This window comes from Quercus robur, chromosome 5 (assembly GCF_932294415.1).
Source record: "Quercus robur chromosome 5, dhQueRobu3.1, whole genome shotgun sequence".
Classification (NCBI taxonomy): domain Eukaryota; kingdom Viridiplantae; phylum Streptophyta; class Magnoliopsida; order Fagales; family Fagaceae; genus Quercus; species Quercus robur.
The window spans coordinates 67,078,758-67,352,725 of record NC_065538.1 but is presented as its reverse complement, the minus strand read 5'-3'; the positions used below and the strand labels follow the sequence as shown (position 1 = coordinate 67,352,725).

The window sequence follows — 273,968 nt, the reverse complement described above, 5'->3', positions numbered from 1 at the left end:
AAAACATGGGTGCAAGGCAGATTTTATGGGAAGACCATTGTTGAATATATATAAGTTTTGAAATTTTGATAATAGATTTTTAGTTGGAGTAGGATTTAAATTTCTGAAACTTAGATGCATGTTGCATGTTTGATAAAACACATATTGTTTCTTTATCTAAAAAATAATAATAATAATAAAAACAAATAAGTTGTTGTCTTCTTTCTCAAAAAAAAAAAAAAAATGTTGTTGTCTTTATCAACTGAAACTTAAATGTATTTTGCATGTTTTGTTAAAACATTTATTGTTACTTTATCTAAAAAAATTTGATAAGAACAAATAAGTTGTTGTCTCTATCAAATGAAACTTAGATGTATTTTGCATATTTTGTTAAAACACTTATTCTTACTTTATTTTTAAAAAAAAAAAATTTGATAAGAACAAATAATTAAGTTGTTGTCTATATCAACTGAAACTTAGATACACATTGCATGTTTTGTTAAAACACATATTCTTATTTTATTTAAAAAATGCATGTTGCGTGTTTTGTTAAAACACTTATTACTACTTTATCTAAAGAAATTGATAAGAACAAATAAGTTGTTGCCTCTATCAATTGAAACTTAGATGCATGTTACATATTTTGTTATAACGCTTATTGTTATTTTATTTAAAGAAATTAATAAGAACAAATAAGTTGTTCTCTCTATCTAAAAAATTGTTTTTATCCAAAATATTGTTGTAATTTGGTAAAGCCACTTGGCACAACTACGACTTCTAAACCCAACTTTTATTATATAGTATATGATATGATATGATGTGATGTTGAAGAACTAGAAAACATAACAGTATAACATTACTCATAAACTATTATATTTTACCACCATTTTATAGGATAAAAAATAAATGGTAAAATACAATCAGCACCCTTCCAATTTGGTCCCCGAACCATATGCTAAATACAATAATTTCATTTCTAAGAGAATATAGTTTAGGGACCAAATTGGGTTTTTTTTTTTTTTTTTTTAAATATCATAGACATGTTTTAGGGGCGGAACCAAACTTCTCAAACATTAGACTTTTACCCCTAAATTTACCTAAAATTTACAAAAGACATATGGTTAATCCCCCCCCCCCCCCAAAAAAACTCTTCATATTTCTTGTATGATTCAATTAAATTAGTTCAATTTTATATTTATTATAATTTTGGCCCTCCATTTATAAAATCTTAGTTTTGCCCTAACTTGTTTGACATTAGTACGAACCTTAAGAGTCGCAACTGTATTCTACCCTAAAATAATTTATCCTCATATGTTTCAATTGAAGTATCTTTTGCATTGATCAAGTGGCCTAAATCTTAAAAATTGATCAAAATTTAAATAAATAAATAAATAATTATTGAAAGAGTATGGATCCTAGGGAGGCCATCAATTCTATTTCTAAACCCATAAAAGGTACTCAAAGCTAGGCCTGTTCATGGATATACTGGCACCGACAGAACCGGTCTAACCACACCGCCCCGCCCCACTCAGGGCGTCGCTGAAGGTTTCTAGCATGGTGGTTGGCGGTAGATCTTTAATACCAATGTTGGACCAGTGTGGCCATCGGCGTCGAGATGTGCACACCGACGAAGATTGAACCGACCCGAGCGTGTTTTATATATATATATATCATACTATTCTGAGAAGAGATGAAGAGAAGAGGCCGCCTAAGCCTAACGCTCTCATCCATGAACAAGTCAAAAAAAAAAAATTTTGAATTCTTATCCATGACCATGAACAGGCCTAACATTCTTATCAAAAAAAAAAAAAAAATTGAGTTAAAAAAGAAGTTAACGTGTGTGAGTGAGGCTACCTTTCTCAGTCAAAAAACGTGTGTCAGGAAGAATAGCCAAATAGTCTCATCATTGAGTGTGAGTGGTCTTGTCTAGTAACTCTAGTGTCTTCCCACTTGCATTTTTTGAAAAAAAAAATGCCATATGGACCTATGGGTTACAATCTTGTCACTTGCCTTTTTTGAAAAAAAATAATAATAAAAAAATGCCACATGTATTAGTCACTAACTCACTGTCTTGCCACTTGTGTTTTTTGAAAAAGAAAAAAGAAAAAAAAAGAAAAAAAAAAAAAAAAAAAAAAAAAAAAAAAAAAAACAACAACAACAACAACGATGTCATATTGTCACTATTTGAGTCATTGATGGAGTCATTTACTGTGCAGGATATATATATATATATATATATATATTTTTTTTTCTCTTTTCATCTCAACCACACACGTCTTTTCTCTTGAGTTGTCTCTTACTCAGACTCAGCTATTCTCATAATTTCATTTCTCCTCTTTAGTCTTTAGACTTTTGCTCCTCTTATGGTCTCACCTCTTAGACTCAAAACTCAGTCACTCATCAGTCATCAACCACCTTCATTTTTCTTCCCTCTCAATCTCAGAATCTCAGGCTCTCACCTAACCATTTTTCTTTTCTTTTTTGCTCTCAACCACATAATGTTTCTTCCAAACCCTAATCCCACCGAACAATTAGTAGTGTGCCCTCTCAATCTCAGACTTTCAGGCTTCCAACAACCATTTTTCTCTTCTCTTTTGCACTCAGCCACATAATTTTTCTTTCATACTCATATAACCAAACGAACCGCACTGAGCCGCTAAGTTTAACCGCACCTTGTGTAGACCAATTTTTACCTTCCAAATGTGAGGTGCAGTCAAGCATAATGTGAAACTGCACCCTATAGGTGTGGTGCAAAAAGCCTCTCCAAAACCAATCAAACCAAACCGTGTACACCCCTACTCAAAGCACGTTTTGGTAAATATAACCACTACTCTTCTATTACTGAAAATTATCAGCTATACTACTATTTAAGGGGCTTCCCCGTTTAGGATTCCCATTTTTTTTGTTCAAAAATGCCCCTACATCACTCTATTTAAGTAGAGACAAAACTAAAGGACAATTCAGTAAAAATACAACCCTAACTTTCACTAAAACATTGTCTAAAAAATAAAGTCACTCTCTTGTAGATTTTCAAATTTTTTTATCTACTTATAAATTAGATTCTCAAATAAAAAATTATATATATAATAAAAACACAGAATTTTTTTTTTTTTTTTTTTTTGGCTACAAAATAGGACTACTAAAAAATAAAAATAAAAAAGCCTCATCACACACGCAAAGCACATGTGATGAAGCTAGTCATAATAAAGATTGTGTAAATTGATAATCAAATTACCGATAAAGCCGAAGATATCCATTATCAATATCTTTGAATTCATTTGCCTATAAACCAGCAACCTATAGTCTTTGGTAGAACTCTATCTGGGCATAAAATTTCGTTAGGCCAAGAAATTTATAGGCTCATAGGATATCTTCTCGCTCAGCTAGGGCACTCACTAAGAAATATCCAGAATATTATTTAGTCACAAATATCCATGTTTTTACTTCAAGATCAGTTCGTTTAACAACCTTATCCTTTTTTAGCTTCCTTGAGATTATAAAAAGCCATTAAAAGATTCAAAACTAGGCTCTTGAGTGGATGGAATTGATGGAATTTTGAAGCAAAATTTGGTAGAATTTGTGATAAATACAATTAGATAGAGATGGAAAGGAAAAACCAATTCAACTTTGTAGTTTGTAGACTTGTACAACCATGAAAAAACTAACATACTCCAAACACACAAAAAATTATAAAGTCCTCATGGTAGACCACGTCATTTGTCCACCATTCCAATAAAAGACTCCCACCTATTTAAAATTGCTAACTCAGTATTTAGTTTTTATTTAAAACTCCATAATTTTAAACAAGTGAGAGTCTTTTACTGAAATGGTGAACCACATCATTTATCCACCATGAAGACCTTATAATTTCTCCCAACATACAGAGGCCTATATATTTAGATATATAATAATTGGTTGGAACGCACAATTCTTTATTGTTACCTATGGTGGCTTATTTGAGGAAATTTATATAGAGAACAAAGGATAATTTTTGGATTAATACGAGATAATCTGGCCTCCTTAAAAGCTAAGTTTGGATGATAATATTCTGATATCTTTTATTCCAATAGCCATTGAATTTATACAAGCAGATAGAAACGTTCCAAAACATAAAATCCGGACCACTAAACGCAAAGTGATTCTCTGGAACTCCAACTCCTAAAAGTTAAAACCAAATAACAAGAAGACCCCAACTCCTAAAAACTAGAACAAAATAACAACTCAAACGTTAAAATACCACTACTGACATAACATTCAAATACCAAACTAACTTAACACAAATTAAGGCTTCAAAATAAACTTAACACAAATTAAGGAAAACACCATTCCACAGCTACCAATCCTGTGAGATCCCATCTGCCAAGCAACAAACTTGTGCACGTAACATTGGTATAAATGGGACTCCTTGAATTAGTTTTTTCTCATATTAAAAAGCTAAACAATCAAATAGAGAGATGTTGTTTACCAAAGCAAAGATGTTTAAAAAGCAAAACAATCAAATAGGCATGTTGAACGATCTTCCTGACTGTGTATTAATGGACATCTTTGCAAGATTACCCGTTAAGTCACTCTTGCAATTCAAGTGAGTTTGCAGATCATGGTGTAATCTTATCAAAGATCCCATCTTCATCACCATGCATGTTAACCGATCTGCTGTAAGCAACAATGGCTATATTGCTGTCACACACCAAGGCTGTACTTTTGGTGGTAAGTGTTCAATATCCTTGTGACTTCTTATGAAACATTTAGTGAAGTCCATAAGATAACTATTGCTTTTAAGGGTCTATTTAGATACAACTTATTTTGCTGAAAACTGAAAATACTATAGCAAAATAATTTTTAAATGTGTGAATAGTATTGTGGGACCCATTTTTAATAAAAAGTTGCTGAATAGTACACTGGTGTGCATTGTACACTAACCAAAAGTCAAAAAACACGGCTAACCAAGAGGAAAAAAAAAAAAAAAAAAAAAAAAAAAAAAAAAAAAAAAAAAAAAAAGGCAAAACACACATATTGAAAACACAGACACGCAAATTGTATCCAAACCGGGCTTAAGAGCATTATTATTGATAGTGTTAAAAAACCGTATTGCTATTTTTAGCACTGCCGTCTACAAAATTGAGGCTGCATTGGTGGAGCCAAAGCCAAAAATTTGGCTTTTCACCTACAGTGACTCAAAGGTTAAAATAAATAAATTATGTTGCGTTCACACTAGTAAGAATATTTTAATATTTTCCTTTCTTTTATCTTTTCTTCGTTCTCTACCCCTCTCTGTCTCTTAATCTTCCTCTACTATCTCATTTTATCTCCTCTCTTCTTCTTAAAATTTTTTCTTTTTCTTCTCAAATTTTTTCTCTCTTTCTTCTCAAATTTTTCTACCCTGTGTGAGGGTCTCTTCTATTGCCGTGTGGGTGTGGGTGTGGTGGGTCATTGGCGTGGGTCATACTGTGGGTGTGGGTGATCAAGTTCGTGGGTGTGGTGGGTGGGTCATGCCATGGGGTTTGTGTGGTTTTTGGCTAATTTGGGATTGCTGGGTGTTAGGGTACATTTTTTTTACACCTAATATTATTTAAGTATCTCCTATTTATTTTCAAACACCACTAAGAAGTTATTGGGCTTTCACAAAATATTTTTTGCCATATTATTATGTTAACCATGAATATTTCATTATCTAAATTGGTTCATGATATAAACTATCACAAAAAGCCCAAAAAACTCATATCTTATCAAATTTTATTATTATTATTTAGTTAAGCCCAAAACCAGCCCTATGAGCCCAAAACACATATCACATTCTATTTAAAGCCCAAGATTACTTATGTTTGACAATATTTGAAAAGCCCTTGATTCAAGTTCATGGCAAAATAATTTTATCAATAGAATTCAAATCCATAATCAAAGCTCATGGTTTAAACTCATGGCAATTTTATCAATGGAATTCAAATCCATAATCAAAACCCATGATTTAAACCCATGACAATTTTATCTATCAAAAGCCCAATTCACATTGGTAACATCATCAAAAGCCCAGTTCTCACTAGCAACATCAAAAGCCCAATTCTCATTGGCAATATTAAAAGCCTAACTTACGTTGACATTATTAAAAATGCAAGCTAACTACTTGTCACTATTTTATCAAAAGCCCAAAGTTATTAATACTTGGAAAAATACTATATCATAATTATTTCACTTAAAAGTCCAATGATAAACAATACTTTAGGTTTTTAAACCTATTACTATAATATTACAAGCTTATGGAATATATGACAATTATCTATTCTCAAAACCCGTAGTAATCATCTTATAAAAACTCATGGAAAGTTATAATTATTTATCTTAGACCCATGACATTTATTGATTTCATATCATATTATAAACTCATGTTCATTATCTATCTTATATCACAGCATTCATAATATTTATTTTCAAAACTCGTGACAATTATTCACCTTACAAGCATATTATGATAAAAAAAATCATGAGAATATCACATTATTCCACTATAGTAGTTGTTACCATATTTTATTTGAAACCCATGGATATTGCCTCTATTTAAAATCCATGGTAAATATTATTCTCAAGAAATATTGGAGGTCATTATTTAAAAGCCCCAAAGAAAATATCATTTACAAAATAATCCATGGCAAAAATTATGAGAAACCATTCAAATTGTTATTTAAATCCCATGGAAATTAATACGCAAAACCTATCATAAAAATTTATTTAAAACTCATGAATGTATTTCACTTTTACTAACAACTAAAGCCCATGTGAAATAAAAATCCTGGCAATATATGGTAGTTTTGTCTATTTTCTAGGGCTCACAAAGAAAAAGCAAAAGGATAGGTGCAAGTGGAGAAAACCACTAAGTCAGAGGCCCACCAAAATACTCAGCCCTCATGCCCAAGCCCAACATGAAATCTCAGCCAAAACAACCCATGTGTGTAAATTGACCCAACTGGAGAACTCCATTCAATTCTGCCTCTGCTGGAGATTACCTTAAGAAGCAACTAAGCTCCCAAACCAAATTAGGAGTTGGCCATTTGTCCCACTGCCAACTCTGACATGAACAACACTAGAGTCTGACATTTAAAAGCTAATAGGCAAAAAATACCTTTCCTCTCCAAGTTTTGGTCACAACTCTAGGAAGTTATAACCAAGACCTCCAAGCTTATGAAATCCTCAACTAAAAATAGTTTATTTACTTACTAAAAATGTATGTAATTGATTCATGAACCAAGCCTATGAATCCTAAAGGGAAAAATTTGGGAACATGTAGTTTAGAGGCATAAGGGATCTTCAACAGAACCTTTTGAAGTGGACTTAAATTTTGACACCTGACTTGGGGTGTTTTTTCCTACTTCCTAAGGTCTAAATCTCAGTTGTAGTAATAAGATTTCTCCTTAATACTTGCCTTAATCCCATTGGCTGAACACAATCTTAGAATTCTTAGCATTTAATGCAAGATTATGTTGATTTTTACCCATGTGTGACATTGCCCAAAAAAGCAAAATAGCCCCAAAAGCAAATCTCCCAATTTAGGCCAAATCCTAGGATAATTATATCAGTTATTTTGCCCCTAAATCAGTCCTATGTTTTGTACTTTTGCTAATTAATACTCCCTTAAACTCCCCTATAAAAGCCTACGCATACCAACCCACAAAACACACACTAACCCCTCTGAAATTTTTGATTTTCTTATCACTTTATTGTAGTTTAACTCTCCCCAAGCTCATAAATCATTCCCCTTAGCCCACGCTCACTTAGCTTCAGACATTCCTTTTCTTTTTTTGCATATTCATAGTTCATAAATGCTTCCTGATAAGTCATAAACAACCCTTTACCCATTAAAGACTTAGTTTCAGCATTAACTCTATCATACCATCACAAGCTTACATACCCACTCACTCAAAACAACCTATACTACCCTATTCATGCTCCACATATATATTTACCAAGAATCTTAGTTCAGCATTTGCTGCACTGAACTAGAATCTCTCTCTCCCTTCATTCCATCATATTTTTTCTCTTTTACTTGTAATTATGAAGCCTTTAATCCTTATTTATTGTTATTATGATGAAAGCCATAATATTTTGGATACTATGGAAATTTTCCCTTATGTTGACTTAATAATAATAAGGAAAACATATGATTTTTACCATGTAAACACACTTATTAACCTGTTAGACGTCTACCGCTGGAGGTCTATCATATTCACTACTGGACCCTTTTTTCATCTTGTGTACTTGTTATAATGGACCCACTTTTTTATTAACCGACTATGGAAGAAATGCATAATTTTTTCTATGCAAATACATTTATTGATTTTCCAAACATCTACCGTTGTACGCTTCTCTTACTTACTGCTAGACTATTATTTAAACACTTGTTGTAGTAGGTCATCCTTTGTGCTAGCTTATCTTTGCAGGAGGTATTTTTGGGGCATTATTATAATCTTTGTTGGATGCAACCTAGACCTTGAGCAAAATGGGCCTTTCACACTTCACCAATAGCCTTTGGGTCATGTTCCAAGCCTAAAGTCGAGTTTCGGTCTTGACTCCCCTAACATCATGTGAGCGATGAAAAATGCCCCCAACACTGGGTTTGTGTTGTGGGTTTGGGTTTGGGTCAAGTCGTGGGGTTGCTTGGTTTTTAACTGATGTGGGGCTGTTGGGTTTGGGGTTGCTGGGTTTGTGTTTGTGTTTGTGGTGGTGGTGGCGTTCGTGGTGCCGCCGTGAGTGCTTGAAGACAGTGAAGAACAAAGAAAAAATAATAAATTAATTAATTTTTTATTGTAGTTGATATATTATTTTATTGTGTTGTTTATATTATTTTATTGTATTAAAAGCTAAAATAAAACCACCGATGTTAAGTGTTTTGTAAAGTGAGAAAGTAAAATAGATAAAGTAGCTTTTTGCGGTGTCAAATAGCTAAATTTACGGCTCCACCAATGTGGATGCTCTGAGGAATATGATATGGAACCTTTCAGCATTGTAGGTTCATGCAATGGTGTAATATGTTTGAATAATTCTACAATGGTGATATGAATTTTTTTTATTTATTTAATCCTATCACAAGTGAATTCAAGGAGCTCCCAAAACCTGATGATCTAGTACACCAACATATAGAAAGAAGTTTTGAATTCATTGGTCTTGGATTTGGTTATGATCTGGAAAGTAATGACTACAAATTAGTCAGAATTTCTTATTCTAAAGAGTTGGAAGATCAATTTTATTCTAAAATTGATGTGTACTCATTGAGTACTAATTCTTGAAGAAGAAAGGAAATTCTTATGCTTGGAACTCTTGTAATGAATTCTTTTTCAAAGGCATTCATTAATGGTGCTCTACATTGGGGGGGGGGGGGGTGTAACAAAGAAAAGGGGGAATAGTTGTTTTCTTATCATATCATTTGGTAAAAAATAAGGTAACTAAATACATAAAAGTACCTAAAATTGACTTGGGTGGAAGAGAATGGTATCCTTTTGATAGGAATGGATCATTTGCTATGGTTGTTAGTTCAACACATCATCAAAGGTTTGTTGGTGATACATTTGACATATGGTGATGAATGAATATGGGGCTGAGAAGTCTTGGACCAAGCAATTAACTAATGTACCTTCAACTTTTCCTAGCAGATTGGTGGGATTTGGCAAGAATGAAGATCTTCTTATATTCTTCTTCAATTTGTACATCTAGAGCTCCTCCTTGCATCTTACTCAAATATGAACCTTTTGAACAACTTACAAGGGCTTTTAGCATCGATAATAATTTTGTACATGGCATAGAGGTGGTTAATCATATTGGGAGCCTAGTTACAACTGAAGGAACAAAAGTCCGCATCAAAAGAGAGTGCAAAATAGAGTGTAAAAACTCTTGGGTTGGGGGGGAATTTATTGTTTTTTTTCTTGTTATATTCTTCTTCTTTCTTTGCTGCTATTATATTTACATATCATACTAATGTTCCTATGTTAATTCATAGTTGGTATCTGTCACGCCCCAAACCCGATAACCGGATTTGTGACCATGACCGGCATGCTAATATCAAGTTTAAACCTGATATTAACAAGAACCAACTTAACTTTTACAAAACTTTTCCAAAAACTTCTCTTTTTTTCTTTTCATACTTGTTTCTTTACTTCTTGATATAATTTTTCACTTGACATTCAGAGCATCTACACTGTACTTGAAATATAACATAACCCACCAATCATTTAATTTCCACACTTTCACATAATACATCTCTTAATACTTTAAGGTATACAACTTTCCTTAGATCCTAAAATACACAATACTACAAAGCTAAACATCAAATTGCAAATTTAGGATCTATACATATAAAACTAAAACCAGCTCCTTCCAAAACTCAACTAAGGCTCCCTCTGCTCCAAAATAAAACCTGCTAACTGAAAGAGTGGAAGGGGTGAGCTACACAGCTCAGTAAAGGTAAGATATATGAGAATTCAATAAGGATGCATGTAAATCAGATCATTTCATTCTATGAATATTTGAATAGGAGAACATCTTTTCATGCATAGTATTTAATACTATTCATAATAATAGCTTATACGCTCATCATAGAAAATAATTGTTCTCCTTTTCTTATCAGAATAATATTACCAAAACCTTTCGGATTAAACTTCTTTCATTTCCTACAAAGTCACCATGTATATATTCTCATTACAAAATAATTATTTTAACTTAAATCAGATAATCGGCAACTTTGTATTAAACTAGAAACATCTTGACTGATAAGAAAACTTTTCTTTATAAACTTCTTCTCATAGAATACTATAACTTTCATGATCATAAAACTTAACGTTTCATAAAAACAGATATCTGATAACTTTTAAACATAAACTTGTACTTTCATCAGAAACTTTATCTTTATAGCACAACAGAACTTCATAAACTTTTATCTTTAATGAACAGCTTTCTTTTCATCAGAAACTTTTTATTTTCATGAGAGCTTTTAACTTTTCATAATGCATTTAAACAAAATAATTCTCTCATGATTAATAACATAACATAGCTGTTCATATCATATTGGTTAGTCCATATCTGATAAACTGTACAGAGAAGGCCTCATCACATTTGGGTGCCCCCGTGTGTATGATATTGTCCCCTTTGGGAGGCCTGATGGCACATCCCCTCCAGGTTTTGTTCCTCCCCGCCGTCCGTACACATTGGGGAGAAGGCCTTAATCAGATTAGAGTTACGGGCAACCCCATTTCCTCTACTTTAAATAGCCTAGAGTTACGGGCAGCCCCATTTCCTCTACTTTAAATGACCAAACAGATAACATATTTCCATAGAAAGCCAATAATTAACCCCTACTGGCTGAGTTCAAATTATCAGAGGACATAACCCGAAAACATTTCATACTTTACATCATACTGAAATTTCTTATTTTGCATAACATTTCATAATAATAACATTTCCATTCTTTTCATTTAACATCATGTTCGTGGAATCAATAATAGCATCAATATGCTTAAATTATATACATAAGTTTTTCAAAAGCTCACGAACATATCTTTGTCAGAATAATGATTACATGTCATATCTCTAATCAAAAACATTTTAATGCATAATATACTTTAAAATAACCTCATGACTTACCAAATGCCCATATAACTTATCCCTTACCTGAAAGCAGAGGAACCGAGAGCCTAAAGTCGAAGGAGCTTAGACTTGGATACTGGTAACACCTAAACCATAAATCAAAGCTTATTACTATCCATAATTCTTTACCATAAACTTCACATTCATCTCAAAGCCTATTTCTTAGAATTAAGGAAATCCTAATCCCACCTCAACGAGGTTCCCACAAACAAAAAAATACATTCATCAACAACAAGTACAAAATCTTAGAGAAACCAACATTCTTATATTAATCCCATATCTCTAAAAGAGCTAACTTTATTTCAAAAGGTGCTTTATGGCTAGGGCAATAATGCATGCATAAATATAAAATCTTTTAAGCATGATCATGTAACTATATAGATTCATATGATAACATACAACACGTCGGGCAAAACAGCTTCATACATACAACCATCCCATGGTTTACAACCCCTTCCTTTGGGTACTAAACCTCAAAACAAGTTGCACAAAATTAATCTATGATTGAAACATACCAAAAGATAAGCATATCAAACTATAGCTCAAAATATTCACCCTAACTTGATAATTAAATCCACAAAATTAGGCATGTCAATTACTATTCACTGTTCTATTCCAGCAGCATAGGCTCCATTTGTAAAATACAAACGGGCTGCTCAAACACATCCAATTGTCATGAAAATTTACAGAACTACTCCCCTGTATGTCCAGTATATACCATAAAAATTTCGGAGTCAAAGCATAAACCCATGATTTACTAAAAATCACGCAAGACAGCATACTCAAATCTGTCCCGTCAGAAATTCATGCAATTTATAAATTAAACCATTAATTTTATGTTCATCCAAATGCTGTGAGACCAATTCAATAACAACCAAAAGTGTCTTAAGTTTCATAGGAATTATCCCTAGCATCCAAATTCACTATATAAAATTTAATACATAATTTAACATGCATGAACACAGAATCTGTCACAGTGACAGCTTCAGAACATATTCTTACAAAATCATCAACAAATAGCAATAAGCCTTAATTTCATTTGGGTATTTTTATACCTATAATTAACATACTAAAATATGTTATTAAACATTAAATAAACCATAATATCATTAAACCTTCAAATCACCAAAACAGAATCACCAATTCAACTTCCAAAAACAGAGCAGAGAACAAAGAGGGAAAGTAAGCAAACAATTATACTATCCAAATACACAAAATCAGATGAGGTTTAATTACTTACCCACACACTTTGAAGATGAAACCTTAAGGCTAATTGTTTAATTTCTTCTTTAAAGAAACTAGAATTTTTGGTGAGGAAGGAAGGGAGAGATGTTGCCGTGTAAGGAAGGAAGAAGAAAGAAGAACAAAGAAAGGGGAAAATAGAGAAAGAAGAAAAGCAGCTGCTGGACTTCAGGGAGCAGCCAAGAAAATCAGAAAAGTAAGAAGACTTTTGGGGCTTGGATACGTGTATGGCTAGGGAAAAACAAATATCTCACCCACTTTTTCCAATTTTCTTGCATTCACACTTATATATATATATATATATATGTGGGGGTAAAATCCGTCAGCCGATGTTGGGCCATAGTACATGTACCAAGCCCAACCACAACAAGAAGAAAAGGCATGGGCATAGGATATCTCATCCCAACCATGTTGGGCCGGGCCTACTTAGGGGCGTCCAAGGAGGACTACCTCCTCGAACTCGCCAAGTGGGTGTCCGATTCACACTCCATACATGGCGAAAAGTCACCCAATACAAAGGAATAATGCGTGACGTTCAGGAAGGGGGGCAACCACAACTGCCGCATTAAATGCCAAGGAACTACTTTTCCAGCCGCATTAATGTGGAGAGGACAGGAACGCAGAATTATCTTGGCCAGTGCAACTCACAGAAAAAAGGGAAGATGACCTATGGGACAAGCACTCAAGTAGAGGGCCAGATGGTTGACAAGTGTAGGGTCGTGATCTTAGGAAGGATGCTATATAAGAGAAGGAAATCCCCATGGAAAGGGGATCGCAAGCAGAAAGAAGAAAAAGATAGAAAAAGAGAAAGGAGATAGAAGCAGATGAAACAGCTCCAGGGACCGTTATTCCAAAAGTTTGGAGGAATATCCTTACGTCCAACTGGTTGCATGGCTTGGTCATAACTACGTTTCCTCTGTCAAAGACCTAGTTCTGTAACCTACTCTCTACAAATTCATTGTTGAGGGACTTTTGGGCCAGAACCACCCGCCTGTTGGGCCTGAGCCCCAAAACCGCCCCCCTACAATATATATATATATATATCTCACAACTTAACCACCTAATATAGTTTTGTACATGCTAAATATATTTTATAATACAAATAGTCATTTCAATTATTTATAATCTTTACAAATTCTTATTCAATAACATTATAAAATAATATGTTCATTAAATACTTTGTAAGTAAGTGGCTTAAAATATTAATCATACTTAACCACTTAAACATATAGTTTAATTATAAAAATTGGATTGGGGTGTTACAGTATCCAACAAAGTCCAAGCGAATAAAGAAGTTGAAGTTTACTGCTTTAGATCAAGCTACCTTCCCTTTCTCTTTGATATTATATGTTTTTACATGAACTAGTTGTTTGGCTTGTGCTTTGCACAAGTTTTTTATTTGTGAATTTGTAAATATTAATCTTTTAGATAATTGCTGCATTTTTTTAACAAATAATTTGTAAGAAAGATAAGTGTGGTGGTGCAGCCCACAACGACTTTGGTTTGTTGGGCCTAGATCCCCAATTAATTTGTATGTTGCTAAAGGGTATATAACCCACAAGTGGAAATCCCCAGAGAAACTTGGCTAGAAGATGGTGGTATTAAACGGTTGTGAGATGGTTTGCTGCTAAAGATCTAGCTACTTGAGGAAGATTTTAGATAACCAAGGCACCTTTTAGGCATCTAGAGCTAGGTCACCTTCCCCAGATGTTAGTTGATGTTTTTCTCTTTTTCTCTCTTGTTTCTCTCCCTGACAAATGTTCCAACCCTTATCTAGTTCATTTTCTTCTTTTTTATACCCTTTTGTTAATAGACCCATAATGATAAGAGAATGTTCTGCTAGCATGTGGGTCCCTCCACCTGTGATGTCTGGATGATCCTTTAGGTCTAGGATGGTCCTTTAGGTCTAGGCTACTGTTTCAACGTGTCTAATCTTTATGTCAGGAATGAGGCCCATTGTTCTGTTGCTGATATGATTTCATTGTAACTTGAGCCCGATGTCGAATCTTGTGCTCGGCTAACGGACTCTCCCAAGGCATTACTTTCCTTCCTTGGGGGACAGATGAGGTTTGTTCGGCCACCATAAAGAATGTGACGGCTTATGTGTAATTCAACTTGGGGCTCCTACTTATGGGATGGGCCTATGATTGGTGGTCCTTGACCTATGTTTGGTATACGCCAAACCTTTGTGCTCCCACAATAAGTATTATCAAAGTGTTGAGTTTCATTGTATAATAGATTTCTATATAAAGATATATTAAAAATTTAAATTATCAAGGTGAAAAGTGATACAATTTCTCTTTTAAGAACTCAAAAGGTAAATTGGGAAAAATTTTCGTTCCTAATTAATATTTACTTACAAAATTTAGTTTATCATAAAAAATAAACAGTAGATAATTGGCAATCAGTCTCCAATCTATGTAATATATATATATATATATATATATTAATAGGTTAGGCTTAGAGAAAATCCAATTATATTCTACAATTGAAGTTTAATTTTGTGCCATGTGTCTTGAATTATTTATTTTTAGAGAGTTTTATTTCTTATTTTTGGAGCCAATTGTGAGACTACATTATAAATATTCATTCAAGTGAGTTATTGGGTACAAAAATCAAAAAGCCTAGAATTAATGAACTGTAAAAAAAAAAAAAAAAAAAAAAAAAAGCTTCACAATATCAAAAATTAAGAATTCATAAAATATATATATATATATATATATGGACAATTTATATTTTCTATCTAATAATATTCTTACTTGATTTTCTAAAGAGTTAAAAAAAATATATAAGAATGACTATATATCAATAGTAATTAAATTATATAAATAGGAATTATACTATACATTTTAATGTATATTTTTTAAATATACCCATGCATATGCATAGAGTTACAAATTCGTTCATTTAATAGAAAGATTACACACCAAGAAATTAAATTTATTAAGTTACCATACATAACAATCAACCGAAACAAAATTCCTTCAAAATACACATACTTAAGCATTTTGTCTCTCTCAAATAACAATAGCTCTTAGTCTAATTAAAGCACAAAACTTTTTGAAAAATATATAATTACACTACACAATGTTATTGCAACTTCAAAGGCCAACATTGCTTAGCATAAAATCTTGTTTTATTTTGCTTTGAAAGAGTTTTGCAGTATATCACCTTCAATTTGTTTTCCGTTTAGTTTCTGTAGCCGCACATTAGCCTATCAACAACTTATCACAATCCATGTGATTAATGTTTTATCATTCAAAAGAATGGAATCACTTTGTTTTTTAAGTGAACAAATTGTCTACAATTAAAATGCATAAGTATATATCATTTTTTGTTGTTGAGATTTTACAATTTTACATGCCATTTTTTAATATATATATTTATATTTATATTTATTTAAAATAGTAGTATATATATTTCTATATACAAACACAATTATAATAAACTAGTAAATTATTCATGCAATACACAGATAATGTTATAAAGTTTTATGTAAAATGATTTTGGAGAATGTTGTATATGTATTATAACAATTATATAGAACTTTATTCATAATGAGTTCATCATAAAAAAAAAAACAATTATAAATTGCACACACATATCTATTATAATTATTCAATTGAAGTAATGAGAAATTTAAAAAAAAAAAAAAAAAAAACTTTGAAGGAATATTACAGAATAAAAGTTGATATAGAATGTGTCTTTCTCTTTATCATGAATTCTAAAAAAAAAAAAAAAAAAAAAAAAAAAACGTCTCAAACACCTATAGTCAATTACATCATTTACAAAACTTACAAATCTGCAACGTCTAACCTTAGCATCAAAATTGTAATTGTCGTTGTCACTCAATATAAAATGCAAAACCCCCTTATTTGGTTGTAGCCAACTTATACAAGTTAGGATTAGATGAAACAACAATGTTAGAGTTAGGTAGGTGTCGTCGAAAGATTGAAGGTAAATGACATCGTTTTTGGCCTATGTGTATTTGACATGGAATGATATGAAGGGCTATGGGTAAATATATATAAAGAAGTAGAAGTGAAAGAGGTGAAAATGGTGAATTAAAACGCAAAGAGTTTTGTGTGTATGTGTAAGGGATAAAAAGTATTGAAACATTCAACCAAATGATACAAAGAATATTTATTTTTTAATTAGAAAAGTCTTAAAACATTGAACCAAATGAAACAAAAAGTCAATATTTAATTTGTTCTTATCTCTAATGTAGCACTTGAGAATATTTCAATTCTCTTTGCATAGAATGCGCCATTTAGAAAAATCTCATATTTTTTTACACGAGATCTCTGCTTTTATATATATACAAGAGAATCAATTTTATGACGATGGTCGGTTTAGTTTGGACAAAGGAACAATAAGTTCTGTAACATATAATACTGGTGTACCATTTTAAAGTTACCAATATCCATATATTTACGTAAATAACATATGTTTATAAACATGTAAATAAATATAAAATAAATACATAAACATATATTATGTATGTATATATGTATGTAAGTTTTATTTATTTACACGTTTATAAACATATAATTTAAGATAAGGAAAAATATTAGCTTAATTACAATAACCCAATTTATTAGTTTAAATAACATGTTTTATAAGTTTTTAACATTTTTAATTTCTTTTTACTATACCGAGAACATCCACAAATCTTCAGTACAAGATGATACATCCAGATATTTTATCCAGTACATTTAAGAAGAGAGCAAATAGCAATTTAATAGCTAATACTATATTGGCTTCCTTACTTAGAAATCCTTAGAGAATGTGTTAGGTTTGTGTGTGTTTATGGAGTCACCACTTATTTCATCATGGAAAAAACAGAAACCATTATGAATATACCTTTTTTGAACAATTGAATAGATATATCACTGGATCAAAAGAAAAATAAAATTACATGGCTTTAGTCCTTATTACATTCTATGAAATAAAAAAATTATAAGACATTAGTTTTAACAATTAAGCCCATCATGTTCTTCTCTGTCTCAATTTGACTGACGCAATTCATTTTCAAGGACTTATCAATTAGGAACAAGTTGAGTAAAATCTACTTACCGATTAGAAATCAAATCAACCAACTTACGTGTGCGTGTATATATGTATAAATATTATATATTATATATATATATATTTATATATATAATTTTTTTATATTCTATATGATTAAACAACGATGTTTTAGATTTGATACTAATTTTACCCTTTGTTTCTGCAACATTGAACCACCATGTTTTATAAGTTTATTTCCCATCTCCTCCTCTTGAAAAGAATGAAGATTAAGAAAAAGATAATCATAAACATAACTGTATGCAAATAACAAATATAAAAATCTATAATAATAATTAATAACTAAATCCTTGCTAAAATTTTATTTATTGAGTCAATTAGATATAATGATTTCTTTTATGATCTTAAAAAATAAAATTAGATTCACCAACCATATATTGTTAAAAAATTACATGCCTCAATTTAAGTTTATATAAGTATATGTATATACATAATGTGAACCTTGTATTTTTAAAACTTATGTGCTTCGATTGAAGTATATATAATATTATATGCTTATATGTACATAAGTATAAACATATACTTATTTAAACTTGAGATTAGATTGTGGATGTTTGTAAATAAGTTTATAAAGATAATTTTCAAGGAGATAGGTAGTTCCATTTTAATTTTTTCCTTTTTTTTTTGGTGGCAAAATGATGTCGTTTTCTTAAATTAGTTACAAATTTTAGTTTAGAAGGCAAATGTTGAGCTTTTCGTGACAAAATCTTCTCAATTTCAAATTTAAGATCCTCTAGAGTTTTTAGAACACTCTACTAGATTGATTTCTTTTAATCATAACATTTTATTTTAAAATAAATTGTTGAGTACCATGTCATACTAACAAAAACCTTATAATAATGATGTCACATTAGCTATTAAAGAAAAGCAAATTGAAATGTTTGATTTTAAATTATTTAATTTATTTAAACTTTTCAAAGAAAATCATAACTGGACTCTCTTCCTCTGTTAGGTTGTGGAGCAAAAGAGAGGATGTGATGATCAAAGATAAGTATACTAAAACCATTGGATGCCTTTATGATAAATCTGGAACTTGATCTTGGGGCTGTTCAATTTAGCATGGACCATTTCTTACATGTCGTACAAGATAATTATTTATTATTTATTATTGATAGTAAGTTGCCCGTGCGATGCACAAATAATGTTGTGATTTTTTATGTAAGACAATTTTGTAGAATATTGTACATATATTATAAAGAAAAAGTAAACTAATTTAATAATTAGAGCTAAGAAACTTATACAATTTGAGATATTAAAAATTAAATTAGTATCAACGTATCATAAATATCAACCTACTCAAACTATATAATGAGTAAATGACAAAATTTTCTTTATCACAACAATGAGTTAAAGATTAAAAATAGAGAGACAAACAATGTAGGAAAGAAAATGTAACAATGTAACAACAAATATTAATATTTTTTCCAATATTCCTCCATAAGCATGTTTTGTTATAGAATTATTTATTTTTCTGCTTTTGTTTTTAATGCTAAAATGGTGGGTATGCTAAAAGTCATGACGAAAAGAGAAAGGCATGGTGTAGAATTAGACAATTAATGAGATATTAATGAGATAACAGTAAAAATAAGTTAATGTGATCTTTTTGGTAACAGTAAAAAAAACTTAACGAAAAGAGGTAAAAAAAATGGTTAAATACAAAATTAGAGTGTCACATGATAAGATCTCATATACTCCGGCATAAAATCTCTAGTTTTATATATAATTAGTGTGTAATCCCGTGCATAACATATGTAAGGGTACATTTATAAATATGCACAGGTGTGTGTATATATATATATATATATGATTTATAATCTAATTAGATCTAGACTTTTCGGTTTTTATATCCAATAATTTACTTACTACAAAAATTAAAAAATTAGATGGGATACATGACGCAAAATTGAACTCTAATTAAAATTCAATTAGAATCTAATTGAATTTAGAATATTTGACTTTTGTACCTAAAAATTCACTTGACACACAAATTTAAAAGTTAGATGAAACACATGGCACAAAATTAGACTTCAATTTAGAATTTAGTTGGATTTTCTCTTAGTTTTATCTATATATATATATATATATATAGAGAGAGAGAGAGAGAGAGAGAGAGAGAGAGAGAGAGAGAGAGAGAGAGAGAGAGAGAGAGAGAGAGAGAGAGAGAGAGAAGTCGATGTCCCGTGCGATGTGCGGAAACTTTGTACTTTTATTTTAAAATAATTTCTAACTATTCTTTATGGCCCTATAACACTCATCTTATGCTTAATTATAATATACATATCATTAAGAGGAAGAAAATAAAAAGAACCAAAGTTATGATGAATATTTATACTACTATTTAAGGGGCTTCTCCTGTTTAGGATTCTCATTTTTTTAAAAAAAAAAAAAATACCACTACACCCCTATGTTTAAGTAGAGACAAAACTAAAAGACAATTTGGTAAAAATACAACTTTAATTCCCACTAAAACATTGCCTAAAAAATAGGGTCACTCTTCTGTTGATTTTCAAATTAGTTTATTCACTTATAAATTAAATTCTCAAAATAAAAATCATATATATAAAATAAAAACATGTTTTTTTTTTTTGCTACAAAATAGGACCACTAAGCCCAATGTTTTCACTTTTTTTTTCTTCCCTTTATCAAGACTTAAACGTTTTCTTTTTCTTTTTCTTTTTGGTTTCCTTTCTTCTAAATTCTAATCTCACATTTAAAAAAAAAAAAATTTGGTATTCATTTTTTTTTTTCAAATTGAAATAAATGAAAAATTATGACACTAAAAAAGAAAAAAAAAAAACTTATTGCACGCACAAAGTGTGTGTGATGATACATAATTAAGAATATGAATATATATAGCCTAAATGAATTTCACAATTATATTATTATTTTGACTAATTAAAGTGTACAATTATCTTTTATATTCTTTGAAAGAGAGTGGACAATTGAGAATATAATTTGTTGGTTTTAAGAGTCTTCTACATTAGAAATTAAAACAAGAAACAAATTGAGGGAATTATTATTTCTATCATATAAGTTGTTTATTTATTTATTTTTAATATATTCCACCATATAAAAGAAGATGGTGTAGAAATAATCCATTTTTGTGCAAAAAAAAACTATTAGCAATAGGAAGAGGAAATGGCAAATTGATGTGACACTTAATAATAAGAGTTTTATCAAGAAGATTGTAGAGAGAGTTTTTTCAAAAAAGTGTGTCCTATTTTATGATGCTAGCCCATATTTTGGAAAATGTGGGAAAAAGTTAATGGGGCAGGGTCATACATGGGTCATAATATGTAAGGTAATAAGTGAACTTTTGAGCTTTTTATGAGATTTGATATGATTTTAATTTAATTTTGAATTACAGCCCATCTTTTAGATAACAGTTTTTTTAATAAAAAATTTTTAAAAAAAAACTTAATGAAAAGAGATTAAAAATGTTAAATGAAATATTAAAGCGCCATATGGCAAGAGCTCGTGCATTCTCGTATGAGATCTCTACTTTTATGTATATATTGAATGAATATTGATGTCCAATTGTTGAAATATAAGATGATTATATATAAAATCATAATCATAATAAATGTTTATTAATAGCTATCATAATTTAGTTATTAAAAAAAAACCTATCATAATTCTCAAATTTCATATTTAGAACAAAAAAAAACTATTATGTTAATCTTGCCCGTATATTACATGGGTCATTTGACTAATTTACATATAATTTTTTATTAGTTTCTAGTGTGTCCAACATTCAGAATTTAAATCTTTAATCCTTGTTAATAGAGGTGTGTAATGAACTTGCCAAAACCAACCCAACCAACATGGTTGGGTTAGTTTTTAAGGGTTGGTGAGTTGGGTTGAGTTATGAATTTTTTTTGTTTTTATTTTTTATTTTTATAGTGAGTCGGGTTGGGTTCGGGTCATGAGATTTATAAATCCATCTAACCCGACCCGACCCGACCCACGTATATTTAATATACTTTTAAATTATAAAAAATATATTATATAATTTTGTTATATACTCTTTTGCCCCTCTTCCTAAATAAAACCCAAACCCTAAATCTTCTCGTATAGTTTGTATTTGTTTAATGTTATGCTCATGATTATTTGGTTATAAATTTGCTCTTATATGTGTTAATGTTGTTTTAATGCTCAATTTAATAATAATAATAGTTATTAAAAAAAATGTCCAACCCAACTTGATCTATGAGGGTTGGGTTGAAATCTTGTGATAGGTTGGGTTGATTAAACACCTCTGCTTGTTATGACAATCGAATCATAACAAAATAAAATAAAAACTACAAATGGTATAAAGTTAGGTCTCACGCTTGTAAGGTCCATGTACACATAAGAGGTACACCATGAGCATCCTATCAACAGGTTGTCAATGTTTGCATTGAAATTGTGGGCTCGTTTGGTAGAGTATTTTAAACACATATTTTCAGTTTTTAAATAAAATTATACGCATTTTCACATACTTTTTCATCTATACGTATTTCAAAAAAATACAAACAACATTGCTCAAACTCTTCTACTAAACGGGTTCTAAACTTTTTTTTGTTTTTCTGTTTTGGTCAAATATTAATGAAAATCCTCTGTTCAAAATCATTTAGTTTTGTAACCCGTTTTGGAATTTGGGAATGCTAAACTCTTTTCATTCATTTAGACAAACTCGAGCTTCAAAATAACAAAATAACTTCGGGCAAGTTTTCAGTAATAATAATAATAATTATTTTTATATAAAAACGGAATATTTGCAAAAAAAGAAAAAAGAAAAATGAAAAAAAGAAATACTGTACAAAATGTGAAATAGTCAACGTGTAACAATATTTTCCCGTTAAAATTAACGGTCTTTTTACACACCCTTTTGTTGTGTGAGAGAGTGAAAAGAAAAGAAAAATGAGAGAAAATCTGTTGTCCTTGCCCTCCTATAAATTCTCTCCTACTCTCACTCCCACTCAAATCTGTTTCATCTCACTCCAAACTCCGAAGCTACGACGGGCCTCACCACCGCCGCCGCCGCCGCCGCCGCCGCCGCACAGCAGAGTCCAGACAAAGGCAATGGAGGTGGGAGGGTTAGATTCCAAAGGGCGCCAATTCAAGAACGCGGAGGAGATGTGGCGTGAACAGACGGGTGATCCCAGCAAGAAGTGCGATTGGTACAAGCATGGCGTGGGGTATTGGGAAGGCGTGGAGGCATCTGTCAATGGAGTTCTTGGTGGGTATGCCCAGGTCAATGAGCCCGATATTGAGGGTAGCGAAGCTTTCCTCAATACCCTCTTGTCTGAACGCTTCCCTAATTCTGATCACTTCGCTGCTCTTGGTATCTCAACTCTCTCTCTCTCTCTATCTGTCTCTCTGTTTTTTGTGTGTGTATATGTGTTTCAAAGTTGAAAACTTTTAGTTCTTTGATGGGTGGAAAACTTATCTTATGAGACCTCTCATAACATGTGTGGTCCCAAGTATTGCATGATTCATAAGATACCTTGTCTGAAGGGTGGGGTCAGTTGCCCATAGGTTTTATTGGCTAGAAGCTAGTCCAAAGAGCTCCTATAACTAAAAGAAAAAGGGACTTTTATGGTTCATTTGGATGGAGGGGAGGGAGAGTAGAGTAGAGTTGGCCAGAAATGAGCCTAATATTTGGCCAACTCTACTCTTCCTGCTCGCTCCGCTGTCAATCCAAAAAAGCCATTAGTTCATTGCACACTATCATGAAGAATTTTGAAATAAATATATATTATTACTTTTTGATTGGTAAGTAAGTTACCTTGTATCTACCCTTGCAATTGTGGAAGGAGGAGGTAACATTTAAGCTAGAACTCATTGGTTTGGATCTTGAAATATTATGATTGGAAATTAGCATGATATAGGGAGAGAATGTAGGTATAGATGCTAGTGTGTGTGTGTGTGTGTGTGTGTATTTGTGACAGTTACAATAGGATTTGAGACATTTGGTGTTTCCTCCATGATGATTGTTCTTTATCATCAGCTAAAGACACCAATTGGTTTAACCTAGGTTCCTAATTCAATGACAAAAGACTTTATGTAAACACTTAGTATGTATCCGAAAAGCATGAGCTTGTGAGAAATGGTGAATCCGTTATATATATAGTCTAATATGCTCTTTCACTTGTGGATCCGGACTCTTTGTCAGGTTTAGACTCCCTCCAAATGAATGGGTCCTAAAACATGGGATTTTTACGTGGAGACGAGAAATGATTCAAACTCCAAACTATTTTTCTAATACAACGTAATAAATTACCACTTATCCCAAAGCTTAAACTTACGAGAAAGGGTGAATGTTAAGAACAATTACTTAATGCATCTGAAAGTAGCTGGTTTGTCCTGCCCATATCCAGAAAGAAGGCATCCCAAGTGTTTTCTTTTGTTCTTTCTTCCAAAGAAGCTGGTCTTACTCTTCTGAAGAAGTGCAGAATTGTCATTGTGGCGCAAGATGAAGGGTTACTGAAGGTTTCTAACATGAATTAGGATCTGCATTTCCCAATTGCATAAAGTTTAAGTTACACATATTTGACAATGACAATTCATCTTGCACCAAGATAGGATCAAAGGATATATATCATACGTATTCTCAATATCAGTTTAAATTACACAAAATTTGACACTTCTACTATTGCATATGACTACTGGATTAGCACTTTTATTGGCGATACCAATTTTTACCAGTAATGAAACTGCTGCAGATTGTGGTTCTGGCATTGGGAGAGTCACAAAAAATCTTCTCATAAGATATTTCAATGAGGTAAGGTATTATATCACTTATATATTATTTTCCCATTGTACCCTTTAAATTTTCCATATAAGCATTTTTACCCTCTAAAAGAAGAAACATCTTCACCATAGCTGATAGCTTCTCTAACTTGTGGAGGGCTTAACACGAGAACATCTGTTGGCCAAACCAGGGGATTGTTAACTGTGTACTTTATTTCCAGAGGATCACATAAAAGTCTTCTTTTGTGTCATTCTCTGATTTGATTCTTGGTGCTGCCATCACTCTTTGTAGATGTAAAGGTTCCCTTTAACTAGTAAGGCTTACAGTATTTTGGGGTTCTGGATCAGGGGAGATCATGAGTTTGCTCCCCTCGACACCTTTTTCTCTCTCTCATTTCTAGAAAGGAAAGAATCTTGGTTGACTTGTGTATCTTTTTGATTTTGGCTCCACCTCATGTCTTCTTAAAGATTCATCTTAGGGTCCTTTTATTTATTCACTTTTCAATCAACAAAAATCAAGGGAAAGTAAAGCTTATCGTAGTTGAGTTAACCATATGCACCCAATGTTGAATATGGCTAATTCCTACCTTTTGTGTTCTTCCGTGGTTTTTCTTATATTTGACACAGGATATTATTACGTATTTAACATGGACATTTCTATATTTCTAATTTTTAGTGTTTGAATATCAAGATCTCTGCCCATGCATGCTAATGGCTGTCTTTACTTTATTTTTGTGGAGGTTTTGATCAGATACTGGGGATCCTGCTTTGTCTGTCTTACTTACATGATGCTTATCAGTTTTATTAAACTTTAAGAGATTATTACCTGATGCAACCTGTACAAAATTTGGAACATTCAGTTTAGTTCATTTATCATAACTGACAGCAAATACTTTCCCTGACATCCAGGTTGATCTTCTTGAGCCTGTATCACATTTCTTAGACGCTGCCCGTGAAAATTTGGGTCATACGTCCTCAGATATTCACAAAGCCACTAATTTTTTTTGTATGCCTCTTCAGGTAATGAACTGACTACATATACATAAAAACAAAAGCATAAATACAATTCTTGTTTCAGAATTACTAATTATGATAAATCTATTTGAATAGAGAAATTGCGTACTTGATAAATGAAAACAATTGCCAAAAACATAATCTAATATGTCAGCCAATGAAAATTGATGTATTTTTATCCCCCTTTTTTTTTTCTTTTTCTTTTTAGTGTCCTTAGTATACTCCCGGTGTACTTTGACCTTGACCTATCTTTTTTCTTCTTTATTTTAATAAAATTCTTTTCTTACTGATCCAAAAAGAAGAAGAACAAGAAGTCAGGCAATGAATTATTTATGCTGCGGGCATCATTATTAATATATTTGTTTTATTCTTGAAGGTATTGCCAAACTTAGTAGAACCTATATTGTGAAGCATTTGGTTGTCATGTGGAACTAAAATGATTACTTTTTACGTTTGGGTTAATTACAATTGTTACCCTAAAGTGTGGAGCATTAGCAATGTGCACTCTAAACAACAAAATTTTGCAATCAACATCTAAATTGAGATTAATTTGCAATGTCCACACCACCGATCAATAGAGTCAACTTAATAAGAGTAGTAGGTGAAGTAGAAATACGAGTTTTGATACCAAAACTGATGTAGAACAATGAACTCAGACACAGGACAAAACCACGTATGTAACAATAAAATGGAAGATACGTGAATCAGTCTTTACTTTTTTTTCTTGATTTTGCATTTGTTTTTAAGCATCCTTTGGTTACCAATGGTATTGTAGCTACTAATTCTTTTAATGCAGTATTAAAGGAAATTACCTAAAATTTTTGTTTGATTTGATCTCTATAGCTTCTTGTATTCTTTTCTGTACAACATCACCTTTCCCCCCATCCCCCCCCACCACCAAAAAACAAAAAAGATATTTTTTGCAAAATTGATGCCAATGAGATCTAACTCAAATGGTTTATGCTTCTCTCAAAAGAATGGGTGGAGGGTGAGATCTTATTTATGGGTTCAAAACCCATTTGGTGTGTGTGTACCAATCCAAAAGAGAAAAAATTGATTAACATTTCCTGTCTTCATCGTAGGAATTCACTCCAGATGCTGGAAGATATGATGTTATATGGGTGCAGTGGTGTATTGGGCATCTCACAGATGATGATTTTGTATCATTCTTCAGCAGAGCTAAGGTAATGTCATTCCCTAATATGGCACCTCCTTCCCCTGTGAAAAATTGCTATGAACAAGTTGAGTAAATTGCCTGGACTCATCAGAAGCCAAAACATTACAAACTTTTACTTTTAGATAATTGGTTCTGTAAAAAGAATGAAATGAATTACTTATCAAAAAAAAAAAGAATGAAATGAATTAAAAAATTGTTGACTAATCAACTGACTTAAAAAATTGAATTTTCTTTCTTTCATTTAGCCTTAAGCTTTTCTCTTTCTTTGCTTCTAATCTTTCTCCTATTGCTTGAATGATCTTGGGTTGGAGAATTTAATGTAGTAAGTGCCATGAAGATGGCCTAATTGAACCTTGATAAATGTGAATTCTTTTTTCTGGAAACATTTTCCTTTGTGGCCATATTGCTGCATAAGGGACTAAATGCTAAGTTACACCTTTAAGTTACACTAAGTTTCCTGTAATTGTTGCTAGTATGGCCAATGGAAGAATCTGCAAACTGCTGAGGTAACCAAGAACCTTGATTTGCTGTACCATTGAACTGATTACTGAAACAATGTTCTCATGCTTTTTATGTTTTATTTTATTTATTATTTCTGAGTCTACTTGTTTCACTGACATAATGCGTTGCATAGGATTCAACACAACATACATTTTTTCTCCCTCAACATATAACAAAAAGGAAAAGTATATTTCTGGTTCTGTTTTAGCAAAATGATAACCCACCAAAATTTTTAATGCTAATTCATGAAGTTGTATAACCTGTTCTCTCTTTGACTGCTTAGTAGTTATAAGTGGTGTATTAAAAGATTTATCATCTCAGTTGTCTTTATTATTGTGGTATTAAGTGCTTGAGCTTTCTCAGGTTTCATTTGTTAGCCTTTGACTGATGTTCAGCACTTTGGTAGTAATACTAATGTTTTTTCCTTTTGCTTTGTTGGATGTTAAATTTTTTTATTTTTTTATTTTTTTTGTTTTTTCTTCCAACTTTTTGGAGTTTGATATCTCAAAGATGTATATATGTTGCAACCCTGTAGCCTTACCAGATTGTTATTACATTGCTTGACTATGAACATGGAAATGAACATATGTATGTGCTCACTTTAACTAACTTATATGTTGCTTCTAGGCTGGCCTAAAACCTGGTGGATTTTTTGTCCTGAAGGAGAACATAGCCAGAACTGGTACCTTTCCTTTTCTTTATTGTCACTAGTTATGCTAATATTTTCGTTTGACATGTTTGCACCAACAATTAAGATTAGTTTTCAATGCAGTAACTTAGGTCCCTACAACCTTGAAGTGGATGCCATTTTCTTTCATCTGTACAGCTTTGATGGCTCTGAAAATAGGGAGATTTTCTTATGCCATTCAAGCAACTCATAGGGGGTTACTTTATTACTTTTGTAATTAATTCCCAAATAAATATCCATATATGATAATTTGAAACATTTAAAAAATGTATTATGTACTTATCAAAAAAAAAATGTATTATATCAATGCCAAAACATAGCTTCAACTCATGCACTTTCCAGTAGATCTGAAAAAATACAAACTTAAAAATTAAAAACACATAACCAAATTTACTATAAGAGTCTGATTCATTTGTTTCCATTAAATTTTTTTGCCAATGAGCTACATCTTAATTGGCCCTTCCTTCTCCCGTAATATTGGGATTGAGGGTGCATTATGGGTTCAAAGGCTCATTTGGTTCATGTTTAGCTTACCAATTAAAAAAAAAAAATTTTAAAAATTAAAATTTTTATACACTTGCAATAGTATAGAGTATTTGAGATATCAAAGTCCAAGTATATGTGCAAAGATATTTGGACTCAATGTGAGTATTATGTGACTTATCTATTGTATTGGATGTGCTTTTAAAATAATTGAAGTTATAAAATTCTAGAAGATGGACTTATGCATATAGAATAAAGGTGCATTGAGTTGCATAGGAGTATGAAGTGCGGAAAGGGAATTCTTTGAAAGGATATGAGGCAATGGTCGCATCTGATTGCAATGTTAAGATGAAAAAGATTGAAGAAGACTATCAAGTTTTTGTTCACTTGTAAATGTTAGTACAATATTTAGTTCACTTGTAAAGGGACCAGTTTATTGATTAATAAAATTTCTTTTGAAAATTTTCCAATGGTTTGATGCTAACTTCAGCCAACCCTAGGTATTTACTCTTAGATTTTCTATCCCATTTGTTGCTGATTCCAAGTAACCTAAAGTGCTGATTCCTAGGTTATCTTTTTATTTTTTTTTAATTTTTCTTCTTCATTTTTGTTGTTGCATCTGTTTTGGTTTTATCCTGCATTGGTTTTGGTATTAGAGCTCATTGTTCTGCATCAACAAATTTTTTGCAATGGCAAAATGAATACATTTGGGCTGATTTTACCTATTTGTAGGATTTGTGCTGGACAATGAAGATCGAAGCATCACCAGGTCTGATTCATACTTTAGGGAGCTCTTTCAGAAGTGTGGGTTGCATATTTACCAATCAAAGGTAAGCTTCAATTGGTGCATGTGCAAGCGTAAATGCTCTCTAATTCTCTACTTTTTGTTTCTTGACAATATTAAAAAAAGAAGAGACATATATGATATAGGCTGTGTTTGACACAACTAACAGCTTCTCTATGAGTCTTGGCAACTTTTTTTTTTGATAAATAACGTAAGAATATTATTAATAATAGAAAGATTGCCAAGCCGAGTACATTTGGGATGTACTATGGGGGCACAAATCAAGAAACAAAAGAACAACGGTCAAGAAAAATAGAAAAGGAAGAACAAGAAAAATGAGAAAAAACCACACTCCATTCAAAGAGAGTGTGTTAGAAAAAAAACTTAATCTCTAGCAAAGAACGTTCACAACCCTCAAAGTTTCTAGCATTCCTTTCACGCCAAATGCACCAAATCAAGCAATGAGGCACTAATTTCCAAACATTAAAGTGACAATGTCGCAAAGTTTCCTTGCCAAGCCTCAAACAACTCAAGAATAGTATGAGGCATAACCCATTGAATACCAAACAAGCAGAAAACCAAAGACCACAACTCCCAAGCTATGAAGCAATGAAGTAGAAGATGATCCACTGACTCCCCACACCTCTTACACATATAGCACCAGTCAAGCACTATCACTCGTCTTTTACGAAGGTTGTTTGTTGTTAAGAACTTACCTATGGAAGTAGACCAAGAAAAGAAAGCTACCCTTGGAGGAACCTTCGATTGCCATATCATTCTCCATGGAAAGGAAACAAGAGTAGGAGGGTAGAAGGAGCTATAATAACCTCTAACCTCAAAACCTCTATTCCTTGTAGGCTTCCAACAAACCTTATATGGGCCAAACCCCCGCACTGTCGAAGAATAGACCAACCCCATAAACCGGTCAAAGGCTTCTTCTTCCCAATCTTGTGGTGGACGACAAAATTGCACATTCCAGTGAAACCTCCAAGCAAACCAACCCATCACTTCAGCCACCGAGGAATCCTTTGACCTACTAAGATAGTAAAGCTCCGGAAAGGCCTCTTGGAGAGTACAATCCCCACACCACACATGCTTCCAAAATTTCACTCTAGTACCATCCCCCACATCATAAACAAGGAGTTTAGAGAAGTTCAACCAGCCACTTCTAATGTATCTCCACAAGCTGACCCCATAAGGACTTGTCATCTCTTTCGTACACCAACCACCCCAAATGTTCCCATATTTTGCCTCTATAACCCTCCTCCATAAAGCATCAGTCTCCATGCCATACCTCCACAACCATTTTCCTAGCAAGGTAGAATCAAAGTTTCCCAACCGTCTTATACCCAACCCCCCAACCTGCAAAGGCCTACATATCTTGGCCCAATTAACTAAATGTATTTTAGGTTCACCACCAATCCCATTCCACAAAAATCTCTCTGTAATTTCTTCATACGCTTTGCCACCTTACCTGGTAAAGGAAGAAGGGAAAGAAAGTATGTAGGTAAAGACGAGAGTGAGCTTTTAATGAGTGTCACTTTACCCCCTTTAGATAAATACATTCTCTTCCAACATGCTAATCTCCTCTCCATTCTCTCTAGGATAGGATTTCAAACAGATAAATCCTTAAATCTTGCACCTAATGGAAGGCCCAAATATTTCAAGGGCAAAGAAGACTGCCCACACCCCAACAGACCCACCAAAGCCTCCAAATTGTGAACCCCACCAACAGGTACCAACTTAGATTTCCCCAAATTAATAAGAAACCCTGACACCTCCTCAAATCTAGCAAGAATCACCCTCAAATTAGCAATCTGAGAAGGTTCAACATCACAAAAAATCAAAGTGTCATCTGCAAGAGTCGGCAACTTTATAATTGTTATGCCATTTGTGGGTGTGTCTGATTTATTTTAAATTATTCTTTACGTTGGTGACATCAGAACGTTAACCTATTACAATTTCATCCCTACCTTTGGAAACTTGAGGCATGGCCCAAGGGCAGACTGCATACTTTCTTATATTATACACAAGCCCTGAGATTAGTTTTGGTAGAATCTGAAAATAAATGTAAAATTAAGTAGTATAAAAAGGTTACATAACTAATGGTCCATATTTAAGGGTTTTCCTTTGGAGAATGTGTAGCTTGAATTTTCAAAGAGTCATTTATGTAGGTTGTTCAAGAATATTGTTAGTTGGTACTGTAGCTACTCAAAAATAGCTAAATTGAAATTCAGTGACTGATAGAAGTCAGTTCTTTACCTAGAAGGAAGAAAAAAGAGATAGAAAGTCATTCCCCTGTCAGACATCCAATTTATCTACTTTTTCCCTTTCTCTGGTCTTTTTACAGATCCTTTGCATGTGGATAAATTGCTGGAAATATTACAGTGGACTTAAGTGGCGCTATAGATGAGAAGTTCAAATTTCAGTTGGTGGATTGGGAACTTGCTTGTTGTCCTTCTAAGTTGAAGTGTTTAGAATAAGGAAGCTAAGTACCTATAACCAAGCTTTGCTGGCAAATGATCGTAGTATTTGGGGAGGAAAGATCTTTGGAGGCATATAATTGGGATGAAAATGGAGTTTCCTGGGTGAGCGGATGACAGATATAGTGGGGAGCACTCACAATTGTAGTAATATGCTTCCGTTAATTCTTGGAGTACACAAAAGATAGGGGGTCCATTCTAGGAATCTCATGTTTGGTCAAGTTTGCCAAGATTGAGAATCAGAGTAAGTTGATTCACTGATGAGCCTATTATATTTCAATATCCTGATGGATGAGTGGACTGATAGATAGTGAGGGAAGCCTAACATAATGTTATATATCTGAGTGGGCTGATATATATGTATTTGGAATTTAATTCCAGGCTGTTTGATGTGGACTATTTGGTTGGAACGTAATCTTAGTTTCTTTGAAGATTTTGAGAAGACGTTGGTTGAGTTAAAAGATTTGTGCCAGCGTAGACTGTTTGATTGGTCTCGGTACTGGGGTTTTACAGATTGCTCTTCTCTTCTACTGTTTTTTTCTTCTATTAGACTAGGCTCTTGATTTCTTTGCTTTTGTCTACTGTTTATGCTTTTTTGTGTTCATCATCATGAACACCCTGTATGTTTCTTTCTTATTTCATTAATAATAGTTCTTATATTACCTATCAAAAAAAAAAAAAAAAAAAAAAAAAAGATATCTGATCTCTTTATTGAGAAGATCAAATGATATGCAATGTCCTTGGAAGAGCATCTGCTGTAGCATTAGCAATTCCTAAAAACGATTTCTTAGGAACTTTATTCGGGGTACATTAGGTGATGACCAAGAATGTTGTTGATGTGTATTTGGTTGTAAAGGACAGTCTGGGCCACATAAGAGTAGTTTGGTGTAGAATACAATTCTTCTTTACCTCACGTGGATTATTTATTTATTATTGGAGAGAGAGAGAGAGATCTGGTTCCAAGGGATGTCTTAATAGAGATAATACAAGTTATGTTAAAATAGCAAAAACTGGGTGGCTTAAAGATGACATATAAGTTTATTTTTGGGGACTTGGGCTCTAGGGAGAGTTTGGATTCAGCTGTTTTCATAAACAATATTGAAGTATTGGAGATAGAGAGTTATGTAAAGATTGTGGCTTTAGGAATTTTTTTTAGGGTGGTTACTAAGAAACTTAAATTATACAAAATTTAATAAAGAGATAATTTGAATATAATAACGTTACCAAAAAAAATGAAGCATTACAAATTTTTTCTACTAACAAAGAGAAAAGGAAAATTATTGTGATGGCAAAGCCAAAAAGAACATTACCAAAGAGAGCATAATTTGAGCTAGTCTTGTTTTTGTTTGTGTTATTTTTGTTGTTATTTGGGCTTTTTTTGGTTATTTAAGGCTTTTTTTTTTGGGTTAAGGATTATGTTTGAGGGTCTAGAATTATTTTTGGAGTAATGCTATATCTACAAGACTACAATATTTTTAAAATAAATCTTATGCAACAATTTGTTATTAGTGGGTTAAAAAGTGATGTCAGTATTGTGCCCAAATTAGAATTAGTAACCGCTTTCCGGTTATCACATAAAATTTGTTGTGAAATTATTTTAAAAATGTTTACTCTTATTTGTATTAAACCCAAATTCTTGTAATTCTTAAGTTAAGGTGGTCAATATTTTTATTAGGGTGGTCAAAATATGTTAACTTAGTGTATGTGTGTGTGTGTATATATATAAATTTTTTTTTTTCAAGAATATACATACATTTTTTGGCTAGTCAGGGTGGTCCTGGGACCACCTTGGGTTACATATTGAGCCGCCCCTGCTTTTGTCCTACCTTATAGCTGGAGTTGCCTACTTCTATTTTGATAACAGCTTCTGCAGTCAACAAATTTTAAATTTAGTATCTGTGAGCTGGATTTCTAGGTGATGCCCATGAATGCAGTTGATGTTTATTTTGGTCTATAACCTAAAAATTCAAGTAAAATTGAAACATAAGCATGGGCTAGGACACTGATTGGAATTCAAATCCTGGAATTTGAATTCCTGCTGTAGGTGAGTTTGTGGATGCAAATGGAATGAGTTTGCCCCTTTTTTTGGTATAAAGGTAGAGAATTGATGAGTGTAACCGGTTCTCTTTGATACAGTTATTCCTTGAAGTTTATTCCATGTATCAAATAATTCATTTCGATAACTGGGATTCTTCTCTCTCTTGAAATTTGAAAGCTTCTTGTTCAAAAGCTTATCTTAAAATGAATTGCAGTGGCATGCAATAAAATCAATTTAATTTTCTAATTCAAGATTTTCTTTTTAATCAGGATCAAAAGGGATTGCCTGAGGAACTATTTGCTGTGAAGATGTATGCATTAACTACTGATTCACCAAAGAGGGTTCATAGGACCAGATCTAAAGTAAAAGCAAATATGCCTAGAATCATTAAGTGAGGAAATTTGTGGTGAACTTCCGATTCCCAACCAGATAGAGATTTTATGTGGACAATGAGAGTGCTTGTCACTCTATGAGGGCATGGGTTGAAGACCTAGGATGCATGTGTAACTTAACATCATGCAACTTTTTGGTGGTTGTGTTTGGACAAAAAAATTAATATTTGCACAAGAATGTATCAGAATGGGGATTATAATCCCATCATGTAAAATTCAATTAGATACTAAATTTTTTTGTTTTGATATTATGTAATCAAACCATCTATATATATTTATTTATCTATTATAAAAAAGGGTAGTACCTTCGCAGTTGACATCCTAAGGTAACTAGGAATCTCGAGTAAACTCATCCCATTAATTCTGCAACCTTGTGTGACTCTTAAAAAGCTGTACATAAAAGCTAATAAGTAAAAAGCTAACTTATAATCTATCATAATTAATTGATTGATGAAATTCTTGTTTAAATTGCTGTTAGCTGCTTCTTAACTCTGATTTCACTAATAAGTTTGACCGTCTGCTTTGCCTCTTAAAGAATGCACAGGCTCTTGCATAAGAGCAATGTTTTTACATAGTTATATTTGCTAAGTGTCACAACTTTGTCAACAGATAGTTATCATGACTTTTGAGTGAATGTGTGTGTGTTTGTTTCTCAAAAAAAAAAAAAAAAAAATTGTCAGCAGATAATACATCAAATTAAACATATATGGTCTTCAATTCAATTCAATTCAAAAAAAAAAAAAAAAAAACTATATGGTCTGAAATAACATTGGAGTAGTAAACATCAGTACTTTAAGTAAACAATATGATTGAAAAAAAAAAAGCACTATATGGTCTGAAATAACATTGGAGTAGTAAACATCAGTACTTTAAATAAACAATATGATTTCATAAATCAAAATCACCTAGCTTGAACTTGTCCCTTTCACTTGGATTTAAATCTAGAAATGAAAAGTTTATCTTGATTGTAAGCGCTTGTGACCTTTATCTCCAGGTGATCTTTTATGAGTAGGAGATGCCAAAACATTCCAAGATTCATAAGCTCTAGTTATAATATCAGCAATCTGACTTAAGTGCGGATGATGACAGCTTGACTGATCTGTGCACACTAAACCTAGGCGTATTAACTGTTTCGCTTGATCAAACGAATTTTCTGTCATTTTCATCCTCTCATCAATCACCTCTCTCAGATTTCCAGGATAATGCTTTCTGATGTGATCAATAAAGCGAACCTCACCACTCTTGGACTCATCACTCAACCTGCTGCTAACTAAAATCTCCAGTAAGAATACTCCAAACTTGTGAATCTCTGAAAGCAAATTAGATATCCAATTAACTAAAACAAAACAAACATAAGCAGTAGCAGAAGAAGGGTAAGAAGAGAGGAAAATATAAACAGACAATGAAAATTAATCCTAGATTTATTAAAATATAACTTACTCCTTGTACTACTGCTTTGATCTCCAACCTTAAACCTTGAAATCAATGGCTCTAGGTTGTCAGACAACAAAACACTGCTTGTCCTGAGATCATACCCTACTTCAGGCCATTCCTCGTGCAGATAACACATCCCCTTCACCACTCCCATCAATATTTTCAACCTGTGCTTCCATGATGGAGCTGCCCTTGATAACCATATTTCAACATTGTCACCCTCCATCCACTCTGTGACAATAGCCCTCAGTTTTTGTCTACTACAGGATCCCAAAACCTGAACTATGTTCTCGTGAGATAATTGAACAAGAACCTTGCATTCTTCTTCAAATCTCCGTTGGCTTTCCCTTGAAATGTCATCCCTATAGATCTCAATCCTCACTTGGGTACCATCTCTTAGTACTCCTCTGTACATATCAACTCCCTCGCCTTTTCCCACCAAATTCTCTCTTGAAAACCCATCAGTTGCTGCCTTAAGCATCGACGGTGTGAGCTTGTTCTTTCTACGAAACACTCTAGGCAGAAAATCAGGCCTTACAAAAAAAAGCCATCCAAAGCAACCCACCATCAGAATCACAAAAATGGGGAAACCAACCAACAAGATTATGACTTTGATAGTAAACTTCTTCTGGTTTGGGAGAAGACCCGAATGAATAAAACTTGAAGCATTAAAGCGTTTAAAGAACTCGGTATCAGACATTGTACTTTCAGAAAAATAATTGTATGACAGATTAAGAAGTGTAAGGTTTGTAAGGGGAGAGAAGCTGTGTATTGGAACATCACCAGTAAGTTCATTGTGGCTCAAATCAAGAGCTTGGATTTGGGTGCATTGGAGGACATCAATCGGAAAACTACCCTTCATAGAGTTGTTGGACAAATCAATTGATAAGATGCTTAATGGGCAGTACTTCCAAAAGAAACTGAATGACAAGTAGAGTGGCGCGATCTTAGGACGGCTTCTAAGGTCTATCTTGGGGAATGTTTCTACACAGTTTGGGTTCCTTGACTCATTGCAGAGATGACTTGCAACAATGGTGGATTTGAAGATTTCGTTGAGGTCAGAGGAATTGCAGTATCTTAAGGATGGGTTGTGGATGCAATTAGTCCTTATTGTGGTGCTGAAATCTGGAGGTGGTTTTAAATTGTTGAGGTCTTCTACCACTGATGCTGAGTGCATAGCACGAGATAAGGTCAATATTATGGAGAAAAATAGAAGGAGAGTTTCTGAAATAGAAGCCATGAATGTAGTTCTGCTTGAATGTGTTTATGGGTTTGTCAAAGTTTCAGATTCTTACTCTATATGAAAAGTAAAAACTGTTAATAACTGGATGATGGTGGTTTAAAAAGTGTGGGCAGTGGGCTACTTTGGCGGGACAGTTAGTGAGTAGTCACTGACTATCCTGATAAAAATTAAAAAATAGTGTTATGATATCATCTTCAAAGACTCTTTCGTGTAACTATTTTTTTCCTCAGTTTTTTTGTTTTTTAAAACAATTTTCCATTTTCTAACTCAAGAAACTTGTTTGATAACCTAAAGTAAGTAGAAATTGAAAATAGGCTTTTACCTGTTTTCAATTCCTAATTCTTAGAAAACACGAAGAAAATAATTTGGAAACCATAATTAATGAACTTGCGCCCTAGTTCTAACTTCTAATTACCCCACTGGCAGCAAAACACGGAATTCCAAGAATATTTTTCCTTTCTTTCTCTCTTCTACGATGGGGTGTTTCTCTGCATTCCACATTTAAAGTCTATGCTGTTTCTCTCACATGAATGTGCTTGCTGGTGGCATCATTGTAATCTTGTTTGCTTTCTTGCTCGAAAAAAAAAAAAAAAAGCCTATGGTTTATCACTCTATCTGGTCTGTGGCTATCTATGATTTATTTGACTTGTGGTTTATCATCTATCTAATATGAAGCTAGAGACTTATGGTTTATTTTATGGTAAAGTGGGAGCCCATGTTGCTTTACATGTGGTTTTGCAAATGCCATGTGTTAAGTTAGTAGTATATACTAAAATGTACTTCACCAAATTGACTAAGCCATTGAGCATCATAGGACATTTGCTAATTGCTGCAAGTGGCTACCATACTCCTACCAAATAAATCATAGTTAATAGTTAATTTATTTGCGTGGCCCTTTTTGTTTATTGAAAATATACAACCATTGTTAGCTTTGTCAATATGATATAGGCTCACTCTTCTATGTTATATGTCTCATAAAGGCTGCACCACTTTTTGAATTTGGTAAACAAGAGAACGCAACCAATGATTATACATATAATCTCTTATGGACCTTCTCAAATGAATTGGTTTTGGCGTTGGATCTCTCTCTTCGGCCTTAAGCTTCCACCTAAACAATAATTTGCAGGAGAAAATACAACATCAAAGTTATTTTGTATCTTAACTATTTCCTTAAAAAAAAAAAATGTTGGGAGAAGATCCTCTCCACAGGCTTTAATTCCCTCCAGTTTTTTAGCTAGATGTAAGATATGTGGCATTTAATTTTGATTTTGTGTGGTTTACATAGACTTGACAAAATTAGACCTGGACCCATTAACCTCCCTACATTTGAATGAAAAAATAGAGTAGAGTAAGAGAAATAACAACTTGTTTTAGTATGATAAGTTTCTAACATGAACCCAATTTTGATCCAATCAAACTCGCTCATCAAGCCTTTATTATCAAATTTTAAACTTAATTTTTTATTGAATCATTTTTAATTTTTTCTTGTGTACTAAAGTTAATTATATTAAATTTTCTATATTGTAAATGAATGTACCAATGACATTACTCATAATTTTGACAAACAATGTTCAAATATAAATGTTTTTAGTGTTTGAACCTAATGTACTTCACTTAATATATTGTACCTAAGTTTAACCTATTGGAAATATTATTTGTAAATGGATAATTATAAAAGATTAGCATTAGTCAAAATGTTGAGTGACATGGAAACAAAATGAAATGGTTTAAATGGAATTAGAAATGAAATTAATGTGGATTAGGCTAAGGGCAAAAGTTATGTACAATTCTTTAAGTGTTGCATCTTAGACTATTAAGTTCAATCATGTAGTTGAATTGATCAATGAATCATGTAATTGAATTGAATTGTTTTTGGAATTTATAACACTAATTTATTATATTGGTCAATACAACAACGTAATTGAATTTGATTGAAAAATATAAGATAAAAGACCTACAAAACAGTACCTATTTTAGTATTTAGCTAAAATTTTGAAGGTGTTATTTAGCTCATTAGTCAATGACAAAGGTATACGTGACCAAACTATTACATTAATATCGAATTTTGTTCTAACAAATCTCAAACATGCGTACTTCGTGCACGTGGACATGTATTATATCAAACTAGTATGTAACTCATGCTTACGCACGAGAATGGTAATTAAATTGAAGTGGTGTTATTGATGTTTACTTGGGTTATAAAACATATAGGATATTAGTTCAACCAGGACATTCGGAGGTATCAAAATAGTTTTTTCTTGCAATTTTCATAATATTGGTTATGTGAAGTTTCTCATTACACTTCTATTATGTATATAATTTTGAAAATCATTATTGGATACTACATATACAATATCTATTCACAATCACTGTCCATGAAATTCTACTAAATATAACTCAAAACAAAAGAATAAATTGGTTTAATAGTATCTCCTAAATTGAATGGGGATAGGTGCATGAGATCGTTCAACTCAATTACAATATATTACGTTCAAGATCCTGACATACAAAATAATAGAATAGAAACAGTATAAATATGCTCATTAGTTCAGAGAAAAAATAATAGCAAAAATCTAAATAATTTAATTTGTACGGAAAGCTAATAAAAGCAAAATTCAATTTTGAATCTAATTAAATTTTCTCTAAACATTGGTTATATATATGATTAGGTTTTTAATGGTTTATTTATATTAAACTAATCGTTTTCTACATTGAATTAACTTACTCGACACAAAAATTAAAAAACTCACATTAGATGAGACACGTGGCGCAAAATTAAAGTCTAATTGAATTCCAATTTTTATATTGAATTAATTCTCTCTCTCTCTCTCTCTCTATATATATATATATATATATATATATATATATATATCAAATTGTTGCAATTAATGCCATTCCATCAGAGATTTTTTTTTTTGAGAAACCATCAGAGATCTGAACAATGGATTTCATGTCCCCTTAGTCTTAGAAAATGTAGATTTTTTTCTAAAATTTTATATCTGTTCCTCAATTTTTGACTTTTGTTTTAAAAGGTCCTTTTATTTATTTATATATATCAAATTTCTTGTTTATGACAGGGTTTCCATTGTTCAAAATGATTTGGACATAAAGAGTTTTGCATTGGCACTCAACACTGAAAGAAGTGATCGATATTTATGATAGAGTTTCAAGAGAGGTTCCCTTAACTTGGGTTGTTTGTAACTACTAGGTATGTAAAACTTTCAAATAAAGTTGATTTTTTTTTAAATTTTTTAAAAAGAAACATAAAAGCATTTTTTAATACTGAAAACAATTCTAAAATTTCCTTTTGGACACCTTTTTATTATTTTTCCTTTTTCTTCCCCTTGATTTATTATTTCCTACATCTTGTATATCTAATTGCAATATGTGTGTGCTCCTCTTGAAAGTGATTGGAGGAGCTTTTTGCTGCAATTGCAAACATCATGGAGAAGGAAATTTATGGCCTGTTTGGTTGTGTTATTTAAACAACAATCTTTGTTATTTAAACAACACAATTTGTATTTTTACAACACTTCTTCACCTATATATATTTCTACAACATTTAAATAACGTTATTAGAACAACGTTACCACATGGGTCCTTAATAGAGCTATTTTTATCATATATTACAAACATTATTAACGCCGGAAAGTCTATTACCATTATTAATAAATGTGATTGATTTGATTGAAAGTCTATTATTGTACTTTTCTTATTAACTTTCTTTTTGCTTGAGGCTAAATGATGAAATAATTTTGACGCTTTCTGTGCCTTCCCAACATTACTAGATTTTGTGTAATTCTTTTTTGTTTGTTTGTTTTGGCGGGGGGTGGTGTTAAAGGATATAGAAAAAGACGTTATTACTCTTCCGGTTAGGTACATGTGTTAGAATTACACACTTAAAACATGGGGTAAATATAAATGTTAATATAGAACAGAATTATGTCAGAATGAATATAATTTTTTGTCTCATTTTTTTTAGTAAACCGTAATACTTATTAGAACACACACAAAAATAATAATATTTGATTTTATATTGTACTAATATTCAATTTTATTATGTTCTATTAATTATAGTATATATTGTGCCTGTATCCTTTTTTTTTTTTTTTGGGAGATAATATCATAATATACACAGAAGACAGGAAATGGGAAAAGAGAGAGTGGAAAAACAAGACTTACAACCATAATAAATTGTGATTAGTATAATATAAAGTAAAACACTTGTAATAAGACAAATGATTTTTATTCCGGATCAGGATTATTCGAATAAGAATATATTGAATAGGAGTGGCATTCAGATAAGTGTCCGTGGTTATGTTGACTTGTCCCATTCCTTTGATAGAGAATTTTGTCATTTTGTGTGAATCATCCTTCTCTAAAAGACCATTCACAAAGGTAGTCATTGACAATTTGACATATCCCTTGTAATGAAAAGTTTAATTTATCGTTTTGAATTGGCTTCTTCTTGTTTCTCAAAAAAAAAAAAAAAAAAAATTGGCTTCTTCTTCTGAAAACCAAATGATTGATTAACTTATAATCCAACAAATCCCACATCCATGATTAATTGAACCATGGATGGACCTGACCTCCACCTTTGAAAGAAGTAGTACTTCTCGATGGTGTTCTAATTTTAAACACCGTGCCTTGGTTTGGATTTTGGTGATAAACACTTATATTTAAAAGTACAATTGGTTTAGTATTAAAAGTTCATTTTGCAACACTGGAAAGGAATGAAAAAAAGCAGTAATTCATTTCTTGGAAAAGAGAAATTTACAAGAAAGTGATTTACATATTACCACCTACTAGTAAAACTAGGAAGAAAAAAAGTACAACAAAAAATAAAAGGAAAACGCAAAACAAAAATAAAGATACACTAACAAGCAAATTAAGCAATGTGATCACTGTCAGCCATCGGTTTTGGTTTGCAGCAACTGATCAATGTCCTCGACGATAACTGGCTTTAATTGGACTTCTTTATCATCAGCTAGAATTTGAAGAAATTCTTTTGGAACCAAGCACTTCTCCTCTGAGGACAACTTCTCTTGAATAATTGGTGATGCAATTAGAGCTTGGAGTTCTTCTCTTGAATAATTGGTGATTGGTTCTTCTTTTATTTCCTGCATGTACGAACCACCCCAATTAACGGCTTTATATAATTGATTTTGGGCATAATTAGATTTCTTTTCATTAAAGAATACCCAAAAAAAAAAAAAAAAAAATTGAAATTTAAGAGTGCAAAGGAGAAACTAGTAACACCTACCTGATTTATTAATTATTTTCGGTTCAGTAGCTTAAAACTAGGAAAATCAGTAAGTTAAAGTGTTAAACCAACATTTCAGTTATTCTATCACAAAACTATTCTATGTAAATTTCAATTCTTGTCATGGAACTAATTAATTGTCAAAAACTAACAAAACCTAAAATCACTGCCAACCAAGAAAGATAATGCTCTTCAAAAAATTAGATGAAATTTAAAATAAAATAAAAATACATTAACCCCAGAAAACAATAAAGAAAAAGAAAATAGAAAGTAAAAAGATTGGAAAGAAATGAAGAAGACCTGAATTGAGCCCATGAGTTGAAGAACTGAAGCTTGAGCCTGCAAGTACTTGACATAATTGAAAGCAGCATGGAACATCTCAGCAGTGTTCAACCTATGCCCACCAGGAATCAACTTCCCAAGTTCCTGAGTCTTCTCTGTTATCTTCCTTCTCCTTTCACGTGCAGCAATACTTTGAGCAGACAAGCTCACTTTCATGGGTTTCTTCACACTACTCTGAGGACTACTAGTACTACTTCCACAACCATAGTTACCTGATGATACTAGAAATTGAGCCATAACTTCCGGCATGGACTCGGGTACCAAATTATCAGGATTTGGAACATACCCATCATAGAAACCAGGTGTGAAATTCGAGTAGTAATAATTTGAATTTTCACCACCGTAAGTACTAGTTCTCTGGCGTTTTGGGTACTGGTAGGAGTAGGAATCATCCAGCAAAAACATTTCCGGTGAGTGGACGCCGGAGGTGATCAAGTTATCTGATGGGGCAGCAGAGAAGTATGGGAGTAGATTGGTGTAGCTGTCCACATGATACAAGGATGACTCATCGGGCTGCTCGAAATGTGAACCAAGCTGGAAATTTTCCTGTGCAAGAGCTAAATTGTATTCAAAACTGAGGTCTGCTGCTTGCTCTGGTTGGAAACTGGTCATGTCCCAGTTGGAGCAAAAGCTTAAAGCCATGGAAATGAGAATCTAAGGGAAAAAAAAAAAAAAAAAAAACACAAAAAATCATTAGAATGTGACCTGAAAGAAATATTGTATTATTGGAATATGAAGCAAACAAGGTATGTGTAATTATTACATAGCTCAAATACGGTTTTTCATTTTAAGTACTTGTTAAATATAGTCTAATAACTACTACTTAAATACTGCAATAATTAGTAATTAGTCCTCAAAAGAATGGAACCATATATTTTTCTATAGCAGAGAAAAAGATGAAGCGGAGCTACAGAAGCAGTTAGTAAAGTTAAAAATAAGAAACTGTACAGCCCACGAGAGAGAGAGAGAGAGAGAGAGAGAGAGTGCAATAACAAAGACAACCTTTCTTTCAAATGATATCTAAAACCAAAAGAAAGATAATAAGATAACAGACATAGACACACAAAGAGAGAGAGAGAGAGAGAGAGAGAGAGACCTTAGAAGATACTGTCTTTGTTTGTGTGTGGTTTGTTGAATTGCAGGAGACCTAAAGTCACTGAGACTGTGAGTAACAAACCTTATCAAACTAACACTCACTCACTGTTTGACGGCTTATACTATACTGTTGCCAACTTACTATAATGTAAACTGTAAAATACTCTATATAAGAGAGAGAGAGAGAGAGAGAGAGAGAGAGAGAGAGAGAGAGAGAGAGAGAGAGAGAGAGACGTGGGGAGAGAAATTGGAGAGGAAGTTAAGGGTTATGCGGAGATAAAAGCGGTAATGATGGATAGGGTTTGGTTTGGTTCGGTTCAGAATATGCTGCACTATTTGTAACCATCTCCTAATTCATAGTAACATATATACACGTGTGATGCTCAGCTAGCTCTCGCCCTTTTATTAGGGTTTCCCACATTCCATTACTTTTATTTATTTCCCAAGTAAAATTAAAACCGTTACTAACCTGTTGGTTTTGCTAGCTACGTACTTATTGGCGGCTACCACGCTGTGCTTTTCTTTTTACGTTCTCACTGCTCTAATTTTTAACCTGCCGTTACACTTACACTTACACTTGCACCCCATTTTTATTTTTATTGTTTTATCAATCTTTTGGGGAATATTAGAATTACACCTGTTTTTAGTGTGTATTTTTTTTTTCCTTTAATGAGGATATGGACGTCTAATTTTGTTGATAAATTAGCACAGATTTCCTTTGCTACTTTTTTTTTTTTTTTTTTTTTTGAGAAAGAATTAAACTTTATGAAAATTAGAAATCATCAATATGTCAAGGAGGGGAAAAAAAAGCCCACATATCAGTAACAGTCTCAATTAGTTTATTTTTGCTGAATAATGAATACTTGATCAATTCTAGCTAATTCCTATCTTTATTAAATAAGCCCCTATGGCTTTTCTTACCGTTTTCTCAAAAGAAAAAAAAAAAGAAAAAAGAAAAAAAAAAGCCCCTATGGCTCCTTGGAAGGGTAACTTAAAAAAAAAAATATTATATATATATATATATATATATACAAGCTTGATTGTCTTATAAAGGAGACCAAATAATGTTGCTTATAACTCCTAGGCTAATATTGCAAAGAGTTTCGCATTCATTTTACATCTCAATTATTTTGTATAAATTCGCTTTTTTATCTTGTCTTACCTTTTATCAAATAAACAAATAAACTAGCTTTTTTTTTTGTCTCACCTCTTAGCAAATAAACTATCAAAAATTACGGGATGCTAAGTTTTCTCTAATACAAAAAAGGAGTATGTCAACCACACGTTTAGATCTTACCAGTAGATCATTTTGTTTAATTATTAATTATCTGATATATCCTTTATCACACTAGCTAAAAGCTCACTCAGGTTTAGGTGCCCGTTTTTCATTATTATTATTATTCAAACGATTTGGACATTTACATCTATCACTAACATGTAATGATGTACACATTTGACCAGAATTAACGAAGCGTTCGTACGTCTCGGACTAATTTCTCTAATTTGTTTTATGGAACAAAATGGTTTATGTATATATGCCATACTTAAGCTTAGCGTTATCTACAGATATATTTGTTATTATTATGTTTATTTGGTGCTGAATTTAGATTAGTGAAAAGAAAGTATTGAGAAATTAAGTTTCTAAGTTTGATAATTTGGAACTAGTTAGCCAAGGAAAATCTTGAGGAGGGTTGCTCTTTCATAATATATTAGTGTGAAAAGTGAAACTGTGAATATAATCCTTTACTTTTCTTTCTGGAGGACACTCTTCTATTAATGGGGGATTTGTTTTTCCCTTTCCTTGATGGCCAACCAGCATGTAAAAATTAAACATTCAAGTGGAGATCTCGTAATTGATATGTATCGATTGGTTTTCTCTAAGTATTATTAATTAATTATTGAGTGTGTGTAAATAACATACTTATGTTACTCAGTTTTTGCGAGCTGAGGTTTCAAAGTCCATATCTCGTCCAAACTTAAGAAAAGAAGAAGTAAAAATTAAAATTAAAACTTACCTCTAAGTGGTTTAGTTAGAATTTTATAGTTATTAACAAGAAGCGGCAAGCAAATTACATTATTTTAAACGAGGAGAAACATATCTATTTCAGATCTAGGACATTCATGTAGGTAATCCTATTAACAAATTCTCTAGTTTGAATTCTTTTTATTTTCCAATTAACAAATTCTCTACTTTCTATTACATGAAATAGAAAGTAGACATTAACAATTTTAGAAAATAAACATTATCTGCATCACAGTGAAATAGAGGAATCAGTCATGGCTGATTAATGTATAAAATTAAAAAAAATTAAATTGCATATTTGGTTTTAAACTTTTAATACTTGTTTCAAAATCATTCTTATAATTTAAAACATTTTGAAAAGTCCAAACTATTATATAATTGATGAAAAATGCTAACATAGCATATATATATATGAAATTCATGAAATTAAGGTCTCCTTTGATGTTATGGATCCTATAACTTACTATAAATTTCATTTATCATATTAACAATTTCTATCTATCAAATGAATCCGTGAATATTTTAAAGTATAAGGATAATTTTAAAACAAAAATGAGGGATTGAGGATAAAAATGAAATTTAACCAAAAAAAAAAAAAAAAATCAATGCTCATCAATCCACCTCTTTTAGCTAATAGTCCCTTCCAAGGTAGTTCACTCACTAAAGACTGGCCACCATGGTCCATAGACTTGACATTCACAAATATTAATGAGAGCTTTAAGGCAGCTATTATAAGAGCCTTAGCTAGATATAAGATGAAAGAAAATCTTTAACCGATCTAATTTAGACTTCATTTATGACAAGTCAAGTGCTATCCCAATTTTTTATTATAAAATTTAAAACTTCACTTAATAGTACTTAACTATTAGATTGATTTAACCAAAAAAAAAAAAAAAAAAACTATTAGATTGATTATACAATTAAAAGTACATGTAAATAGTTATTCAAATCATCATACTATAAGTTAGTTGGAGAAATTTTATCTAGGATTTATTATAGCATCCACAACAACTAAGATTAAATAAAAACAGAGAGAGAGAGAGAGAGAGAGATGAATTACATCTAGCACAATTCTAAAAGGTTGACATAATAGTTCTTAAGGTTTCATGAGATTCTTGAAGTTTTAAGTTTGAAATCTCCAACTAGTATCTTGGGATTAGTTTCAATGAGAACTAAAAAGGTCCAAAGACGTAGTTAAGTGTTTAAAGAGTGCACAGCCCACGGTTGGTCTTGGACGCTAGAAGTGACACTGATATTTCTAGAGAAAGCACAAGCATTTTGTCCTGATTACTGATTAGAACTCACGTTAAATCTAAATTTCTCTATCTAAATCTTCTACAGAATGAGGTTAACCCATGCAAACAACAAACACCCTCCATGGATTATGGCATTCACCACTGCTGATAGCTCACACATTCTTAGGATTCAATTACGCGCAATTAATCCATATGCCAACACAACAAAGCCAACTCCTGATAGCTCGCATGTTCTTATCGTAGGATCCATTTGCATATGACCATCTCTACGTGAAGAACCTCTAAAACTTGGTGCAAATAAAACAAATTCTTAAACTCTTATGTAAGAAAGAGTACTTCAAATTTACAGAAGAGTTTCTCCATGTGAAGAACCTCTAACTTGGTGCAAATGAATCAGGACACTCGACATTTAAAAAATTCCAATGGTCTTAAAATTTTTATTTTTAAAAATCATGTAAACTACATAAAATTAAATAAATGCCATGTGTCTTATGTTGACTAGAAATTAAAGGGGATTGGAGGATTTAAATGGGAGGGAATTTGAAGCCATTGATCAAATATATTATTGTATCATCAAGATATATAATTATGAATGAGTTAAAGAAAGAAGAGTACCTCGAATGGGCAATGTCTATTACACACTACCTTATTACACACAAAGTACACAACTTAATTTTTGAATTGAAATCGTGACTTCAAGACACAATTTCAATTCAAAAACAAAATTGTGTATTTAACGTGCAAGAAGATGTATAAGAGATATTACCCAACGTGAAAATACTAGGTACATTTGATGGTCCAAATGGCATCACTAACCATTACACTCATTTGGTGTCTTGGATGTGATCTTCCATACATTGCCACTCTCCTTTCTAATATGATGTATCCACTCAAGTCCATTTTGGAGATCAACCTTCTATCTAGCTAACTCCTCAGTATATCATTTGGATGAGGGACTGAAAGTTAGTACTTTATTGTGATCTTATTAATGGATTTACTACTCACATATATCCTCCATGAACCGTCTTTTTTAGGTTCAAAGTTGGGGATAGTACAGGAGCTTTTGCTCTCACACACCAAACCTTTGGCCATTACCACCCTTTACATTTCAGCCCGCCGTAAAAGTGGCATTCTAGTTCCTTTCATGGGGACATCAAAGGTCACGCATTAAGATTAATTTCTATTAATTCAGGACTTATCAACTATCAGGCTAAATGCTTGTTTATAATTTTCCAGGCACTTTCCATACTTAGCAAATGCAGATTATATGAACTTGTGTATCCCACCAAAAATTATAGAATAATTAATTAATAATTTTTTTTCGATAGGTAATAAGAGTAATATTATTCATAAAAGAAAAAGGAAAATACAAGGCATTCACGATGATGAACACAAAAGAAAAACAGCAACAACAAAAAGCCAAAAGAGAGATTAACTTAAGAGAAAAAGGAACTCTATGATGGAAGAACAATCCAAGGAACCCCACCTAATGTTAAACATGTATGAAACTATTGATACTTGGATAACAATAAAGCATCTATTTCCGAAGACAGTACAAAGAATAGAAATTCATGGAACCTTTAATGAAATCTACTCCACCTAACAATCTAACGTACTTTATGAATAGGACGAATGCAAGATATAAAGGGCGTTTGGATTGCCCGTTTTCCTGCGTCCACGTTTGGTGCTGCATTTTCTTTGTTTTTTTTTTTTTTTTTTCTTCTACCCGCGTAAGTTGACTTTGGTGGACAAAAGTTACTGTTTTGTACTGTAGCAGTACTGTTTATATGCTGTAGCAATACTGTTCACGAATTAAAAAATATTAAAAATGGATCCCACGGTACTTTTCACACATTTAAAAATTATTTTGCTACAGTGTTTTCAGTTTTCAGTTTTCAGTTTCAGCAACAATAAGCTCAATCCAAACGGACCATATGTGTATGTATCTTAATGAGCAGGTAAGTGCAGAATTAAGCCTGCTTACAGATTTTAGACTTAATTTCAATCAACACTCAAATTAGAAAAATGAATCACTGTAAATAAACAAAGTTCCTCTTGTCTGTACAAATCCGTAAAGGAAGTTTGTTTATTCCATATTTAAACATAGCAGTGATCGATAACCTTTCATGATTGGCTGAAAAGATGGTTGGCCACTTAAATACTCTACTCTTCAACGTGTCAAGTTGATCCATGTAAAATGCAGATAAAACCAATATTGAACTGTTACCTGTACACACTAAACATTGCTTCCACCCAGCACCACAACTTAAAATCTATGTTATTTTTACTTTACAGCCTTATCGTACACTTGCACAGTGAAGAAGCCTGTTTTCCATCTATAATACCTTGTATTAGCTATGTACCTTACATTACTTGGTTTACAATATTTGGCTGATATAACTCTGCATCTTCAATTACCTTCTTCAGAGCAGCTGGTCCCATATGTTTGAGAACCTATGGCCACAAAGTAAACATCTTGATTACTTCTGGTTTGTATGGTTTTATACATAGACCAAACAATACCTTAAAGGCAATGAAAAATAATAAATAAAAAAATTACTTGGAATGAAATTTCTTTCAAGTGAAGCAACAAACCAACTTCTAGTGCACAGGAGAGGAGCAGAAGAAAAATCTTTTGTAACAAAATTTTACCATACATATTTTGTGGAGTAATAATGTTTATTAAAGGCACAACTTAAAAGAGGGTGCAACAATAATAGCCTCAGAGAATAAAAGAGAGACAACAAAGTAAGATTATCCCCTAGAGTTAAAAATCCAAAAAATTTCAGAGATAAGGAAAAACAACTAGACGAAGCCACTCACTCATAAAAGTGATATTAGAAATAGAAGCTTTAACTTAGACAATGGATGCTCAATGTGATCATTGGAATTCTTTCTCGCCAGATGCATTACAAGTCATGAGGGAACAAATTCATATAACACTACTATGGTATCTCACCAGGTCCATCCTGAGACAGGTGATCCCTTTCCGTTGCAATCTTGCAAGTCACTTACTCAATACTTGGTTAAAAATATTGGAAGCTTTTTACTCAATACTGGGTTAAAAATATTGGAAGCTTCCCAATCCCTGAAGGCCATGATATGTAGTAGATTGGGAAATGTTTCCTACATGTTGTTGTAATGGGTTAAAGGTTAGGAGGATTTTGTGGAAATAGTATTTGGAAGGCTCATGTCCAGACTAAGGTAGCATTTTTCACATGGACTGATGCATTGGGTAAGATTCTTACATTGGACAACTTTCACTGTTGTAGAATTATCATGGTTGATTGGCGTTACATGCGTAAGAATGGTGAGCAGGGTTTGACCATTTGTTGCTACATTGTGAATTTGCTAAGGGTTGTCTTCTCTTGTTTTCTACCTGTTTGGGGTGATGGTTCTGCCAAGTAGGGTGATTGAGTTGTTGGAGTGTTCGGGTGAGGGCTTTGTCAAAGGTGGATCAGGTGTCCTTTTGCAGGCTGTGCCATTGTTTCCTATTTGAATAATTTGGAAGGAGCATAACAAGAAAGCTTTTGAAGATTTAGAACAGAGCACGACAGAGGTCAATTTTTTTTGCATCCCCTGTTTGATTGGATGGTTCTTCTGCCATGCCATTCTTATTCCTCTTTTTTAAATTTTATTGATTGCTGTAATGTAGTTTGATGTTTCCCTTCAGTACATATCTTGTGTATTGATAGGCATCCTCTTTTTTTGCAACAAATATTTTTCTTTACTTAAACAAAAAACACAAAAGAATTAGAATTAGGGTTTCCCATGGAACATCTTCTCTTGCAGAATGCTATCCTGAATTATATAGGATTTGTCGAAACAAAGAGGCCAGTGTGGCTGATCTAATGAGGTACACCAATGGAGTACTTCATTGGGATATATATTTTTGTAGGGATGTGCATAATCAGGAATTGGAAGCTTTCTGAAGCTTCATGGATACCATTTATGGCACACTTGTAAGGGGGATTGGGGAGGATAAGAGATGTTGGTTACCTAATAACAGTAAGGGGTTTATGATTAGTGTGTATAGTGAGCAATTTGTCCCTTGGAAGAGCATTTGGAAGCAGAAAATTCCTTCTAGAGTGGCTTTCTTTGTATGGACTATTGCCTTGGGGAAATGATTGACAATTGACAATTTAAGGAAAAGAAAGGTATGCATTTTGGACTGGTGTTATATGTGCAAGTGTAATGGTGAAACTATTGACCATCTATTCCTTCATTGTCCGGTTGCTATGGAGTTGTGGGATATGGTTTTTGGTTTATTTGGAGTTTGTTGGGTTATGCCAATGACAGTTGTCGAGCTTCTTGCATGTTGGCAAGGTCGATTTGGTCACCATCGTAATGGATATATATGGATTGTTGTTTCTCATTGTTTGATGTGGTGTATTTGGAAGGAAATAAATAGTAGGTGCTTTAAAGACAGTGAACATTCTATGCCTGATCTCAAGCTATTATTTTTTAGAACCTTATTGGACTGGTTATCAGTGTGGAGAAAACAACCCTTTTCTTTAATTTTGGATTTACTTGATTTATGTAATTTTTGTATTTGATCTGTACACCCTTGTATACTTCCTGTGTGCTTGGGTGTCTCTTTTTTGATATCAATAAATCTTTATTACTTATCAAAAAAAAAAAAAAAAACAATAATATACTCCTATGGAGATGGATTATTTTGATGATTTTCTATTGAATTTCTCCAAATGGACTGGTGCTGACTCCTAGAGTCCTCTTTTGCTTGGTGTTGACTCCAAGAAACCTAAAATGCTAATACCTAAGTGACCTATTTTGTATTCTTTAATTTTATTGTTGCATTGTTTTGGTTTGTCCTGCATCATAAAGAATCATTTCTTGAAATCCATTCGAGAAATATCTTTTCTTTAGACTAAATTTTGACAACTATCGTAACTATTTCAACTTAGACATCTCAAATTTCAGTAACATTGGTCTGAACAAAAGTTCAAATGCTGGATATCAGTAACATCGTCCTAAACAAAATTTCTAGCGAGTATATGCCCAACCTTACCTGTATTTTGAAATACTTAAGAAACTCCAACAATATATAAAAATTACAGGAAAAAAGGAAACAAGTACCAAACCTCGTTAGCGTCTTTAAAATAGCAGGAGTCATCTTTCTTTGGCCAATGTACTTTCCAACATCTGCACCCACAACGAAAAGAAATAGGCACATAATTTGGAAGTGTATCTATATGACCTACCTTTTGTAGGAAAAAGATAAAGCAATCACTATAGTCTATAAGTCTTGAGTCCAGCAGTCCTCACAACAAGACACTAGGCATAATTCAGATTGTTGACAACCCATCTAAAACCAATTAGTAGATGGGCCCACTAAATTAAAGTTTATATAATAGCTCATCAAGATCATAATATGTAGCTATGTACTTTTGACCATGTAACACTTAGCTTTCCCAAGCAAGTTTCCAGCATCTATACTATAAAGTAGGAGTCAAGATGGTGAACTGCTCTGATCACCCTAACTTCTAATAAATGTTAGGCAGATTCCACTAAGGATTTGGTTGCAAATTGCAATCATTAATTTGCAAGTTGAAGTTGCAAGCAATCAGATTGCAAGTTGAATTTGCAAGCTACGCCACAGATCATAATGCATGCATTAATAAGTTCTCAAGCAGATTGTAGAATATCTCAAAGAGAAAAATTTGATTCAAATTCTCTTGCCTCTCTTTTCCAAGGCGGCATGCTAGCTCTTCAGCCAAAGCTTTGCCTGATGTGTCACCATCAGTTGCCAAGATGATGCGAGAAACCTAACAGGTGAGAAAAGAAAAAGGTAAGAATATTTGAAAGCTTCACAACTGAACAAATTTTACATTTAAAAGAAAGGCATAACGTTTACAATACCTTATCCAGGTTCTCTTTGCAGTTCCAGAGATACTGAAATTGAAGATCAAATTTCACATGCATATGCATGCAAATAAAAAGAAAAAATATAAATTAAAATATTGAAAATATATTTCAGATGCAAAAATTTTAAGATGACAGACATAAGTGTAATAAATATTTCAAGAAAGAAAGGCAACCTCAAGTGACTGTCAACCGCAATTCAACCAAAAAAAAATTTCTAAACAACATAGATTTACAATTTCCCAACAAGAAAAGCCTTTTACACTGCAGTTTTCCATGCATTTTCTTAGATGGCAGACATGTAATTTAAAGATGAAAGTCATAAATGTCATGACTGATAAGTATGAAAAAAAATTGGGCAAAACTGGAATTAGACAATGTGCATTCCTTGAAGAAGTGAATGTCAACCACAATTTGAAAGAAACAGGAATTCCAGTGTTCAAGAAGAAAAAGAAAAAGAGTGGTATTTTATAGAAAATGAGGAGCTGGAAAATCAAGAATCTCAACCCTCAGACTATTCATTCCACTTATATGGGAGAGGTGGTAATAATAAGATAAGGAATATTATAATGGTGACAGTGGGTACAACCCATATAACACAATACTCTCTCTATAACTCTCTAAAACCAAGCAACTTGGATTTACAATTTCACAGGAAGAAAATACTTTTACACAGTGCAGATCATTTTGCATTTTCTTGGTTGTCATAAAGATAAATTACCAATGAGTTTGCTTGACTTCTATGACCTATAAAAAATAAAAGGCTCCTAGTCACCCCTTTGGACCATGTGTACTCTAGGAGAGCAACAAATTATTCCTCATATGAAGACCAAGAGGCTTCATAGTGCAAAAAGATAATGGTGGGCCTGCTCTGAGGATAGAAGAAAAGCTAACTTCTCTCATTTATGTTCTATGCCCAAGAGAAGAATGCACGCTCCCTGCCCTAATTGAGTTCCTTGGAGACTGTAAAATTGGTGATGCAAAATAAGTACAAAAACAACAACCACCATCCTTAGTCCAAAATTTTGGAGTTGGCTATGGATCCCCTACAGACTAGTCAGGGTTGACCACATGTAATCTTTTCCGTCATTCTATTTTATCCAAAATCATACACTCTATTACTTCCTTAATTGACACGTACGTCTTACTATTTCTATTATTGTTATTTTTAGTGTTTGTTTGGAATGGGCTGAAATTTCCAGCTTATTTGCAATTTTAGCTTATTTTTGCTACTATTTATGGATCTCATTGCACTTTTTGATACTATTCATGAGTCTCATTGTATTATTCAGCTTATTTTTCAACTTGTTTTTTACACTTTCAGTAAAAAGTTTTCAGCTTCAACTAAATAAGCTATTCTCAAATGGACCTTAACCTTTGTGATGCTAAAAAAGTATTTGATAAAATTTAAATTTATATATTCACATAATCTATTTACCTAAACAAATACAGAAGTTAAAAAATGCAGAAAACCCTTTTTCTCTGGTCTCTAAAAACACTTTTATTTATTTATTTATTTTTCCATAACAACATTGTAAAAAAAAAAAAAAAAATTAAGAAATGTCAATTAGAGATCTGTCTTTTGGCCAAAATTTTCATGTATTTTAATAAGAATTCTGTAAGTGTCCTTACAGTATAGTGTACTTTGATTGATGACAACTTAGCAGCAAGCATAGTTGAGTCCAGGGTATAGGTGCCTCCAGAAAAGGCAGCAGAAAATTTATGAGTATTAAGATGCTTACACGAACAGGGAAATGCAAAGCTCTTTAAAAACTTTGTTTAAAAGTGAGAGTAGGGCCAGTGCTAGAAATTAATAACTTTGATTTGTGATAACAAAATTGTGGTGGTATGTGACTTTCTTATCTTGGAGAAGCATCACTATGGATACAATAATGACAAGGATTCCAATTGATGCTAGTGCAGGTAGGTTTCAGTTATACTTGTCCAGATGATTATATTCTAGAGCATGAAATAAAAATTCCTAATAGACCAAAAGTAACAAGCATGGGCATTAAGATATTTGTCCAGATGATATGCACTAGTTCCATATCATTCAGGTGGGAAAAAGAGCCTAATTTCAAGCTTAACTAGTCCATAGCATTTTATTATCAGCACAACAAATTGTATCTTACAAAATTGAATTCTTGCATGGCTAAAAATAAAATTGATTCATTTATGATGAGGAACTAAATCCATATCTAGCCTAGTAATTTATCTGAGTTAGAACTAACTACAGTTAATGCTTATGGATGCTAGGTGAACATTGTTGATAAACATGATACCAAAGTCCTTTGAACCTAACAAATCTTTTGTTTTAACATTTTCTCCTGGACATTTGATATGAATATTTTTATAGTTATTTCCTTGTTGCAGATTGTTTACTTCATTAAATACTCAGCATCATCTAATTTTAACCTATGATGGATTAGAGACATTTTGATTCTCCTTATAATACACCAGCAGTTTCAGGTTTTATACACTATACTACATTCTGCAGTTTTTAAGTTGATGTAACTATTACTTTTCTAGTGGGTAGTCATCTACCTATTACACAAAAATTAAACGAACATAATAAGATTATTAAGGAATGAAAAAAGACAAAGTTTCCCGATAACAAAGGTTAAAAACTTAAAATGGCCCCAAAAAGCTTTTGTATTAGCACAAACCTTTTGAACAGATGGTAATCCTTTAGTGGAAACCTTTGTTGGCGCACCATTAGGAACACTTACACAATTGCAGAGGCCAGCTTCCTCTAGCGAAAGCTTATCTATTTCACCTTCAACCTGTACCCAATATCAAAAAATAAGAAAAATCATGAGCGAGAGAGAGTGTCAAAGAATATAATCTGTAGAATGGCAGCCCAAAGAGGTATCAAAGAAAATACAATGATGATTTCAGCCACATCATTTATATCATCAAGTCCATATAATATCTTCTCTGTACCCTTCTCCTGTAATTAGTACAAAAACAGTAAAGTAGAATTCAGTTCAGAATGAACCCAAATTTCAATTCATTAATAAGTGCATAATGGCAAATGAAATAGAAATGGAGCATTTACTTTGAAGGAGTCCATCGTCCAAGTCAAAATAATGCTAGAAGCTTAGAAATTAGTAAATATAATGAATAAACAAAAATACACAAATGGTAAATGTTCATGTTGGTCATAGCAATGCACCAAGCTCCATACATGGGCAAATTATCTCCTTGACCAAATGGAATACTAAATCTACTTTTTATGATGGAGGCCTGCTTCCACTTAGACTTAATTGATATTTATTAGATCTTATTTCATATTTAGGATTTAATTTTTATATTCAGGATTTTATTTTTATATTCTTTAATGTAATTAGTTAAAAAAATTTACTTTCCTACTTGATTTAGAAATTTATTTCCTTTTCTTACTTGGTTCGAAAGTAAGTTCCTTTTTTTTCCTTGATGTAACTTGGGAAGCTTATTTAAAGGCCTCAAAAAGTATTGTTACGCCTTGCTTGATTAATAGAATTACTGTTGAAATTTTCTATAATAGCTTGGGTTTGATTCCAGGCAACCCTAGGTGTTGATTCTAACGTTTTATTTTATTTTCCCTGTTTTATGCTAATTCCTAGCAACTGTAGGTTCTGGTTCCTAGGTTTTTTGTTTTTGTTCTATTTTCTGCCACAAATTTCTTTGAGAATTTTGTGCAGCATCATATGGGATTATGAACTCTTTAAGAACCCATTTGGCATTAAATTAAAATGTTTGATCAAATCATGAGGAATTTGAGCATATGCAACATCTTCAATGCACCAGAGGCATTTAATGATTAGCAGAAGATACTAGAAATTCATAATTACAAGATGAAGAAATAGATTCATCATTCCATCCCAATTGATTCCAGAATGAGAAAAAATTGTTTAAAGTAAAACAGTTAGTGGACTTGGATGTTAACATTTCATTGCTATCTTTCACAATTTCTAATATAAAAGTCCAAGTCTTAGCAGTTAGCACACTACCTGCCAAAATCTTTTTTCAATAGTTCGGTACTTGCAACCAACAAGCAGTCCATTTTGTCTATAAGTAAAAGCAATGACATTCTGCATATTCAAACTTCAGTAGTGGTTAGAAACTATCAACTTCTCACAGTTTAAGTGCTTAATAATTAAAGCAAGCAAATGTGAGAGAGAGAGAGAGAGAGAGCTTTTTCAGCTTTTAAGATGAATCGTTCATTGATAATGAAATGATATTGCTGTAGAAGAAAGAGAAAGGGTAGAGGGAAGAATTTTCTATTTTTGTATGATTGAGAACATAAATAAAGTGGTTTCCTGCTATATTGAATAATAAAATTCATGCAACTAACACTAAAAGCTTATTATTTAGTATATATACATGTGTGTGCAGCCTACACAAATGTTTATACATAGATAATAGGTTAGGTAGTTACTGGTATAACTTTTATCAATGCTACACCACTTAATTTTTCTACTGGATGTGTTTTTTTGACTAATCCAACATTATATTACATTTATTTCCTTACTCTATGGTCTATGCTTGCAAAATTATTTAGATAATTAGAGATCAACTATCTCAATTATAAAACAAATTTAAATTTTAAGTATTTTTGTACGTTAAAATTATAAGCAAAACATGAGGTTTTGGATGGGACAGTAAGTAACATCCAATTAATACTGATAAAAAAAAAAAAAAAAACAAAAGAAAGTAACATCCAATTAATACGAACTTTGGAATGCATGTTAAGAACAAAATGAATATGTAATCCAGTGGTCATAATTTGATAAATGGGTAATAAGAAAGGGTTTCATAAGGTCGATAATTTAGTCCAAATTGGTACAAAGATAGAATCTCTGGAAGGAATTCTGAGAGGGACCTAATCCAATTATGAACAATCCAGCTCTGCCCTAATCCACCAATTTGCCACCAGTAAATATAACTTGGACTTTCAAACTTCAGATCCCAATGTAACATAGTTCCTAGACTATCATCATACATTTAAGGTAAATGGTAAGTTTTAATATATACAATTAAGGTACCTTCTGTGAAGATAATTGCATAACAGCATTTCTTTGCAATGTTTTTTCAGATATCATCCGCTCAGCAAAATATGCAATCAGCTGAAACAAAGAACAAGAGCTATTTAATGACATAAAATAAACCTCAGCAGTTGCACATTAATGGAATGATTAGAAATTTATCATGGAAAAAATAGCAGAAAGTTATTAGAGAGATTTTATATTATACTTTCTCTCCATTTTAAAAACATGAACCCCCATCACCATGTCAATTTCCCAAAAGATTATAGTTAATTGCTATGTCATGGAATTATGCTCTCCCAAAAGCCTAAAGCCATCAAAAGATGCTAGTTAATTGCCTAAAGAAAATCTTACTAAGGTTATTGTAATGACTGATCATAGTTATGACAGAGGCATCCTTTGCATTGAAGATTGAGATGCTTCTCAAATAGGATCTTAACTTTGCCAACAGCTGCACTCTTTCTCTTTCAAGTATGTCTACAAAGATGTTTAGCAAAAAAAGCATGTCTACAGAGATAGTGTAACAACTACCCCCCCCCCCCCCCCCTCCCCCTCCCCCTCTATTTGTACAGATATACAATAGACTAATAGTTGTATTTTGTCTTGATGAAGCTAAGCAATGATTGAAGACTACAGTGCATGTTTAAAGATGTCAAATAGTCATGTCACAATACCATGATGTTAACAAAATATGTGAAAAACATCAGGCTAAATAATGAAAACAGTTCTTGATGGCATGAAGGAACCCTCAACTTGAGAAAAATGTTTGTCTATCTACAAACTACAAGTTTACAACTATCATCCTTTCTACATTCAATGCATTCATGAGTGAAGAATTTTTAGAATTGTGACTGGAAGCATCTCAAACCATCACTCACTTAGTCAGCACCTAGGATATTATTCCAAAAGTCCATCTTCAACCATCATTCACTTTTCTTTAAAGAAATCTTAAATCAAAGGAAAAATTTCAAATAAGAAAAATATTTTCCCAACATACTAAGGACACGCATGCAGAAGTGTCCTCGGTGTATCCGATACGGACACGAATCTGACACGAACACAATGGGGATTGTGGAGTGTCTATGCTTCTGAGATCTTCCTACATCAGTTCATATCTTAGGCCCTAGAGGTGATGAACTAGATCTTGATCTCTTAAATGTATTTTTATTTGGTAGTCACTTACTCAAAAAGTGTACAAGTGTTATTCCCATACATTACGTCATCATTTCGTTAGTCTTGATGTCACCTTCCTTGAAACTATCTTATATCTTCCTCTAGTAGTGGTAGTAGTTCCCACTCCATGTCTTCCTGGATTGCTACCACTCTCTCCAAAGATGTTTACCCTCATCTACCAATTGCCACAACTATTTACAACAAACCTTGTTTAAGAGTACATGATTTTCACACTTAACCTCCCATTAGGAGAACAAATTCTATTCTAATCCACAGGATTCAACTTCATACCCTAACATTCCCCAAGAAAAATCCCCCTATACCTTCTCCAATCTATTTGCCACATGAGTGTGTATGGTAAAGAGTGATAAAAACTAAGTTGGCAAGCTAGATAAAGTACTTTTGATAAGAGTAAGCCTACCAATCTTAGAAAATACAATTTCTTCCACCTTGTTCAGTGATACTCCAATTTTTTTAGTAAGATAGTTTATAGGCAGACACATACTCTAGAGCAAGAAATACTCACAAACTCTAGAGCACCATCAACTACTGCCACAGGACCAATCTCATTCTTGCTCAAGTTCACTTTTAGCCATACACAATCTCAAAAAAAAAAAAAAAAAAAGAAAAAAAAAAGAAAAGTAATGGAGTTGTTTTGCAGTTTTATTTTTTTATTTTTTATAGATATAATTAGTAAAATTAAGGAGTTGTTCTGCAGTTGCATCGTGAAGAAGTATTCTACATCTACACAGAGTGAGAAATCATTGGAGTTCCTCTAGATCCATTCCTAAATTGAAAAGCAGATGAAAAACCACCCCCTATTACTCAAGTAAGCTTTCTGCTAAGAATCTCCATAACAAGAATAAACAACAAGGAGATAACAGATCCCCTTGCCTCAAGGCCCTCAACCCCTAGGATTGTTAATGGGAGGGGTAACATTAGCCAACACTTAAGCAGTGCATTTCTACCCAAAAAAAAAAAAAAAATCCTCTATCTTTCTGCAAAAACCCAATCTATCTAACAGATATATTAGACATTTTCAATTAACATGATCATATGCTTTCTTAATAACTACATTACAAATCACTGGTAAGCCTACTGTCAAAACAGTTATAATGCAATGGATAGAAATAGTGAAAATATTCTCCAATACTTCCAAGATTGATTCCCCTTGTGCTTCAACAGTAAACCTAGTTGCTACAATGGCACTACACCCTTATCCAAAAATCTCTAAGGACATTAAATGTAAAGATGTCTACTATGATTCTTGATGAGCATGTATTCAAAGTAATGTGTAAGTTAATAAAATAAAGAGTTGTTATGATTCAAACATATATGAAAAATCACAATCTAAGTACCTCGGAATCTAGCGGTTCTAATCCTAGACTTTCCTCAGATATTTGTCCAAAGGACTTGACTTTCTTGCCGAATCCATTATATGCTTCCCTGTCATCTGCAAATACCTAAAACCAAGGAGCCAAATTGGCTGAGATTTTCTCATTTTGAATAAGAAACAAAAATGTGTACGCAGGTGACATTTTTTTTTTTTTTTTTACCTGACCTATCCATTGACATTCATTGTGGAAACACCTCCACATAGCAAAACCCCTAAAACATTCAGTGACAGAAGCAATTATAGCCTAATTCCTCAACCCACTACTATATAAGCATTCAAATCAGCAAAGTAGTAGAAGCAGCTTCTTACCCATCTTGGATGATATGAAGAGATAAGGTCCTTATCATTGACTGCCCTCCTTTGCACTACATTTAAATGAAAGGCTTTAGAATATCAAATTTGAAAGACCATATATAAGACTTTGGAAAGCGAAAACTTATCTACTAAAATAAAAAGCTTAAATTTTCTATGGGTACCTAAAGTTTAGCCCATGAGCGGTTTTAGTCTCTGAAGTTAAAATGATCACTTTTAGTCCCTTAGATGACGTGGTCAGACTAAAACTGAAATGTCATCACTCCATAGGGACTAAAAGCGATCCCTCTAAGTTTATAAGGTCTCAAAAGGATCACTTTAAACTTCACAGACTAAAATTGCTCATGTGCTAAAGTATTTTAACCAAAAAAAAGAAGGAAAATATTGTGATTAAGAGATGCAGTGATAGATTAACAAAATAGTGAAAAGGAGGAGAAACCTTGGGGCAAAAAAAGTGATGGAAGCGTCCAGGAATAAGAAAATCATGAGAGTTGATACCAAGAAGCTCCATTTTCTGCTTTAACACACTCACTTTAGCACCCAAAACATTGCTTCCCACTCCTGTTTGCTCTACATTAGCTTCAACAAACAGAACAACCCAAAATTATCACTTAACAAATAAATAAATTGTCATTTCAATTATAAAGAAGACGCGGGAAAAGAAGTGCATTATATAAATTTGTAAAGAAAGGATGGCATTGACATACAGAGTATGCGTGTTGGGGTGTTTGGTTGGAGAGGCAAAGAAGAAGAAGAAGAAGGTGGCGGTGGTGGTGGAGTGGTTTGAGTATGAGAGAAAGAGCGAGGCCAAACACGGCCTAGTGTTCTGCTGGTGGTGGAAGAGAAGAGTGTGTGAAGGAGAGGACGACAAGGACAGTGGTGAATGACTGCCATGTTTTAGTTTCGTTTTTGCTTTTGCTTTTGGATTTTCTTGGACTTTGGGTTGGGTTCAGTAAGACACTATGCTTGGTACTGCCACAGATACTGGGAAAGAAAGAGAGCAAGCCACTGCGAGTGTGAGTGTTTCATTCTTTTATCTCTTTCTTACCAACAGAGACAGAGAAAGGCGCAAGCATCGCTCGGGTGGGAGGGTTTTTCAGATTAACGGGTCGAAAAACCCAACCCAATTTACATGGTTCGGTTTTTTTTTTTTTTTTTTTTTTTTGTTTAATGGTTAAATTGCATACGATATCTAAAGTTTGAAGATGTTTAAATTTTATACTCTAAAATTTTAAAATTTGAATATTATTTTCTAAAATTTGAGGGTATTTGAATTTTACATATTGAAGTTTCAAAATTTGTATTTTACCCCTTAAAGTTTAAGGGTGTTTAGATTTTACATCTCCAAATTCTGAAATTTTAGGGTGTAAAATATAAACACCCCAAATTTCAAAAGGTAAAATTCAAATTTTGAAATTTTAAGGTGTAAAATCTAAATACCCCAAACTTTAGGGGTATAATTTGTAATTTAACTTATTTTGTTTAATTATTGTTGTACAAACCAACTGTTGTATTGAAAGTGATGGTTTTTTTTTATGTGTTCTTAAAATTTTTGTTGAGGTTGAAATGAATTTTAGTTAAAATTTTGTTTTTAAAACACAATTTTAGTTGTGTGTACCATATATTCAATTTATAATTAACATGACACTTTTGATTTTTATTTTTTATTTTAAAAGCATTATTTTTCTTAAATTAATGAAATGTTGAAGTGACACAAATCTTAGCGGCCGTTTGGTACATGTGTTTAAACATATGTTTTCAGTTTTTAAATAATATTACATGTATTTTTATACACTTTTTCACTCATACATATTTCTAAAAAATACAAACAATATTACTAGAATAACGTTATTAAACAATCCTTTAACTATGCACAGTAAATACCCTAAAAACTCTAGAACTTTATGCTTCTATGTCCAACAAGGGCACACAGAGCAGAGCTAGGGATAAGAGAGATGGGCCTTCCACTCAAGAAATATAAAAGACAACCAATGGGCCACAAAGTTAGCCTTTTGCAAAACATGGCTCACACGTCAAAAAAGGAAAAGAATATGTTGGGCCCTCCCCTTCAGCCTTCAAAAATCTGACTGCCAAAGAGCAGCAACAGTTTCGGACCAACAGATGAATCACCTGAATCAATGATAATATCTGTCATTTTCTGACTAGCTTCTTCCTTAACAACAGACAGCTAGAGTTACTTATAAAGGTCTCATTGCCATGTCAAAATTTATCTTGATCGCTTTTTTTGAGAATGAGAATGACTTGATCCCATGTGTGGTACACTTGAATTGTGATTATTGTCGAATAAGAGATTTGCATTTTTATCTCTACTTATATAAAAAAATCAATTGGTATCTTAATTTGAATATATCATCAGGATCGAATGCAATAGATTAAAACTATCTAAAAAAAATTGTGACCATCGTGTTAGGCTGTTAGTAACATTACTATCCTTTTATTTCTTTCTCCTTTTTTTTTTTTTCAACTTTGATAATTAGGAGGAATTCGTGACTTTTTAAATAATGAAGGTTAACTACAAGAGAATTACCCTTTTTTTTTTCCTCTCTTTTTTTTTTTTTTTTTTTTTGATAAGAAGATTCAGATATCTTATAAAACTTCAGAAGCATTACAAGCAATATCCTGAGAACATGCGTCCTCAATCAAGTTTGGAGTTTCCTCCAACCATACAACAAAATCACCCACATATTTTGCATGTTGGGCTAGGATGTGGGCTGGCCTGTTGCCTTCCCTTTTAACATGACAGAAAGAAACAAAACGAAAATTATCTAAATGGGCCAAGATGTTGTCTGTGATTGTTTCGATAGAGGCAGGGGCCTCTGATATTCCAGTTAGGATATTCTTAAGTGTGCTGGAGTCGGTCTCAAAATACACCTCTCTAAACCCTGCCTCCCCTGCAAACTGGACTGCAACTTCCATAGCCTTCGCCTCTGCTTCCAGCGCTTCCAGGTTGGCAGGGACTCTCTTGCTCATAGCAGCCAAGACCAAGCCTTGCGAGTCCCTTAGCACCAGGCCCGGCCCATAGCCCGAAGGTCTTTGAATATTGCAGCGTCAACATTCATTTTGTATCGAGGTGGTTCTGGAGGAAGCCACCTGACATGCCGCTCTGGACCAGATAGAAACACCCTTCCGTTTGCGCCCCTGAACTCCTCCACTATAGCAACTGAGCTCCTGGCCAGAGTTTTACCTGACCGGCTCACACCCCCGTTACGAACGGTGTTCCTGTCCTTCCAAATTTCCCAGCACATGGAGATGGTTTTTTCCATTAAGTCTGAGGACGTCGGGCTATGTTTCACAAGTTGCCATATTACATCAATGAAATCCCATCCTTTATCAATAGAGAAAGGGAGAGCCGTTTTACTGTTGCTCCAAGCATCTTTCGCTTGATCACAGAACCAAAAGAGATGAGTGCTGGTTTCGGCTTCCTTCCCGCAATGGTTGCACGTCTCATCTTTTGTGATTTGCCTCTTCTTCAGGTTGGCTTTGATGGCTAAGGCACCTCAGCAGGCTCTCCATGCAAAACTCCGGATTTTGTTAGGAAGATGCAGGTTCCAGATTCGTTTCCAGAGGTTCTTCATCTCCGATGTATCAGAGCATTCTTCCTTGTTGGAATTCTCCATTGCACGGATGCTGTGATAGGCGCTGCTAACCGAAAATTTCCCATTTCTTGAACCCCCCCAGACCACTCTATCCGCTTGCAACCGTTGGCTGAGAGGGATGCTCAACACCAGGTCTGCTTCCATAGGATTAAAGAGGTGCTTAACAACAGCCACGTTCCATTCTCCACGATCTTCCACAATGAGGTCACAAACCTTTGCGTTAGCCCACTGGACCTGAGCGGGAGAGAGGATCCTCGGGTAAGACAAGGATGGCAGCCATTCATCAGTCCAGATTTGAATGCTTCTGCCATTACCCACCCTCCACCTAACCCTCTTCTTAACCACAGATTGGGCAGACATTATGCTTTGCCATGCAAAAGACGGGCGATGACCAATGGAAGCCTCAGTAAAATCACAATCCGGGAAATACTTCGCTTTGAAAACCCTTGAGAAAAGAGATTGGGTGTTGGACAGCAACCTCCACCCTTGTTTCGCTAAGAGAGCCTTATTGAAGCTCTTCAAGTCCCTAAAGCCCATCCCCCCATTTTCCTTTGATTGGCATAGCCGCTCCCAACTAACCCAGGCCAGCTTCTTCTCATTTTTTCTTTGGCCCCACCAAAACTGTCTTGTCATGCTGGTAAGGTCATCACAAAGGATATCCGGGAGCTTAAAACAGCTCATAGTATAGGACGGGACCGCTTGGGCCACGGTCTTGATAAGAACCTCTTTGCCGGCAGCCGAGAGGAGTTTCTCTTTCCAGCCCGACAGTTTGTTAGCTACCTTGGACTTCAATTGAGCAAAGGAATTGGATTTTGATCTTCCAATTAGGGAGGGGAGACCTAGGTATGTTTCATGTTGCTTAATCACTTGAGCGCCAAACATAGTTTTGATCTTTGTTTGCACTTCTCCTCTTGTATTTCTACTAAAGAAGAGGGAGGTTTTCTGATTATTTAGTAGCTGCCCCGAAGAAGCTTCATACACTTTGAGAATTCTTAGGATTTCCACTCCCTCCGCTTCGGTTGCTTTCCCAAAAATGATACTGTCGTCCGCAAAAAAGAGATGGGAGATTTTTGGCCCTCTTCTACAAACGGATATCCCACTAAGGCTCTTTCTTTGCACAGCCTTGTGTAGCATTGCCGAAAGGCCTTCCGCACAAATAAGGAAGAGGTAAGGAGACAATGGGTTCCCTTGGCGTAAACCCCTTGACGGGATGATGTGGCCTCGAGGGATTCCGTTAATTTTGATGGCATAAGAGACCGAGCAGATGCACTTCATGATCAGTGCTACCCATTTCTCCGCAAAACCCATTTTCAGCATTATCCGTTCCAGGCAGCCCCATTCGACCCTATCGTAGGCCTTGCTCATGTCCAGTTTCAATGCCATCTCCCCCACCTTGCCCTTCCTTCTCTGGCTGATATGATACATTGTCTCCGCCGCCACCAACACGTTGTCTGTAATGAGCCTTTCAGCCACAAAGGCACTTTGATTCTCACACACTAGCTTAGGTAAAATCTGTTTAAGCCTGTTGGCAATAGACTTGGATGCAAGTTTATACACAACGTTACATAGACTAATAGGACGAAAATCTGTCACCCTTTGTGGTTCTTTTACTTTTGGAATTAAAACAATGTGTGTTTCATTGAAGTGCAGGGGAATAATGCCTAAGTTTAGAAAATCTAAAACAGATTTAACTACTACAGGGCGTACCTTAGACCAGAATTTCTGGTAAAAAATTGGGGGCATCCCGTCTGGGCCCGGAGCGGAGGTGGGGTACATGTGTTTTAGAGCAGAGTCCACTTCTGCCGCCTGAAAGTCCCTAGTGAGCAAAACGTTCATTGGCTCCGTCACCTTTCCTTGAATAGCATGGATAAGTTCCTCACTCACCACTGGGTTGGACGTAGTAAATAGGCTCCCAAAATAGTCCACAAAGGAGTTTTCAATACCCTCATCTTCACTTTGCCAGTTCCCAGAATTATCCATCACACCTAGGATAGTGTTCCGGTTATATCTGCTTGAAGCCTTAGTATGGAAAAAAGACGTGTTTTTATCCCCGTGTTTCAGCCAGCAAATTCTGGACCTTTGGCGCCACATGATTTCCTCCGTATCCAATAAAGTGTTTATCTCTGTTCTAGTGCACTCTATCTCCTTCAGTGTAACAGAGGACCCCCTCATACCTTCCAACCCCTCCAATCTAGCTTGCAGCATCGCTAGCTTTTTCCCCACATGCCCAAAGGAGTTATTGTTCCAGGCGGACAAGGAGCGCCTACATTCCTCTAGACAGGAAGAAAGAGGAGAAATGGGCACCATGTGCAAACCTCTGTCCCAAGCCTCTTCGATCACTCCGACACAAGCTTCATCTTTCAGCCACATTTCTTCGAAGCGGAACATTTTCTTACGACGCCCACCCTTTCTTTTCTGCTGAATATCCTTGAGAATTAGAATACAGTGATCAGAGGATGAATTTGGTTTATGGTGGAGTTGCATTTTCGGAAACCTGGCTGCCCAATTTGTAGAGACTAGAGCTCTGTCAAGCCGCTCCCTAACCCAACCTCTGCTGCCCAATCGTCTACTCCATGTAAAGTCTTGGCCTGTATACCCCATGTCACGAAGGTTACTCGTGTTAATTGCATCACAGAAGGCTTCCATTTTTTTCCTCTCTTTTATTTCTCCTTGTGGGGGCAAGTATCGTGGTATTATTCTCACCACCCCTTTTGTTTTTTGCTAAGTTATTATTCCAATCACTCATGCACATAAATAAGGAAGTGACACATGGGCATCACATGGTTACCCTCTCTACTTTTGTTCTCAAATAGCCCAAATCTCATGCATCTCAATTCTAATTTGTTTGACAAACCGATTGTACAATTCACATATATTGTATCACATTTCAGCAACGATTCGACGAGTAAGCATCATTTACATTTATTGATAAAATAATTCTTTACATTATAACTATCAGCTAAAATTCACTTTGTCCTCTTATGCCTCTAATGATTGACAAAATTTAGAGTCTTACACCCTTTTAATAATATTTTATTATAATACTAAATAACTATTGGCTGTGCTCCAGTACAAATCAAATAATAAAAATTTCATAAAAGGTAGTAAAAAATTATTTTACACCATAAACATATATTCGCTTAAGAATCTACAATATGTATTTAAAGTCTTTAGACAAATCTACCACATGTAGCTGTGACTTGGACAACTAACCATTGGCTTGTAGGACAAAGTCAAATAGGGTGCTACAACTACAAGCCTACAATACATGTTTTATTAATGATGCCATGCCAAACAAAAATAAAAGTACCATAACAACTAAAGCTACGACTTGTTCATGGGTAAATTGTGAATGATAAAGTAAAGGTAGTAGTCTATAATTCTGTCACTTACAACTTGTCACGTAGATAAGTTGTGACAAAGTTAGTGTCTGTTTGAGAACAATTTATTTTAATTTTAATTGAAAATTTTTTTTTCTATAAATGTGATAAGTATAATTGTACTTAAAAAAAGAAAAAGAAAAATTGAAGTTTTAAAAAACGGTATATATAAATTAAAAAAACAAAAAACTAGATTATAAGTTAGTCCCAAACACTCACCCAACAACAAGCTATTAGAAAATGAGAGGAAGTGTAAGCATGAAATTTTGCTGAGCTTCATGAGGTGCACTAATAATTGGGACCTATAGAAATTGCCTATCTTCTTCTTATCATTATTTTTCTAAGTAGTTAAAGGCGAGCACATAACAACATGCTTTCCCACTAGGAAGTCTTTGTTTTGTAACAAAAAGTCTCTTTGGCTACAACATGACAGTGCATTTCAGAGAAATTGATCAAATTCTAACATGTTTTTTTTTTTCTTCCTTAAGTAAAGAGATGCATCAATAAAACTTATATCTATTCTTCTCAAGCGTTAGGGCTTGTTAGACTGGGCTGTCCACATGAATGACCACCCGCCAACTCAAATGCTAACGGATATTTAGAGGGTATTAGAGGATGATTCTCAAATAAAAAAAGTGTATGCAAAGTTATATTAGCAACGATATTATTAATTTGTTTTGAGGAGCAAAGTTATGAGATTTCCAATGGTGAAAACAGGCATAGTATTCCCATCCAAAAACAAACAATAATATTATTTTATGTAGTTATTGGACATAGTTAAGGGTCATCGGAACACTACCTATGGATCTGTTTGAATTGAGTTTATTTTTGTTGAAACTGAAAACTGAAACTGAAAACACTATAGCAAAATAATTTTTAAATGTATAAATAGTGCCGTGGGATCCATTTTAATATTTTTTAATGTGTAAACAGTATATGCACAGTGCGTAAATAGTGCATACACTATTTATTTGTCTCTCAAAGTCAACAAATGTGGAAAAAAAAAGAAAAAAAAAAAGGAGAAAATGCGCTTTGAAAACACAGACGCTGGATTAATTGCTATCCAAACCCATACTATATATATTCTATTTAATTTTTTTTTTTTTTTGAGAAACCTATTTAATTACTTTTTTTTGAGGGGATATTTAATTACTTATTAAAAGCAAATCATGAGAATAAATTATTCTAATTTTGCTAATACAATATAAACTTTTAATGATGAAGACAGATACGGAAAATGTAAGCTAATGACCTTTAGAAAGTTTTAAGATTAGCATCTAGCTGTTTCTCAAAAAAAATATGAAGAAAAAAGATTAGCATCTAGCTGTTTCTCAAAAAAAATATGAAGAAAAAAGATTAGCATCTAGCTGTCTATAATAACAGTGGCAAATTAACAATTTTTTTTAAGGAATGTTTTTTTTTTTTTTTTGATAAAAAGATAGTAACCTAAGAAAAATTAAATTAATAAAAGCTAAACACAGAAAATTAGTAATTTTTTTTTTTTTTGAGAAGGCAGACAATTAGTAATTAATCATTAAGGACATAGCGACATTTGATTGGCCAAACTCAGACAGACAGAATATTCCAACTTGTTATACCTTTCTTAACCTTGACCGGTAGAAGAGGATAGTGCTAGATAAAATAGCACAATTTGTGTCATAACTCACTCACATGGTGAATTTAAGCGATAAGAGTGTTTTCACATGAGCACGTGACCGTGTTTAAGTGATAACCAATGATTGTGACACAAATTATGTCATTTTATATTGTACAAGCACTACTCCCAATATAACCCAAATATATTAGTATCAAAGTTCATTGACTGAGCATCAGGAACGCCTCTTTCTCTCTCTACTCAACAACAATCAACATCAGATGTGGGCCCAAAACGATTCTCCCACGCCAAAATTTGCTGGCTTCCAGGCTGGCAAAACCCTCGGGAAAAAGAATCCCCAACGGCTCTCCTCGGTGGCTCCAGGTATGTGACCGTTGGTGGGGTCCTCTCTCTCCTTTTGAATTTTTCAAAAATATATATAACCGTTGGCACCTTCCTAACGCTTTAAGCCTATAACTCTCCAAGCAAAATCTCTCTCTCTCTCACACACACACACACACAGTCACACACACACACACACACACACACACACACACACTAAAACATAGAAAAATTTAGAGCAAATTCATCAGGAGCTAATACAGCTTGCAAACTCAGGTGGGTTTTTTTTTTTTTTCCTTTCATTTTTTGTTTGGAATTCTGGGCTTGTCTTACATTTTTCTTTGCTATTGTTTTATGTTTCAGTTTGATACTATTAGCAACCATGACTGTTGAGGTTGTTAAGGCTGAGGAAACCCAGGTGGCTGAGGTTGTTGTTGGTGCTGTTGAAGAGACCAAGAAGGTTACCAATGAGAGTGAACAAGTTGTTGAAGTAGGTGAGAAAGTGAAGGAATTGGATGATGAATCCAAGCCCAAAATAATTGAGAAGAGCTCGTCTTATAAGGAAGAGAGCAACTTCCTCTCTGATCTAAAAGAGTTTGAGAGGAAGGCTTTGAATGATCTGAAAGCTAAACTCGAAGAAGCCATCCTCGGAAACAACATATACAAGAAAGAGGAGCCAAAAAAGACTGAGGAAGAAGCAAAAGAAGGTGAAGAGAAGGAAAAGGAAGAAGAAATTGTTGCTCAAGAATGCGAGGAAGAAAAAGTGGACACAGATATCTCAATTTGGGGAGTGCCCCTTTTGCCAAGTAAAGGCACAGAAGGTACCGATGTAGTCCTCTTGAAGTTCTTGAGGGCTAGGGAGTTTAAAGTCAATGATGCCTTTGAGATGCTCAAGAAAACCCTTCAATGGAGGAAGGAGGCCAACATCGATTCGATCTTGGACGAGGAAATTAGCCCGGATCTAAGCTCGGCTGCTTACATGAATGGAGTTGATAGTAAAGGCCATCCAGTTTGCTATAACATTTTCGGGGTGTTTGAGAGTGAGGAGCTTTATCAAAAGGCATTTGGGAACGAGGAGAAGCGCAAGCAGTTCCTGAGATGGAGGTGCCAGTTGATGGAGAAGGGTATTCAAAAGCTTGATTTGAGTCCTGGCGGTGCCTCTTCCTTGATCCAAGTCAATGACCTCAAGAACTCACCCGGACCCGTCAAGAAGGAGCTTCGGATGGCCACAAATCAAGCTATTCAGCTTTTGCAAGACAATTATCCCGAACTTGTTGCAAAAAATGTAAGTCCCATCTCATTTTATAATGATTGACTTAAAAGCTTAATCGGTTAAGAAATGATAAATTCAACGAGACATGGTTCAAACTTAGACCAATTGTTTGTAAACGGTGATATTTTTTTTTTTTCATTTAACCATATTTCTAAAAGTTTGTGTCTACAGTTCGGAGTAATTGATAATGATTTTGGGATGCAGATATTCATAAATGTTCCTTTCTGGTACTATGCTCTCAATGCTCTTATATCTCCTTTCTTAACCCAAAGAAGCAAGAGCAAATTCGTTGTTGCTCGCCCAGCCAAGGTCACTGAAACCCTTCTCAAGTAAGAATTAATTACCTTCTTTCCTCGATTCATACTCAAATATGCCTACCATAATATTAGAAGGTGACAAATTCTTTTTTATACGTGCAGGTACATCCCGGTAGAGGAGATCCCTGTTCACTACGGTGGCTTCAAGAGAGAGAACGATTTTGAGTTCTACGGCAAAGAGGGTGGTTCGGTTTCAGAACTTATCATCAAGGCTGGATCGACCAATACCATTGAGATACCAGCATTCGAGGTACCCCAATAGTTCTTCTTGAACATTGATGTTAACAACTTTACTTGCCGCGATCAACAAGTCTAAAAACACGACAAATTTCATGATGTTATGTGCTAATTAGAGTACAATAAAAGTAATGTCAGTAATAATATAAGTGAAAGTAATATTCCATTAAAAAAGTTGTGAAATTTGTTGCGCGTATATAGCAATTGTTGATATGATTTGATGGTTGGCAGGTTGGAAGCACATTGGTCTGGGACTTGGCTGTTTTGGGTTGGGAAGTGAAGTACAAGGAGGAATTTGTTCCAACCGATGAGGGATCTTATACCATCATTGTTCAGAAAGGAAAGAAGATGGGTTCCCAGGAAGGACCTATTCGCAACACTTTCAGAACCAATGAACCTGGAAAACTTGTCCTTACAATAGAGAACTTGTCGAGCAGGAAGAAGAGAGTTCTGTATCGGCACACTGCCAATAAGAGCTGCTAGATTGTCTTGGAATGATTGTGTAGATGAGAGTGAGTGAAGACGGATTAAAAAAAGATGTGGGAGATAACATTCATTGAATCATTGTTAAATTTGTTTATTTTTACATTCTTTTGAACTGGGTTTGAAATTTGGACGAGAGATATAGTGGGAGAGTTGATTCTTTGTGCGGAATTAATTTTTACCCTGTAATTTTATTTTTTCTATTTTGCTGTGGTGAGAGTCAAAGATATTGTTTTTATAAGAAATTTTTAGATACTGATATAGTTTTCTGAAGTTATTTATTTCTTAGTACGATTTTTTGTCAAAATTTTGACGCAGGCATGTAAGGGAATCGGCCCAAGAACTGGCAACAAACACCCAGAACCGTAAATGGCCCATTAGATCAAAACGAAGCGAAATCCTTCACATTGTGAGGATTTTTTTCTACGTCAAGCTCAAAGTTTATGAACATATCCTCACTAAGTCATTCCCACATATTTCATAGAATGTTTTGGAAATAATGCATGCGTCTGGCTGCAAGCGTCTTTGTAGGCAAAAAACATTTGTGCAATGACATGGGAAGGTTTTTTGGCAGACCAGATGTGGTCCCAAAATTGCTTCATCCTGTGAGCATTGGAGGCAGATTGTGATTCCATTTTGTAAGCACATTTCACATGATTTCACAGCATATCTCTTTTCTTAACATGATTTCGTTGTTGGATTTCATGTTTCTTATGTTCTTAACATGTATATCAAATTTCATTTATTATTTGATTAATAAACTTACTTTTTATACACAATTTTAGATCACAAAAACTTAAAATCTTAACATTTATTTGATGACATAGCAATATTTCATCTTCTTGAAATTTTGCAAGCAATTTTTGTTCGATTTGAACAATTAGAACAGTCAAAGAACTGAGAAATGGACCGATTCTTCTTCTTCTTTCTTTCTTTTTTTTTTTTTTTTTTCAAATCTTAACCAGATTTTTTATCAGTTATTCCGGCTTTGAACCAGTCTGGTCTGGTTCTCAGTTCAACCGATTGAATAGGCTAGTATGGTCTGATTTTTAAAAATAGTGTATTAGGCCACTGGCTTTTGGATTTGGCGGTAGGAATCAGTTGAATGAGATAATCTTGTAGGTTCTAGGATCCACCTGTCTTACTAAATTCTTGTCGTCTCCTCAATCCAATTCAAGAATGCAAGGAAATGCTTGGGCTTAAGTACTCAGTTGAGGCGTGCTTATAACTAAAAGCAGGCTTTGTTTAGAGAGCAACGTCTTTAGAGAGCAACGTCTTTCGACTCTTTACCACTTTCACCCCATCAAAATTGTCTTTCCATAGCCATTAATTCAAAATACAGGTTCACTAGAAACAACTCATAGGATCTCGTGTCCTGTTTGTCTAATGATCACATGATAATGGTTTTGATTTTTTTTTTTTTTTGAAAAGGTTTTTGCAAACAATATACATATATATATATATATATATATATATATACACACACACACATACATGTGAGTAATTATTTACATATAATTAGCATGTGAGACAGAGCATAAAGGTATACTTTACAATAGCATGAGAGTACTTATTTGCTATATAGCTAGCTAGCATGTGAGTACATTCTTTCAAATAATGTGTACATGAAATATAAAGCATTGTGTACTCTTTTTTAAGGTTTGGAAAGTAAATGTATAGACATTACATTCTTAGTAATTTGTGAAAAAAAAAATGTCCACACATAAAAAATTTGTGTACATTTTAAATACATAATTATGTACATTTTTTTTTTTGAAAAATTGTGTACCTTGCATATACAAATTGTATAACATTCTTTCAAAAATTGTGTTATTGAATATATGAAATTTTGGACCTTCTTTGAAGGTGTGGATATTGAATGTACAAACCTTATACTCTTAGTTATTTGTAGAGAAAAATGTCAACACATAATAATTGTGTATATTGAAAATACAAAATTATATACATTCTTTGAAGGTTTGAGCTATTGAATATATATACTTTACAAACTAAGTAATTTGTAAAGAAAATATCCACATGCCAAAAAATTATGTATTTTGAATAAACTGAATTGTGTATATTATTTTAAAAATTGTGTAAATTAAATATACAGAATTTTGTACATTCTTTGATTTTTTTTTTACATTGAAAATACAAAATAATGTATATTCTTTAAAAATGGTGTAGGTTGAATATATATACTTTTGTACTTTCTTTGAATTTTTGGATATTGAAAGTACAAACCTTACACTCTATTATGATGAAAATAATGCAAACCCAAGTGCATATTATTTGCAAGTAATAATATCTGAGTGAGACCAAGACCAATTTACATGGAATGATTGACACTAATGTGAAAACTTATATTATTAAGCAAAAAATGCAAATAGTTTTTTATTTTTATTTTTATTTTTATTTTTACCCAAAGAAGGATCAAGATAATATAAAAATTAAAATTGAAAATAGCAAAATAAATTTGAGAGAAATTAGTGAATAAAATCACTAGGGATTCGAAGATCCACCTAATATTTTAACTCAATTAGGGTAGAGAGCCAACTCGTCTAATCGGAAGATAAAACAGTTAAGTAGTCAAACAACGTGTAAAGTGGATTGAATATGAGTGATCAAGCAAGTAATTCAATTGGCTTTTTATAGGGGAGATTAAGCATTTAACATATTCTCAAATCACAATGAATCAAGGAGTTCAAACATTTGATATATATAAAAATCATATTAAATCTTAAAAACTTGTCAACGTGCAATGATTTAAAATATTAAAATCAATCTCAAAATTCAATTATCAATCCATAACAAGCACATAGATAATCCCAAGAAAATATGATAAAAATATTATGTTTCACCTCTGAGCTTGGCTAGAAATTTAGCCACCCATAGTTATGCAAAATAAATCCATAAAAAGAATGCTACACTTCTAAAAGAAATAAAACAAAATATGAAAACGTTCTAGGGCTTTCTCTCATCTATAACCTCAGCCTTCTCTAAAAGAAAAAGAGAGGATCTCTCAAATTTAAGATGTAAATCCCTTAATTTTCAGAATTTTTTCTACTGTCAGCTTCTAGCCCATGTTTGACCTCTAAAATGATATTTACGTATTTGTGATAAAATAAAAAGTTGTAGATATTCAAAACTTCTTTCAAATGGCCGCAAGAATTAGGTCAATTGGACATCTGTGTAAAACATTATAGTAAACTTACGAAGATAGCCCAGGAAGTTTCCATATCAAGAATTTTCTAATTTTAGCTTGAATGAATTTCTTTCATCTTATTTTTTTTATTCTCACACGTTTTTTACTTATTTAATACTTCGAAAACCATGCCTCAATTAATCTTGACCTTTGGATTCTCTTGGTTGTATGTCTACTTGATTAGATGATTAGTTTTAATCTTCTATAAGGGAAAACTACACGTAATGAGTATAATTCAAAGAAGCCTTTCAAACTTACACATTTAATTGATGTGATATTGCATAGCAAAACTAAGATAATAGTGTGATTTTAAACAATTATCATGCTCTAAAAAAAAAATTTGAAGAAAAAGGTCCACATACTGAAAAAAAATTTATATTCGTTGAATAAATGAGATTGTGTACATTATTTGAAAAATTGTGTACGTTGAATAGGCAGAATTTCTACATTATTTGAAAATTTGTGTACCTTGAATAGGTAGAATCGTGTACATTATTTGAAAAATTGCATATATTGAATATACAGAATTGTGTATATTCTTTGAAAATATTTGTACTTTGAATATATAGAATTGTGTACGTTATTCTTAAAAAAATGCATACATTAAACATATAAAATAGTGTATATTCTTTAAAATTTTCGTACATTGTTTATTCACTGTGTACATTCTTTCAAAAAATATTGTACGTAAATGTACAAAATTGTGTATATTTTTTGAAAATTTGTTATATTAAATATACAAAATTATATACATTCCTTGAAAATTGTGTACGTGGAATATACAGAATTGTGTACATTTTTTGAAAGTTTGCATATTGATTGTACAAACCTTACACTCTTAATAGTGTATGAAAAAAATGTTCACATATCAAAAAGTTGAGTATGTTGAATACATAGAATTATATACATTATTCTAAAAATTGTGTATATAGAATATATAGAATTATATACATTGAATATTAAGATTTATGTATATTAAACATACACATTTTTTTTTAAATGTACATAATTATGAATATAGAAAATTATTTGCATTCTATGATTTTGTAAGATGAATATACAAAATTGTGTATATTTTTTGAAAAATTGTATACGTTTAGTATAAAGAACTTTGTACATTTTTTGAAAAAAATTGTATGTTGAATATATTGAAAAATTGTGTAAATACATTGAAAAATTGTGTACTTTAAATATACTAAATTTTGTACTTTTAAAAAAAAAAAATTATACACATTGAATATATAGAATTGTGTACATTCTTTGATGGCTTAAATATTAAATGTATCGACCTTACACTTGTAGTAATTTGTGGAAAAAAATTCCCCCACATAAAAAATTATGCACGTTGAATATATATAATTGTGTACATTCTCTAAAAAATTGTGTACATTGGATATACAAAATTATATACATTCTTTGAAAAATTGTGTACGTTGAAGATATAAAATTGTGTATATTTATATAGAATTGTGATAATTCTTTGAAAAATGTGTACTTAAAAAAAATTGTATGTTGAATATATTGAATTGTGTATATTCTTTCAAGGTTTGGATATTGAATGTACAAACTTTACACTCCCAGTAATTTGTGAAGAAAATTGTTCATACATTACCACTTCACTTGATCTACTCTCCTGACACCGGATCTAGCTCTTTTATATCTCAATAACACTATCATTATGATGCCTTCTAATATGCTTTGATGCTCCTTGACTCTAGTATACTCCATCTCTGACTCTCTTGTTATGTATCTCTAAGACCTTCTCTCTCAAGGATGGAACTGTTCTTCACCCCCCCCCCCCCTCAATATTTTTAATAAGAATACTAGTATATGTATTTTTTTTTTTAATCTAAGAGCATGTGAATATGTTATTGAATTGAAAACTCTAATTATAAGAGCATGTGAGCATGTTATTGAATTTGAAAACCCCAATCATGCAAAGACTAAGAACAACCTAGATCTAATGTGCTAATCAAACAAGAGCATGTGAAAAACCTAGAAACTAAACATACTTGAATCTAAAAAGCTAGGGCATAAAAATAAAGATGAGGGTTAGAAACCTTACTTGCATGCACAACACTCCAAAGCTCCTCAAGTTAGGTAGCACCTTAAGTGGGAGAAGAAATTTTAACTTTTTGAAGTTTTAGAGGGATTTCGGTTTTTTTTCCCCGTTTTCTTTAACTAATCGTGAATGGGGGTACTCATACTAAGAGTGGGGAAGCTAGGGTTGTGTCTCTAGGTAATGTGGGACTAGGGAAAATTAAGTTTTTTGAGCAAAAAACATGGGAATCAAGGTAAACTTGTGCATAGGGCTGTACATGGTGCGGTGCGACTGGTTTTAGGGGGATATTTTTGCATTGCGCCTGTAGGGGCAGTTTCCCTGCATGTCTGACCGCACCTTAATTGTGGAGGGGTGGAAACCAACCTACACAAGGTGTGGCGCACCATGTCGATTTAGTGCGGTTAGCTCGGTTATTCCTTAATTTTCTCAGGAACCAAAAACAATAAAGTTAACACCCCAAACCACATCTTAATTATTAAAATACCCCAAATATTTTGAAAATTAAAAAAACAAACAAACAAAAAATTCACTATTTTTCTGTCAACTATTCCATTTCAAATCACAAAAAGTCATATAAAAACAAAAAACAAAACACAACCCATAATAGATTAAAAAATCAAAAGAACATAATGCACGTACAAATTTGGTAGAAAGCATAGTAGGAATTGAGTATCAAAACATTCTCTAAAATATTTTAGAGATCTACACGGGGGCATTGGAGAATGATGGCTTCAAGGGGCGGAGGCGGAAGTGGAGGAGGAGGAGGAGAGACATGTTCTCATGCAAGATTTGAGAGAGTGGAAAGGGGGAGAGGCAGATGTGAGAGTGTTTGATCTAATTGAGAATTGAAATATTTAACCTAAACTTAAATGAGTTAAAACGACGTCATTTCAACTTTTTTTATTATTTAAAATTTAATACTAAAAACGATGTAGTTTTGGATCTAATATTAATTTTAATATTGGATTCAAAACGGTGTTGTTTATTATTAGGTTTTTTTTTTTTAAAATTTTTTTAATTTTTTTTAGTAAATTTATAAAGATGCTATACGACATCATTTTAACACATATTAAAAGACCTAGCTTCTTCAGTTCTTATTCCTCCAAGCTTCTCTCTCTCTCTCTCTCTCTCTCTCTCTCATATATATATATATATATATATATATATATAATACTAAATCACACATACATGCACACACATCTATCGGTGTGGTGTGATTCTCGTCGGTGTGTAAAACTCACCACCGCTCGGCACACCTACCGGTGTCGGTACTCGAAAAACTTTTCAGACCATTGCTCTTAAAATCTGTGGTTGAGTCATGGGGGGGGGTGGATCGGTGCGGTGAGGGGTGGTTGCATGGGTATTGGGTAGTGGCTGATCATGCTTACTTGTGTGGGGAGTAAGCTGAACCGAAAAAGGAAGAGAATCTGGAGGTTTTGACCTAATTGCCTATCAGCACTTCCTTTTAAATCCTCCGCATCTTTTCCTGTTTTGCTTCTTCTATTTCCATTTTCAATTTGGATCCCATTTCTTCCAAATTTTAACTTCCTTTCCTAATTTTATTGGTCCTCAAGGTCAGCAAATTAATTACAAATATTTCTAATTAATTATTCAATTAATCAGTCTTTACCTATTCAGTTGGGAAATAATAAATGCTTTAACTTGGATTAAATTCAGTGCATACAACCTTACCATAAATCCTACCCTTATCCAATAGGATTATGACAAATCATCTAATTTAAATTGGACTAAAAATAGACTAATCATAATTAAGAGATCACAATCACCCATGGTCAGATTTTGATTAATGCAAGTACACCTTACCATTGAATTGTTGTTTTGATCGTCGTGACCTTAAGATTTGTTTTATGAAAAGTATTTATAGTCTTTCCTTAGAGAAATGTAATGACGATGATATGGAATGCAATGCAAGTTAGGTCAAATGGAAATTGCAAAATGGGGTGTCTACACAATTAAAAAGAAGATGGAAATTGTTTTAAGATAAGCTGATAAATATTGTTTGTGTGAGAATGCTTTTTTGGGATTGTTCATGTTCTTGACATCTAGGCATTGAGCCTAAAAAATAGATATATTCTTTGTTTTCTAATCATCGCATAGATATTCAAATTATTTAGGGCAAGGATATGATAGTGCATGTGGGGTGAGTGGAATGGATTACAAGCTTTAATTTTGAATGATTGTCCATATGCTTACTACATTCATTTTTTTTGTACATCATTTACAATTTGAATTAGTTGGAGCATCAAAAGAAGTTGTCCATATTAATAGATTTTTCACTAAGTTGATTTTGGTTATTGTACTTTATGCAAGCGTAATGAGCTATTGAAAATTGCCAAAGCTTATGAAATTCCACATTTTATCGATATTGAAGAGCTTGAGACTAGAAGAGGACTTAATTAGATTGGCACTTTATAATGACCTGGAGATACTAATCATTGGGTTCCCACTATAGAACGATTTTAACTTGATAAAAATGTTTAGTACAACATGTGAAGTTTTACTGAAAATCATGGATAGAGGTGATTCTTCACAACGAGTAGAAGTAGAGTTTGCTTATGAGGTATTAATTTCGTTTGAATTTGTCTTCATCTTGCATTTTGTAAATGAAACTATGGGATCACAGAGAAACTTTTTCCAGCTTTGCAAAGCCAATCTTAAGACACTTTAAATGTCATGCATTTACTTTCATTTATTAAAAAATCTAGTCGCAGACCCATGCGATGATTGGGAATAAATAATTGTTTTCAATCGTGGTATAATGTATAATTTGTTTGTTAAATTTTGTGGAAGATAATTTGTTTTTCCTAAAAATTAAACAATTAGTAAAATTATTTTCCATTTATCCATCTTTAAAAATATATCATTTAAAAATTTTGGGTGTGTTTCATTGATATTATACCTTTTTGAGGAGGTCCATATTTTTCTAAATTATATTATGGTACGTTGTATATTTTTTATTTTATTTTTACAACTAAACTCTTTAATTTTCAAATATATTATTCAAATTTCTCTTTATTTTAAACGAGATAATCATGATAAGAAAAACTTTTCACAAAATTACACCTGATATTACTCAAATAGTTGACAGGAATATTCAAATACATAGTAAGATTGTATTTTGATATAAATTCAAATAACTAAGTATTATGTGAAATAAAAATCAAACAAAAGTTATAAGAGGGAGAGAGAATTTTTGTGATGAAGAACTCAAAACACACACTACCAAATCATATTAACTTAAAATAGTTTTATAAAAAAAATATAATGATTTATCAACCCAAAGTAAAGTTGCAAGAAAAAATAAATAATCGAGAGAGAGAGAGAGAGAATAATCACATTTTTTCGAGAGAGACTTGAATTAAATAATTTTGTAGAAAATAAGATGAGAAGAAGAATAGTCAAAATAAAAGATGTATTCAAACCAAATTATCCAAGTTATGCTATGTAATAGAATAATATTATATTCTTATGTACTATCTTTATAATGCAATAAGATAACATTTAATAATCAAAGAAAAGAAAAAGGATAACAAACACAAAACCAAATTGCATCAGTCCAAAGTAGAACTCTAAAAAACACAAAAATTCATTAACATAAAGTAGAGATACAAAAAATAAAAAATACACCAAAAAAAGAAAAAAAATACATGAGATAGAGAGAGAGAGAGAGAGATAGATAAGTAACCTTTTTGTGGGGAAAATATGTATATAATAAGAGAGAATAACAAATTTATAGTAAGAGGATGAGGATAAGGGATAAAAGAAGAATGACATTAAGGTTGAGAGTAGTGGAGAGATGAAAAAGTAAAAGGGAGGGAAAATATTGGAGGAAATGTAACATTAAGGTACACAATTAATTAGAAGAACAAGAGTAAAAAAATAAGAGAGAAATGGTTGGAAATAAGTGGGCAATATGACCGTTAATGTGACTCAATAGAAGCTAGCAACAATACACACACGCACACGCACGCATGCACGCACACGTATTATCCAAAAATATTCAAAGATGATAAATGAGATGACTTGCTACTATAATATCATTTTGTGAGAAACATAATATAGACGTCCCTGATGGTGGAATGGGTTATGATGTGTAAAGTAATTTTTGTTTTCTTTTTTTGAAAAATGCCACATCATTAAACAAATAGCAAGTCACAATTCAATCAAAAATTATTCAAACAAGCCTTAAACGACATCATAATTGGAGTTTAGACACCGGTGTGTGTCCCAATTGAAAAACTTCAACAATTCGGGTTTACCCAAGATTTCCACCTGATTGTAAGGCCAGTGTGAGTTTGGACCCAATTTCAAACCTACCCTGTAGCAAAAATACTCATCGGAGATTTTTGATTTTATATTTTAATTTGGTATATATTACCCATTACTTACCAGTCAATTATTTTGGTATTAATAGGTTATGATGTGTAAAATAATTTTTGTAATTTTTTTAATTAAAAGACTAGTCATTATAGCTACATAAATAACACCATTAATGGTAGTTAACAAAAAGGTTAATATTGCTATTTTTTAAAACTTAAGGGATCAATAATGTTTACTTGAAACTTGAGGGATAAATGGCGCTCGCAAGGTAAACTTAAAGGATCAATAGTGTAGTTTCGCCTATATTAATAATGTCGCACCCCACATTGTTGATTGCTCACTAGTTCATGATCAGTTACATATGGAAAAAAATTAGTTAATGTCACATAATGAGAACTAATAACTTTATAATTAGTGATTATTCATAGATCGTAAACTTGAACTATTTTAACATTAGCTTAAAACTTTAGTGTTTTTTGTTTGTCTATTTGTCCTCAAATTAATGGTTTTTTTTATTTGCTTTTAATTTTGACTTTGGATTTTTTTTTTCCTTGTATTCTATTTTACTTAGCTAGCAACAATAATTGGGGCTTAACAACAATAATTAGTCTAAGCAATAATAATTATTGCAAATTTCGCTACTAGTTTGAATTTTCATGAACATTTTTTTCATTCATACTTCGGCTCCCTCAATTAAAATTCTGTCTCTATTTGTGGGTAGAGATTTATTTTGAAGGAGTAATGGATTTGCTACAGCCTACAAAAGATCTTACAGAAACAATGTTTGTCATGTAGAGATCGTCATTATTTTCTTTTTGAGAATCCGTGTAGATCATCATTTGACTAAAAGCTTAGACAATGAAAACTTTGAATACAAATGCAAGAATGCTTTAAAGCTAGGTGTGTTAAGAGGAAAAAAAAATGAAGACAACTTTGAATAACTCGGAAAAATTTATGTATAATTCATATTTCTGTATAGTAGCAAGCCAAAAAAAAAAGGTTAAAGAAAAAGAAAATGGTTGACTTATCTATTTTCTTAATTGAATTTTCTTCTAGATTTGGAGAAAAAGAGGCTCACGTAAGAAGAATAGTTTATAGCCGCCTCATTTATTGAACATTTACATATATGGGATGGCATTTTCAAACTGCTTACCGTTTTCTTGTCAACGGTCAGTGGTTTTGAATTTTCGTTTCACACAAAAAAATTTACATACTTCCCTACAAACTCACCTCATTTTGACACCCATCTGCCATCACAAGATATTTGAAAAAAAAGAAAAAAAAAGAAAGAAAAGAAAAACAGCTTGTGTCGCCAGACTTTCCCTTTCCATATATATATATATATATATATATAAAAGCATCAAATCCATACATGGATGAGATTTCAAAACTGCAAACAGTTGACTAGATAAAATCATACAATAACGTTGAAAAAAATAATGATATATATTACAATGACGGAGTCAGAACTTTGAGTAAGGGGGCGATTTTACTATTGTAAGTTATGTGTGGCGGTCTCAACCTTTACTCTGCTACTACATAGCTGCTGAGATTTTTTTTTTTTTTTTGTGGGTAAGAAGATTTTTTTTTTTTTTTTTTTTAATTAGAATTTTTTAAAGGGTAGGGATATTTATTTATTTTAAATAAAATTGGTTAATTAAGCTTAGTTTTTTTTTAATAGTTTTATTATTGGTAATTTTTGTTGTTGAGCTTATTTATTTATTTATTTTTTGGGCTTGTATATTTTGTTTTAAATATTAGATCTATAAATTTTTTTATAGTCACTAAAATGAGGAAAATACTAGAGTTACAAACTTTTTTATTTTTTATTTTTTATAAATTATTGATGTCATAAGTGGTTATTAGTAAGTAAACAAAATGATGTGTGTGGTGAGGTTATGTGCGAATTAATAAGAATTTGCTACTAAAACAGTTTGTAAAAATATTGTAAAAAAGTTTGTGAGAATAGCATTAATCTCAAAAGAATTAATGATATTATTTAAGGAAAAGAAAATGTAATTTTAAAGAATTAATGATATTATTTAAGGAAAAGAAAATGTAATTTTATAGAATAAAAAATTTAAATTAGTACACATATATAATAATTAAAAAAAAAAAAAAATTTACGGGGGGGCAATTGCCCCCTAGTCCAATGGTGGCTTCGTCCGAAGGCAAAATCAAGATCGGTTAATAGTTTTTTAATTTTTTAATTTTATATTGGTGATCAAGATCAGTTAATAGTAATACTAACACATATTACGTTTGTGAAGTCTTAACTATTAGGATCTCCCTTTAAACTCATGAATAACTAAATTTTCATTATAAATAGATTTTAATCCGACTTTCATGAAAGAAAATCTTCTGTCGTCAATGTGAATAAACCCAAATAATATTCTAAAACTTGTAAATTGATACAATAAAAAAAGAAATTGTAAATTGATCAAACAGGCCACAAAAACCACCCCAAATGTGATAAAAAAAAGATTGAGAAAGAAAAAAGGATGGTCAATGTTCTAGGAGGACTTGCTAGGAAATGGCTTGCTAGAGAAAAGCAAATTACATGTTCTGAAAGAAACCCAACAGTTGCCAAGTTGGGTTTTCCTTCTTGACGTTTTGATTTTATTTCATATTCAGAGGACTTCAAATCTTCAAGTTGGAATACTCTTCAAGCTACTAAAACGCTATAAATAAGGAAGCTTTCGTCCAGTTTTAATCAGCAACAAGCAAAAATGAAGTTACCAGTTTCTTTATCTGTTTTTGCTCTTCTTTTCTCATTTTTGTCGGCAACTTCAGCTCATACTCATGAAAACTTTCTTCAGTGCCTAACCCTTCATTCCGGAAATGACAGTATTTCTGAAGTCATTTACACCTCATCCAACTCATCGTATTCATTTATCTTGGAATCCTCCATCAGAAACCCCAGATTCTCAACACCTTCCACCCCGAAACCCCTAGTCATTGTTACACCAATGGGTGTTTCACAAATTCAAGAAATCCTTAGTTGTGCCCAAAAACATGGAATGCAAGTCAGAGTTAGAAGTGGTGGACATGATTACGAGGGTCTTTCTTATGTTTCTCCTGTACCATTTGTCATACTTGATATGATAAATCTTCGAAACATCTCTGTTGATGAAGAAAATAGCTTTGCCTGGGTTCAATCTGGTGCAACCCTCGGTGAACTATACTACGAGATTGCTGAGCAAAGCAAAACTCTTGGCTTTCCAGCTGGACTTTGCCCTACGATAGGTGTTGGTGGACACCTCAGTGGGGGAGGGTATGGCACAATTTTGAGAAAATATGGCCTTGCTGCTGATCATGTTATTGATGCACACTTGATTGACGTTAAGGGTAGATTCCTTGACAGAAAATCAATGGGAGAAGATCTGTTTTGGGCCATTCGAGGAGGAGGAGGGGCTAGCTTTGGAGTCATTGTTGCATGGAAAATCAAGTTGGTTCCTGTTCCATCAACCGTGACTGTGTTCACAGTCAATAAGAACTTGGAACAAAATGCAACCAAAATTCTGCATCGGTGGCAGTATGTTGCAGACAAGTTTGATAAAGACCTATTCATTCGTGTAATCTTAACAGGCGCAAATTCCAGCCAAGAAGGGAAGAAGACGGTACAAGCTGCGTTTAATTCCTTGTACCTTGGAGGGAAGGATAAGCTCCTTCCATTGATGCAAGAGAGCTTTCCTGAGCTGGGTTTGGTGAGTGAAGATTGTACAGAAATGAGTTGGATTCAATCTGTCCTCTACTTTGCTGGATTCCCAAGTGGACAATCCCTAGATGTTTTGCTAAATAGGACTATGACAGTTGTCTCTTATAAAGCAAAATCCGACTATGTGAAGAATCCCATTCCTGAATCTGGGTTGGAGGGGATTTGGCAAAGATTATATGAAAAAGAGGCAGAGTTAGGTGGATTAATCCTGACTCCATATGGGGGAAAAATGAGTGAAATTTCGGAGTCTGCAATTCCTTTTCCACATAGAGCTGGCAATATCTACAAAATCCAATACATAGTGTATTGGTCAGAAGAAGGGACTGCGGCAACTGAAAGTCATGTAAGTTGGATTCGAAGGCTTTACGCTTATATGGCTCCCTATGTTTCCAAGTCTCCAAGAGAAGCATATATAAATTATAGAGACCTTGACATAGGTACAAATAATGAAGGCAACACAAGTTATAGAAAGGCAAGCATATGGGGTACTAAATATTTTAAGAACAACTTCAAAAGGCTGGTGCATGTGAAGACTGTATTTGATCCCACTAATTTCTTTAGGAATGAACAAAGCATCCCGCCTCTTTCATAGTAGTGGATGATGAAAACTAATTTGGGATACTTATTTTGCAAAGATTGTATTCTTTTTTTTTTTTTTTTTTTTTTTGAATGGAAAATATTGTACTCAGAATCAAGTTTATTAACAGAAATTTTTATATGGATTCATCTAAAGCATGCATATAATTGTGGCGTTAATTAACGTATTTTTTTGTCAATTAAATTATTAATTATTAAAATAATTAATATACTTCTGCCGTTTATCCTTAAAAAAAAAAAAATCAATATACTTTAGATAAAACTATTCAAGTTTCAATTAATTCCAATTTATCCGCATCTAATATTTAAGATATATATTATTTTAAAAATAATTTAAATTTATAGGATCGGGTAAGCACACTCTCATCCAAATAGAAGTTGGATTTAGCGGGAAAACTATCACATTCTCCAATTCTAAGTACAACTTGAATTCAGTGATCGCATGGCACTATATTATAATTGCCTTTAAGTTGATTTCGAGACGCACTTTGATCAGACATGGGTGAGGGCAGTAAAAGAAGAAGAATTTCAAGTACCAAAGACAAAGCAGGGAAGGCTGAAACTAAACCAAAGTACTCATCATGGTCATGGTCAGACCTCCCTGATCAACTGTTGGGACTTATCCTAGGAAAGCTTTCCTTGGTAGACATCATTCATTGCTGCGCTGTTTGTTCTTTTTGGAGATCCACCGCACTCAAAGTACTAGTACTACTCCATGGCTCATGCTTCCTGGAGACGAAAAAGATGACTCGATTACTCGCTGCTTCTTTAATCTCGCAGAAAACCAGGTTTACAAGATGAAGAATGCGTTGGAAGGATTTGGCGAAGATGCTTGGTGTGTGGGCTCTTCTCACGGTTGGCTCGTAATTCTGGATGATGAAGCCATCCCACATCTCTTTAATCCCTTCTCTAGAGTTCGGATTCAACTTCCATCGATTCCCAATGAATTCCTCAGCCCAAACATTGATCGGGATTACTTCGTTCAATATTTGCGGAAGATTTTCATCGCCAAAGCTGTGCTGTTGACAGACCCATCACGTTCCAACAATTTTGGGGTGGTGGTGATCTGTGGTTCTCTCTCAAGGCTTGCATTTTGTAAGAAAGGGGACACAACGTGGACCGAACTTGCTGTCAGATCTCTCAACACATATCAACAATATGTTGAATACAGTGACATTATATTCCATGATAATCAAGTTTACGTCTTGGCAAGTGATGCTTCAGTGGAAGTCTGGGATTTTCGGAGTGCTTTTCCGACCAAAATCATGAGCATTGATAAACCTTCCACATTACAAAAAGTAGTTGGAAATAGTTTTTTCAGACATAATCTTTCACCCAAGTTTTATTTAGTCAAGACATCCACTGATTTTTTTTTCATCAAACGGTTTATTGGAGACTTTGTTAATGCAGAAGGACTTGTTGTTGATGGGGATTACGTCCTATGTAATTCTGAAATTTGCCCATATCGCACAAAGCTGTTTTATGTTTACAGGTTGAATTTCAGGCAGAACACATGGTAACAGGTTGAATCTTTGAACGATCAGGTTGTGTTTTTGGGCGGAAATCAATCAATATCACTCTCCAGCCATGATCTTTTGGGTGCATACCAGATTCGGTTTATTTCACGGATGATAGATGGGATGAGATGGATGTGGACGACTCATATGATGGCCACGATATTGGTTTTTCTAATTTAGATGATCAGAGCATTAAGCCATTTACCTTTCAAATTTGGCGAGGATCGACCCACTACCCATTTGGATTACTCCAAATCTATCTATGGTGAAAGACTAAGATGATGTTAGCTAGAATTGCCAAACTCTGTACAGGTTCTAAGGTATTAGAAGATAAAAGACGAAGACTAAGATCACAACCAACACCAGATTGCAGTCCATACAAAAAGATTAGAGTTTATCATTATCTTTTCATATTTGTAATTATCACTGTTCTCATTTGTAATTATCACATTCTGTAAAAATAAACATCAGGTGTATATTGATATGTTTATAAATACAAGCATGGACAACTAACAATTCAAGCTGCCATTTTCCGCAAACACTATTTTTTACAAAACTGACACGGAATTTTAATTGATGCGTGCGAATGTGACAGCATCTTATTTAGCCACATAAACAATTTGCAAACCATAAGGGACTCATAAGTTGGCAACGCATAAACAAGTGTAAGGCTGTATTCAATTCAAACCACAAATATTTTACAGTGAAATTGACGGAGCCTAAATATAAATTAGAGACATACATATCTAGTTTTTCTTAAATGTTTAAATATTCATAGATGCATTTTGAGCCTATCATTGAATTTAGACTTTACATGATATCATAGGGCATTTGAGAAAATTGGTCAAATTTGATATTTGTTAGCATATATATGTATATTCTAGAGAGAGATCGCAAGGGACAGAACTCGCTAAGAGAGATAGAGAAAAATCGCCGCTGCAAAGGCCAGCGGAGATTAGCCAAAACACGAGAAAGAGTCACTAGAAGGACAAAGTTGGTGGAGACAGGCGCTCACCATTCAACGCCACCTCATCCGTTCCACCGCCAAGTGCATGCAAACCAAATTGGGTCAGATTGGCTTCTAACTTCAATTTTTTTTTTTTGGTTCTTTCTTATTCTGATTCAAATTTGTTGTTAAAATTTGATTACTTTTATGTTTTGTGCTATGATTATATGTCTTCGTTGAGACATTTGAGAGAGAGAAACGGATGTCCTTTGTTTCGGAGAAGAAACCCTGAGACCAAAAAGAAATCAAGAAGAAAGAAAAAGAATTGATATATACTTGTACGCCCACATTTTTATTTTCAAGATATAAATTCTATTCTAACTAAATTTAAGGGTATATGTGTATAAGTCTCCCTCTAGGAGACTTGAAACTCAGTCCTTGCCCCCTACACTCTACAAGCACTTATACTTAGCACCCCACATTGTTGATTGCTTATTAGTTCAAGATAAGTTATGTTATGATTTTTCTCATAACATTAGTGTTGGCTTATTCCATGACAAAAAGTGTTGTAATTGTGTAAATTTATTTCCTTATATTTTTGTGGGATTTATTTGTAATGGGTTTAGTATTAACTGATGAAGATTTGATCAAGACAACTAAATGTCACATGAGAAGCACATGCAGGAAGGTGAAGAGTCAAGCCAGTTGTCCAAAGAGTACAATATGTCAATTGGCTAACTCATGACTCGGGTCGCCACTTGCACTAGTCGCAAGTGAGCTGCAAGATGCCTTTGTTTTGCTGAAACACATGACCTTTTGTATTCTCCTCACACATACTATATATACCCTCATTACCCACAGAAATGGTAAGGAGCTTATTGAGAGAAAAACCCTAAGAAATGTTTCTACAACACACCCACCTTATTATGGAGAAAGCTATTCATTCTTAGAGAGAAATCTTTGTAGTCTCTTCTCCTTCCCTCTCCCATTATTATACTCATTGAGAGGAGATTTGTATCCAAACACAACTCACACCCATTTAGAGTGCTGAGAGTATTTTTGGAGTTTTGGGAAGCATTGGAAGATGCCAAGGATGGCGGATGCAATATGGAGCTTATTACGGGATCCAGAAAGTTAGGAAAGACACGGTTAGGCTTAACCTTGTTAGAGCAAGAAGTTTGGAGAGCTTAGGTGCATCGGGTAGATCAGCCTTGGAGGGTCTATTGCTATTCATGTATCCCAACTAATTTTCTAGTGGATCATTTTATCACTTGGAGGGCAGCGGAGAGGTTTTTCGCCGGGTTCTTCAGTTTCCTCTTCGATAACACATATTGGTGTTATCTTTGTGTTTGCTTTTCTCTTCCCTACTCTATCCCTTTTAATTGCTATTGTGTTTGTGATTAATTATGATTTAGCGTGTTTTGCCAATTTGGGTATTGCTTATATTTATCATTCTGCACATCAATTGTTTGAATATAAGCTTTGTATTCGTAATTTTGTAACTGGGAGTCTAAACATTCACTAGTGATTAGTGTTTTACACACCAAGTGAACTTTCAAGTTACATATAGAAACAATTAGTTAATGTCACGTAATGAGATTATGAGAACTAATAAATTTATAATTAGTGATTATTGATAGATCACGTAATGAGATTATGAGAACTCATAAATTTATAATTAGCGATTACTGATAGATTGTAAACTTACTATTTTAACAGTAGCTTAAAACTTTAGGTGTTTTTTGTTTGTCTAATTGTCCTCAAATTAATGGTTTTTTTTTTTTTTTGTTTGCTCAAAAGAAAATTAATAGTTTTTTATTTTTTTTAATTTTTAATTTTTTAATTTTGACTTTGTATTTTTTTTTTCTTGTATTCTATTTTACTTAGCTAGCAACAATATTTGAGCTTAACAACAATAAATAGTCTAAGCAATAATAATTTTTGCAACTTTCGATGCTGGTTTGAATTTTCATGAACAGTTTTTTCATTCATACTTCAGCCCCTCAGTGAAAATTCTGGCTCTATCTGTGGGTAGGGATTTATTTTGAAGAAGTAATGGATTTGCTACAAAAGATCTTACAGAAACTATATATGCCCTTTCTTTGTCATGTAGAGATCGTCATTTTTTTTTTTTTTTGAGAATCCGTATAGATCATCATTTGAAAATTTAATACAAATGTAAGAAAGCTTTAATACAAATGTAAGAAAGCTTTAAAGCTAGGTGTGTTAAGAGGAAAAAAAAAATGACGACAACTTTGAATAACTCAGAAAAATTTATGTATAATTCATATTTCTATATAGTACCAAGCCAAAAAATTAAAGAAAAAGAAAATGGTTGACTTATCTATTTTCTGACTTGAATTTTCTTTTAGATTTGGAGAAAAAGAGGCTCACGTAAGAAGAATAGTTTATAGCCGCCTCATTTATTGAACATTTACATATATGGGATGGCATTTCCAAACTGCTTACCGTTTTCTTGTCAACGATCAGTGGTTTTGAATTTTCGTTTCATATATGGAACAGTTCTAGAATAGATCAATTAATTCTTTTGCACACAAAATGTCCCTCAAAAAATTTTACATACTTCCCTACAAACTCACCTCATTCTGACACCCATCTGCCATCACAATATATTTGAAAAAAAAAAAAAAAACAGCTTGTGTCTCCGGACTTTTCCTTTCCATATATATAAAAGCATCTAATCCATATATATGTATGATATTTCAAAACTACAAACCGTTGACTAGATAAAATCATAAAATAACGTTAAAAAAGATAATGATATATATAAAATGTAATTTTTTTAATATGTATAATGATATATATATATATATATATATATATTCAAAACAACAGTGAGAACATGTAATTTTTTAAATCACATAATCAAAGATAGGAGTGTCAATTCGAGTTAGCGTGTCGGGTTCGTGTCATGTTGAGGTAGGAGTATTCGACTAAATGGCTCAACCCTAACCCGTTCTATTTAATAATCGTGTCATAATCCTTCAACTCTAACTCGATTTATTAATAAGGCGAGTTAACCTGACTCAACCCATTTGACTCACTTAATAAACGAGTCGTGTTGGGTTGACATGAATATAACACAACCTATTTCAATCTGCATAATATTAAATATAACATTCATCTAGAAATAATTTTTTTACATTCCAAAAGCAGTGCATACACTTCAAGTTTTCAACTCACATTCAAAATAATATAGTTCAACAAAAATATAACATTCATCCAGAAATAAGTTCTTTACACTCCAAAATAAGTGTATACACTTCAACCCAAATTCAAAATAACATAGTTTAACAAAAATAAAATAACATAGTTCAACAAAAATATAATATCCTTAGAACTCGCCAAATGCTAAGTATCAATATTGAAAGAATTGGAGCAAATAGTAGGCTAAGGCGAGTTAACCTGACCCAACCTATTTGACTCACTTAATAAACGAGTCGTGTTGGGTTGACACGAATATAACACAACCTATTTCAATCTGCATAATATTAAATATAACATTCATCTAGAAATAATTTTTTTACATTCCAAAAGCAGTGCATACACTTCAAATTTTCAACTCACATTCAAAATAATATAGTTCAACAAAAATATAACATTCATCTAGAAATAAGTTCTTTATACTCCAAAATAAGTGCATACACTTCAACCCAAATTCAAAATAACATAGTTTAACAAAAATAAAATAACATAGTTCAACAAAAATATAATATCCTTAGAACTCGCCAAATGCTAAGTATCAATATTGAAAGAATTGGAGCAAATAGTAGGCTAATCCCGACTATGACTACGATTATCATCCATAGATTCTAGTTTATAAACTATTTCAATAAACCCACTTGCAAGATATACAACTTTGCTATTGTCTGTGTGCGGCTACTATATAGCTGTTGAGATTTTTTTTTTTTTTTTAAATTTATTTTTTGGGTAAGAACAATTTTTTTTTAAAGAATTTTTTAATTGGCTGGGTTGTTTATTTTAAATAAATTTAGTTAATTGAGTTTAGTTTTTTTTTGTCTTGTTTTGTTTTGTTTTGTTTTTTTGTTTTTTGTTTTTTTTGTTTTTTTGGATTTGTATATTTTGTTTTAGATATTGGATTTATAAATTTTTTTGTAGTCCCTAAAATGAGGAAAATACTAGAGTTACAAACTTTTTAATAAATTATTGATGTGATAAGTGGTTACTAGTAAGTAAAATAATATTGTGAGTGGTGGTGTCATGTGCAAACCAATAAGAATTTGTTATTAAAACAGTTTGTAAAAATATTGAAAAAAAGTTTGACAGTCTAACATTATTCTTAAAAGAATTAATGATATTATTTAAGGAAAACAGAATGTAATTTTATAGAATAAAATTGTTAAATTGGTACACATATATATAGTAATTTAAAAAAAAAAAAAATTAGAGGGGGCCATTGCCCCCCCTAGTTCAATGGTGGCTGCATCCCTAGTACATGAAGGCAAAATCAAGATCGGTTAATAGTTTTTATTAAATTTTTTTATTTTATATTGGTGATCAAGATCAGTTAATAGTAATAGTAACACATATTACGTTTGTGAAGTCTGAACTATTAGGATCTCCCTTTAAACTCATGAATAGCTAAATTTTCATAATAAATGGATTTTAATCCGACTTTCATGAAAGAAAATTTCTGTCGTCAATGTGAATAAACCCAAATAATATTCTAAAACTTGTAAATTGATACACTAAAAAAAGAAATTGTAAATTGATCTAACAAGTCACAAAATCCATCCCAAATGTGATCATAAAAAAGATTGAGAAAGAAAAAAGGATGGTCAATGTTCTAGGGTCAGATGCCATGCAAGTTGGCTTTTCCTTCTTGACGTTTTGATTTTATTTCATATTCAGAGGAGGACTTCAAATCTTCAAGTTGGAATGCTCTTCAAGCTACTAAACGCTATAAATAGGGAAGCTCTCCTCCAGTTTTAATCACCAACAAGCACAAATGAAGTTACCAGTTTCTTTATTTGGTTTTGCTCTTCTTTTCTCATTTTTGTTGGCGACTTCAGCTCATACTCATGAAAACTTTCTTCAGTGCCTGACCCTTCATTCCGGAAATGACAGTATTTCTAAAGTCATTTACACCCCCTCCAACTCATCGTATTCATCTGTCTTGGAATCCTCCATCAGAAACATGAGATTCTCAACACCTTCCACCCCGAAACCCCTAGTCATTGTTACACCATTGGGTGTTTCACAAATTCAAGAAATCCTTAGTTGTGCCCAAATACATGGAATGCAAGTCAGAGTTAGAAGTGGTGGACATGATTACGAGGGTCTTTCTTATGTTTCTCCTGTACTATTTGTCATACTTGATATGATAAATCTTCGAAACATCTCTGTTGATGAAGAAAATAGCTTTGCCTGGGTACAATCTGGTGCAACCCTCGGTGAATTATACTACGAGATTGCTGAGCAAAGCAAAACTCTTGGCTTTCCAGCTGGAGTTTGCCCTACAATAGGTGTTGGTGGACACTTCAGTGGGGGAGGGTATGGCACAATTTTGAGAAAATATGGCCTTGCTGCTGATAATGTTATTGATGCACACTTGATTGATGTTAAGGGTAGATTCCTTGACAGAAAAGCAATGGGAGAAGATCTGTTTTGGGCCATTCGAGGAGGAGGAGGGGCTAGCTTTGGAGTCATTGTTGCATGGAAAATCAAGTTGGTTCCTGTTCCATCAACTGTGACTGTGTTCACAGTCAATAAGAACTTGGAACAAAATGCAACCAAAATTCTGCATCGGTGGCAGTATGTTGCAGACAAGTTTGATAAAGACCTATTCATTCGTGTTCTCTTAACAGGCGCAAATTCCAGCCAAGAAGGGAAGAAGACGGTAGAAGCTGCGTTCAATTCCTTGTACCTTGGAGGGAAGGATAAGCTCCTTCCATTGATGCAAGAGAGCTTTCCTGAGCTGGGTTTGGTGAGTGAAGATTGTACAGAAATGAGTTGGATTCAATCTATCCTTTACTTTGCTGGATTCCCAAGTGGACAATCCCTAGATGTTTTGCTAAATAGGACTCTGACAGTTATCTCTTATAAAGCAAAATCAGACTATGTGGAGAATCCTATTCCTGAAGCTGGGTTGGAAGGGATTTGGCAAAGATTTTATGAGAAAGAGGCAGAGTCAGCTGTATTGATCCTAAGTCCATATGGGGGGAGAATGAGTGAAATTTCAGAGTCTGCAATTCCTTTTCCACATAGAGCTGGCAACATCTACAAAATTCAATACTTGGTGTATTGGGCAGAAGAAGGTACTGAGGCAACTGAAAGGCATGTGAATTGGATTAGAAGACTTTACGCTTATATGGCTCCCTATGTTTCCAAGTCTCCTAGAGAAGCATATATAAATTATAGAGACCTTGACATAGGTGCAAATAATGAAGGTAACACAAGTTATAGACAGGCAAGCATATGGGGTACTAAATATTTTAGGAACAACTTCAAAAGGCTGGTGCATGTGAAGACTGTATTTGATCCCACTAATTTCTTTAGGAATGAACAAAGCATCCCGCCTCTTTCACACTAGTGGATGAAGAGAAGTGATTTGGGATACTTATTTTGCAAGGCTTGTACTCAAATTTGTTTTTGTTTTTTTTTTGTTTTTTTTGAATGGCGCCAAAGATTGTACTCATAATAAACCTTATTCCTCTCCTTTTGTTTTAGTCCAATTAAACATAAATAAAGGTTTCCATGGGATATGTGAATCTCAAAATAATGATTGGGATTGTAAAATTCAATCCATAAATCTCTTACATCTTATGATAAATTTATTCTACATGCATTAGTTTTTTAAGTATGTAACCTATCTAAATGGATCTAGAAATCTAGCTTGAATTTGGAGTTTGAATCCTTGTTGGATTTGGATGAGAAATGAATTTTATTCTTTTGGGAAACTGTTGTTTAAAGTTGGAATATAAAAACCAAACAATATTACTACTTAGAGCAATATAAGTCTTGTCTTCTACTTGATTTGGAATTCTACTTGGAATAGAAGTAGAAATTTGTTTTTTTTTTTAAAGCTCCAACTATATGTGTATCTTTATTGGATTTGGCCGACTATATATTGTTTTGCTTGGAATGATGTGCAAGTATTTGGCTTGTTTTCAAATTTTGTTATATGCAAAAAAAAATTCCTTCTCCTTAAACAATTTGGAAACTGACTTAAGTCCCCTAAATAAGTCTAAGAGTTCATTGCAAAAAATTTAATTTGTGAAAGAGGCTTTCTCCCTTGGTGCTGTGGCTAATAAAATAAGAGAGGTGATGTGGTTTAGTTTTTTGATATTTGTGAGTGGTGGCATTAGTATTTGTGAGATCTCTTGGTAGTGTCGTGGCTTTGTATTTGGTATTTGTGAAACTTTGATTCATTTTTTTGTATGGTTGAGAGTGCTAGTTGGGTGTATTTGGATTTATGTTTATGTTTATGTTATTGTTAGTTTATTTAAGTGTTATCGTAGAAAACAATACCTGTTCCTATAATTAAATAAAATAGGTTTAATATGTTACCTGTTCTATCAACTCTTTGGAATTCTCTTCTAATGACCAAAGCCAAAAAAAGGACCATAGGCATATTATTGTAAGAAGAGTAGTAGCAATATAGTGGGATGCTCGTAATAGAAAAATGATGACACCATCTTTTGATTTGGCAGCAATTCTTTGCTTACATACAATGGAATGCTCATAATAGAGAGACTTGAGACAAAACATGTTATTAATTGTCCAATAGGTAGTAAATACGGAACGAGTTCCATCAAAATGAAGAGAGACTCCAGTGCAATAATTAAGTTAGTTGAAAGCTTAAAATCATAGTTACACTTATATGGCTCTTTTTTTTTTTTTTTTTTTTTTTTTTTGGGTTTGAATGGCAAAGATTGTACTTATAATAAAGCTTATTTCTCTCCTTTTGTTTTAGTCCAATTACACATAAATAAACGCTTCTATGGGATATGTGAGTTTTGCATTAGTATTTGTGAGATCTCTTGGCAGTGTTGTGGCTTTGTTGGTTTTTGTTTTGTATTTGTTATTTGTGAACCTTTGATTTATTGGTTTGTATTTTTGAGAGAGCTATTTGGGTGTGTGTATTTGGGATTTGGGTGTGTGTAAATGTTTTCTTAAAAAATTATTCTAAATGGTATATACATTTTTAGAGGTTTTTTTTTTATAAATTATTTTTATATAAAATCATTAACCTAGTTAAACGTCTCTTACATATATATTCAATATATTTGACTTGTAAAAAGCGTAATTAATTCAAATATTGATTGAATAATTTTTTAATAGTTTCTTATTTCTATTTCAAAAAACAACATATGTTTGTGAATATTAAATTAGATAGCATCTTGTATTTACTAATTTTCTTTTCTCTATTATGGAATCATGACCATTTCGATGATCAAACAACTAGGTCACTTGACCTAGATAGTGATATCAATTTTATCTTTGATAATAGGGGCTCTGTCAAGTATGTTGTCAAATTAAAAAAAGGTAGGAAAAACAACATTTTAATTACAGACATCAATGCTATCATAGTAGTAGCATTTTAATTATTGACATCGTTGCAAGAGTTGCTCCCTCAATATTAAATGTGGAATTTTTAGGATCACTTAAAGCAATTAGGGGATGTTTGATAGGTTTATGACCCTCGGTCTTGTTTTTCAAGCTTAGCCATGCCACATTGATTTATGTGGATTTAATGTTTTTTTTATTTATTTATAAAACAGGGAAAGTAAGATATATGAATAGAAATCTTAATCTTAAAAAAAATTTATTTGGATTTCATCTTTTCTTTAAGTGAGGGAGTGAGAAATCTCAATAGAAATCCTTAATCTCAAAATTTTATCATTACTCTATTTTATAATTTGTTAATGAATTACTTTATAGTTAATAAATGTTAATAATTTTTTTTAAACGATAGTAGAATTGAATTAACAATCCATTCCATTGAACCACTTATAGCAATGTTTTTCATTTTCTTGTTCTATTTATGTTTAACATACACTTAAACATATATACAACTATAAATTAATTTTTTCAACTCTACTCTTAATTTTTTATCTATCATATGAGAAATAAGGAAGTTTAAGAATCAAAAGTTGTTGTAGGAATACTGCTTACCTTAAACAAATATTGTTACATATATAATTATTATAATACTTGAAACTCAAAATCTTTGGAAAGGTTCCTAGGCTAGGTGAATATACCAAGATTTACAAAAGTATCATGTTCAACAATCCAAACTTGTAGAGACACCTTGAGCTATACCATATCAATCCTATATCCACACGGAAAATACTTTCATTATGTGAATCTCAAAATAATGATTGGGATTGTAAAGATTGATCCATAAATCTCTTACACCTTATGATGAATTTGTTCTTGATGAATTTATTCTCTATACATTGGTTTAAGCATATAGGTAGTATTTAACCTATATAAATGGATCTACAAAACTGTTTAAGTTCATTTGTATGACTAAAAAGGTCAGTCCAGGAACTTCTCATGTTGTTTACCCAAGGCGTATTTGATTACTTTTGGTGTAGTCAATAGGGTGTTGAGTTTGAAAACAATGCCAGATTTAGTCATGTTGAGCTTTTGGCTTAGTTTGTCTTCATTGGCCTTGAGCACCTGTATGATAGCGTGACGTTTGTCTAATGATGCCTTGAAAAAGAGAAATTTGTCATCTGCAAAAAAGAGATGTATTAGTTTTGGACTCCTATGCTTTTTGCAATGCTAAAAAGTAAGAACTAGGATTAAACAGTGCAATTTTTGTATTTGGGACGTACCTTTGAATTGAGTATCAAGGCAATCTAATCAACAAATGTCCAAATTAATATGAGTTTCTAAAGGGGCAAGATATGAGTTTGTAAATTAGGAAAAGGTTTTGTTGCATACTTATATGCAGCAATTGCTGCATTTAGGGGTATGTGGTAGCAAAAAGAAAGGGACATATGTTCAAGGGTCATGTGCAATGTACATGACTAGGTAGTACTTAGATACTTGCCATTTTTCTTTTTTGCTGCCACATACCCTTGTATGCGGAAAAAAATTTCCCTATAAATCAATAGCATCCTATTGAGACGCTAGCTCCATAAATTAGCAAGCCAAAAGCCGAGTTAGGTTTACTTATTTATTGGCTTAAATCCACTATCAATTCTTAAAATTTAGCCTATGAAAGATTAGTCTCTAAAATAAAAAATGTTCCATCTTCAATCTCTTAAATTAATGACCAAATTAAAAATTAATATTTCATCACTCCATTCGAGACATTAGGAACTAAAAATGATCATTCTAAACTTCAGGAACTAAAAACAATCATTCCAAACTTCAAGAACTAAAAGTAATCAAGACTAAAATTTAGAGACCAAAAATGTATTTTCTCTTTATTATTATCCAAATAGAAAACATGGTTTCAACCAAAGGTAACATGTCATGTCTTGGTGAAAAATTCTATACTTACTAGTATTTTAAATTTAATATTTTCTTAACGAATACCTATGGGCAAGGTAGTGATTAAAGTGTATTTTTGTACATTTAAAAAAAAAAAAGTCAAATTGTAAATATATAAAAGAAAAATACACATAAACACAATGAATTTGTACTTGCAAACGAATGAATTATTAACAAGTGTATTTTGTTCTTTGAAAAAAACTGTACATTACAACTCATATTTAAGCATTTATTAACGTTTAATCTATGCTCTTAGGACACTTGTTAATAAGATCCTTTGTTGCTCTCCCCATAAACCACCTATTTTTCATGATTTGGAGTTTGATCCTAGAATTATGTATGTTAAAATTGACATCATAGGATTCAGAATAGTAAGATCATACATTTGGTGAATACTCACTAGAAATAATGATATATTCAAGTACTATCAAGATAAATGATTCTTCTTTAAGGAAAAATAAGATAGATAATTTAGATATATCACTACAAGAAAAATGCCTATTAGCGACCAAGAATTTTTGACGGACCCAAAAAGCCCTCTAAAAAAATCTTATTTGTGATGGCAAAATAAAGCCCTTTCAAATACTTGGTAAAATGTAAAATATTTGTGATCAACAAGAAAAGTTGTTGCAATTATGTGTTATAGCTGCCACAAATACTAATATTTTGGAGGGAAATTTTCTCTCCATATTATTTGTGAGGGTCACCACCAAGAAGCTAGATGATGTTATATCATCTCAAAAGAGCTTTTCAGACAAATCCGGACTGGGATATACCGGGGGAAGTAGTTCATCTGGAAATGTCACTAAAGAAGTGAAGTTTGTGAAGGCCAAAGATCCAGTTGTAGCTGACCCTATTGGTGTGAAGCTCGAGGTGGAGGAGAAGAAGAATGTGGTGGACCAACGGATGCTGAATCATCGTAATCAGTCTGTGGGCAGGTCTGAATCTCGTGCCAAGTCACGTCCACGACCACAAAGAGGTCCTAGAGGAATGTATGTGTGCCATTATTGCGGACTTCAAGGGCACACTCGACCAAATTGCCAAAAGCTGAGAGCAAAGAACAGTGCAACTTCTCAAAGGTCAGGAGGACCAAGAATTGATAGGAGAACTTGGGCAGGTGATCAACCTAGAGAGCAAAATGGAGATCCCGGAATGATGAACGTGATGAAGATGATTGGTGCATTCACCAACTGCTTGGAAAGCTTCTCACGAAGGTTTGAAAGCCCTAACTCCCGTACCCAATCCTTTAAGGAAATCACCCTAAACGCAAGTGACGTGTGGGTGAAAAGGGGTACTCATGCATAAGCATTGCAACATGTCCATGCATTAATACTTCCTATGCTTTGTGACTATGTTTGTTTGGTATGCTTGTTGTGTTTGTTCTTGGTTGTTTGATTATTCTTCTTGTGAATATTTTTTAATTGTGTTTTATCAATCTTTTTGTTTCTTGAGTCAAAAATCCAAAAATTACATAAAAAATTTGAAAATCAAAAAGCTTGATTAACTTTGTTGAGTTTTGTCTTAAAACTCGTTTTGCCTTGTACCTTTGTGCTAATGGCTTTGTGCATTTCCGAGCATTGCTTGTCTTCATGCACCTATATCACTATGGGAAAAATCTTGAAATCTTTGTGATTGTTGTAAATAGATCTTCAAACTTGTCATGAATGATTAGTGAATGGTTATGTTGATCTTGAAACATGCATAGACTTGTGTCTATATATCTTCCCACTTTTTATTTTGTTTTGCTAAAAAGAGCTCACCAAATGTAAATCTCCAAATGAAAAGAGATATTGAGCTGCAAAAGCCTGTCGCACATTCTAGTATTTGACTAGGAAAAAGGGTAAGCGACCTTATATTAAAAGTGAAATTTCATTCAAAAAGGCCAAAGGCCTGTTCTTCAAAGAGAAATGTTACATATCCCTCTCACAATGAGAGATGATTGTCTCAACAAGATCAAAAAGATCAAATGTTATGATTGAAAGTGGAGTCAAATGAAAAGCTCCAAGTTATGTTATCAAGTTGTGTGGGAGGTCATATATTCATATTTCTATTATTGAGATTGGTCACATGATCTAGTGCTAATTGTGTATGCCTTGGTTGAATTGATCATTGAAGCTTCACATTAGACAAAGGACTATCTCATTGTTGATATCCACACACAACACACAAGTTTATGTTCAATAAATGCCATATTCATTTGTGTGATTGTACTTGATAAAATGTGTTTTCACATGCTCAATCTTTGTTAATTCAAGCACAAAAAGATTTTTGAGTGTTTTAGGTGTTTTTGGAAAGTGTTTTGTTGGAAAAATCTGAAAATTTCAAAAATACAGTTTTGCCCTGTTTTGGCGGCTCAGTCGCGGGTATGTCAAGTCGCGAGCCTCAGTCGCATCTTTGCTGGTCATGTTTGGCGACTTGTTCGCGAGTGGAAGGTCCAGTCGCGAGGTTCACTCAGAGATTTTCGCGGCTCAGCTCGCGACTCACTCGCAGGTAGACCTTCCAGTCGCGAAAAACACTTAGAAAAATTTTTCAAAATTTTGTTCTTGAGTGCTTTGGCGACTTGAGCTGGCGACTATGTGGCGACTTAATCCAGTCGCGAAAATCACGTGTTTTGTAGAAACAGGAGCAGTTTTTAAACTTTTTCAGTTTTTCCCTCAAATTTTTGTGACTGTTCATCTTCTCTCTAAACTCTCTCCCTCCCAAACACTCCGTGCTCCCTTTTCCAATCTCTTGTGTTGCACTCTTGTAGCTCAAAATCGTCAAGTTACAGGTATGAGTTTTCATTCATCAGATACAGCATGTTTACTATTATAAGATATAGGTCTCATAATCGTATGAGACAAATAACTTTCGAGAGACTCATCAAAAATAGCTTACAAGAGACTTAGGGTGTATTTGAATACTGCTAAAAATTGAAAATATTATAATAAAATAATTTTTAAATGTGTGAATAGTACCGTAAAACCTATTTTTAATAAAAAAAAGTTGTTGAATAAAGTATTTGTGAGTCACATGAATAATGCACGTAACCCACTGGAAAAGCATAATCTGCTCTTCTAAAAAAAAAAGAAAAAGTGAAACGTTGGACGTGGAACATAGACTCAGTATCGAAACAGGTACTTAAGGTGTGTTTGGATATTACTTATTTTATTGAAACTGAAAAATTATTACTGCAAATACTGTAGATTGATTGTAATCATAGGCTTGTATGTGTGAGAAGAATGTGTAGAAAATATGATTATAAAAAATTTAGAACGTCAATTTATAGTAGACTTGACAAATAGGTTAGGGAAAAAGTATTTTATATCAAATGATACTATATCATTCGTATTAAAATTCAATAATTGAGAAATATCTGTGTAAAAATAACTACCTACTAACACGTGTCTTTCATTTGTTAGTGAGGTAATTTTTTTTTGCTGACATGTCTTACACTTATTGAATTTTGATATCATTGACATGATATCATTTGATATATACCAAATACCTTTTCATAGGTTAGGACTCAGGTAAATTGAATTTAGGTTAGACTTGAATGGATCATATCCAATTCGTGTTAAAAACAAGTTGTCCTAAACTGATTACAAAGCTTATACCTTTACCTGATTTCTTAAGTTTATATATTTCAAGGTTTACTAATCTTATTATCACCACAAAAAAAAAAAAAAATAAATAAAAAATAAAAAACTAGGTGCACTTGTCACTTGTAAATAATGAAATAAAGATAAATAATCTACAAAGATAATTTAATATAGGCAAAAATGCAAAACTGACTCTCTAACTTTCAAGTTTTGTCATTTCGGTCCTCTAACTTTCAATTTTGTCATTTTAGTCCTTTAAGTATCAATTTTTGTCAATGTAGTCTTTCGTTAGAACTTAGTTATCTTTTTCCGTTAAGTGATCAAAACTACACCATTTTGACCTTTTTTTAATAATAATTTTCATAGTTAAAAGAAAACTAAAAAAAAAAAAAAAAAAAAAAAGCTGTAAAAAAGAAAAAGAAAAAAACATGTCGGAAAACATATCGAAAATGGCGAACGCAAATCCAAAGGGAATCGACGGAGTTCGAATGAGTTGGAACGTGTGGACATGAACGAAGGTTGAAGCGAGCAAGTGTGGAGAGAACAAATGTAGTGGTAGTGGCAATGAGGGAGCAAGTAGCAGTAGCCAATGAAGAGAATGGGTACACGGTATTGTCAGTAGCAGAGTCGGAGATGCAGAAAATAGAGATATGGAATCAGCATGACACTAATTTTGGCCTTTTTATTTGACAATTTTTCTTTTAATTAGATATTTTCTTTAGAGTTTATTCAAGATCATGTCAATATGTTATACGAATTATAACAATACGATTATGAGACCATTATTTTTGTTTGTTTGTTTATACCCTTTAAAATGGATTGTTAATCTAATCTATTAGCCAAGTGATTGCTTAGGTTAATTATGAGATCTAGGTTAAATAAGGATAGATCATATCATGCACAACAGCAGAAAATAAAGAACACAAAGATATGATGACTCAAGAAAACCAATGAAACAAACAATTTCTAGGTAAAAACCTAGGGATGATTTGACCTAGCCATTCTCAAGGTAAAACAAATCCACTATAGAGAATTGAAGTTTTTACAATTAAATTTAAGCCTAAATTTATTGTTACCTCCAGTAGTAACTTACTGACACGACTACATGCAAGTTTCGAATCCACGGACTCCTTCTCTCTTAGATTTGCGCCACATAAGCACCCACACATCTGACTTTGAGTTCAAAGGTTTCAGATCACTATTAGTAGTTGATCTTGTATATAACAACTTCTACAACACTGGATCTTGAGATTTTTCAAGAAATATTGCCGGTAGAAGACTTTAGAAAGCTTTGGATACAAAAACCCTAGATCTAAAATTGGAGGTACAAGATGCACTCTTCTCTTTCTGAAAACCTCTAAAAACTCCATCTAAGGTCAGCTTACAATGTCCTTCAAATATTGGAAAAAAAGGATAACGATTTGTAATTCTGAAATTCGCCCATGTCGCACAAAGCTGTTTTATGTTTACTGGTTGAATTTCAGGCAGAACACATGGGAACAGGTTGAATCTTTGAACGATCAGGTTGTGTTTTTGGGCGGAAATCAATCAATATCACTCTCCAGCCATGATCTTTTGGGTGCATACCAGATTCGGTTTATTTCACGGATGATAGATGGGATGAGATGGAAGTGGACGACTCGTATGGTGGCCACGATATTGGTTTTTCTAATTTAGATGATCAGAGCATTAAGCCATTTACCGTTCAAATTTGGCGAGGATCGACCCACCACCCATTTGGATTACTCCAAATCTATCTATGGTGAAAGACTAAGATGATGTTAGCTAGAATTGCCAAACTCTGTACAGGTTCTAAGGTATTAGAAGATAAAAGACGAAGACTAAGATCACAACCAACACCAGATTGCAGTCCATACAAAAAGATTAGAGTTTATCATTATCTTTTCATATTTGTAATTATCACTGTTCTCATTTGTAATTATCACATTCTGTAAAAATAAACATCAGGTGTATATTGATATGTTTATAAATACAAGCATGGACAACTAACAATTCAAGCTGCCATTTTCCGCAAACACTATTTTTTACAAAACTGATACGAAATTTTAATTGATGCGTGCGAATGTGACAGCATCTTATTTAGCCACATAAACAATTTGCAAACCATAAGGGACTCATAAGTTGGCAACGCATAAACAAGTGTAAGGCTGTATTCAATTCAAACCACAAATATTTTACAGTGAAATTGACGGAGCCTAAATATAAATTAGAGACATACATATCTAGTTTTTCTTAAATGTTTAAATATTCATAGATGCATTTTGAGCCTATCATTGAATTTAGACTTTACATGATATCATAGGGCATTTGAGAAAATTGGTCAAATTTGATATTTGTTAGCATATATATGTATATTCTAGAGAGAGATTGCAAGGGACAGAACTCGCTAAGAGAGATAGAGAAAAATCGCCGCTGCAAAGGCCAGCGGAGATCAGCCAAAACACGAGAAAGAGTCACTAGAAGGATAAAGTTAGTGGAGACAGGCGCTCACCATTCAACGCCACCTCATCCGTTCCACCGCCAAGTGCATGCAAACCAAATTGGGTCAGATTGGCTTCTAACTTCAATTTTTTTTTTTTGGTTCTTTCTTATTCTGATTCAAATTTGTTGTTAAAATTTGATTACTTTTATGTTTTGTGCTATGATTATATGTCTTCGTTGAGACATTTGAGAGAGAGAAACAGATGTCCTTTGTTCGGGAGAAGAAACCGTGAGACCAAAAAGAAATCAAGAAGAAAGAAAAGAATTGATATACACTTGTACGCCCACATTTTTATTTTCAAGATATAAATTCTATTCTAACTAAATTTAAGGGTATATGTGTATAAGTCTCCCTCTTGGAGACTTGAAACCCAGTCCTTACCCCCTACACTCTACAAACACTTATACTTAGCACCCCACATTGTTGATTGCTTATTAGCTCATGATAAGTTATGTTATGATTTTTCTCATAACATTAGTGTTGGCTTATTCCATGACAAAAAGTGTTGTAATTGTGTAAATTTATTTCGTTATATTTTTGTGGGATTTATTTGTAATGAGTTTAGTATTAACTGATGAAGATTTGATCAAGACAACTAAAGGTCACATGAGAAGCACATGCAGGAAGGTGAAGAGTCAAGCCAGTTGTCCAAAGAGTACAATATGTCAATTGGCTAACTCATGACTCAGGTCGCCACTTGCACCAGTCACAAGTGAGCTGCAAGATGCCTTTGTTTTGCTGAAACACATGACCTTTTGTATTCTCCTCACACATACTATATATACCCTCATTACCCACAGAAATGGTAAGGAGCTTATTGAGAGAAAAACCCTAAGAAATGTTTCTACAACACACCCACCTTATTATGGAGAAAGCTATTCATTCTTAGAGAGAAATCTTTGTAGTCTCTTCTCCTTCCCTCTCCCATTGTTATACTCATTGAGAGGAGATTTGTATCCAAACACAACCCACACCCATTTAGAGTGCTGAGAGTATTTTTGGAGCTTTGGGAAGCATTGGAAGATGCCAAGGATGGCGGATGCAATATGGAGCTTATTACGGGATCCAGAAAGTTAGGAAAGACACGGTTAGGCTTAACCTTGTTAGAGCAAGAAGTTTGGAGAGCTTAGGTACATCGGGTAGATTAGCCTTGGAGGGTCTATTGCTATTCATGTATCCCAACTAATTTTCTAGTGGATCATTTTACCACTTGGAGGGCAGCGGAGAGGTTTTTCGCCGGGTTCTTCAGTTTCCTCTTCGATAACACGTATTGGGGTTATCTTTGTGTTTGCTTTTCTCTTCCCTACTCCATCCCTTTTAATTGCTATTGTGTTTGTGATTAATTATGATTTAGCGTGTTTTGCCAATTTGGGTATTGCTTATATTTATCATTCTACACATCAATTGTTTGAATATAAGCTTTGTATTGGTAATTTTGTAACTGGGAGTCTAAACATTCACTAGTGACTAGTGTTTTACACACCAAGTGAACTTTCAAGTTACTTATAGAAACAATTAGTTAATGTCACGTAATGAGATTATGAGAACTAATAAATTTATAATTAGTGATTATTGATAGATCACGTAATGAGATTATGAGAACTCATAAATTTATAATTAGCGATTACTGATAGATTGTAAACTTACTATTTTAACAGTAGCTTAAAACTTTAGGTGTTTTTTGTTTGTCTAATTGTCCTCAAATTAATGGTTTTTTTTTTTTTTTTTTGTTTGCTCAAAAGAAAATTAATAGTTTTTTATTTTTTTATTTTTAATTTTTTTAATTTTGACTTTGTATTTTTTTTTCTTGTATTCTATTTTACTTAGCTAGCAACAATATTTGAGCTTAACAACAATAAATAGTCTAAGCAATAATAATTTTTGCAACTTTCGATGCTGGTTTGAATTTTCATGAACAGTTTTTTCATTCATACTTCGGCCCCTCAGTGAAAATTCTGGCTCTATCTGTGGGTAGGGATTTATTTTGAAGAAGTAATGGATTTGCTACAAAAGATCTTACAGAAACTATATATGCCCTTTCTTTGTCATGTAGAGATCGTCAATTTTTTTTTTTTTTTTGAGAATCCGTATAGATCATCATTTGAAAATTTAATACAAATGTAAGAAAGCTTTAAAACAAATGTAAGAAAGCTTTAAAGCTAGGTGTGTTAAGAGGGAAAAAAAAATGACGACAACTTTGAATAACTCAGAAAAATTTATGTATAATTCATATTTCTATATAGTACCAAGCCAAAAAATTAAAGAAAAAGAAAATGGTTGACTTATCTATTTTCTGACTTTAATTTTCTTTTAGATTTGGAGAAAAAGAGGCTCACGTAAGAAGAATAGTTTATAGCCGCCTCATTTATTGAACATTTACATATATGGGATGGCATTTCCAAACTGCTTACCGTTTTCTTGTCAACGATCAGTGGTTTTGAATTTTCGTTTCATATATGGAACAGTTCTAGAATAGATCAATTAATTCTTTTGCACACAAAATGTCCCTCAAAAAATTTTACATACTTCCCTACAAACTCACCTCATTCTGACACCCATCTGCCATCACAATATATTTGAAAAAAAAAAAAAAAAACAGCTTGTGTCTCCGGACTTTTCCTTTCCATATATATAAAAGCATCTAATCCATATATATGTATGATATTTCAAAACTACAAACCGTTGACTAGATAAAATCATAAAATAACGTTAAAAAAGATAATGATATATATAAAATGTAATTTTTTTAATATATATAATGATATATATATATATATATATATTTATATATATATATATTCAAAACAACAGTGAGAACATGTAATTTTTTAAATCACATAATCAAAGATAGGAGTGTCAATTCGGGTTAGCGTGTCGGGTTCGTGTCGTGTTGAGGTAGGAGTATTCGACTAAATGGCTCAACCCTAACCCGTTCTATTTAATAATCGTGTCATAATCCTTCAACTCTAACTCGATTTATTAATAAGGCGAGTTAACCTGACTCAACCCACTTGACTCACTTAATAAATGAGTCGTGTTGGGTTGACACGAATATAACATAACCTATTTAAATCTGCATAATATTAAATATAACATTCATCTAGAAATAATTTTTTTACATTCCAAAAGCAGTGCATACACTTCAAGTTTTCAACTCACATTCAAAATAATATAGTTCAACAAAAATATAACATTCATCTAGAAATACGTTCTTTACACTCCAAAATAAGTGTATACACTTCAACCCAAATTCAAAATAACATAGTTTAACAAAAATAAAATAACATAGTTCAACAAAAATATAATATCTTTAGAACTCGCCAAATGCTAAGTATCAATATTGAAAGAATTGGAGCAAATAGTAGGCTAATCCCGACTATGACTACGATTATCATCCATAGATTCTAGTTTATAAACTATTTCAATAAACCCACTTGCAAGATATACAACTTTGCTATTGTCTGTGTGCGGCTACTATATAGCTGCTGAGATTTTTTTTTTTTTTAATTTATTTTTTGGGTAAGAACAATTTTTTTTTAAAGAATTTTTTAATGGGCTGGGTTGTTTATTTTAAATAAATTTAGTTAATTGAGTTTAGTTTTTTTTTTTTGTCTTGTTTTGTTTTGTTTTTTTGGATTTGTATATTTTGTTTTAGATATTGGATTTATAAATTTTTTTATAGTCCCTAAAATGAGGAAAATACTAGAGTTACAAACTTTTTAATAAATTATTGATGTGATAAGTGGTTACTAGTAAGTAAAATAATATTGTGAGTGGTGGTGTCATGTGCAAACCAATAAGAATTTGCTACTAAAACAGTTTGTAAAAATATTGAAAAAAAGTTTGACAGTCTAACATTATTCTTAAAAGAATTAATGATATTTGTGGGGCCCAATAATTGATGGGCCAGGCTCACTTGCTGATGGGGAGTCCAAAGACCTAAGCCGAAAAAGGTCATGGCCCGAGCTCAAGAATAATAAAGCCCAATTGGGCCGGAGAAGCAGCCGAGGACAGTGCAGTCCTTGGCTGACCCAAAGATCCACAAAGAGGAGGGGCAAAACGGTAAATGGACATACTTGAAAGGAAATCTAAAATATCTAGGAAAGGCTGCCCTTACTACCTTCCCCATGCATAGCTCTGCACCTAACAGAGCCTTATCCTTTCAGCTTTATCAACCACTCCCAACAACTTTGGACTTGGACTGATGGGACAAGTATCAGTCTTGGAAAGGTTGACCCTACACGTTGACGAAGGAAAGTGAACGCAGGCTAGTATAAAAGAAAAAATAAGTAATCTGGAGAAAGGGGGCTGGGAAGACTGGTCAAAAAAGAAGGGCTTCCAGTCCACCTCCAGGAGAAAGACTCCAAGGGTGAAAGCACTTCAATCACATATGAACACCACCAAAACCACCGCAGGGTAACTAAGGCCTAGCCTTTCGAATCGACTCTCTACAAATGATATTGTTTGGGCCCATTCACGTACGAATCCAGCACTACTGCGGTTCGTCGCGGAGCGTGACCCTACAATTGGCGCCGTCTGTGGGAAAGGCTTGTGCGTTAGCTCGAGCGGTGGTGAAGCTGAGCTTCTGTCGAACAAGGGTCTATGAGGATGGCTTTATGACCGGCGACACAGTGTTGTTATGCCAACATAAGTTCCCACTAGGGACTACGCCTCGCAGTGTCAATGGCATGGACAAGTCTAGGGGCTTCAAACATCAGGCTAGCTTCCCCCACCTTGTTCGAGGAGCTAACCTTCGGAAAATAAATAAATAAAGAAGAATACAAGTTTTGGACAGAACCAAGTCCTTGTATGATCCTCAGACCCAAGCCTCTGGGGAAACCAACTACTTACAAGAAAAATACAAGTTTTGGACAGAACCAAGACCTTGTATGGTCCTCGGACCCAAGCCTCTGGGGAAACCAACTACTTACAAGAAAAATACAAGTTTTGGATAGAACCAAGGCCTTGTATGGTCCTCGGACCCAAGCCTCTGGGGAAACCAACTACTTACAAGAAAAATACAAGTTTTGGACAGAACCAAGGCCTTGTATGGTCCTCGGACCCAAGCCTCTAGGGAAACCAACTACTTACAAGAAAAATACAAGTTTTGGACAGAATCAAGGCCTTGTATGGTCCTCGGACCCAAGCCTCTGGGGAAACCAACTACTTACAAAGAGAATACAAGTTTTGGACAGAACCAAGGCCTTGTATGGTCCTCGGACCCAAGCCTCTGGGGAAACCAACTACTTACAAAGAGAATACAAGTTTTGGACAGAACCAAGGCCTTGTATGGTCCTCGGACCCAAGCCTCTGGGGAAACCAACTACTTACAAGAAAAATACAAGTTTTGGACAGAACCAAGGCCTTGTATGGTCCTCGGACCCAAGCCTCTGGGGAAACCAACTACTTACAAAGAGAATACAAGTTTTGGACAGAACCAAGGCCTTGTATGGTCCTCGGACCCAAGCCTCTGGGGAAACCAACTACTTATAAAGAGAATACAAGTTTTGGACAGAACCAAGGCCTTGTATGGTCCTCGGACCCAAGCCTCTGGGGAAACCAACTACTTACAAGAAAAATACAAGTTTTGGACAGAACCAAGGCCTTGTATGGTCCTCGGACCCAAGCCTCTGGGGAAACCAACTACTTACAAAGAGAATACAAGTTTTGGACAGAACCAAGGCCTTGTATGGTCCTCGGACCCAAGCCTCTGGGGAAACCAACTACTTACAAAGAGAATACAAGTTTTGGACAGAACCAAGGCCTTGTATGGTCCTCGGACCCAAGCCTCTGAGGAAACCAACTACTTACAAGAAAAATACAAGTTTTGGACAGAACCAAGGCCTTGTATGGTCCTCGGACCCAAGCCTCTGGGGAAACCAACTACTTACAAAGAGAATACAAGTTTTGGACAGAACCAAGGCCTTGTATGGTCCTCGGACCCAAGCCTCTAGGGAAACCAACTACTTACAAGAAAAATACAAGTTTTGGACAGAACCAAGGCCTTGTATGGTCCTCGGACCCAAGCCTCTGGGGAAACCAACTACTTACAAGAAAAATACAAGTTTTGGACTGAACCAAGGTCTTGTATGGTCCTCGGACCCAAGCCTCTAGGGAAACCAACTACTTACAAGAAAAATACAAGTTTTGGACAGAACCAAGGCCTTGTATGGTCCTCGGACCCAAGCCTCTGGGGAAACCAACTACTTACAAAGAGAATACAAGTTTTGGACAGAACCAAGGCTTTGTATGGTCCTCGGACCCAAGCCTCTGGGGAAACCAACTACTTACAAGAAAAATACAAGTTTTGGACAGAACCAAGGCCTTGTATGGTCCTCGGACCCAAGCCTCTGGGGAAACCAACTACTTACAAAGAGAATACAAGTTTTGGACAGAACCAAGGCCTTGTATGGTCCTCGGACCCAAGCCTCTGGGGAAACTAACTACTTACAAAGAGAATACAAGTTTTGGACAGAACCAAGGCCTTGTATGGTCTTCGGACCCAAGCCTCTGGGGAAACCAACTACTTACAAAGAGAACACGAATTTTGGACAGAACCATGGCTTTGTATGGTCTTCGGACCCAAGCCTCTGGGGAAACCAACAGTTTAAAGGGAAAAAGTACGTTACGTGGACCTTAGAATCTCCCCGAGGAAAACTCTCCATTAACAATTGGGTTAATTCCTGAACTACATGGATTCTCTAGTTTGCCCTCGGATCCTCAACACCAAAGGGACTAGTACGGAATGGGGCAACATGTTTCCAAAAGCATAAGCGAAGTCATCCAATGCTCGGTCATCCCCTTGGATGAATTATTTAGAATTTGTCGTTCTCAGACAGTATTCTCGCACTTATTGCAGAACGTTCAACCATTATCTCGGTTAGTTTCCTAAGTTCAACTTACTATGAATTGTTATTATTGTGCCTGGTATTGTCGGCAGATTAGGATTAGTTGGATTGTATTTCGCGGGTTCTTGCTTTAAATATCGCCGAGAAGAAACAAACACATGGAGCACACCCATTCACAAAGTGGTGTTGCCAAAAGAACGGTATTCAAAACAAGTAAATAAATTTCCCTTTTTACTAAAACAAAGAAAATAGTACAGCATACATTGAAAAGCTGGAATCAGCTTATGTCAGAGCTCACTACGTAATTGAAAAGAAATATACAAGAGAATAAGATAAAACCGAGGAGGCAACAAAGAATAGAGGTTGGCTACTGCCTCAAGACCTTGCTCTTCTTCAATGCTTTTACATGCCCATAGTTCAGGCAGTAAAAGAATCCAGCTTAGGGCTTGCACCGTCGAAGAAAAGGTGCAGAGAGAAAACCCAACTTGAGCCTCACACCGCTGAAGGAAAGGTGAAGGGAGCCGGAAGTTGAGAAGCCTTCACCAAAAATTTGCCTGCGACAGGGCAAAGACGCTGATGGCGGAGAATCTTTCTTCTGACACACCAAAATTCTGGCATGAACAGAACCTGCTTCGGATTTTGACTAGAAGAGGGAGAAACACCCTTTCCCCTCTGTCGAAGTGGAGTATTCTCTTAAATTTATGCTTCCTTTGCCCGTACCTCATTATTCTGAGTCTCAGGAGGACACGGTGCCTCTGTGGCGGAGAGAGTTTCTTCTCCCCAACCCTCGCCTCAAACATGCTATGCTAAGGGGGGATATCACTGGATATGGGAGTTGTGATTTGGGAGGAAACTGAAGAATTGGTGCGTAGGTGAAGCAACTTTCTCTCCTATTTATTTAAAGAGATAAGGTGGTGGCATTTAATTCGCGCAGCGTCCCAAGGAACACTACAGACAAGATGGCTCTGGTTCAATCTCCAACGCTACTTGCAACCATGGGATTAAAGGAGTCTCGGGAAGGTGCACCTCGAACATTGGGACGCCAAAAAGTACTGCGTGACCAAAAACTACATACATACCCTTTAAGTCGTGGACCTAGTGAATTCGCGGCCTAGGCCCGTTCTGCATGGGGGCCCAAGGACAATGGCCCACGCTGAGGAATAACCGTCGCCGAGGACAACCTCCTGCTCGGCACCTCGCGAAATACCTAAGGAAAGGGAGAAACTGAACTACAGTCTTCGGACTCAAGCCTACGGGGAAACCAACTACCTAGTTGACAAAACTAGGTTTTGGACAGAACCAAGGCGTTGTGAGGTCCTCGGACTCAAGTCTACGGGGAAACCAACTACCTGGGTGACAAAACTAGGTTTTAGACAGAACCAAGGCGTTGTGAAGTCCTCGGACTCAAACCTATTGGGACGCCCACTAATCGAATGGGGAAAGCCCTCGGCTCAAATACTTTGAAATGTTGAGGCCGATAAAAGTGTTAGGATGATGGCGAGACACCCCACTATTTGGTAGCCTACGGGGGTTGTTCATTCTTGCGGGAAATATGTCTTCGGATGATTATATCCTACACCGCATAGAGTATCCAGTTCTAATGTCGGCATTGTTTTGGGTAAGTATCGTTATTCACAGTTAGGCATTGCTGTGTTAAATAATGCTATTAAAGTTATGGTGACATCTTTTTATTAGAAAGTATTTCGGCCTTAGTTGTCATTGATTCAAATGCTATATTATTGTGCCGAGCAGCGCTTGTAAACTAGTAAAAACATTGAAACAAAACATGCGAGGTAAATTAACAACAATTTTTATTAATATGAAAAACTATTACAACGTACAAAGAGGGGCTTAAGCAAGCCTATACAAAAGGTAAACTGCCGAATCAACAATAATATTTGCAATACAGATAAGTAAACAGTCAGGTGTCTTTTAAACTCGTCTTCAAAGCCTCTCCAATCTCTGCCTCAGCATTGCTCATATTGAGAGAAGAACTTTCTTTAGGAAAAGTTGAAGGAGAAGGAAGAAGAAAATGAAGGACAAGGAAGAAGAAGATGGAGGAGATGAATGAGGAAGATGGAGGACATGAGCAGAAGATGGAGGAGATGAATGAGGAAGATGGAGGACATGAGTAAAAGAAGGAGGAGAAGAAGAGGGAAAAGATGAGAAGGAAGAAAGAGAGGCAGAAGGAGGCGCCGGTGAACGAAGAGAGGAAGAAGCAGGGGCACTTAGTCCCTGCCCCAATCCTGACTCCTAACACACTGGGGCCATATTAGGTATGCTCATGAGAGAGCGGGTAGTAATGACGATGTGTGTCCTCGGCTCAGTCACACCGAAAGTATGACGTGACGAGTCCCTGCTTCGGATTTTGGCTGAAAGAAAGGCGAGACAAATTTTGAGTCTCCGCCATCCTTATCCTGACCGAGCCATTTCGAGTTTCATTAGAGCACGGTGTTTTTGGGAGGGGAATGGTTTTTTCATTGCTTATCTCTATGGAGAATATATTTCAGGTTAAAGTATGACCGGAGAGTAAAAGTAAACTCAGGAAGGAATCTGAGGTTTTCAAATTTTGGTGGGTTTAAAGGGATTCATCTGTGGGAGAAACAACTCTTGTTTCTTCTCTTTATATAGGGGACGAAGAGGAGAGTACTTAATGTGTTCAGATCTCCAAGGAAATTTGCAAACATGAATGCGTTCGTTTCATTCCCCCACACCATCAAAAACCGTTGAATCTGGGAAGTCTCGTAAAAGGAAGATATTAAAGACGCGCTTCGGATAACCAAACGGCATAAGAGCATCATGCGCAAATTAAGGGGAATCTCTTGCAGACCGGTACATTCCCTGGGCAGATGAAGAGTCGCCAGCGTTAGTCAAGGGCTGAATTAAATGAGTCGTAATAAATGCTCGGTATTATCAAAACCCTCTTCTCCAACCAGGATATCGGACAGCAGGGTTTTGAGGGGCTATTGTGGGGCCCAATAATTGATGGGCCAGGCCCACTTGCTGATGGGGAGTCCAAAGACCTAAGCCGAAAAAGGTCATGGCCCGAGCTCAAGAATAATAAGGCCCAATTGGCCCGGAGAAGCAGCCGAGGACAGTGCAGTCCTCGGCTGACCCAAAGATCCACAAAGAGGAGGGGAAAAACGGTAAAGGGACATACTTGAAAGGAAATCTAAAATATCTAGGAAAGGCTGCCCTTACTACCTTCCCCATGCATAGCTCTGCGCCTAACAGAGCCTTATCCTTTCAGCTTTATCAACCTCTCCCAACAACTTTGGACTTGGACTGATGGGACAAGTATCAGTCTTGGAAAGGTTGACCCTACACGTGGACGAAGGAAAGTGAACGCAGGCTAGTATAAAAGAAAAAATAAGTAATCTGGAGAAAGGGGGCTGGGAAGACTGGCCAAAAAAGAAGGGCTTCCAGTCCACCTCCAGGAGAAAGACTCCAAGGGTGAAAGCACTTCAATCACATATGAACACCACCAAAACCACCGCAGTGTAACTAAGGCCTAGCCTTTCGAATCCACTCTCTACAAATAATATTGTTTGGGCCCATTCACGTGCGAACCCAACACTACTGCGGTTCGTCGCGGAGCGTGACCCTACAATATTATTTAAGGAAAACAGAATGTAATTTTATAGAATAAAATTGTTAAATTGGTACACATATATATAGTAATTTAAAAAAAAAAAAAAATTAGAGGGGGCCATTGCCCCCCTAGTTCAATGGTGGCTGCATCCCTAGTACATGAAGGCAAAATCAAGATCGGTTAATAGTTTTTATTAAATTTTTTTATTTTATATTGGTGATCAAGATCAGTTAATAGTAATAGTAACACATATTACGTTTGTGAAGTCCGAACTATTAGGATCTCCCTTTAAACTCATGAATAGCTAAATTTTCATAATAAATGGATTTTAATCCGACTTTCATGAAAGAAAATTTCTGTCGTCAATGTGAATAAACCCAAATAATATTCTAAAACTTGTAAATTGATACACTAAAAAAAGAAATTGTAAATTGATCTAACAAGTCACAAAATCCATCCCAAATGTGATCATAAAAAAGATTGAGAAAGAAAAAAGGATGGTCAATGTTCTAGGGTCAGATGCCATGCAAGTTGGCTTTTCCTTCTTGACGTTTTGATTTTATTTCATATTCAGAGGAGGACTTCAAATCTTCAAGTTGGAATGCTCTTCAAGCTACTAAACGCTATAAATAGGGAAGCTCTCCTCCAGTTTTAATCACCAACAAGCACAAATGAAGTTACCAGTTTCTTTATTTGGTTTTGCTCTTCTTTTCTCATTTTTGTTGGCGACTTCAGCTCATACTCATGAAAACTTTCTTCAGTGCCTGACCCTTCATTCCGGAAATGACAGTATTTCTAAAGTCATTTACACCCCCTCCAACTCATCGTATTCATCTGTCTTGGAATCCTCCATCAGAAACATGAGATTCTCAACACCTTCCACCCCGAAACCCCTAGTCATTGTTACACCATTGGGTGTTTCACAAATTCAAGAAATCCTTAGTTGTGCCCAAATACATGGAATGCAAGTCAGAGTTAGAAGTGGTGGACATGATTACGAGGGTCTTTCTTATGTTTCTCCTGTACTATTTGTCATACTTGATATGATAAATCTTCGAAACATCTCTGTTGATGTAGAAAATAGCTTTGCCTGGGTACAATCTGGTGCAACCCTCGGTGAATTATACTACGAGATTGCTGAGCAAAGCAAAACTCTTGGCTTTCCAGCTGGAGTTTGCCCTACAATAGGTGTTGGTGGACACTTCAGTGGGGGAGGGTATGGCACAATTTTGAGAAAATATGGCCTTGCTGCTGATAATGTTATTGATGCACACTTGATTGATGTTAAGGGTAGATTCCTTGACAGAAAAGCAATGGGAGAAGATCTGTTTTGGGCCATTCGAGGAGGAGGAGGGGCTAGCTTTGGAGTCATTGTTGCATGGAAAATCAAGTTGGTTCCTGTTCCATCAACTGTGACTGTGTTCACAGTCAATAAGAACTTGGAACAAAATGCAACCAAAATTCTGCATCGGTGGCAGTATGTTGCAGACAAGTTTGATAAAGACCTATTCATTCGTGTTCTCTTAACAGGCGCAAATTCCAGCCAAGAAGGGAAGAAGACGGTAGAAGCTGCGTTCAATTCCTTGTACCTTGGAGGGAAGGATAAGCTCCTTCCATTGATGCAAGAGAGCTTTCCTGAGCTGGGTTTGGTGAGTGAAGATTGTACAGAAATGAGTTGGATTCAATCTATCCTTTACTTTGCTGGATTCCCAAGTGGACAATCCCTAGATGTTTTGCTAAATAGGACTCTGACAGTTATCTCTTATAAAGCAAAATCAGACTATGTGGAGAATCCTATTCCTGAAGCTGGGTTGGAAGGGATTTGGCAAAGATTTTATGAGAAAGAGGCAGAGTCAGCTGTATTGATCCTAAGTCCATATGGGGGGAGAATGAGTGAAATTTCAGAGTCTGCAATTCCTTTTCCACATAGAGCTGGCAACATCTACAAAATTCAATACTTGGTGTATTGGGCAGAAGAAGGTACTGAGGCAACTGAAAGGCATGTTAATTGGATTAGAAGACTTTACGCTTATATGGCTCCCTATGTTTCCAAGTCTCCTAGAGAAGCATATATAAATTATAGAGACCTTGACATAGGTGCAAATAATGAAGGTAACACAAGTTATAGACAGGCAAGCATATGGGGTACTAAATATTTTAGGAACAACTTCAAAAGGCTGGTGCATGTGAAGACTGTATTTGATCCCACTAATTTCTTTAGGAATGAACAAAGCATCCCGCCTCTTTCACACTAGTGGATGAAGAGAAGTGATTTGGGATACTTATTTTGCAAGGCTTGTACTCAAATTTGTTTTTTTTTTTTTTTTTGAATGGCGCCAAAGATTGTACTCATAATAAACCTTATTCCTCTCCTTTTGTTTTAGTCCAATTAAACATAAATAAAGGTTTCCATGGGATATGTGAATCTCAAAATAATGATTGGGATTGTAAAATTCAATCCATAAATCTCTTACATCTTATGATAAATTTATTCTACATGCATTAGTTTTTTAAGTATGTAACCTATCTAAATGGATCTAGAAATCTAGCTTGAATTTGGAGTTTGAATCCTTGTTGGATTTGGATGAGAAATGAGTTTTATTCTTTTGGGAAACTGTTGTTTAAAGTTGGAATATAAAAACCAAACAATATTACTACTTAGAGCAATATAAGTCTTGTCTTCTACTTGATTTGGAATTCTACTTGGAATAGAAGTAGAAATTTGTTTTTTTTTTTAAAGCTCCAACTATATGTGTATCTTTATTGGATTTGGCCGACTATATATTGTTTTGCTTGGAATGATGTGCAAGTATTTGGCTTGTTTTCAAATTTTGTTATATGCAAAACAAAATTCCTTCTCCTTAAACAATTTGGAAACTGACTTAAGTCCCCTAAATAAGTCTAAGAGTTCATTGCAAAAAATTTAATTTGTGAAAGAGGCTTTCTCCCTTGGTGCTGTGGCTAATAAAATAAGAGAGGTGATGTGGTTTAGTTTTTTGATATTTGTGAGTGGTGGCATTAGTATTTGTGAGATCTCTTGGTAGTGTCGTGGTTTTGTATTTGGTATTTGTGAACCTTTGATTCATTGTTTTGTATGGTTGAGAGTGCTAGTTGGGTGTATTTGGATTTATGTTTATGTTTATGTTATTGTTAGTTTATTTAAGTGTTATCGTAGAAAACAATTGTAAATGCTGTATACATATAACCTTTTTAGAGGTTATTTATTTATTTATTATATAAAATTATTATATAATAAAAAGCACACTAGATATTAAGAACCTAGTTAAGCATCTCTTACATTTATATTCGGTATATTTGACTTGTAAAAAGCATAATTAATTCAAATATTGGTAGAATAATTTTTTAATAGTTTCTTATTTCTATTTGAAAAAAAGAAACATATTCTTCTTCATTTCTCATTAATAAATTCTTAATAAAAAATTTTCCGTAAAAAACTAAATAAATAACTGTTCCTATAATTAAATAAAATAGGTTTAATATGTTACCTGTTCTATCAACTCTTTGGAATTCTCTTCTAATGACCAAAGCCAAAAAAAGGACCATAGGCATATTATTGTAAGAAGAGTAGTAGCAATATAGTGGGATGCTCGTAATAGAAAAATGATGACACCATCTTTTGATTTGGCAGCAATTCTTTGCTTACATACAATGGAATGCTCATAATAGAGAGACTTGAGACAAAACATGTTATTAATTGTCCAATAGGTAGTAAATACAGAACGAGTTCCATCAAAATGAAGAGAGACCCCAGTGCAATAATTAAGTTAGTTGAAAGCTTAAAATCATAGTTACACTTATATGGCTCTTTTTTTTTTTTTTTTTTTTGGGTTTGAATGGCAAAGATTGTACTTATAATAAAGCTTATTTCTCTCCTTTTGTTTTAGTCCAATTACACATAAATAAACGCTTCTATGGGATATGTGAGTTTTGCATTAGTATTTGTGAGATCTCTTGGCAGTGTTGTGGCTTTGTTGGTTTTTGTTTTGTATTTGTTATTTGTGAACCTTTGATTTATTGGTTTGTATTTTTGAGAGAGCTATTTGGGTGTGTGTATTTGGGATTTGGATTTATGTTTATGTTTATGTTCTTGTTAGTTTCATTTAAATGTTATCTTAAAAAATTATTCTAAATGCTATATACATTTTTAGAGGTTTTTTTTTTTTTTTTTTTTTTTTTTTTTTTTTTTATAAATTATTTTTATATAAAATCATTAACCTAGTTAAACGTCTCTTACATATATATTCAATATATTTGACTTGTAAAAAGCGTAATTAATTCAAATATTGATTGAATAATTTTTTAATAGTTTCTTATTTCTATTTCAAAAAACAACATATGTTTGTGAATATTAAATTAGATAGCATCTTGTATTTACTAATTTTCTTTTCTCTATTATGGAATCATGACCATTTTGATGATCAAACAACTAGGTCACTTGACCTAGATAGTGATATCAATTTTATCTTTGATAATAGGGGCTTTGTCAAGTATGTTGTCAAATTAAAAAAAGGTAGGAAAAACAACATTTTAATTACAGACATCAATGCTATCATAGTAGTAGCATTTTAATTATTGACATCATTGCAAGAGTTGCTCCCTCAATATTAAATGTGGAATTTTTAGGATCACTTAAAGCAATTAGGGGATGTTTGATAGGTTTATGACCCTCGGTCTTGTTTTTCAATCTTAGCCATGCCACATTGATTTATGTGGATTTCATGTTTTTTTATTTATTTATAAAACAGGGAAAGTAAGATATATGAATAGAAATCTTAATCTTAAAAAAAATTTATTTGGATTTCATCTTTTCTTTAAGTGAGGGAGTGAGAAATCTTAATAGAAATCCTTAATCTCAAAATTTTATCATTACTCTATTTTATAATTTGTTAATGAATTACTTTATAGTTAATAAATGTTAATAATTTTTTTTTAAACGATAGTAGAATTGAATTAAGGTATCAATCCATTCCATTGAACCACTTATAGCAATGTTTTTCATTTTCTCGTTCTATTTATGTTTAACATACACTTAAACATATATACAACTATAAATTAATTTTTTCAACTCTACTCTTAATTTTTTATCTATCATATGAGAAATAAGGAAGTTTAAGAATCAAAAGTTGTTGTAGGAATACTGCTTACCTTAAACAAATATTGTTACATATATAATTATTATAATACTTGAAACTCAAAATCTTTGGAAAGGTTCCTAGGCTAGGTGAATATACCAAGATTTACAAAAGTATCATGTTCAACAATCCAAACTTGTAGAGACACCTTGAGCTATACCATATCAATCCTATATCCACACGGAAAATACTTTCATTATGTGAATCTCAAAATAATGATTGGGATTGTAAAGATTGATCCATAAATCTCTTACACCTTATGATGAATTTGTTCTTGATGAATTTATTCTCTATACATTGGTTTAAGCATATAGGTAGTATTTAACCTATATAAATGGATCTACAAAACTGTTTAAGTTCATTTGTATGACTAAAAAGGTCAGTCCAGGAACTTCTCATGTTGTTTACCCAAGGCGTATTTGATTACTTTTGGTGTAGTCAATAGGGTGTTGAGTTTGAAAACAATGCCAGATTTAGTCATGTTGAGCTTTTGGCTTAGTTTGTCTTCATTGGCCTTGAGCACCTGTATGATAGCGTGACGTTTGTCTAATGATGCCTTGAAAAAGAGAAATTTGTCATCTGCAAAAAAGAGATGTATTAGTTTTGGACTCCTATGCTTTTTGCAATGCTAAAAAGTAAGAACTAGGATTAAACAGTGCAATTTTTGTATTTGGGACGTACCTTTGAATTGAGTATCAAGGCAATCTAATCAACAAATGTCCAAATTAATATGAGTTTCTAAAGGGGCAAGATATGAGTTTGTAAATTAGGAAAAGGTTTTGTTGCATACTTATATGCAGCAATTGCTGCATTTAGGGGTATGTGGTAGCAAAAAGAAAGGGACATATGTTCAAGGGTCATGTGCAATGTACATGACTAGGTAGTACTTAGATACTTGCCATTTTTCTTTTTTGCTGCCACATACCCTTGTATGCGGAAAAAAATTTCCCTATAAATCAATAGCATCCTATTGAGACGCTAGCTCCATAAATTAGCAAGCCAAAAGCCGAGTTAGGTTTACTTATTTATTGGCTTAAATCCACTATCAATTCTTAAAATTTAGCCTATGAAAGATTAGTCTCTAAAATAAAAAATGTTCCATCTTCAATCTCTTAAATTAATGACCAAATTAAAAATTAATATTTCATCACTCCATTCGAGACATTAGGAACTAAAAATGATCATTCTAAACTTCAGGAACTAAAAACAATCATTCCAAACTTCAAGAACTAAAAGTAATCAAGACTAAAATTTAGAGACCAAAAATGTATTTTCTCTTTATTATTATCCAAATAGAAAACATGGTTTCAACCAAAGGTAACATGTCATGTCTTGGTGAAAAATTCTATACTTACTAGTATTTTAAATTTAATATTTTCTTAACGAATACCTATGGGCAAGGTAGTGATTAAAGTGTATTTTTGTACATTTAAAAAAAAAAAAGTCAAATTGTAAATATATAAAAGAAAAATACACATAAACACAATGAATTTGTACTTGCAAACGAATGAATTATTAACAAGTGTATTTTGTTCTTTGAAAAAAACTGTACATTACAACTCATATTTAAGCATTTATTAACGTTTAATCTATGCTCTTAGGACACTTGTTAATAAGATCCTTTGTTGCTCTCCCCATAAACCACCTATTTTTCATGATTTGGAGTTTGATCCTAGAATTATGTATGTTAAAATTGACATCATAGGATTCAGAATAGTAAGATCATACATTTGGTGAATACTCACTAGAAATAATGATATATTCAAGTACTATCAAGATAAATGATTCTTCTTTAAGGAAAAATAAGATAGATAATTTAGATATATCACTACAAGAAAAATGCCTATTAGCGACCAAGAATTTTTGACGGACCCAAAAAGCCCTCTAAAAAAATCTTATTTGTGATGGCAAAATAAAGCCCTTTCAAATACTTGGTAAAATGTAAAATATTTGTGATCAACAAGAAAAGTTGTTGCAATTATGTGTTATAGCTGCCACAAATACTAATATTTTGGAGGGAAATTTTCTCTCCATATTATTTGTGAGGGTCACCACCAAGAAGCTAGATGATGTTATATCATCTCAAAAGAGCTTTTCAGACAAATCCGGACTGGGATATACCGGGGGAAGTAGTTCATCTGGAAATGTCACTAAAGAAGTGAAGTTTGTGAAGGCCAAAGATCCAGTTGTAGCTGACCCTATTGGTGTGAAGCTCGAGGTGGAGGAGAAGAAGAATGTGGTGGACCAACGGATGCTGAATCATCGTAATCAGTCTGTGGGCAGGTCTGAATCTCGTGCCAAGTCACGTCCACGACCACAAAGAGGTCCTAGAGGAATGTATGTGTGCCATTATTGCGGACTTCAAGGGCACACTCGACCAAATTGCCAAAAGCTGAGAGCAAAGAACAGTGCAACTTCTCAAAGGTCAGGAGGACCAAGAATTGATAGGAGAACTTGGGCAGGTGATCAACCTAGAGAGCAAAATGGAGATCCCGGAATGATGAACGTGATGAAGATGATTGGTGCATTCACCAACTGCTTGGAAAGCTTCTCACGAAGGTTTGAAAGCCCTAACTCCCGTACCCAATCCTTTAAGGAAATCACCCTAAACGCAAGTGACGTGTGGGTGAAAAGGGGTACTCATGCATAAGCATTGCAACATGTCCATGCATTAATACTTCCTATGCTTTGTGACTATGTTTGTTTGGTATGCTTGTTGTGTTTGTTCTTGGTTGTTTGATTATTCTTCTTGTGAATATTTTTTAATTGTGTTTTATCAATCTTTTTGTTTCTTGAGTCAAAAATCCAAAAATTACATAAAAAATTTGAAAATCAAAAAGCTTGATTAACTTTGTTGAGTTTTGTCTTAAAACTCGTTTTGCCTTGTACCTTTGTGCTAATGGCTTTGTGCATTTCCGAGCATTGCTTGTCTTCATGCACCTATATCACTATGGGAAAAATCTTGAAATCTTTGTGATTGTTGTAAATAGATCTTCAAACTTGTCATGAATGATTAGTGAATGGTTATGTTGATCTTGAAACATGCATAGACTTGTGTCTATATATCTTCCCACTTTTTATTTTGTTTTGCTAAAAAGAGCTCACCAAATGTAAATCTCCAAATGAAAAGAGATATTGAGCTGCAAAAGCCTGTCGCACATTCTAGTATTTGACTAGGAAAAAGGGTAAGCGACCTTATATTAAAAGTGAAATTTCATTCAAAAAGGCCAAAGGCCTGTTCTTCAAAGAGAAATGTTACATATCCCTCTCACAATGAGAGATGATTGTCTCAACAAGATCAAAAAGATCAAATGTTATGATTGAAAGTGGAGTCAAATGAAAAGCTCCAAGTTATGTTATCAAGTTGTGTGGGAGGTCATATATTCATATTTCTATTATTGAGATTGGTCACATGATCTAGTGCTAATTGTGTATGCCTTGGTTGAATTGATCATTGAAGCTTCACATTAGACAAAGGACTATCTCATTGTTGATATCCACACACAACACACAAGTTTATGTTCAATAAATGCCATATTCATTTGTGTGATTGTACTTGATAAAATGTGTTTTCACATGCTCAATCTTTGTTAATTCAAGCACAAAAAGATTTTTGAGTGTTTTAGGTGTTTTTGGAAAGTGTTTTGTTGGAAAAATCTGAAAATTTCAAAAATACAGTTTTGCCCTGTTTTGGCGGCTCAGTCGCGGGTATGTCAAGTCGCGAGCCTCAGTCGCATCTTTGCTGGTCATGTTTGGCGACTTGTTCGCGAGTGGAAGGTCCAGTCGCGAGGTTCACTCAGAGATTTTCGCGGCTCAGCTCGCGACTCACTCGCAGGTAGACCTTCCAGTCGCGAAAAACACTTAGAAAAATTTTTCAAAATTTTGTTCTTGAGTGCTTTGGCGACTTGAGCTGGCGACTATGTGGCGACTTAATCCAGTCGCGAAAATCACGTGTTTTGTAGAAACAGGAGCAGTTTTTAAACTTTTTCAGTTTTTCCCTCAAATTTTTGTGACTGTTCATCTTCTCTCTAAACTCTCTCCCTCCCAAACACTCCGTGCTCCCTTTTCCAATCTCTTGTGTTGCACTCTTGTAGCTCAAAATCGTCAAGTTACAGGTATGAGTTTTCTGTTTTACACTCTTTTCTACCTGATTTTGTGCTTTTACCCTTGATTTTTCGCATATGATTGTGTTTTTGAAATGGGTTTGTGTTTCGGTCTCTGCTCCTTGTTCTTGCTTAGCTTGTGGATGCTGTTGCTATAGTTTGTGTTAAATGATTGTCATTTGCTTATTGCTCTTCATCTTGTGCTTAGCTAAGTGTTTATTTTATTCCAATCTGTTCTTTGAGCTGTTGAGTGATTTCTATTGGTTCGTTCTGAGGTTGTGAGTTTTACTGTGCTAGAATTGCATGTTTTTAGTGTGTTAATCTGTGGGAAGCTTCTGTTAGGCTCAATATACTGTTTTGTGTGTCATATCATTTCTTCCATTATCTGTCTCAATGTCATTTATCTGCCTTTAGGATAGTTTCACCATGTTGTTCATGTGTTTCCTATCCTAGGCTTGGTTTATCCATATGTTTGAACTAAGTAGCTTGTTGCCTAAGTTTTTGAAGTTCATTTGTATGGTTGATGTCTCTCTCTGTTTATTACATGGTTCTGACTGGTTATGCACATATATTGCTATACGTTGTTGTGGCCTTTTCTGATTGTTCACAGATGGCTCCCTCACCTCAGAAGAAGAAATCTACTGCAAAGAAGGCTGACAAGAGATTAAAGATGGATTCTAGATTGTTTAGGTCAGTTCACCACTTTGAGAGATACAAGGATAACTTCTTGAATGCAGGAATCATTCAAGAGAGATTTGTGGATTTGGAGGACTTAAGGCAAACTTTTATTCCCAGTTGTTTTGAAGGAAGAGGATGGGAAAAGCTTTTGGGTGGTTTCCCTGTTGTGTGTGAACCCTTAATTAGGGAATTTTACTCAAATGCTGTGATAAAGGATAATGAATTGAGTTGCTGGGTGAGGGGTAAAGAATTTGTCTTGGATGCTCATGTCATAGATGATGCATTAGGGCTTGAAGGATTAGATGATGAAGAATTTATCAATTACAAGGATAGGAGTGTGTCTGTTGAAACAATTCAACAAAGGATAGGTGGGCAGAGAGAAGGGAAATGTTTGAATACCACTGCCTTTCCAGTAGACATGAGGTGCCTTACAATAATTATGATGTTTAACCTTTACCCCATTAGGAAATTGACTACAATCAACTGTGCTAGAGCAGTCTTTCTGATGGATCTCAAAGAAAAGAACTTCATAGACATAAGTTCCCACATTTATGACACCATTGTGGGTGAGACTAGAACAACCTCTAGGCCTAAATTGATCTTTCCAAGTTTGCTTATGAGGATTTTTAGGAATAAGGGTGTTCCAATCCCTCAAGACATCAGTCCCATGTCTACACCCTCTGCAATCAACAAGCTTACCTGCAAAAGGATAAGTGTTAGGCTTCCAGGGGAAGAAGATGAAGGTGATGAAGGAGAGGCTGCTCCAATGGAGACTGAAGCAGAGGCAGCAGGGCTTGCATCAACTTCAACACCTAGGAGAAGTGGCAAAAGACACAGAGCTTCAACTTCTGCAGACACACCTCCAGATGCTTTCCAGATCATTCTGGAAAGGCTTGATGGGATCAGGGCAGTCCAAACTGAGCATTCTGATAGGATGAGAGCCATGCAAGACCAGATTGATGTCTTGGCTGCTACACTTGACAGCTTCACAACTCAGCATGACCAGTGACCCTTTGGCCATTCCATGTCAAAAAGGGGGAGAAGTTCATTGATAATTCAGAAGCAGAAAAGCAGCTCTTAAGGGGGAGTAATTAGTTGAGGGGGAGTAATGTGTTTATATATGTTTATGTTTTGAGTACTTGTAGTGGTTCTTATGGTTTTGATACACTGTGTTTTGGTGTATAACTGTTTCTAACTCTTTTCATATACTCTTGGTTTAAACTTTAATATATGTTTGATGATGTTATTCAGGTATTTGTTGGTTTGTACCCATATGCTTTTGTAAGCTTTCAGGGTTATTGTTTTATGCATAGTTTGTAGGCTTTATGGTATGTACCTTGCTTAAGTGCAGCCTTTATGCTATGTTGAAATCAGTACTTTAATCTAAATGTTCTGCATTTTGGTTTATGTGCTGTCACTCTTGTGCCCTTGTAGGATTGTTCCTAGATGCATATGCCTTGTGTGCTATGCATTGGTTGAGTGTTGAGCATACAAGTGTCTTGCCTTGTGCTTGTTAACTTGTATGTCCTTGTGTTCATTCCAAGTGTGAATGAGCACTGTGATCACTACCTTGTGGTGTTCACTTGGTTGATCAAGCCATGGTTTGTTTATTAACTCCATCTTTGCTTGATCTCATATTGCCTGTTTCATATGCATTTATAATTTTCTGCTTACAATGATCATGGTGTATTGTTGTGTTTCAGGAGTTTATGTTCATATGATTCAAGTGCTTCACAGCTTCTAGAGTTAGGTGTGATTGAGTTTTGTTCAACTGTTCCCAACTCACATGTTAAGTCTAGAGTCTGTTTTAGGGTTTTGTCACGGAATAGCCAAAGGGGGAGATTGTAAGGTTGAATTTATTCAACCATCTAATTGGCTTTATTCCGTGCCAAATTTGCTTGTAATTCAGCATTTAGAAACCCTGTATTTAGGTGGGATTGTTGTAAGGGTAGTGAGTGAGATAGAGTGAAGATTGCTCAAGAGTGTGCAAGAAAACAGAGTGTCGCGGCTGGGACTCGTGGGTGGACTCGCGGCTTCAACCCGCCAGAAGATGCACACGTGCCAAGCATGCTGGAAGATGAACAGTCATGCTAGCTGGAGCACTACAGGACAAAACAGGACAACTGGCCATACGGTTAACTCGCGACTGGATCTCGCGACTTGGTCAAGCCGCGAGGTCAAGCCGCGAGCCACCCCTGTTTTGGAAAAACCTGATGTTTCGCATTCCTCTTCACTCCAGTATAAATACCCTTTTAACCCACGATTGAAAGAGAGCTTCCAGAGAGAATTTTGAGAGAGAAACCCTAAAGAAAAACTAGATTGTTTCACCCACAATCTCTACCTTAGAGTCTCATCAAATTCCCTCACTCTCTTCCTCTCCATTGTCAAATCCTTGAGAGGCATTATACCAAACCTGGTTCTCACCATTATCATCTCTGTGAGACAGACGTTTGGAGTTCTGGGAAGCAGTTAGGAAGGAGCCAATCTTCATTGGTTGATGCTACGGTGTAGTAGCGGAATCCGGAAAGCTAGAAAAGAAAAAGGTTCGGCGCAACCTCGTTGGAGCAAGAAGCTTGGAGGGCTTAGGTGCATTGGGTAGATTAGGCTTGGAGGGTCTATTGCTGTCCTTGTATCCCAACTGTATTTTCTAGTGGATTGATTACCGCTTGGAGGGCGGCGGAGAGGTTTTTCGCCGAGGTCTTCGGTTTCCTCTTCGATAACACATCTGGTGTCATCTCTGTGTTTGCATCTTTCTTCCTCTCTATCTCTGCCTTTACATTATCTGCTGTGGTTTATTTTGTTATGGCTTAGATAGTTGTTTAACCAATTCCATATTATAGCATATGTTAAGTTTCCGCACACTAGTTGTTTGACATATTGCTTGTGTTGGTTAAGTTGGTTTTTGGGGGTCTAAACGTTCAAAAGTGTTTTTGTACACGTTTTTGAACTTTCAAAGGGTCATGTGCAATGTACATGACTAGGTAGTACTTAGATACTTGCCATTTTTCTTTTTAGCTGCCACATACCCTTGTATGCGGAAAAAACTTTCCCTATAAATCAATAGCATCCTATTGAGACGCTAGCTCCATAAATTAGCAAGCCAAAAGCCGAGTTAGGTTTACTTATTTATTGGCTTAAATCCACTATCAATTCTTCAAATTTAGCCTATGAAAGATTAGTCTCTAAAATAAAAAATGTTCCATCTTCAATCTCTTAAATTAATGACCAAATTAAAAATTAATATTTCATCACTCCATTCATTAGGAACTAAAAATGATCATTCTAAACTTCAGGAACTAAAAACAATCATTCCAAACTTCAAGAACTAAAAGTAATCAAGACTAAAATTTAGAGACCAAAAATGTATTTTCTCTTTATTATTATCCAAATAGAAAACATGGTTTCAACCAAAGGTAACATGTCATGTCTTGGTGAAAAATTCTATACTTACTAGTATTTTAAATTTAATATTTTCTTAACGAATACCCTATGGGCAAGGTAGTGATTAAAGTGTATTTTTGTACATTTTTAAAAAAAAAGTCAAATTGTAAATATATAAAAGAAAAATACACATAAACACAATGAATTTGTACTTGCAAACGAATGAATTATTAACAAGTGTATTTTGTTCTTTGAAAAAAACTGTACATTACAACTCATATTTAAGCATTTATTAACGTTTAATCTATGCTCTTAGGACACTTGTTAATAAGATCCTTTGTTGCTCTCCCCATAAACCACCTATTTTTCATGATTTGGAGTTTGATCCTAGAATTATGTATGTTAAAATTGACATCATAGGATTCAGAATAGTAAGATCATACATTTGGTGAATACTCACTAGAAATAATGATATATTCAAGAACTATCAAGATAAATGATTCTTCTTTAAGGAAAAATAAGATAGATAATTTAGATATATCACTACAAGAAAAATGCCTATTAGCGACCAAGAATTTTTGACGGATCCAAAAAACCCTCTCAAAAAATCTTATTTGTGATGGCAAAATAAAGCCCTTTCAAATACTTGGTAAAATGTAAAATATTTGTGATCAACAAGAAAAGTTGTTGCAATTATGTGTTATAGCTACCACAAATACTAATATTTTGGAGGGAAATTTTCTCTCCATATTATTTGTGAGGGCAATTAAAAATATTTCGCAAAAAGTGTATTATTTGTGATGGTTAAAAAAGAACCGTCACTAATACTAAATTATTTGCGAGGGCTAGGATCGACCTTCACAAATAATCATTAAAATGTCAAAACTTTTGGAGGGAAATGTTCCCACCAAATTGTTTCCAAGGGACAATAAAAATCCCTTACAAAAAGTTTATTTTTTGTGTGGGTTAAAAATATGCCCTTGGTAATACTAAATTATTTGCGAGGGCCACGATTGACCTTCGCAAAAAATCATTAAAATATTAATTTTTTTGGAGATAAAAGTAATTCTAAATTTCAAAGAAAAATAAAAAGAAACATATAAACTTATAGAACTTTGTATTCTTTAGATGAACCTTTTGTTTACCGTCTAAAAAAAACCTTTTATATATATTCTATATAAGAAAGGTCTATCCTTATTTTCTAAACAATTGTACCCATAAAAAATGATAGCACTTTCAACTTTAAAATGGTAGCCTAAAATTCAAGAATTTCCGCCTTTTGTGCTCTCTCTCTCTCTCAAAAGTGAATAAAAATTTCTTCCCATTAAAATAATGCATAAAAGATGAGTTTATAGATCAAATGGTAAATTACATCCGATTGGCATGAAAATTGGCATGCATGTTAAGAACATTAGAACATGTAATCCAATGGTTGGATTTTCAAAATATAAATTCAATAATAAGTTATTGGGTGATGTAACATTTTTTAAAGTTATATCACGTGTAACTTGAACCCAACTCTATATTTTTTAATTTGATATGAATTTTGACAAATTTATCGTTAGATTACATTATATTCATATATTTTTCATGCTTATAAAATTTCAAGGTGATCAAATATTTATTGCCATATCATCAATCAATTGTTTAAATTCAAGTTTTTGTAGTTTAAAATAATGCATAAAAAATGATTTTATAGATCAAATGGTAAATTACATCCGATTGGCATGAAAATTGGCATGCATGTTCAAAACATATAGAGCATGTAATCCAACGGTTTGATTTTCAAAATATGAATTCAATAATAAGTTATTGAGTGGTGTAATATTTTTTGGAATTAAATTAGGTGTAACTTGAACCTAACTCTATATTTCTTAATTTGATATGAATTTTGACAAATCTATCGTGAGATTACATTATCTTTATATATTTTTCATGCTTACAAATTTTCAAGGTGATAAAAAATTAATAGCTATGTCATCAATCAATTGTTTAGATTCAAATTTTCATGGATTTATTTATTTTTTATTTTGAATATTAAGAGAAATATTTATATGGATTCATCTAAAGCATGCATATAATTGTGGCGTTAGTTAACGTATTTTTTTTGTCAATTAAATTATTAATTATTAAAGTAATTAATATACTTCTGCCGTTTATCCTAAAAAAAAAATTAATATACTTTAGATAAAACTATTTAAGTTTCAATTAATTCCAATTTATCCGCATCTAATATTTAAGAAATATATTATTTTAAAAATAATTTAAATTTATAGGATCGGGTAAGCACACTCTCATCCAAATAGAAGCTGGATTTAGCGGCAAAACAATCACATTCTCCAAATCCAAGTAGAGCTTGAATTCAGTGATCCCATGGCACTATATTATAATTGCCTTTTAAGTTGATCTCGAGACGCACTTTGATCAGACATGGGTGAAGGCAGTAAAAGAAGAAGAATTTCAAGTACTAAAGACAAAGCAGGGAAGGCCGAAACTAAACCAAAGCACTCATCATGGTCATGGTCATGGTCAGACCTCCCTGATCAACTGTTGGGACTTATCCTAGGAAAGCTTTCCTTGGTAGACATCATTCACTGCTGCGCTGTTTGTTCTTCTTGGAGATCCACCGCACAATCCCATTGCACTCAAAGTACTAGTACTACTCCATGGCTCATGCTTCCTGGCGACGAAAAAGATGACTCGACTACTCGCTGCTTCTTTAATCTCGCAGAAAACAAGGTTTACAAGATGAAGAATGCGTTCAAGGGATTTGGCAAAGACGCTTGGTGTGTGGGCTCTTCTCACGGTTGGCTCGTAATTCTGGATGACAAAGCCATCCCACATCTCTTTAATCCCTTCTCTAGAGTTCGGATTCAACTTCCATCGATTCCCAATGAATTCCTCAGCCCAAACATTGATCGGGATTACTTCGTTCAATATTTGCGGAAGATTTTCATCGCCAAAGCTGTGCTGTTGGCAGACCCATCACGTTCCAACAATTTTGGGGTGGTGGTGATCTGTGGTTCTCTCTCAAGGCTTGCATTTTGTAAGAAAGGGGACACAACGTGGACCGAACTTGCTGTCAGATCTCTCAGCACATACCAACAATATGTTGAATACAGTGACATTATATGCCACGATAATCAAGTTTATGTCTTGGCAAGTGATGCTTCGGTGGAAGTCTGGGATTTTCGGAGTTCTTTTCCGACCAAAATCATGAGCATTGATAAACCATCCACACTACAGAAAGTAGTTGGAAATAGTTTTTTCATACATAATCTTTCACCCAAGTTTTATTTAGTCAAGACATCCACCGATTTTTTGTTCATCAAACGGTTTATTGGAGACTTTGTTAATGCAGAAGGACTTGTTGTTGATGAGGATTACGTCCTATATAGTTCCGAAATTTGCCCATATCGTACAAAGCTGTTTTATGTTTACGGGTTGAATTTCAGGCAGAACACATGGGAACAGGTTGAATCTTTGAACGATCAGGTTGTGTTTTTGGGCGGAAATCAGTCAATATCACTCTCCAGCCATGATCTTTTGGAGTGCATACCAGATTCGATTTATTTCACGGATGATAGATGGGATGAGATGGATGTGGACGACTCGTATGGAGGCCACGATATTGGATTTTTCAATTTAGATGATCAAAGTATTAAGCCATATTACCATTTAAATTTGGCGAGGATCGATCCACCATCCTTTTGGATTACTCCAAATCTATCTATGGTGAAAGACAAAGATGATGTTAGCTAGAACTGCCGACCTCTGTACAGGTTATAAGGTAGTAGAAGATAAAAGATAAAATACGAAGACTAAGATGCTGTTAGCTAGAATTGCCAACCCCGTAGAAGATAAAGATGAGGTATTTAAATTCAAAGAGTACAACAATTAGAATCAAATCTGCTGCAAGTTTATCTAATAGCTGTAGAAGTATCTGAATTTTAAGAATGAGATCATTTATCTAATTTAACACATACGTGTTTCTCTGTTAGTGAATAGATTGAGATGAAAGCATAAATTCAAAGCGGTTAAACATGATGATAAAGCTAAGATCACAACCAACACCAGATTGCAGTCCATACAAAAAGATTAGAGTTTATCATTATCTTTTCATATTTGTAATTATCACATTCTGTTCTCTTTTGTAATTATCACATTCCGTAAAAATAAACATCAGGTGTATATTGATAAGTTTATAAATACAAGCATGGACAACTAACAATTCAAGCTGCCATTTTTAGCAAACACTACTTTTTACAAAACTGAAATGGAATTTTAATTGATGCGTGGAGTGTGACAGCATCTTATTTAGCCACATAAACAATTTGCAAACCCTAAGGACTTGTTTGGTAAGAGTATTTAAATAAATTTTTTTTGTTTTGCAATCCATAAAATAGTGGGTCCCACACTTAACTAATTGTTTGGCTAATATTTTCTAAATATAATTTTAAAAAAATTGTATCCTATTTTCCTGGTTTAGAACAGGATTTTGAAACGGCCAAGGAGTGTATTCAAAATATAGAAAATGTTTTTAATGACTTAGTTTTAAATAAATTCAAAACAGTGGACTCCACATATTTGTTGAAACTCTTTTATCTTTTAAATTAAGGAGATTATTTTTATCATAAAAATAATTTCTCACCCTTCAAATTTGAAACTTATTATTAAAAAAATAGAAATAGTCTCTCAAACAATTATTTTTTGTTTTTAGTATTTTGAAAATTGTTCTTAAAGGTGGAAGCTAAACACATAAATTATAAAAATTATTATTTGAAAACTAGTTTGAAGTTCAATTTTTTGATTTTTTTTTATATTGTTTTGAAAATAAAAATAAAAATCCTCTTACCAATCATAATTTGGTAACACATAACAAGTGTAAGGCTATTTCCAATTCAAAACCACAAATATTTTACAGTGAAACAGACAAAGCCTAAATAGTAAATATAAATTAGAGACATACATATCTAGGTTTTTCTTAAATGGTTGAATATCCATAGATGCATTTTGAGCCTATCATTGAGTTTAGACTTTATACGATATCACAGTGCATCTGAGAGAAATTGGTCAAATTTGATATTTGTTAAGATATTTCTTTTTTCCCTTTAAGTAAAAAGAGATGCATAAATACAACTTGTACCTATTAATCTCAAGCGTTTATATTGTAGTAGCAAATAAGAATAATTCATTAGCATGATTTGCTGTTCTAGCTAGTCTATAATAAGAGCATCTTCAGCAAATTCTCCAAAATTTTGTACTGTTTAGAAAGTGAACAGTGACATTCCCTTTTATCTACTTACTTTTTCAAATTTACTTTCCAATAGTGTCTCCATCTTTTCACTATCTTATTTAAATCTTATTTCTTCATTTTTTTTTAATCATTTCTATATTCCTTTTTCAATCTTTCTCTATTAAATCCCAATAACTATATTTTTCAAATTACTAACAACTATATTTTTAAAATCTCCTACATTAACATTTTCAAATATTTTAACAATCATATTTTTCATCGATTTTTTATAAAGAAAGATCGCCGCTGCAAAGGCAAGTGGAGATCAGCCAAAACTCGAGAAAGAGTCACCAAAAGGACAAAGTCGATGGAGATCGGTGCTCACCATTTAACGCTACCTCATCCATTCCACTGTTGCCCGTCCTCCTCCCCACCACCAAGTGCATGCAAATAAAATTGGATTAGAAGGCTTCTGACGTTAATTATTACTATTATTTTTTTGGTTATTTTCTTATATGTCTTCGTTGAGACATTTAAGAGAGAGAAACAAATCTCCTTTGTTCTGGAGAAGAAACTGCGAGACCAAAAGGAAATCAAGAAGAAAGAAAATGAAATGATATAAAACTAGCTGCTGGAATTTTTTTAATAAAGATAATTCAATTGCTAATGTATAGTAGCCCATTAGACTTGGTGAGCTACTGTTTGTGAGAAAAAAAAAATTGAGATTTAGGGAGATCAGTTTTTGGTTTCACTTTCTATTGTAGAGAGTGTTTTGGTTTCACAGTTAGGGATGCTCTAACCAAGACAAATTATTGATTTTTTTTTTCTTAAGATAGAAAGATAGATAGATAGTACTAACAATTTAAAATAAAATGCTACACACAGAAAATTTGGTGTAATTCTTTCCCCAAAAAAAAAAAAAAAAAGAACAAAGAAAATAAGAATTTTTTTTTTTTTTGGGGAGAAGAGAAGCGAAGAGAAGAAAAAGAAAATAAGATGTAATTTATCATATTGGGCTGAAGGAGAAGCGATATTTGATTGGCCCAACTTGGACAGAATATTTCCTACTTGTGTCCAATAAAACCCAAACATTTGTCTGAAGATCACTAAGGCTGTGTTTGGATGGGTGGAATATAGGGAGGATGGAAAATATAAGAGGGAAAATAGGGTGGAAACCTCAGTTTTCCACTGTTTGGTAATGGGGAGAAAATCAGAGGAGTGGAAAACCCGGGAGAAACTTTTCTCTCCCGGGCCCACAAAAACTTTCCTCCCAAATCGGGAGGAAAATCAATGAGGGAAAACTCCCTCATTGTTATTTTACCGTAATACCCATCCACGTAACCTCATTCATACCCTCCACCTACCCAGCTGAAGACTTTTGCCCACCTACCCTCATTCATACCCTTCTCATCTTCTCATCTAGCACACCGTCCAGAGAAGTCCAGGTTCTCCTCTATTGTTTTTTTTTTTTTTTTTTTTTTTTTTTCAACGTGAAAAAAAAAAGATTATAATGTAATTTTTACATTATAATAATAAAAATATAAATTTATATATATGATGTGGTAAATTTTATATTATTTAATGAGTACAAATAAATCTATTTCTTACATATTATGTAACAAGGGTATAATAGTCAATTTATATAAATTACATTTTCCATTCTTCCATTTTTCTCTCCAACCAAACAAAAGAGTTTTCCATCCTCTTACTTTTCCACCCCTCCAACCAAACACATAAGAGGGAAAACTAAATATTTTCTATCCTCCCACTTTTCCATCCTTCCACAATTTTCCACCCTCCCATTTTTCCACTCCTCCATCCAAACAAAGCCTAAGACTGAGCATGTATAATTGTATATAGGATCGCACCTCTCTCTTAGTCCCCTCAATAGTCAACGTAGCCTTGGGCCCATAACGATTCTCCCACGCCAAAATTTGCTGCTCTCAAGCCTCAGCTCTAGCAAAAGACTACTGTAGACACAAATAAAAATGCAACAGTACACATGGTTGACTGCTCAGTGCTCACTAATTTATGGCCAAATTCCTGATAAATATTAAATACAGTTGGTTGATGTCTGATAATAAAAATAAATAAATTTATAAAAGTGATTGTCGGTCTATTAGAAATTTGGAATCGGTTTTTTTTTTTTTTTTTAGCAATAGCATGAAAATTTAGTGTTATTTGTTTTTATTTTTATTTATCTACCTATATATTATATCCAAAAGCTGAAGCGCAGCATTTATTGGAATATTACACTTCAGTTGAATCACTTCAGCATCAAAGTCATTATCTTTTTTGTTTCCAATTTTTCTATATATATTATTTTAACATTTAATCATTTAAAGTGACTTAAAAAATCCATTATTTAAAAGCAAAATATTTTTTAACCATTATTTTTGTTTGTTTGTTTATACCCTTTAAAATGGATTGTTAATCTAATCTATTAGCCAAGTGATTGCTTAGGTTAATTATGAGATCTAGGTTAAATAAGGATAGATCATATCATGCACAACAGCAGAAAATAAAGAACACAAAGATATGATGACTCAAGAAAACCAATGAAACAAACAATTTCTAGGTAAAAACCTAGGGATGATTTGACCTAGCCATTCTCAAGGTAAAACAAATCCACTATAGAGAATTGAAGTTTTTACAATTAGATTTAAGCCTAAATTTATTGTTACCTCCAGTAGTAACTTACTGACACGACTACATGCAAGTTTCGAATCCACGGACTCCTTCTCTCTTGGATTTGCGCCACATAAGCACCCACACATCTGACTTTGAGTTCAAAGGTTTCAGATCACTATTAGTAGTTGATCTTGTATATAACAACTTCTACAACACTGGATCTTGAGATTTTTCAAGAAATATTGCCGGTAGAAGACTTTAGAAAGCTTTGGATACAAAAACCCTAGATCTAAAATTGGAGGCACAAGATGCACTCTTCTCTTTCTGAAAACCTCTAAAAACTCCATCTAAGGTCAGCTTACAATGTCCTTCAAATATTGGAAAAAACGGATCGCGATTTGTAATTCTGAAATTCGCCCATGTCGCACAAAGCTGTTTTATGTTTACTGGTTGAATTTCAGGCAGAACACATGGGAACAGGTTGAATCTTTGAACGATCAGGTTGTGTTTTTGGGCGGAAATCAATCAATATCACTCTCCAGCCATGATCTTTTGGGTGCATACCAGAATCGGTTTATTTCACGGATGATAGATGGGATGAGATGGATGTGGACGACTCGTATGGTGGCCACGATATTGGTTTTTCTAATTTAGATGATCAGAGCATTAAGCCATTTACCGTTCAAATTTGGCGAGGATCGACCCACCACCCATTTGGATTACTCCAAATCTATCTATGGTGAAAGACTAAGATGATGTTAGCTAGAATTGCCAAACTCTGTACAGGTTCTAAGGTATTAGAAGATAAAAGACGAAGACTAAGATCACAACCAACACCAGATTGCAGTCCATACAAAAAGATTAGAGTTTATCATTATCTTTTCATATTTGTAATTATCACTGTTCTCATTTGTAATTATCACATTCTGTAAAAATAAACATCAGGTGTATATTGATATGTTTATAAATACAAGCATGGACAACTAACAATTCAAGCTGCCATTTTCCGCAAACACTATTTTTTACAAAACTGATACAGAATTTTAATTGATGCGTGCGAATGTGACAGCATCTTATTTAGCCACATAAACAATTTGCAAACCATAAGGGACTCATAAGTTGGCAACGCATAAACAAGTGTAAGGCTGTATTCAATTCAAACCACAAATATTTTACAGTGAAATTGACGGAGCCTAAATATAAATTAGAGACATACATATCTAGTTTTTCTTAAATGTTTAAATATTCATAGATGCATTTTGAGCCTATCATTGAATTTAGACTTTACATGATATCATATGGCATTTGAGAAAATTGGTCAAATTTGATATTTGTTAGCATATATATGTATATTCTAGAGAGAGATTGCAAGGGACAGAACTCGCTAAGAGAGATAGAGAAAAATCGCCGCTGCAAAGGCCAGCGGAGATCAGCCAAAACACGAGAAAGAGTCACTAGAAGGACAAAGTTAGTGGAGACAGGCGCTCACCATTCAACGCCACCTCATCCGTTCCACCGCCAAGTGCATGCAAACCAAATTGGGTCAGATTGGCTTCTAACTTCAATTTTTTTTTTTGGTTCTTTCTTATTCTGATTCAAATTTGTTGTTAAAATTTGATTACTTTTATGTTTTGTGCTATGATTATATGTCTTCGTTGAGACATTTGAGAGAGAGAAACAGATGTCCTTTGTTCGGGAGAAGAAACCGTGAGACCAAAAAGAAATCAAGAAGAAAGAAAAAGAATTGATATATACTTGTACGCCCACATTTTTATTTTCAAGATATAAATTCTATTCTAACTAAATTTAAGGGTATATGTGTATAAGTCTCCCTCTTGGAGACTTGAAACCCAGTCCTTACCCCATACACTCTACAAACACTTATACTTAGCACCCCACATTGTTGATTGCTTATTAGCTCATGATAAGTTATGTTATGATTTTTCTCATAACATTAGTGTTGGCTTATTCCATGACAAAAAGTATTGTAATTGTGTAAATTTATTTCGTTGTATTTTTGTGGGATTTATTTGTAATGAGTTTAGTATTAACTGATGAAGATTTGATCAAGACAACTAAAGGTCACATGAGAAGCACATGCAGGAAGGTGAAGAGTCAAGCCAGTTGTCCAAAGAGTACAATATGTCAATTGGCTAACTCATGACTCGGGTCGCCACTTGCACCAGTCACAAGTGAGCTGCAAGATGCCTTTGTTTTGCTGAAACACATGACCTTTTGTATTCTCCTCACACATACTATATATACCCTCATTACCCACAGAAATGGTAAGGAGCTTATTGAGAGAAAAACCCTAAGAAATGTTTCTACAACACACCCACCTTATTATGGAGAAAGCTATTCATTCTTAGAGAGAAATCTTTGTAGTCTCTTCTCCTTCCCTCTCCCATTGTTATACTCATTGAGAGGAGATTTGTATCCAAACACAACCCACACCCATTTAGAGTGCTGAGAGTATTTTTGGAGTTTTGGGAAGCATTGGAAGATGCCAAGGATGGCGGATGCAATATGGAGCTTATTACGGGATCCAGAAAGTTAGGAAAGACACGGTTAGGCTTAACCTTGTTAGAGCAAGAAGTTTGGAGAGCTTAGGTACATCGGGTAGATTAGCCTTGGAGGGTCTATTGCTATTCATGTATCCCAACTAATTTTCTAGTGGATCATTTTACCACTTGGAGGGCAGCGGAGAGGTTTTTCGCTGGGTTCTTCAGTTTCCTCTTCGATAACACGTATTGGTGTTATCTTTGTGTTTGCTTTTCTCTTCCCTACTCTATCCCTTTTAATTGCTATTGTGTTTGTGATTAATTATGATTTAGCGTGTTTTGCCAATTTGGGTATTGCTTATATTTATCATTCTGCACATCAATTGTTTGAATATAAGCTTTGTATTGGTAATTTTGTAACTGGGAGTCTAAACATTCACTAGTGACTAGTGTTTTACACACCAAGTGAACTTTCAAGTTACATATAGAAACAATTAGTTAATGTCACGTAATGAGATTATGAGAACTAATAAATTTATAATTAGTGATTATTGATAGATCACGTAATGAGATTATGAGAACTCATAAATTTATAATTAGCGATTACTGATAGATTGTAAACTTACTATTTTAACAGTAGCTTAAAACTTTAGGTGTTTTTTGTTTGTCTAATTTTCCTCAAATTAATGGTTTTTTTTTTTTTTTTTTGTTTGCTCAAAAGAAAATTAATAGTTTTTTATTTTTTTTTATTTTTAATTTTTTAATTTTGACTTTGTATTTTTTTTTCTTGTATTCTATTTTACTTAGCTAGCAACAATATTTGAGCTTAACAACAATAAATAGTCTAAGCAATAATAATTTTTGCAACTTTCGATGCTGGTTTGAATTTTCATGAACAGTTTTTTCATTCATACTTCGGCCCCTCAGTGAAAATTCTGGCTCTATCTGTGGGTAGGGATTTATTTTGAAGAAGTAATGGATTTGCTACAAAAGATCTTACAGAAACTATATATGCCCTTTCTTTGTCATGTAGAGATCGTCAATTTTTTTTTTTTTTGAGAATCCGTATAGATCATCATTTGAAAATTTAATACAAATGTAAGAAAGCTTTAAAACAAATGTAAGAAAGCTTTAAAGCTAGGTGTGTTAAGAGGAAAAAAAAAATGAGGACAACTTTGAATAACTCAGAAAAATTTATGTATAATTCATATTTCTATATAGTACCAAGCCAAAAAATTAAAGAAAAAGAAAATGGTTGACTTATCTATTTTCTGACTTTAATTTTCTTTTAGATTTGGAGAAAAAGAGGCTCACGTAAGAAGAATAGTTTATAGCCGCCTCATTTATTGAACATTTACATATATGGGATGGCATTTCCAAACTGCTTACCGTTTTCTTGTCAACGATCAGTGGTTTTGAATTTTCGTTTCATATATGGAACAGTTCTAGAATAGATCAATTAATTCTTTTGCACACAAAATGTCCCTCAAAAAATTTTACATACTTCCCTACAAACTCACCTCATTCTGACACCCATCTGCCATCACAATATATTTGAAAAAAAAAAAAAAAAAACAGCTTGTGTCTCCGGACTTTTCCTTTCCATATATATAAAAGCATCTAATCCATATATATGTATGATATTTCAAAACTACAAACCGTTGACTAGATAAAATCATAAAATAACGTTAAAAAAGATAATGATATATATAAAATGTAATTTTTTTAATATATATAATGATATATATATATATATATATATATATTCAAAACAACAGTGAGAACATGTAATTTTTTAAATCACATAATCAAAGATAGGAGTGTCAATTCGGGTTAGCGTGTCGGGTTCGTGTCGTGTTGAGGTAGGAGTATTCGACTAAATGGCTCAACCCTAACCCGTTCTATTTAATAATCGTGTCATAATCCTTCAACTCTAACTCGATTTATTAATAAGGCGAGTTAACCTGACTCAACCCACTTGACTCACTTAATAAATGAGTCGTGTTGGGTTGACACGAATATAACACAACCTATTTAAATCTGCATAATATTAAATATAACATTCATCTAAAAATAATTTTTTTACATTCCAAAAGCAGTGCATACACTTCAAGTTTTCAACTCACATTCAAAATAATATAGTTCAACAAAAATATAACATTCATCTAGAAATACGTTCTTTACACTCCAAAATAAGTGTATACACTTCAACCCAAATTCAAAATAACATAGTTTAACAAAAATAAAATAACATAGTTCAACAAAAATATAATATCTTTAGAACTCGCCAAATGCTAAGTATCAATATTGAAAGAATTGGAGCAAATAGTAGGCTAATCCCGACTATGACTACGATTATCATCCATAGATTCTAGTTTATAAACTATTTCAATAAACCCACTTGCAAGATATACAACTTAGCTATTGTCTGTGTGCGGCTACTATATAGCTGCTGAGATTTTTTTTTTTTTTTTTTAATTTATTTTTTGGGTAAGAACAATTTTTTTTTAAAGAATTTTTTAATGGGCTGGGTTGTTTATTTTAAATAAATTTAGTTAACTGAGTTTAGTTTTTTTTTTTTTTTTTTTGTCTTGTTTTGTTTTGTTTTTTTTTTTTGTTTTTTTGTTTTTGTTTTTTTGGATTTGTATATTTTGTTTTAGATATTGGATTTATAAATTTTTTTATAGTCCCTAAAATGAGGAAAATACTAGAGTTACAAACTTTTTAATAAATTATTGATGTGATAAGTGGTTACTAGTAAGTAAAATAATATTGTGAGTGGTGGTGTCATGTGCAAACCAATAAGAATTTGCTACTAAAACAGTTTGTAAAAATATTGAAAAAAAGTTTGACAATCTAACATTATTCTTAAAAGAATTAATGATATTTGTGGGGCCCAATAATTGATGGGCCAGGCTCACTTGCTGATGGGGAGTCCAAAGACCTAAGCCGAAAAAGGTCATGGCCCGAGCTCAAGAATAATAAGGCCCAATTGGCCCGGAGAAGCAGCCAAGGACAGTGCAGTCCTCGGCTGACCCAAAGATCCACAAAGAGGAGGGGCAAAACGGTAAAGGGACATACTTGAAAGAAAATCTAAAATATCTAGGAAAGGCTGCCCTTACTACCTTCCCCATGCATAGCTCTGCGCCTAACAGAGCCTTATCCTTTCAGCTTTATCAACCACTCCCAACAACTTTGGACTTGGACTGATGGGACAAGTATCGGTCTTGGAAAGGTTGACCCTACACGTTGACGAAGGAAAGTGAACGCAGGCTAGTATAAAAGAAAAAATAAGTAATCTGGAGAAAGGGGGCTGGGAAGACTGGTCAAAAAAGAAGGGCTTCCAGTCCACCTCGAGGAGAAAGACTCCAAGGGTGAAAGCACTTCAATCACATATGAACACCACCAAAACCACCGCAGGGTAACTAAGGCCTAGCCTTTCGAATCCACTCTCTACAAATGATATTGTTTGGACCCATTCACGTGCGAACCCAACACTACTGCGGTTCGTCGCAGAGTGTGACCCTAAAATTGGCGCCGTCTGTGGGAAAGGCTTGGGCGTTAGCTCGAGCGGTGGTGAAGTTGAGCTTCTGTCGAACAAGGGTCTATGAGGATGCCTTTATGACCGGCGACACAGTGTTGTTATGCCAACATAAGTTCCCACTAGGGGCTACGCCTCGCAGTGTCAATGGCATGGACAAGTCTAGGGGCTTCAAACATCAGGCTAGCTTCCCCCACCTTGTTCGAGGAGCTAACCTTCGGAAAATAAATAAATAAAGAAGAATACAAGTTTTGGACAGAACCAAGGCCTTGTATGATCCTCGGACCCAAGCCTCTGGGGAAACCAACTACTTACAAGAAAAATACAAGTTTTGGACAGAACCAAGGCCTTGTATGGTCCTCGGACCCAAGCCTCTGGGGAAACCAACTACTTACAAGAAAAATACAAGTTTTGGACAGAACCAATGCCTTGTATGGTCCTCGGACCCAAGCCTTTGGGGAAACCAACTACTTACAAGAAAAATACAAGTTTTGGACAGAACCAAGGCCTTGTATGGTCGTCGGACCCAAGCCTCTGGGGAAACCAACTACTTACAAAGAGAATACAAGTTTTGGACAGAACCAAGGCCTTGTATGGTCCTCGGACCCAAGCCTCTGGGGAAACCAACTACTTACAAGAAAAATACAAGTTTTGGACAGAACCAAGGCCTTGTATGGTCCTCGGACCCAAGCCTCTGGGGAAACCAACTACTTACAAAGATAATACAAGTTTTGGACAGAACCAAGGCCTTGTATGGTCCTCGGACCCAAGCCTCTGGGGAAACCAACTACTTACAAGAAAAATACAAGTTTTGGACAGAACCAAGGCCTTGTATGGTCCTCGGACCCAAGCCTCTGGGGAAACCAACTACTTACAAAGAGAATACAAGTTTTGGACAGAACCAAGGCCTTGTATGGTCCTCGGACCCAAGCCTCTGGGGAAACCAACTACTTACAAAGAGAATACAAGTTTTGGACAGAACCAAGGCCTTGTATGGTCCTCGGACCCAAGCCTCTGGGGAAACCAACTACTTACAAGAAAAATACAAGTTTTGGACAGAACCAAGGCCTTGTATGGTTCTCGGACCCAAGCCTCTGGGGAAACCAACTACTTACAAAGAGAATACAAGTTTTGGACAGAACCAAGACCTTGTATGGTCCTCGGACCCAAGCCTCTGGGGAAACCAACTACTTACAAGAAAAATACAAGTTTTGGACAGAACCAAGGCCTTGTATGGTCCTCGGACCCAAGCCTCTGGGGAAACCAACTACTTACAAGAAAAATACAAGTTTTGGACAGAACCAAGGTCTTGTATGGTCCTCGGACCCAAGCCTCTAGGGAAACCAACTACTTACAAGAAAAATACAAGTTTTGGACATAACCAAGGCCTTGTATGGTCCTCGGACCCAAGCCTCTGGGGAAACCAACTACTTACAAAGAGAATACAAGTTTTGGACAGAACCAAGGCCTTGTATGGTCCTCGGACCCAAGCCTCTGGGGAAACCAACTACTTACAAGAAAAATACAAGTTTTGGACAGAACCAAGGCCTTGTATGGTCCTCGGACCCAAGCCTCTGGGGAAACCAACTACTTACAAAGAGAATACAAGTTTTGGACAGAACCAAGGCCTTGTATGGTCCTCGGACCCAAGCCTCTGGGGAAACTAACTACTTACAAAGAGAATACAAGTTTTGGACAGAACCAAGGCCTTGTATGGTCTTCGGACCCAAGCCTCTGGGGAAACCAAGTACTTACAAAGAGAACACGAATTTTGGACAGAACCATGGCTTTGTATGGTCTTCGGACCCAAGCCTCTGGGGAAACCAACAGTTTAATGGGAAAAACTACGTTACGTGGACCTTAGAATCTCCCCGAGGAAAACTCTCCATTAACAATTGGGTTAATTCCTGAACTACATGGATTCTCTAGTTTGCCCTCGGATCCTCAACACCAAAGGGACTAGTACGGAATGGGGCAACATGTTTCCAAAAGCATAAGCGAAGTCATCCAATGCTCGGTCATCCCCTTGGATGAATTATTTAGAATTTGTCGTTCTCAGACAGTATTCTCGCACTTATTGCAGAACGTTCAACCATTATCTCGGTTAGTTTCCTAAGTTCAACTTACTATGAATTGTTATTATTGTGCCTGGTAGTGTCGGCAGATTAGGATTAGTTGGATTGTATTTCGCGGGTTCTTGCTTTAAATATCGCCGAGAAGAAACAAACACATGGAGCACACCCATTCACAAAGTGGTGTTGCCAAAAGAACGGTATTCAAAACAAGTAAATAAATTTCCCTTTTTACTAAAACAAAGAAAATAGTACAGCGTACATTGAAAAGCTGGAATCAGCTTATGTCAGAGCTCACTACGTAATTGAAAAGAAATATACAAGAGAATAAGATAAAGCCGAGGAGGCAACAAAGAAAAGAGGTTGGCTACTGCCTCAAGACCTTGCTCTTCTTCAATGCTTTTACATGCCCATAGTTCAGGCAGTAAAAGAATCCAGCTTAGGGCTTGCACCGTCGAAGAAAAGGTGCAGAGAGAAAACCCAACTTGAGCCTCACACCGCTGAAGGAAAGGTGCAGGGAGCCGGAAGTTGAGAAGCCTTCACCAAAAATTTGCCTGCGACAGGGCAGAGACGCTGATGGCGAAGAATCTTTCTTCTGACACACCAAAATTCTGGCATGAACAGAACCTGCTTCAGATTTTGACTAGAAGAGGGAGAAACACCCTTTCCCCTCTGTCGAAATGGAGTATTCTCTTAAATTTATGCTTCCTTTGCCCGTACCTCATTATTCTGAGTCTCAGGAGGACACGGCGCCTCTGTGGCGGAGAGAGTTTCTTCTCCCCAACCCTCGCCTCAAACATGCTATGCTAAGGGGGGATATCACTGGATATGGGAGTTGTGATTTGGGAGGAAACTGAAGAATTGGTGCGTAGGTGAAGCAACTTTCTCTCCTATTTATTTAAAGAGATAAGGTGGTGGCATTTAATTCGCGCAGCGTCCCAAGGAACACTACAGACAAGATGGCTCTGGCTCAATCTCCAACGCCACCTGCAACCATGGGATTAAAGGAGTCTCGGGAAGGTGCACCTCGAACATTGGGACGCCAAAAAGTACTGCGTGACCAAAAACTACATACATACCCTTTAAGTCGTGGACCTAGTGAATTCGCAGCCCAGGCCCGTTCTGCATGGGGGCCCAAGGACAATGGCCCTCGCCGAGGAATAACCGTCGCCAAGGACAACCTCCTGCTCGGCACCTCGCGAAATACCTAAGGAAAGGGAGAAACTGAACTACAGTCTTCGGACTCAAGCCTATGGGGAAACCAACTACCTAGTTGACAAAACTAGGTTTTGGACAGAACCAAGGCGTTGTGAAGTCCTCGGACTCAAGTCTACGGGGAAACCAACTACCTGGGTGACAAAACTAGGTTTTAGACAGAACCAAGGCGTTGTGAAGTCCTCGGACTCAAACCTATTGGGACGCCCACTAATCGAATGGGGAAAGCCCTCGGCTCAAATACTTTGAAATGTTGAGGCCGATAAAAGTGTTAGGATGATGGCGAGACACCCCACTATTTGGTAGCCTACGGGGGTTGTTCATTCTTGCGGGAAATATGTCTTCGGATGATTATATCCTACACCGCATAGAGTATCCAGTTCTAATGTCGGCATTGTTTTGGGTAAGTATCGTTATTCACAGTTAGGCATTGCTGTGTCAAATAATGCTATTAAAGTTATGGTGACATCTTTTTATTAGCAAGTATTTCGGCCTTAGTTGTCATTGATTCAAATGCTATATTATTGTGCCGAGCAGCGCTTGTAAACTAGTAAAAACATAGAAACAAAACATGCGAGGTAAATTAACAACAATTTTTATTAATATGAAAAACTATTACAACGTACAAAGAGGGGCTTAAGCAAGCCTATACCAAAGGTAAACTGCCGAATCAACAATAATATTTGCAATACAGATAAGTAAACAGTCAGGTGTCTTTTAAACTCGTCTTCAAAGTCTCTCAAATCTCTGCCTCAGCATTGCTCATATTGAGAGAAGAACTTTCTTTAGGAAAAGTTGAAGGAGAAGGAAGAAGAAAATGAAGGACAAGGAAGAAGAAGATGGAGGAGATGAATGAGGAAGATGGAGGACATGAGCAGAAGATGGAGGAGATGAATGAGGAAGATGGAGGACATGAGTAAAAGAAGGAGGAGAAGAAGAGGGAAAAGATGAGAAGGAAGAAAGAGAGGCAGAAGGAGGCGCCAGTGAACGAAGAGAGGAAGAAGCAGGGGCACTTAGTCCCTGCCCCAATCCTGACTCCTAACACACTGGGGCCATATTAGGTATGCTCATGAGAGAGCGGGTAGTAATGACGATGTGTGTCCTCGGCTCAGTCACGCCGAAAGTATGACGTGACGAGTCCCTGCTTCGGATTTTGGCTGAAAGAAAGGCGAGACAAATTTTGAGTTTTCGCCATCCTTGTCCTGACCGAGCCATTTCGAGCTTCATTAGAGCACGGTGTTTTTGGGAGGGGAATGGTTTTTTCATTGCTTATCTCTATGGAGAATATATTTCAGGTTAAAGTATGACCGGAGAGTAAAAGTAAACTCAGGAAAGAATCTGAGGTTTTCAAATTTTGGTGGGGTTAAAGGGATTCATCTGTGGGAGAAACAACTCTTGTTTCTTCTCTTTATATAGGGGACGAAGAGGAGAGTACTTAATGTGTTCAGATCTCCAAGGAAATCTGCAAACATGAATGCGTTCGTTTCATTCCCCCACACCATCAAAAACCGTTGAATCTGGGAAGTCTCGTAAAAGGAAGATATTAAAGACGCGCTTCGGATAACCAAACGGCATAAGAGCATCATGCGCAAATTAAGGGGAATCTCTTGCAGACCGGTACATTCCCTGGGCAGATGAAGAGTCGCCAACGTTAGTCAAGGGCTGAATTAAATGAGTCGTAATAAATGCTTGGTATTATCAAAACCCTTCTCTCCAACCAGGATATCGGACATCAGGATTTTGAGGGGCTATTGTGGGGCCCAATAATTGATGGGCCAGGCCCACTTGCTGATGGGGAGTCCAAAGACCTAAGCCGAAAAAGCTCATGGCCCGAGCTCAAGAATAATAAGGCCCAATTGGCCCGGAGAAGCAGCCGAGGACAGTGCAGTCCTCGACTGACCCAAAGATCCACAAAGAGGAGGGGCAAAACAGTAAAGGGACATACTTGAAAGGAAATCTAAAATATCTAGGAAATGCTGCCCTTACTACCTTCCCCATGCATAGCTCTGCGCCTAACAGAGCCTTATCCTTTCAGCTTTATCAACCACTCCCAACAACTTTGGACTTGGACTGATGGGACAAGTATCAGTCTTGGAAATGTTGACCCTACACGTGGACGAAGGAAAGTGAACGCAGGCTAGTATAAAAGAAAAAATAAGTAATCTGGAGAAAGGGGGCTGGGAAGACTGGCCAAAAAAGAAGGGCTTCCAGTCCACCTCGAGGAGAAAGACTCCAAGGGTGAAAGCACTTCAATCACATATGAACACCACCAAAACCACCGCAGGGTAACTAAGGCCTAGCCTTTCGAATCCACTCTCTACAAATGATATTGTTTGGGCCCATTCACGTGCGAACCCAACACTACTGCGGTTCGTCGCGGAGCGTGACCCTACAATATTATTTAAGGAAAACAGAATGTAATTTTATAGAATAAAATTGTTAAATTGGTACACATATATATAGTAATTTAAAAAAAAAAAAAAAAAATTAGAGGGGGCCATTGCCCCCCTAGTTCAATGGTGGCTGCATCCCTAGTACATGAAGGCAAAATCAAGATCGGTTAATAGTTTTTATTAAATTTTTTTATTTTATATTGGTGATCAAGATCAGTTAATAGTAATAGTAACACATATTACGTTTGTGAAGTCTGAACTATTAGGATCTCCCTTTAAACTCATGAATAGCTAAATTTTCATAATAAATGGATTTTAATCCGACTTTCATGAAAGAAAATTTCTGTCGTCAATGTGAATAAACCCAAATAATATTCTAAAACTTGTAAATTGATACACTAAAAAAAGAAATTGTAAATTGATCAAACAAGTCACAAAATCCATCCCAAATGTGATCATAAAAAAGATTGAGAAAGAAAAAAGGATGGTCAATGTTCTAGGGTCAGTTGCCATGCAAGTTGGCTTTTCCTTCTTGACGTTTTGATTTTATTTCATATTCAGAGGAGGACTTCAAATCTTCAAGTTGGAATGCTCTTCAAGCTACTAAACGCTATAAATAGGGAAGCTCTCCTCCAGTTTTAATCACCAACAAGCAAAAATGAAGTTACCAGTTTCTTTATTTGTTTTTGCTCTTCTTTTCTCATTTTTGTTGGCGACTTCAGCTCATACTCATGAAAACTTTCTTCAGTGCCTGACCCTTCATTCCGGAAATGACAGTATTTCTAAAGTCATTTACACCCCCTCCAACTCATCGTATTCATCTGTCTTGGAATCCTCCATCAGAAACATGAGATTCTCAACACCTTCCACCCCGAAACCCCTAGTCATTGTTACACCATTGGGTGTTTCACAAATTCAAGAAATCCTTAGTTGTGCCCAAATACATGGAATGCAAGTCAGAGTTAGAAGTGGTGGACATGATTACGAGGGTCTTTCTTATGTTTCTCCTGTACTATTTGTCATACTTGATATGATAAATCTTCGAAACATCTCTGTTGATGTAGAAAATAGCTTTGCCTGGGTACAATCTGGTGCAACCCTCGGTGAATTATACTACGAGATTGCTGAGCAAAGCAAAACTCTTGGCTTTCCAGCTGGAGTTTGCCCTACAATAGGTGTTGGTGGACACTTCAGTGGGGGAGGGTATGGCACAATTTTGAGAAAATATGGCCTTGCTGCTGATAATGTTATTGATGCACACTTGATTGATGTTAAGGGTAGATTCCTTGACAGAAAAGCAATGGGAGAAGATCTGTTTTGGGCCATTCGAGGAGGAGGAGGGGCTAGCTTTGGAGTCATTGTTGCATGGAAAATCAAGTTGGTTCCTGTTCCATCAACTGTGACTGTGTTCACAGTCAATAAGAACTTGGAACAAAATGCAACCAAAATTCTGCATCGGTGGCAGTATGTTGCAGACAAGTTTGATAAAGACCTATTCATTCGTGTTCTCTTAACAGGCGCAAATTCCAGCCAAGAAGGGAAGAAGACGGTAGAAGCTGCGTTCAATTCCTTGTACCTTGGAGGGAAGGATAAGCTCCTTCCATTGATGCAAGAGAGCTTTCCTGAGCTGGGTTTGGTGAGTGAAGATTGTACAGAAATGAGTTGGATTCAATCTATCCTTTACTTTGCTGGATTCCCAAGTGGACAATCCCTAGATGTTTTGCTAAATAGGACTCTGACAGTTATCTCTTATAAAGCAAAATCAGACTATGTGGAGAATCCTATTCCTGAAGCTGGGTTGGAAGGGATTTGGCAAAGATTTTATGAGAAAGAGGCAGAGTCAGCTGTATTGATCCTAAGTCCATATGGGGGGAGAATGAGTGAAATTTCAGAGTCTGCAATTCCTTTTCCACATAGAGCTGGCAACATCTACAAAATTCAATACTTGGTGTATTGGGCAGAAGAAGGTACTGAGGCAACTGAAAGGCATGTGAATTGGATTAGAAGACTTTACGCTTATATGGCTCCCTATGTTTCCAAGTCTCCTAGAGAAGCATATATAAATTATAGAGACCTTGACATAGGTGCAAATAATGAAGGTAACACAAGTTATAGACAGGCAAGCATATGGGGTACTAAATATTTTAGGAACAACTTCAAAAGGCTGGTGCATGTGAAGACTGTATTTGATCCCACTAATTTCTTTAGGAATGAACAAAGCATCCCGCCTCTTTCACACTAGTGGATGAAGAGAAGTGATTTGGGATACTTATTTTGCAAGGCTTGTACTCAAATTTGTTTTTGTTTTTTTTTTGTTTTTTTTGAATGGCGCCAAAGATTGTACTCATAATAAACCTTATTCCTCTCCTTTTGTTTTAGTCCAATTAAACATAAATAAAGGTTTCCATGGGATATGTGAATCTCAAAATAATGATTGGGATTGTAAAATTCAATCCATAAATCTCTTACATCTTATGATAAATTTATTCTACATGCATTAGTTTTTTAAGTATGTAACCTATCTAAATGGATCTAGAAATCTAGCTTGAATTTGGAGTTTGAATCCTTGTTGGATTTGGATGAGAAATGAATTTTATTCTTTTGGGAAACTGTTGTTTAAAGTTGGAATATAAAAACCAAACAATATTACTACTTAGAGCAATATAAGTCTTGTCTTCTACTTGATTTGGAATTCTACTTGGAATAGAAGTAGAAATTTGTTTTTTTTTTAAAGCTCCAACTATATGTGTATCTTTATTGGATTTGGCCGACTATATATTGTTTTGCTTGGAATGATGTGCAAGTATTTGGCTTGTTTTCAAATTTTGTTATATGCAAAACAAAATTCCTTCTCCTTAAACAATTTGGAAACTGACTTAAGTCCCCTAAATAAGTCTAAGAGTTCATTGCAAAAAATTTAATTTGTGAAAGAGGCTTTCTCCCTTGGTGCTGTGGCTAATAAAATAAGAGAGGTGATGTGGTTTAGTTTTTTGATATTTGTGAGTGGTGGCATTAGTATTTGTGAGATCTCTTGGTAGTGTCGTGGTTTTGTATTTGGTATTTGTGAACCTTTGATTCATTGTTTTGTATGGTTGAGAGTGCTAGTTGGGTGTATTTGGATTTATGTTTATGTTTATGTTATTGTTAGTTTATTTAAGTGTTATCGTAGAAAACAATTGTAAATGCTGTATACATATAACCTTTTTAGAGGTTATTTATTTATTTATTATATAAAATTATTATATAATAAAAAGCACACTAGATATTAAGAACCTAGTTAAGCATCTCTTACATTTATATTCGGTATATTTGACTTGTAAAAAGCATAATTAATTCAAATATTGGTAGAATAATTTTTTAATAGTTTCTTATTTCTATTTGAAAAAAAGAAACATATTCTTCTTCATTTCTCATTAATAAATTCTTAATAAAAAATTTTCCGTAAAAAACTAAATAAATAACAGTTCCTATAATTAAATAAAATAGGTTTAATATGTTACCTGTTCTATCAACTCTTTGGAATTCTCTTCTAATGACCAAAGCCAAAAAAAGGACCATAGGCATATTATTGTAAGAAGAGTAGTAGCAATATAGTGGGATGCTCGTAATAGAAAAATGATGACACCATCTTTTGATTTGGCAGCAATTCTTTGCTTACGTACAATGGAATGCTCATAATAGAGAGACTTGAGACAAAACATGTTATTAATTGTCCAATAGGTAGTAAATACAGAACGAGTTCCATCAAAATGAAGAGAGACCCCAGTGCAATAATTAAGTTAGTTGAAAGCTTAAAATCATAGTTACACTTATATGGCTCTTTTTTTTTTATTTATTTTTTTTATTTTTTTGGGTTTGAATGGCAAAGATTGTACTTATAATAAAGCTTATTTCTCTCCTTTTGTTTTAGTCCAATTACACATAAATAAACGCTTCTATGGGATATGTGAGTTTTGCATTAGTATTTGTGAGATCTCTTGGCAGTGTTGTGGCTTTGTTGGTTTTTGTTTTGTATTTGTTATTTGTGAACCTTTGATTTATTGGTTTGTATTTTTGAGAGAGCTATTTGGGTGTGTGTATTTGGGATTTGGATTTATGTTTATGTTTATGTTCTTGTTAGTTTCATTTAAATGTTATCTTAAAAAATTATTCTAAATGCTATATACATTTTTAGAGGTTTTTTTTTTTTTTTTTATAAATTATTTTTATATAAAATCATTAACCTAGTTAAACGTCTCTTACATATATATTCAATATATTTGACTTGTAAAAAGCGTAATTAATTCAAATATTGATTGAATAATTTTTTAATAGTTTCTTATTTCTATTTCAAAAAACAACATATGTTTGTGAATATTAAATTAGATAGCATCTTGTATTTACTAATTTTCTTTTCTCTATTATGGAATCATGACCATTTTGATGATCAAACAACTAGGTCACTTGACCTAGATAGTGATATCAATTTTATCTTTGATAATAGGGGCTTTGTCAAGTATGTTGTCAAATTAAAAAAAGGTAGGAAAAACAACATTTTAATTACAGACATCAATGCTATCATAGTAGTAGCATTTTAATTATTGACATCATTGCAAGAGTTGCTCCCTCAATATTAAATGTGGAATTTTTAGGATCACTTAAAGCAATTAGGGGATGTTTGATAGGTTTATGACCCTCGGTCTTGTTTTTCAATCTTAGCCATGCCACATTGATTTATGTGGATTTCATGTTTTTTTATTTATTTATAAAACAGGGAAAGTAAGATATATGAATAGAAATCTTAATCTTAAAAAAAATTTATTTGGATTTCATCTTTTCTTTAAGTGAGGGAGTGAGAAATCTTAATAGAAATCCTTAATCTCAAAATTTTATCATTACTCTATTTTATAATTTGTTAATGAATTACTTTATAGTTAATAAATGTTAATAATTTTTTTTTAAACGATAGTAGAATTGAATTAAGGTATCAATCCATTCCATTGAACCACTTATAGCAATGTTTTTCATTTTCTCGTTCTATTTATGTTTAACATACACTTAAACATATATACAATTATAAATTAATTTTTTCAACTCTACTCTTAATTTTTTATCTATCATATGAGAAATAAGGAAGTTTAAGAATCAAAAGTTGTTGTAGGAATACTGCTTACCTTAAACAAATATTGTTACATATATAATTATTATAATACTTGAAACTCAAAATCTTTGGAAAGGTTCCTAGGCTAGGTGAATATACCAACATTTACAAAAGTATCATGTTCAACAATCCAAACTTGTAGAGACACCTTGAGCTATACCATATCAATCCTATATCCACACGGAAAATACTTTCATTATGTGAATCTCAAAATAATGATTGGGATTGTAAAGATTGATCCATAAATCTCTTACACCTTATGATGAATTTGTTCTTGATGAATTTATTCTCTATACATTGGTTTAAGCATATAGGTAGTATTTAACCTATATAAATGGATCTACAAAACTGTTTAAGTTCATTTGTATGACTAAAAAGGTCAGTCCAGGAACTTCTCATGTTGTTTACCCAAGGCGTATTTGATTACTTTTGGTGTAGTCAATAGGGTGTTGAGTTTGAAAACAATGCCAGATTTAGTCATGTTGAGCTTTTGGCTTAGTTTGTCTTCATTGGCCTTGAGCACCTGTATGATAGCGTGACGTTTGTCTAATGATGCCTTGAAAAAGAGAAATTTGTCATCTGCAAAAAAGAGATGTATTAGTTTTGGACTCCTATGCTTTTTGCAATGCTAAAAAGTAAGAACTAGGATTAAACAGTGCAATTTTTGTATTTGGGACGTACCTTTGAATTGAGTATCAAGGCAATCTAATCAACAAATGTCCAAATTAATATGAGTTTCTAAAGGGGCAAGATATGAGTTTGTAAATTAGGAAAAGGTTTTGTTGCATACTTATATGCAGCAATTGCTGCATTTAGGGGTATGTGGTAGCAAAAAGAAAGGGACATATGTTCAAGGGTCATGTGCAATGTACATGACTAGGTAGTACTTAGATACTTGCCATTTTTCTTTTTAGCTGCCACATACCCTTGTATGCGGAAAAAACTTTCCCTATAAATCAATAGCATCCTATTGAGACGCTAGCTCCATAAATTAGCAAGCCAAAAGCCGAGTTAGGTTTACTTATTTATTGGCTTAAATCCACTATCAATTCTTAAAATTTAGCCTATGAAAGATTAGTCTCTAAAATAAAAAATGTTCCATCTTCAATCTCTTAAATTAATGACCAAATTAAAAATTAATATTTCATCACTCCATTCATTAGGAACTAAAAATGATCATTCTAAACTTCAGGAACTAAAAACAATCATTCCAAACTTCAAGAACTAAAAGTAATCAAGACTAAAATTTAGAGACCAAAAATGTATTTTCTCTTTATTATTATCCAAATAGAAAACATGGTTTCAACCAAAGGTAACATGTCATGTCTTGGTGAAAAATTCTATACTTACTAGTATTTTAAATTTAATATTTTCTTAACGAATACCCTATGGGCAAGGTAGTGATTAAAGTGTATTTTTGTACATTTAAAAAAAAAAAAAGTCAAATTGTAAATATATAAAAGAAAAATACACATAAACACAATGAATTTGTACTTGCAAACGAATGAATTATTAACAAGTGTATTTTGTTCTTTGAAAAAAACTGTACATTACAACTCATATTTAAGCATTTATTAACGTTTAATCTATGCTCTTAGGACACTTGTTAATAAGATCCTTTGTTGCTCTCCCCATAAACCACCTATTTTTCATGATTTGGAGTTTGATCCTAGAATTATGTATGTTAAAATTGACATCATAGGATTCAGAATAGTAAGATCATACATTTGGTGAATACTCACTAGAAATAATGATATATTCAAGAACTATCAAGATAAATGATTCTTCTTTAAGGAAAAATAAGATAGATAATTTAGATATATCACTACAAGAAAAATGCCTATTAGCGACCAAGAATTTTTGACGGATCCAAAAAACCCTCTCAAAAAATCTTATTTGTGATGGCAAAATAAAGCCCTTTCAAATACTTGGTAAAATGTAAAATATTTGTGATCAACAAGAAAAGTTGTTGCAATTATGTGTTATAGCTGCCACAAATACTAATATTTTGGAGGGAAATTTTCTCTCCATATTATTTGTGAGGGCAATTAAAAATATTTCGCAAAAAGTGTATTATTTGTGATGGTTAAAAAAGAACCGTCACTAATACTAAATTATTTGCGAGGGCTAGGATCGACCTTCACAAATAATCATTAAAATGTCAAAACTTTTGGAGGGAAATGTTCCCACCAAATTGTTTCCAAGGGACAATAAAAATCCCTTACAAAAAGTTTATTTTTTGTGTGGGTTAAAAATATGCCCTTGGTAATACTAAATTATTTGCGAGGGCCACGATTGACCTTCGCAAAAAATCATTAAAATATTAATTTTTTTGGAGATAAAAGTAATTCTAAATTTCAAAGAAAAATAAAAAGAAACATATAAACATATAGAACTTTGTATTCTTTAGATGAACCTTTTGTTTACCGTCTAAAAAAAACCTTTTATATATATTCTATATAAGAAAGGTCTATCCTTATTTTCTAAACAATTGTACCCATAAAAAATGATAGCACTTTCAACTTTAAAATGGTAGCCTAAAATTCAAGAATTTCCGCCTTTTGTGCTCTCTCTCTCTCTCAAAAGTGAATAAAAAATTCTTCCCATTAAAATAATGCATAAAAGATGAGTTTATAGATCAAATGGTAAATTACATCCGATTGGCATGAAAATTGGCATGCATGTTAAGAACATTAGAACATGTAATCCAATGGTTGGATTTTCAAAATATAAATTCAATAATAAGTTATTGGGTGATATAACATTTTTTAAAGTTATATCACGTGTAACTTGAACCCAACTCTATATTTCTTAATTTGATATGAATTTTGACAAATTTATCGTTAGATTACATTATATTCATATATTTTTCATGCTTATAAAATTTCAAGGTGATCAAATATTTATTGCCATATCATCAATCAATTGTTTAAATTCAAGTTTTTGTAGTTTAAAATAATGCATAAAAAATGATTTTATAGATCAAATGGTAAATTACATCCGATTGGCATGAAAATTGGCATGCATGTTCAAAACATATAGAGCATGTAATCCAACGGTTTGATTTTCAAAATATGAATTCAACAATAAGTTATTGAGTGGTGTAATATTTTTTGGAATTAAATTAGGTGTAACTTGAACCTAACTCTATATTTCTTAATTTGATATGAATTTTGACAAATCTATCGTGAGATTACATTATCTTTATATATTTTTCATGCTTACAAATTTTCAAGGTGATAAAAAATTAATAGCTATGTCATCAATCAATTGTTTAGATTCAAATTTTCATGGATTTATTTATTTTTTATTTTGAATATTAACAGAAATATTTATATGGATTCATCTAAAGCATGCATATAATTGTGGCGTTAGTTAACGTATTTTTTTTGTCAATTAAATTATTAATTATTAAAGTAATTAATATACTTCTGCCGTTTATCCTAAAAAAAAAATTAATATACTTTAGATAAAACTATTTAAGTTTCAATTAATTCCAATTTATCCGCATCTAATATTTAAGAAATATATTATTTTAAAAATAATTTAAATTTATAGGATTGGGTAAGCACACTCTCATCCAAATAGAAGCTGGATTTAGCGGCAAAACAATCACATTCTCCAAATCCAAGTAGAGCTTGAATTCAGTGATCCCATGGCACTATATTATAATTGCCTTTTAAGTTGATCTCGAGACGCACTTTGATCAGACATGGGTGAAGGCAGTAAAAGAAGAAGAATTTCAAGTACTAAAGACAAAGCAGGGAAGGCCGAAACTAAACCAAAGCACTCATCATGGTCATGGTCATGGTCAGACCTCCCTGATCAACTGTTGGGACTTATCCTAGGAAAGCTTTCCTTGGTAGACATCATTCACTGCTGCGCTGTTTGTTCTTCTTGGAGATCCACCGCACAATCCCATTGCACTCAAAGTACTAGTACTACTCCATGGCTCATGCTTCCTGGCGACGAAAAAGATGACTCGACTACTCGCTGCTTCTTTAATCTCGCAGAAAACAAGGTTTACAATGTTAACGTGTATTGTGTTATGGGCTTTAGGCCCAATTAGGTTACTTGTATAGCACACTTGTACTTGTACTACACTCTACTTGTACTGCACACATATGCCTCCTATATAAAGACAGTGATGTATATTCTTTTATTCAAGAAATACAATACAATCATTCAGTATTTCTAACATGGTATCAGAGCCACTGCTCTGACCTTTTCTTAGCAGTCTTGTCTTCATTAGTGTGAATTTCTTTTTAACAACGCTTCCGCTATCACACTGCCGCCGCAGCCTCTCGCCGTTGAACTTCCGACGTCATCCAGTCGTCGTCCTTGGGTTCCGGACCTGCAGCCGCAGTCGTTAAGGAGTTTCACACTGCACAGACCACTGCTCTTTGCATCGCCGCTGCAATTATTGCTCCGATTACGTTTTTGAAGGTACCACTGAGATCGTCCAGCGCCGATCTACACACTCGTGGAAGCCTCGTCGCCATCGGAGACTGCACGCGCCCCCACGCGCCGTTCAAAGTTGTTGTTCCGCCGATCACGCGCCACAGCTTTTTTTCACGCGCCGACAACGCGCCGTCACGCGCCGTCACGCGCCTCCACGCGCCACATCTTCTTTTCACGCTCCGACCACTCGCCGTCACGCGCCTCCACGCTCTTCCACGCGCCGTCACGCGCCGTCACGTGCATCAACGGCCTCGCTGACGTCAGCCCTAACAGCTTGCTGACGTCACTGCTTGCGTCATCCGCTGACGTCACCTTCTGATCTGGATTTGACCGTTGACTTTCAGGTTGACCGTTGACTTTGACTGCCCGTTGACCGTTGACTTTTCCAGGGTTGACTTTTTTTTAGTCCAGGTTCTCCTTACCCAGTTTTTCGCGTAGATTTCATTTTTGCAGTCTATTTTTGCATATTTTGCTTCAAAATGAAGAATAAGGACAAGTCTTCTTCCTCTTGCAACAATCGTCGCCGACAATCCAACAAACGTTTTTGCAATTTTTGCAAACGTTTTGGCCATAATATTGAGACTTGCTATCAACGCAACAAATCAGCTGTTTCCATCTCTGCTGCTACTGTTGCTAACACTGAGAGTGCCCAACCTATGGCTCCCGTCTCTACAAAGTCTCAGTCTTCTGGATCCACTTTCACCATTTCCAGAGATGACCTTATAAATATCATCGCCAATGTCATTCGTATGGTTGGTAATGCATCTTATTCCTCTTCTCTCTCAGCTTTATCTGGTATGTCTCCTACCTCTTGGCTTATGGATTCTACTTGTTGCAATCACATGACACCTCACTCGTCCTTATTTTCTGACCTTAAACCTGCACCGCACCCTCTTAATATTCGCACAGCAAATGGTTCCACAATGTCTGGTCATAGTATAGGTTCCGTTGCGACCTCCAATCTCTCAGTTCCTGGAGTCTTTAATGTTCCTGACCTTTCTTATAATTTATTTTCTGTTGGACAATTAGCTGAGTTGGGTTATCGCATTATCTTTGATTATTCTGGGTGTATTGTGCAGGATCCGAGGACGGGACAGGAGCTTGGGACTGGTCCCAGAGTTGGGCGTATGTTTCCCGTGGACAACCTTCGTCTTCCACTTGTTGCTCCAGTTTCTGTTGCTGCAGCTGCTACTGCTTCTTCAATTCCTTCCCTTGCACTTTGGCATGCTCGACTTGGTCATGCATCTTCCTCTCGGGTACAACAATTAGCTTCTAGAGGTTTGTTAGGTTCAGTGTCTACAAAAAATTTTGATTGTGTTTCGTGCCAATTAGGAAAACAACCAGCTTTGCCTTTCAATACTAGTGATACAATATCCACTGATATCTTTGACCTTATTCATTCTGAAGTTTGGGGCCCTTCTTCTGTCTCTAGTATTGGTGGATCTCGATATTTTGTTGTCTTTGTTGATGATTACTCTCGCTATAGCTGGATTTTTAATATGAAACATCGTTCTGAATTATTGCAAGTATATTCTAATTTTGCAAAAATGGTTGAAACTCAGTTTTCCAAACGCATCAAAATTTTTCGATCTGATAATGCTCTTGAATATACTCAATATGCTTTCCAAGCTGTTTTGCATTCCTATGGCACTGTTCATCAACTAACTTGTCCAAGTACCTCTCAGCAAAATGGTAGAGCCGAACGGAAACTTCGTCATATTCTTGACACTGTTCGTGCTCTTCTTCTCTCTGCCAAAGTTCCTGCTCCTTTTTGGGGTGAAGCTGCTCTTCATGCTGTTCATACTATTAATCGCATTCCGAGTCCGGTTATCCAAAATCAAACTCCATATGAGCGCCTTTTTGGGTCATGTCCAGACTATCACCACCTTCGCTCCTTTGGTTCTGCTTGTTTCGTTCTTCTTCAGCCACATGAGCATAACAAACTTGAGCCTCGGTCAAGGCTTTGTTGTTTTCTTGGCTATGGCGAAACTCAAAAGGGGTATCGGTGTTATGACCCTGTCTCTCATCGTCTTCGTATTTCTCGCAATGTTGTCTTTTGGGAACATCGCCTCTTTGTCGAGCTCTCTCACTTTCGTGCCTCCCTATCTTCCTCTTCTGTTTTAGATCTTTTTCCAGATGAGGCACATATTCCTTCTGTAGCTGCTCCTGATCCTCCTGTAATTGCTCCTGATTCTCTTGTAGACTTCTCTGTCCAACCACCAGATATCACTGATCCCTTTCCTAGTTCACCCTTTAATGAACATGTGGAAGATGAACAGGTTGAAGACGAGCTACCCAACCCCAACCCTGAGCTTGGGTCCCCTGCTCCTGCTCCGCCTGAAGATCTTGCACAAGACATTCCACCTCGTCACTCAACTCGAGTAAGATCTATTCCTACACATTTACTTGACTATCATTGTTATACTGCTCTTACTACATTACATGAGCCTCACACCTATCGTGAGGCTTCCACTGACCCTTTATGGCAGATTGCAATGAAAGAGGAACTTGATGCATTATCTAAAAACCATACTTGGGATTTGGTGACACTCCCTCCCGGGAAATCTGTGGTTGGTTGTAAGTGGATCTACAAGATTAAGACTCGCTCTGATGGGTCCATTGAGCGCTACAAAGCTCGTCTTGTTGCAAAAGGCTTTACACAGGAGTACGGGATTGATTATGAAGAGACCTTTGCTCCGGTTGCTCGTATCTCATCTGTCCGTGCCCTCTTAGCTGTTGCTGCTGCCCGTAAATGGGATCTTTTTCAGATGGATGTCAAAAATGCATTCCTTAATGGGGATTTACATGAAGAAGTTTATATGCAACCTCCTCCTGGTCTCTCTGTTGACTCAAACAAGGTTTGTTACCTTCGACGTGCACTTTATGGCCTTAAACAAGCTCCACGAGCTTGGTTTGCCAAATTCAGCTCTACCATCTCTCATTTGGGTTACATGGCCAGTCATTATGATTCTGCCTTATTTCTTCGTCGCACTGACAAAGACACTATTTTACTTCTCCTGTATGTGGATGATATGATCATAACTGGTGATGACCTCAGTGGCATTCAAGAACTCAAGGATTTTCTTAGTCAGCAATTTGAGATGAAAGATCTTGGACATCTCAACTACTTCTTGGGTCTTGAAATCACTCATTCTACTGATGGACTTTATCTTACTCAAGCTAAGTATGCTTCTGAGCTCTTGTCTCGAGCTGGACTCACTGATAGCAAGACTATTGACACTCCAGTTGAGCTTAATGCGCATCTGACTCCCTCAGGGGGGAAACCATTGTCTAATCCCTCTCTTTACAGACGATTGGTTGGCAGCCTAGTTTATCTCACAGTTACTCGTCCAGACATCTCCTATGCTGTTCATCAGGTAAGCCAGTATCTGTCTGCTCCACGATCTACTCACTATGCTGCTGTTCTGCGCATTCTTCGATACTTGAAGGGCACCCTCTTTCATGGCCTTTTCTACTCAGCTCAGTCTCCTCTTGTACTCCGTGCATTCTCTGATGCTGATTGGGCAGGAGATCCTACTGATCGCAGGTTTACTACAGGTTACTGTTTTCTCCTTGGTTCTTCTTTGATTTCTTGGCGAAGCAAGAAACAAACCTTTGTGGCCCGCTCCAGTACTGAAGCAGAATATCGTGCTCTTGCTGATACCACATCTGAGCTCCTTTGGCTACGATGGCTCCTTAAGGATTTAGGTGTGTCCACCTCCTCTGCTACTCCCCTTTATTGTGACAACCAGAGTGCCATTCATATTGCTCATAATGATGTCTTTCATGAACGTACTAAACACATCGAGATTGATTGTCATTTTATCCGTTATCATCTTGTCCATGGTGCTCTTAAGCTTTTCTCCGTCTCCTCCAAAGATCAACTTGCAGATATCTTCACCAAGTCACTTCCTAAGGGACGCACTCGTGATTTGGTTGACAACCTCAAGTTGGTCTCACATCCTCCTTGAGTTTGAGGGGGGCTGTTAACGTGTATTGTGTTATGGGCTTTAGGCCCAATTAGGTTACTTGTATAGCACACTTGTACTTGTACTACACTCTACTTGTACTGCACACATATGCCTCCTATATAAAGGCAGTGATGTATATTCTTTTATTCAAGAAATACAATACAATCATTCAGTATTTCTAACATACAAGATGAAGAATGCGTTCAAGGGATTTGGCAAAGACGCTTGGTGTGTGGGCTCTTCTCACGGTTGGCTCGTAATTCTGGATGACAAAGCCATCCCACATCTCTTTAATCCCTTCTCTAGAGTTCGGATTCAACTTCCATCGATTCCCAATGAATTCCTCAGCCCAAACATTGATCGGGATTACTTCATTCAATATTTGCGGAAGATTTTCATCGCCAAAGCTGTGCTGTTGGCAGACCCATCACGTTCCAACAATTTTGGGGTGGTGGTGATCTGTGGTTCTCTCTCAAGGCTTGCATTTTGTAAGAAAGGGGACACAACGTGGACCGAACTTGCTGTCAGATCTCTCAGCACATACCAACAATATGTTGAATACAGTGACATTATATGCCACGATAATCAAGTTTATGTCTTGGCAAGTGATGCTTCGGTGGAAGTCTGGGATTTTCGGAGTTCTTTTCCGACCAAAATCATGAGCATTGATAAACCATCCACACTACAAAAAGTAGTTGGAAATAGTTTTTTCATACATAATCTTTCACCCAAGTTTTATTTAGTCAAGACATCCACCGATTTTTTGTTCATCAAACGGTTTATTGGAGACTTTGTTAATGCAGAAGGACTTGTTGTTGATGAGGATTACGTCCTATATAATTCCGAAATTTGCCCATATCGTACAAAGCTGTTTTATGTTTACAGGTTGAATTTCAGGCAGAACACATGCGAACAGGTTGAATCTTTGAACGATCAGGTTGTGTTTTTGGGCGGAAATCAGTCAATATCACTCTCCAGCCATGATCTTTTGGAGTGCATACCAGATTCGATTTATTTCACGGATGATAGATGGGATGAGATGGATGTGGACGACTCGTATGGAGGCCACGATATTGGATTTTTCAATTTAGATGATCAAAGTATTAAGCCATATTACCATTTAAATTTGGCGAGGATCGATCCACCATCCTTTTGGATTACTCCAAATCTATCTATGGTGAAAGACAAAGATGATGTTAGCTAGAACTGCCGACCTCTGTACAGGTTATAAGGTAGTAGAAGATAAAAGATAAAATACGAAGACTAAGATGCTGTTAGCTAGAATTGCCAACCCCGTAGAAGATAAAGATGAGGTATTTAAATTCAAAGAGTACAACAATTAGAATCAAATCTGCTGCAAGTTTATCTAATAGCTGTAGAAGTATCTGAATTTTAAGAATGAGATCATTTATCTAATTTAACACATACGTGTTTCTCTGTTAGTGAATAGATTGAGATGGAAGCATAAATTCAAAGCGGTTAAACATGATGATAAAGCTAAGATCACAACCAACACCAGATTGCAGTCCATACAAAAAGATTAGAGTTTATCATTATCTTTTCATATTTGTAATTATCACATTCTGTTCTCTTTTGTAATTATCACATTCCGTAAAAATAAACATCAGGTGTATATTGATAAGTTTATAAATACAAGCATGGACAACTAACAATTCAAGCTGCCATTTTTAGCAAACACTACTTTTTACAAAACTGAAATGGAATTTTAATTGATGCGTGGAGTGTGACAGCATCTTATTTAGCCACATAAACAATTTGCAAACCATAAGGACTTGTTTGGTAAGAGTATTTAAATAAATTTTTTTGTTTTGCAATCCATAAAATAGTGGGTCCCACACTTAACTAATTGTTTGGCTAATATTTTCTAAATATAATTTTAAAAAAACTGTATCCTATTTTCCTGGTTTAGAACAGGATTTTGAAACGGCCAAGGAGTGTATTCAAAATATAGAAAATGTTTTTAATGACTTAGTTTTAAATAAATTCAAAAGAGTGGACTCCACATATTTGTTGAAACTCTTTTATCTTTTAAATTAAGGAGATTATTTTTATCATAAAAATAATTTCTCACCCTTCAAATTTGAAACTTATTATTAAAAAAATAGAAATAGTCTCTCAAACAATTATTTTTTGTTTTTAGTATTTTGAAAATTGTTCTTAAAGGTGGAAGCTAAACACATAAATTATAAAAATTATTATTTGAAAACTAGTTTGAAGTTCAATTTTTTGATTTTTTTTTATATTGTTTTGAAAATAAAAATAAAAATCCTCTTACCAATCATAATTTGGTAACACATAACAAGTGTAAGGCTATTTCCAATTCAAAACCACAAATATTTTACAGTGAAACAGACAAAGCCTAAATAGTAAATATAAATTAGAGACATACATATCTAGGTTTTTCTTAAATGGTTGAATATCCATAGATGCATTTTGAGCCTATCATTGAGTTTAGACTTTATACGATATCACAGTGCATCTGAGAGAAATTGGTCAAATTTGATATTTGTTAAGATATTTCTTTTTTCCCTTTAAGTAAAAAGAGATGCATAAATACAACTTGTACCTATTAATCTCAAGCGTTTATATTGTAGTAGCAAATAAGAATAATTCATTAGCATGATTTGCTGTTCTAGCTAGTCTATAATAAGAGCATCTTCAGCAAATTCTCCAAAATTTTGTACTGTTTAGAAAGTGAACAGTGACATTCCCTTTTATCTACTTACTTTTTCAAATTTACTTTCCAATAGTGTCTCCATCTTTTCACTATCTTATTTAAATCTTATTTCTTCATTTTTTTTAATCATTTCTATATTCCTTTTTCAATCTTTCTCTATTAAATCCCAATAACTATATTTTTCAAATTACTAACAACTATATTTTTAAAATCTCCTACATTAACATTTTCAAATATTTTAACAATCATATTTTTCATCGATTTTTTATAAAGAAAGATCGCCGCTACAAAGGCAAGTGGAGATCAGCCAAAACTCGAGAAAGAGTCACCAAAAGGACAAAGTCGATGGAGATCGGTGCTCACCATTTAATGCTACCTCATCCATTCCACTGTTGCTCGTCCTCCTCCCCACCACCAAGTGCATGCAAATAAAATTGGATTAGAAGGCTTCTGACTTTAATTATTACTATTATTTTTTTGGTTATTTTCTTATATGTCTTCGTTGAGACATTTGAGAGAGAGAAACAAATCTCCTTTGTTCTGGAGAAGAAACTGCGAGACCAAAAGGAAATCAAGAAGAAAGAAAATGAAATGATATAAAACTAGCTGCTGGAATTTTTTTAATAAAGATAATTCAATTGCTAATGTATAGTAGCCCATTAGACTTGGTGAGCTACTGTTTGTGAGAAAAAAAAATTGAGATTTAGCGAGATCAGTTTTTGGTTTCACTTTCTATTGTAGAGAGTATTTTGGTTTCACAGTTAGGGATGCTCTAACCATGACAAATTATTGATTTTTTTTTTCTTAAGATAGAAAGATAGATAGATAGTACTAACAATTTAAAATAAAATGCTACACACAGAAAATTTGGTGTAATTCTTTCCCCAAAAAAAAAAAAAAAGAACAAAGAAAATAAGAATTTTTTTTTTTTTTTTTTTTGGGGAGAAGAGAAGCGAAGAGAAGAAAAAGAAAATAAGATGTAATTTATCATATTGGGCTGAAGGAGAAGCGATATTTGATTGGCCCAACTTGGACAGAATATTTCCTACTTGTGTCCAATAAAACCCAAACATTTGTCTGAAGATCACTAAGGCTGTATTTGGATGGGTGGAATATAGGGAGGATGGAAAATATAAGAGGGAAAATAGGGTGGAAAACTCAGTTTTCCACTGTTTGGTAATGGGGAGAAAATCAGAGGAGTGGAAAACCCGGGAGAAACTTTTCTCTCCCGGGCCCACAAAAACTTTCCTCCCAAATCGGGAGGAAAATCAATGAGGGAAAACTCCCTCATTGTTATTTTACCGTAATACCCATCCACGTAACCTCATTCATACCCTCCACCTACCCAGCTGAAGACTTTTGCCCACCTACCCTCATTCATACCCTTCTCATCTTCTCATCTAGCACACCGTCCAGAGAAGTCCAGGTTCTCCTCTATTGTTTTTTTTTTTTTTTTTTTTTTTTTTTTTTTTTTCAACGTGAAAAAAAAAGATTATAATGTAATTTTTACATTATAATAATAAAAATATAAATTTATATATATGATGTGGTAAATTTTATATTGTTTAATGAGTACAAATAAATCTATTTCTTACATATTATGTAACAAGGGTATAATAGTCAATTTATATAAATTACATTTTCCATTCTTCCATTTTTCTCTCCAACCAAATAAAAGAGTTTTCCATCCTCTTACTTTTCCACCCCTCCAACCAAACACATAAGAGGGAAAACTAAATATTTTCTATCCTCCCACTTTTCCATCCTTCCACAATTTTCCATCCTTCCATTTTTCCACTCCTCCATCCAAACAAAGCCTAAGACTGAGCATGTATAATTGTATATAGGATCGCACCTCTCTCTTAGTCCCCTCAATAGTCAACGTAGCCTTGGGCCCATAACGATTCTCCCACGCCAAAATTTGCTGCTCTCAAGCCTCAGCTCTAGCAAAAGACTACTGTAGACACAAATAAAAATGCAACAGTACACATGGTTGACTGCTCAGTGCTCACTAATTTATGGCCAAATTCCTGATAAATATTAAATACAGTTGGTTGATGTCTGATAATAAAAATAAATAAATTTATAAAAGTGATTGTCGGTCTATTAGAAATTTGGAATCGGTTTTTTTTTTTTTTTTTTTTTTTAGCAATAGCATGAAAATTTAGTGTTTTTTGTTTTTATTTTTATTTATCTACCTATATATTATATCCAAAAGCTGAAGCGTAGCATTTATTGGAATATTACACTTCAGTTGAATCACTTCAGCATCAAAGTCATTATCTTTTTTGTTTCCAATTTTTCTATATATATTATTTTAACATTTAATCATTTAAAGTGACTTAAAAAATCCATTATTTAAAAGCAAAATATTTTTTAACCATTATTTTTGTTTGTTTGTTTATACCCTTTAAAATGGATTGTTAATCTAATCTATTAGCCAAGTGATTGCTTAGGTTAATTATGAGATCTAGGTTAAATAAGGATAGATCATATCATGCACAATAGCAGAAAATAAAGAACACAAAGATATGATGACTCAAGAAAACCAATGAAACAAACAATTTCTAGGTAAAAACCTAGGGATGATTTGACCTAGCCATTCTCAAGGTTAAACAAATCCACTATAGAGAATTGAAGTTTTTACAATTAGATTTAAGCCTAAATTTATTGTTACCTCCAGTAGTAACTTACTGACACGACTACATGCAAGTTTCGAATCCACGGACTCCTTCTCTCTTGGATTTGCGCCACATAAGCACCCACACATCTGACTTTGAGTTCAAAGGTTTCAGATCACTATTAGTAGTTGATCTTGTATATAACAACTTCTACAACACTGGATCTTGAGATTTTTCAAGAAATATTGCCGGTAGAAGACTTTAGAAAGCTTTGGATACAAAAACCCTAGATTTAAAATTGGAGGCACAAGATGCACTCTTCTCTTTCTGAAAACCTCTAAAAACTCCATCTAAGGTCAGCTTACAATGTCCTTCAAATATTGGAAAAAACGGATCGCGATTTGTAATTCTGAAATTCGCCCATGTCGCACAAAGCTGTTTTATGTTTACTGGTTGAATTTCAGGCAGAACACATGGGAACAGGTTGAATCTTTGAACGATCAGGTTGTGTTTTTGGGCGGAAATCAGTCAATATCACTCTCCAGCCATGATCTTTTGGAGTGCATACCAGATTCGATTTATTTCACGGATGATAGATGGGATGAGATGGATGTGGACGACTCGTATGGTGGCCACGATATTGGATTTTTCAATTTAGATGATCAAAGTATTAAGCCATATTACCATTTAAATTTGGCAAGGATCGATCCACCACCCTTTTGGATTACTCCAAATCTATCTATGGTGAAAGACTAAGATGATGTTAGCTAGAATTGCCAACCTCTGTAAAAGTTCTAGGGTAGTAGAAGACAAAAGATAAAAGACGGAGACTAAGATGCTGTTAGCTAGAATTGCCAACCCCGTAGAAGATAAAGATGAGGTATTTAAATTCAAAGAGTACAACAATTAGAATCAAATCTGCTGCAAGTTTATCTAATAGCTGTAGAAGTATCTGAATTTTAAGAATGAGAGCATTTATCTAATTTAACACATACGTGTTTCTCTGTTAGTGAATAGACTGAGATGGAAGCATAAATTCAAAGCGGTTAAACATGATGATAAAGCTAAGATCACAACCAACACCTGATTGCAGTCCATACAAAAAGATTAGAGTTTATCTTTATCTTTTCATATTTTTAATTATCACAATCTGTAAAAATAAACATCAGGTTTATATTGATATGTTAATCAATGCAAGCATGGACAACTAACAATTCAAGCTGCCATTTTTAGCAAACACTACTTTTTAGAAAACTGACACGGAATTTTAATTGATGTGTGGGAGTGTGACAGCATTTTATTTAGCCACATAAACAATTTGCAAACCATAAGGGCTTGTTTGGTAAGAGTATTTAAATAAAATTTGTTGTTTCGTAATCCATAAAATAGTGGGTACCACACTTGAACTAATTGTTTGGCTAATATTTTCTAAATATAGTTTTTAAAAAATTGTATCTTATTTTCCCAACTTGGAAAAGGATTTTGAAAATGGCCAAATGGTGTTTTCAGAATACAGAAAATGTTTTTAATGACATAGTTCTAAATAAATTGAAAACAGTGGACCCCACATTTGTTGAAACTTGAAACTCTTTTATCTCTTAAATTAAGGAGATTAATTTTATCACAAAAATAATTTCTCACCCTTCAAATTTGAAACTTATCATTAAAAAAATAGAAATAATCTCCCAAACAATTATTTTTTGTTTTTAGTATTTTGAAAATTGTTCTTAAAAGTGGAAGACAAACACATAAATTATAAAAATTATTATCTGAAAACTAGTTTGAAGTTCAATTTTTTGAAAAATTTTTTATATTGTTTTGAAAATAAAAATAAAAATCCTCCTACCAATCATAATTTGGTAACACATAAACAAGTGTAAGGCTGTTTCCAATTCAAAACCACAAATATTTTACAGTGAAACAGACAAAGCCTAAATAGTAAATATAAATACAAGCATGGACAACTAACAATTCAAGTTGCCACTTTCCGTAAACACTACTTTTTACAAAACTAACATGGAATTTTAATTGATGCGGGGAATGTGACAGCATCTTATTTAGCCACATAAACAATTTGCAAACCATAAGGGCCTTTTGGTAAGGAGATGTGCTACGTCCACAATATTTTTACAATAAATCATAAGTGGTTAGTTGTTATTGATTCAAATTTGAACCTAATACTAAGATTACTTTTTTGCCCCCAATAATAATAACCAGTAACAACCTGTCACTTATGATCCATAAAATAGTGGTAAGAGTGTCCTATTTTCCTGTTTTGCAATCCATAAAATAATGGGCCCCACACTTGAACTAATTGTTTAGCTAATATTTTCTAAATACAATTTTAAAAAAATTGTATCTTATTTTCCTGATTTAGAACAAGATTTAGAATACGGCTAATGGGTGTTTTTAGAATACAAAAAATGTTTTTAATAGCATAATTGTAAATAAATTGAAAACAGTGGACTCCACATATTTGTCCAAACTCTTTTATCTCTTAAATTAAGGAGTTTATCTATATCACAAAAAAAAATTTCACACCCTTCAAATTTGAAACTTATCATTATTAAAAAAAAAAAAAGTACTTGATGAGTTCTATTCACTTATCATTATCCACACAAAAAATGTAATCTATAGATTCTACATGTTACTTTTTGTAAATATATATATTTTTTTAAATCTCAAAAATAGAAATGGTCTCCCAAACAATTATTTTTTATTTTTAGTATTTTGAAAATTGTTCTTAAAAGTGGGAGCCAAACATGTAAAATATAAATATTATTATCTAAAAACTAGTTTGAAGTTCAATTTTTTGAAAATTGTTTTTATATTGTTTTGAAAATAAAACAAAAATCCTCCTATCAATTAGGCTCTAAGGGACTCAAAATTTGGTAACACATAAACAAGTGTAAGGTTGTTTCCAATTCAAAACCACAAATATTTTACAGTGAAACAAATGGAGCCTAAATATAAATTAGAGACATACATATCTACATTTTCATAAATGGTTGAATATCCATAGATGCATTTTGAGCCTATCATTGAATTTAGATTTTATATGATATCATAGTGCATTTGAGAGAAATTGGTCAAATTTGATATTTGTTAGCATATATATATTTTTTTCCCCTCTATGTAAAGAGATGCATAAATACAACTTGTACCTATTAATCTCAAGCGTTTATATTGTAGTAGCAAATAAGAATAATTCATTAGCATGATTTGCTTTTCTAGCTAGTCTATAATAAGAGCATCTTGTAGGTTTTCCAAAATTTTGTTCTGTTTGGAAAGTGAACAGTGACATTTACATTTTATCTACTTACTTTTTCAAATTTATTTTCTAACAGACTCTCTATCTTTTCTCTATCTCATTTAAACCTTATTTATTCATTCCTTCTTTATCATTTCTTTATTCTTTTTTCAATTTTTCTCTATTCAATCCCAACAACTATATCTTTTAAATTCCTAATAGCTATATTTTTTAAACCGCTTGCATTAACATTTTCAAATAATTTAACAACCATATATTTCAACGATTTTTTATATATTATTTTTCATTTATCAAATCTATATTAATCTTGAAATTTATTGGCTCCCTATGTAATTTAGAATGAATTTATTCATTAAATTTTCAATTAAAAAATCATTAATTATTGCCAAGTTCTTATTTTTTAGATTATTATAATTATTTATTAACTTATAATTATTCCTTTCTATATTTTCTATAAAAAGAAAACACTTATCTAATTTTAAAGACCACAGGTTTACACTAATAAATAAATAAATAAAACCAAGAGATTAATTTTCAAGACCACACAGTTTCACTCCTAATTTATTACTCAAGCTAAACCGTTTTTATTTACTTCACATTATTCGCATCACACACGCATAGCAATAGATAGAAATTGCAGATAGAGCACTGCTAAGTGGTAACTACTTCTTTGAAATTTCAGCATTCAAAGGTAGGGGCTCTATCCACCATCGCTCAGTGAGCTAGAGAGAGATCGCGAGGGACATAAATCGCTGAGAGAGATAGAGAAAGATCGCCGCTACGAAGGTCAGTGGAGATCGGCCAAAACACGAGAAAGAGTCACCAGAAGGAAAAGGTCGGTGGAGATCGGTGCTCACCATTCAACGCCGACTCGTCCGTTCCACTGCCGCTCGTCCTCCTCCCCACCGCCAAGTGCATGCAAACCGAATTGGGTCAGATCGGCTTCAAACTTTAATTATTATTATTTTATTCAAATTTGTTGTTACAATTTGATTACTTTTATGAGAACTAGAGAATTAGATTGTGTTTTGTGCTCTGATCATGTGTCTTCGTTGAGACATTTGAGAGAGAGAAACAGATATCCTTTCTTCTAGAGAAAAAACCGTGAGACCGAAAAGAAATCAAGAAAGAAAAAGAATTGATATAATACTAGCAGCTGAAATTTTTTAATAAAAGAAATTCAATTGCTAATGTACAGGAGTGCATCAGTCTTAGTGAACTACTGTTGGTGAGAATTTTTTTTTTTTTTTTTTGAGATTTAGAGAGATCATTAAAAACTTATTTTTTGGTCTCATTCTCTAAGTGTAGAAAGTATTTTGGTTTTACAGTTGGAGATGTCCTAACAGTAACAAATTATCGATTTTTTATTTTTTATTTATGTTTTTAAGATAGAAAGATAGACAGATAGTGCTAACAATTTAAAATAAAATGCTACACACAGAAAATTAGGTGTAATTCTTTCCAAAAAAAAAGAATGAACAAAGAAAATAAGATGTAATTTATAATATTGGGCTGAAGGAGAAACAATATTTGATTGGCCCAACTTGGACAGAATATTTCCTACTTGTGTCCAATAAAACCCAAACATTTGTCTGAAGATCACGAAGGCCATGTTTGGTTGCTGGGTGATAGTTAACTCATCACTTAAATGACTTAAATCCTATCCCTCATCATTCTATTACTCATTTCTCATTACTTAAAAATTCCCAAAACACTCCCACCCATGTTTGGCAACTAAACCCAGTTCTATTTTTGCCTAAAACTCACATTTTTGTGGGACTTACGGACTGATTACTGTGCAGTGCACACGGTTAGGTTAACTGCGGATTGAACAAAATTGGTTTCGCCAAGCACTTTTCTCTTTCATTGTGCAGTGCAAATTCATTTCCCCTTTCGCTTTCCCCTCTCAAACACCTTAAGCCCATTCACACTGCTGCTCTCAAACCTCGTCCCCGCCGACCACCGTTGACCTGAGTGATAGCATCATAAAGTATCAACCTTTTGTCAGTTTTCTTATATCTCTCTCAATCAGTTTGGTCTCTAAGCTTGTGTGTGTCTCTTTTCAGCTAGTAAGTTCAGTTCAATGCTCTCTTTCACATTTCTTATTCCTCTGTTAGTCTTCACATTTGAGCTTACTTCAATATGACATCTTTGTATATGCTTAAAGCTGTGTGTGTGTGTGTTTGTGTTTCATTTTTCAATCATAGTTTGTGTATGATGTAGAGTCTCTGTTAATGTTGCTATCAGCTATATATCATATTGAAGCTTATCTATTATTTGACTCAGTTTAAAATCTTCAGATTACCTACCTTCTTCAGTCAAAAAAATCTTCAGATTACAGGCCAAAAGATCTCGACTTGGGTGTGCTAAAATGGGGAGACTTTCAAAACCCATGATGGGTTTCATGCTATTATTCTGTTTAGCAGTGCTCACTGAAGCAGGATACATAAAATACAAGGACCCAAAACAGCCAGTGGGTGCTAGAATCAAAGACCTCATGAAGCGAATGACCCTTGAAGAAAAGATTGCGCCGCTCTCTCGCTCCCCTCAATAGTCAACGTAGCCTTGGGCCCATAACGATTCTCCCACGCCAAAATTTGCCGCTTTAAGGGTCCGTTTGGATATAATTGAAAACTGAAAAACACTGTAGTAAAATAATTTTTAAATGTGTAAATAGTACCGTGGGACCCATTTTTAATGAAAAAGTTGTTGAAAAGTGAAATTTGTAGGTCCGTAAACAGTACACGATGTACACTGATTGGTCCAAAAAAGTTTGAAAAGTCGAACTTTGCGGCTACTGTTCATTGAACAGTGCATGAACAGTAACCACAATCTCAAAAACGCATGGAAAAAAAAAATCAAACAAACAAAACGCAGACATAGACGCAATCAGCCCAATCCAAACACAGCTTAAGTCTCAACTCTAGCGAAAGACTACTGTAGACACAAATAAAAATGCAACAGTACACATGGCTGACTGCTCAGTGCTCACTAGTTTATGGCCAAATTCCAGATAAATATTAAATACAGTTGGTTTGATGTCTGATAATAAAAAAAAAAAAAAAGAAATTTATAAATAGTGATTGTCGGTCTATTAGAAATTGGGAATCATATTTTTTTAGCAATAGCTTAAAACTTTAGTGTTTTTTATTTTTATTTTTATTTATATATCTATATATTATATTTTATATTTAAAACCTGAAGCATGGTATTTATTGGAATGTTATAGTCCTTGGAAATAGGATATTGAAAACAATGCCAGATTTAGTCATGTTGAGCTTTTGGCTTAGTTTGTCTTCATTGGCCTTGAGCACCTGTATGATAGTGTGACGTTTGTCTAATGATGCCTTGAAAAAGAGAAATTTGTCATCTGCAAAAAAGAGATGTATTAGTTTTGGACTCCTATGCTTTTTGCAATGCTAAAAAGTAAGAACTAGGATTAAACAGTGCAATTTTTGTATTTGGGACGTACCTTTGAATTGAGTATCAAGGCAATCTAATCAACAAATGTCCAAATTAATATGAGTTTCTAAAGGGGCAAGATATGAGTTTGTAAATTAGGAAAAGGTTTTGTTGCATACTTATATGCAGCAATTGCTGCATTTAGGGGTATGTGGTAGCAAAAAGAAAGGGACATATGTTCAAGGGTCATGTGCAATGTACATGACTAGGTAGTACTTAGATACTTGCCATTTTTCTTTTTAGCTGCCACATACCCTTGTATGCGGAAAAAACTTTCCCTATAAATCAATAGCATCCTATTGAGACGCTAGCTCCATAAATTAGCAAGCCAAAAGCCGAGTTAGGTTTACTTATTTATTGGCTTAAATCCACTATCAATTCTTAAAATTTAGCCTATGAAAGATTAGTCTCTAAAATAAAAAATGTTCCATCTTCAATCTCTTAAATTAATGACCAAATTAAAAATTAATATTTCATCACTCCATTCATTAGGAACTAAAAATGATCATTCTAAACTTCAGGAACTAAAAACAATCATTCCAAACTTCAAGAACTAAAAGTAATCAAGACTAAAATTTAGAGACTAAAAATGTATTTTCTCTTTATTATTATCCAAATAGAAAACATGGTTTCAACCAAAGGTAACATGTCATGTCTTGGTGAAAAATTCTATACTTACTAGTATTTTAAATTTAATATTTTCTTAACGAATACCCTATGGGCAAGGTAGTGATTAAAGTGTATTTTTGTACATTTAAAAAAAAAAAGTCAAATTGTAAATATATAAAAGAAAAATACACATAAACACAATGAATTTGTACTTGCAAACGAATGAATTATTAACAAGTGTATTTTGTTCTTTGAAAAAAACTGTACATTACAACTCATATTTAAGCATTTATTAACGTTTAATCTATGCTCTTAGGACACTTGTTAATAAGATCCTTTGTTGCTCTCCCCATAAACCACCTATTTTTCATGATTTGGAGTTTAATCCTAGAATTATGTATGTTAAAATTGACATCATAGGATTCAGAATAGTAAGATCATACATTTGGTGAATACTCACTAGAAATAATGATATATTCAAGAACTATCAAGATAAATGATTCTTCTTTAAGGAAAAATAAGATAGATAATTTAGATATATCACTACAAGAAAAATGCCTATTAGCGACCAAGAATTTTTGACGGATCCAAAAAACCCTCTCAAAAAATCTTATTTGTGATGACAAAATAAAGCCCTTTCAAATACTTGGTAAAATGTAAAATATTTGTGATCAACAAGAAAAGTTGTTGCAATTATGTGTTATAGCTGCCACAAATACTAATATTTTGGAGGGAAATTTTCTCTCCATATTATTTGTGAGGGCAATTAAAAATATTTCGCAAAAAGTGTATTATTTGTGATGGTTAAAAAAGAACCGTCACTAATACTAAATTATTTGCGAGGGCTAGGATCAACCTTCACAAATAATCATTAAAATGTCAAAACTTTTGGAGGGAAATGTTCCCACCAAATTGTTTCCAAGGGACAATAAAAATCCCTTACAAAAAGTTTATTTTTTGTGTGGGTTAAAAATATGCCCTTGGTAATACTAAATTATTTGCGAGGGCCACGATTGACCTTCGCAAAAAATCATTAAAATATTAATTTTTTTGGAGATAAAAGTAATTCTAAATTTCAAAGAAAAATAAAAAGAAACATATAAACATATAGAACTTTGTATTCTTTAGATGAACCTTTTGTTTACCGTCTAAAAAAAACCTTTTATATATATTCTATATAAGAAAGGTCTATCCTTATTTTCTAAACAATTGTACCCATAAAAAATGATAGCACTTTCAACTTTAAAATGGTAGCCTAAAATTCAAGAATTTCCGCCTTTTGTGCTCTCTCTCTCTTTCTCTCTCTCTCTCTCAAAAGTGAATAAAAATTTCTTCCCATTAAAATAATGCATAAAAGATGAGTTTATAGATCAAATGGTAAATTACATCCGATTGGCATGAAAATTGGCATGCATGTTAAGAACATTAGAACATGTAATCCAATGGTTGGATTTTCAAAATATAAATTCAATAATAAGTTATTGGGTGATATAACATTTTTTAAAGTTATATCACGTGTAACTTGAACCCAACTCTATATTTCTTAATTTGATATGAATTTTGACAAATTTATCGTTAGATTACATTATATTTATATATTTTTCATGCTTATAAAATTTCAAGGTGATCAAATATTTATTGCCATATCATCAATCAATTGTTTAAATTCAAGTTTTTGTAGTTTGAAATAATGCATAAAAAATGATTTTATAGATTAAATGGTAAATTACATCCGATTGGCATGAAAATTGGCATGCATGTTCAAAACATATAGAGCATGTAATCCAACGGTTTGATTTTCAAAATATGAATTCAATAATAAGTTATTGAGTGGTGTAATATTTTTTGGAATTAAATTAGGTGTAACTTGAACCTAACTCTATATTTCTTAATTTGATATGAATTTTGACAAATCTATCGTGAGATTACATTATCTTTATATATTTTTCATGCTTACAAATTTTCAAGGTGATAAAAATTTAATAGCTATGTCATCAATCAATTGTCTAGATTCAAATTTTCATGGATTTATTTATTTTTTATTTTGAATATTAACAGAAATATTTATATGGATTCATCTAAAGCATGCATATAATTGTGGCGTTAGTTAACGTATTTTTTTTGTCAATTAAATTATTAATTATTAAAGTAATTAATATACTTCTGCCGTTTATCCTAAAAAAAAAATTAATATACTTTAGATAAAACTATTTAAGTTTCAATTAATTCCAATTTATCCGCATCTAATATTTAAGAAATATATTATTTTAAAAATAATTTAAATTTATAGGATCGGGTAAGCACACTCTCATCCAAATAGAAGCTGGATTTAGCGGCAAAACAATCACATTCTCCAAATCCAAGTAGAGCTTGAATTCAGTGATCCCATGGCACTATATTATAATTGCCTTTTAAGTTGATCTCGAGACGCACTTTGATCAGACATGGGTGAAGGCAGTAAAAGAAGAAGAATTTCAAGTACTAAAGACAAAGCAGGGAAGGCCGAAACTAAACCAAAGCACTCATCATGGTCATGGTCATGGTCAGACCTCCCTGATCAACTGTTGGGACTTATCCTAGGAAAGCTTTCCTTGGTAGACATCATTCACTGCTGCGCTGTTTGTTCTTCTTGGAGATCCACCGCACAATCCCATTGCACTCAAAGTACTAGTACTACTCCATGGCTCATGCTTCCTGGCGACGAAAAAGATGACTCGACTACTCGCTGCTTCTTTAATCTCGCAGAAAACAAGGTTTACAAGATGAAGAATGCGTTCAAGGGATTTGGCAAAGACGCTTGGTGTGTGGGCTCTTCTCACGGTTGGCTCGTAATTCTGGATGACAAAGCCATCCCACATCTCTTTAATCCCTTCTCTAGAGTTCGGATTCAACTTCCATCGATTCCCAATGAATTCCTCAGCCCAAACATTGATCGGGATTACTTCGTTCAATATTTGCGGAAGATTTTCATCGCCAAAGCTGTGCTGTTGGCAGACCCATCACGTTCCAACAATTTTGGGGTGGTGGTGATCTGTGGTTCTCTCTCAAGGCTTGCATTTTGTAAGAAAGGGGACACAACGTGGACCGAACTTGCTGTCAGATCTCTCAGCACATACCAACAATATGTTGAATACAGTGACATTATATGCCACGATAATCAAGTTTATGTCTTGGCAAGTGATGCTTCGGTGGAAGTCTGGGATTTTCGGAGTTCTTTTCCGACCAAAATCATGAGCATTGATAAACCATCCACACTACAGAAAGTAGTTGGAAATAGTTTTTTCATACATAATCTTTCACCCAAGTTTTATTTAGTCAAGACATCCACTGATTTTTTGTTCATCAAACGGTTTATTGGAGACTTTGTTAATGCAGAAGGACTTGTTGTTGATGAGGATTACGTCCTATATAATTCCGAAATTTGCCCATATCGTACAAAGCTGTTTTATGTTTACAGGTTGAATTTCAGGCAGAACACATGGGAACAGGTTGAATCTTTGAACGATCAGGTTGTGTTTTTGGGCGGAAATCAGTCAATATCACTCTCCAGCCATGATCTTTTGGAGTGCATACCAGATTCGATTTATTTCACGGATGATAGATGGGATGAGATGGATGTGGACGACTCGTATGGAGGCCACGATATTGGATTTTTCAATTTAGATGATCAAAGTATTAAGCCATATTACCATTTAAATTTGGCGAGGATCGATCCACCATCCTATTGGATTACTCCAAATCTATCTATGGTGAAAGACAAAGATGATGTTAGCTAGAACTGCCGACCTCTGTACAGGTTATAAGGTAGTAGAAGATAAAAGATAAAATACGAAGACTAAGATGCTGTTAGCTAGAACTGCCAACCCCGTAGAAGATAAAGATGAGGTATTTAAATTCAAAGAGTACAACAATTAGAATCAAATCTGCTGCAAGTTTATCTAATAGCTGTAGAAGTATCTGAATTTTAAGAATGAGAGTATTTATCTAATTTAACACATACGTGTTTCTCTGTTAGTGAATAGATTGAGATGGAAGCATAAATTCAAAGCGTTTAAACATGATGATAAAGCTAAGATCACAACCAACACCAGATTGCAGTCCATACAAAAAATTAGAGTTTATCATTATCTTTTCATATTTGTAATTATCACATTCCGTAAAAATAAACATCAGGTGTATATTGATAAGTTTATAAATACAAGCATGGACAACTAACAATTCAAGCTGCCATTTTTAGCAAACACTACTTTTTACAAAACTGAAATGGAATTTTAATTGATGCGTGGAGTGTGACAGCATCTTATTTAGCCCCATAAACAATTTGCAAACCATAAGGACTTGTTTGGTAAGAGTATTTAAATAAATTTTTTTGTTTTGCAATCCATAAAATAGTGGGTCCCACATTTAACTAATTGTTTGGCTAATATTTTCTAAATATAATTTTAAAAAAACTGTATCCTATTTTCCTGGTTTAGAACAGGATTTTGAAACGGCCAAGGAGTGTATTCAAAATATAGAAAATGTTTTTAATGACTTAGTTTTAAATAAATTGAAAACAGTAGACTCCACATATTTGTTGAAACTCTTTTATCTTTTAAATTAAGGAGATTATTTTTATCATAAAAATAATTTCTCACCCTTCAAATTTGAAACTTATTATTAAAAAAATAGAAATAGTCTCTCAAACAACTATTTTTTGTTTTTAGTATTTTGAAAATTGTTCTTAAAGGTGGAAGCTAAACACGTAAATTATAAAATTATTATCTGAAAACTAGTTTGAAGTTCAATTTTTTGATTTTTTTTTTATATTGTTTTGAAAATAAAAATAAAAATCCTCCTACCAATCATAATTTGGTAACACATAACAAGTGTAAGGCTATTTCCAATTCAAAACCACAAATATTTTACAGTGAAACAGACAAAGCCTAAATAGTAAATATAAATTAGAGACATACATATCTAGGTTTTTCTTAAATGGTTGAATATCCATAGATGCATTTTGAGCCTATCATTGAGTTTAGACTTTATACGATATCACAGTGCATCTGAGAGAAATTGGTCAAATTTGATATTTGTTAAGATATTTCTTTTTTCCCTTTAAGTAAAAAGAGATGCATAAATACAACTTGTACCTATTAATCTCAAGCGTTTATATTGTAGTAGCCAATAAGAATAATTCATTAGCATGATTTGCTTTTCTAGCTAGTCTATAATAAGAGCATCTCCAGCAAATTCTCCAAAATTTTGTACTGTTTAGAAAGTGAATAGTGACATTCCCTTTTATCTACTTACTTTTTCAAATTTACTTTCCAATAGTGTCTCTATCTTTTCACTATCTTATTTAAATCTTATTTCTTCATTTTTTTTTAATAATTTCTATATTCCTTTTTCAATCTTTCTCTATTAAATCCCAATAACTATATTTTTCAAATTACTAACAACTATATTTTTAAAATCTCCTACATTAACATTTTCAAATATTTTAACAATCATATTTTTCATTGATTTTTTATAAAGAAAGATCGCCGCTGCAAAGGCAAGTGGAGATCAGCCAAAACTCGAGAAAGAGTCACCAAAAGGACAAAGTCGATGGAGATCGGCGCTCACCATTTAACGCTACCTCATCCATTCCACTGTTGCTCGTCCTCCTCCCCACTGCCAAGTGCATGCTAATAAAATTGGATTAGAAGGGCTTCTGACTTTAATTATTACTATTATTTTTTTGGTTATTTTCTTATATGTCTTCGTTGAGACATTTGAGAGAGAGAAACAAATCTCCTTTTTTCTGGAGAAGAAACTGCGAGACCAAAAAGAAATCAAGAAGAAAGAAAATGAAATGATATAATACTAGCTGCTGGAATTTTTTTAATAAAGATAATTCAATTGCTAATGTATAGTAGCCCATTAGACTTGATGAGCTACTGTTTGTGAGAAAAAATAAATTGAGATTTAGGGAGATCAGTTTTTGGTTTCACTTTCTATTGTAGAGAGTATTTTGGTTTCACAGTTAGGGATGCTCTAACCATGACAAATTATTGATTTTTTTTCTTAAGATAGAAAGATAGATAGATAGTAGTAAGAATTTAAAATAAAATGCTACACACAGAAAATTTGGTGTAATTCTTTCCCAAAAAAAAAAATGAACAAAGAAAATAAGAATTTTTTTTTTTTTTGGGGAGAAGAGAAGCGAAGAGAAGAAAAAGAAAATAAGATGTAATTTATCATATTGGGCTGAAGGAGAAGCGATATTTGATTGGCCCAACTTGGACAGAATATTTCCTACTTGTGTCCAATAAAACCCAAACATTTGTCTGAAGATCACTAAGACTGAGCATGTATAATTGTATATAGGATCGCACCTCTCTCTTAGTCCCCTCAAAAGTCAACGTAGCCTTGGGCCCATAACGATTCTCCCACGCCAAAATTTGCTGCTCTCAAGCCTCAGCTCTAGCAAAAGACTACTGTAGACACAAATAAAAATGCAACAGTACACATGGTTGACTGCTCAGTGCTCACTAATTTATGGCCAAATTCCTGATAAATATTAAATATAGTTGGTTGATGTCTGATAATAAAAATAAATAAATTTATAAAAGTGATTGTCGGTCTATTAGAAATTTGGAATCGTTTTGTTTTGTTTTTTTTTTTTTTTTTTAGCAATAGCATGAAAATTTAGTGTTTTTTATTTTTATTTTTATTTATCTACCTATATATTATATCCAAAAGCTGAAGTATAGCATTTATTGGAATATTACACTTCAGTTGAATCACTTCAGCAGCAACATTATTATCTTTTTTGTTTCCAATTTTTCTATATATATTATTTTAACATTTACTCATTTAAAGTGACTTAAAAAATCCATTATTTAAAAGCAAAATATTTTTTAACCATTATTTTTGTTTGTTTGTTTATACCCTTTAAAATGGATTGTTAATCTAATCTATTAGCCAAGTGATTGCTTAGGTTAATTATGAGATCTAAGTTAAACAAGGATAGATCATATCATGCACAACAGCAGAAAATAAAGAACACAAAGATATGATGACTCAAGAAAACTAATGAAACAAACAATTTCTAGGTAAAAACCTAGGGATGATTTGATCTAGCCATTCTCAAGGTAAAACAAATTCACTATAGAGAATTGAAGTTTTTACAATTAGATTTAACCCTAAATTTATTGTTACCTCCAGTAGTAACTTACTGACACGACTACATGCAAGTTCCGAATCCACGGACTCTTTCTCTCTTGGATTTACGCCACATAAGCACCCACACATCTGACTTTGAGCTCAAAGGTTTCAGATCACTATCAGTAGTTGATCTTGTATATAACAACTTCTACAACACCGGATCTTGAGATTTTTCAAGAAATATTGCCGGTAGAAGACTTTAGAAAGCTTTGGATACAAAAACCCTAGATCTAAAATTGGAGGCACAAGATGCACTCTTCTCTTTCTGAAAACCTCTAAAAACTCTATCTAGGGTCAGCTTATAATGTCCTTCAAATATTGGAAAAAACGGATCGCGATTTGTAATTTTGAAATTTGCCCATGTCACACAAAGCTGTTTCATGTTTACTGGTTGAATTTCAGGCAGAACACATGGGAACAGGTTGAATCTTTGAACGAGCAGGTTGTGTTTTTGGGCGGAAATCAGTCAATATCACTCTCCAGCCATGATCTTTTGGAGTGCATACCAGATTCGATTTATTTCACGGATGATAGATGGGATGAGATGGATGTGGACGACTCGTATGGTGGCCACGATATTGGATTTTTCAATTTAGATGATCAAAGTATTAAGCCATATTACCATTTAAATTTGGCGAGGATCGATCCACCACCCTTTTGGATTACTCCAAATCTATCTATGGTGAAAGACTAAGATGATGTTAGCTAGAATTGCCAACCTCTGTAAAAGTTCTAAGGTAGTAGAAGACAAAAGATAAAAGACGGAGACTAAGATGCTGTTAGCTAGAATTGCCAACCCCGTAGAAGATAAAGATGAGGTATTTAAATTCAAAGAGTACAACAATTAGAATCAAATCTGCTGCAAGTTTATCTAATAGCTGTAGAAGTATCTGAATTTTAAGAATGAGAGCATTTATCTAATTTAACACATACGTGTTTCTCTGTTAGTGTATAGACTGAGATGGAAGCATAAATTCAAAGCGGTTAAACATGATGATAAAGCTAAGATCACAACCAACACCTGATTGCAGTCCATACAAAAAGATTAGAGTTTATCTTTATCTTTTCATATTTTTAATTATCACAATCTGTAAAAATAAACATCAGGTTTATATTGATATGTTAATCAATGCAAGCATGGACAACTAACAATTCAAGCTGCCATTTTTAGCAAACACTACTTTTTAGAAAACTGACACGGAATTTTAATTGATGTGTGGGAGTGTGACAGCATTTTATTTAGCCACATAAACAATTTGCAAACCATAAGGGCTTGTTTGGTAAGAGTATTTAAATAAAATTTGTTGTTTCGCAATCCATAAAATAGTGGGTACCACACTTGAACTAATTGTTTGGCTAATATTTTCTAAATATAGTTTTTAAAAAATTGTATCCTATTTTCCCAACTTAGAACAGGATTTTGAAAACGGCCAAATGGTGTTTTCAGAATACAGAAAATGTTTTTAATGACATAGTTCTAAATAAATTGAAAATAGTGGACCCCACATTTGTTGAAACTCTTTTATCTCTTAAATTAAGGAGATTAATTTTATCACAAAAATAATTTCTCACCCTTTAAATTTGAAACTTATCATTAAAAAAATAGAAATAATCTCCCAAACAATTATTTTTTGTTTTTAGTATTTTGAAAATTGTTCTTAAAAGTGGAAGACAAACACATAAATTATAAAAATTATTATCTGAAAACTAGTTTGAAGTTCAATTTTTTGAAAATTTTTTTATATTGTTTTGAAAATAAAAATAAAAATCCTCCTACCAATCATAATTTGGTAACACATAAACAAGTGTAAGGCTGTTTCCAATTCAAAACCACAAATATTTTACAGTGAAACAGACAAAGCCTAAATAGTAAATATAAATACAAGCATGGACAACTAACAATTCAAGTTGCCACTTTCCGTAAACACTACTTTTTACAAAACTAACATGGAATTTTAATTGATGCGGGGAATGTGACAGCATCTTATTTAGCCACATAAACAATTTGCAAACCATAAGGGCCTTTTGGTAAGGAGATGTGCTACGTCCACAATATTTTTACAATAAATCATAAGTGGTTAGTTGTTATTGATTCAAATTTGAACCTAATACTAAGATTACTTTTTTGCCTCCGATAATAATAACCAGTAACAACCTGTCACTTATGATCCATAAAATAGTGGTAAGAGTGTCCTATTTTCCTGTTTTGCAATCCATAAAATAATGGGCCCCACACTTGAACTAATTGTTTAGCTAATATTTTCTAAATACAATTTTAAAGAAATTGTATCTTATTTTCCTAGTTTAGAACAAGATTTAGAATACGGCTAATGGGTGTTTTTAGAATACAAAAAATGTTTTTAATAGCATAATTGTAAATAAATTGAAAACAGTGGACTCCACATATTTGTCCAAACTCTTTTATCTCTTAAATTAAGGAGTTTATCTATATCACAAAAAAAAAAAAATTTCACACCCTTCAAATTTGAAACTTATCATTATTAAAAAAAAAAAAAAGTACTTGATGAGTTCTATTCACTTATCATTATCCACACAAAAAATGTAATCTATAGATTCTACATGTTACTTTTTGTAAATATATATATATATATTTTTAAATCTCAAAAATAGAAATGGTCTCCCAAACAATTATTTTTTATTTTTAGTATTTTGAAAATTGTTCTTAAAAGTTGGAGCCAAACATGTAAAATATAAATATTATTATCTGAAAACTAGTTTGAAGTTCAATTTTTTGAAAATTGTTTTTATATTGTTTTGAAAATAAAACAAAAATCCTCCTACCAATTAGGCTCTAAGGGACTCAAAATTTGGTAACACATAAACAAGTGTAAGGTTGTTTCCAATTCAAAACCACAAATATTTTACAGTGAAACAAATGGAGCCTAAATATAAATTAGAGACATACATATCTACATTTTCATAAATGGTTGAATATCCATAGATGCATTTTGAGCCTATCATTGAATTTAGACTTTATATGATATCATAGTGCATTTGAGAGTGTAAGGACACGATTTGTAACGAACCACAACAGTGTTGGGCTCGCTCGTAAAAAGGCCCAAACAATATCATTTGTAGAGCATGGGTTTGAAAGACTAGGCCTTGGTCACCAGGCGGTGGGTTTTTCGTGATATCCGTACATGATTAAGTCGTCTTCGCCCCTGGAGTCTTTTCCTGGAGGCGGGCTGGGAGGCTCTGGTTTTTGGCCATTTTTCCCAACCTCTTCTATGAGTTGCTTACTTTTCCTTTTATACTAGCCTGTGTTTTTTTATCCTTCGTCCACGTGTAGGATCGACATTCCAAGACTGATACTTGTCCCATCAGCCCATACCCGGAGTGGTTGGGGGTGGTTGAAAAAGTTGGAGAGTATGGCTCTGTCAGGTGCAGAGTATTGAATGGCAGTAAGGGCAGCTTTCCCCGGTCGTTACACTTTCCAGCATACCCCTTTCTATTGGTACAGATATTTTAAATTTTTTCCCAAGTTGTTTCTATACCATTTTTGCCCTTTCTTCTGAGGAGACTTCGGACAGGCCGAGGACTGAATCGTTCTCGGCTGTATCCCCATGCTATTTTGTGCTTGCATTACCGTGCCTGGGCCGTAACCTTCCTCGGCTTGGGCCTTTGGGCTCCAACGAATAAATGGAGCTGGCCCAAAAATTGTTGGGCCCCACAGAGAGAAATTGGTCAAATTTGATATTTGTTAGCATATATATATATTTTCCCCCTCCATGTAAAGAGATGCATAAATACAACTTGTACCTATTAATCTCAAGCGTTTATATTGTAGTAGCAAATAAGAATAATTCATTAGCATGATTTGCTTTTCTAGCTAGTCTATAATAAGAGCATCTTGTAGGTTTTCCAAAATTTTGTTCTGTTTGGAAAGTGAACAGTGATATTTACATTTTATCTACTTACTTTTTCAAATTTATTTTCTAACAGACTCTCTATCTTTTCTCTATCTCATTTAAACCTTATTTATTCATTCCTTCTTTATCATTTCTTTATTCTTTTTTCAATTTTTCTCTATTCAATCCCAACAACTATATTTTTTAAATTCCTAATAGCTATATTTTTTAAACCGCTTGCATTAACATTTTCAAATAATTTAACAACCATATATTTCAACGATTTTTTATATATTATTTTTCATTTATCAAATCTATATTAATCTTGAAATTTATTGGCTCCCTATGTAATTTAGAATGAATTTATTCATTAAATTTTCAATTAAAAAATCATTAATTATTGCCAAGTTCTTATTTTTTAGATTATTATAATTATTTATTAACTTATAATTATTCCTTTCTATATTTTCTATAAAAAGAAAACACTTATCTAATTTTAAAGACCACAAGTTTACACTAATAAATAAATAAATAAATAAAACCGAGAGATTAATTTTCAAGACCACACAGTTTCACTCCTAATTTATTACTCAAGCTAAACCGTTTTTATTTACTTCACATTATTCGCATCACACACGCATAGCAATAGATAGAAATTGCAGACAGAGCACTGCTAAGTGGTAACTGCTTCTTTGAAATTTCAGCATTCAAAGGTAGGGGCTCTATCCACCATCGCTCAGTGAGCTAGAGAGAGATCGCGAGGGACATAAATCGCTGAGAGAGATAGAGAAAGATCGCCGCTACGAAGGTCAGTGGAGATCGGCCAAAACACGAGAAAGAGTCACCAGAAGGAAAAGGTCGGTGGAGATCGGTGCTCACCATTCAACGCCGACTCGTCCGTTCCACTGCCGCTCGTCCTCCTCCCCACCGCCAAGTGCATGCAAACCGAATTGGGTCAGATCAGCTTCAAACTTTAATTATTATTATTTTATTCAAATTTGTTGTTACAATTTGATTACTTTTATGAGAACTAGAGAATTAGATTGTGTTTTGTGCTCTGATTATGTGTCTTCGTTGAGACATTTGAGAGAGAGAAACAGATATCCTTTCTTCTAGAGAAAAAACCGTGAGACCGAAAAGAAATCAAGAAAGAAAAAGAATTGATATAATACTAGCAGCTGAAATTTTTTAATAAAAGAAATTCAATTGCTAATGTACAGGAGTGCATCAATCTTAGTGAACTACTGTTGGTGAGGAATTTTTTTTTTTTTTTTTTTTTTGAGATTTAGAGAGATCATTAAAAACTTATTTTTTGGTCTCATTCTCTAAGTGTAGAAAGTATTTTGGTTTTACAGTTGGAGATGTCCTAACAGTAACAAATTATCGATTTTTTATTTTTTATTTATGTTTTTAAGATAGAAAGATAGACAGATAGTGCTAACAATTTAAAATAAAATGCTACACACAGAAAATTAGGTGTAATTCTTTCCAAAAAAAAGAATGAACAAAGAAAATAAGATGTAATTTATAATATTGGGCTGAAGGAGAAACAATATTTGATTGGCCCAACTTGGACAGAATATTTCCTACTTGTGTCTAATAAAACCCAAACATTTGTCTGAAGATCACGAAGGCCTTGTTTGGTTGCTGGGTGATAATTAACTCATCACTTAAATGACTTAAATCCTATCCCTCATCATTCTATTACTCATTTCTCATTACTTAAAAGTTTCCAAAACACTCCCACCCTTGTTTGGCAACTAAACCCAGTTCTATTTTTGCCTAAAACTCACATTTTTGTGGGACTTACGGACTGATTACTGTGCAGTGCACACGGTTAGGTTAACTGCGGATTGAACAAAATTGTTTTCGCCAAGCACTTTTCTCTTTCATTGTGCAGTGCAAATTCATTTCCCCTTTCGCTTTCCCCTCTCAAACACCTTAAACCCATTCACACTGCTGCTCTCAAACCTCGTCCCCGCCGACCACCGTTGACCTGAGTGATAGCATCATAAAGTAACAACCTTTTGTCAGTTTTCATATATCTCTCTCAATCAGTTTGGTCTCTAAGCTTGTGTGTGTCTCTTTTCAGCTAGTAAGTTCAGTTCAATGCTCTCTTTCACATTTCTTATTCCTCTGTTAGTCTTCACATTTGAGCTTACTTCAATATGACATCTTTGTATATGCTTAAAGCTGTGTGTGTGTGTGTTTGTGTTTCATTTTTCAATCATAGTTTGTGTATGATGTAGAGTCTCTGTTAATGTTGCTATCAGCTATATATCATATTGAAGCTTATCTATTATTTGACTCAGTTTAAAATCTTCAGATTACCTACCTTCTTCAGTCAAAAAAATCTTCAGATTACAGGCCAAAAGATCTCGACTTGGGTGTGCTAAAATGGGGAGACTTTCAAAACCCATGATGGGTTTCATGCTATTATTCTGTTTAGCAGTGCTCACTGAAGCAGGATACATAAAATACAAGGACCCAAAACAGCCAGTGGGTGCTAGAATCAAAGACCTCATGAAGCGAATGACCCTTGAAGAAAAGAGCGCGCCGCTCTCTCGCTCCCCTCAATAGTCAACGTAGCCTTGGGCCCATAACGATTCTCCCACGCCAAAATTTGCCGCTTTAAGGGTCCGTTTGGATATAATTGAAAACTGAAAAATACTGTAGTAAAATAATTTTTAAATGTGTAAATAGTACCATGGGACCCATTTTTAATGAAAAAGTTGTTGAAAAGTGAAATTTGTAGATCCGTAAACAGTACACGATGTGCACTGATTGGTCCAAAAAAGTTTGAAAAGTCAAACTTTGCGGCTACTGTTCATTGAATAGTGCATGAATAGTAACCACAATCTCAAAAACGCGTGGAAAAAAAAAAAATCAAACAAACAAAATGCAGACATAGACGCAATCAGCCCAATCCAAACACAGCTTAAGTCTCAACTCTAGCGAAAGACTACTGTAGACACAAATAAAAATGCAACAGTACACATGGCTGACTGCTCAGTGCTCACTAGTTTATGGCCAAATTCCAGATAAATATTAAATACAGTTGGTTTGATGTCTGATAATAAAAAAAAATAAAAAAATTTATAAATAGTGATTGTCGGTCTATTAGAAATTGGGAATCATATTTTTTTAGCAATAGCTTAAAACTTTAGTGTTTTTTATTTTTATTTTTATTTATATATCTATATATTATATTTTATATTTAAAACCTGAAGCATGGTATTTATTGGAATGTTATAGTTCAGTTAAACAACATCAACAGCAACGTTTCTATCTTTTTTGTTTTTAATTTTTTTTATATATATTATTTTAACATTAACTTATCTAAAGTGACTTAAAAACTCCATTATCTAAAAATTAAAATACTTTTAACCATTATTTTTATTATTGATTTTCCAACATTTCTTCATTCTTTGTATATTTTCCTCTCCCCACTACTTTCTATCTTAATATTACTCTTTCTCTATCCTTTTATCGTTCCATATTCTGACTCTTCTTATTCTAATCATTTTACTATAAATTTGACATTTGCTTTTCCATTCTATGCATAATTTTCTCACACAAAAATATTTATCTCTCTCTCTCTCAATTTGTATATAGAAGTTAGAATAGCAGATTGTTATAATTTTTCTTTACGAAATGAATATAGCAGCAAATTTGTTATATATTTTTGAGTTTGTCATAGATACACTTTTGCAAATGAGTTTGTTTAATTTTATATTTTTGTCTAATTTATTGGTCCATGTGATTTTTCTAGCAAAGATGGTTTTTCCTTTTTCGGTGGTTTTTATTGGCTTTATTTACACTAAGTTATGTTTGTATGCAATTTTGTTGATCAAATGTTTTGATGAAAGTGTATATACATTATACACTAGTGAAATTTCATAGTAGGTTTGTGTGATTGTGTTTGAAATTGTAATTTTAAGATGCATTTGCTTGATTTTAATTGCTCAAATTTATTTGTTCAAAATAAGTTCACAATGAAACTTTTTTCGGGTTAGTTTTATTACTTTTACTTAGACTAAGTGATATTACTTTTACTTAGACTAGTGATATTTGAATGCTAGTGAAATTTCATAGTGAGGTTGTTTTTGAAATTGTAATTTTCAAATAGGTTTACATGATTTTGATTACACAAATTTATGTCTTAAAGTAAATGTACCAAAATATTACCTTTTGGGTTACTGATATTGCTGGGTTCCTTAGTATAATGGTTAGAACTTAGAAGTCAAGTAGGCATGGTTGTAAGAAAATGTTTTATCTACTTGCTGCCCTCTATAGCACTCCAATATATAACATTAGTTACACATTATTACATTGGATATTAGCTTTAGGATGTTGATTATAATAAAAAGAATTTTGTATAATCATATACACATTCTTATACAGTGACTGCATACCTCTTCTTAAAGCTTGTGAAGTATGGAAAGATCCAAAACATAATGGAAAGAACCTAATCACCTTGCAAATGACAAAGGATATGAAAATGCAATTTATAGTTCTATTTAGAATTGGATTTGTAATTTTTTTTACAGCTACAACATGTGGTAACTTAACTCTTAATATTCTTAAGTTGTTTCGCCAAAAAGAAAAAATATAAAAAAGTTTGTCACAAAAGAGGAGTTCACGTAATGTTTTTTGCAAAATGGAATACCTATTCTGTAAGGCCATTATACTTGATAATTTGCAAAGCGTGGAACCACTCGCAACAATATTTGCATAGTATATTATTATAGTAAAATGAGAAAAGTTAATGGATGCTCTACGAGCATTAGTTTAAGAAATTTTTATGGGAAAAAACAATTAATTTTTTTGATGGTTTTTTATATTTCCCATAATAGTAGTATCAAAATTTTTCTAAAATTATTTATTAATAATTGCTCTAAATACACTCATTAGCATAACGCTAGTAACTTTTATAAATCGATCAAATAGATCACGAAAACCATCTTAAATGTGATCCTAAAAAATTGGGGAAGAAAAATAATGGATGGTCAAATTAATTTCTAAGGTCAGTTGTCATGCAAGTTGGGTTTTCCTACTTGACACTTTGCTTTTATTTTAGGCAAAAATACTATTTTAGTTTCTACATTTTAGGGTCACAGTCAATTTGGTCACGACATTTTGGTCATAGTCATTTTGGTCATTATTATTTTCAACTTTTTGTTAATTTGGTCTCTATCATTAACTTACTAATGGAAAATGCATACATGACAAACAGTATGCATATGTAGCACACATGTATGTGGCTAATAAAAAAAAAAAAATGCTATTAGATAAAAGCCATATCAACAAATTTGATCATAAAAAAGCCACCTCATAAATAGTGGTAGCTTTAGAAATTTTATTTAGAACAGTCATTAAGAAACTTAAATTAAAAAAACACACACATAGACACACACACACACACAAATACATAAAGTTTAAAACTTTTCTGCCACTAGTTTTTATTTTTTGAATTTGATGCTATCTACTATATATTTTTTAGTTTACACACCCAAGCAATCATTTATCTACTCACCTTCCATTTAATTACCAAATTTTTTCCTAAATAACTAATAATAAAAACAAAAAGAATCAACCTTTTTTTATGATATGTTCTAGCCAGTTTTTGTATTCTTTAAACCAATCAGGATTAAATCGATGCAACACTCCATGATATACATATAAATATTTTTTAAATGAAAATTATGGCTAAAAGTTTAACAAGAACCTCTTTGTAAATAATATACTCTTCTTATTTTATCTTGATCATTAGAAAGAAAATATGAGATATTTTCTTATATCCTAAGATTTGAAAGAAGATCATTCAAGTCAATACAAATTTGCTTAGAAGATGAATTTTGCAATACATGTGATTTCCTTAAAAGAAATTTGCCCATAATGGTAACAAAAGAATAAAGGATAAACCATTAGTTCGTTTAACTTAGGCATTCAACCATTACATTAATCATGTTCAATAAAGCATTCAAAAATTATTTTAGTGCATGTGTATATACAAAATGTATCACATAAATCTAACAAATTCAGTGAAAGACTAAAGTAAGCACTGATATACTAGCTATTTGAAAAATAGTGTCTTTTATTATTTAAAAATAGCGATTTTAAAATATGCCTTTTGAAAACACATTTCTAAAAATCATAGTTAAACATTTGCTAATTTTGTGGTTTGACAATTGAGCTATTGATCTAACATTGTTGTTTCAATACAAATTACTAAAATTAACCTTCAACAGATCTTTGAAGAGGTCAAATTTTATTTTTAAAGGGCTTAAATTTTTATTTAGGGTGTTCAAGGTTTTTATTTTTTTATTTTTTATGGTAGTCAAGTCTTTTTTTTCTTGGATGATCAACGGCCCATATTTGATTTAAAATTAAGTTTTATTTTATATAATTTTTTTTCAAGTGAAGGTGGTCATATGACCATCCTCACCAACACATAGAGTAGCCCCCTACTCATCAACATAAAATAAAAAATTGTGGGTCTCTTTCTCTCTCTATCTTTGTGGTAAAAATCCAATAAGAAGATGAAAATGAAGAAAATGATGACGTCATGACAAATCTCAATCCCAATCCTAAGAGTAATGCTAGGGACACATAATTTGTCATAACTTTGTGCCACAAATCATCACGTGGCGAGTTATGATTGACAAATGTGTGTCCCCACAAAGCTCACTATCACACTTTTTTTTATCACAACTTGCTATGTGGCGAGTTGTGGCAAATTATGTGTCCCTAGCATTACTCCAATCCTAATTCTCTCTCTCTCTCTCTCTCTCTCTCTCTCTCTCTCTCTCTCTCTCTCTCTCTCTCTCTCTCTCTCTCTCTCTCTCTCTCTCTCTCTCTCTCTCTCTCTCTCTCCAATGAGCTTGTTTGAATCAGTCTTAATTCCTTGGCTCCCAACAGCTAATCTAAGTTGACTAAATACAACTCTATCATTTTCAACAACTAAATGGTATTTTCGCCTTTATTTTATGAAAAATGAGAGGATCACTAGAAATCTTTATTTTGGAAATGCACTTCACGCTACTAAAATGCTATAAATAGAGTAATGCAATAATTACTATCTATTTTACAATATTTTTACAAAATGTTATTATGGCAAATTCTTACTGGTTTTCATCTAGAGCCACCATCAGCATCACTTTCTCTAGCATTTTATCTATAAATAAGGAAGCTCTCATCCAGTTTCAATAGCCAAGCACAAACAAATAAGATGAAGTTATCCGATTATTTATTTGTGTTTGCTCTATTTTTCTCATTTTTATTGTTAACTTCAGCTCATACTCATGAAGATTTTCTTCAGTGTTTGACCACCTATCATTCCGAAAAAGACAAACCAATTTCTAATATCATTTACACCCCATCCAACTCCTCATATTCATCTGCCTTGAATTCCTACGTCCGAAACACCAGATTCTCAACACCTTCCACCCCGAAACCCCGAGTCATTGTTACACCATTGGGTGTTTCACAAATTCAAGAAACACTTTATTGTGCCCAAAAACATAGAATCCAAGTAAGAGTTAGAAGTGGTGGACATGATTACGAGGGTCTTTCTTTTGTTTCTCCCGTACCATTTGTCATACTTGATATGATTAATCTTCGAAACATTTCTATTGATGTAGAAAACAACACTGCCTGGGTTCAATCCGGTGCAACCCTGGGTGAATTATACTATTGGATTGCTAATAAGAGTAGAACTCTTGGCTTTCCAGCTGGAGTTTGCCAAACAATAGGTGTTGGTGGACATTTCAGTGGGGGAGGGTATGGCACATTGTTGCGTAAATATGGCCTTGCTGCAGATAATGTTCTTGATGCACATTTGATAGATGTTAAGGGAAGATTCCTTGACAGAAAATCAATGGGAGAAGATCTGTTTTGGGCCATTCGAGGAGGAGGAGGGGCTAGCTTTGGAGTCATTGTTTCATGGAAAATCAAGCTGGTTCCTGTTCCAGCAAATGTGACTGTGTTCACAGTCAGAAAGGGCTTGGAACAAAATGCAACCAAAATTCTTCATCGGTGGCAGTATGTTGCACCCAATATTGATAGAGACCTCTTCATTCGTGTACTCTTAACAGGTTCAGGTTCTGTCCAATACGGGAATAGGTCGGTACATGCTTCGTTCAATTCCATTTACCTAGGAGGGAAGGATAAGCTCCTTCCGTTGATGCAAAAGGGCTTTCCTGAGCTTGGTTTGGTGAGTGAAGATTGTACAGAAATGAGCTGGATTCAATCTATCCTCTACTTTGCTGGATTCCAAAATGGACAATCCCTAGAAGTTTTGCTAAATAGGACTCTGACAGTAAACTCTTATAAAGCAAAATCCGATTACGTGAGGCAGCCCATTCCCGAGGCTGCGTTGGAAGGGATTTGGCCAAGATTTTTTAAGAAGGAGGCACAGTCATCTGTAATAATCCTGAATCCATATGGGGGGAGAATGAGTGAAATTTCGGAGTCTGCAACACCTTTCCCACATAGAGCTGGCGTCATCGGCAAAATCCAATACTTGGTGTATTGGTCAGAAGAAGGGACTGCGGCAACTAAAAAGCATGTAAGTTGGATGAGAAGGCTTTACGCTTATATGGCTCCCTACGTTTCAAATTCTCCAAGGGAAGCGTATATAAATTATAGAGACCTTGACATAGGTAAAAATAACAAAGGCCGCCGCACAAGTTTAAGACGGGCAAGCGTATGGGGTACTAAATATTTTAAGAACAACTTTGAAAGGTTGGTGTTTGTGAAGACTCTATTTGATCCGACTAATTTCTTTAGGAATGAACAAAGCATCCCGCCTCTTTCATTCTAGTGGATGAAGCGAAGTGATTTGGGATACTTTTTTTGCAATGATATATTGTTGTCTTGTTTCTTTTCTTCTGTTTTGTTTTTGAATGCCAAAGATTGTACTCACAATAAAGCTTAAACTTATAAAAAAAGAAAAAAAGAAAAAAAAAAGCTTTATTAAGTATAAATAAAGGCTCCGATGAGATAGTTAAGATCGATCCATAAGTCTCTTACATCTTATGATAAATTCATTCTCTATACATTGGTTTAAGTATGTATTATATTTTCATGTTGAGCATTTGGCTTGATGTGTCTTCATAGGTCTTGAGCACCTGCATGATAGTATGACAATATTCATTTTAATGATGTGTTAGTTTTGGGCTCCTCTACACTTATTGCAATTCAAAAAAAACTAGGATTAAACTAGTGCAAATTTTGCATTAGGAACTTATCTATTGATTCTCAAAGCAAGCTAATCAAGAAATGTCCAAATATCACTGTGCATCCTTAGCTTGATAGTTACTCCACAAATACAAATCCTTGTGGGGTGGATTGTGGGGCGGGGAGTGCTGAGAAGACAAGGGCTGAGGTTTCGGTGTAACGTCTTAAGTTCTAAAAATAAAAAATGAAAAAAAAAAATATCAGATTTTTTTAGATCCAGACATGCCTCACCTAACCCACTTATTTCCCACCACTCATTCTCACAATATCTCCCTCCCTCTTGGCAGGGCCATCTCTCCCTCTTCTTTAATTTGTTCTCTTTTCTTTTCATTTTACAAAAACACAAACAAACTATTGTGTAAATTGGGTGAAATGGTCTGTTAACACAAGGATAAAGAAGAGAGAAGAAAATATGACACAAGAAATTTACGTGGTTCGGCAATATGCCTACGTCCACGGGAGGTGACAGAATAAATTTCACTATAACTATGGAGATTGCAACAATGACTTGAAGATACTCTCACACAAACCCAAACCCCAAATACACCCTTGGTTCTCTCACATAAATAGAGAACACCCTATTGTATTTAGACAAAAGTTGCAAGACACTAACTTCCTACACTCTGGTGCACACACATAGAAAAAGTTCTAATTGCTATCTCCGTAGCTTACATGCATAGCTCTCATTTGCTCCACATCTATTTATAGCTAAACTTCAGCCGAAATATCACCAACATGAAACATATCAAGTCAACAAAAATGGCCAGTATTTATTGCCAATGGAGTCACACATTTCGGCTAGCATGTATTTGGTAACTTCAGGTGTAGTTCCTTGCCCTTTCTTGACAATTCATGAATGCCAATGGAGTCATACATTTTGGCCAAAAGGTGAAGTATGTATGCATGTCAATAATGCAAGACTTTTATCAACAAAGAAGTCAATAAATTTGGCCATGAGTCCATGCAACATTTAATGTAACTTCTTGCATTTCTTCACGTAAGAAATCATGCAACTTCCTGATGATTTGTTGGCTAATGTCAAGCCATCAATTTTGACAATTCAAGCCATTCCAACTCAAACACACACACGCACATGTGCGCGCACACACACACGCTCGCATGCGCACACACACACACACACAAACACTTGTGCACGCACTCCTCCCTCACACTCTCCCACTTGTACCCACTCCTCACCACCACCTCTACCATTCTTTTCCAACGAAGTTTACTAGAAAACTCCATAGGAAGATGCTAAGGCTCATTCATTTCTATTATTTGAGGTAAAACTTGATTTTTGGTAGGTGTTCACATTTTTGCTAGAGGTTCTTTTAATCTAAGCCTTGAAAGTGATATTTATGGGATTATGTGTATGGGCTTTAACTTGGTTGTTTTACTTCATGAGTGGGTCTATGGTTTTTACAAGTAGTGGCTATCTAAGGTTTGTTATGGTGGAAATTTAGGGGTTTTGGGGTTTTAACATGTGATAGTTGGTAAATCCAATTTTTCCATCACTACTGGGTTTATTTGGAGCTAGTTGAAGTTTTAAATTGCTTTTCTTGGAGGATATTGTGATTTCGGTTTCATGGGTCTCTCGATGATGTTATGTAAATCTTATGGAAGCTACTCATAAAGTGTTGAGATTTTAGTATTAGGAAGATGACCTTGAATGACTTAAGTTTATAAACTGGAGCTTATGCCTTGTATATTAAATTTTTGTGTAACTTTGGAAATGGGATACATTACTTGTGAGGTTAAAATATTTAGACTTGCCTATTTAATGGCAGATTTAGCGATTCCTATTTTGTAGCTAGATGCAATTTCTAGCTTTAAGCCCATCGTGATAGGTTTGCTTGGTGTTGTTTAGGTTCTAGTTAATCTACTTTGGAACTTGGGAAACTAGGCTTTTGTGGGTTGCAATGTAAGTTACTTCTTAATGGGATTTTTGAAGGTAATCATATTGCATAAAACATTGTAACCTTAGTATATCATTTATGAAAATGACATCATATTTGGTATTACATATGGGGAAATGCAAGAACTGTTGACATAATTATTTACCTTTTTATATTTTTATTAGTTAAAGTAAGTATACTTCTTTAAGAATAGTTTAAAATTACAAGCTAATGTTTTTTATTCTTTAACTTTTTTTTAGTTAAAATTATATCTGAATGTTATTTTTTAAAACTAATACTATAATATATCAATGTTACTTGTTAATAATGGAAAACTCATAATAATAATAATAATAATAATAATAATAAATAGTAATAAGTACACAAAAGTCTTTCACACTTGAATTCTAGCAGATATTAAAATTTGAAATTTTAAAGGTTCATGTGTTCGGTTAGAGAAAGGCAAACAAAACGAAACAAAGGCATTTAATAAAAGTTAAAAAGGAAACAGAAGGCAAAAAATTTTGGGGCTCTAGGCGAAAAATAGAAGAAAGAATAAGACGATGAAGAATAATAAGAAGAATGGTCGATCATCAACATGGGGTTAAGGTCGGTGAAATGGTGGCGGTGACAACAACTATCCTGATATCAATTTTCACTGCTATTTTTGTTTTATGTGTTTTCTTTCTTACCAATTGATTTCTTTTTTTGGTTGAAACACCCGATTTTTGCTTGTATGATTGGTACATAACTAGTATGGCTGGTATTTAAACCAGCGCGAAATACTAGTGTATCTGTATCGGTTTGAGCTTCGTTGTGACAAATACTGGCCGTACCGGTTGGTACGGTACAATATTGACTCCCTTGTTGCATATACATTAATCTGTGAGCTTTAATGTTAATTGGCCTTTGTGTTATGACACTGGTGGTTACCCCTTCTGTGTAACGTTAGCCCCATTTGGATAGGGATGTTTGCGTCTGCATCTGGAGTAAAGTTACGTTTTTGGCTTTTTTTTTTTTTAAACCAGCGTGTTATACACTGTTCATTGGCCATGAACAGTGTATTTAGGCCAATGAACAATGCTGGATAATAATAAACAGTAAAAAAAATTATTTCTTATTGTTTTCAATTTTCAGTTTTTAGCAAAATAAGCAATATTCAAACACACACGTTGTTTGTGTGACATGGGATTACCTCGTCTATATGACGACATCTATGTGATGACCTACCTTTGTGATGACCTCCATCTATGTGACGACTTTGCTTGTGTGACAACCTTGTTATGTGGCCTTGGATGGGTTTCCTGGTTTGAAATGATTTTGCACATTATTATGCTCACAGTGATATTATGTAGATTCATGGTGGTTATTTTAAGAAGTTTTGAGTTGCATCATTCTAATCATTCTTGTCAAATTATAAATAAGCATGATTTTGCGGCTTTTAGTTGTAAATTCCCAAATTATGCATATTTTGTAAACTATTCTTCATTATGAAACTTACATTTCTCCCACTCTTATTAATTATGCTACTTAGTGTGCGTTTTGCTCTAAATTAAAAAGCTAGCTTATTTTACTATTAAGCTTATTTTTGTTATTCTTCATAGGCCCCACTATACTTTTTGATACTATTCATGAGTCCTACTATACTATTTCAGATAACTTTTATCTTTATCTATAGTACTTTTAGCAAATAGTTTTTAGTTTTAGCAAAATAAATGAATCTTAAACAGACCCTTACTGGGTTCTATCTCATCCCATTCTTTCACTAAACTTTTTTAGTGTAAGTAGCCATCTTTTTGTGACAAGTTTTTGTGGCTAACAATAATTATACAACTTTTGATGGAGGTTGGACTTTTGAGTGGTGATCCTTAGATGCGTACATCCCAAAGGAGACTTGATTCATTCTTTGTAACTAATAGTGGTGATGGGACAAGTTATTAATGCGTAATAATTATATTTAGGCCTCCATTCTTTTGTGGCTAGTAGTCCTTATCATTATTCGTAGAGCTCTAACTTATTTTGAAAGTGACCTCTATCGAAATTTCTATGAAAATTTATTGTTGTTGGTGGGAATTTTTTGGAATGAATTGCCAAAAAAATTTACAGGTGCACTGGGTTATAGTTTTCTCATGCTTTAGACCTTTTTCGGATATGGGGTGTGACGTTAAGTCTCCTAGAGAAAACTTCACACACATATACATTTAGATTAGATTAGAGTATAATTCTATTTCCAAGAAAAAAAAGAAGGTCCAAATATGAGTTTTTGAAGGGGCAAAATATTAGTTTATAAATTAACAGCATGTTATTCAGATGGGTGCTCCATAAAATAAGCAATCTAATTAAAAGCCAAGTTGGGTTTACTTATTTATTGGCGTAAATCCACTATCAATTCTTAAAATTTAGCCTACGAATGATTAGTCCCTAAAATTAAAAATGTTCATTTTCAATCTCTTTAATGACATGGCCACATTACACATGGTTGACTGCTCACTAGTTTATGGCCAAGTTCCACATAAATACAGCTGGTTGATGCCAGATAATTAAAATAAACATATTTATAATTAGTGTAGATTAACATTAACAACTTCTCTTAAATATATAGAATGGCGTTTCAAAAGAATCAAAACTACTTACCGTTTTCTAGAAAACAGTACATTTAATTTCATATATATGGGAACAACATTTCCTATACAATTCTCCTATGAGGGTAAAAAAAAAAAAAAAAAAAAAAGAGTAGCTTCCCTTTTCTATACTACTAGTCACTAACCTGTTTGACGCACGGGAAAGCTATTGAATGCAAGATTTTTATCTTTATTTTTATATTTTTCTATTGGTGAATGATTAGTCCCTAAAATTAAAAATGTTCATTTTCAATCTCTTTAATAACATGGCCACAGTACACATGGTTGACTGCTCACTAGTTAATGGCCAAATTCCAGATAAATACAGCTGGTTGATGCCAGATAATTAAAATAAACATATTTATAATAAGTGTAGATTATCATTAACAACTTATCTTAAATATATAGAATGGCGTTTCAAAAGAATCAAAACTACTTACCGTTTTCTAGAAAAAAAGTACATTTAATTTCATATATATGGGAACAACATTTCCTATACAATTCTGCTATGAGGAAAAATCTCATGTTTTTATTTTCTCTACCACGCCGCTCTCTCTAGAGACCGTGGTACGTAGAACTTAGGTTATCTTCCTCGGAATGATATTTTCCTCCCTCTGTTAACACTGTTAACAGTAGGGCTTGCTGGTTTTTTTATTCCTGGGATCTGGGAAACACTCTTTTCTCTCTCTTTTCTCTTCAAAGCACTCAAAACATATCCGATATGGAAGATATTATTAACGAATGGGAAAAACTATCCCTAACTGCTGAGGAAGGGACCAAACTCAGTCTAACAAAATCAAAGAATCTGAAGCGTAAGGAGTATGTTCTAGCAGCAAAGTTCCTGACCAGATGTGCCATCAACGTGGACGTCATTGGACGAACCTTTAAACCACTGTGGAGAGCCCGAAACGAATTCAAGATCAGGGAAGTGGACAACCATGTTCTATTTTTTATATTTGAGTTGGAATCTGATGCTGAAAGAGTTCTAGCGCAGCAGCCATGGTTCTTTGACAAGCACTTAGTGCTATTCCAGCGCTACGATTATAAGACTCCAGCAAAAAACCTGCGTTTCACAAAGGTTAATTTTTGGGTGCAAATACATGGATTACCGATGAGACTACTGGACCCAGAGACAGCAATAGAATTGGGCGAATCCATTGGAGCAGTGACAAAGACGGAAAACACAAAAGAGTTGGTGGGAAATGATTTTGTCCGTGTTAAGGTGGAGATCGATATCTCAAAACCGCTATGTCGAGGTCGTAAGATAGATATAGGAGAAGACAATGATCGGTGGGTGTTCTTCAAATATGAAAAGCTCCCTAATTTTTGTTACTGGTGTGGTCTGGTGTCCCATGATGAGAAGGATTGTGAAAAATGGCTCACGGGTAGAGGTTCCGAATCATTGGGAGTGCAGGGTTATGGTGCATGGCTCAGGGCGGCTCCTCACAACCCAGGAAAGTCAGCCTTTACAACGGTTCCAGGAATGGGTGATGGGCTTGGGGGTTCAAAGGCCAACAATCTCATGGAGAAAACAGAGAAGTCAGGGAAGCAGCCACTGGCGGAGACTCAAAACACCGATCGGACTCAGGCCTTCACAGAGCCACAAATGAACGTTGACCCCCAACATATTTCAAATATGGAAATGGCGGACAAAAGGGATGTCTCTCAGCAGATTCTACGCAAGAATTCCTCCCAGAATATTCAGGTAATTAATGACATTCCTATTATATTTCCGTCTCCCCATCCAAAAGATTTTGAAGACCAACTTGAAGAGATTGATACGGCTCTAAATAAGTTTGAATCCCATGATTATAGCACACCAAATATGACAACTGGCTGCTCCATAGTGACAGCCCCTAGCGGAGAAAATTTAGGAGGTAAGGTGAATAGGGGGGTCAGTGGGGAAATTCAGAATGTGGTACACGTGGAAAATCAACCCTTGACTAATATATTTGATACAGTTGAACTCAGAAAATGGAAGAAGTTGGCACATAATAATCATAAGACAGAAGCAGACACACAACTCCCAATAGCAGTAAAACGAGGAAGGGAAGAAGATGAGGAAATCCAACTCGAGTTACCTTACAAAAAACATCAGGTTTCAAGAGTGGATGGGCAGGACATTTCAATGGCGGAGGCTGTTCAACAGCCCCGCCAAGCACCATGAGTATTATTGTATGGAACTGCCGTGGGCTTGGGAACTTGCAGACAGTGAAGGAGCTTGAAGTGATGATTCGGGCTAAAGATCCCTCCGTCGTGTTTTTAGCCGAAACATGGGCGGATGAAGCTAGGCTAAAAGAGATTAAATGTAAGATAGAATTTGACAATTTATTTTTTGTGGAAAGAAATAATAGAGGGGGTGGCCTTGCTCTATATTGGAGGAATTCTATTGATGTACATGTAGACACATTTTCCAGGAACCATATTGATTCTATCATTAATAAAGGAAAGGAGGATGAATGGCGCTTCACAGGTTTCTATGGAGAGCCAGTAACCCATAAACGTTTTGAGTCATGGAATAAGCTCCGGAAACTTCAGAAAAAATTTAATCTCCCTTGGTTGTGTGCTGGGGATTTTAATGAAATTTTAGGGAGCTCCGAGAAGCTTGGAGGAAGTAATAGAAACCAAGCACAGATGCAGCTTTTTCGAGATGTGGTGGATGAATGTGGTTTTATTGACCTTGGATTTTTAGGTCATCGGTTTACATGGTAGAAGCACTTCAACACAGGTCAATCTATATGGGAGCGACTTGATCGGGCTTTTGCTACTAACGATTGGTTGTTAAGATTTGCAGGTACAAAGGTCCAACATTTAACCGCAGACTCATCGGACCACAGTCCACTCTGGATTAATACCATGGGACTTGACCTTCACACAGCACCAAAACTCTTCAGATTTGAAGAAATGTGGCTGTCCGACCGGGGGTGCTCTGAAATAGTTGAGGCAATTTGGGATGGTAGAGGCATGGAGGATCCAACACTTAGAACTGTGCACAAGATAGAGAAGTGTGGAAAGGAGTTGCTGAAATGGAACAAGGAACACTTCGGCAATGTCCAAGCTTTGCTGAAACAGAGAAGAAAGGAATTGATTCATGCAGAGAAGGTGGCCATGCAGACTGGTCAAAATTTTCGGCTCCTTGAGTTGAAAAAGGAGATAGAAAGTTTGGTGGACAAAGAACAAAGAATGTGGCTTCAAAGGTCCAAAGTGTTATGGGCCTCCCAAGGTGATCGAAATTCCAAATTCTTTCACTGTAGGGCCACCCAACAAAGAAGAAAAAATGCAATCCTAAAGCTACGGACCTCAACTGGGCAATGGAGTACTTGTAGTGAGGAAATAGCCGAGATGTTGGTGTCCTATTTCCAAGGACTTTTCACTTCAGCCGAAGGCCTAATGAGTGAGGAAGCCACCAATTCTATCCAAAAGGTGATTAGTGCTGACATGAACCACCAATTATCTTCAGACTTCACAGATTGGGAGGTACACAAGGCTATCAATGAAATGGCCCCACTAAAAGCCCCTGGACCCGATGGCATGCCGCCATTATTCTACCAGCACTTTTGGAATACTCTTGGTAATGATGTATCACAATCTATTTCGCATTTTCTTAATTCCGCTACTTTACCTGAACATCTTAATCACACTTTTATTTCCCTCATTCCAAAAAATAAATCCCCTGAGCATGCTTCAGATTTTAGACCCATTAGCCTTTGCAATGTGCTCTACAAGATTTTCTCAAAAGTCTTGGCGAATAGACTCAAAAAAATTTTACCAAATATTATTACTGAAAATCAGAGTGCTTTTACTAAAAGTAGACTTATTTCTGATAATATTTTGGTTGCTTTTGAGTCTCTCCATAGCATGCAAAAACATTGTGGAAAGGAGAATTACATGGCTATTAAATTAGACATGAGTAAAGCCTATGATAGGGTGGAGTGGCCCTACCTGGAATCTGTGATGAGAAGGCTGGGTTTCACTGAAAAATGGATCAACCTGATGATGTTATGTGTCAAGACAATGTCCTACTCTATTCTTGTGAATGGGGAACCTAAAGGGTGGGTTAAACCTTCCAGGGGGATACGACAAGGAGATCCACTTTCACCATTCCTCTTCCTGTTGTGTACGGAGGGTTTACATGGCCTCATTACCAAGGCAGCTGCACAAGGTGACATTAAGGGTTATTCTCTTTGTAGAAACAGCCCTAGACTAACCCATCTCCTTTTTGCAGATGATAGTCTATTGTTTTGCAGGGCCACAATTCAGGAATGCCAGCAGATCATGAATATCCTTGAAGTATATGGCAAATGCTCGGGTCAACAAATCAACAAAAATAAAACCACCATCTTTTTTAGCAAGTCCACCTCTGAAGAAACTAAAGTTCAAATCAAAACTTCACTGGACGTACCTGAGATAGTGCAATATGAGAAGTATTTGGGGCTGCCATCACTAATTGGGAGACATAAGAAAGCTAGCTTTAACTTCATAAAAGAAAGGGTGTGGAGAAAACTTCAGGGGTGGAAGGAGAAGCTATTGTCTCAGGCAGGAAAGGAGATCCTTATCAAGGTAGTGGTTTAGGCGATACCGACCTATACAATGAGTTGTTTCAAACTCCCATTGGAACTTTGTGCAGATATCGAGAGCCTCACTAGAAAGTTTTGGTGGGGGCAAAAAGGAGATAGAAGGAAAGTTCATTGGGTGAAGTGGGACACTCTCTGTAAACCGAAGATAGAGGGGGGCATGGGCTTCAAAGACCTAGCTAATTTCAATGATGCACTCTTGGCAAAGCAAGCATGGAGGTTATTACACCAAAAAGATTCTTTATTCTATAGAATCTTCAAAGCGAGGTTCTTTCCCCATTGTTCCATCCTAGAAGCTCCTAACTCGAATAATGGTTCCTATGCATGGAGAAGTATTCTAAAAGGAAGAGACTTGTTGCTAAAGGGGGTCAGATGGAGGGTGGGATGTGGAGAAGACATAAGTGTGTGGAATGATGCATGGTTGCCATCACCAACACAGATTCGGGTCAACTCACAAGTTGTACAAGGCTTTGAAGACATGAAAGTATCAGAACTCATTGATCCGGTCACTCATAAATGGGACCAGAATCTATTGCATGGACTCTTTACTCCTCACGAGGCAGAGCTCATTGCAAGCATCCCTCTGTGTCTGACTAAAGTGAAAGATGTAGTGGTTTGGCCCTTTACTCCTTCAGGTTGCTACACTGTGAAGTCTGGTTCGAAGTTCTTAGCTGCGGAGCAAACTAGAAACCAACAGCAAAGTCCTAATCCTAATGATAACGGGTTGTGGAAGATGATCTGGGGTCTTTCGATGCCACCCAAGGTACGTAATTTCCTATGGAGGGTTTGCCAAAACGCCCTTCCGACCAAGTACAACCTCAAATGGCGGCACATACTGACGGAGGATACTTGTGAACTATGTAAGGGGGAAGTGGAAGACATATACCATGCACTATGGGGTTGTAACCAGCTATCACAGGTGTGGGACTCAATCCCTTCTTTTGTTTTTAGACACTCAAAATCCTTCCCCTTTATCCGAGAAGTGCTGAAGTTCATGCATGAAGAACAGAAAAATGTTGAGTTAATGGCTTCGATTATGTGGACCATTTGGCACCGCAGGAACCAAGTTCGAACATCAACAATGGATTACCCATTGACGCAAGTGATCCATGCAACTACTCAGGCTCTCGCCACATTCCAAGACTCTGTTTCTGGCACCCCAAAATAGAGCTGACACAGCACACAAATGCAGAGCAGGTGGTCCCCTCCTCCGACGGGAATGATCAAGGTTAATTTCGACGGGGCCTTATTCAGGGATATAAGGAAAGTTGGTATCAGAGTGGTAGTTCGAGACAGTAACAGGAAAGCCATAGCCACTCTGTCCGAACAAGCTAGTCTTCCCTTTTCTTCGGAGATAGCAGAAGCAATGGCTGCAGCCAGAGCAGTATCTTTCGTACAAGGGCTTGGCTTTACTTCATTCATTTTGGAAGGAGATTCAGATAACGTAATAAATACCCTGAAGTTGGAAGAGATTTCCTTGTCAACCTATGGTCACATACTTAGCTCTGCAAAATCACTATTGGTAGATAGAAGTTGTGTATCTTTTTCCCATGTTCGCCATTCTGGAAACATTGTAGCGCATAAACTAGCTAAACATGCTAGACATGTTAGAGGTTTTTCGGTGTGGACTGAGAATGCTCCTCCACATCCGGATTATGTATTTCTAACCGATCACGGTTAATTATTCTCAATAAAGATGATGTCTTCTTTCTCAAAAAAAAAAAAAAATCTGCTATGAGGGTAAAAAAAAAAAAAAAAAAAAAAAGATTAGCTTCCCTTTTCTATACTACTAGTCACTAACCTGTTTGACACACGGGAAAGCTATTGAATGCAAGATTTTTATTTTTATTTTTATATTTTTCTATTGGTTCATCTCCTAACCTTACCCCACAACTGAAGCAGCCTAAAAATTATCAATGTACCAACACCTTGATCGGTCTCAATGCCACAATCTACTAATACAGCAGAAGCCACTAATACACCAACTTTGATATTTAATGATTTTTTATAAATTAATCTGATTCTTCATGTTCCAAGCCAAGCATACCTGATTCTACACCCATTTAATATCACAAAACAAATGTGATTTTCCTTAAACCAGCAAATTTCAGATTGCAATTGCAGCAACCTTAGCTTATAACTCTAGTAAAACTCTATGCTTCCCTCAATACCGTAACCAGTAACATTAAAATCTACCTATTTTCTTCTCCATACCTGAACCTACAATAGGATATTGACCCAAAATACTTGCTGCAAAATCTCTAAAAAGTCTTGTAACTTAAGAACAAAATCACTATAACAACATATAAAGTTTCATATAGAAGTATTTAAGACATATACATTTGGCTTACTCATTCTCTTTTGAACAATTAAGGATACCTTATGACAACAATTTTTCTGCTTGCACAAAGGAAAAGAACAAAATGATCTGAAACTTATATCCAGGAGATGCATAGACATATTGCCACGTGGAAAATAAAATGATTAGTATGAACTTATGAATTTCAACGATCTAATTCTTACATGATAAAACCATTTTTTTTTAGGTTCATAGCTTGAAAATAAGTCATTGAAAAATGAAATACCTATTCTCTATCAAGACTGAAAACGATTTTTTTTTTCTTTTATTTGGTAGGGAAACACTTTTGTACATATAATGCAGTGCCTACATAGTTCAAATTTGCAAGATACCACTAAAGGAGGTTAATGCCTTAGTTAATGAAATTTGCAATTTTTCTAATAAATAAGCTTGCTACTTGTCCCTTGTTCATATATCATGCACGTGATCTGATAGGCCAAAAACAAATTGACCCCTTGTGATAAATTAACCAATTAATTTAGCTAAGTGAATTAATTAAGTTAATTAACATGCAAAAGCGTGGTAGTACAAACAAATTATCAATAAACTAAGTATACAGCGGAAAATAAGTTTGACATGGTGATTTGTTTACAAATAGGGAAAACCAACATGGCAAAAACTCAACCGGATGACTTTCAGGTCACCACTCTCGAAATTCCACTATTATCACAACAAACGATTACAAGTAATGGAATCCTAGTACCTTATACCAACCTACAGTTGAACCCTTACTCCAATACCCAATTGGACTTATTCTGTAATGACAATTTCTCCTTTTGATGCCCAGCTCCCAAGTACGTGACTAACCAATTGCGCGGATTCCAATACGCGACTTCAATCACCAACTAGAGAAGGTTGTTGGCTGCAAAGTTCTTTAGTTCATCCCAACGATGAAGATCAAGAAGATGCTTGGTCACAAAACCTTACAGTGCACAGACACAGCAACTTCTTCAAGAACGATGAACTAGGGCAAATTCTGTCTTCGGTCACAATTTGCTTGAACAAACTTTTGCTTGAACAAACTTTTGCTCAACACTTGTGCAACTTGTGAACACTTTGACGGCCCTTAAAATAATCCTTTTATATGTCTAGAGTTGTGAAAAAAGAAAGTCCAAACACGTAAAACCAGATTGGAGTCAAAACAGAACTGGAATTCTGTTTTTCATAAAGCTCGACAGATACCTGTCTGTCGAGATGCTGTCGAATAGCTATTGAGCCACGGGACTTAAATAGCTTCTTAAGCTCGATGGATAGCTAGCTGTCGAGCTAACTGCCGAGCTTTAATGATAGGCACTTCTTCAGCTTGTTTCTTGGACAGACTTGCATGTCTTCAACACTTGATCTTGAAACATAGTTTTTTGAAGTATTAAACACATCCTAGATCTACCGAAATAGTGACATATGTTCCTAACAAGTGAATCACATATGTCCTAGCATGATCAATTATTAAACCTGTCCTTGATCACATTTTAATGGTAGTATATCTCTCTGAACAGCATATTATGCACATTTTCTTGACTTGAATTTCTATAGTAACAATTGATGGCTTTTAAGCAAATGCAATTATTCACTTCAAGTCTTCAAAAGGCACCTATCTACCAGTAGAGAACCCTAACAATCAAGTAACAAAAATTGATAGTTAGTGGACCCCATTCTGCACATAGCAGAAATCCACATTCTAAGTAACAATTTTCATAAATAAAAACTATAAAACAAAAATACACAAATTAATGATGCAGCTTAGTGACTCGTGGGCCATCATATAGTTCATGCTAGTTCATCTATTCGATTATCCCAACACACATACATCAATTGCTCTTGGAGGACTTTTGTTGAACATCTAGCAAATATATCCAATAATAAATCTTTAACTAGCTCCAAGACAAACAATATATATCTTCAACTAGCTCCAAATCAACCCAATAGTAATGGCAAAAAATTGATTTACCAACTATCACATGATATAACTCATAATCCCTAAATTTCCACCATAAATAAACCTTAGATAGCCGCCATTTGTAAAACCATGAACTCACTCATCAAATAAATCCACCAAATCAAAAACCCACACATATAAACACATGAATATCACTTTCTAAGCTTAGATTAAAAGAACCTCAAGCAAAAGTATAAAATCCATCAAAAGATTAGGAGTTTTTACCTCAAATAATAGAGATGAGTGAGCCTTAACTTTTTTTCCTATGGAGTTTTCTGATAAACCTTGCTAGAAAAATGGTGAAGATGGCAGTGAGATGAGCACCGGTGAGAGTGAGAAAGAGAGAGGTAGAGAGTTGTTAGGACATATGTGATTCACTTGTTAGGAACATATGTCACTATTTTATGTAATTGGCTAATCCTTTGATAAAATGCACTTTACTTGTATTTGGGTAAATCTAGGATGTGTTTAATACTTCAAGAAACTTTATTTTAAGATCAAGTGTTGAACTCATGCAAGTCTGTCCAAGATGCAAGCTGAAAAGTGCAAGTTCATTAAAGCTCGACAACTAGTATCTATCGAGCTTGAAGAGCTGTTCCATCCCTATGGCTTGATAGTTGCTCGACAGATGGCTTTCTATCAAGGTTTATGAAAAACAGAATTTCAGTTTTGTTTTGACTCTAATCAGTGATTATGTGTTTGAGCCTTCTTTTCTCACAAATCTAGACATATAAAAGGATTATTTTAAGGGCCGTCAAAGGTGACACAAGTTGCACAAGTGTTGAGCAAAGTTTGTTCAAACAAATTGTGATCGAAGAAAAAATTTGCCCTAGTTTATCATTCTTGTGTAGAAGTTGTATTTGTGCACCTTAGGGTTTTATGACCTAGCATCTTCTGGATCTTCATCGTGGATGAATTGAAGAACTTTGTAGCCAACAACCTTCTCTAGTTGATGATTGAAGTCGCGTACTGGGATTCACACAATTGGTTAGTCACGTACTGAAAGCCATACATAAAAAATAGAAATTGTCACTACAGAATAAGTTCAATTAGGTATTGGGGTAAGGTTTCAACTGTAGGTTGGTACAAGATACTGTAGGGGCCTTTTTTGTGTATTGCGTTGGGCTGGGCTACCTCCTGCGGTAATGGGCCCGAATGTTTCTGAGTAAGGGAGTTAAGACCGGTTCAACTGTAACTCAACTTCGGCCGGCTTGTGCACAAACTATGCCTTGTCTGCCAGGAGTATGCTTACGGCAAGCAGAACTATTTCAGATAAGTTACGACAGACAGATATAATAATAATAACAAAACATAGTACTCTGACTATTTAATGAAAAATGGCCAAGTAATCCCTATTTATAAAACATAATTACAGTCGTAACAATGTCATTTACAAATAAAATAAAGGAGAAAGAAAGTAATATGAACTAATCAAGAATGGGCATAAAGTCAAATTTAAGTTTGGTCTGCAGAAGCAAAACCAAAGAGGGGAGTATGCCTCCTCTCAATGCAAATAATCTCCTAGGAAAAGATTCTGCCATGGGGATTAATAGTTTTGAGGGAGTTGGACTTGAATGGGTAATATCCAAAAGGAATCCTTGTTATGTTTTGGAAGAGAGCAGGATTTGAAGGGGGAGAGAGGGAAATCGACCTACTGGTGCATGCCCATTGTATCATCTTTCTTTTTTCCTCTATTTTCTCTCTTATCCTTTTCTTTTCTTTCTCTTGTTTTCTTTTACTCTGCTTTCTTTTACTCCATAACATCCTCTGTTTTTTCGATCCTTTTTTAGGGCACGACAAGGGTCCTTTTATAGTGCCTGTCGTGACCAGTTTTTTATCACTTTGCCCTTTAACCGCTTTTGTCTAGTCTGGGCGTACTTGCCGACCACCAAAGGGTTCGTCTGTGTGCCATTCACCCTTGCTAGACAAAGGCAGGTTTGTTTCATTTGTCAGTCCACCGTAGCACTTTTACCTGCCACGGCATAAATGCTTTCTCTTTTTCCCTCAAGGCATGCACCTATCGGTTCCCCCCTCAACCTTGCCTCTTTTGGGTGGTTTGTCATCCCAGCAAGATGTACCTTCCAAAAGGGCTTGGGCTAGAGCCACAAAATAGGTCTTTTCCCCTCTCTTCACCACCAAACCATACCCCCTTTACCTTTTACCTTTGGCCCATGACCCCACCACATCCCATATTGGCTGGGTACAGGTTGGTGGTGCCTGGGCCTTGCGCGTGCTTTCCTTTCCTTTCAGATATGTCTAAAAATTTACCTGCTGCTTATGCATTTGCCGTGATCTGGAGGCTCGCCGTCCATGTTTTTTGACCCCTTATGTGGGATTTTCTTTGTTTTCCTGCTCCATTCAAGAGCTGGACTTTGTCTGATGATGGACCTTACATTTCTTCAGTTCACTCCTTGGTTTTCTTTATTTCTTGCAATGTTGTACTGTTATTCCTATCGTAATAACATAATCCTACTGGGCCTCTTTTGGGCCAGCCGTTTATTCCTTCTCTCAGTGGCTTGATATGGCCACTGTTTTGCTTTTACTTATGGGCTCCTATGTCCCTTTGGGCATCCATGGCCCGTTTACTTTCTTTGGGCTTTCTCGGCCCATTTGCTAATTCCACACTCCCATGGGTTTTTTACTAACTTCATTGGGCTTCCCTAACCCAATAACCTTATTCTCATCCTTGGGGGTTTATGGGCTTGCCATAAACCCCTTACTTTCTTAGTTTACATTACACTGGGCTTGCGGTTGCCCTTTCTCGCTTTTCTACCTCATACACTGCCCATGGGATGTTATTTCTTTCTTTCCGGGCTTCTTTGAGCCCATTTGTCTCTTCAAGACCCACTTGTTTATTTCTTGGGCCTGTGATCCATTATTCCTGCTGCTTGGGCCTAATGGTTTTGCTGCCTACTTTGTCAATTCTTTGTTGCCCTTGTTATTGGGCTTTCTTTCTCACAAATGGCCCTCAACATGTACTAAGATTCCTTTACTAGTGACCACCTGTTTTGATAATAGTGGATTCTCGGAAGTGGTGACCTTAAAATCATCCGATGAGGTTTTTGCCGTGTTGGTTTTCCCCATTCGTAAACAAATCACCGTGTCAATTTATTTTCCGCTGCACTTAGTTTAATTGGTGATTTGTTTGTGTTACCACGCGTTTGCATATTAATTTGATTAATTAATAAACTTGGCTAATTAATCAATTAATTTATCATAAGGGATCATTATGTTTTTGGCCCATTAAGAGTAGTGTTGTGTTTGTGAGAAAATGAAAAAGAAAATAGTGGAGCGGACCACTTAGTTGATGGGCCAAGAGAGTGAAGGGGTGAGATGATATGTGTTGGGGAACAATTTGGGTAGGTGGGGATGTGGGAGCCAAAAATCTGACCAATTTTTTTTTTTTCTTTTTGGGAACTTGGAATGTTACAAAGTAAAAAGTATTTGATATCAAATGATATTATGTTAGTAGTATCAAAATTTAATAAATGTGAGACATGTTAATAAAAAATAACTAACTCACTAACAAATGAAAAACATGTGTTAGTGGGTAGTTATTTTTATACATATGTCTCTTATTTATTGAATTTTGATATAGATGACGTAATATCATTTGATATAAAATACTTTTTTTTTTTTTTTGGTTACAAAGAGAATTGTATTGTACTGAGGAGAAGTTAGGTTGAGAAAAAGTATCGTGAGGAGAATGGGTATTGAAAATAAGTATTCAAAAAAAAAAAATGATGTGGAAGACTTTCAAGAAGTCAAAAAAATAAAAAGTTAAAGTTTTCAGTTTTATAGTACACAAGTATGATAGGACTCTTATTAAACATGATTTTTTTATTATAAGAATTTAAACATTGAAGAATTTGGATTATAATATTAAGATTTTTAGTAACTTAGAAATTATAGATAAATAAATAATGAATTTGGATTGTAGTCGAACTAAATTTTTTTTAATCAATTTAGAAATTATATGAGAAGAATATAAGGAGAATACATATACATATATAAATATATATATATATATATATATATTAAATCTAACAAAAAATTTGCAATTTGATGAAATCACTTTAGGCAATTACGAATTCTAAACCTAACTTTAATTATATAGTATATGATATAATATGATATAGATTAGGATCTCCCTTTTAACTAAATTAAGGTTAAGATTTCATTAAAAAAAAAAAAAAAAAAAATTAAGGTTAAGATTGAATGGAAGGCAGATAGAGGCAAACTTTCGTAATAAATGGATTTTTATCTGACTTTCTTTTAGGAAGACTTTTTTTTTCCTGTTGATGCAAATAAATTTTCATAATAGTAAAATTGGTTAATTGATCAAATAGATCACAAAAACCATCTCGAATGTGATCCTAAAAATTTAATGAAGAAAAATAATGGATGGTCAAAGTTCTAGGGTCTGCTGCCAGGCAAGTTGGGTTTTCCAACTTGACGCTTCGATTTTATTTTATTGAGAGGATTACTTCAAATATTTAAGCTGGAATGCTCATCACGCTACTAAAACACTATAAATAAGGAAGCTCTAATCCAGTTTTAATCGCCCCACACAGAAAAAGAGGAAAAAAAATGAAGTTATCAGTTTCTTTATTTGTGTTTGCTCTTCTTTTCTCATTTTTATTGGCAACTTCAGCTCATGCTCATGAAAACTTTCTTCAGTGCCTGATCCTTCATTCCGGAAATGACAGTATTTCTAAAGTCATTTACACCTCATCCAACTCCTCGTATTCATTTGTCTTGGAATCCTCCATCAGAAACCCCAGATTCTCAACACCTTCCACCCCGAAACCCCTAGTCATTAATTGTTACACCATTGGGTGTTTCACAAATTCAAGAAATTCTTAGTTGTGCCCAAAAACATGGAATGCAAGTCAGAGTTAGAAGTGGTGGACATGATTACGGGGGTCTTTCTTATGTTTCTCCTGTATCATTTGTCATACTTGATATGATAAATCTTCGAAACATCTCTGTTGATGTAGAAAATAGATTTGCCTGGGTTCAATCTGGTGCAACCCTCGGTGAATTATACTACGAGATTGCTGAGCAAAGCAAAACTCTTGGCTTTCCAGCTGGAGTTTGCCCTACAATAGGTGTTGGTGGACACTTCAGTGGGGGAGGGTATGGCACAATTTTGAGAAAATATGGCCTTGCTGCTGATCATTTTATTGATGCACACTTGATTGACGTTAAGGGTAGATTCCTTGACAGAAAATAATGGGAGAAGATCTGTTTTGGGCCATTCGAGGAGGAGGAGGAGGGGCTAGCTTTGGAGTCATTGTTGCATGGAAAATCAAGTTGGTTCCTGTTCCATCAACCGTGACCGTGTTCACAGTCAATAAGAACTTGGAACAAAATGCAACTGTAGAGAGGGAAAATTCTTGACCTATCACAAGCTGACATGTCACATAACCAAGTCCACAAAATACAGCCAATTACAAAACATCACGTATTGCTGCTAGGTTTTGCTATCATTATTCAGAAACCAACAGAAATTCGCCAAGTGTCATGCAAAAAAAACAATCACGCATCAGTGTACGTATAAGCGATGACACAAGCAACCTCGCACATGTAAGCGATGACACAAGCAGTCCAGCACATGTAAGCGATGCCACAAGTAGATCAATCAGGCTATGACATGTGTCACCAATCAAGCTCTGCCACATGTCGCTCACCCACCCCCAAACTCCTATAAATAGAAGCCTTCCTAAGACATTTAGGAGGACCAGAATTCAGAAGTGAAAAAAGCTCTGCGAAGATCAAGCTTCAAAGCCTTCAAGAACTTCAAGAAATTCAACCCTAAAATCGGAGAACATTCAAAGCAGAATCATCCAGATCATCTGCCTAGATCCTAAAGTTTGCGGGAATCAAGCCAAAAGTGTTCGAAAACATCAACAAATCACAAATTAGTGAAGATCTACGGATCCAAGCCTCCAAAGCCCCGAAGAACTTCCACCACAAACCTTTGAAGACGATGAACACACGAAGAACACGAAGAACGCGAAGAACAAAGGATTCCTAAACGAGCTCATAGCCAGAGACTCATTGTAATTCTGTTTCAGTAATCTTCGATCCATCCCTCAACCAAATTGAAGGATATTTTGTGTTCAAGTCAAAACCACATTACCATAAATCCAATCAATAAGTCTTGCAAGGAGATCGAATCAGAGGATCACTCTTTTGTAATTTTAGAGAATTGTACCACACAATCATAAATACAAATTCGCATTTGTGAAATTATTTTACTTGTTTGATTTATTTCAAACTAGAAATTTAGTCGCTTACAAATTCTGGCACGCCCAGTGGGACATCTCTGCCTTTCATCTCATTCTCCTTCAATGAAAGAAATCTTCATCATCTTGCTGCCTACTTCAATGACTTCTAGCAAGAACATTCAAGCTTCAACAATAGCTACTTCAATAAGAGTTGGTATGGCTAACACCAACAACTGCATTGGTGCAATCAATTGTAGCCAACCTAAAGCTCATAATCAACTTCAATCTCAATCAACTAAGGAAGCCAAGGTCTAAACAATCATCTCCTTAGACCCTCTTACAAGAAACAAGGTCATCAACAAGGACACCTCCACCTTGGAACACCTCAAGTATGGGGGCAAATCCCTTTCTTCCTTCATAAGGAGTTGGTCGCACAATTTCTCTCCCATCGAAGGGAACCCAAAAGATGAGATTTCACGTGCTCACTTCAATTCACTTCCTTCTCCATTATCTTGGGAAGTTGTGTCAGTCATGATGACTAACACCTCTACCATGGAAGAAAAGATGGCTGAAATGGAATAAAGAGTTGTCCTTCTCACAAAAGCACTTGAGGATAAGGGCCTCCAAATTGCAACTTTAATGAACAAACTTGAAGTACAAGATCTTGGTGAATCAAGCCATGGTCATAAATTCACATCTGTAAAGGATGACGAAGGGAGAGAAATTGAAAACACTCCCCGACGAGAACAATCTACTTCGGTTGCTTCATTGTCAGTCCAACAAGTACAAGACTTGATAACAAATACCATCTGAGTACAATATGGAGGTTCTTCTGCAAGTTCTCTCACATATTCAAAACCCTACATAAATCACATCAACAACATGAGAATGCCAAATGGGTATCAACCCCCAAGTTCTTACAGTTTGATGGCAAAGGAAATCCTAAGCAACACATTGCTCACTTTGTAGAAACTTGTGAGAACGCAGGGACTCAAGGAAGCCTCCTTGTAAAGCAATTTGTCCATTCACTCAAGGGAAATGCCTTTGATTGGTATACGGACTTAGAACCTGAGTCAATTGACAGTTGGGAGCAACTCGAAAGAGAGTTTCTTGACCGATTCCATAGCACATGTCGCACGGTGAGCATGATGGAGCTTACTAATACCAAGCAATGGGAAAATGAGCTGGTGGTCGATTATATCAATCGATGGTGTTTTTTGAGTTTGGATTGTAAGGATAGACTTTCTGAAATATCTGCTGTAGAGATGTGCATCCAAGGCATGCATTGGGGACTTCTCTACTTCCTCCAAGGGATAAAGCCTCAAACATTTGAGGAGTTAGCAACTCATGCGCATGACATGGAATTGAGTATCTCTAGCCATGGATGTACAAACCCTCCTATACTTAAGGAAAGCAAAAAGGAAGTAAGGAAGAATGATAGGAATGCAAAAGCCAATCTCAAAGACCCAATGGTTGTTAACACTGCCGAAGTCAAGGTTCCAAGAAGAGGAGCAAATGCAAATGAAAAACGGCTTGAAGGATGGCAAAAGAACGAAGTTCGTCGCCTAACTTTTAAGGAACGTGAGCAAAAAGTATATCCGTTCCCCGATGAAGATGTACCAAACATCTTAGAATAACTATTGCAGTTGAAGCTGATTGAACTGCCAGAATGCAAGCGGCCAGAAGACATGGGGAAAGTTGATGACCCTAACTACTGCAAATATCATCGCATCATTGGCCACCCAATCCAAAAATGCTTTGTCTTCAAAGAACAAATCATGAAGCTTGCCAAAGAAAACAAGATTGATCTAGACTTCAATGAAGTTGTCTAGTCAAACCATATGACCATTGCTTGTGATGTACTTCCAACTCTCAAACAGGGGGCAAACACCAACCAAGCTTACAAATTGATTGACAATGATGGCATAAGGATCGGCCCCATCAATGGGAAGTTCCTTAAGCACTTCTATGCTTGAAAATCAAGGATTGCTCCTTGGTAAGAGCTTAAACTACCCACTGTAGCGCTGCAAGAGTACATGATGTCTTCCCATTACCCTTGAAAGCGTACCAATAAGGAGAAATTAATCCTACTCCATGTCACCAGTTGTGAGTGTGGCGTAGTGGTTGGACGCCCGTGTCTCCCTTGAGGCCAAGGTCTCGGGTTCGATTAGTGGTGATACCCACTATTACACACTGCGCCCCCCTTTTTGCAAAAACACATAAGAAAAAGAGAAAAAAATTATAACAAAAAAATAACCAAAAAACAAATCCTTTGAACTACGTGATGACTTGATCCCTCTCGAGGGTACGTAGGCAACTTAGTATCTTTTGCTGAGTTTAGTCACGCACTAAAAAAAAAATTATTAAAAAAAAAAAACAACAACAACAACAAAAATATCATCCACAGGACCCGAAGTGTTGGAGAAAGGAATAGAAAAGCTTATCAAAAAAAAAAAAAAAAAAAGATCATAAAAAAAAAAAAAATCATCAAAAAAAAAAATCTGTTGAACTACGTAATGACTTGATCCCTCTCTAGGGTATGTAGGCCGCTTAGTATTTTTCACTAAGTTCAGTCACATGAAAAGAAGAAGGATTGCCTGTCTCGCTTGAAGAGTTTCTCCATAGACCATCAAAATGCTTTCAAGAACCCTTGATTTGCAAGGCGTCACTTAAGATTAGTCAATTGCTCATTACATGATGTTCAAAGATCATTATGGTAGAAAATGACTGCTACAAAGAATTGCTGTTACTTAGCTTTCCTTGAACTAATGATAAACATAAGTTGGTTCTTGGTTGTAGAGTAAAATAAAATCTTCAACCTCTTTTGTAAGGAATGAAGTCTACATGGCATTGCTCATCTTCTGTGGACATCCTCCCACATCTTTGAAACATGCTTTGCATCACTTATCTCCTGGGGGCATCTTCTTGTACCTTACAAGTCTAAGCTACATCGTCTCTCTTCTAGGTTGTGCCACTTCACAACTCTGAAATTTGAACCACATCATCCCCCTTCTGAGTGGTACAGTTTCACATCATTTCGCCAAAAGTTGGACAATGTCACCTTCCTCCAGCATCTGAAGTTGGTGTTGCATCATCTCTCTTCCAAGGGCATGTCCATGCAATGTCAAAGTCTTGGCAGCATTCTTCTTGAAACTTCTAGGTTTTGTTGGCATCTCCTTGCATTTTCAAAGTCTTAATGAGAGCTCCTTGCAATGTCAAAGTCTTCGCGGTATTCTTCTTGAAACTTCAAAGTCTCATTGGCATCTCCGAAATCTTAATGTTTTGTTGGCATCTCCTTGCATCCTCAAAGTCTTGATGGGAGCCTCTTGAAACTTCAAGGGACTCCTTGCATCTTCAACATCTTGCTGGCATCTCTAAAATCTCGATGCTTGGCTATAGTCCTATGCACCCTCGACATCTAAGCTATGTTGCCTCTAAAAATTGGTGCTATTATAGCTTTATTATAAAGGTCAATATTGGTACAACTTCAATACGAGTGCAAGTGCTAATGTGGAGTGTTAACGTGACTTTATGACAAAGATGAACATTGGCACGACTTTGGTGTGAATGAAGTGTTGACATAGTTTCATGACAAAGATGAACGTTAGCCCGGCTTCAGCTCAAATGAAGTATTGGCATGACTTCAGTGCTAATGTGGAGTGTTGTCATGGCTTCATGGCAAAGATGAATGTTGGCATGGCTTCAGTGCAAATATTGGTGCAACTTCAATGCGAGTTCAGTGCTAATGTGGAGTGTTGTCATGACGTCAGGGCAAAGATGGATGTTGACACAGCTTCAGTGCAAATGATGGTGCGACTTCATAGTATATGCAAGTGCAAATATTACTTCATGGCAAAAATAAAGTGTTGACATTGCTTCATGACAAAGATGAACGTTGGCACAGTTTCGGTGCAAATATGGTTTCATGGCAAAAATGAACATTGGCACGGCTTCAATGCAAATGATGGTGCAACTTCAATGCGAGTGCAAGTGCTAATGTGGAGTGTTGTCATGGCTTCATGACAAAGATGAACGTTGGCATGACTTCAGTGCAAATGAAGTGTTGACGTGGCTTTATGGCAAAAATGAATGTCAGCATGGCTTCAATACAAGGACAAATGCTGGCACCGCTTTATGGTAAAGAATCTTGATATGGCTACGTTGCAAAGACTCTTGAAATGATTGCTTTGAAAAGACAAATGTTGGTGCAGCTTAATTGCCAAGGAAAGCATGCTGCATAACAAAAACAAGCAAAAAAAAAAAAAACTTGTTAGAAGAAAATCTCATGGCACGTCTTAAAAAAAAAAAAAAATCGATAAAGAGAGAGAGAGCTCCAATTTTAATCACTAGCCTATTAAAAAAAAAAGGGGTTAGTAAAAAAAAAAAAAGGGCATAGTTTCTTCACTCAAAGTATCATGCTACCTACTGGAGACTGCTTGCACAGCTTAATGCATACCCGAGTGGCTTTATATAGAAAATTTCTGTGATAATAGACAAAAAAAAGAGAGGAGAAATGCTGCAACCAAAATGTTTAAAGTCAGACTTTGCAACTCGAATGCACTCAAAATCAAAGAAAATTGCATCAAATGTTGAAATGCAAGATGACATACAGCATACGGTAGCTCACCAACTACCTTAAGACCCACAAGTCTAAATCCAGGCACCGTACTGTCAGAATGGCCACCGCCAAAATAGACCAGAAGACTTCAATCTAAACAACCCAGAAAGATCATCCTCAAAGGAGCTACTCAATGACCCGCGGCCTACTCCTTCATATTCGTATAAATCCAAACTTCATTTCAAGGAAATGGCATTACCACTCAATCTAGCGGCCCTCGATGAGCAAAACCCAGAAAAGTCATCAACAAAAGGGCCACCACGCGCCGCCATAAGCTCGCGATGACCAACGGCTTAGTCCCCAAAACTATGCAAATCTGTTCATAATTTCACAAAACTGAGCCTACAGAGATCTTCTACGGCCTTAGATCGACAAAGCCCAAAAGTTTCAGGCCCAAACATTAAGCCACGCGCCGCCATGCGCCTTCGGCAACGTCGGCGTTCACAGCCTCAGATTCACGCGCTTACACGTGCCCTCAACATCTGATGTCACTGATGACGTCATCCTCCACTAACCGGTTTGACCGACCCGCAAATCTGACCCGGTCCAAACCACCTGCCAAAAAAAGAAAAAAAAAAAGAAAAAGAAAACAGAGAAAGAAAATACTTTGACCAATTGGACCTTTGACCTTGACCAAAAAGTCAAAATTTTCAAAATAGACCTGTCCCACTCAATTTTTCGAGTACATTCTAATTTTGGGACTTGTTTCTTCATTCGAAACTCAGAAATTGTGCAAACGTCCAATTTCCAAAAAAGTTGACTTTTGTGCAAATGTTGACCAAATGTCAAAATTTTTAAGATGGACCTATCTTGCTCAATTTTTCGCGTACATTCCGATTTTGGAGTCCGTTCTGTCATTTGAGACTCAGAAATTGCACAAATGACTCGATTCCAAGTGTTCAAAACTTAGGCTCTCAAGATCAAAATTTGAGATTCATCCATTTAATTGGGATCCCTTCGGGGTTATTCTCCAGACTTCATCAAGACTTCCCTTTCAAAGTACAAATGAACTCTCACAAGTGCATCTTGAAATTACACTGGGTCATTAGTTCAACCTGTTATTCCCGTTCGGTGCCTACTAGTCTCCAACTTACCATTCCAGTTCGGTGCCTACCATTCCCACCTACTGTTCCCATCTACCGTTCTCACCAAAAATTCTCAACTACCTATCTACCATTCTTCATCTCTCTACTATAAATAGGAGGGCCGGGTTCATCAAAAACTCATCAAAAAAAAAAAAAAAATACATTGAATCATGAAATGAAGATTTGCTTCTTTCAAATTTTCAAGTCCTCTTTTTGACAACCATTTCTCACTATGGCCTCATCATTCTCAACACCTAGCAACCGATATTGCTTCATAATCGGTTTGAGATCAACCCTCTCATGGTTTGGTTGAAACCCTCTTTACAACATCATTGTAGTTTTGAGATTCAAACAAACTTTGTTTCTCCACTTAACGACTACATTTGTCCATAAAATTTCTCATAACATAGCCTGTATCATTGTTCCTTGTAGTCTCAGATCTACCTAATGAGGAAATCTAAGGCCAACTGAATCTCTTGTACCCTAGCTCAAGGAGCTTCCTAACTGCTTTGGGAACTCCATTGTCCTTCTCAAGTTGTTTGGTCTTACAGCAAAGGTAGAGGTTCGGAACAAAACAACAACTTGTTTGGTTTCCAAACCAGGTTCACAAGTTAGCTCTATCTTTCATTTTTTCTGTGCTTTTCCAACAAGTGGCAGTAGGTGAAGATGGTAAAAAGTGTTGGGGTATCCTACAAATTATCTTCCATCCAACACTTAAAACAACCTCCAAGGCACCAGCTCATCAGAATTCAGCTTTTGGTGTCGGTAAATGGTCACCAAAGCCTTATTCCATGTCCTCACCACTATGGGACCCAAAGATCATCGTTGCTAGTACCTCAAAACTCACTTTTTGAAATTACTCCAACTTAAAATTAGCTTGAAGAATTTCAGAAGGTACTCTTCTGAAATTACTTCAACTTAACATCCGTCGGCATGGTCCCATCATGCACACACATTCTACTACTTGCCGTCGGACCTCATTCAGCATGCAGTCAGTCCTATATCCAAAGGTGTACTTCCCATAAACATCTATACCAGAGGATCCCCAACATACGAGGCCAACGCCATGGTGTCATATGTTTCACTCATTTACTTCATCTTCATCACCGCCACCACCAGCATACCCAGAATCCATACTCTTCTGAAATTACCTCAACTTAACCTGAGTGAAACAATTACACACGCGCATTCAACCACTTTCCCATATGTCCTCGCCATAAGCCAAAGTATGTACTTCGGAAAATACTTCGCTTGGACTTCTTAAATTCACAAGGTTAGCCCCATGACTTTGCATGCTGTACCCAGCCACCATTCTCTCATCTTCCCCATCTTTTACACCTTGTGATTGCCGCCAACGATCCAAAATACTCTCCTAAAATTGCCTCAACTTAACCTTTGCTGAAATGATTCAATCTTGCAAGTACATCCAACTTCTTGCAAATAACTTTCCCCTTCACCAACCCATTTCAAATACTATAGAACACTCTTGAAATTACTTCAACTTAACCTCTGCTGAGAAGGCTCCATCATGCGAGTACATTCAAATACTCACAGACCTCCTTTTCGGCCTCATCAAAGCTTTTCATATGGGTGGGTCTACTTTTCGGAAATTATCTCATCCTTCTGAAAGCTCCACCACCTTCAACTACTTCACTTAAAGAGTCAAGTACCAAAAATCCATTTTTCGAAACCCATTCCCACACCACACTCTAAGATTGTGTGCGTGAACAAGCCTCGATGGGGCATTTGTAGAGAGGGAAAATTCTCGACCTATCACAAGCTGACACGTCATATTACCAAGTCCACAAAATATAGCCAATTATAAAGCACCACGTATTGCTGCTAGGTTTTGCTATCATTATTCAAAAACCAACAGAAATTTGCCAAGTGTCATGCAAAAAAACAATCATGAATCAGCGTACGTGCAAGCGATGACACAAGCAACCTCGTAGATGTAAGCGATGACACAAGCAGTCCAGCACGTGTAAGCGATGACACAAGCAAACCAATCAGGCTATGACATGTGTCACCAATCAAGCTCCGCCACGTGTCGCTCACCCACCCCCAAACTCCTATAAATAGAAGCCTTCCTAAGACATTTAGGAGGGCCAGAATTCAGAAGTGAAAAAAGCTCTGCGAAGATCAAGCCTCAAAGCCTTCAAGAACTTTAAGAACTTCAACCCCAAAATCGGAGAACATTCGAAGTAGAATCATCCAGATCATCTGCCTAGATCCTAAAGTTTGCAGGAATCAAGCCAAAAGTGTCTGAAAACATCAACAAATCACAAATCAATGAAGCTCTACGGATCCAAGCCTCCAAAGCCCCGAAGAACTTCCACCACAAACCTTCGAAGACGAAGAACACACGAAGAACACGAAGAACGCGAAGAACAAAGGATTCCTAAACAAGCTCATAGCCAGCGATTCATTGTAATTCTGTTTCAGTAATCTTCGATCCATCCCTCAACCAAATTGAAGGATATTTTGTGTTCAAGTCAAAACCACATTACCATAAATCCAATCAATAAGTCTTGCAAGGATATCGAATCAGAGGATCATTCTTTTGTAATTTCAGAGAATTGTACCACACAATCATAAATACAAATTCGCATTTGTGAAACTATTTTACTTGTTTGATTTATTTCAAACTAGAAATTTAGTCGTTGACAGCAACCAAAATTCTGCATCGGTGGCAGCATGTTGCAGACAAGTTTGATAAAGACCTATACATTCGTGTAATCTGAACAGGCAAAAATTCCAGCCAAGAAGGGAAGAAGACGGTACAAGCTGTGTTTAATTCCTTGTACCCTGGAGGGAAGGATAAGCTCCTTCCATTGATGCAAGAGAGCTTTCCTGAGCTGGGTTTGGTGAGTGAAGATTGTAAAGAAATGAGTTGGATTCAGTCTATCCTCTACTTTGCTGGATTCCCAAGTGGTCAATCCTTAGATGTTTTGCTAAATAGGACTCTGACGGTTATCTCTTATAAAGCAAAATCCGACTATGTGAAGAATCCCATTCTTGAATCTGGGTTGGAGGGGATTTGGCAAAGATTTTATGAAAAAGAGGCAGAGTCAGCTGTATTAATCCTGACTCCATATGGGGGAAAAATGAGTGAAATTTCGGAGTCTGCGATTCCTTTTCCACATAGAGCTGGCAATATCTACAAAATCCAATACTTGGTGTATTGGTCAAAAGAAGGGATTGCGGCAACTGAAAGTCATGTAAGTTGGATTCGAAGGCTTTACACTTATATGGCTCCCTATGTTTCCAAGTCTCCAAGAGAAGCATATATAAATTATAGAGACCTTGACATAGGTACAAATAATGAAGGCAACACAAGTTATAGACATGCAAGCATATGGGGTACTAAATATTTTAAGAACAACTTCAAATGGCTGGTGCATGTGAAGACTGTATTTGATCCCACTAATTTCTTTAGGAATGAACAAAGCATCCCGCCTCTATCATGGTAGTGGATGAAGAGAACTAATTTGGGATACTTATTTTGCAAAGATTGTACTCTTTTTTTATTTTATTTTTTTTGAGTGGCAAATATTGTACTCAAAATAAAGTTTATTTTCTCTCCTTTTGTTTTAGTCCCTCTATTAAACATAATTAAAGTCTTCCATGGGATATGTGAATCTCAAATTAAAAATTGGGATTGTAAATATCGATCTAGAAATTTAAATCTCTTACATCTTATGATAAATTTATTCTCTATAAATTGGTTTAAGTTTATAACCTAGCTAAATGGATCTACAAAACTATTTGTTGAAACCTAGCCGATTGATGCAGTTCTTGGGAAGTTCAATTGTTTGAATCAAAAGGTTAGCCCCAATTGTTGTTAGAGTTTGTGCCCTAAAATCCAATTTATTGGCATGTTATAAATAATTTAATTGTTTAATTATATGAAACTATTTATAAATGAACTAATGGGACATTATCATAGTCCTTGAGATGCATTGTATGTGATTTATGTGATTTAGTTATAAAAGATATAAATTACAAGTTCCTTGTAAACTCAAAATATAGTACGTAGTCGGTGATGAAATTGAGCATTTCATCTGCAAAGATTATAACGCATCAACTAAGATGGTTTGTCTTAATTATGGAAGTGGAGACTTCTAGTTGATGCGTTGATATGTCTTAAGTGTGTAAGACATATTTAATTGGACCGTTGTAAGATTAATTATTCAATTAACAACTGTCATATGAATAATTAATCTCACGATTTCTAATTTCATAAACTCTCAATCTTGAGAGGATAGTGAACCCGATCATGAAATGTAGGTTACTTTGGAATCCATAATCTCTAAAATCTTAGTATGTTAGGTAACTACACGTAGTGTTGAGGGAACACATATTTTCAATATGGAATCCATAATCTCTTTCTATAGAGACATGAAATATCCCCTTGAGATAAGTTTAATGAGAACTGGTTATTCAGGGCCGGCCACTTTAGTAAAGAGTTACTAAAGTTCATATTTTATGAAATTAGATTTCATAAATATGAATAACTAAAAGATTAAACTAGATACTCAAGGAATAAAATAGTTGTTTACAAAGTGATAGTTTATTATGACTTTGTTCACTATGGATATTTCACAAAGGGGTCAAACGTCATATTAGAGTCTTAGGAAATAATTTATTAATAAGGCTTAGAGTGCAATTATATTTCTATAGTGGTACTTGTTATATAATTAATAGTAACTTTACACTTGTTAAGAGTTGACAGATAAGTTTGAGGCCCATTGGAGCTAGTGCCTTATTAGTTCCTTTGGTCTCATCCCAAACCACACACTTAAGCCCAATTGGGTTGATCCAAAAGGTTAACCCAATTAGATAATCAGTTATTTATTTAATAAAAGTTATTAAATAAAGTAACTGCCAAGGCAATTAAAATGTACATATGATTAAAATTAAGAGAAAACAGTTTTTCTCTACAGGATCTTAGAAATACATTTTTCCAAAAGAAAATCAATGTACACAAGAATTGATTAAGAGACCACTCAACTTGGGCACCATGTGGAATTGGGATGAAGACTAAAGGTATTTTCAAGTCTTTTTATATATATATATATATATATATATAATTTTACTGCATTAAGGTACGCTTTCTTTTCATTATTCTATAATTCAAGATTACATGTTATTTATCATGAATAAAGTAGATTCTTATGTTGCTTCTACTGTGAGTTTTGTATGAGATGTAAAACTAGTTTTTCCAACAATTGGTATCAAAGCCAGGTTCATAATATCATACTTGAATTTGTATAACATGTGATTGAGTTTTAGAATTAAAGAAAACCGTTTTTTATATTTCAATATTATGCAGTAATTTTTATGCATATTTTGGGTTTAGAATTATCGTTAAATAAACCCATGTGCTGAAATTGATATATGTGATATATTAATTGAAGTGTCAGATACTGACTGGGCATATATATATTTATATATGGGGACAATCTTGATCCGTGATTCTCATGGTCAAAGATGCACCGCTTGGACTCTTTTAAAACTGGAATACAAATCAAGTCTGAGCATTACGATTTGCCTATTATATTCATGCTTTTAATGGTGCCGTGTCTTGATAGTAATTGTATTATGGATATAGTTTTTTTTTTTTTTTTTTTTTTTTGAGAACTATATTATGGATATAGTTGACAATTAGGCACAGTTGTTGAATTTCATTCAATAACTTTTGCTGATGCCATTAACGTATATTAGTATATGCATATGGTGCGATCAATTCTTATTCATTGAATTGTCGTGGATCTCTAGGCATATATAAATGTATATTGTGGACCCACATCTATCTTGGTTATTATATTGTATCAAGTGGCGTTTGACTTTTGGCGGGACATACATGTATGAGTGTACGTTTTTTTCATTCTTCAATGGTAAACGTGTACTATTGTTAGTCTTGCATGATATGATTTATATATTTATAGTCAAACAGTTTATGTTAATGCTAGGATTAAAGTATTCCTTTAATGAAATTTATTCCTAATGAGATTAGAATTTTGTTTTCAAGAGTTTCTAGCATTTTAGGGTTCATGATATTAATCTTGAAAACCTTAATGTTTGATTTATAAGTCTTTATTTATAAAATCAAAAGGTGTTTTTGGATCATGTAAAACTAATTTGATTAGTGTTGATCAAGTGTTAAAACATAGATAAAGTGCAAAGCCATGTGTAATGAGATTACACATTATTATATACTAGTGTTTAACCCGTGCAACGCGCGGGATTATTTAAAATCTTATAAGTAGGAAAGAATACCGCTAATTGCTTTTAATATATATTATACATTGTAAAGACTCTTAGTCATTACTATTCTATTTTTGATGGTATTTACGAATGATCCTGATAAATTACATTGTAATAAACAGACATGTTTTTCACTGTATGTCTCTATTAAAAAAATAAGAGATCAAAATAATAACCTGTGTATAGCTAAAAGAATGGTTTCATTAGAAGTAATAAAGTTGTAAGAATTAGATATCATTATGTTTCTTTTAAAAAAAAAAGGAGGTGAGGAAAAGAAATGGAAATAAAAATTTAGATTGTTAGATTTATATATCTGAATCATGGCATACTATTTCAGAAAATAATGTGTTTGAACTTACCATATTTCTTAGGTAAAAGTCCATAGTGTTCTATTAACCAACCGATCATGCATTCAACTATTAAAAAAAAAAACCTCAATAGATGATTAGAAGAAAAAATATTCACAATAGACATTATAAGGGAATTTTGATGTATTGAAGTAGATATATACCTAATCCAAACAGCCACAATAACTAAAAAAATAGAGATGCAGTAGTTGAACACACATAACTTCTTACTTTACAACAATAGAACAGTAGGGGAAAATCTATTTATTTTATTAAAGCAATTCTGTCGACTACATTCTTCATTGACTTTATACACTTTGAAATCAGCCATTTTGGGTTTTACTATAATTACATTTTATAGTAATGTTGTACTAATCTGTCAGCTTTATTCAGTACATTCAGTTTAGTCTTCTAAAGAAAAAAAAAAAAATTAACAATACTATGAAATACATAAAGACTCTTAGAGTAAGGTAGTTTATACATTAGAGTTCAATTTTTTTTCTTCTTTGTAGCAATTTGCTTAGTACTCTTTTGACGTTTTTGAAGCATTTGGAGCGGCATTCTTTCAGGTCTTTGAGCAGATGTTTCTCCTATTTCTATTTTTTGACTGGCTATGTACCTTTCCTTCCTTGATTTTTTTACAATTTCCTCCATTGTGTCCTGAAATTATTTGCGTTAGTTAGATATGTAAAGTAGATTATGTGTAGAGTAATGTTTGAATCATATAGTAAGCAAGTTGAAGTAAGTATGTTTCAATCACCTGATGTTCTGCAACTTTACTTGCGTCTTTTTGCTTATGTGAAATTTCCTTCTCCAAAATTTTTGAGACCGTGTAATTTTCTTTTCCATACTTCAAATTATATTCATCAAGATGCAGTTGGAACAAATATTCGTTGCCAATTATTTTTTGAATCTCTTTTGGTAAAGTATTCTCATCTAATTTCAACATCTGTATAAACAAAAAAACAAACAATAAGCAAAATATATATATATATATATATATATACATGTAACATTGGTAAGAAAGTATAAAATTTCAGTTTTCAGAAAATAAATATATAGGGCTGACATTTATATATGAAATTACCTCTTCTTGCATCTCTGCAAGTTCTTTTGCTGTTTTAGAAATAATTTTCTCAGCTCCTTTGTCAAACAATATGAATGTGGTTGAGCCGGTGTCATCTTTTACTTGGACTTGTATTCTATAGCTATTTTAGATACAAAGTTGTTAATAGAATATTATATATAATTTGTGTGTGTTTTAGAATTTACAATTCAATTTTTTTTTTAATTACCTTGGGACTGCAAATTTTGTCTCATTTTTACAACGTTCACACCATAGAACTCCTTTGACTTGTTTCACTTTCGTCTTGCATATAAGGCATGCAACATAATACCATCCATATTTGTTGTTGATATTAATGATTTTGGCATTGCATGTTACCATCAAGTTCTATAACACAAAGATTAGTCAGTTTATAAAATTATATCTTATTATAAAACACATAAACAGTTACTAATTACGATAAATTCATGATGTAAGAATATAGTTGATACCTTTGTCTCTGAGTTCCATTCCAAGTTCTTTATTTCAGCAACTGTTTTTTTATTATGTAAGGCCAGTTCTGCATCTTGAATTTTAGGTAGTCCCTTTGGTAGTATATCTTTTACGTTTATGTCTTTTGTGCTGTATCTAATCTGTAAGGTTGAATTTATTCAACCATCTAATTGGCTTTATTCCGTGCCAAATTTGCTTGTAATTCAGCATTTAGTAACCCTGTATTTAGGTGGGATTGTTGTAAGGGTAGTGAGTGAGATAGTGTGAAGATTGCTCAAGAGTGTGCAAGAAAACAGAGTGTCGCGGCTGGGACTCGCGACTGGACTCGCGGCTTCAACCCGCCAGAAGATGCACACGTGCCAAGCATGCTGGAAGATGAACAGTCATGCTAGCTAGAGCACTACAGGACAAAACAGGACAACTGGCCATACGGTTAACTCGCGACTGGAACTCGCGACTTAGTCAAGCCGCGAGGTCAAGCCGCGAGCCACCCCTGTTTTGGAAAAACCTGACGTTTCGCATTCCACTCCTCTTCAGTATAAATACCCTTTTAACCCACGATTGAAAGAGAGCTTCCGGAGAGAATTTTGAGAGAGAAACCCTAAAGAAAAACCAGATTGTTTTACCCACAATCTCTACCTTAGAGTCTCATCAAATTCCCTCACTCTCTTCCTCTCCATTGTCAAATCCTTGAGAGGCCTTTATACCAAACCTGGTTCTCACCATTATCATCTCTGTGAGACAGTCGTTTGGAGTTCTGGGAAGCAGTTAGGAAGGAGCCAATCTTCATTGGTTGATGCTACGGTGTAGTAGCGGAATCCGGAAAGCTAGAAAAGAAAAAGGTTCGGCGCAACCTCGTTGGAGCAAGAAGCTTGGAGGGCTTAGGTGCATTGGGTAGATTAGGCTTGGAGGGTCTATTGCTGTCCTTGTATCCCAACTGTATTTTCTAGTGGATTGATTACCGCTTGGAGGGCGGCGGAGAGGTTTTTCGCCGAGGTCTTCGGTTTCCTCTTCGATAACATATCTGGTGTTATCGCTGTGTTTGCATCTTCCTTCCTCTCTATCTCTGCCTTTACATTATCTGCTGTGGTTTATTTTGTTGTGGCTTAGATAGTTGTTTAATCAATTCCTTATTATAGCATATGTTAAGTTTCCGCACACTAGTTGTTTAACATATTGCTGTGTTGATTAAATTGATTTTTGGGGGTCTATACGTTCAAAAGTGTTTTTGTACACGTTTTTGAACTTTCATAATCAAAATTTATGTATAACTCATAAAAACAATAACAGAACAGTTTCTATTTGTATATATCTATCATTTAAGGAATATTGCTAAGTAGGTACACTATTGTAAAGAAAAAGTGTAATAGTACTTACTTGTTTCTCATTTCTGCAACTTCTGGAATGTTTAAATTTACATACAGCTTTGTTGCAAAAGTGGATGATAGTTGATATTGACCTATAAAAAAGTTATAAAATTTATAAGTATTATAGATACGTAAATATTACATATTTGATAAATGAGTTAATCAATTGTTACCTCTGAAAGTTTTCACTATAGTTGAAGTCACTATTACTATGAATGGCCCTTTATTTGTTTTATAGAAATCATCATCTATTTGTTGTGCAGTATTTCCCCATAAAGTTGTTTGAACAAATTTGTTCCTGAAGTTGTTTATATGTAAGTTTGAGTTATTTTAAAATTATAACATATAAGTTTAAAAGAATGTATATATATCTTACTCTTCTAACAACAGTTGAATGTTTCTTATTTTTGTTGGACGCCCTCTTGTTTTGATCTCCTCAATGGCTCCAATGTAGTCCAATATGCCAATCACATCTGTTAAGATCACATTTTAAAATAAAATTAAAGTCAGTATTAAGATATGAATTGCATGATTTTTTAGCTCTGTAAAAGTAGGTGCTTGGCTTGTAAAATAATATAAATTACCAGTTAAGTAAGTTGTGTTATAACAACGGGAAGCTATTGTTCCATAATCAGCAAATTCAAATTGGAACTGAGGTATTGAATGGTCAAATCCTTTGAATTTTGTGACTGAAGTTGTTGAATTAAAATGTATTTTGAGATCGTTATGTACTGGACGATAGTTCCCTTTATATTCTTCTACTAAGAATTTTGTAATTGTATATATGCTCCCTTCAATTAGTTGTGGACGAAAACTTTGAGCAAGACTCTTTCTGATGCTTGCATGTATCAATGTTCCCTACGAACATTTCAAATGAATTATCCTTTAATCTATAACAGCAGTACATAACAACCAATTTACATTGTCTGGTTGCAAGTTTTAATGAAGAAAGATTAGTAAGAATTATTCTAAAAGGGGTTCAATTATGAATTTACCTATTTGTCAACCAATATCATATCGAGGCTGATCAGATCATTGTTGTTTGCTATATTAATTGCATCCCACATTCGTAAAACTCTAACTTTCACTTTTGAGTTTTTTTTTTGTCTGTCAATATCTGCTTCAAATTTGTGTACTCCATATTCTTTTGAATTTGTATTATCTGCATAATTTAAACATCAGTTAAATTTATATATAATTATGGAGTAAAATCTGTCATTTGCAACATAAGCGACAATATAACTATTAGACTATTTAAATATTTCAGTTTGAAAAACGTAATAAAAATCTTTAAAAGAAAAACAATATTTAATTATTTTAACAATTGAAGAAAAAGATTTCAAGAGATTGAAAAAAAATAATGGGAAAATAGCGAAAATGGTATCTAAATGTAATATTTATTGAGAAATGCAGTAAAATTGAAAGGAAAAGACAATGAGAAAAGAAAAGCGAAATCTTAACAAAAAACTCTTAAATGGAAAATAATAATAATAAAAAAAAAGGAGAAAGTTAGAACTCATGTTTTTTGATTGAGATAAAAGAAGAACCCTAGAAAATTAAACTCAATAGTGGGAAAATGATCTGTGAACAGTTATAAACAATTGGGAATGGTAATTGAATAGAAAGAAAACATGCTCACTTTCTTCATAGTCTGTTGTTACAAAGAAGTCTTCTGAATAGTTTGCTGTTGTAGTGAAGGAATGGCGGTTGAAATAATTGAGGGAGGGATTCTGTTTTTGTGTTTGTGTATTTGTATTTGGCCGAATAAGTATATTGGTTCAAGATTTTCATTTTGTCGCACCACTTCAATGAGTGATTCTTCTACTTTGGGCTTCATCAATTTATCTGAAGGGGCCCAAATATAGTTATTATCTGAGGCTTACTTTACTTCAGTAAGAGTAAGTGTATCACGCAATCAATAACATTTTTTTCTCATGAGTGAGGCTGGACTTGGGATTGGCCTTAATTGTATATGATTGTCTCTCATAACTTTATAGGGCTCATGGTTATTAGATGAAATGGGTTGGGCTTTTTTAGGTTAAGGTATGGATCTATCCACATGAGAAATTGGAATTGTTATATGTCCACAATAAGAATTTATTTGGAACTTTAATTATGAGATTTATGTGTATTTGGCAATTATCTGATTTGGGAATATACAATGGCCTCATTCAATGTAATTTTTGTGATTTGTAATTATTAAATGTCGTCCAAACTCAGGACCTTTGAGTTTTAGATACAAAAGTATATATATGTGAAAAGAAAGACTAAAGCAGTCAGGTTTGTTCTTTGTTTTCATTCTGAAAATTCAATTGAATTTGTTGTTGGCAACCAGATCAACTTCAATAATTTGTTGTTTAACATGACAAATAACCTGTAAAATACTTAATTTTTAAGCGTGGTCGTACAGGTTCATATATTTTATTGGTGCAGTAGAATTTTTAGCAAACTAAAAGAAGTATATGTAATCAATCAAATGTTTGATACCGTTTTGCAGTTTCAGTTTTATGGTCATGCTACATTGGATGCTGCACATACAATCTTTGAAAGTATTCTAAAGTATGAAACTTAAAGGAAAAGAGGTGTGTTCCAATCAAACATGATCTACTAAATGAATTATAAACAATTTCTGTCAATTTAATAGTAATTACATTCATTGTTTTATAAATGAAAATTCACCTTCCAGCAACCATAAACTTACAACAACAAAAATACATTACACTTTCAGATTTCAAAGTCTTACAATTTTAATCGCTATTCAAAAACAGTATATCAGGTAGGATGGAAAACAGTTTGAAATAGTGATACTGCTTTTTTTTTTTTTAGCGCTCCGTCTCCCCTTGAATAGTAAGCAATAAGTCATCGGTTCATTTTCAATAATAAGTAAAATCGTTGAAACTGCTGTTTTTGCTAGGATGACAGCAAGTACACACTGGCAATTAATGAGTCCCCTATTAAAAGAAATGAACCTTAAGATCAATAGGATGCCAAAAAAAAAATAAAGAAAGGAAAGTGTAATAAGCAGGAAATCAAATGGTATAAAATTATTTTTCTCAATATATCCAAAAAAATATAAAAAACAATACAAATTCTGTTAAGTTCAAACAGTAATATAATAATTGATAAGAAGTAAATTACAGTTCAAACTCTAGCCATGGTTTAATAGTTTAGGTAGTTGTAGACATGAAGTTCGGATTTTTTTTTTTTCTTTTCAAGTGAGGGAGGATTCAAATCTAATGTTCATAATAACTGAACGTTTGAGTCTCCGCAAAAACTTCTAACATTTATAATCCTGTATCTTAAAATAATTCTTAATGGCCTTTGAATTGCTTACTTCTAAAGCAGTACGCAGTATATAAGTACGTTATCATTTGGTAAATATAGAATTCAGTTTAAATATTACCTTATCCTGTAATGCAAAAGCTTTCCGGTGAACAGTATCATTCTTCAATGTGCATGGTACTTCTTATACTACTGCCACCCCCAAGTTTCTCATGACTAATAGCTTTTGTCTTGAGGATCTGTTCAGTAGAGGTAGATACAAAGTCAGAAGATGACCCTATGGTCTGTGTAACAGAATCTGAGATCTGTTATTAAATCTAAAATGTTTTAGATAATTCTTTCTAGCATTGTATTACAGCAGATATTAGTTTTTTTTGTCAATGGATACCTTATCAGATTTAGACCGTGATGACCAAAATTTGCAGCTTTTTGCCAATACAGAATTGTAATATTTCCAGCATTAACTCTCGTCTACAATAAGATGTGATTAATTTCCCCTTGATGCATAACCATATAAGTATGAAGAAAGAATACATATAATGTTCCCTGGAAACAATTAAAAATACTTATGTCAAAGAAAATGTTAGAAATGTATAAGTTAATTAAGCAAAAAGTTCTGTAAGTTGAAGATGCAGATATGAATAAAAAAAAATTTAGATTTCTGTATCCATTTTTTTTTAATATTATTTTTTGGTTCTTACCTATTAGTCAACCAAGATAATAGCAATATTGATCAGATCATGGTTGTTTGTTACGTTAACCGCATCTCACATTCACTGATTTCTGCTTCAAAGTTTTGTACTTCGTTGCAATATGAATCTGTAATATTAGAACATTTTAAACATCAGTAAAGTTTAAATATAACAGTGGACAAAAACCTACTGTTTACAATATAATTGACAATTTAGTTTACATTATCAATAACTTGAAATAATATTAATAAACAGTATGTGTTACCTTTAGGCAAATTATCAAATATTTCTTTGTAGACAATATTTTTTGTATGAAAATGATCACTATTATCATTTTCTACAATGAGTATTCTAAGGCCATCTTTACTTGTAACTCTGGATACGACAACATATAATTGTCCATGACTGAAAACTGGTCTATCTAAATAAAGTCCAACACGTTGCAGAGATTGACCTTGGCTCTTATTAATTGTCATAGCAAAGCAAACAGATACTGGAAACTGCCTTCTTTTCAGTACAAAGGGCCATTTGGAATTAGAAGGGGATAAGACTATTCTTGGTATACACACCTTTTCTCCAATATGAGTTCCTGATATTATTTGAGCTTCCAAAACCCATTTTGATAATTGAGTGACTAAAAGTCTAGTACCATTACAAAGTCCATTACTTTGGTTTAAATTTCGAAGTAACATTATTGGTAGCCCTACTTTCAATCTGAGTTTATGGTTTGGAATACCAGGAAACTTCAATGAATTGAGAAACTCTATTGGATACATTACATCTTGGTCTAGAATGTTGCTTGAAGCTTTACATAATGAATCTGCACTAAGATATGTCTCTTCATCAACATTAATAAGATCAATCATGTAATCATTTATGTCTTCTACTACTTCATTCGTTGGAGCTAAAATGGCTCTCTCTTCTAAATACTTAGAATCGTTGAATTTTGTATCGAAATCAGGATAGGTAGCTTTTACAATATCGTTGAAAGGATGAGCACCAGGATGAATTAGTAAATCATGCGGTATTTCAATCAATGCTTCACCTTCATTATTACTTAGTTCACCATCACCAATTTTCAACATCCATTCAGCAAATTCCCTTGCTGCAATATCACCTGGGTTTTGTGTCAACCTCATATTTATTGTCAAAATGAAAACTTTGCAACTGTTCCATAATGATGACTTATTAATTGATGCTTCAACTATTTGTTCTCTTCGTGCTTTTGATACCACTGGTAATATTTGTCTGAAATCACCACCAAGAACAATAGTTTTTCCTCCAAAAGGTCTCCCCATTATTTGGGTTAGAAAAACGTAATATATCTCTTAATGACCGATCAACAGCTTCAAAACAATTTCGGTGTGCCATAGGAGCTTCATCCCAAGTTATAAGACTTGCTTTTGTCATAAGTTCTGCAATTTGTGAACCTTGTTTAATACCGCAAGTTGAACTGTCTGTTACATTTATTGGTATTTGAAATCTTGAATGAGCTGTTCTCCCTCCAGGCAACAATAATGCAGCAATTCCAGATGTTGCAATTACAATAACTATCTTCCCTTCTGAGCGCAATCGGCATATAATGGTTTTCCAAAGATAAGTCTTTCCAGTTCCTCCATGTCCATAAACAAAAAAGAAGCCACCTTTATTCTCTGAAACAGAATAAATTACTTCATCATATACCTTTATTTGATCAGTATTAAGATCAGAAAAAAGTTTAATATGTTCTGCTGCCAAAGAGTTTCTATCATAATCCAATTCTTCTTGTAATACTCTATTGTTACTTTGTCTGAGAAGTAATGTATTTGGATATGGTATTGACTCAAATTCGTGCAAAGATCTGCCACTCTTTACCAAAATTTGTTCAATTTCACATAGTGCGTAGTTCTGTAATTGAGAGTCATCATGATGTAGGTTGTCATATCGTAAAACTGTTCTTTGACGATGCAGAATGTTCTCAGATAACAATTGGCAATTTGAAATCCATAATTTATATGGATCTGCAACCTCACAAAAAATCAACATTGTGAAAAAAAGTTCTCGTAGTTGTTTTCCTGAAGCCCAATATGATGCATGATTCAAAGCTTTGTGCCACTCTTTATCATCATCAAGCAAACCAAGTGCATAACATGTTGATCTGAAAGTTGGATATACAATATTATTTATAGTTCGTGAAAGTTCAAAAACGTGTACAAAAACACTTTTGAACGTTTAGACCCCCAAAAACCAATTTAATCAACACACGCAATATGTTAAACAATAGTGTGCGGAAACTTAACATATGCTATAACATGGTATTGATTAAACAACTATCTAAGCCATAACAAAATAAACCACAGCAGATAATGTAAAGGCAGAGATAGAGAGGAAGGAAGATGCAAACACAGCGAAAACACCAGATATGTTATCGAAGAGGAAACCGAAGACCTCGGCGAAAAATCTCTCCGCCGCCCTCCAAGCGGTAATCAATCCACTAGAAAATACAGTTGGGATACAAGGACAGCAATAGACCCTCCAAGCCTAATCTACCCAATGCACCTAAGCCCTCCAAGCTTCTTGCTCCAACGAGGTTGCGCCGAACCTTTTTCTTTTCTAGCTTTCCGGATTCCGCTACTACACCGTAGCATCAACCAATGAACATTGGCTCCTTCCTAACTGCTTCCCAGAATTCCAAACGTCTGTCTCACAGAGATGATAATGGTGAGAACCAGGTTTGGTATAAAGGCCTCTCAAGGATTTGACAATGGAGAGGAAGAGAGTGAGGGATTTTGATGAGACTCTAAGGTAGAGATTGTGGGTAAAACAATCTGGTTTTTCTTTAGGGTTTCTCTCTCAAAATTCTCTCTGGAAGCTCTCTTTCAATTGTGGGTTAAAAGGGTATTTATACTGAAGAGGAGTGGAATGCGAAACGTCAGGTTTTTCCAAAACAGGGGTGGCTCGCGGCTTGACTAAGTCGCGAGTTCCAGTCGCGAGTTAACCGTATGGCCAGTTGTCCTGTTTTGTCCTGTAGTGCTCCAGCTAGCATGACTGTTCATCTTCCAGCATGCTTGGCACGTGTGCAGATTCTGGCGGGTTGAAGCCGCGAGTCCAGCCGCGAGTCCCAGCCGCGACACTCTGTTTTCTTGCACACTCTTCTCCTGGAAGCCTAACACTGATCCTTTTGCAGGTAAGTTTGTTGATTGCAGAGGGTGTGGACATGTGACTGATGTCTTGAGGAATTTGAACACCCTTCCTTCGAAATATCCTCATTAGGAGACTGGGAAAGATCAGTTTTGGTCTAGATGTTGTTCTTGTCTCATCCACAATGATGTCAAAGATGTGGGAACTTATATCTATGAAGTTCTTCTCTTTGAGATCCATCAGAAAAATTGCTCTAGCACAATTGATTGTGGTCAACTTCCTAATAGGATAAAGGTTAAACATCATGATTATGGTTAGAACCCTCATGTCCACTGGAAAGGCAGTGGTATTCAAACACTTCCCTTCTCTCTGCCCACCTATTCTCTGTTGAACTGTTTCAATAGAGACACTCCTATCCTTGAAATTGACAAACTCCTCATCATCCAAACCCTCAAGCCCTAGTACATCATCTATGACATGTGCATCCAAGATGAATTCTTTCCCTCTAACCCAGCAATTTAACTCATTCTCCTTTATCACAGCATTTGAATAAAATTCTCTAATCAGAGGTTCACATACCAAAGGGAAATCACTTAAAAGTTTGTCCCATCCTCTTCCTTCAAAACAACTGGGAATAAAAGTTTGCCTTAAATCATCCAAATCCACAAATCTCTCTTGAATGATTCCTGCATTCAAGAAGTTATCCTTGTATCTCTCAAAATGATGAACTGACCTAAACAATCTAGGATCCATCTTAAGTCTTTTGTCAGCCTTCTTCGCAGTAGATTTCTTCTTCTGAGGTGAAGGAGCCATCTGTGAACAATCAGAAAAGGCCACAACAACATATAACAATATATGCGCATAACTAGTCAGTACCATGTAGTTAACAGAGAGAGATATCAATCAAACAAGTGAACTTCAAACACTTAAACAGCAAGCAATTTAGTTCAAACATATGGATAAACCAAGCCTAGGATAGGAAACACATGAACAACATGGTGAAGCCATCCTGAAGGCAGATGAAGGACATTGAGGCAGATTTAAAAAAATGATATGACAAACAAACAATATATTGAACCTAACAGAGTCTTCCCACAGATTATCAAACTAAGACATGCACATCTTGCAAAGGAAAACTCACAACCTCAACAGAACCAATAGTAACATCTCAACAGCTCAAAGTTCAGATTGAAATGAAAGGAATACTTAGCTAAGCACAAGAGCAATAGGACAATGACTATCATTAACACAACCTATAACAACAGAATCCACAAGCTAAGCAAGAACAAAGAGCAGAGACCGAACCACAAACCCATTTCAAAAACACAATCAAATGCGAAAAATCAAGGGTAAAAGCACAAAATCAAGTAGAAAAGAGTGAAAATCAGAAAACCCATACCTGGAACTCGACGATTTTGGGCTGTAAGGATGCAACACAAGAGATTGGAAAAGGGAGCACGGAGTGTTTGGGAGGGAGAGTGTTTAGAGAGAAGATGAACAGTCACAAAAATTCGAGGGAAAAACTGAAAAAGTTTAAAAACTGCTCCTGTTTCTGCAAAACACGCGATTTTCGCGACTGGTTCAAGTCGCCACACAGTCGCCAGCTCAAGCCGCCAAAGCACTCAAGAGGAAAATTTTGAAAAATTTTTCTAAGTGTTTTTCGCGACTGGAAGGTCTACCCGCGAGTGAGTCGCGAGCTGAGCCGCGAAAATCTCTGAGTGAATCTCGCGAAGATGCGACTGAGGCTCGCGACTTGACACACCCGCGACTGAGCCGCCAAAACAGGGCAAAACTGTATTTTTGAAATTTTTCAGATTTTTCAGCAAAACACTTTCCAAAAACACCTAAAACACTCAAAAATCTTTTTGTGCTTGAATTAACAAAGATTGAGCATGTGAAAACACATTTTATCAAGTACAATCACACAAATGAATACGGCATTTATCAAACATAAACTTGTGTGTTGTGTGTGGATATCAACAATGAAATAGTCCTTTGTCTAATGTGAAGCTTCAATGATCAATTCAACCAAGGCATACACAATTAGCACTAGATCATGTGACCAATCTCAATTATAGAAATATGAATATATGACTTCCCACACAACTTGATAACATAACTTGGAGCCTTTCATTTGACTCCACTTTCAGCCATAACATTTGATCTTTTGAGGCAATCATCTCTCATTGTGAGAGGGATATATAACATTTTTCTTTGAAGAATAGGCCTTTGGCCCTTTTTGAAAGAAATTTCACTTTTAATATAAAGTCGCTTACCCTTTTTCCTAGTCAAATACTAGAATGTACGACAGGCTTTTGCAGCTCAATATCTCTTTTCATTTGGAGATTTACATTTAGTGAGCTCTTTTTAGCAAAAAAATAAAAGGTGGGAAGAGATATAGACACAAGTCTATGCAAGTTTCAAGATCAACATAACCATTCACTAATCATTCATGACAAGTTTGAAGATCTATTTACAACAATCACATAGATTTCAAGATTTTTCCCAAAGTGATATGAGTGCATGAAAACAAGCAATGCTCGAGAATGCACAAAGCCATTAGCACAAAGGTACACGGCAAAACGAGTTTTAAGACAAAACTCAACAAAGTCAATCAAGCTTTTTGATTTTCAAATGTTTATGTAATTTTTGGATTTTTGACTCAAGAAACAAAAAGATTGATAAAACACATTTAACACAATTAAGAGATATTCACAAGAAGACAGACAAGCAAACGAAATCAAAACCAACAAGCATACCAAACAAACATAGTCACAAAGCATAGGAAGTATTAATGCATGGACATGTTGTAATGCTTATGCATGAGTACCCCTTTTCACCCACACGACACTTGCGTTTGGGGTGATTTCCTTAGAGGATTGGGTACGGGAGTTAGGGCTTTCAAACCTTCGTGAGAAGCTTTCCAAGCAGTTGGTGAATGCACCAATCATCTTCATCACGTCCATCATTCCGGGATCTCCATTTTGCTCTCTAGGTTGATCCCCTGCCCAAGTTCTCCTATCAGTTCTTGGTCCTCCTGACCTTTGAGGAGTAGCACTGTTCATTGCCCTCAGCTTTTGGCAATTTGGTCGAGTGTGCCCTTGAAGTCCGCAATAATGGCACACATACATTCCTCTAGGACCTCTTTGTGGTCGTGGACGTGACTTGGCACGAGACTCGGACCTGCCCATAGACTGATTCCGATGATTCAGCATCCGTTGGTCCACCACATTCTTCTTTTTCTCCACCTCGAGGTTCACACTCGTAGAGTCAGCTACAACTGGATCTTTGGACTTCACAAACTTCACTTCTTTGGTGACATTTCCAGTTGAGCTACTTCCTCCGGTATATCCCAGTCCGGATTTGTCTGAGAAGCTCTTTTGAGATGATATAACATCATCAAGCTTCTTGGTGGTGACCCTCTCTATTTTTGCATTTGCTTGAACAACCTCATTCTCAAGGAATCTCACTTTAGTGTAGGCTTCGGACAGCTCACCATTAAGGGTTTCAATCTTGCATTTGGCCTCCCTATACCGGATTAGGAGACTTTTGTAGTCCTCCTCAGCCTTCTTCATCTTTCTCACAGCAGCCTTGGCCACCCTTGTGTATTCGCCAGATTTCTCCAACAGTGAATTGTAATTTTCTTGAAGAGTAGCTGTGCTTTCTTCTTCTTCAGCTTCTGATTCTTCAACAATTCCTAGTGAGTCATCCTCACTATGTTCTCCAAGGTCTTGAACAAGCAAATTCAATTCATCCGAAGACTCAACATGAGCAATAGTCATGAAAGCTGAGTAGTTCCCTTCTCCATCACAGCTCTCCTCAGATTCTGAGTCGGACGAATCTGAATCACTCAAAGTCGTGGCGTACACCTTGCCTTTTGATTTCAAATAGTTAGGACATTCCCTCTTGAAGTGTCCATGCCCGTTGCATTCAAAACAAGTAACACCTTGTGTGGATTGGGATTCTTTTCCATCTTTCCTCTTGAAATCCCTCTTCTCCCTTCCAGAATTTTGGAAATTTCTCTTATCATCAAATTTTCCATTGTTTTTGAATTTCAAAAACTTCTTGAAATTTTTAACAAGATAGGCTACATCCTTGTCAACCATATCTTCTCCCGAAGAGCCTTGATCTTCCACCTTCTCATTAACAGTCTTTAGAGCAATGGATTTACCCTTCCGTTGATTTGGCAGCGACATTTCATAGGTTTGTAGAGAACCAACCAGCTCCTGAACCTTGATGTCGTCAAGATCCTTGCTCTCTTCAATGGCTGTCACTTTGGCACGGAAGCTTTCCGGCAATGATCGAAGGATCTTCCTTACAATCTTAGAATCCTCCATCTTCTCCCCCAAGTTAAACTTGCTGACAACCACTTCATTTAACTTCCCATAGAACGAGTCGAAAGACTCATCCTCACTCATCTTGAGCTCCTCAAACCGAGTGGTCAGCATTTGTAACTTGGTATCTTTCACCTTCTTCGTGCCTTCATAAGTTGTTTCCAGAATCTCCCATGCATCTTTGGCAATAATAATGTGAGAAATCCTGTGAAATTCATCTGGAGACACACCACAGAAAATAGCATTTAGTGCTTTACTGTTAGCATTAGATGCAGTAAGTGCTGCCTTATCCCATGTGGATTTGGCTGCTTCAGGTTTGGTCCAACCCATCTCAACAGCATCCCACACGGATTCATCAATAGAGCATAAAAAGGCTCTCATACGAACCTTCCAAAATGCATAGTTACTTCCATCAAAATATGGAGGTGCATTAAGGGATTGAGACCTATCCATCTCAAAAGAAAGGGAGTCAAGGATCACACAATGGTAATAAAACCAAACAGATGTGTACCCGCTCTGATACCAATTGAAAGTTCAAAAACGTGTACAAAAACACTTTTGAACGTTTAGACCCCCAAAAACCAATTTAATCAACACATGCAATATGTTAAACAATAGTGTGCGGAAACTTAACATATGCTATAACATGGTATTGATTAAACAACTATCTAAGCCACAACAAAATAAACCACAACAGATAATGTAAAGGCAGAGATAGAGAGGAAGGAAGATGCAAACACAGCGAAAACACCAGATATGTTATCGAAGAGGAAACCGAAGACCTCGGCGAAAAACCTCTCCGCCGCCCTCCAAGCGGTAATCAATCCACTAGAAAATACAGTTGGGATACAAGGACAGCAATAGACCCTCCAAGCCTAATCTACCCAATGCACCTAAGCCCTCCAAGCTTCTTGCTCCAACGAGGTTGCGCCGAACCTTTTTCTTTTCTAGCTTTCCGGATTCCGCTACTACACCGTAGCATCAACCAATGAACATTGGCTCCTTCCTAACTGCTTCCCAGAATTCCAAACGTCTGTCTCACAGAGATGATAATGGTGAGAACCAGGTTTGGTATAAAGGCCTCTCAAGGATTTGACAATGGAGAGGAAGAGAGTGAGGGATTTTGATGAGACTCTAAGGTAGAGATTGTGGGTAAAACAATCTGGTTTTTCTTTAGGGTTTCTCTCTCAAAATTCTCTCTGGAAGCTCTCTTTCAATTGTGGGTTAAAAGGGTATTTATACTGAAGAGGAGTGGAATGCGAAACGTCAGGTTTTTCCAAAACAGGGGTGGCTCGCGGCTTGACCTCGCGGCTTGACTAAGTCGCGAGTTCCAGTCGCGAGTTAACCGTATGGCCAGTTGTCCTGTTTTGTCCTGTAGTGCTCCAGCTAGCATGACTGTTCATCTTCCAGCATGCTTGGCACGTGTGCAGATTCTGGCGGGTTGAAGCCGCGAGTCCAGCCGCGAGTCCCAGCCGCGACACTCTGTTTTCTTGCACACTCTTGAGCAATCTTCACACTATCTCACTCACTACCCTTACAACAATCCCACCTAAATAGGGTTACTAAATGCTGAATTACAAGCAAATTTGGCACGGAATAAAGCCAATTAGATGGTTGAATAAATTCAACCTTACAGTTCGTATTTCCTTAAATGATCTAGCTCCTTTAATAACATTAAGTAGCATCCGCAAATAAAACCGTTCTCCACATGCAGGATGAGCATAATATATACGCCCAATACATCTTCCAGATTTTCTCAATTTCCATTCTTTGTCTTTTCTATGCCAAACCCATTTAGTAGGAAATTCAGAATAAGTCAATTCCCTTGCTTCTTCATACAATGCATTCGCTTTCATCCATTCTGTAAATTTGCTTTTTCCGATATCTGGCTTGTCCACAACATTATTTAAATAATCAGTATCTTCAAAAACAACTGGTTGTTCGTCCTCATTGTGAAAACTGAGTCTTTGAACAGCAGGCTCTCGATGGTGAATTGCAAATTCAAATATCCTTCAACATGCCTCTATGGCAGACACATATCTACAATTTAAATATGTCTTAACTTCATCAGTATCTGTCATATGTTGCATTCCAGTAGAAGAATCAATATGTAAATTTTCTTCAAGAATCAAAGTTGCACGATCAGGTCCTTTTGTTATATATTTAAATAAATACTTTATAGATCTTGAACGATTACACCACTCGACATTTATGTGTGCTTGAAATTTCACCAACAGATCAATATTGTGTGGAACTATAAATCGATTATCAAGTCTGACCTGATTTCTTTCAACGAATCTTCCATTATTCCTTCTTCTATATACTGGGAAACCATCTTCATCAACAGTTGTTTGCGAACAAAATTTTTTAGGGAAGTGTTTTGTACATCTGTTTTCAATCATACAGCTTGCCCTTGAATTAATAGAACCGCAAGGACCATGGACCATATATTGTTTGACAGCTTCATAAAGTAAAGGTTCTTCATTGAAATCTGGAATTTCTGCTGAAATTATTCTATCAATTTCTGCTGCTGTAGGATGCTTGTCATCATGATGTAGAAAAAGTAAACTGTGTGCATGAGGTAACCCTCTTTTTTGATATTCAACAGTGTACACAACTGGCACCAAAACAGTAAGTTAGTTACATTTGTATAGATTAATTATTAAGGCAAGTAAAGAAGAAGGGAAAAATATTTTAAATATAAAGTTTAGAATACCTGCAATTACTTTCCCAAAGTGTTGGCCATGCTTTAAATCATTTAAGAGTTGATCAAGCTTTATCTTGAACACTCTTGCAACCACATCAGGCCGATCTTCTACTTTCTGTCCAGGTTTCCTAGATAGGAAAAGATCAATTTCTGGCCATTTTGTGTTGCATGTGAAGGTAATAAAAAGGTCCGGATAACCTGCCCATCTACAGATCGCCATTGCATCTTGATAGTTTTCAATCATATACCTTGGACTTCCAGTGAAACTTGAAGGTAGAACAAATCTTTTGCCTGAAGATGCAGGGGTGGTATCTCCTCTCATAACTGCATCTTTCAATCCTTTATACAATTCTATCCTTAATTTGTCTTGGTTCTCTTTTACCCACATAAGCCGGATTTCTTCTATACATGTGTAGGCATCTACATCAAATTGTTGAAACAATCTACCACCATATATCAGTGTATGTCCCTCATGTTCACGTTCTTGCAATCGATATGCATAGTATTCTCTCATTGTAACAGAATCAGTTGTATCAGTTTTGATTCCATCTACATTACTATACAAAATGCCGAGTCTAAAACCATCCTCACCATATGGGAACAAAAGGGGATATTGTAATGCCATGTATGAAGGATGCAACACATTAATATGTTGTAATCCTCCTTCTTTTAATTCAACAATAATATCGCGATGTGCATTTTCAGCACCAATATCACCAATGATAATTGCTGCAATCTCTGAACATGTAGGCAGGTTATATTCTCTTCCATCTGTAGTTCGGGAGCCAATAAGACGTAATCTTAAATGGTGAACATCAGTATTAATGAAACGGTCTCTAGACATCCGAAATATCTTCACCAAAGTATTTGATTCATCAAACATTTGGACCAATGCTTCAACAATAGATGGATCAAGGTCACTATTAATTTGACCATTGCTAAAGACGTTCATTCTATGTTGAACTTCATTTTCAGTATCATAGAAATATAATTGTGCAAATTGTGGATCCTGACCATCATTAGGAAGAAGAGTTCCAATTCTATGATGGTTTTGGCCATTAAGTTTAAAAATGTAAGCGTGACTTCCATCGTTAATTCTACTATCTACTTTACCACCCATAGATGTCATTGCAAACATTGCATTATAAGTTCTGATTAAAGTTCTGAACGTTTTAGATCGATCACTACCAAGAGGATCTAAAAGCTCATATATAAGAGGAGGTGCTTTCCTAAGCAAAGGTAACTTAACCTTACCCTCCATACAACAGATAGAGAATTTTGGGTTCCTAGGCCTCTTAGATTTGACTGTTCTCTCTTCATACCATAAAATTGATCCACAATGCACGCATACATAAGAAGGCGAGCCAAAATTCCAAGGTTCAGTAAATTTTCCTATAAGAATTTTAAAATATAAGAACAACAATAATAATGTAAACAAAAATGAATATCAATATTTTTTTCCTTGTAAATTTAAGTTAAGTTATTTACTTGGAAATTCTTCACAATCACTCTGATTTTCTGATTCTTGGATTTCTTGAGGTATATCACAATTATTGAATCCATCTTCTACCAAAGTATCATCTGTACTTATGTTCATCCTAGTTTCTTCATAGGAATGTTCCATGTCAATATCAATATCTAATAATCAAATGTCAATTGAAAGTATTATGTTCTAATTTTTATGAACCAATGTTTAAAGTATTTATAAATAGAATGTGGCAGTAAGAGAAACGAACCTCTTGATGCATAAAAATCCATATTTGTACCAGGTGAATGCAACATAGAGCAGTCATGAGTTAATGCTGTTCTATTCTTCTTGTTTTTTTTCCTCTTTTCAGCAATGACCATTTTCCTGGATTTCCTGGCCTGGGTAAATTTATTTTGTAAACTATTTTTCTTTTCATGCCATTTTCTGCCGGATCTTCTCTCAATCATTAGCATCTGTCTTTTTAATCGCACTTGCTTTGCATTTTTCATATTTTTTAAAAGTCAGAAATGAGCTGCAACAAAATTAATTATAATTATTTAAATTTCAGAAAACATAGCAGGTTTATATAAATGAAATATATTACAAATCCTTTATTTAATCAAATATTCCTTCCTCTTCTATTTTATGTAAATGGAATCCCTGAAACTTTTCACTCACTATTATGTAATCTTCTATTCATAAGATAAAAAGATAAAACTAAAGCATCTATAAGCACTCAATCCAAAACACTAAGATACACACAATAAAAATAAATAAGTCAACAAAATAAATAAAGCTAACAACAACATTTAAAAAAGCCTCCCAATAAACTGAATCTAATAGCCTGAACAGTAACAAAATTAAAAGAAACAAAGTCTTATAAGTATTCTAGTAAATTAAAGACATATCAATAAGGAAATAACAAAAAAATTTACATTCAAAACTCAGTAATTGACATTAAAAACAAAACATTTTACTTACTAAAAATTACAAAATAAATTTACTCTTCAAACATTCAGATCTTAAATCATCCATTTTACAAAACATAAACACAATCAGAAAAGAAAAGTGGAATCCTAACAAAAATCTCTTAAATGGAGAAAATAATAATAATAATAATAAAAATGGAGAAAATTAGAACTCATATATTTTTCGATTGAGATAAAAGAAGAACTCAAGAAATGGCTGTAACAACCATATATAAAAGAAAAGCCAATAGGAAGTAATAAAATCTTATAAGAAAACTATCATATACTTATTCGAAGCAGCCGAAAACATCAAAAGCTACAAACATTGAAAAAAAAAAAGGTTTAGAAACCAATCATTATTGAGCAACTATCATGTTTTAGACTATCCCTAATGAATAAAAACAAATCATCTAATAACTTAGATTGTCCCTAATAACAGTAAATAATTAAAGATTATAACTTGAGGTCAAAACATTGAAAGAAAGAGAATAAATGTCCGGATTTTTATTCAAATTCAAATAACAAAAAATAGTGGTGAGGATGTGAAATAAGAATTGAAATTAATGATTACATAATCATCACAAATAGAAATTCAAATCCTTCAAAACCAACACAATGTAATCATTGAGCTACACTGAATAGTAAAATTTAACATAAACAAATAAGCAAAATTAATAATTAACCCCTAATTGATTCTCCAAATAAAAACCAAAAACCCTTAATTTTTTAGTTTAAAGCAAAACTTTACGGGAATCGATTAATCAAACACAAAATTAATTGAATCCAAATACTCCCAAAAGTTTTTAGTATTCTGAGAAACTAAATCAAACAACAGAAACAGATCTAGTAAACTACTTATGCTAGTGTATGATTCTAATAGACCCGTCTGAATCGACTCGGACATAGTTAAGACACTCAGACACTAATCAGCCTTAACATTGCAAGTAAAGTTGTGGCCCACTCTTAGAAGATATTTCTGCAGGGAGTAAGAGAATCAATTAAGATAGATAGTTCAGTTGCACACAGCCACACACACTGCTCTCTTAGTGTATTTGTAAATGTGATTTGTAGACATATAATTGTTCAACTTGAAGTATAATTATGATTGTTCTGCCTATTAAAGTTTCTCAACAAAGCAACAAAATAAAAGCATGACATGTTTCAATATTAATGGTTTGAAAGTATATTTACGTTTTTGGTGAGCTAACAATAAATAATTAGATAAAGGAAACTAAATGTTACATACCTATTTCTACACCCCCTGTTCTGCAGAATGCTAGAATAGCCATCAAGATTGCAAATTGTTCACTTTGAAATGGCTGGCTTTGCAAAGTAACCCACAACCATATTAAGTAAATAATCCCTTACTAAAATAAAAAAAGAGAACCAATATGTGAAAGAGTTATGATATTCTTAGAAGATTTAGTTACTCATATCCTTTAGAATTTAAAAATTAATAGCTAAAAAGCATCAGATTATTGTAGCAATATTACTTGGTGAACCACTATGTTGAAAACTTGATACTACTGAAAGTTTTAAGATCCTTTACATACTGGAGTTGCTAGAAACCACAACAATGCACATCTTTATAGACACTCTAAGCCAAAGGAATGAAAGAATTGCCTTCTATAAAGGGCATTTGAAGCACTTAGAAGATTCATTATCTTGTGAACCATCAAAAGACCTTTCAAGAGTAACACCAGCTAAATTAGAGCATTCGATGTCTTTAACTATAGAGCCATCAACTCAATTAACGCTATTTCTAGTACCGGTATGAAATAGCAAAATCAATATCAGCATACAACATTTTTTTTTATATATATAAGTAATATCAGCATCCAACTTTGGGGCATAAATGTGAATAAAATAATGTTAAAAAAGGAACAATAAGGACTATCCTAGCCATACATATATAATCGCATTAGATGGCTTCAAGTCTTCCACAACAAACACAATGGCAAAAAATGAATTACAATAATTACAATCTTAGAACTTCATTGTCCTCTTATTATTCATCAAGCTTTAGCTTTAGCAGTCTGAGAGTATAGAGAAAATTGAATTCATTAGAGCAGATTTCTCTATCTAATACCATGTACATTTAAATTAGGATGATCAGTTCATCCAACAATCTGGCCTTGAATCTTAGTCTCACAATTTCAAACTCTAATATGTCCATGACCATGGGTGTCATCTTCTCAGGAGAATAAGGAAGATATGAAGCATTCTTATTAACTTCCTCAAAAAGTAACAAATACCATCCACCATTGTTAAATTTGATCTTCCTCAAAACAGTCTCATAAAGAAAACCCTTAATTTGTGGTGGATGGAGGCTTACGGTGATGACAAAACTTGTGGTGGTGCCCCTTTCTCAATCCAAAGCCAATTGTAAATACGCTAAAACTAAACCAAAATCAAACACAAAATTAATTGAATCCAAATACTCCTAAAAGTTTTTAGTTTTCTGAGAAACTAAATCAAATCAAAACCTAATGAAACCCAAATACCTAAATACAAATCAATCCAACCAAATTTCTCTAAACTCTCAAAACAGATTTAGAATATTCCGTAAATTGACGGAAACAGGGGAAATTTATCCCGAAATCACAGAGAAGTTTCAAAACCGAACCAAACAACAAAAACTCATAGAGAGAAGAAGAGCGAGAGGAAGAGAGAGAAGAACGTACCTGGAAAACTCAAAACAGGATAGCGATGGTCGGGCAATTGAATCTCCAGTGTGGCGCAAGTTTTTTTTTATTTTATTTTTTACTTTTCTCCTAGCAGAGTTTGATGTGAAGAGATCGCCTCTATCGCAGTATGGGTAGGGTTTTTTTAGAGAGAGAAAATATTAAGAAGACTGATGTGAAGAGGGTAGGGTTTTTTCCTTTTTCCCTTTCTTTGTATCGCAATATTAGCAAGATTTTTCCATTTCCACGTTTTTTTTAATTTCATAGAGATCGGTAGATATTTTTTAATTTCTACGTTTTTTTTTTCCTTTTAAAAGTTTTTTTTTTAATATAAACAATTACAGGCAAACAGTATTAGTGTTTTGAAAACAATATAATGTATCGCTTTTTAAAGTTACAGATGTCTGAATTTTAAGTAGGGAGTTTTCCTATTTGTCATTCTCTCCTTAATTCTAGGAACTCATTTTCTCTCAGCTTCTGCTTTTATATATATATAGATAAAGTGATTAATTTTATAGTCCTTAGAAGTTAAGGATTTTTATTAATCATTATTTAACTAAAAGGCCTAAAGAGATTAAAATATTTTAGTTAAATAGAACTTAGTCCTAAATAGTTTAGGACTTGTCTTTGAAGAAACATTCTAATGAGATTGGAATTGTTATATGATTAAAAGTCCTTAATTTATTTTAATTAAAAGTTTTTAATGAGATTAAAACTCTAATTAAAAGTTATATAGATTCTAATGAGATTAGAATTCTTTATCAAGTAAGTTAAAGATAGAGTTCTATATAATTAATTTTTTGATCCATTAGAGTATATGGAATCCTAAATAGTTTAGGACTTCCATTTTAGTTAATGATTCTAATGAGATTGGAGTCTTTAATGAGTGCAAGGTTATAAATTGTGATGAGATCACAATATTCTAAAGAAAACCCAAATAACAGGTGAGAGTGTTGGATTTAAAATAACCCTTTTGTTAAGCTTATTGTAATGTGAGTAGGTACCTCTTCTTGGCCTTGAGCCTTACATTCCATGCGGAGGGTATTTACTTCACGGATTACATAATTAAACTTCTTTGTGATTACAAATGTTCGTTACGCTATTGTGACGTGACTTAGTCCGAACACATCAAATTTAAACAATTAAACACATTTGATGTGTAGGGTTAAAATTGTGATGAGATCACAATAATTTAAAAACAGTCCATTTGTTTTAAAATTTCTAGTGGGAGAGTGATTCAAGGGTTGAGTCTCACGGCCTCTACTGTCGGTTTATAGTAGTGTGATTAGGCACCTTGCCTTGAAGTATATGCCTTGCTCCCTACGGAGGGTGTTTAATTCATGCTACTACAGGTTAAACTTCTTAATGATGGATGAAGTGTGTTTTTACATTGAGAACGACCACGCTACCAAGGAGTTACTTGGTGACTCACATAGAATCTAGGAAATGGTGTACACTAGACTAAGTGTAATGTTAACCTCCCAACGGAGCTATGTGATTATTACTTAGAGGCTAAAGGAAGAGCAGAAAATTATTTTTGTTTGGTAAGAGTTACCATGATAGCATTAAGAATGAGAATAGTTCTCGCCAAATCATAGTGATTGGTATGACCTTGCTACCGAGGAATATTAATTATGGGATTGAGTTGTCATTGCACCTAATATAATATGTTTTATGGGTTCCATATTTTATGGTTGTGGGTGCGAAATTATAATGTCCTTGTATTTATGTTCATAGTTTCAAATTAAAGTTGTCATAAATTTTTTGTTCTCTAGCTACTATTTTAATTGATCACATTGACTAAGAAACAATTTTGGACATTGTGCTTAAAGGAGTTGAAGTACCTAAATATGTTTCGATTCAACATAGTCATTATTTCTCATATATGATGCATTTTTGGAAGATAGCTTATGATGTGATCATAGTCTTATTGAGATGAAGCCTTTGGAAAATTTAATTATTACATTCTTTTTCCTAGAGCCAGAAAGTAAAAAAATCCATTCTTCCCCATCATGTGCAGAAAATCATGATCAAAATTTGAAATCTCCATTGATTCCATACTACTAGAAAGTCCTTCCCCAAATACCAAAATATCAATCCTTCTCTACCAGTCAAATCCAAACACAGAAGCTTTTACCTTGTTATATGTTTAACCATACTTCAACCTCTCCTACTCACAGAATTTTCCTCCTCTTAAAAGTTTTGACCATACACAAACCAACACAAAACATGTTTGGAAAATTAAAGATCCTGTTGGAACTAATCTAGATGGAACTAAGAAACAGGTTTCTTTGGCAGAAGTAGCTTTAAACTGGCAAGCAGAAAATGTTGTGGCACAAAACCAAGTCCTTTTGAAGATTCTTGATAATCAACAAAAGATGGCTGAGGTAGTTACTCATACCTTCTAATCCTTAAATTCTCTTATTGAAAATTTGAAGAAGAAAATCAAGACAGTTGAACAGGAATTAGCAACAATAGCTTCCACAGTTAAAGACTTGTCTGTCTCTTTTCCTCTTATTGGGCAAAAGGAAAAAGAAAGAAAACAGTTGTTACTACAACTTCGATCCATGGAAGGATCACAGAAGGAAGCCACTCAAATTATCCTGATGCATGTTCATATGCCTTACCAACCTCGACAATCACTATATAAAGACCTGTCCATGCCTTTGACCTCACCATTTTCACCAACTTCTCCCTACCAAAATCTTCAACCATTAGCCATGATACATCCTAATCATAACCCTTTTAAACCAAATGAAATTCTCCCTAGCATAACATATTCAGTTCCACCTCTACTAGAACCACAAGCTAGCCCACAAAATGAATCTTCTCCTATAAAAAAGGACAAAAAACTAGTTTTCATAATCTTCTTACACCTTCTGTCCCTCTCTATCTCTAGTTTCCATAATCTTTCTTACACCCTCTATCCCTCTCTATCTCTTAGTTCTATCTCTTAGTTGGTATCAAAGCCCTATGATTTGTTTCTCCCTCCTTTGATTAGTATACTTTGATTATTGTCCTGATTAGTATGCTCTGTGATTTATAGTTGCCATTATACGTGGATCTTCTGTATTAATCACATCAGAACACTGGATTTGATAATCAAGTAGAACACTAAGGAGTTTGCTCTCAAAATTCTCAAAGAACCTACTTTTCCATAGTTACCTCGTGGACGTTTAAGCCTGGAGTTGGTGTTTTAGTCTTGTTAGGTCTTTGGTAAATATTTCTTTTTAGAAGAAACTATCATGGCATGCTCATATTCAGAAGTTACTGATACTACTAAACCTGCCTTTGACCTTTCCCTTCGTAAATCCACTGCAAATAGTTTAGATTACTTGTATGAAATCTCCCACATACCTGATGATAGTAAGATCCCTATTACTGACTTCCCTATTGTAAATCCTTATACTGTGTGTGATAAACCTCAAGCTTCTTTCAAAAAATCTATAAAAAAGCTTTTAGGTCCTTCTCATCCTTCTACTGTAAAAGAATATGTCCAAGCCTCCAAGTTTGACCAGTTTAATATTCCAGCAAGTGAAACTGAAAATTTCATTACCCTTGCCCTTCCTAGAGAATTTGTAATTCCATGGCAAAAACAAGGGTACACACACCTTCATTTTGGTGCTGTAAAGTTAGCACTAACTTTCCATGGAAGAAAGGGACTCCCTATAGTCTCTAGAATGTCACTCCTTGACTCTAGATTCTTAGAATATCAAAATGCAGTCATAGGAACAGTTCATACCACTTTAAATGTAGGAAAAGTTTTTGTCACACTTTTTCCTAATTTCAATCTGTCTCTCAAAGATCCACATCTTTGTGATGCTCTCAAAGTACAAGTCCATATTACAGGAGCCTCTCAAGTGCAAGATACATTTGCTGCCACCCTTCATTACCAGCTTGCCTGTAGACTTCAAAATCATGCTTTTGACATGGTAGAACCAAACATAGCTCAATCCAATGATGTTTTATTGATTCAAGTTGATACAGGAATGACACCCATGTGTATGTTTGTTCCAAGACAACTCAACAAAGATCAGATGACTTCTCTCTTTCCAGAATCATGGATTACGAAATATGAAATGCTTTATCAGGCGACTAAGCCAATTCAGTCAAATGATCCTTTCTTTATTAGAAAAGCAAATGGAGAAGTTGAGACAAGATTCTTGACAGCTCCACTAGAGAAGAAAGATGTAATGATATTTCCAACTCAAATTGCTATGCTTCAACCGGTGTCATATGTTTGTGAAAATGGCCTTAAAATCAAGGTATTTCGAGAGGATGGAACACCTTGCTATGAAGGAAAATCACCTTTTGGTCATATATGGTGGGATATTTGTGATTGTGATGATTGCCAAGAAAAAGACGCTTTTGAAGAAGATCATTCAAGAAGGAAGAAAAAATCTTCCCAGCAGATACTCAAAGAAAGATATGAAGCAGGAGATCCAGAAGTTGACCTTTTCGGAGATAAGGGTGGTGTGCCTAAAGATGTTTCTAGGACCATTTTTTTTTTTTTTTTTTTTGGTTGTTGCAACAAGCTAAGAGATATTATTAGATTCAACAACTTTTTTACATCAGACATAAGAGACACTAATAAACATCTTACAAGGGCTTCCTTCACTTGGCCCATTACAAAGACACAAGAGACCTATTTATAAGCAATACCTTATAGAAATAATTTACATTCATAGCACAATGAGTTTCTAGAGACGATGGTAGGGTCTGACTCGTTTTTGACAATTGTCCAAGAGAGTAGGGGGTCTTGGTTGTCAGATGATAAAATGGGTTGACAAATGTCAGCTTGAGTAGGGGGCCTGGTTGGTTGATGATCTTTATCCTTTAATTGTTAATCTCATAGGGATATGATCCAGAAGTCCTTGTTAGAATCATTTAATCAATTTAGATTGTTTTGAAAATAAATAATTTTTTTTATATTATCTGAGTTGATGAGTGAGTTCTACATAATGGAAGACATCCTAAACCTAAGGCTAGGATCAATATGACTTAATTTAAATTATAAGCCTTAGCCAAAAGGTAAAGATAAGAAAAAGAATTATAATACCAAACCATTGGGCAAGCTAGTTGTCCTAGGAGTTGCCAAAAAGGAAATTAGAATCAAAAGCATTGTCCATGATTGTAATCTAGATGGAAATTTACATGTTTTAATTTTAAAAAGAAAGTTTCCATCCTTTAGTATTATATGTTTTGGTACTTAAGTCTAGGTTTTATTAATCTAAATGATATTCCAAACTGGTGAAAGATGGGCTTTTAGAACCATTAGTTTTTTGTTATATTCACTGTCTACGAATTCTATTTAGAGGATAATATGACCTAGGGCTCCTTTATTGTAAAGGAATATAGTTTTAATAACTTCTTTAAGTCAGTGCATATATGAAGGAGGAATAAGTCTCTTTTATAAATAGTAAAGTACATGATAAGTATTTCCATTTGCTTTTTTTTTTTTTTTTTTCCTTTTTTGAGATATACTCTAATTATTACTATACATTTTCTAAAATTGATTTCAAAAGTTTGTTCTATTTCCATTTCCATTTGCTTTTTTTCTTTTTTTCTTTTTTTGGAGATGTACTCTAATTATTACTATACATTTTCTAAAATTGATTTCAAAAGTTTGTTCCTAAGACATTTGTCAAATTGTGGATTGGGTGAAAACCTAGTATATGATACTTCCACTTTTGGAGATGTCCAACACTTGTGCTAGAAAGGAAGTCTAACAAATTGGAATCAAAAGGTAGAAAAATGTGTGTTTATGTTGGGTATCCAAAAGGAATTGTGGAAGTAGACATAAAGATGACAAGGTGTTTGTAAAGTATAAATACAAAGTTTCTAGATAATGACTATGTGAATAATCTTAAAGCTAAACGTAGAATTGTTCTAGAAGAAAAATGTCAGAATTTGTTGTAAGACAACTATAAAATACATTTAGAAATGAGATAGTTGTATTATATACACAACAAGGGATTATTCTATATATATATATATATATAGCTACTACACTGGTACAATATTGTAGTGGGAGGATTATTAGATTACCTAATAAATTCATACATTTGGGATAAACTTGAGAAGTTATCCCACAAGGATATGAATTTGATCCTTAGTTCTATATAGAGGCAATAGATGATATGAATATGTATTACTAGATCAAGGTTATGTAATTAGAATTAGATTCTATTTAAAGTCTAGAACTTTTAGAGGCGCCTAATGGCATTAAGCCTATTGTTTTTAAATAGGTCTACAAGAAAATGAGATTGATAGATTAGAAGGTGTAAACCTTCAAAGTCAAGAATAATGGTGAAAAGATTTATTCAGAAAGAAATAGATCGATTATGAAAAGATCTTTTCATCAATAGTCATGCTTGATTCTATCTAGATTCTCTTATCCATTATATTTCATTTGGGTGAATTATGGCAATGGATAACAAGAAAGCTTCTCTTAGTGGCAATCTTGAGGAAGACATCTATATGATGTAACTAGACTAGTTCATAGTAAAGAACTAGCTGTATTTAGTATGCAAGTTGCTTAAAATCCATTTATGGACTAAGCAAGCATCTAGATCATACAATATCATCTTTGATCAAGCAATCAAATTGTTTGATTTTGATCAAGTAGTGAAATACCTTATGTGTGTAAAAGCTATATAGAGTAATAAATCTTTTAATGTATGTTGATGACATTCTAATCATTTAGAATGATATATAGATATTGTCATCGATAGAATTTTTGTTATCAAGAGCAGTTTGATATAAAGTACTTGGGTTAGATTGGTCACATCCTCAGAGTCAAACTTTGATAAGACTCAGAAGTTAGGATGTTGGGTCTATCTCAAACTGCTTAAATAGATTAGATTCTAGCTAAGTATAGCATGTGATACTTCAAGAAAGGATTCCTTCCTTTTAAGTTTGAAGTTCTTTTGTAAAGGACTATAGTCCTAAGACTTATAAAAGAAAGAGCATATGAAGACGGTTCCTTATACTATGTTAATAGGAAGTCTCAGTTATGCTATGCTATATGCTAGGCCAAGTATCTATTTTGCAGTGGGCTTGGTAAGCAAATATCAATTAAATCCAGAATCACTTAATTTAGTGGCAGTAAAGCATATACTCAAATATCTAAGAATGAGGGATTATATGCTTATCCACCAAAGTGAGGATTTGATGGTTACTAGTTGTACAAATACTGACTTGTAGTTTGATTATGATTCATGAGGTTTGACTTCAAGATATGTGTTCACCCTAGGTGGTGAAGATACACATTAAGCTTAAGTATGATCTCATTAGAGAGATACTAGAGCACGAGATGTAGTAGTAGAAAAGATAATTTATGCAATAAATTTGGCTGAAACTTCTTTCCAAACCTTGCCTTAGAGTAACTATGATTTACTCTAAAGGAAAATTAGTATCAGATATATACAAAATTGTCTTTGAGGGCAAGTGGGAGATTTTTAGGGTTTGTGCCCTAAAATCCAATTTATTGGCATGTTATAAATAATTAAACTATTTAATTATATGAGACTATTTATAAATGAACTAATGAGACATTATCATAGTCCTTGAGATGCATTGTATATGATTTAGTTATAAAAGATATAAATCACAAGTTCCTTGTAAACTCAAAATATAGTTCATAGTTGGTGATGAAATTGGGCGTTTCATCTGCGAAGACTATAACGCATCAACAAAGATGGTTTGTCTTGATCATGGAAGTGGAGACTTCTAGTTGATGTGTTGATATGTCTTAAGTGTGTAAGATATATTGAATTGGACGATTGTGAGATTAATTATTCAATTAACAACTGTCATCTGAATAATTAATCTCATGACTTCTAATTTCATAGACTCTCAATCCTAAGAGGATAGTGAACCCAATCATGAAATGTAGGTTACTTTAATATATCAGAAGTGAGATCAAGTTTAATGTTCCAAACCTCAGTATGTTGAGTAACTACATTTAGTGTTGAGGGAACATATATTCTCAAGATGAAATCCATAATCTCTTTCTATAGAGACATGAAATATCCCCTTAAGATAAGTTTAATGGAAACTGGTTATTCAAGGCCGGCCACTTTAGTAAAGAGTTACTAAAGTTCATATTTTATGAAATTAGATTTCATAAGTATAAGTAACTAAAAGATTAAATTGACTACTCAAGGAATAAAATAGTTGTTTACAAAGTGACAGTTTATTATGACTTTGTTCACTATGGATATTTCATAGAGGGGTCAAATGATATCATATTAAAGTCTTGGGAAATAATTTATTAATAAAGCCTAGAGTGCAATTATATTTCTATAGTGGTACTTGTTATATAATTAATAGTAACTTTGGACTTGTCAAGAGTTGACACATAAGTTTGAGGCCCATGGGAGCTAAAGCCTTATTAGTCCCTTTGGTCCCATCCTAAGCCACACACTTAAGCCTAATTAGGCTGGCCCAAAAGGCTAACCCAATTAGATAATTAGTTATTTATTTAATAAGAGTTATTAAATAAAGTAACTGTCAAGGTAGTTAAAACATACGTATGATTAAAATGAAGAGAAAACAGTTTTTCTCTACAGGATCTTGGAAATATACTTTTCCAAAGGAAAATCAACGTACACAAGAACTGATTGAGAGACCACTCATCTTGGGCAACATGTGGAATTGGGATGAAGATTAAAGGTATTCTCAAGTCTTGTTTTTCGATTTTACTACACCAAGATATGCTTTCTTTTCTTTGTTCTACAATTCAAGGTTACATGTTTTCTTTAATGAATGAAGTAGATTCTTGTGTTGCTTCCGCTGTGGGTTTTGTATGAGATGCAAAACCAGTTTTTCCAACCATTGTAACTCATCTCCTTCTGGGCTATAAGAGGCTCTACGATGGCCATGATGAGTGGATGCGTATTCCTTTTAGGCACGGACATGTAGGGGTTGCTTTGTCTTTGAGTCAATAACAATAAAAAATACTTACGCTAAACTAAAGTCATAAAGAATTGGACATATTGGTTCTCTTAGTAGTAGAGAAACTCTATTTTATTTTTTGGTGGCTCTTGCTTCAATTGGTATGAATTGTGAGTGGTGCTAGCCCTTCTTTGAATAATGGATCAATTGTAGAAACAGATCTTTCCCAATTGATTTAAGGCAGTGCATGCGTATTCCATGCCCTTTCATTTAATTCATGTTGCTTTGTCCTTCCCATTAATTATTGAGGGTAAGCCCAGGCACTTCTCATGATCTTTACCCAAGGAGTCTTTCAATCTTTTGTCAATTTTTGTAATGAAAAATGACTGGTTTAGTCATGCTAAGCTTTTGGCTTGATGTGTCTTCATAGGTCTTGAGCACCTGCATGATAGTATGACAAAATTAGTTTAATGATGTGTTAATTTTGGACTCCTCTACGGTTATTGCAATACCAAAACCTAGGATTAAACAAGTGCAAAATTTGCATTTGGAACTAATCTATTGAGTCTCAAAGCAAGCAAAACAAGAAAATGTTAGTACATATATGGAACTTGTTAGAACATGTGTTATTGTAATTGGGCAATCCTAGGATGGATAATATCTATCAAAGTTCAATGCTAATGCTCGACAGCTGCTCAACAGAAACAGTATCTATCGAGAATTACGAAATTCAGATTTCCAGATCTGTTTTCATGCATATCCAAGTGTATTTGTGTAGGGTTCCTTTTCTCATAACTCTAGACATATATAAGGATTATTTTAAGGGCCGTCAAAGGTGATGCAAAGGTTGTTGCAATTGTTGTTGCATGAATATTGTGACCAGAGACAAAATTGCCCTAGTTCATCATATTCTTTGTAGAGGCTACAACGTCTTTACACCAAGGGTTTTGTAACCAAGGAGCTTCTTGATCTTCATCGTTTGGATGAACTGAATAACTTTGTAGCCAACATCTTTCTCAAGTTGATGTGTTAGTCACGTACTTGGATCCGTGCATCAATTGGTTAGTCACATACTTGGAGCCGTGCATTAAAAGGAGAGATTGTCACTACATTGCAAGTCTAATTGGGTATTGGGGTAAGGGTTCAACTGTAGGTTGGTATTAGGTACTGAGATTCCTTTTACTTATAACCGCTTGTTTTGATAATAGTGGATTCTCGGGAGTGGTGACCTTAAATTTACCCAGTGGGGTTTTGCCTCGGTGGTTTTCCTCATTTGTAAACAAATCTCGCATGTCAAATTTAATTTCCGCTACATATGGTGATTTGTTTGTGTTATCATGCTCATTGCATTTAATTGAATCTAATTAATTTCACTTGGCTAAATTAATTAATTAAGATACCAAATGGGTCAATACATTCTTAGCATATCAAGTGGTATTAGAGCGGGCACACTCTGATTAGGTTTAATCTTTGCTGTGTGATCTATTAGCCCCTGTTGTCATGGCTGCAAACGGCGTGAAAAGATCTTTTATTTCAAATACATCTTACTTTTCTAATCTCTATTTGATTTGGTGTTTCAGAAAATGCAAGTCTAAAAGTTATTTGAAAGCTATCTTGAGGATTATTGAAAAAGGTCTTAGTATAGCAAAGAAGAAACTAGACTGTCTCAAAATGAAACTGTGCAGAGGAGTTCATTTGAGAAGGTTGAAACTTAAAGGCTTCCTTCTTAAATGGTAGATGAGATAGAAAACCATTCCTACTGATTTGTCATGTAAGCATGAGGTGTGCTTTATGATGAAATCTGCATTTAAGGTAATGGACACATGTTTGTGGTACCTTGATAGCGGATGCTCAAGACACATGACTAGAGACCGTTCTCTCTTTAAGGTTTTCGAGTTTAAGAAAGGTGGAAATGTCACTTTTGGTGATGGGAGCAAATCACAAATTAAAGGGAAGGGAACCATCTCTTTACCTGGACTACCAGAAATTTCAAATGTATTATATGTAGAAGGTTTGAGAGTGAACTTGTTGAGCATAAATTAGATATATGATCAAGACTTTATGGTGCTATTCTCAAAAGGTAAATGCATTGTGTTGAATGAGTCTAGGAAGAAACTCATAAGCGGTGTCCGCACTTTGGATAATTGCTATGGATTGGTTCCTGATGCTGATATTGTGCAATAGCATTCGTTTGCCAAATGAAGATCTATGGCACCAAAGTATGGGACATGCTAGCTACAAACATCTGTCAATTATATCTAAGCATGAATCAATCTTGGGGATACCAAAGCTCAGCAGAGTTAACAATGTTGAGAGTGGACCATGTCAGCTTGGGAAATAGAAAAAAGCAAAACATCCAGGCACTCAGACATCAGCTACATCTAAACCTTTGGAGCTACTACATTTGGATTTCATGGGTCCAACTAGAATCAAGTCTCTTGGAGGAAAGAGATACATCATGGTTGTGGTAGACAATTTCACCAGGTATACTTGGGTCATTCTTCTAAGATCCAAGTCAGATGCCCCTAAGCACATTGAAGCCTTGTGTACAAGATTGTAAAATGGGAAGAACTTGAAGATTGATCAAATTCGAAGTGATAATGGTAAAGAATTCGAGAACTCAGACATGGAATCCTTTTGCACTAGATTTTGTGAAGGAAACATGAAGGAACTTACACTAAGAAAGCGTACAGTTGATAAATACGTTGCTAACTTTGTGTTTTATTATTGCTATTTGTCGTAGGTTTGACCCACCAAGGTTAAGGATGCTCTCCAGGATGAAAGCTAGGTTGAGTCCATGCACGATGAATTGCTTTAGTGTCAAAGGAATGATGTCTGGATCCTAATACTTAGACTGGAAGGAGAGCACATCATTGGCACAAAGTGGATATTCCGCAATAAAATTGGTGATGAGGGAAATGTGATCTGCAACAAGGCTTATCTTGTGGCTTAAGGATACTCTCAAGTGGAAGGAGTGGATTTTGATGAGACATTTGCTCCTGTAGTTCATATGGAATCCATTAGGGTTCTCCTGGCCCTAGCTTGTCACTTGAAGTTCAAGCTTTACCAAATGGATGTGAAGAGTGCATTCTTGAATAGGTTCCTTAAAGAAGATTTCTATGTGGCTCAGCCTAAAGGATTTTGATCCACACTTTTCGAATCATATGTTGTACCTCAAGAAGGCATTTTATGGACTAAAGCAAGCACCCAGAGCTTGGTATGACCAGCTTACACAATATTTGGCCTCATATGGTTTCATAAGAGGACAAGCTGATCAAACTCTCTTTATCAAAAAGGAAAATGGCGAGTTGATAGTTTCTCAAGTCTATGTTAATGATATCATCTTCAGTCCTACTAAGGATGAACTTGCTCATAATTTTTCCAAGCTTATGCAAGTCGAGTTTGAGATGAGCATGATTAGAGAGCTGAATCACTTCCTTGGATTGCAATTCCGTCAGCAAGAGTCAAGTATATTCATATCTCAATCTAAATATGCTAAAAATCTCGTGAAAAAGTTTGGATTGGAATCTGCTAGTACTATTAGAACCCCCATGAGCCCAAGTGTTAAACTCACTGTTGATTTGTTAGGAAAAAGTATTGATTCTTCTCTATATAGAAGCATGACAAGTAGTCTTTGATAGGCCAAGAATGTATTGACCCTTTGTGATGAATTAACCAATTAATTAGCCAAGTTAATTAATTAATTCAATTAGCATGCAATAAGCATGGTAGCACAAAAAAATCACCAACTAAGTTAATATGCAGCGGAAAATAAATTGACACTGTGATTTGTTTATGAATGGGAAGAACTTACATGACAAAAATCTCACCGGGTGATTTTAAGGTCACCACTCCCGAGAATTTACTATTATCACAACAAGCCATTACAAGTAAAAGAATCCTAATACCTTATACCAACCTACAGTTGAACCCTTACCCTAATACCCAATTGGACTTGTTCTATAGTGACAATCTCTCTTTTCAATGCACGGCTCCTAATATCTAACTAACCAATTCAATGCGCGGATCCCAGTACGCGACTTACACACTAACTTGAGAAAGATGTTGGCTGTAAAGTTCTTCAGTTCATCACACTATGAAGATAATGAAGCTCATTGGTTACAAAACCCTATGGTGTACAAACACAGCAGCTTATTGAAGAGAAAGATGAACTAGGGCATATGTCTCTGGTTCACAATATGCTTGTGAAAAACTTTTGTATTCAGGTACATCATCTATGACGGCCCTTAAAACAATCCTTATATATGTTTAGGGTTGTGAGAAAATAAAGTTCAAACATCTATACAAGGATTGGATGAAAATCAAAACTGAAACTTTGATTTTCTTAAATCTCGATAGATGCCTTATCTATCTAGCAGCTATCTAGCATCGGACTTAAACAACCTTTTAAACCTCCATAGATACTAGCTGTCGAGCTTTAAAATCCAGCACTTCTTCACTTGATTCTTAGACAGACTTGAATGGTTTTAATACTTGAACTTGAAACCTTGTTCCTTGAAGCATTGAACACATCCTAGATCTACCCAATTACAAGTAAAGTGTGTTTTGCCAAAGGATTAGCCAATTCTATATTGAAATATGTTCCTAACATGATTCACATATGTCCTAACAATCTCCTCCTTTGGCAATCCATGACAAAACCACAACAAACAAATGAACGTATGAGATAAGTCATAAATCACTCAACTCATACTCACTTGTTGAATACAATAAAATCTATCTCTTGAAAAACTTTGCAAGAAGAGAGTTCATGGAAAGAATACTTTGACAACCTATATTTCTAAAACACTTTAAACAAAACTCATCATAGCATCTTAGTGTGAAACAGAAATAAAAGATTGCATACAATTATAAGAAGCATGTACATAGAGAGAGGAAAAAAAATATATGTAAAGATAGGTGAAAGAACTACAATAACAACCTTATCATATATATATTACATCATAAGTACAAGGTTTGCTATCATAAAGTAAGAACAATGTATCTATAAGAGAAGAAAAGAAAATAATACATAAGTCCTCACTACACCCCTTGAAAAAAAAAAAAAAAAAAAAAACTCCTCCTAACAAAAATCTCCTATGCTAACTCTCCCCTTGTGTACATGACTACTCTCATATCCAAAACTACTCCCCCTTTTTGTCACAAATGACAAAGGGTAAAGCAGTCATCTCATCGTCACTGGGCGAGCCAGCATCCTCATCATCATCATCGTTGTTGGAGTCACCATTATCGTCCTTGTCTTCAGATGCCTCTGGAGAAGGAGAGGTAGACTCTATGAAGCCATCAAGGCAAGCCTGCCGTCGAGCAATACGGCCGACATAGGTGTTCACTTGACATAACTTATCACTGAGTGTGTCAAGGTGAGCATCCATGTGCTGTAGCTGCACGATGACCGCCTCGAGGGTCACACCACTTGCCGATGAAGAAGTTATGGATGTGGAATGAGCAGAAGAAGCTGGAGGAGTCACTGTCTCTGTCCGTGGCCATTTCAGTCGAAGTTGGGCCTCACTCCGTCTGATGGTAGCAATGTCTATGGCACACATAACTGTAAAATGAGGAGACTCGGGATAGGAGACAAAAAAATAGCGAAGAATCCGCGTGATAGCCGAAGGAAAAATGAGCTTATCACAGATTACCGTATCCCTATAGACATCTATAAAGGATAGAATGAAATGGGAGGCAAACTCTATGGTAATCCTCTCAAGGAGGGACGACAAAAATCGAGCACGAGGCTCTGTGATAGGGTTATAGTGAGACAAAGGATGAAGAATAAATGTCATCACCATGTTAAGGAACCTCGGGTCTTTTGCAAAGCCTGAGCAAGGGGTGTTTTGACGGTCACCCCAAGAAGAAGGTGTCTTATAGAAAAGAGATGAGAGTTCATCTTTGGACACAGTCCTCAGACGATCGCAGCTAAGGTAGTCAGGATGTGCTACCCTAGGAACATGTAGCACCTCGGATACAATATCTGGAGTGATTGCAATGCACGTACCTCGAATGAGAGTGACAAAATGAGGTACTAAAATATCGAATCCGTGCATATTGGAGTAAAACTCCTGTATGATCACGAAGGGACAAGTGATCGGGATGCCACATAGTAACTCCCAACCCCTACTGTAGATGACAATGGGAAGGCCAGTATTGGAAAAATCCGATAGAACGACTTGGCATTCCGAATGAATACCTTGTCGTGAGAAGTTCTCCGAAAAGTCTTTATGGGCTTTATCATCACGGATGGAGTAGAGTCAGAGGGGGAAGAAGAAGGAGATGCCCTGGAATGAATAGGGTTCCGAGACAGAGTAGATTTATGCTTAGGTACCATAGAGCAAGCTAACGTGTAGAAAGAGAGAGAAAGAGACAAACAGAAAGGCACGAACACAGATCAATATAAGAATATAAAGAAATAAAGGTATGTATGCATGAAAATGCATGAGCATGTAACATGCAACATTAAAAGCATCATGAGCTCAGCTCAATCCAAACCTAACAACACACAACAATTTAACATATATAGCACACATCTATAATGCATGAAGCTATAGTTAAAATGCAAATGTAATGCAATGCATGAACATTTAGGATCATTGAAACAAAACCCATCCCAAAAATTTTGCAAAAACCTCTTTAAATTTGAAAAACCCCAAATGTTTCAACAAACCCCAAAAGTTAGGTCACAAAAGATGAAATGCATGATAAATGAATGAATAAGAGACATACTAGAGGAAGAAAATACTCTTTGATACCGAAGAACACTTGGGAAAGAGGTTTGGAGTGATTGAGAAGAGTTTAGGGAGGTGAGGAGACAAAAACTGTTGAGAGAGAATGGGGAGAAATGAAGAAAAAATCGTACAAACCCTTTATATAGAAAACCCAGTTTCTCAATGAATCGAGAGGTGTCGAGAGCTATCAAGAATTAAAATAGTGAGAAATAGCTATCAAGGAGCTATTAAGAGGTGTCTACAGCTAAAGGGACTCAATGGATTGAGAAGCTATCGAGAATCTATCGAGCATACAGAAACTTCCTTGATGGATCGAGTATGTGATAACATCTATCAAGAAAAGAAGCTCAAGAGGCATGATAGATACCCTAGTGTTGAAAGGTATCGAGAAGCTGTCGAGATTGCCTAAAAACAGTTTTTAAAAAAAGAGAAAAACATAGACATGAATGCAATGAAACATGCTACTCAACCAAAGATCCAAACAACATATTAAGCTCCCAAAATCATCTCTCAACAAGAAAAATGTCAAGCATTTAGATCCAAAACACACACACACACACAACAAGTCTAACCAATTTTATATTTCAAAAACAACTTAAGACAATTTAGTAAGCATACATTAACACATTTATTCCTTGTGATGACCAATCGCATTGTACCTACACATGTACCAAGAGTAGCAAAGAATATTGCATGTTGTATGTGAAAAATATCGCAAGATTGCATAAGTGTCTACATGTTATGACAATTTAAGATATAAGAAAATCACTTTAACTCACACAATTATAACTGTTTGATAGGGACTATCACTTTTGTGGTACATCCTATAACTCCCACATTTCCTAGAAGACACGCTTGCAATCATATATAAAGCATTTTAATTCTTTTTGCTTTTACTTTTCTTTGCATATTTTTTCTTTTAAGCAAACCATGCATGAGTATATAAGAGAGAGAAAAGAAATATACAATGATGTTAAGCTTTTGACATTGCAGTTTTGCTATGTCGAAACATACAGATATCATTTCATGATTGGCGGGCAACAGTGGTGAGATGGTTATTTTTGCCTTTCTCTTAGGATTTTCTAGTCCTTCCTGTAAAAAAGAGTGATACGAGTGTTAAGTACAAGAGATTACTTAATCTTACTTATCACAAACACGAGCCATAAAGCTCATTTACTTAGTTGTGCACAGAGATGCTCATTTAAGCTACAAAAGATACAAAGTTTAGAAAATTTTGTTTCAATGGTCATCCAAGGTATACAAGTACCAATGTACACAAAACACATATTGTTTTTGTATTTTTCTGATTTTTCAATTTTTTTTTATATTTTTATGAAAACACAAAATAAAGCAAAACTAAAAATAAACAAACAAAAACATGTTAAACAAAACAAAGAAATAAACTAGATTGACTCAAAAAAAGAAAGCAAAACACACAAGTAATGCAAACTAAAAAACAAGAAAGGGAAAGAGAGAAAAAGTAACTAAATCACTTGGAGCCTTTTTCCTTCCACACCTTGGAAGAACCTTTCTGTTTAGCAAACCCTTGATCCGTGGTGAAGAGGAAGAATTGAAATTGTTCAAGTTCGGAAGGAACATGAGGGTTTTGAGTAGATCTCCAAGATGAGCAAAAGAGGATGGAAACTGATTCTGGTTTCCCGATAAGATCATGTTATTGCTCTGTTGAGTGGCTAACCACTTGTAACAATTAGGTTGAGTATGTCCAGCTGCTCCACAATAATGACAGAGATGATGTTTCTTCTGTTTAGGCTTTTGAGTGTTTCCCTTCTTAGCCCTAGGGTTCTTAATCTCTTTCTTATCAAGCTTAGGGGGTACTCTTAAGATAGATTTACCCTTGTCTATGTTCTCACTAGCTAACACATTTTTCACATCATTATTTTTAGATTCAACATTATTAGTAGGAGAAACAAAAACAGTAGTATTAGTAGAAGCAATACTAGGAGAAGAGAAATCATACCTTAAACTGATTTGATCAGAGGCAGATTTTTGAAGACTGAGCATCTCGTCAAGCTTTGCACTTGAAGTCCTCTCCAGTTAGGCTTTGACTTGGAACAATTCTACCTCAAACTTTTTGGTCTTCTCAATCAAGAAATTATTCTCAAACCTCAGTGCTCCAATGGTCTGATTGGTTTCATCAAACTTCGTGGAGATTTCTTCTCATTTAAGCTCCACTTCACTGAGGTTCTTGGTGGCCAACCTACACAACTTCTCATGTTTTTTTGAGACCTTGTATAATTTTGTATAGGCTGTGTGGATGTCAGCTTGTTCATCTATCTTCTCAAATTTAGACTCCACCAAGTTCTCTTCTTCGTCCACATCTTCAACAATCCCCTCAGTAGGATTTACAGTAGCAGTGAAGGCATTTAGGATTCCATCATCCTCATTGTCAGAATCATTTTCAAGCTCGGTGTCACTTAAAGTAGCAGCAAGTACCTTGCTCTTCCTAATGGTATTGAGATAGGTAGGGCACTCTTGTTTCATGTGATCGAAGCCTTGACACCTAAAGCATTTTGGTCCTGAGAGAACAATGTACTGATTGCCATTTCTAGCATCCTTTTTTCCTTTGTCTTGGTTCTTAAAATGAGACGAACTGGGTTGCTTGTAGTCTTTATCAAATCCTTTAGCATTGGCATTCTTCATAAAACTTTTGAATTGCCTGGTGATATAGGATTTCATCTTAGAATCTTCATCTTCTAAAGACTCATCAATGTCACCACTCTTGACCTTCAATGCCGTACTCTTTCCCTTACTAACTTTCCCTATCCTTGTCAAACCAAACTCATAGGCTTGCAGATTGCCAACCAACTTTGTCAGAGGAATTTTGTCAATATCCTTTTGATAGGCCAAAAACTAAATGACCCATTGTAATAGAAATTAATTAATTAATTAGTCAAGTTGTTAATTAATCAATCTATCATGCAAACGCGTGGTAGCACAAAAAAATCACTAATAAACTAAATATGCAGCGGAAAATAAATAACACGGTGATTTGTTTACGAATGGGAAAAACCTAACGGCAAAAACCCCACTGGGTGATTTTTAGGTCACTACTCCCGAAACTCCACTATTATCACAACAAGTGGTTACAAGTAAATGAATCCAAGTATCTTACCAACCTACAGTTGAACCCTTACCCCAATACCCAATTGGACTTGTTCTGTAGTGACAGTTCTCCTTTCAGATGCACGACTCCTAGTACGTGACTAACTAATTACGCGGATCCTAGTACGCGACTTCAATCACCAACTAAGAAGGTTGTTGGTTGCAAAGTTCTTCAGTTCATCCAAACGATGAAGATCAAGAAGATGCTTGGTCACAAAACCCTATGATGCACATACACAGCAACTTCTTCAAGAGAAAGAGATGAACTAGGGTAAGAACTTCGTCTCTGGTCACAATTTTCTTGAACAGAGTTTGCTCAAAGCTTGTGCAACTTCTGAACCCTTTGGCGGCCCTTAAACTGATCCTTTTATATGTCTAGTTTTAGGAGAAAAGAAGGCCCAAAGACATATTAACGGATCTCAAGAAAATTATATTGAAATTCTGAAAATCTTAAACCTCAACAGATAGCAGGTGTCGAGCAGCTATCAAGCAGGTGTCGAGAACACCGAATGAAGAACAGCTTCCTTAAGCTCGATAGATGCAGTTGTCGACCAGCTGTCAAGCTTTAATGATTTTGCACTCTGAAAGATTCAATATGTGATCTTGAAACAAGGTTTCTTGAAGTATTTAAAACATCCTAAATCTACCCAAATACAAATAAAGTGTGTTTTGTCAAAGGATAAGCCAATTACATAAAATCAAGATATATGTTCTTAACATGTGAAACACATATGTCCTAACACCTTTGATTCCTCAATCGCGGTGATCTTTGCATGAAATCTCTCGGGTAAAGATCTAAGCACCTTTCTAACAATCTTGGGTTTAAGAATGGTTTCCCTAAGATTAAAGGTTGCATTCACTATGTCCTTGAGCTTGGCATAGAATTCATCGAATGACTCATCCTCCTCCATCTTAATCTCTTCGAAGCTTGTAGTAAGCCTCTGAAGTTTAGAATCCTTAATAGCCTTAGTTCCTTCATAGGTTGTATGGAGGATGGTCCATACTTCCTTAGCAGTTTCAGTAGATGATATCTTCTTAAACTCCTCATTTGTGACCACACTAAATAATGCATTCAATGCCCTGTTGTTGAAATTTGCCGCCTTAGTCTTAGCATCATCCCAATCAACTAGTGCTTCCTTCGACTTGGTCCAGCCTATCTTCACAGCTTGCCATACCTTTTCATCTAATGACTACAAGAAAGCTCTCATTCGTACTTTCCAGCATGCATAATTAATGCCATCGAACAAAGGAGGTATAATAAGAGACTGTCTTCTATCCATGACAAGCAGGGGTCAATGGATCATACAACAAATATAAACCCTAATCAGAGTGTGCCCACTCTGATACCACTTGATAGGCCAAGAATGTATTAACCCCTTGTGATGAATTAACCAATTAATTAGCCAAGTTAATTAATTAATTCAATTAGCATGAAATAAGCATGGTAGCACAAACAAATCACCAACTAAGTTAATATGCAGTAAAAAATAAATTAACAAGGTGATTTGTTTGCGAATGGGGAAAACGTATACTACAAAAATCCCACCAAGTGATTTTAAGGTCACCACTCCCGAGAATTCACTATTATCACAATAAGTGGTTACAAGTAAAGGAATCCCAGTACCTTATACCAACCTACAATTGAACCCTTACCCCAATACCCAATTGGACTTATTTTGTAGTGACAATCTCTCATTTCAATGCATGGCTTCCAATACATGACTAACCAATTCGATGTGTGGATCCTAGTATGCGGCTTACACAACAACTTGAAAATGATGTTGATTGCAAAGTTCTTCAGTTCATCACACTATGAAGATCACAAAGCTCCTTGGTTACAAAACCTTATGGTGTACAAACATAGTAGCTTCTTGAAGAGAAAGATAAACTAAGGCATATGTCTCCAGTTCACAATATGCTTGTGAAAAACTTTTGCATTCAGGTGCATCAACTGTGATGACCCTTAAAAAAATCCTTATATATGTTTAGGGTTGTGAGAAAAGAAAGCTTAAACATCTATACATGGATTGGATGAAAATCAGAACTGAAACTCTGATATTCTTAAATCTCGATAGATACCCTATCTATCGAGCAGTTGTCAAGTATCGGGCTTAAACAGCCTTTTAAATCTCGATAGGTACTAGCTGTTAAGCTTTAAAATCCAACATTTCTTCACTTGATTCTTGGACAAACTTGCGTGGTTTTAACACTTGAACTTGAAACCTTGTTCCTTGAAGCATTAAACACATCCTAGATCTACCCAATTACAAGTAAAGTGCATTTTATCAAAGGATTAGCCAATTCTATATTGACATATGTCCTTAACATGATTCACATATGTCCTAACAGTCTTCTTTACCTTACAGCTAGTAAACCTGATATTAGTTACAGTGTGGGAGTGTGTGCTAGATATCAGGCTAATCCCAAGGAGTCTCATATGTTTGCTTTGAAAAGAATCATAATGTATGTCAAATCCATTTCCAATTTCGATGTGTTGTATAGCAAGGACACCAATGATGTCTTAGCTGGGTATTCTGATGCAGACTGGGTTGGTAATGCTGATGATTGAAAAAGTACTTCGAGGGATTGTTTTTATGTGGGTAATAATCTTGTCTCCTAGATGAGTAAGAAGTAGAATTCCATTTCTTTATTCACTGCTGAGGCTGAATACATCGCTGCTAGTAGCTGTTGTACCCAACTTTTGTGGATGAAAAAACTCCTTCTTGATTATAGTATTTGTCAAGAACATCTTACCATCTATTGTGACAATACCAATGCCATTAACATCTCTAAAAATCCTGTTCAACATTCTCGAACAAAACATATAGAGATTCAAGACCATTTCATTCGGGAGCTTCTCGAAGATGGCACACTCACTCTTGAGTTCATTCACACTGATGATTAGAAGGCTGATTTGTTCACTAAGCCTCTTGATAGAAAATAATTGAAAGTTCAAAAACGTGTACAATAACACTTTTGAACGTTTAGACCCCCAAAAACCAACTTAACCAACACAAGCAATATGTCAAACAACTAGTGTGCGGAAACTTAACATATGCTATAATATGGAATTGGTTAAACAACTATCTAAGTCATAACAAAATAAACCACAACAGATAATGTAAAGACAGAGATAGAGAGGAAGGAAGATGCAAACACACAGATAACACCCGATGTGTTATCGAAGAGGAAACCGAAGACCTCGGCGAAAAACCTCTCCGCCGCCCTCCAAGCGGTAATCAATCCACTAGAAAATACAGTTGGGATACAAGGAAAGCAATAGACCCTCCAAGCCTAATCTACCCAATGCACCTAAGCCCTCCAAGCTTCTTGCTCCAACGAGGTTGCGCCGAACCTTTTTCTTTTCTAGCTTTCCGGATTCCGCTACTACACCGTAGCATCAACCAATGAAGATTGGCTCCTTCCTAACTGCTTCCCAGAACTCCAAACGTCTGTCTCACAGAGATGATAATGGTGAGAACCAGGTTTGGTATAATGCCTCTCAAGGATTTGACAATGGAGAGGAAGAGAGTGAGGGAATTTGATGAGACTCTAAGGTAGAGATTGTGGGTGAAACAATCTGGTTTTTCTTTAGGGTTTCTCTCTCAAAATTCTCTCTGGAAGCTCTCTTTCAATCGTGGGTTAAAAGGGTATTTATACTGGAGTGAAGAGGAATGCGAAACGTCAGGTTTTTCCAAAACAGGGGTGGCTCGCGGCTTGACTAAGTCGCGAGATCCAGTCGCGAGTTAACCGTAAGGCCAGTTGTCCTGTTTTGTCATGTAGTGCTCCAGCTAGCATGACTGTTCATCTTCCAGCATGCTTGGCACATGTGCATCTTCTGGCGGGTTGAAGCCGCGAGTCCCAGCCGCGACACTCTGTTTTCTTGCACACTCTTGAGCAAACTTCACTCTATCTCACTCACTACCCTTACAACAATCCCACCTAAATACAGGGTTACTAAATGCTGAATTACAAGCAAATTTGGCACGGAATAAAGCCAATTAGATGGTTGAATAAATTCAACCTTACAATCTCCCCCTTTGGCTATTCCGTGACAAAACCCTAAAACAGAATCATATGAACATAAACTCCTGAAACACAACAATACACCATGATCATTGTAAGCAGAAAATTATAAATGCATATGAAACAGGCAATATGAGATCAAGCAAAGATGGAGTTAGTAAACAAACCATGGCTTGATCAACCAAGTGAACACCACAAGGTAGTGATCACAGTGTTCATTCACACTTGGAATGAACACAAGGACATACAAGTTAACAAGCACAAGGCAAGACACTTGTATGTTCAACACTCAACCAATGCATAGCTCACATGGCATATGCATCTAGGAACAATCCTACAAGGGCACAAGAGTGACAGTACATAAACCAAAATGCAGAACATTTAGATTAAAGTACTGATTTCAACATAGCATAAAGGCTGCACTTAAGCATGGTACATACCATAAAGCCTACAAACTATGCATAAAACAATAACCCTAAAAGCTTACATAAGCATATGGGTACAAACCACATTATATTGAATAAAAACTTGAACAATATAAACTAAAAGTGCTTAAAGTTTCTCCCCTTCAAAATGATGAGAAGCTGTGATGCACTTGGAACATATTTATACTTGTACCCTGAAACACTTGCACAAACCACATTAGACCCTCAAGGTAAAGCAAGTAATAAATGACAAGTATAGAAATGACTACAATGATCATATAGCAAAGCAAATGATCATCTGAACATGCATTCAATGAAGTATAATAACATAGGGATATATGCATGTCCAAAGCACAAACATGATGCAATGAGAACACCAAAGCATAACACAAAGCACCATAAAGCCAACAAGAAAACAAACAGAGCAAGGTTTTCTAGTTAACACAATGTCTTCTCCCCCTTGGTATATGCATCTCCCCTATGGAATATCTCTCCCCCTACAAATGTGCATGTGAGAAATAGAATTTCTCCCCCTAAGGATGTGCACAAGAGTCATATAGAAATGACAAAATACTCCGAAACATTCTCTAGAGTATACTCTCCCCCTTTTTGTCAGGAATAGACAAAGGGTCAAGAAGAAACGAGGGCAAGAGATGAAGATATGAACAATGCTAATGATGCATGAGGGGTGCAAGATGAATGAGAAAATGAAGCTCAAACCTAAGACAAAGTAACATGCTACAAAGCATAAGGTAAGCATGACATGCTAGGATGAAACAGCAAGGTCAAGACCAATGCATGACAAGGGTAGCAAAGGTGTGTGCAAGAGGTGGCTAAGTGCAATGCAAGACCAATGCATGAAAAATGCACATGTGGGGCAAGGTGTGTTAAATACACAACCAATGAACCAAACATGTTCCTAATGAGGAAACATGAGAAACCCCAAAGTTTGGTACTCATCGGAGTCCAAACAAGCGAGAAAAAGTCTAAGAGGTATTTTATCAAACACCTAGCATGCACACTATGAACAAAAATGTGAAACAATGCATGAACATCATGAAATTCACCCTTAATACATGTTCTTTCTGCCACAAGGGGCCAACAACCAATGCATATCAACAAAAGAAACCAATCCCATGAAGAAATTTGACAAAAATTAAGTTTTCCCAACCCCAATGATAAAAATCCCAACCAAGAGCACAAAACTCTCCAAAACATAATCTAAGGATCAAAATCAATGAAAAGAGTTTATAATTACCTTAGAGATGTTAATGGATTGAAAAACCATTCAAATTGGTTGGGTTTTGATGTAAAAATATTGAAAGAGGGGTTTTAGAGAGGATGGGAGAGGTTTAAAACAAGTTTCCCACGAAAAAGCTCTTTAAAAAGCTGATTCTGGGCGACTCGCGACTGGCGACTCGCGAGCCAAGTCGCGAGTGAGCCGCGAAACCTCTCTGTCTGAGCTCGCGGCTTAGACTCGCGGCTTGCAAGCCGCCAAACCGACCAGCGAAAACTGGCAGCTTGCTGGCAGCTCACGCAAGTAGCCAAAATGAGTGGCCAAAAAATCTGACACTTGTTTTTCAAACCAGAACATGTTTAAACATTGAAAAACAAAGTAAGCACTAAACATAAACTTAAAGAGTGATAAAAATCACTTCCAAAAACATATAAAATGATCAAAAATCTTTTTGGATTGAACCATATATGATTGAGCACACACACATCACATTTAGACAAGTACAATCTAACAAATGAATAAGACATTCATTGAACATAAGGCAAGTGTGTTATATGTGTGTATCAAATGTGGAATAGTCCTTAGTCTAGAATGAAGCTTCAATGATCAATTCAATCAAGTCATACACAACTAGTACTAAGTCA

At 34.5% G+C, this 273,968-nt stretch overlaps 12 protein-coding genes, 2 long non-coding RNA genes and 1 pseudogene across 19 annotated transcripts; 9 read left to right on the top strand and 6 right to left on the bottom strand.

The window, feature by feature from the left end:
* Positions 1 to 10,173: 10,173 nt before the first annotated feature.
* Positions 10,174 to 13,112, bottom strand: LOC126726775 (uncharacterized). Of its 2 annotated transcripts, XR_007656065.1 has the most exons (3): positions 12,845 to 13,082; positions 11,271 to 11,690; positions 10,174 to 11,229 (listed from the first exon to the last, which is right to left on the bottom strand). It is a non-coding gene; the product is annotated as an uncharacterized LOC126726775 (long non-coding RNA). The 2 variants fall into 2 exon arrangements; XR_007656064.1 differs by having other exon boundaries at positions 10,174 to 11,690; positions 12,845 to 13,112.
* A 9,698-nt stretch (positions 13,113 to 22,810) lies between these two features.
* Positions 22,811 to 34,546, top strand: LOC126726774 (alpha N-terminal protein methyltransferase 1). Of its 2 annotated transcripts, none has more exons than XM_050432125.1 (7): positions 22,811 to 23,260; positions 24,642 to 24,700; positions 25,579 to 25,689; positions 26,766 to 26,867; positions 27,989 to 28,043; positions 29,265 to 29,362; positions 31,667 to 32,241. In XM_050432125.1, exons 1-7 carry the CDS (start codon positions 22,837 to 22,839, stop codon positions 31,727 to 31,729), a joined length of 912 nt encoding a protein of 303 aa, XP_050288082.1. In that variant the 5' UTR covers positions 22,811 to 22,836; the 3' UTR covers positions 31,730 to 32,241. The 2 variants fall into 2 exon arrangements, with proteins under 2 accessions (XP_050288082.1, XP_050288081.1); XM_050432124.1 differs by lacking the exon at positions 31,667 to 32,241 and adding an exon at positions 34,107 to 34,546 and having other exon boundaries at positions 22,815 to 23,260.
* A 519-nt stretch (positions 34,547 to 35,065) lies between these two features.
* Positions 35,066 to 36,903, bottom strand: LOC126726773 (putative leucine-rich repeat receptor-like serine/threonine-protein kinase At2g24130). The gene is made up of 2 exons (XM_050432122.1): positions 35,670 to 36,903; positions 35,066 to 35,538 (listed from the first exon to the last, which is right to left on the bottom strand). Exons 1-2 carry the CDS (start codon positions 36,901 to 36,903, stop codon positions 35,186 to 35,188), a joined length of 1,587 nt encoding a protein of 528 aa, XP_050288079.1. The 3' UTR covers positions 35,066 to 35,185.
* A 4,806-nt stretch (positions 36,904 to 41,709) lies between these two features.
* LOC126729152 (transcription factor bHLH52-like) lies at positions 41,710 to 43,164 on the bottom strand. Its single transcript, XM_050434847.1, has 2 exons — positions 42,470 to 43,164; positions 41,710 to 42,026 (listed from the first exon to the last, which is right to left on the bottom strand). The coding sequence occupies exons 1-2, from the start codon at positions 43,151 to 43,153 to the stop codon at positions 41,814 to 41,816; spliced, it is 897 nt and encodes a 298-aa protein (XP_050290804.1). The 5' UTR covers positions 43,154 to 43,164; the 3' UTR covers positions 41,710 to 41,813.
* Positions 43,165 to 48,902: 5,738 nt separating this feature from the next.
* Positions 48,903 to 61,723, bottom strand: LOC126726772 (primase homolog protein-like). 2 transcript variants are annotated; one of them, XM_050432121.1, is made up of 13 exons: positions 61,384 to 61,723; positions 61,116 to 61,255; positions 60,674 to 60,729; positions 60,525 to 60,576; positions 60,327 to 60,431; positions 57,796 to 57,876; positions 56,761 to 56,841; positions 55,653 to 55,718; positions 55,435 to 55,551; positions 52,766 to 52,798; positions 52,586 to 52,671; positions 51,988 to 52,048; positions 48,903 to 49,339 (listed from the first exon to the last, which is right to left on the bottom strand). In XM_050432121.1, exons 1-13 carry the CDS (start codon positions 61,568 to 61,570, stop codon positions 49,250 to 49,252), a joined length of 1,155 nt encoding a protein of 384 aa, XP_050288078.1. In that variant the 5' UTR covers positions 61,571 to 61,723; the 3' UTR covers positions 48,903 to 49,249. The 2 variants fall into 2 exon arrangements, with proteins under 2 accessions (XP_050288078.1, XP_050288077.1); XM_050432120.1 differs by having other exon boundaries at positions 52,766 to 52,816; positions 61,384 to 61,722.
* An 8,024-nt stretch (positions 61,724 to 69,747) lies between these two features.
* LOC126726770 (patellin-4) lies at positions 69,748 to 72,196 on the top strand. Its single transcript, XM_050432119.1, has 5 exons — positions 69,748 to 69,885; positions 69,973 to 70,894; positions 71,087 to 71,211; positions 71,302 to 71,449; positions 71,668 to 72,196. Exons 2-5 carry the CDS (start codon positions 69,992 to 69,994, stop codon positions 71,917 to 71,919), a joined length of 1,428 nt encoding a protein of 475 aa, XP_050288076.1. The 5' UTR covers positions 69,748 to 69,885; positions 69,973 to 69,991; the 3' UTR covers positions 71,920 to 72,196.
* Positions 72,197 to 84,178: 11,982 nt separating this feature from the next.
* Positions 84,179 to 150,726, top strand: LOC126726769 (tetrahydroberberine oxidase-like). Of its 3 annotated transcripts, none has more exons than XM_050432117.1 (2): positions 84,179 to 84,461; positions 116,197 to 117,827. In XM_050432117.1, the coding sequence occupies exons 1-2, from the start codon at positions 84,257 to 84,259 to the stop codon at positions 117,573 to 117,575; spliced, it is 1,584 nt and encodes a 527-aa protein (XP_050288074.1). In that variant the 5' UTR covers positions 84,179 to 84,256; the 3' UTR covers positions 117,576 to 117,827. The 3 variants fall into 3 exon arrangements, with proteins under 3 accessions (XP_050288074.1, XP_050288073.1, XP_050288075.1); XM_050432116.1 differs by lacking the exon at positions 116,197 to 117,827 and adding an exon at positions 93,501 to 95,139; XM_050432118.1 differs by lacking the exon at positions 116,197 to 117,827 and adding an exon at positions 149,088 to 150,726 and having other exon boundaries at positions 84,183 to 84,461.
* Positions 150,727 to 160,264: 9,538 nt separating this feature from the next.
* On the top strand, positions 160,265 to 161,002 carry LOC126726768 (uncharacterized mitochondrial protein AtMg00820-like). Its single transcript, XM_050432115.1, has 2 exons — positions 160,265 to 160,683; positions 160,895 to 161,002. The coding sequence occupies exons 1-2, from the start codon at positions 160,321 to 160,323 to the stop codon at positions 160,928 to 160,930; spliced, it is 399 nt and encodes a 132-aa protein (XP_050288072.1). The 5' UTR covers positions 160,265 to 160,320; the 3' UTR covers positions 160,931 to 161,002.
* Positions 161,003 to 161,986: 984 nt separating this feature from the next.
* On the top strand, positions 161,987 to 163,000 carry LOC126728588 (putative F-box protein At5g38270). Its single transcript, XM_050434387.1, has one exon. It carries the CDS (start codon positions 161,987 to 161,989, stop codon positions 162,998 to 163,000), a length of 1,014 nt encoding a protein of 337 aa, XP_050290344.1.
* A 9,314-nt stretch (positions 163,001 to 172,314) lies between these two features.
* On the top strand, positions 172,315 to 187,953 carry LOC126726767 (uncharacterized). Its single transcript, XR_007656063.1, has 2 exons — positions 172,315 to 172,555; positions 187,711 to 187,953. It is a non-coding gene; the product is annotated as an uncharacterized LOC126726767 (long non-coding RNA).
* A 4,795-nt stretch (positions 187,954 to 192,748) lies between these two features.
* Positions 192,749 to 194,341, top strand: LOC126728587 (tetrahydroberberine oxidase-like). Its single transcript, XM_050434386.1, has one exon. It carries the CDS (start codon positions 192,749 to 192,751, stop codon positions 194,339 to 194,341), a length of 1,593 nt encoding a protein of 530 aa, XP_050290343.1.
* Positions 194,342 to 205,033: 10,692 nt separating this feature from the next.
* On the top strand, positions 205,034 to 205,528 carry LOC126728586 (uncharacterized). Its single transcript, XM_050434385.1, has one exon. The coding sequence runs from the start codon at positions 205,034 to 205,036 to the stop codon at positions 205,526 to 205,528; it is 495 nt and encodes a 164-aa protein (XP_050290342.1).
* A 7,191-nt stretch (positions 205,529 to 212,719) lies between these two features.
* On the top strand, positions 212,720 to 223,674 carry LOC126726766 (tetrahydroberberine oxidase-like; annotated as a pseudogene).
* A 3,472-nt stretch (positions 223,675 to 227,146) lies between these two features.
* Positions 227,147 to 227,889, bottom strand: LOC126726764 (uncharacterized). Its single transcript, XM_050432112.1, has 3 exons — positions 227,783 to 227,889; positions 227,456 to 227,644; positions 227,147 to 227,355 (listed from the first exon to the last, which is right to left on the bottom strand). Exons 1-3 carry the CDS (start codon positions 227,792 to 227,794, stop codon positions 227,185 to 227,187), a joined length of 372 nt encoding a protein of 123 aa, XP_050288069.1. The 5' UTR covers positions 227,795 to 227,889; the 3' UTR covers positions 227,147 to 227,184.
* An 82-nt stretch (positions 227,890 to 227,971) lies between these two features.
* On the bottom strand, positions 227,972 to 229,714 carry LOC126726765 (uncharacterized). Its single transcript, XM_050432114.1, has 3 exons — positions 229,631 to 229,714; positions 228,253 to 228,388; positions 227,972 to 228,148 (listed from the first exon to the last, which is right to left on the bottom strand). Exons 1-3 carry the CDS (start codon positions 229,639 to 229,641, stop codon positions 227,987 to 227,989), a joined length of 309 nt encoding a protein of 102 aa, XP_050288071.1. The 5' UTR covers positions 229,642 to 229,714; the 3' UTR covers positions 227,972 to 227,986.
* Positions 229,715 to 273,968: the final 44,254 nt, after the last annotated feature.

What these genes read in the sequence shown, in the direction of transcription:
- LOC126726774 (XM_050432124.1), top strand. Translation starts at nt 22,837, where the DNA reads ATGAGAGAAAATCTGTTGTCCTTGCCCTCCTATAAATTCTCTCCTACT. An exon ending in GGAGAACATAGCCAGAACTG is followed by an intron (nt 28,044 to 29,264) that starts GTACCTTTCCTT and finishes ACCTATTTGTAG; the next exon opens with GATTTGTGCTGGACAATGAA. An exon ending in TGCATATTTACCAATCAAAG is followed by an intron (nt 29,363 to 34,106) that starts GTAAGCTTCAAT and finishes CTTTTTAATCAG; the next exon opens with GATCAAAAGGGATTGCCTGA.
- LOC126726773 (XM_050432122.1), bottom strand. Translation starts at nt 36,903, where the DNA reads ATGGCTTCTATTTCAGAAACTCTCCTTCTATTTTTCTCCATAATATTG. An exon ending in TCAAAGCAGTAGTACAAGGA is followed by an intron (nt 35,539 to 35,669) that starts GTAAGTTATATT and finishes ATTTGCTTTCAG; the next exon opens with AGATTCACAAGTTTGGAGTA.
- LOC126729152 (XM_050434847.1), bottom strand. Translation starts at nt 43,153, where the DNA reads ATGGCTTTAAGCTTTTGCTCCAACTGGGACATGACCAGTTTCCAACCA. An exon ending in AACTCATGGGCTCAATTCAG is followed by an intron (nt 42,027 to 42,469) that starts GTCTTCTTCATT and finishes TCGTACATGCAG; the next exon opens with GAAATAAAAGAAGAACCAAT.
- LOC126726772 (XM_050432120.1), bottom strand. Translation starts at nt 61,570, where the DNA reads ATGGCAGTCATTCACCACTGTCCTTGTCGTCCTCTCCTTCACACACTC. An exon ending in ATGTGGCTGAAATCATCATT is followed by an intron (nt 55,552 to 55,652) that starts GTATTTTCTTTG and finishes TATTGGGTACAG; the next exon opens with GTTGAAGGTGAAATAGATAA. An exon ending in GCAAAGAGAACCTGGATAAG is followed by an intron (nt 52,672 to 52,765) that starts GTATTGTAAACG and finishes CTCACCTGTTAG; the next exon opens with GTTTCTCGCATCATCTTGGC.
- LOC126726770 (XM_050432119.1), top strand. Translation starts at nt 69,992, where the DNA reads ATGACTGTTGAGGTTGTTAAGGCTGAGGAAACCCAGGTGGCTGAGGTT. An exon ending in CCGAACTTGTTGCAAAAAAT is followed by an intron (nt 70,895 to 71,086) that starts GTAAGTCCCATC and finishes TTTGGGATGCAG; the next exon opens with ATATTCATAAATGTTCCTTT. An exon ending in GTCACTGAAACCCTTCTCAA is followed by an intron (nt 71,212 to 71,301) that starts GTAAGAATTAAT and finishes TTATACGTGCAG; the next exon opens with GTACATCCCGGTAGAGGAGA.
- LOC126726769 (XM_050432118.1), top strand. Translation starts at nt 84,257, where the DNA reads ATGAAGTTACCAGTTTCTTTATCTGTTTTTGCTCTTCTTTTCTCATTT. An exon ending in AAACCCCAGATTCTCAACAC is followed by an intron (nt 84,462 to 149,087) that starts CTTCCACCCCGA and finishes GATTCTCAACAC; the next exon opens with CTTCCACCCCGAAACCCCTA.
- LOC126726768 (XM_050432115.1), top strand. Translation starts at nt 160,321, where the DNA reads ATGAAAGAGGAACTTGATGCATTATCTAAAAACCATACTTGGGATTTG. An exon ending in TCTCTGTTGACTCAAACAAG is followed by an intron (nt 160,684 to 160,894) that starts GTTTGTTACCTT and finishes GTGGCATTCAAG; the next exon opens with AACTCAAGGATTTTCTTAGT.
- LOC126728588 (XM_050434387.1), top strand. Translation starts at nt 161,987, where the DNA reads ATGAAGAATGCGTTCAAGGGATTTGGCAAAGACGCTTGGTGTGTGGGC.
- LOC126728587 (XM_050434386.1), top strand. Translation starts at nt 192,749, where the DNA reads ATGAAGTTATCCGATTATTTATTTGTGTTTGCTCTATTTTTCTCATTT.
- LOC126728586 (XM_050434385.1), top strand. Translation starts at nt 205,034, where the DNA reads ATGCAGAGCAGGTGGTCCCCTCCTCCGACGGGAATGATCAAGGTTAAT.
- LOC126726764 (XM_050432112.1), bottom strand. An exon ending in GTAAAGTTGCAGAACATCAG is followed by an intron (nt 227,356 to 227,455) that starts GTGATTGAAACA and finishes AAATAATTTCAG; the next exon opens with GACACAATGGAGGAAATTGT.
- LOC126726765 (XM_050432114.1), bottom strand. An exon ending in AATGGAACTCAGAGACAAAG is followed by an intron (nt 228,149 to 228,252) that starts GTATCAACTATA and finishes TTTGTGTTATAG; the next exon opens with AACTTGATGGTAACATGCAA.